Raw genomic sequence first — 288,358 nt, 5'->3', positions numbered from 1 at the left:
AACGGTCACCAAAAAAAGGGGGGGGTGTCACAGGGGAGCTGAATTATGTTCTTTTAGTGTTTAACACTTCTCGGAAGTATAAATGTTATTTAGGACTGGATGGGGCAGCATTTTTGCCCTGGGAACAACAGTAAAAGACTGATGCAGCAGCCTCATTGGATGAGATCTAATACCTTAGACCCTTTCTTTGCATTTTGGGGGCTTACAGTACGGCAGCATCATGTATCCATTTTCAGCCATATTTCTTGAAAAAGAATGTAAGGGAAAGAGAACAGCCAAAAATCATATTGCTAGTAATCAGCCATGGTACTCCTGAATTTCCAGTGTGTTAGTTAAAGGCTATGTAGATAGAGACAAGAAGCCACATCAGCTGTGGGCCAAGGATAATCCCACCCTAGAATAGCAGCAGTCTGACTTGCAGGTGTGTAGCCACCAAGCAAGAATATACTGTATGTCAGGAATTTTCCTTATTCACCAAATGAACACTTTGGCATTGTTGTTAAGAACCTATTTTTAATAAAAGTATATTATATTGCTAGAGAAAAAAAATCTGAAATTAGCCTAAGGCAGGGACTATATCAAGTCCACCCTATGGTGGAAAAACACCAACAGCCAGGGAGGATCCAAATGATAATTTTATTTTCCAAAGCTCTTGCACCCATAAGAACCATGAGCAAGAGCCAATAGGTTATACAGGTACACATAAAAGGTTGAAAAAGGACAGTTTGAACATGTGTATATGTGTATATACCCCAACTGAGAGCATTGCTTTAGAGTTAATAAGAGAAGATAACCACAAGGGAGACACAGATATTCTTTAAGATGTGAAAACATTTTAGTTACATTTCTTGAAAGACAACATGGTGACTTTTATATATGGGTGATATCAGTGTTTCTCAACTTTGGGAACTTTAAGATGTGTGGACTTCAACTCCTAGAATTCTCCAGCCAGCATACTGGCTGGGGAATTCTGGGAGTTGAAGTCCACACATCTTAAAGTTCCCAAGGTTGAGAATCACTGGGTTATACCAAGGCTTTTGTTATTTTAACAAGCTGTTTCTATACTTTACTGTGGAATGAGCGAGATAAGAAGGAACAGCAGTATACATTCTTGAATCTTCTGTTTTCTTTCAAGACATGATTTCTGTAACCACTTAGTCACCGCCAGGCATAAGTTGGCACAGTAATATTACATTTACACATGATTACTTAATTGATTCAATCTGAGTTTTTATTCTAAGTCTCCAAAGTCTTTTAAAATATGAGCTGTCTCCATGAGGAACAGAACAGGTTGCTTTTTCTTGCATGCTAATCATGTAATACGAAACCCCAATTTATTTTCTCTCATTTGCAGATAGCTAATGAGACTAGACAAATAGATAAACTTTCACATTACTCTACTGAACACTTAGCATCCTTAAGAAAATTTTGACTATTTCAACAGAATCAATATTGTGCTTGTCCTTGTAAACCACTATTTGGTTTTTTTAACTGAGAAAAACACTGTGGTAACTCAGAAATGGATTTGAACATGGATTGATTTGTACTTTTTTTCTATCCCTTTCTCAAAATTCATTCCTTCTCCTTTTTCCTCTTGACTCCTCTAATTCTGTAACTCTAAAATTTGGAGATTTTGAGTCTGACTCAAAACCTTTTTGGTATTATGTAAAATGAAGAGTTTCAGGAAGTGTGGCAACCTGCTGATTACTGAATTGTTGACCTCATTTTCTTGGCTTGGACAATATTTTGAGTCATAAACTGGGGAGGCAATATGATGTAGTGATTAAGGTGTTGACTAGGAGACTCAGGTTCAAATCTGTCCTCAGCCATGGAAGCTTATTTGGTGACTTTTGACTAGTCAATCTGGTGCGGAAGAATTGAAGGAGGCATTCTATGTGTTCCATACAGATGGCATTCCATTCACTGGTTCCATGTAGATGATAAACAACATATGGGATGTTGATCTGGAGTAGAATTAAACTATCTCCCATTTTAACTATTCTCCTTCAAAAGTAAGTGGACTGAAGGACTTCTATGTGTAACAGGCCAGGACTGAAGGTTGTTGAAAACTAATATTTCCAATGAAGATGTATCAGAAATGGTTCCTTACTCTTTTGGGCGAGGCCCTCTTGCTAAGATCTTCCATCTCTTCCACTAATCCCTAAGTTGTGTTGCTGCTGCTTTTAGGTTCAAAGGGGTGGACCTAGGCTTTCTATGGGAGAAGGGAGACCATGAGGATCATTTTCCAACCTCATTCCTCAACTCTCACCCTAATCCAAGAGAAGCCAACTTTCTGAATCTGTGGATAAGGTCCTACCACTCTGTCCAGGTTGGTGGTGGAGTAACACATCTTCATCCTGGGAGCAAGTTTTTTCTCCATAGTCCATGATTCTCAATCTATTTTGTCATGGCTGGGCTTTAATTTATGCCTCTTGCTGTGTGTATATCATCACCTGGATGGAATTACTAATACGGCCAAACATTGAAGTGAAAGTCTTTTATTAATTAAACTTAATTTCACTAGAAGCAATTTCCGCTCAGCAGGCTGTGATGCTTGAGCAGAAGGTTGAATTGTATTTTTACATTGATATGTCCAGCTAGTGAGGATTATTAAAATTGGAGTCCATGGAAGTTAATTGTAAATTGTTACTGAGCTGCAAGATTCTTTGTTTTTCCTCTTCCCAAAAAGTATGCCTGCTCCTCTTTAGAGACGTATGCATTATTCTTCAATCATTCCTAGGGCCCTTTTGTTTTTCTACTGTTATTAGTGTAATTTTCAAAATGCAGTTTGCAGAGACACCGTCCCAACTATGAATGGCAGGAGAGCAGCTCCTGAAAGAGTTCAGCATGCTGTCTGAACTGATGATAGAATTTAGACATAAGATCTGTATTTTCTGCACCAATAATGGTTTCTTATTTTACCTGAATGTAAACTGTTAAACACAAGGGAAGACTAAGGTTACAGAGTTCACTGGAAACAAAGAATTAATTCGTATAGTCTTAGTTTCGTAGGCCACTGTGTCTGACTTTCTGCTCACTGCAGGAATCTAAAGAAGTGTTTCTCAACCTTAAGATAGGTGGACTCCAACTCCCAGCATTCCCCAGCCAGCATGGGAATTCTGGGAGTTGGTCCACACATCTTAGAGGTGCTAGGGTTGAGAAACTCTGATCAGAAGCATCCCAGAATAAAGCAAAGCAGAGAGATGATGGAACAGTCTCCACTTGAAGATCTCCAGTGAAGAGATGCCCACCACCTCTTGGGAACAGTTTCCATTTCCAACTGCCCTTTGTTTTTTCCATTTATTTTGAACTAGGGATGTACAAAATCCACTGATACAGGAATGGAATGTTCCCCATAACTTTGCAACATTTTTCTTCTCTCTGCATCAGGCCAGATCTCCTTCTGGATCATGCTGTTCTAGGGCAGCCCAGCATTTTCCAAAAGTAAATCCTCCAAACCAGAAGCATTTGGAGAAATATTCTGGTGTGGTCTGACCTTGAAACTGTTCCATTTTGTTTGGAACACCTTGAACTGTCCCAGGATTTATTTGTGGAAACTGTTCAACTGCCCCAAGAAGAGATTTGATGTGGTCTAGAGCAGTAAGAAAGTGTGGTGCCCAGAACTGGACCCAGTGGAGGCTGATCAAAGCAGAACAGAGTAGAAGATTGCATCCCCTGATTTGGAAAATATACTTCTGCTGATATAACCTAAAATTGCATTTACTGTACCTTCTTTGCAGCCACATCATACTGCTGGCCCATAATCAGTTTGCAAAAAAACTACCTTTCCCAGATGTCTTTTCCACAAGTATTATTACTAAGAATAATGGATTTAAACAACAGGCAAGCAGATTCCTACTGAATATGAGAAAATACTTCCTAACTCTAAGAAGTGAAATAAATGATTGAAAGAGCTGATGAGCTCTTTTTTTACTGGATGTTTTTAAGCAGGACAGAGGCTAGTAACTTCTGTCTGGTATCTGGAGGTTGAGTCATGGCAGCTGGATTTCTTTTCTTTTGGTTTGATAAGTTTTGCTGCTTCTTCAGTCTTGGACAAGCAGCGAAATGTATCAAACCAAAAGAGAAGAAGTCCAGTTGCCATGACTCAAACCTCCAGATAATTCCACCAGGGTGACTGAGAATCTTCATCAACATTCTGTCTGGTATGGTTTAATATGTATTTTGAACTGAGCAGGGGTTCCAACTCTGATTCTATATTCAGAGTGCGCTTCTCTTATGCTATTTGGCACATTTAAATAATGCTTGGCAAAATACATGAGAATGCACCTGTTTTTTTTCCCCCCGTTCTGAGAATGTTGGCCATTTGAATAGATTCATCATCCACAATCATTCTGTAGGTTATATACCCAGGCTTGTGTACTCTAAGACCAATACAAACAAAGAAATAAATAATGCTGCAAACATAATAGAAACCTATAAAAGTAGAAATGTGCCTTGTACTTCATTCTAATGAGTTTGGCCTGTTTTAAAGAACTGTTTTAGCTTTCAAGTTGTATTTGTAATTATGTTTTAAGTGTACTATTTTTATTTTCTTGTTGTGTATTTCTTCCTTTTTTATGGTGTTGTTAGCCACTTTGATTGCCCAGTCTGGATGGAAAGACGGGCAATAAATTACACAAATAAGAATAAATAATACATCCTTCTTCCAAAACTCTGATTTGTTGACATTAAAGCCCCTCAGATGCATGCTTCTTGAGAATTAAAGGAGTAAATAAGTCCAACCGCATTCAGTGTGATTTGACTCTGAATAAACATGCATAAATTTACAGACTCAATTATGCACAGGTAATGAAGTGAGTTTTTCCCCCCATGGCAAGAATCTCTGTTGCATCACTTAATTTCAGGGGGCAATTCCTAGTGGTGTCCTCCTGCTCAAGGAAGTCTCCATGTTGCATTAGAGCAATGTTTCTCAACCTTGGCAACCTGAAGATGTGTGGACCAACTCCCAGAATTCCCCAGTCAGCTATGGCTGGCTGGGGAATTCTGGGAGCTGAAGTTCACACATCTTCAGGTTGCCAAGGTTGAGAAACACTGCATTGGAGGTTTCTATAAATAAATGTTGGGACATATTTATTTTACTATTGTCACTTTTTCTCTGGATTGAAGTAGTATTGCAGGTAGTGCAAGGGCCTGTAGGGAAAAAAAAACATGAGAGGAGAAACTTGTGAAACTATGATCATGACTACAATGAGCTATCTTGGAGTACAAGCTTGAACCTTCTCTTCCTTCATGATTTCAGCCAAGATCACTAGTTCCCTCTTCCTTCTGTAAGAAATTGTTAACAAATTTCTGTAAGAAATTGTTAACAAATAAGGTTTGTTAACCTTTCTTGCAGAACAGTGTTTATTTGTTAGTATTATATTTTCTTGATTGATTGATTGATTAAATTTATGTGCCACCCATCTCCCCCAAAGGGTAACTCTGTGTGGCTCACAATTAAAATCCAGATGTTAAAAACAGTAAAATTATAAATATCTGTATTAAATTAGCGAAAAAAATACTATATAAAAAGACTATATACAATTCAAGATGACGGGGGGGGGGCGGGGAGGCAGAATTGATTATCCCAGCAGCCAATCCCAACAATGCAAGTCTCCATCAGTCCCCCAGGCCATCTTGTGTAGCCAAGATTTCACACTCTTCTGGAAGGCCATGAGAGTGGGGGTGGACCATACCCCAGGTGGTAAGTTGTTCTACAGGGCAGGGGCCATGGCAGAAAAGGCCCTCTTCCTAGGCCCTGCCAGCCAAAATTCCTTAACAGGTGGGGTCTACAACATGCCCCTTCTGCCAGACTGAGTGGGGCAGGCTGATATAACAGGGGTGAGACAGCTCCTCAGATAACCTGGTCCTGTGCCATGAAGGGCATTAAAGGTGATAACCAACACCTTGAATTGGACCTGGAAGCAAGCCAGCAGCCAGTGCAGCTCATGTAACAGAGGTGCCATATGTCCCCCCCCCCCCGGGGGCATTCAAAACTGCGCCACTGCATTTTGTGCCAGCTGTAGTTTCTGGATACTCTTCAAGGGTAGCCCCATGTAGATTTATATCCTACTTTTCCTTCAGGAGCTGAAGATGGTATACATACTTCTCCTACTTTTCCCCACAACAACTATCCTGAGAGGTAATTTGGGCTGAGAGAGAGTGATTGGCCCAAGGTCACCCAGGAGCTTCTGTGACTGAGACTATGTGGATGTGTGTAATGGGAAGTAGGAATAACCTTGAGGAACAGGAACTTGAACAAAGATAAATGAAGCAGATTTATAACTTTAACGTAAAGAGAGGTGTCTTTAAGGAATATACAATATGAGTAGGCAGAGCCTAGCCCTGAGCTAGTTACATCTGACCAGGGTGGGGGTCGGGAGTCAGAGAGCTCCATGTGTGCATGCCTAGGACCAAAGGCAGAAGAAAGACCTTGAGGTTAGCCATCTCATCGATAAAGGCAAGATACTCACTTCCACTGCCTTTTGTGGTCAGCAGATTGTTGCCACACTTGCAACAATAATCACCCTACCCACCATCCCTTAACTGAGACTGCTGTTCCCCCTTTGCAGTAGGAAAATCGGGATCTGTTCCTCACTGCTCAGCTGATGATTGAATGTCTTGGCATCAGGAACAGGGAGGACAGTTCCCCAAGCCATTCAGTCCCCCCACACAATGCTGTCTCATGGGTCCACGGGCTGCTGCTGGCCTACACTCATTGTGTCTTAAATACTGCTCGGGTGGATAACAGTTACCTCAAAAATCTCACAAATGCAAGGCTATGTATATCTAAATCACTTTAGTTAAAATCTATTTCTCTCTGTGTTAAGCATTCTATCAGATAATCATGTCTATTAGCAAGGCCTGCTGTTTACTTTTTGGCATGAAATTTGGCTGGTGTAAAGCTGAGATAGCATTTGGCAGGGATGAAAAGCCTGAAATTGACTTCCAGTGTAGATGTGTAAAATGTAGGTCTTTTACTTTTCAGATGATAGGTCAGTTGCTAATGTGATTCTGTAGGTAAGATTTTCAGGAGCACTGAAATTGCTTAGGTTAAGCATTTCATGTACTGTAGGTATTACTAATAAGGAAATTTGTTCAATGTTCACTGGAATGATTAAGCACTGCCAATCATGACTGAGGTTTTTATTTAAACTTCTGCCACAAGTTGTTGATGTGGGAAAAGTGAGTAGCCACAATCATTTCACCTTAAACCATTTCTTTTTATTTTTAAATATGGTAAACTGTTTTTAGAATGGGGTGCTTTCCAGCACTGACATTTCTATGCAAATTCCTTGTAAAATCAGTTCTTGATTAGGTACAATACCCAACCAAGCTGCTGCTTGCTTCCTCTTTCCTAAAAGGCAGCTGGTGCATTTCTTCCAACAACGAGATCTGATGTGGTGGACCATCTTTTCTTTAGCACTATGCAATGGAATGTTCAGATACGGTTTAATTCTGGTCACTGCCAATTGGTGTGGATGGCTTGGAAGGAATACGTACCCACAAAAGGTACAGCTGCAGGAGTTCTGTGTCGAGACAGGACCAAGGCCATATTTGATACTCCTTCCCTATTTCATTATAGACATAAAAGCAAGAGATTGAAAGGATGGACATGTAAATGGACATGTGCCACATGTCAACAATTTATAAAATAGTTGCCCATTTACTGGAAGTAAAAATAATAAAGAGATGGCCTAGCATTCACTTGATAGAATGAACTTGATCTACTGCGCAAGTTGCCAAGCCGAAACAAGATGGAATAAATTCCAAAACAATCTAATTCTATTTTAGCCACATTTATTTCAGAAGATGTAGTTAAGTGATCATACTGGGGCTGGGGAAATCCAGGTTCAACTCTTTGCTCAACCACAGAACTCACTGGGTTAGTTTGAGCCACTTACTGATTGAGGGAATATATAGCAAAAATCATAGTTTGGAGTTGGCTAGATTAATACAACACACCAAACTATAAACCATAGTTTACAAACTACAGTGCCTGAGTTCAAGCAGCATAGTAACAAACTATACTGTTTATTATATTATTATATTTGTACCTTTGAGTCAGTGTTGACTCCTGGTGACTGTCTGGACAAGTCCCTGCAGTTGACAAGATTTAGGAAGTGGTTTGCCCTTGCCTCCTTCTTAGGGCTGAGAGGAAGTGACTGGCCCAAGGTCACCCAACTGGCTTTGTGTTAAGGCAGAACTAGAACTCCCAGTCTCCCAGTTTCTAGTCTGGTGCCTTAACCACTACACCAGACTGGCTCTATACTATTTATTTTTTGGTACATACAAACCCAGCCCTTTGAGTTAGGCCAAGTCAAGAAACAGACACAGCAGGGACCCCAGGACTGCTACTGTATTGTTGTAGGCTACATTAACAGAATTTTGAAAGCCTTCCAAAACCTTCACTGCCCCTTTTTATGGACAACAAGGTTAAGGCTAGGCTGTTCTGAGTCTCTTTCTCCCACTTTGTACCTTCCCATTGCCCTTCTCCCATTTCCTTCTGAAGGCCAGAGCTAAATTCCTCTATATCCTCATGCAGTCCATCTTGAACTCCTAAAGGAAAAACTAGACATGACCATAATGATGTAAATTTAATTAATAGATTAATTGAATTAAGTTAATAGAAGAGGCTTGCTTGGTGGGTATGAATCTGTTTAAATATTATATTTAATATAGAAATCTGTCTACCGGGGTTATGTGCTTCATTGCCATTCAGGTGTTTTGGATGTGCTAATGGTAAGGCATTGTAGGAATGTCTGTCAAAAAGAAATGGAAAACCCTGGGAGTTTTGCCCCTGCCTTGCTCGGCTAGGAAATAGGACCATGATTACCCTCATTTTCTGCTACATAGTAATCCTCGCTAAATGCAATGTGATGTCAAAGTAAATACACATACAACTTGTTTGAAAGGAAACTGAGTACAGGATGCACATTAATTTTTCTGTAGTATTCAGAAACACTGCTGGGCTTAATCATTAATTTTTGATCATTTTTATTTACTTTATGAAACTTCAAAAACATTTCAGTTAACTTTTCTTTAAAAATTAATTGTGATCTTGTATCCAAATTAAATAGCAATTTAACTATATAATATATTACTATTATATAAAATAACTATATTGGCTAGAAAAGCAACCTAACCATATGCCCTTGAATGAGTCTTAAATCTATCTATCTATTATCTATCTATTATCTATCTATCTATCTATCTATCTATCTATCTATCTATCTATCTATCTATCTATCTATCTGGTGAAGAGAAAAAAACAAATAACCCAAAATCCAGTGGCCTATTACAACAAAACTCTGTATGATAAATAATGATTTATAAATCACATTATACTGCAGTGCAATCAGTGAATCTAGGCTATAGTCATGCACATGGTGTATTTTAGACACAATAAAGCAGGGGTCTCCTCAGGGTTTGGTAAAAAAAGTCAAGGCCACAACAGTGTGATCAAAGTTCCACCTATTTTTTTTTTGTGAGGTGCACATAAAAACCTTTGATCACCCTGACATGGCCGCCATCGAGTTTTTTTACCCTATCCTGTGGACACTTCTGATAGAGAGGGTTTTAAAATGTACCATTTTAAAGAAAGAAAATATCTGTGGAGGAAGAGGGAAGAATGCATAAAATCAGGGGAGGCATAAGAAAGAAATAATGATAGAAAAGGCAGTATGATATACTGTTCTGCCTAATTTGCATCTTAAAATGTAAGTACTAGTACCATTTCCGGTACTATCGGGGTGACTTTATTATAAATGTTACCTATTCTACCTATTCCATAATAGCTCTAGAATTGAAAATAATGGGTTGTATAGATATGATGACCCATCATATATTCTAAGCCCTGGTACAAAGGGCCCCAAACTCTTTCTTCTACGGACAGGACAGCTCAAGCTAGATGGTTAGGTGTCACAAACATTTGCCAAATATATAGGATACATTCTGAAGCTTTTCTCAGAACACAAAGAATTAAAATGTTTTTAAAAGTCTTGCAAGATTCCAAATGCTATATGGTGTGTGTAGAGGGCAGAGTAGCATCAGATGAGTCATCAGGGCCAGGGCAAAATTAAATTTGATTTATTCCATTTCCATTGAATTAAAATTAAATATTGTTAATTTAATTATTCTCCAGACACGTATTCAGTGCTATTTCCCCTTCTGTCACATTAAAAATTACAACATGCTGGCAACTTCTGGAGGTCTCTGGGGTCCAAGGCTTTCAAGCATCTCTGTGGTCTCAGGTTTGGTACCTCTGAACAATGAACATAACCCCCTCCTGTACAGAAGAACAACCTGCTAGGGATTTTTCCTTCCACCCTTGCTCTAAATGATAAAGTAAAAAGAGATTGTTTTCTAGCACAAGTCTCTGGGCAGTGTCTTGATTGTTCCAACTCTAAAGGCTGTTAACTTTGATTCCAGAGGTCATTGTTTTCATCCCTGGTGGAGAACATAATGCTTTTAGAAGGCACTGGCCAGAATGTGATGCCTTATGCCTGCTTGCTACAGAAAAGATCCCATCAAAATGTCTCCTGGGGAATGGGATATGTGGGCTATTCCAAGCCACTTAATGAAATTTGCCCATTTTGCATAGCTTTTAATTGACCTGAAGCTGTCAGTTCACATATCCTTGGAAAACTGTCTGGACAAACATGTTAATTAGATCTAAAATGGTTGTTTCTGAGTTGCTCCTCGCTTGCAATCAACTGAAAGCCAGTCTGATTTTACAACATCATTTTAAATTTCCCTGCCTTGTCATATCACCCCAACCAAAGGCAGGAAGGGGAGATTTGCAATCCAATAAGCCTTTGCATAACTTCTCCATATTGGTGACAGATCATTGAGCTGTTCTAATTTATTCTAGCCAGCTAACTTTATGGCAAATTTTATATTTAAATTAAATCTTTCATACAGAAAGCTATATTTTACCTGTTCGGTTGACATACAAACAGAGCCCTTCATCATTTTATGGACTCCTGAGTAATGGGTTGATGAAAATAAAAAATGAGCAAGCTTGTCATACCATCAGCGCATTGCTTTTTAAAAAATAAATAAATAAAATGCATCTGATTTGAAAATAAATTACTTGCCTTCCATCGTGAGTGGTTCTGACATGTATACCAACAAGTTACCAGTTACATAGTCATAGTGTAGGATAAAGGAAAATGATGGGTGGAATTTCAGCCACATATTGGACCTGTGCAGTTAGAACTAAGTTAACTATGGAGCTGAAGGATGGAGCTGGATAAAACCTCAGTTTTATTCTACTTCCTGATGGCTAGATAAAACCTGTTATAAGCAATACCTCTCTAATAGCAGGGCAGAATGTTAGTTGTATAATTAGAACACCAAATCAAAAGTGTCTCAGAAAAGTGACCACTTTATCCTAAATTGGTTAAATTAGTCTTTTACCTTGTACTGCAAGGATATCAGGAAGGGGGATTCTGTAGAGATCTCTTCCTTCTTTCACACAGACTCATTTACTTTATTCATTCATTTGTTAAATCACTATGTGTCAGCCCTTAGAGCAGACTAAGTTGAGAAATAGACACTGCAGGGATTCCAGAAATGTTACATTATGGGGTATATTAACAGAATCTTGAAAGCCTGTCCAAAATCTTCACAGCCCCCTTTTAAGGACAACAAGGTCAAGGTGGGGCTGTTCTGAGTTTTGTTCTCCTGCTTTCTATTTTCCCAGGGCTGAGTAATTGTTTCCTCTTCCCCACCTCCTTCTGAAGGCCAGAGCTAAATTCTTCTGTTATCATGTCACTTTTCATCTAGGACTCAGTGTTCCTCAATGGCTGGCTGGGGAATTCTGGGAGTTGAAATCCACCCATCTTAAAGTTGCTGAGGCTGAGGAACACTGCTCTAAGTGACCCACAAGGAGATTGCTGTTCCTTTTATTCAAATCACCACCACCACCACCCTCTTTCAGGTAAACCTGGCTGACAGAGAAAAAGACTGGTCCAAGCTGAGCTTCCATGGGGGACCTGAATCTCAGTCTCCCCATCTTAACCACTATGCAGCATTGGAACATGGAGGAAAAGAAGAGGTATTTCATCTTGTCCTTGTTCCATTCTTATCTGGATAAGAGTTCCTGACATTTTCATGCCCCTCTTCCCTTAAATTCATATGTTCCTTGCTTACGGCCTGGAGAGCCGTGTCTCAGTGCACAAGGCCTCTGCCAATGTTATGGTGACTCTGCTTGACAAGGAAGAAAGCAGTTCTTCAAAAAAGAAGTCCAACTGTAGACCAGTTCTTAGGTTGTTTATAATAGATCATAGGCAAATATAATAGCTGTGTTGCTCAAAGGAGGCAGAATAGTTCCCATCTTTTGCTTTTTCTCCATTAACAAACAGTACACCTGCATTTCCCTAGTCATTGTTACAAAGTCAATAAAGGCTTAAATCCCACCTGGGACTGTCACATTGAACTTCTGTTCAGGCTTGCACTGTAAAGGAATCTGATAGGCTTTTATGTATATGCAGGTGCACACAGATATATATTTTACTTTTTTAAAAAATTCTTTTTGGGCTTGGATGCTCACAATGAGTGGTTTTCTTTTGATCCTGTATTATGAAATATCATCCTGTATTTTCACTCTGCAGTATAAAATTAGGTCTGGCACCCTATGATCATTTTTGATAGGTTTTCCATCTTTTGCACGCACACACACTCCACTTTAATGACTGCTCTAGGCCAAAGGCTGAGAATTCTTGTACTGTTCTTTGGTTTTCAGGGATTTTGCACTGAAAAGCCAGCTTGAACAGTGTTGGGTTAAAGGTAGCAGTACTAGCAAATTAAACTTTAAATAATACATGTTAGAATGTCAGATATTATGTTAAGCAGTCTGCCCTGGTTTCACTTAATAGCATTCAAATAATGGTTCATGGATATTAAATTTATAGCAGAGGAATTCTCTTACAGTGAAGTATTAATTTAAACCACCTTCCTATGTTGAAGAGACATTCTTGGCTGGCTTCTCTACCATTTATTCCAGTGAATTGTTTGAGTTGCTCTAGAGGAATTGTTTCACTATTTCTGACATTATGGAATCTCCTTCAAGGCCATGGAATAAGGAAGGAAAATATTCTCAACATAGGTAGAAGAAAAGGTGTTTTCTCTTTTGTATTTTGGCTATTTCCAACCACTATCAGTTCTGGCAAGTTTAGGACAGGTTCCAGAAAGCCTGTATTTCAAGGCCATCAATTGGTGGGCCTTCAAATACAGCCCCTTTGCATAAACAGTCTATCTCCATGAAACACAGAGGAACTTGAGTGGGGTTAACAGATTTGGGCTGCAAAAGTGCACATGGATCACTAGATGGCAGCTAGAATAGAGAAAATGCTGGCTCTTTGCTTTATCTAGTGGCCATCTGGAGTTTTGCAGTCCTGACCTGGTAGCCCTAAATCCAAACTCCTGCAAGAATTCTGAAAGGTTTCTTGGATGCTATGGAGGAGCGCTCAAGAGACCCTGCCACTTCATTGTTAGCAACTGGATGATGCTGTCAGGAAAAATGATCTTGAATAAGCCAGCAAGGGAAATAAGACTATATTCTGTAACATAGGGTTTGTCAACCTACAACTACTCATCTACTCTTACGGTATAGAGTGCCAAAGCACTGGAAATAATGTCAGTAATCCTTCTTTATTTAAATACATGGATGATGTGTTGCAGGTCTTGGAGGAGGAAGTGTGATAATCCTCGTTCTGCTAGATATCTCAGCAGTCTTCATTAGTGTCAACCATGGTATCCTTTTGGGCCTCCTGGGAAGGTTGGAGTGAGAGACACCATATTAAAAGAGCTCTGCTCTTTCCTGAGTGGGTCAACCCATTCACCCTGGGTGAATGAGGGATGCTGCAGGAGTCCTGACCCCAGTGTCTGGAGATTATCAGGGTGTGGATGGGGAGGAACAGGTTCGAACTCAATGCAATCCAGATGGTGTCCCCTGTGGATAGTAGGCTTGCACTCTGGGGCTTCTCTAGGACCCACAGCTCCTTCCAGAAGAGTAGGTAGAGGCCTATTCTACCTGGATAGTAGCAGACTGATAGTACAGCCTTTGCTTAGCTTCAGCTGGTAGGCCAGCTGCAGCCTTGCATATCATATCCCAGTTGGATTACTGTAATTCGCTTTACATGGGGCTGCCCTTGAAGACTACCCAGAAACTGCATCTGGTGCCAACTGCAGTGACTGGTGGTCCACTTACCAGGCAATCTCACTACTGCCACGAGGCACCTCTGCTGCAGAAGCTGCACTGGCCACCAGGTGTAATTCAAGCTACTATTACCTGTAAAGTCCTATAGGGTTTGGAGCCTGAGAATCCACAAGACCACTTATCCCAACAGATTCTGTCTGCCAAGTCTGAATGAACAAGGAATACCTGTTCAAGCCTCCCATCTACTGAGAGATAAGATGCAAGAGGGACAAAAAATGGGCGTTCTGTATGAGGGCTCTCTTCCTCTGGAACAGCTCGCCCTGAAGCAAGGATGGCCTCCACTGTCATGGCCTTATATCTAAGTGCAGCACAAAACTTTTTTTCCACCACCAACAGAACAACCCTGTGAGGTAGGCTGAGATGAGAGACAGTGACTAGCCTGAAGTCATCCAGTGAACTTTGTTGTCTGAGGATGTATTAGAACCTAAAACTCCCTGCTCCTAGTCCAATATCTTAACCGCTACACCCCACTGGCTCTCTTCTTTGTATGTACTGAATTGTGTGGCACTGGCTAGGTTGTTGTTGCTCTTATATACTGCTGAGGTTGAAGTAGTTTATACATTTTATAAATAAGTAACTATTTAAATGGGTCCTACAATGTAGAGTTCTTGTAATATATTTTCTATATACTGAAAAAGAATAATGTATATGTGAAGAAATCTTACATGTGGCACTGTTATTGTGTCTTGAATATAATCATGTATCTTTTGCTTGAAAACATCCACTTTTAGACCTTGGGCCCAAATGCCCTTTTAGCACAGTCTCTAGTACTGTACAGTGTTTCTCAACCTTGGTACCTTTAGGATGCATGGACTTCAACTCCCACAATTCCCCAGTCAGCATGTTGGCTGGGGAATTGTGGGAGTTGAAGTCCACACAGCTTAAAGTTGACAAGGTTGAGAAATATTGCTGTAGTAGATTGAAGAGGAAGTCAGTTTCAGCTAAACTAAAATTAAAGAAAAGATTACTTATCCTTGCTACCTTGCTACAGTGAGACACTGCTACAATTCCCTTAGTCTGTTCAGCTTTCAGCTTTTTGTTCTTTCATGACAGCATTTTCAATTCAGCTTTAATCTAGTATTTGTAATAACTAGATATGAATAAATGAAAAGGTATTCAGGTTTTACAGATACATTGTCTCCCTCAAACTTTGAGGAAAAGGTGGGGTGAAGATTGGACATGGATGTCCATAAAAGGGAAGGGAAGTGAGGTCATGTATGTAATTGCATAATTCATCGTTGCACCTTGTAATGGATACCTATGAGGATGGGATGTTTTTAATGCAAAGACATAATCATACTGTAGGTGGGAGTAGGGTGGGATGTCTTCTCAAGAAATGAATAAAAATTGGAAAGAGAAGGTGATATGGGTTAATCCCACAAATGAGATATCATAACTTCTAAGTAGACTTCCATAGAGAGCCAGTGTAGTGTAGTGGTTAAAGCATCAGGCTAGAAACTGGGAGACCATGAGTTCTAGTGCTACCTTAGGCACAAAACCAGCTGGGTGACTTTGGGCCAGTCACACCCTCTCAGCCCTAGGAAGGATGCAATGGAAAAGCACTTCCAAAGAACCTTGCCAAGAAAACTGCAGGGACTAATCCAGGCAGTCGCTAGGAGTCAACAATGACTCAAAGGCATGAAAGAAAGAAAGAAAGAAAGAAAGAAAGAAAGAAAGAAAGAAAGAAAGAAAGAAAGAAAGAAAGAAAGAAAGAAAGAAAGAAAGAGACTTCTAATACAATCGCCCTCCTGCATGCATGTCTGCAAACTTGAACACTGGAAAAGAACAAGAGAAAAAAGAGACACCTTCAAATAATGGATTTGGAGACAGAGTACCACAGACTTCAAGAAGAACTAAATAATCAGCCCTCAACCAAATCAAAGCTGGCTGTTCCCTTGAGGTTCTCACCAATATGCAAAAACTCACATACTGTACTTCAGGCATGTGATGTCCACAGATACTGGACTAGAAAAAATGTTTGTATTTGACAAACCTTAGGGAAGGAGAAGGAGAAGGAGAAGGAGACAGTGGATAAGATGGATGGAAAGGACTGAAGAAGTTAGTGGAACCCTTTTAGAAGAGATGTGAGTTATTGGTACCGACAAGTTAGGGTGGCAAGCGTTTATCCATACCGCCACCAAAAGTTGAACTTGAGTCAATGGCATCTGATTTCTTAATGAAAGCTGCCCTGTGGCCTGGGAGTCTGAGGTTACATCTAATTTCATGTAAAAGGGAGCTGATTCTTATTAAATACACTGTTATTTACTTCTGAATAAAATATTCACAGGATTGCACTGTAAGAGCTTTAATGAATTAATTTTCCCTGTCTCGCTTTTCAGCAATTATAAGCTTCAACAGCTGACTTATTAAATAATTCAATTTAACATTCAGTACATCTTTCAGTAAAAAACCTGGTGAATAATGTTGAAGTCTTACAAGGTTTTCCACAAGAATGCCAAAACCTCGCAAGATTTCAAGCAAGGAAGTGTGAGATCCCCAAATGTCATGATCATGTAAAATTTCATGTGATTTTTTAAATGGATCCCTAAGATCGCTGGGGTGGACATCCCATTACTTCTATATGCTGATGATGCAGCTATCCTTTAAGCAACACTTGCAAGATTTAGGCAAATACTCACATTTTTCACCTATTTGTGCCAAGAGCAATTACTGGTAATTAATTTCCAGAAAACTAAAGTGGTATTTTTTTTGCCAAGAAACCCAGAAGATTTAAATGGGCCATTGAAGGGAAAGAAAGTGAGCCAGTGAAAAGTTTAAAGTATTTCAGGGTAAGACTCTAGTCTACAGGTGCCTGGAAGATCATGCTTCCATGCTGGGTAGGGAATGCATACAAGCAACCCTGAACTTTTCACAACAAAACCTTTGACCCAAATACTGTATGGTTGAAACCATTCCCTCACTATAAATCACTTGAGGCCATACAAACAAAGGTTTTGCAAACCCTTTTCAAGTGCTTAGATGTGTATCTAACATGATGCTCAGAAGGGAAGCAGGGCAACAAAAAACGAAGGTGTCACCACTGCTGTCAATTTTCACCTATTGGCTCAAATGCCACTTTTTCTCATCAGGACTGATTCCATTAGTTCAATTTCAATCTTCATGGCAACAAGCAATTCTGGGGAAACTGGCACACTAGGACGTGTCCCTTGAAGAACTGCTAAACTCAGGCTAAAAGAAGCATCACAGAAAGGTTCTAGATATAGAATTCCAGAATGAGGTCACTCATTCTCCAGCTCAGATTAGAGCTCATATAACTTATTCCAGATGGAACTGGGTAGATACTTAACTACTTTAGTCTCTCCTGCCCAACAAAGAGCCTTCCACAGAGCCAGGGTTGATGTTTTACCCCCCTCAGTTCTTAATAGGAGTTTTAATAGAGTCCCCATGTGGTGAGAACTTGTCTATGCAGCACACATGCTATTGAGACCATCACACATGTGATTTTACACTGCCCCTATTACCAGTGTAGAAGAATGAGAAACTTTCATTCTTCCTTTATTGTCATGTTTTATAGACCATAATGAAAGCTTTCTTCTTGAATTTTTCCTCCCAGATAAAGAACCATTCATTACATATAATGTTGCTGGATTCTGCCTGGCAGCAATTAATATCTGTAGACAGATAATGATGGGTGCTGGGCGTGAGTAAACTGAGAGTCCCTCTTTTTTAATTAATTTTTTTTTATTTTATCTATCCTATCCTTTTTTTAAGAAAAGAACTTTATTAAATTTCAGTAAAGAATAAAATGTAGAAAAATCAAGGGGAAAAAAAGAAGATAGCACAAGAAAGAAAATACAGAAGAGAAAAAGTAACTTCTGACTAGATATAAAATACATTCACCTCTTACTCTAATATTTAAAAAGCTACAAAATAAATCTATATCAGCAAAAAATATAAACCAGATTAATACAGAGTATTTCTATGGTTGTATATCCTTATATCCTTTTTGTAGCCCATAGAGCCGCCCACCTTTTAGTTAATATTCTTAGCACTGTATTGTTTATAGAGATATTTTAGTGTTTTAATACACTAAAATATTGTGTCAGCATTCCTGATTTTTAGTTATTTTTTTACGTCTCATCAGCTTAGTGTTGTTGTTGGAATCACCGTAATTCTTCTTGATTGTATCTTATGCTGTTCTATGACCAAAGTAAGGATTTGAATTGCCTTTTTTCATGGAGGGGTGAAAGTACCTGTTCCACTATCCCTGATTATACAATTGGACCTGATAACTGAAAAAAAAAATCCTCATCCTAGATGAAAACAGATTGAAAATAAACTTTGAAATGGACTGTAAGTAAATGTTCACTGATACTACCATATATTTAAGAAATCCACAGCAAGTGCTGAGGTCTAAAAATTGATTAATTGCTTTCTGAGTTCAATTAGTTGACCCTTTCTATGGGAAAAAAGCTTTATTAGACAGTATTAATATGTCACATTCCTTGCTGTTCTGGACAGCATACACTATCATGAGTATTCTCTAGCCATCTAGAGTGTTAGAGTCATTAAAATGCAATCCAACAGAGCATATCCAATAAAAGAGTATCTCTAATATATAAAATAAGTTTTATAATGATTTCTACTTCAGCAACATGGGTAGCTATAAAACTGCATTGCTCGTGTAAGTCAGAACAGGTTAAACTTTAGATAATGACTGTGATATCTTATAAAGTAGATTCTGGATCATGAAAACTTACTTCAGTCTTTGGCCAGCCTGAAGAAGTAATGTGTCCTGAGAGAAAAATAACCCAGACTAAGAAATGTGTGATGGTATAAATCAGCATTTCCCAAGCTTGCACCCTCCAGATGTGATGGATTATAACTCTAAAAATTTCAAACCATCCGCCTGGAATGCTGGGAGGAGACCAGATGCACTTGATTGCATCAAGAAGAATGCCTGGGGCTGGAATACAGAATAGAGGGTTGAGGAAAGGGACTGGGTAGGAAGGGCAACTTCTCAAGTGAGAGGCAGGGAGTGGAAAAATAATGTTTCCTTGGATTGAGAATAAGGGGGATTCCCTCCATTAGTTAAGTCCTTGGTGGGAGTGTGTTCCTAGATCTATGTGAAGGACTGTTCTTGGTTTGGTTAGACTGGGATTGTAGGAACAATTGTGTTTGGAAATCGTGTTGGCATGTGTTAGGGTTAGGTGGGATATTACCTAAACATGGGAGGAAGAAGTCAATAAAGTGGGTGAGAGGGTATCTGTGAGTGGTGGAGTGGCTTTTGCTAGATTACTGGATTGCTAGGGTTTACCTGGGTAGGAGTTGGGGGAATTGGTGGGTTCTTACAGAAGGGTGACTGGTAGGTACAGAACTTGACAATTTTGTTGGGGGTACAGTTGGTGGCCTCATGGGGGAAGTGGAATGAGCAGATCCTGGTGATGATAGGTCAAAGAAAGTATGGCAGGAAGCATTGGGCAAGCCATTACAGGGGAAGGAGGATCAACCATCCGATCCTGGTTCTCTGTTCTGATGTGAATGCTTCATTCCTGGTCAAGGAGACTGGAGTGCTGGTGACCTCAAACTGCTGATGGTAAATGTCAAGCCCATTTGTATTAAGACCATGTTCATCTATAACTTGGCAGTGGATAGGCAAGGGGGATTACTGAAATCTGGCTGGGGAAAGTGGTGATGTCACCTTCTCAGAGACATGCCTACCTAGGTTTCAGGCTGTTTGGCAGCCTCAACTCCAAGGTTGGGGAATGGGGTGGCAATGATCTTCAGAGACAGCTTTGGACCAGGAGTCTCATTCCTGGGATGTTGAGATGTAAATGCTTGTGTGTTAATTTGGGCTGTCCAAAAGTTGTGGTCCTACCTGGAGCAGAAGGTCCTTGTCCTTATCATCATGACCTAGAATACTGCAATGCATATTACCAGTGGGAGTCTACTTATGGGCTGCTATTGGTGCAAAATGTAGTAGCCTACTTCTTGGTAAGTAAGAGCTGCTGTAGCAACCTAGTCCATATGCTGAGTCCCCAGCACTGATTTCTAGTATGTCTCTGAATGCCAATTTTAACCAATATAGCTTGATTCCAAGTACCTTTAGGACCACTTCTTCCAAGTGGAATTCATCTATCAATTACGTTATTAGTAGTTTTGGGGGGAGTGAAGGAGGCAAAAACAATGTTTTCAGTGATTACTACTGCCTCTCCCTGGAGGCCATGTTGGCACTGACTCTAGTAATATTCTGGAACTTGGTGAAGATGGAATTGTTCCATAGAGTTTTCAGGTAGTTGGCCCCCTGACTTGGTTAATTAGGCTGTTACTGCTTTTATCAGTTTTTTCTTTTTTAAAAGAATTGTTTTATTATGTTTTAAGTATGTTGTTAACTTTTGGAAGTTGTGAGATGACAGTAATAGACAAAAGTGATACATTAGATTAGATCAGATCAGATCAGATCAGATCAGATCAGATCAATGGAATAGTGCAGAGCTAGGTAAACTGGAATTTGAGAGCATGTTATGGGTTCTCTCAATGTCTGCCATAATAGGACTTTCCAATTTACCACATGATTGATATGATGAGTATGACCTGTTACAAAGAACTAATTCATCAGCAGCCAAACTGTCCGCCATCCCTTTGCTTTCCAGTGTGAGGGCTGGAGCTGGCAAGACTGGGAACAGTGCCCCTGGGACTGGACATGACTGCTTTGTAAACAAAGGCCAAGTATAACCAAGCCCAATTGTGCAAAATAGATTGCAAACAGTCCATTACAAGAGGGTGGCAGTTTTTCCTCTTCCAGCTTTGGGAGGAGAAACAAATAGAAACTCCAGGGAGAAATGAAATCTCAGTGATTTCAGACAAGAAGAGATGGACTTTCTTTTCCACTCTGATATTCTTGAGCAAGAAGCAGAGGAGTGGATGGGAAGGCTAATGAAGGGGGCACATGGTTGACCCCAGCCAATAAAGAGATGCAGATGGAGATGGCCAAAAACAAAAGAGGCCCAAGGGAAGAAGGAAGAGGAAGAAGAGATAGCAAGGTGGTAGGAAAGCTAGAGCTAGCAAGGTGGGAAACAAGGAGTTTGGGTCTAGGTACAACCATTTTGCAACCAGTTCAAATGCAAAGTGTAGGAGAAAGAAGCTGAAGATTTAAACTTTGGGGCATAGTTTAAAGCCAGATTCTTTGCTTTGTAAAAGGTGTTCCTCATCCTAACAAAGATTGCTTGTGTCTCCAGTAGAGTAACTTATCTTCTCATACTGAATTCTTGTAAAAAAAAAAAAAAAAGAATGATTGCAGAGGCCTGGCGGCAACCTCACACATACAAAAACTGCATGGACATCCTTTGAAAGCAAGCATTACGCTGTAGTTAGCTATCCCTTTTTATTTTTTAATAATACTTTCAGAGTCTATAGAAAGTCTAAAGGCAAAGTTGGAAATAAAGATGGTGCTAAATGCTGGTGTTTTACTTATTACTATGTCAGTCTCCAAATATGCTACCTATAAATTAGCAAACAAATAAAAAAAGTAGTATGGCAGGAAATCTGGCAGACATCAAGGGAGATGTCCATGATTATTTGGGGTATCTTGTTGCAAGGGGGTACTAGGATAAATTCATAATAGAATCATAAGATTGTGAAGTTAGAAGGGACCACAGGGATCAGCTAGTTTAATCCTTGATGTGTGGGAAAACCAATTAAACCATCCTCAAGAGGTAGCAGTCCAGCCTCTTCTTTAAAAACCTCCAGAGGTAGAGAATCCACATTATATTAAATATATAGCTCTGTGCTGGACAAAGTTTAAAGGTATTGTAATACCAAAGAATCCCTAACTCCAGTACTCTTTACTCACTTTCTTACCTGTGCTCTTCTTCATGGACACCAACTCCCAGCAAGACTTTAGTTCCTCCCATGCCTCTAAGGGAGCAATTAGGGGGGGTTGGATGAAACTGTAATGGTATATAGGAAAGACCTTGGGAGACGGCAGAAAGAGATGCTGCCCAGGGAGTGGTCAGATAAGAGACAGCATAACCCACAGCTGCAAAATGGGCAGGGCAAGAGGCTCAGAAGGGACCCTCCCTAGTTTCTCACGCTGTAAAGGAGACAGCAAGAGAATCATACTTTCAGACTTGCAAGATTGATCAGCCTTCCCAGGTAGACCAGACAGGAAACACGACCAAATAAGCTAATTCTACTTTATTGTAAAGCTACATTAACAGAATCTTGCAAGTCTGAAAGTATGATTCTCCTGCCGTCTCCTTTATAGCATCCTTAGGCAGCATCTCTTCCCCCCATCTCCCAAGGTCTTTCCCACATACCGTTACAGAAATGTAGTACTGCAAGCCTGCAACAAGCAGTTAATCATATGCTTAAACCCACACAATGCAGCCGTTCTCTTAACTGCAATAATTCATGAACTTTAAGGTGCCACAAGTGTTTTTGTAAGAATATAGATTTATATCTTTAAGCAGGGCTGTCATAAATTCTATTTTTCATCCTTTGAGAAGATGCATATTTCAAAGACATACTGTAATACCCTTAAACACTATCCATTTGTAATCCTGTAGAGAACAGAGTCCTCTATACTTTGCTCTATAGCAGTGTTTCTCAACCTTGGCAACTTTAAGATACATAGACCTCAACTTTCAGAATTCCCCAGCCAGCATGCTTTAGTTCTGGGAGCTGAAGTCCATGCATCTTAAAGTTGCCAAGGTTGAGAAACACTGCTGTATAGAGTCCAACAACTCAGGCTATTTCCTTCTGCTATTGTCAGGCCTAGCCCAAGGAACTCCAAGAGACCATGGAAATTCAGTCCAGCAATGTTTATTAGCTGCAACCTCTAGCAAGAATCTTCCCAGACTGAAACCCCAGCTCCCAAGTAATGCCAGCCACAACATTGTGAATTCCTCAGGGAGGTGCCAGTCTCATCCTCTTATCTCTCTCTCATACCTCAGGAGATGAAAGGAAACGTTTTTCTCCCTGAGTCTGGCCTTCATAATTCCATTCCATCACATCTATCCTGCCCTCTTCTTAGCTAGTACACCTGAGCTTGGTTTTTATTCTGCCACAAATTCTTCTTTGTGTATCTACCACAGAGTCCAAGAAGAAGACCACCGGGCTGAAAATGTATGCCTAAAAATATCATTGTGCAAAGTAGTGCAATTGAGGTAAAACTAAGGCTTGGATTTGAAAATTTTATTGCAGGAGGCTGGTTTAGATGGTGATAACCCAAATGTCATTTACTTGAAAATGTAGTAAGCAAGTCCTGGTCCACTGGTGCACCTGCCTAGGTACTCTGGCCTTCTGCCTGGATGGCATCGGTGTACTTGGGAATTAATTCTGCTGAATTTAGAGGGACTCTGAGTAGGCATTCATAGCAATACCCTGCCAGACCAAACCTCAGGGCTTCAGGACATGTTTTCAGTTATCAACCTGTTCCCCATGGCTTAAAATAGAGGTTATGCATCATTCATGTTTTTTGTTTTTCATAGGATTGGCATTATTTCTTAAATTTGTTTGAAAACTGATTAGCATAGGGAAAAAAAGTTGTAGAAATGTAGAAACACACACACAGACACACACAGACACACACTCAGACACACCTGCCTTCAGCATTTGTTAAAAGCATGTTGCCTGTGCTGGGAAGTCCAGTTGCAAAGGAATCATTTAGCTCTGACAGCATATACTTTATGCTGGAAAAGTGTTCTGGCATGCATCTTTATCTACCCAACTGGCCATTTTTAAAAATGTCTGGCTATGCTGGAATCTAATTTGGCAATGAAATAGCTTATTTCTGCAAGCTTTCCAAAAGTCTACAATAACAGAGAGTTTCAGTCGTGTTTTGAAAGAAGAGCGTCATAGACATTTTAATTGTGTATCCTGGCAAAAGTTCACACTTATTTCCTGATACGATCTCATAAACAGCTACTAAGCATGACCACCACCCACAAAACACAGACCAAATTAATTAAGGACATTCATTGCCCAGATCATCTCCTACAATGTGGCATTGGCTATATGGCGCTTATGGGCACTGATGTGCTCATAGCTACCTCTCTTGGCACCTGCCAGGCTTCCTAGCCCACCTAGACTTTTTTTAAAAATGTTTTAATTAAAAAGCAATAAATGAGAAGCTGGAATTCTGCAATTCAAAACATTTCTCTGTTGTATAATCTTTATATAGAAGAATGCTTCTGGGTCCGTAGACTCAATTTTAGTCAATACGTTGCTGCTTAGGAGATAGCAGCTGAGTGGTTTGTTCAAAAGTATGCCCATCTGCACCAAAAATGAAATAATAAAATAAAACAAAATGTAACATAGAGAGGCTGGCAGGAACCAGATTCATCAGTTGGTTTTTCTGGTGATAGGTACGTTGCGATTGGCTGCAGCCTTCCCCTTCAGTCATTTTGGGAATAGGTAAGCCATTCTCAAAGGCAACTGTTTTGTGAAACCATGCCAAGTACAGTCTCAAAAATTCAAATGTAGCCACAGGGCAAGTATGTTGCCTATCTTATCCTCAGGCACTGTGTTCATAGCAGAGACATAAAGAAGCAACACAGGGAAAGCTTGCACATTTTTACCTTGAATGAAATAAATTGCATCATATGAAATTATTCCTAAGAAGTGTGTTTAGCTTGTTGTTGTTCAGTCGTTAAGTCGTGTCCGACTCTTCGTGACCCCATGAACCATATTGCGCCAGGCCTTCCTGTCCTTCACTGCCTCCCTGAGTTTGCTCAGTTTCATGCTCATTGCTTCAGTGATGCTATCTAACCATCTCATCCTCTGCCGTCCTCTTCTCCTTTTGCCTTCCATCTTTCCCAGCATCAGGGTCTTTTCCAAAGACTCCTCTCTTCGCAGTGTGTTTAGCAGTGCAGCCCAAAATAGGGTCAGAATCCTGGGATATTGGACAAACCTCAACAAAGTCACTTACAAAACTTACATTATCCTTATGAAACATTTGTATCAGTGCCAGTTTCATGCCGTTACTTTTTAATATTCAGCCCATCAGACCTTGGGGCAATAGTTCTCTCTTGAGACTTACTCCAAGAATCCTCCTTCTAGGTTTATTAGGTTATTGCCATCATTGAGTGATTGATTAAGCATGCCTCTGATCTTGTATTGTTGTTCAATTACCTTGGGCTGCCTATATGTGTTGTAATTCTTGCAGATTCCCTGGAGTTAATTCTTTTGGAAAACGAGTAAAGCAAGCAGCATTAAAATTTTCTCCTGACTCTAGTGTCTTTATTTGATCAGGTTAGAGGAAAATTGCTCCACAGTTTCGAAACAAAGGGGACCACACCTTCATTTGAAATCAAATCTCACTTTATTGATTTCAGCAACGCTGGAGGCAAACAGCAACTCTGCCTACCTTGCAGAAGGTGAAACCTCCTTTATATGCATACAAAGTCAGGCTGTAAGCTAGTGCTAAAGAGTGGAAGTTTTACAAAGGCCTTTGTGTTCTACCAAGGCTAACCTACAGTAGCTCACCCTACGCCTGTATTGACTGTCCTTGCTTCTATTTATTTTACATCCCTGTTTTTTCTCCATCCCAGGATCTGCAGCTGGACCTGGAGATAGGAAGGGAAGTTGGGAGGGCAGTAGGGCTTTTCTCAAACTAACTACAGCCATCCCTTCTTCAATCAACAGAAAAGACCCAACAGGCAAAGTAATAATCCAATCACTTACTTCCCCAAGGTTGAAAGACTGAATTATTTCAACCATATGAGCCAAGTTATGGGTTCAGTTTAGTTCCACTGGAACTTTAGTACCGTTGAGATTTAGAGCTACTTTCAGTTGGGCTGTCTGCAGAAAGCCATTTGACAGAGTTTTCTCATCAATATGACAGCAGCTGCTCCAGAAAAGGCCAAGAGGTATCACCTTTTCTCACTGGTTCTCACATGCAATTTCATCTGGGCTCTTGGATGTGAACACAAATGGACTTTTAGATTGAGAGCATGGAGATTGTATGTGCAAATCACAGTCAACTGAGCACTGATTTCCTAGGTATAAAACAAGAATTTTAAAAAATGCATGGTCTACAAGTACTGTTAACATTTTAAACAATAGATTTATAGCAATATTGGTAAAAAGCATTTCATTTGGAATAACAGGCCCATACCAATAAATACAGTTCAAACACTTAAAAAGCCCTGAACCATGTCATGTATTGGGTTAATGTTATCATTAATAGATTAAGTATGCCTGTGGTCTTGTGTTGTTTCTCAGTTACATAAGGCTGCCTGTATATGTTGTAATTCTTGCAGATTTCACTGTAAATTCTTCTAGGAGTTTCGGTAAAGCCAGCAACAGAAAAATCTACTCCTGATTCTGGTGCCTTTTGACTGATCAGTAGAAAAGACACGACACCAGTCACAAAGCTTGATCCCAGTGTAAAGATTTCTGCCACAGAGATTAAGCATTTTCCCATCAGAGCTGAGATGAATTACAGGGAAAGTAGGAGAGACCCCGATACTGTGTCCAATCTATAAGGCAACCCAGAGTGACTGAAATATACAGCAACAGACTCAGCTTATGGATTTTATCAGAGCAGTGATGCTTATAATTGACAGATATTGTGTCATGTGGGAGCTGTGAGCACCATCCCTTCCAAGCTGAGAGCTCGAGGGTTAGAGGAACAAGTTGGATATCTTGACTAATAAAGATGAAGTCACTGGGTCATAGTTTTGTTTGGCAGCCAGGAGTAGATCAACAAATGGAACAGCTTGCAGTAAGTTGCTCAGATGTCAGGATGTTCAAAAGATGCCAAGAACAGCACCCCTTCACCCACGGGAAAGGCCGGTATTCTTATAGCAAAAAATTCATATCGACTTTGAAGGATCATTTATGTGTACAACCTTTTAAGTTGTGGTGGATGTATATTCAAAGCAGCCAGAGGCGTTATCTCAAGAATAGCCACAGATACCACTGACATATCAAGGGAATTCTTTGCAAAAGAAAAAAGGGAAAAAAAGTGTTCCAGGATATGAGTAACTGAATATAACTAAACAGTTTTAGACATTCCTGGGAAAGAATGGAATAAGACATATTAAAATCAACCCCATATCACCCAGCTACAAACATATTGGCTGAAAGGGTCAAGGGAGCTTTGCAAGGGACATCTGAATAAACTATCACACTGAATTAAAAGCTTGCCAATTTTCTATTTGCATAGTCCAGGCAATAGTAGCTATGAGTTTTTAGGTTGTAACTTTTGTTCAAGATTGAACCTTCTCACACCCTATTTGAAAAGATATATTTAGGACTAATGTTGAGTGACCTTCTTACATTGAAACATGACACAATGACCAGCTAAAAAAAACAGAGATACAGAAATAAGAAATTGATCTAACCTGACTGGAGACAACTGTAATTCTTGAGACACAACTAGTAGCACCTACCCCCAAAGTAGATACACAACATGTGGTAGCTCCACAATTGTACTATCAAATACATTGGGTGTTCTGGTTTGGGGTGACTGATATTACCCATTCATATACAGGTAGTCCTTGTTTAGTGACCACAATTGGGACCAGCAACTTGGTCATTAAGCGAAGTGGTTGCTAAGTGAAATTACGACTGTACTTATGATCTTACTTCAGCTTTCCTTTGCTTTACAGACCTGCAAAGGTCATAAATGTGAGGATTGGTCATAAAGTTACTTTTATATCACTGTCGTAACTGTGAGCAGTTGCTAAATGGGGCAGTCACTAAACAAGGACTACCTGTACAAAAGCCACAACAGCACCTAGGTTTATAAATATAATAGGGTCTATATCTTGGCAGGGAAGTATGTAGTGTATGGGGTTGTTATTGTTATTACTGACTAATTAAGCATACTTGTAGTGGTGTATTGCTATTTGACTACCTTGGGCTTCTGTATAAGTAATACTTTATAAGCCCCATTATATCCAACCAGTACCCCTATTTTGATGCCATATCTGGTTGTGGTGGGAACTGTGATCCAGCACAAAGGGAGAATATCGGCTTGGGGAGATAAAATACCACCTGAGCCATTTGCAACTAGTCATTCTCTTGGCTCCTGTATTCCTGGTTCAGGTATACAGTAGTTGAGCTCACTTTGAAGCTAGGTTGCTTTTTTAAAAAACATGCTGTGGCTTCCTCATTTAAAGACACTTTACTATATCCCTTCCTCCTGGCTCTTAAGCTGCAGATCCTGAAAGGGAAATGCCAGCTTAATGGCTTTGTAGCTTCATCTCAGCAGCCCAGATAAACTGAGCAGGCTTGAATTAAGAAGTATTTTTTAAGTTTTTTCTTCCTCTTCAGCACAGTAGGAGGGTGCAAAGTGCTATGCACCTGCTTTTTATCTTTCCCTTTCGTGTGGTGTGAGGGTGAGAGGATTTTCCTGTGACTGATGAAATTAAACATTAAGATCGGGCTTTGAAGGTCAAAATGTGACGCAGAGCATGAGTGGGTGCGCTGGTAGCACTTCTCTGGAACACCTTCATGCAGCATTGTCTTTTCCAAGGCTCGTGTGCCATCTCCTCTGAAACTAGCGTGCAATCCCAGGAACAGATGTGTCCGGAGACACTTTCTTTTCAACTGCAGCTACAGCATCTTGAAGTTAGATGTTGACAGTAAAGAGGAGAGGGGTCTTGTTTCCAAAATCTATTCCCAGTTTGCAAAAAGCTGGACTGATCAGAGTGCATTTAAGGCATGGAGCCGGTGAGTAGGGAGCAGAATGCCTCTGCTTGATTGACTGATGATTATCTGCCATCAAGTTTGTGTCAACTTGATGGTTTTCTCCATGATGATCTGTCCCTCACCTGGTCCTTCAAGTCTTCCAATGGTGTACCCATTGCCACTGTAACTGAGTCCATCCACCTTGCTGCTGGTCATCCTTTCTTTTCTTTCTTTCTTCCCACCTTTCCTGCATCATGCAAAACTATAAAATACTTACTTACTTACTTACTTGTTTATTTATATTTCAAATTTGGATACCACCCATCTCACAAAAAAGTGACTCTGGGCAGTTCACAATAAAACAATGATCCAAAATGATCCATGGCTGAAGCCTTGACTGCCCGGCTAGTGCATCAGCAGTATTTTTACTGGCTTGCTACTGTGGTCCGATGGTCATTTGAGGGATCTCCTGACCACAAAGCCCCAATTGTAGAAGTTACAGAGCCCTATGGCACTCATACTTCCTGTTAATCTTTAGACTCCTCGTATCATGTCCATTTTCTCTGTGCAGGAATTCCATACTATGATCTGTATTTTATACTCTAGCCCAGGGTTTCTCAGCCTTGGCAACTTGAAGATATGTGGACTTCAACTCCCAGAATTCCCCAGCCAGCATGGTTGGCTGGGGAATTCTGGAAATTGAAGTCCACACATCTTCAAGTCACCAAGGTTGAGAAACACTGCTCTAGACACTTTTACACTACTTTGGATTATTTTCTCAGTTTGACCCAACATCTGCCTATGAGACCACCTGCAATGTCTTCAAAGTGGACACCAAATATAAATTATGGAAGGGACATTTTTAGATCCAGTAAGTCCTGATCTTTGTCTTTCCCACTGCCATGTGAAATGTCACTACCTTAAAGAAACTACTATTCAGTTCTACTCATTGCAGGTAATAGTTCCAGCAGAGAGATTCAAGTTACTGGCTATGTTTGTACAATATGCTCATCCATAATTAATTGAACCACGTTCATTCAATTATCTATGTATTTGAGTTCATGCACCCTATGAAAGTACCGTATTTTTCCGACAATAAGACGGCCCCATGTACAAGACAACCCCCACTTTTCCAACCCAAAATTAAGAAATCAATATTTTAAAGATAGTGCAGAACACATTTTTATTTAGTAATTAGTTAACATTTACCTGATACACTCGGTGGGAGGAGGTCCAAACTGTCTCTCTGCAGCTCTATTTCCAGGCTCTTTTGCATAACTGATTACATTCAAGCACGAGTGAAACTGCCGATAGCTTGTCTCTGCAAACAGCCTTCCTCTAAGTGGTTTGTTCAGCATCAGCTGACGTCAGTTACATCAGGCTCGTGATTGGAGGAAGTCTGTTTGGGAGACAAGCTATTTCACTCGTGATTGGAGGCTAGCAATAGGAGGAAGCCTCTTTGCAGAAACAAAGTATGGGCAGTTTTGCAACCGCGCGGTTCTCTCCTCGGCTGACTTCCTTGAATAAGACGCCCTTCAATTTTTAGGGTAAGGATTTTAGAAAAAGTATCGTCTTATAGTTGGAAAAATACGGTAGATACTTAACTACACTGCTTGTTTTGCACGGCATACTTATTCATTGTTGATTCATTATCAGCACTTCATAGCTGCTTTCAAGTTCACTGAAAATCTGTGTGCCTTGTATTTAAAAGTAGGCCAGCAGTGTTGAGGAGTCAGAAAAGTCAAGATGGTGGTTACAGCAGTGTGACTGAAGCCCAGCATCTTTGTATGTGTATGTGAAGTTGACACATGCAGAAATGCTATTTTATGAATAAGGATGTTAAGGATGCTGCTAAACAGCCCCTTTTAGACATTTTTTAAAAAAGTTTCTTCCAGTACTAAGCAAAAAGGAGATGGAAAATATCATATCCTCTCTTAAAAATATCTCTTCTCCCCCTTTCATTTTGTAAACAACTGCCTTAAATAAGGCAGTTTTGAATAACTTGGAACTCATATTCTGCCTCCTAATATAGGTTTTATTTTAGTTACCCTGTGATTAATATTTTTTTTGATTGGTATTAAATACTAGCGTAACTTCTGAAAACAGCCTCTCAGACATTTCCATATATGGCTGTGTTATTATTTGCTACAAATGAATTTTGTGGAATATTCAATTAAGTTTCCAGGGGAAAACAAACAGCGTTTTATCTTTCAAGTTTTCTGGCCAAGTTTATCATTGGCAAAGATTTTTTGTCCTATAAAGGTATTCTTAAATATATTATTTCTCCCCAAACAATATCTCTGCTAAATTAAGCCATAGGTCAATTCTGTCTTGCCAGGTAACCTATATAAAAATGATACTTAAAGCCCAGCATCACTAGCAAAAGTTTATATAAATAAACTTTTACAACTGGTACTTTCCAAATACACAGGGCTCTGGTTCCCAACTAGCATGGCCTAATATAAATACTAAAAGTTCCCTATCTCAAAAAATAGCCCTAGATATATTTAATCCTTCCCTGCCTTCTGACTCCTCTACGCTAGCCTTTCCCATGTTCTAGCACCTTCTAGTCCCATCAGCTGCAATTTCACATGTGGGAAGAACCCAGAAGGCTGCCATGTTCCTTGAAACACAGGCACTCAGGCACTCCTACCCTGATTCAGTTTCCCACCATGTGATCTCATGCTGTTGTCTTTTAAAAGCTGGAGTAAAACTAGTGTCTCTTTTTCAAAATATAGCAAGTCCATTTCTCCATTTATGGGAACTCTTACTTGACCCCCTTCTTAACTTTTGGGCTTTGGCCTTCCTAAAACGGTCTTTCAAGGCAAAATCAGCAACTCCTACTTATAAGAAATGCTTGGATTTTTTGCAAACAGTTAAACAAACCAGGCACCACATGAAGAATGTGGACTGGGTGTGTGTGTGCGTGCCAACAATTTCTTTTCTTTCTTTTTTGCATGGAATGGAGGAATTTTGTTTCTCCAGGACCTGCAACAGTTTAAATGATTTTTTCCTCCTTCTCAAACTGTTCTCAAGGGACTGGAGGGTGGAAATAACGCCCTGTAGAAGGAATCTACTGCGAAAGATACCGAAGCAGAATTCTGCTGATCGCACACAGGAAGCCCAGAATGGATTAAAATAAGTAAATCGATGAAGTAATCAGGAAATATTTGAAATTCTTGTGGGTAATATCATTGCAGGGAGCCCTTACAAATGTATACTGTGAATATTGAATTGGGAAAGGGTTAATCGCATTTGACCCAATCAATGGATATATATTTGGGAACAAACGGTATCACTTCTCACCTTCCTCAGTAGAGGATATTGAAAGGGATTTTGCGAAAAGTTTGTGAGTATCTATGAGGCTCAGGTTATTTTACATGCCACTGTGCATTTGGGGGTAGGGGGTGGGAGGAAATCAGTTCTCTATAGCTGACACTGGCATGGGACATACGTGTGGACACTGTGCATCATGTGATTGGAAGAATTATTTGGCATTTTGCAATGCACTGAACACCTCGTGGATATTGTGCAGCCCTTGTGTAACATCTTTCTCCCTCAGCATTAGCAGTGTGACAATCTCTTACTCAGTGTAGGCAAAACTGGCTTAAATAAAATTGAATAAAGTGTACTGTAGGATGCCTCAGTGCAAATCGCATTACTGCCAACGATTGTTACGCTGTGTCTAAAAGTAATTAGGTACTTAATTTAATTACAATGGACAACATGAAGTGATTTTTCCCCAGCTTTCTCTCAGAGACGGGGCAAATTCTAGCCCTGCGCTGTCACCTGCTGGCAATAATGCCACATTGCATATTTTCTGTTTCCCCTTTGAAAATGTCAAACAACTGGCAGATTTTTCTCATGTTCCGCAAAATTCAGTGGTACAACTTTTTGAGCAACTTTTGGAAGACGCTTCCCACAGTACAGTAAAATGTACTTTTCCATACAGGGATGATTTATAATTTTAATTCTGAGGGAAGGCTGAAGTACATGCAGAAAAGGAATACTTGCCACTTATCTTTCAACATCTGGGCATTTTGCTTCTGATCATAGAGATTAAATTTGATCTACTACATCTGAGATAAATCTTGACTAAAACTGCCATAGTCTTTAACTTGTATTGCAATAGTGGTATTCACATCATAACTTGTGAATACCACTATTGCAATTTCTTTAATTTTTATTTTTATGTAATAGTTTTATAACTTTTATGTAATAACTATATATGTGTGTATGTATATGTATATGTCATAGTTATGCAATGAAGTACATTCTTTCTTCTTTTTGTGAATCTATTGCCAGTTAACTTAAGGCATCACTAGTTTTACTATGAAAAGGTGTAGGAATATCAAAACTCTCTTTGTCCTGATAATGTGTTTTCAGCCATCACATGCCATAAGTTTGCAGTCAGATTGTCTTTGTTATACCTGGGCCAAACAGGTTGGAAGTGTCTCACACTGCTACAAGTGCAGTAAGTGTTGTGTAAATGCCGCTGGTCAGAAAAACAATTCTTCCCAAGAATGTATGAATTTAAGTGGTTGAAAGAATGACACGCTGAGAGAGAGAAAGATAATCAATTTATACATTCCCAACATATGTTTTATACTTTATACATACAAGTTTACACATCTTGACTTTTTTGACTACAACTTACAGACTCCCCTGGACCTATTTGTCAGAAACTCCTACATATGGACTTCATTCCTAAGTAAAGTTGCTAGGGTTAACTAAAACACCATCCAATTTTAGGAGAAAAATGTATTTGTTAATTCATGGAAGATTCTGATTTCCTAATTGAGAGTTAGATTTAGGCTCCCAACTGAATGGGGAAGAGCTCCTAACAGGTCCAAGGAGAAGCTGAGTACATTCTGAATCACTAAATTGAGAGATCTTATAGTCTGCATACAGGTAGTCCTCACTTAACAATCATTTGAAGTTACAACAGTGCTGAACAAAGGGACTTACAACTGGTCCTCACACTTACAACTGTCGCAGCACCCCCACGGCCACATGATCATGATCCAGGTGCAGCTTGCACTTATGATGGTTGCAGCATCCTGAGGTCTGGTGATCGCCATTTGTGACGTTCCCAGCCAGCTTCTGGCAAGCAAAATCAATGGGGAACTGCATGATTCACTTAATGAGTGCTGGAGAAAAGGTCATAAAATTGGGCATGACTCACTTAAAAACCACCCTGCTTAACAATGAATGTTCAGGTCCTTATTATGTTTGTTAAGCGAGGACTACCTGTACAGTCCTAGGTGAAAAAAAGAAAAAAGACAAATTAGTTTTGAAGAATATATTTATATAGCACCAAGGAAAATTAGAAAAAGGACACAAATATTTGCTGTAATGAGAAACAACAAAAGCTTTTAATAAATGACATAATTTAAGTACAATAATTTGAAATGCTTGGGCGAACAAAAAAATTAAGCAGGAATGAGAACTAAATATTATCTCCTCTGGAAAATGTTAACACTTGAAATAATATCACAGAGCAGGCAAGCTTTCTTCTTATGTTCATAATATATTTACTTTATTGATGAGATGAGGAAGACCCTCCTCTGCAATCTGAGTGCATGATCAGTTCATGCAAAAGGTAAGATCTTTTCCATCATAGTGAGAAATGCTTTGCTAGCTAAATGTCATTCTACTTTGCAACACTGGGCCAGCGAAGTAACATCCTAGACCTCTCTTTTGGTTCAATATAGAGCACCCCTCGTATTTCCTACTAGAAGTTCCAAATTAAATAGCTGAATAAATGAGTGCAAGTAACATCAGAACGTTAGCATTCCTTGTGGGATTCTGATACGGTGGAAAATCTGGCAGTTCAGCTTAGAACAAACACACTCCCTTTGCTTTGCGTTGCTGTGCCCCGAGGATGTTTCCAAACAGCATGTGATCAGAACATACCACATGGTCTGTAATTCTTACATCTGATGTTGTGTTGTTTTTCCTCTATGAATCAGCAGTGTAGGGATATAGAGAAGTCCAAAGCCAGCAAAAAGGGAAGCTGGCATTTTGCTTATTTGCAGAGTGTATTATTTTTTTTTATGAGACATGCCTTACTCATGCCTTTCCTCTAGAGCCTGGTTTCAAAAATTGGCAAGTGAATGTCAAAACTAGGCGCATGTTAAAATGAAAAACACAATGCACTGGGAAGTTTATTTTAATTTTACGTTTGATATCTAGGATCTAGTGTACAGATTGTAGGTTGTTTTTAGAGCCAGTTAGAGTCACAAGTCTCAGTGTCATGAAGCCCCCTTTCATCAGCTTAGGCTGGTGTGCCAGCGATGACTCTGCGTGGATAGAAATAGTCTCACAACAGTAACCCGTCTTTATAATTTCCTGTCTAGATTACCGGATTGCATTATGCATGGAGCTGCCCTTGAAGATCATGCCAACGCTTCAGTTATGCTGCAGCAAAAGTCCTGACTGGAACTGAGCTATGTAGACACATCACACCAATTCTTCATGATCTTCACTAGTATCCAGTTCATATCTGGCCCCAATTCAAGGTGCTGGATTTAACCTAGGAAATCCTTTATGGCTTGGTACCACCGTAAATGAAGGCGCTCTTGCTTTGGATCCGCTCCATGAAGAGGTGAGGTACGTAGCCAACTGGGAGTGGGCCCTCTCTGTGATAGCCACCTAACTTTGCAAAGTCCTTCAAAGTAAGGTAGCATGACACCATCTTCATTATTTTTTTAGTGCCAGGAAAAGACATGGGTATTTCCCAGGCCTAACAACAACAACAACATTTTTTTTTACATTTTTAATTACAGCGTTTACCCTGTTACTGTTGTTTGATTGCTTGTTTTAAACTTTCTACAGTGTTGTAATGTACATGCATATTCATTGTTTTAATTCTTGATCTTTTTAATTGTAAAGAATGTCAAGATCTTAAACAGGAAGTGGTATGCAATATTTTATAAATAAATGAATGAATAATATTGCTAGACTCCCCATTCCCCAGATCTCCCAAAACATAATCTCCCACTCCCAAAACCTCAGTGCTCATGATGCTGATCTAAAAGGCCTTATTAAGTATATTTGTTTGAAAACTCTGAAGGAATGAAAACGTTGTGGGGCAAATACTGTTAAGATTCAAAAGAAACAATATACTCAGAATAATTTAATTCAGGGCAATGCCAATGAAGGTTGTCCTGGAAAATCTAGATTTTCCATGCAGATCATCAGGATATTCCAGAAAGCAATCTATTAAGAACTGGCTTTAAATTCTTGAAGCTAGATTGCCTCAGAAGGTGGTAAGTTCTCATTTTTTAAAAAACACAAGGAGCGGATGGCTCTTCTCCAGGAAGCTGATCTAATTTAAACACTGTCTCAGCAAGAGTTTAAATTAGAAGTCTTTTGATGTTCTTTCAAAGTTCTTCAATTCTAAACTCAGATCCCAGTGTGATATATTTGTCACAGAAGGTGAGGCTTCGTTATCTGGCTGCAGACATGTCACAATCTTGTGGTCTTTTGGCCCCTTAAAGACTAACAAATCTCTTATCTCCTAAACTTTCATAGATGACAATTTCAGTCTTTCAGATATAACCAGGGTCTCTTTTTTGTTGTTCTCCAGGACTATCAGTCCCCAACTTGACCTTTCAGGTCTTCCAATAGTGTACCCATCACTGCTTATCTCTTAAACTAGGGATAGAAAATTAGAGTAACAATAGTTATATTTAGCCAGGACTCTAGACTACACACACAAAGGTAGACTTCACTACAAGCAGGAAGCTTTACTTTGCTAGTAAAGAGAATAGGGAATGTGTTCTAAGTATCTTGGATGTTGATATCTCTACTGTGCAGAATTTCAGTATGCTCCTTTTGCCTTTGTCTGATCTTCTTTAAAACAGTTACTGTCTCTCCATTAGCACCCTTTAGCACACCAATGTGAGGTTGGAACCGTCTTCTGAGTTCAGAGATCTTTTGGAAATGTTGGGGGGAGGGAGGTTTACTGCAAAGAACAGACATACCCATCACTTTGAAAACACAAGAGCCCAATGCCCATGGAACTCAAGCAACACAGATGCAAACACTTATATAGTTGGTACCCACTGTCTGGTATCCTTTTTTTTCTCACTCTCCAATTTCCATGATATTAATCTACCACTGACTGATAACATTTAAAAGTTGTTATCACCACATTCACATTATTAGTTTTATTTTTTTCCCTTCTTGCATTTAAATTATTTTTTTTTTTTACAAAAACAGAAAGAAGAAAAGAAAGAAATAGGGAAAAAAACCCAAGACACAAAAAATACAATTTTACATTTAAAAATCAGCTGAATTCTTAAATAAATCATGACACTTTGATAGATCACTACACTACTTGGAAGAAAAAAGAGGATCCTTTGTGAAACTCCAGCAATAAATCTAATCACTCCTTTTCAGAAAAAGTCCTGGAGCTTTGCTCCCATCCAATTTATCATTGGACCAAAGCATCAGAGTAGAAAAACAAACAAGATACAGAAATATGTATTTGGATCTGTGATGCTATATGGTGCCACAAATATCCCAAGATACTGATTCCTGTTCTGTAAATGTTAGTTCTATTTAGCTGATTTCCAAATGAAATGTTGTTAATAATTTTGTAATAGGTAGTTCTTGCTCTTGCAGCATTCTTTTTGGACTAACCTAAATATATTTTCCTTCTTTACTGCATTGTTGAATATGTGCAAGAAATTATACTGTGTATAAATAGTTGAAACAGAATAAAATCCATTTACTTCACACCTAAACCAAATCAAGGGCACTTTTGGAAAGATTTCCACCTCACCTAAGAAATGGAATTTTCAAGTACAAATTTAGATACAAGTGTTGTTGATGTTAGAATGACAAAGGCTTTTAAATTTTTTAATGAAAGCTATGATTAGATTGTTTGAAAATGGAACTCTGCAGAGTGATCAGAATACATTTTATTTTAGTAGCTAATGTTGACGGTGCTATTTTGCATTGCAGAATACAGTCAGAACAGAAAAATGAATTAGCTCTGAATCTGAACTGATACCTTTATCAGGATAACTTGTGTTGTGAATTTTCTTGAGTGCACAGACAAAAGTCATTTTTTTAAGGAAAGAAAATTAGATTTCTTTTCAGAAACATAAATAATTTGAGAGAATGGAATCTGGCAAGGAAACATCTGATCGTGCAATTTGTTTATTTACTTTGCTAACCTTGATATCCAACCCAGCCCTTGAAATGTGGGTGTGCTAACTTCCAAATAAAACTCATTAAATGACAATCATAATGTAAATATCATAATAATATAAAAATAATGAAAAAGCAAATGTATATTGCAATTTGAGACAATCCATGTTATGAATCTTAATATCCAAATGCTCCCTTAAAGAGCCAGGCCTTTGTTGCTGCACAAAAATATAGACGCCATAGGAGGCAGCGTAATCTCCAGGGATGGGCCAAATGATTAATTTTTTGCCACCCCATACTGGTAGGTTTCCAGCATATTCTCTTGAAAAAAGGCTATTTATGGGTCCATTTCTCCTGATTTGTTGAGGCGGGAAATCAATTCATGGATTGCTCAAACAGGATGGATAGATTTCCTCTGGAGCAGAGTGTCCTTTAAGTACCTGAGTGTAAATCATGTAGGACTTTATAGCTGATGATCAGCATCAAAGTTTTTGAGTAGTTTTCAGTCAAACAGTCAAAGTTTTTGAGTAGTTTTCAAGAACAGCCCTAAGTACAGATGTTGTAGTTATCCCACTTAGAAGTAATAAAGGTATGAGTGTTTAGTGATCAAGGCTCCTACTCCAAGGAGGGGTACAGCTGGCATATCAGCTGCAGTTAGACAAAGACTTCCTTTGTTATGGCCTCCTCCTGCTCTTCTAGCAGGAGTTATGAGTCACCAATCTTCTCCTTCAGGACGAGTACAACCCCATTTAGAGGTAGCACAGAGGAACCAGAAAACCAGCTGGTGTCTGCACAAAACAAGAAACCTGGCTAGGTCTGGCTAGGTTGTAATTTAAGTCTGTTTTGTTCTTTCTAGGACGTGTTGTTGTACATAGAACATTATAGCCTCTAGATATTGAATTAGAATATCCACAGAATCCTACCCAGCCTAGGATGGAGCTTTATAACTAGATATAATCTGCGTATTGATCATGTCTCATGCCAAACCGATGGACGGCCTTTCCCAGCAGTTTAATTCTCTAACTCTCTCTCCCTCTCTCTGTCACACACACACACACACACACAAACACACACACATCCTCTCTCACCCCTATGGGTGGTATGTGTCTTCTTCAATCTCGGGTCCTCTTCCAGAGGCCTGGGAGTTTGAGGGTTTGTGCAGTATCTTAGCTGTTCCTAGCACTGCACTCTTCTGGACAGAGAGCTGGGACCACTTTGGCCTTTACTTTTCACATCCTCTCTAGTTCCTCCTTCAGGCCCTGGTATTCTCCAGCTTCTCATGCTCCTTTTTCCTGATGTTGCTGTCACTTGGCACTGCTACATCTATCACCACTGCTGCCTTCTGGTCCCTGTCTACTACCACAGTGTCGGGTTGATTGGCCAGTACCTTCCTGTCCGTTTGGATCTGGAAGTCCCACAGGATCTTAGCCCTTTTATTAAGATAGATAGATAGATAGATAGATAGATAGATAGATAGATAGATAGATAGATAGATAGATAGATAGATAGACAGACAGACAGACAGACAGACAGACAGACAGACATCTCAACAACATTTGGAGACAATGATTAATCTTTTGCCACCCCATACTGGTAGGTTTCCCACCCCAAACATACGTACAAGGGCTCAAATAGTTCTTCCCTCATTAACACTAAAGAGGAATCCTTATAAAATATATAAAGGCCCCAATTTCTGATCTTACAGGCAGTCTAGAAGAACACCATGGTCGATGGTATCAAACACCACTGAGATATCCAAAAGGACTAGGAAAGCCACACTCCTAGTCCAGGTCCCATCAGATGTCATTTACAAGAGTGGCCATCCTGATATGGCCTAATGGCTAATCAACAATAATAAACTAACCTACAAAAGTGGCCAATGACATTTCCATTCTGTAGCCAGGTCTGAACCCTGAGTGCAGCAGATCCAGCTTATCTATTTCCTTCAGAACTCTGCAGTTGTAGCCCATCCATCTTCTCTCAGAAGGGAAGGTTGGAGACTGGGTGGAAGTTACCTATTATATGGGGGAGTATTCCTGCCTTTTTCAAAAAACCAAATGCTACCTCTTTCAAAAAAGCGTTGATCACCATACAGCAACTCATCCCACTCTCTGGCTGCCTGGAGGAGCCATAGATCTGGGTTATAGATCTGGCCTGCAGGTGGCTGAGTTCATGCTACAGAGAACACAATCACTTCAACAGAGTTCATGAGTTCAGAGATATCCCAAATCACTTCACAAGGCAATGCCTCAGTTACTTCAGTTTGTTCTGCCAGTGCGGAGTCAAGGTCTGATTGAATACTAGCAATTTGTATTAGTAAAGTGTTAGCCAATCTGTCACAACAGTGTGAAGAAATATCTTCTTTTAATGAGTCAAATTGGGAAAAACAATATATTAAATTTAACTGTCATTTGTTCTAGCATGTTAGATGTAATCTGCAGATAAATGCAATGGAAACCCTGTGAGATAAGAAGTTATGTATATAACATCTATGCATTTGAACAGAAGTCATCCTGAAAGATTGTGTCTGTGATGGATGATGAATCTGTGACTGACAAGTAATCATGAATAGGACTGTGCATGGCAGGACTGACTCTTGCGACTGGCAGGAGTGACATTGTTTTATGTATGGCAGGATTATATATCTAGCCCCATTAATCTAATTACTATTTATATATGCTATAGAATTCCTAATCTCATAATGATCCAAAGGAATGGACAGATCGATTCACATCTGGATCATGACATTTTTCATGTACAAGTAGACCTCACTTAACAACTGCTCTGTTTAACAACCTTTTGAAGTTACTGAAAAAGTAACTTTATGACCAGTCCTTGCATTTATGACTGTCGCAGTATCCCCACAGTCACGTGATTGTCGTTTGGGTGCTTTGCAACTGGCTTCTGACAAGCAGAGTCAATGGAGAAGCTGGCAGTAAAATCGCAAGTCGTGGTTATGTGATGCCTTGCTTAACGACCCATGGTGACTCACTTAATGACTGAATGGGAAGTGACGTTGTAATTCTGCTGTGGTCACGTGATGTTTCACTTAGCAAGCACATCACTTGGCAATGGAGTTGCCAGTCCTAATTGCAGTCACTAAGTGAGGACTACCTGTATTCGTTCATAAATCTATTCCATCCCATTTCTGCATTAACGTTCTGCATTTCTGCATCCATCCCTTTTCTGCATTAACCAACAATGAAAGCCCACATACCATACAAAAACGTAACCTACGTTTAGTGTTTTTCTTCACAAAATACATAGTTAGATTACATTTTATCATAACATATGTATTTATGCAAAGCCACAGATATATTTCTAAGTCAAAAGCTATATTAAAAAATTCAGTGAAGCTTGAAAAATTACCAGATAACTGCAAGGTTTTGATCCAGGTAGTTAGGAACTGTAAATCATCTGAGCTCACTGATAAGAGTAAATTGAACAACCTCAAACATCACTACAAATGTGGTATTCAGGTAGAATGCAGATGAAAGGTGTGTTCCGGGTCAAAAACATAACCAAGAATGTTAAAATAAACAGAAAATTTTTTCTTGGCTTCAATCCAACAGTGTCTTTTTGGTACAATATGATACAGTTCCTAAACACAAGAGTAAAGAAATATACATGAAATTCCTTATAGTTTAATGCAAACATATACATTTAGCACTTATATCAAAGGAGCTATCTTATATTTGGTAAATTAAGGAACGTTATTCACGTTTTGAATACATTATCTAGGATCAATTTACCTGGAATTTCCTACCACTTTTCCTAATTGTGTTCATAGCTCTCTCTCTCAACAATGCAGTTTGCTTAATTTCATTCTTCCCATATATCCAAGGGAGCAATACATCCTATAGCTGATACATGGACGATTTGAACAACTGTTTAAATAAGAGATTTGCCAGAGAATTTCCAAATCTTCAAATAATCTAAAGGATTATTATAGTTCTTGCACTCAGATCCTGTACGGATATAGAGAGTAAGGAAGACGACCTTGACAGAGATAGGCCAGATCCATTATTAAAGCAACAAGAGGAAAAACATGGCTAGGTCCCTGAGGTCCCGGGGCCAGGGGGAGGGAAGTAAAGCAGAGTCAGCGGTGCAAGATTCTATTACCAAAGCCAGTATTAATAAAATAGTTTTAGCCTTCTGGTGAAGTGGATTTCTTAGTTTGATCTACATCAAACAGTTCCCCAGCAGCCAGCCATTCCCTCCCATCCCAGGACCTCTCTGAAGAATCACCTTCCAAAAATAATTAAGTAGAATTGTACCTATTTATGTTCCTGTGGGCTTCTTACAGTTTTCTACACCTATCAAACTCAGGAGGACAGTAAATTTAAGGAGCTAGCAAAGTCAACATTTTGCTATCTCAGTGACAAAGACTCTAGATCCCCTTATCCAATAACAGATGTTAAAGTGCGTTAGATTGAGTATGTATTATGCTATACTTTTTTGATCGCTCAATAGCACGGGCAGAGCGATTTTTACCTAATTAAAAATGTAAAAATACAGCATAATAGAATAAAATAGATGAAATAAGTAAACTTCACAAGGCTTTAAAATCATAGATTTTAAAGTAATTTTTATTTCCCATTATTAGTATATAAACATATCACTTTTAAAATGTTAACAGTGCTTGTAGATTGTGTACTTTATAATTCTTGTTCTCCAGCTAGGAACACTATGCTTGGTTGTCCTTGAAAAGTCCATTTTTCACATCCAGGAACCCAGATGAAATTGCATGGGAGAACTAATGGTGGTGCTTCTCAGCCTTTTCTTGGAGCAGTTGCTATCACACTGACAAGAAAGCTCTGTTAAATGGCTTATTGTGGACAGCCCAATTGAAAGTAGCTCTAAATCCGAATGGAACTAAAGTTCCAGTGGAATTAAACTAAACTTGTATCTTGGTTCATATGATTAAAATAATTCACTCTTTCAACTTGGGGGGAGTAAACGAGTGGATTATGCGTTGGTTGTGTTGTCCCTTTTCTATTGCTCAAAGCAAGACACTAGATTTATAGGTTTTTCCCACTGCTTACTTTACTGGTTATTTAGACCGGCTAACTCTAGTCAATTGGTTACAAGAAATGTAACATGTACAGGCGGCACAAGGTAATCAAGCAACAACACAAGATCACAGGCATGCTTAATCAACCAGTGTTAATAATAACGCAAAAAGACACCTGCTCTACGAAAGGAAAGATTTAAGGTGACTCGGCAACTTTTTTTTTTAAATAACCCTGATTATCCAGGTGTGTCTCTCCCAGGCAGGCAATGAAAAACTACAGCTAATTTGAAGGTGTGAGGTTGTGTGCTGAGAACAGAATTTAAGATATCAGGTTCCAGCTAAGGAGAACAAAAGAAAGAAGCATCATTTTGCTGCGTCACAACGCCATGCCTACCAATGGCATTGCACCCAATTTCCATTATGCAAAATTGAAAACTGTCCAGATTTTGTTTTTAATTGCTTTTCCTACTGTTTTTAGGAGGGCTTATGCTTTCATACAAAATACTCCTGGTGGCAAATTTGGTAGGGTTACCAGATCTCATTTGCAAAAATCCAGATGACAACTAGATGGCAGGAAAGAGAGTTTTCTATATCTCTTTGCTGTCTTCTAGTGCTTGCCTGGATGCTTGGAGTTGAGATCTGGTAGAGGTAAAACCTGGATTTCTTGAATATGATCTTCAAATTTCAGACCATTGTTCCATTTAATGCACTGCATTCTATTTCACTGATAAAAACTCACAAGATTGGTCAGGATTTCTTTTTTTTCAGTCCTAGTACATAAAAACTTTTTAGTTGGGGAAACTTAAGGTCAGTCCTACTTGAAAGAAGCAGCAGCCTTGAGGAATGGGCTGTTTCTGTGGTGTGACTCTGGGCAGCTCACAATGATTAAAACAACAACAGAAACAGTAAAAAATGAACACAACAGCATAAAACCATGATGAAAAACTCAATAAAAATATAATCACAGTCAGCTGGTGAATATAAATCATACATCCATTTAGTACGGCTATTGCCAAGGCTCACCACTCCTGCTGGACTACCAGCCATGATGGCACAGCCAAGTCTTGAGGTCCTTTCTAGAGGCTAGTAGGGGAGGTGCCAGTCTAAGTTCCGGGGGAATGATATTCCAAAGAACAGGTGCCATGGCAGAAAAGCTCTTTCCTGGCTCTGGTCAGATGATGTTCCTTAGTAGATAGGACCTATAACATGTCTCTCCTGCCAGATCTGATGGGATGGGTAGATGTAACTGGGGAGAGGCACTCCCTTAAATATATACGCAGGAAGCCACTATGGACTCTCCACAATTATGTCCTCTATGGGGCTATAGAGTGGCCAGCTGGGAAACACTATAAGTTGAATAGTGGTGCTCCTGCTCCAGAAAGGAGGTATGAGGGAAGCCAAAGAATGAGCAGGTCCTGAAGTGGCAGGTCTTCCTGTATCTTACGCATGGGACTTTTTTGAGCTGCTTCTGGGAATTCCATGGCAAAATATGGCCATGTTACCAAGTTATGGCTCCAGCCTAGTAGACTTATCAACTTTTTCATTTTAATTCCTTTGCAGTTCAGAAGGGATATCCTACACTTATGGATACAACTCATACATTATCTTTTCAGGATAAGGAACATTATACAGAGCACAGAAAAGGATAAGAAATAGTAGGCCAAAGAAATTAAAGGCATGAGAGAAGGAAAATAAAAAGTAATATATCTAAAGCTAGCTCATGCCAACTTCATTCACTACAACTTCCAATTCCTTTCTGTTCTTGTAAACCATCCTTTCCATATGCCACTTCATGCACCATCTTTTATTCTTTATACATTTTACCTCTCTCTTTTTGAGGATCACATCAACTCATCCAACCACATATTTCCCCTTCTTAGACAATTACACAGCATTATAAGTACACAGAGGACATGTATGTTCACATCCCCAACCAACCCCTCTAATGTCACCATAAACATTCCTTATACTTTTATCCAAAAATGCATTAAACAACCAAGGAACCATTATCATCTTTGTCTTCCTCTCTAATCAATGATGAACAATTTGCTAAGCATTCCATTTATCGCTACATTTGCTTTGCTTCCATCATATAACACTCTTTGCACATTCAGCAGCTAATTATCAACTCCATATTTGTGCAAAATTTTCCATAATTCAAACCTTTTCACTCTATCACATGCTTTCTGTAAGTCAACAAACATGCAGAATACATTGCTTAATGACCTGCTGGAGAGCAAAAATCTGATCTGCTTAATCTCTGCCAAGTGTAAAGCTAGAACGCACATTTTAAATTTTGCTCACTGTTACCTCTCATACTCTTCTGGCATAATTGCACCACTTTCCCAGGTACACTTACAAATTCTCTTATAATTTCTGCATTCACTCTTGCTATTTTATTCTTTGAATAATGGAACAATATCAGCATTCTTCCCATTATCCAGCATAGATTCAGTCTTCATATGAATGTTAAGTAAGTTGCACATCCCTTCCATAAGCAAATCACACCCATATTTTGTTATTTCTCCAATTATACTATCTACTGCTGCAACTTACCACTCTTCCAGGATTCTCACAGCTTTTATGAATTCCTTTTCATTGTTTTCTTTGCACACTACTATTATAGCATTTCTTTCAGTTCCACTCTTCAACATATTTCTATCATCCCAATACAAACCTCTAAAATACTCTTTCTAGCATTCCCTCACTTTTATTTCACCCAAATCATGCCATCACTTTTATCTTTAATTCCATTCACTTTGCTCAAGGCTCCTTGTTTAGCCCTTTTTGCCCACTACCAAAACAATATTTTATTTCTGTAAAGATGCCTACTCAGAAGATCAAAAATGGAAATAAAATCATCAAAACATCATACTCTACTTCAGCTATATGCAAAAGAAAAATAGGTTGCCCATCTGTTTATAAGTGCAGAAAGTTTTAAAGTTAACTCATTCTAAATGCAAGTGGTGCAATTGCCCATGGACTGCTTTCAACAAACAACAAATAAATGTTTCATTTATTTATTACCTTTGTATCCCACTTTTCTTTAGGAACATGGTTCTCCATCTACCATGTTAATTAAACTACTAAGTGCACTAAGAGAGAAGATATAACCACCCAATGAATTTCATGACTGAGATTTGACTATAAATGAAGACCTCCTCATTCTAATCCTACACACGAACAATTTTAACTCATAGACTCATTAATTATATTAGTGTTTCTTTAAGGAAGGGTCAATGTTTATTTTATGAGAAGGCTTCAGGTGGCAACTGCATTATCAAAAGATTTATTACACAAAGCAAATGTCTTTGCCTAAGCTAGCTGATCTGGGTCAGAATAGTCAATACTTCCTAGATAAGCTGAGGTCAGTTCTTGCATACATATATTGTGATCCTTTGGTACTCAGTGGATGACTCACAGGCTGTTGTGTAAACTATCTCTACAGAAAGTTTTTTCTATTTGTAGCAATATGTCATTTGTCATGGTGGTAGTTTGATCTGTGATAGCTCTTTTGTATAGGTGTATTGTGGGAATTCAAACAATTGTCCAGTGTACAGTCCCAGTGTATGATTGGCCATGTCCCAATATTGCATGCCCCAGAGTCTGCCTGAAAAATCAAGCTCCTTCTCGGCCTGACTGTGTAGAGTTCCTACCTCCTGTATTGATTTTATTTAAAACATTGTAATGCCATTTCTCACTAAGAAATACATTAATCTTTAAGCATTTTACACTTGAATATATATTTGGCACTATGGCTATAGATTTTGCTTCTGGAACTGAGGCAAGGGTTCCTAGCATTATCAATCAAAGGTCATTCTGCAGCTATGCCATCTTTTCCTCTTGAGTGGGTTTTCCCGAATTATGCAGGAAGAGGGGGGGAAAAGAGGGAAGGTATACATAGATGAAGACTGCAGCTAGACTTTTAGTAAAAGTCTTTGCCCAGGTCTTTGGAGAGGGTGATTAAAGGCTTCTTTAGGTTGTGTGGGTTTGTTTTTGTTCCTTTCTGATTTACCATCTTTTATTTTTTGTTCTTGTTTGTTATTACATTGTTTTATTCCTTTTAAAGTTGTTTACTTGTGAACTACTCAGAGTTGTTGGGAATCAAGAGGTATACATGTTTAATAAATAATAAAAATACTAATGCACCATCCTTGTTACTAAGGCAGAATAGAGCTCAGCCATTCTTGCAGCAAATTTTATGTGAACATACTTTTCTGCTAACTGAAGAACTGGAGGATAGCACATTAATGTGGGCAGGGAAGTGCTTTTATTGCCTCTTTATGATTTTCTTTGGAGCAATAACAAACAACTATTTTAACAGGTAGAGTAGCTAACTAACTATATCAGCAAGCTATACATACTTTTTCATTCATTCAAAGAGTGGAATTGAGAAGTGCTTATTGGGGCCATTATATGATTTGCGCATATATATATATATATATATATACATACGCAAATCATATACTGGCCCCAATAAGCACTTCTCAATTCCACTCTTTGAATGAATGAAAAAGTATGTATAGCTTGCTGATAGATAGATAGATAGATAGATAGATAGATAGATAGATAGATAGATAGATAGATGGATGGATGGATGGATGGATGGATGGATGGATGGATGGATAGAACAATATCTGCATCCTGTGGGGTACATAGACCAGAAGTAAAAAAACTGAAGACACAGGTCTATGTATGACTCTGAAAACTTTGTGTATGTATCCCAGAAATTCTCAAAAGGTGGCACTAGATTGTAGGGTCCCCCTTGTAAAATGGGAGAAATAATTAAATAATATAGTGATTAAAGTACTGGATGTAGACTGGGGTGAATCAGATTCTGATCCCCCTTTAGCAACAGAAGTTCAGTTGGTGACTTTTAGTTGGTCACTCTCTTTTAGCCCAACCTATCTTACAAGTTTGTTAATGTAGGGATAAATTTAGTGAAGACTGTCAGGTATGCTGCCTTGGGCTCTTAGAAAAATGGTGGGATGGAAATGCAATAACTAAACATTATTAATGGTATTTAATTTAATGTAATTTACATGTAAATTAAATTATATCAAATTTAGTTTTTGTCCTGGCACAGCCTCTTTATTTGTCCTGACTTGGCCTACTTCATCTCCTGACATGCTACTCAAAAGCCAGCAGTGGCCTTTGGTCTGAAAAAAATGTTGTGTACCCCTTTCAAAGATACATAACTGCTGGGCAATAGGAATATTAGATATTCACCTATCTAAATATGCAGTGGCCTATCTTGCAGAATATGAAGCTAGAGCTGTGTAGCTAATACGTAAATGTGTAAAGCTTATATTCTCACTCTTTAAATTACTTTTGCTCAAGTTCAGCTCAGTTGGGAGCCTGTATTTTGCCACTTTCCATAAGGAGGTATCTGTGCATGATCACCCATCACATCAGCAAAAATCAGTATGGGTCTAAGAATAGCACTGGATTGTTTATATTAAACCAGGAGAAGCACATGTGAGGCTACAAGTTTGGTTAAGAATGGAGATCCTGAATTCATTTTACAGACAACCTATGTGGGAGATAAATGGACCAAAAATATATGACTTACAAACTGATCCTTTACACTGAATACTAATGTGCACTGATTTCCATGATTTGAGGAAAGTATGGATGAATCACACATCACTGTAAGCCGTAGTGGGCTTAACCATGGTTAATGGAATGAACAATTGGCTAGATTCACTATAATATATGACACCATTAATTAACGTTACAAATCCCCAATTGCTATGTTGCCCAAAATATGCTAAGCCAGCAACAAATGAACTCCTTTATGGTTTAACGTGGTATATTAGTTCAGACTATGACAGCACTACTCTATCTATGAAAGCTTTCATTACAAGCTGGTCATTACAAGAAATTAAAGCATTGGCGGGATTTATATATTACATTATGTAAAATTTGTCTCAGCGTGGTTTGTTGAACAAGCCACAGTGTGAATATGTCACAGCAGCAAATTCACAGGTATGCTAAGCTGAAATAAATCAATTGCATTATAGTTGAAAGCAATGAGTAAAACTAGTATGCAGAAGTAGTGCATGAATTCGTTTCCTTTTCTCTGCCCACTTCTTTTCTTTTACTCTTTGGCCTTCTTTTGACTGTAAACCCTTTGTGTTTCAGAGTATCTTGGTTCCACTGATTGTGAACCACCTTTGTAATGGAAGAGTAGAATATAAATGCTTTAATGCTTTAATTGAATAAAAGATAATAAATAATCTTGCAGCCCAGTATCTCTCACTTTGTGACCATATAGTGAAGAAAGCAACATGCCATTGTTGGTGGATCCCTGACATGTATGTGACTAGGGCAATGTTTCTCAACCTTGGCAGCTTTAAGATGAGTGGACTTCAACTCCCAGAATTCCCCAGCCAGCAAGTTGAAGTCCACCCATCTTAAAGCTGCCAAGGTTGAGAAACTCTGGCCTAGGGGCTTCCAGTGAATTTGTTTTTCACTGGTCACTCTCCTGGGTTTTCCCATTGGTGCTTCCAGCAGTATCAGAATCTCTCTTTCATCCAGCAGTCCACCAGTGAGCAACATCTACTCTTTCGAAGTAGACTTCTTCCTTTTGGAGAATATTATATCATTTATCAAATTTTCAGAAAGTTTTTCTACTTCTTCCCATGTGACAAGTTCCTGGGGGAGGGGAGATTTCCCATGTTACACAGAAGAAGAAAACAAATGAATTATGACTGACTCGTGCTTCTTCCTTTCCCATCTCTATCACATGCTATCAGTTTGTCCACATTAAGAGAAAGCACGGCAGAGAAAGATGAACCGATGAGTCATTTGCCTTGGTGCTCTTTGTACTTATTGCTTCTGGCTTTCTTAACCTCTGAGGAAGTGGACAGAAAAAGGAGATTGATTGATTGATTGATTGATTGATTTCAATTCCTATAGCTGCCTATCTCAGACAAGTGACTCTGGGCGGTGAACAGTCATAAAAACAGTTAAAATCAATACAAGCATAATACAAATATATATTAGCAGCAGGATAGTGTAGTCATTAGACCCAACCTTTGATGCGGGAGCACCAACCTTTGATGCGGGAGACCAGGGTTTGAATCTTGGCTGGTACCTACCTCACCAATAGGGTCCTTGGGCAAAGACCCCCTAATGCTTTCCTTGCCTACCTCAGATATGAGAATGACATGAATCAAGAGTCATACCGGCTCAGATGTCACCCAGATTAACAAGGTCTGTGCCAGATGTTGAGGAACCAGGACAATCTGATGATAAGTGGGCTACTGGAACAAACCATACACGGATGAGACAAGAGAATCTGGAATTGAAGGAATGCTACTACAACAGTAGACCTAATGAGAGGGAATATATGAAACATGAGGGAAATATGGATGGAGAGAAGACCTACATCCACACTAACTGAGAAACAGCTAGTTATCCAATGCTTCAACATAGTGAAGATGAAGCTGCTCTCACAATTTGAGATAGACCAACTACACATTACATGCCAGACTCAAGAAGACCCAGAAGAACAACCGGATGTGCAGCAAACACCTGAAGCTGGAATGTCACTGCCATCCCCTCCATTACAGAGCACAGCAGCTGATATGAGGCTTAAGGTCATGGATAAACTAGCTACAGTCAACCCTTGAGACCGATTACCAAGGCTTGGTGGAGAAGTACCATCAGATAGTATGCTAGAATATTTATTTATTTACTTATTTATTTAATAGACTTGTCCTCGCCCATCTCCCCACAATATGCCAATAGAGCCCTCGCAACAATCCCCACTACCACCCTAACTCAAACCAACGAACTGGTATACGCTACAGCCACTGTAATACTTGAGATATTTGGCTACATGATCAAGAAGAACTACAGTATGTACCGTCCACCCCACCCCACCCCCGGAAAATGAGGTTGGAGGCTCAGATCAAGGCAACTTGGAGAGAAGTTAGTCACTGGTGGAACTACAGAAGGGTGTGGAGATTAAGGATAAGACTTGGCTACTGAAAACATACAAGGACCTGACTCCATCTGAAGCCCGAGAGACTGCTAACCAAAGGCTTACAGCACTGGCTGCCAGACTAAGGAGATACTAAGCATAGACCAAGAAGAAAAATGGCCTGTTCTCCAAAGAACCATCCAAGGTGTGCTCCCAACTGCAGTGCAACAACACAGAAACAGCAGAGCCACCAACAGCAGAAACTGAACAGTACTGGAAGAACATATGGAAGAAAGAGAAGACACATAACATTAGTGCAAAGTGGCTGCAGGACCTGAAAGCAGATCACAGCAATCTCCCAGAACAGGAATCAGTCACCATCACAGTAGCAGACATCCAACAGCAGGTCAAAAACATGAGCAGCTGGACAGCACCTGGCCCGGACATGATCCACACTTAACTGGCTAAAGAAACTAACAGCAGTGCATGAATGCCAAGCAGCACAGGTGAACCAGCTGCTAGCAGCAGGCTCCCACCCAGAGTGGCTAACACAAGGAAGGATAGTGCTGGTCATGAAAGACCCCCACAAGAGAACAGCACTTTCCAACTATCGGCCAATATCCTGCCTCCCCACAACATGGAAAGTCCTATCAGGTATCATAGCTGCCAAGCTATAGGACCATATGAGCCAGTACATGAGCATAGCTCTTAAGGGCATTGGGAATAACACCAGAGGCTCAGAACACCAGTTGCTCATAGATAGAGCAGTCACCTGAGACTCAAGGTCTAGACAGACCAATTTGAGCACAGCCTGGATTGACTACAGGAAAGCCTATGACTCAATGCTGCACACATGGATCTGTGAATGCTTGGCGCTATAGAGAGTCAACAGGACACTAAGGATTTTCCTCAAGAACTCAGTGGTACTGTGGAAGACTACACTGGAAGTCAACTCAAGACAGCTTGCACGAGTGGCCATGAAGTGCGGCATATACCAAGGTGATGCACTGTGCCTGCTGCTGTTCTGCATAGGCTTGAACCCCCTCAACCAGATAAGCACAAGGACTGGATATAGATACAAGTTGAAGAGTGGAATCACCATCAGCCACCTCCTCTACATGGATGACATCAAGCTGTGTGCTAAGATTGAACGAGACATCAACTTACTGATCCACCTGACACAGACCTACAATGAGGACATTGGGATGTCATTTGGACTGGAGAGATGTGGCCAGATGGTAGTAAAGAGAGGGAAGATAGTTAAGACTGATGGGATGGAATTACCAGTGGGCCACATAGCAGACATACAGAGCAGCTACAAGTACCTGGGTATCCCACAGTCACATGGGAACCATGATAAGGAGGCAAGGAAGACAGCAACATCCAAATATCACCAAAAGAAAAGACAGGTCCTGAAGGGCCAGCTCAATGGGAAGAACAGGATCCATGCCATCAACACTTACGCCCTGCCACTTATCAGATACCCTGCCAGTATAGTGAGCTGTCCAAAGGAGGACATAGAGGCTGCTGATGTGAAGACCCAGAAGCTCCTCATAATGTATGAAGGTTTCCACCCCATGTTCAACATCCAGAGACTATACACCAGCTGGAAAGAAGGTGGGCGGGGTCTGGTGAGTGTCAAAGCCACTGTCCTGGACAAAACCCAGAGCATCCAGGAGAACATCAGTAAGATGGCACCCAAAGATGAGCTGCTGAGAGAATGCCTGAGGCAGTAGCAGACATGGGAGGAAGTTCAAGCAGAGGAAGTGCCAAGCCCTTCCATGGAATGTACCATTGACAGATAGCTGAGGTGGCTGGAAAGGTGCTCAAAGACAGCACTGAGGCACTGATCATAGCAGCACAAGAACAGGCACTAAGCACCAGATTCATAGAAACAGGGATCTACCACACTAGACAGAATCCAAGGTGCAGACTATACAGAGAAGCCTCAGAAGATGTCCCATACATAGTGGCAGGGAAACCTGATAGCTCATGAACAGGCCGGGTAGAGGGTAGAGGCACCATTGAACAATTTGTGATCTTACAGCATCTAATCGAAAAATATTCGTCAAATAAAGTAACAGAACTGTATGCTGCCTTCATAGATTTGAAGGCAGCCTTTGACTCAATATCCAGAGATAGACTCTGGGAGAAGCTGGAAGCAACATCAATCAATTGCAGGTTTCTCCATATGATTCGTGCCCTATATACCAACACAACCCTCAGGATCAGATGCAATAGACAAGGGGCTCTCTCAAAGCCGATAAGAGTTCAAAAGGGGGTGAAACGGGTGTATTTTGGCTCCCCTACTCTTCAATTTCTATATCAATAATCTGGTGAACTATCTAGATAAGCCAGAATTTCATCCCCCCAAAGTAGGAGAACGTAGAATTGCTATGCTACTCTACACTGATGACGCAGTTGTTCTATCTAGAACCCCGATAGGACTTAAAAGAGCTTTGACATCCTTGGTTCGCTATTGTGATAGCAAAAAGCTCGAAATAAATTATCAGAAAACCAAGATAATGGTTTGCTCAAAAAGACCAAAAAGTATTCCGTGGAACATCCGGGAGCACAAAATAGAGCAAGTGGCTGTTTTAAGTACTTAGGCATAGTTGCTCATGCTACAGACTCGAGGACAACACACTGCAAATACGCTGCAGCCACCAGACAACAATCAGCTAACACCATTCTAAAATTCTCCAGATCTAAGGGAGGATCCTACGTCCCAGCAGCACTAAAATTATTCCGGGCCAAGTCATTAGCGCAACTCCTTTATGGGACCTTAGTGGGCCCCTCCTCTTCCTGTTTCATGCCACTGGAAAAAGTGCAAGCCAAATTTCTTAGAGCACTTCTTCAGATGCCTAGATGCATGTCAAATGCTCATCTTCGACTTGAAACTGGTATGATTAGGGTTGCAGCTAGAGTGTGCTTAGCATCTCTAACCCTTTGGTTAAAGTTTAAATTGCATCCCCAGGGTCTTATACCTTTTATCTTTCAAGATAACTTTCAGTTGTCATGGATTAAGGCCATTAACGCAAATCTACTAAAATTAGGATACTCTCCAGCTACTCTCCTGGAGATGGATCTTAATCGAGCAAAGCAAGAATTAAAACAAAGAATAAAGGACATTGAGAGACAAGAAGATATAGGAAAGACACCACTCTTCCTGTCCCCTGCATCCAAAAAATACACAGTTTTGGTCGCCAGCTATCTTGACCACCTTGAAATCACTTGCCATCAGAGAGCTTTCTCCTTAGAACGCTGCCATGCCCTCCCCTCTGCTGTCTTGGAGGGAAGGTATAAAAAAATTCCACTGGCTGCTAGATTATGTCCATGTGGCTCAAGGGAGGTTGAAACTATAGAACATGTCCTCCTGCACTGTGCCTTTTACGAAGACCCCCATGTCAAATTTATTACGCCATGGATCGTCAAACATCCCGGACGTACAGACCATGAGCACATGCAACTGTTGCTCATAGATGAATATCCTACAGTTACAGAGCAGGTAGCAAGATTCTGCGCAGCAGCAATGAAGATTCGCCTCACCAAGAAACCAAAAGCTGAGAAAGACTATCCTCTGTAATGGCTTGTATACTTAGAAAACTTTTTATAATTTTGCCTATACTTATTTTTACATATAGCATAGTCACAATGTAGACTTTTAAGTTTTATACTTTACAGTTAATATACTTTTAATCCATACATAGTTAGTACATAGTTAGTATACAGGTAATAAGTGTATTCTAATATATATGCCTCCCACTACAAGTTGTTAACATTCCAAGTTTGACTATGCTTGTTTTATAAACTTATGTTTTGTACTGATCTATGACTGTAATAAAGATTGATTGATTGATTGATTGATTGATTGTTTGATAGTGGCAGGGTATAAGATGCAGGCAGGAACAGCATACACTGAACGGCACAACCAAGTAGCTGACATTATGTACAGGAATATCTGCACAGTGTATGGGCTAGACTCTCGCAAGTCCAGATGGGAGATTCCACAGGTTGTGGAGATTAAATAGACTAAGACCCTGTGCGACTTCCAGATCCAAATGGACAGGCAGGTACTGGCCAATCAACCAGATATCGTGGTAGTAGACAAAGACCAGAAGACAGCAGTAGTGATAGATGTATCAGTGCCAAGTGACAGCAACATCGGGAAGAAGGAGCATGAGAAGCTCGAGAAGTACCAGGGCCTGAAGGAAGAACTAGAGAGGTTGTGGAAAGTAAAGGCCAAAGTGGTCCCAGTGGTGGTAGGAGCACTTGGGGCTATGACCCCTAAGCTGGGAGAGTGGCTCTAGGAACAACATCAGAGCTCTCTGTCCAGAAGAGGGCAGTGCCAGGGGCAGCTAAGGTACTGCGCAGAACCCTCAAACTCCCAGGCCTCTGGTAGAGAACCCAAGATTGAAGAAGACACATACCACTCATAGGGGTGAGAGGGGATCTTTTATATAGATATATACATACACACACACACACACACACACACACACACGACACACACATACATATAAATTAGCCAAGAAAATTATAATCTTAGGTATCAGTATAGGTAGGAAACAGGGCCCTTAACACACTTGGGGCCCCAGGCCCCAGCACATAAACAGATCTGCAAGGCCTGACGAAAGGCCAATAGGGTCAGGGACATACTAGTCTTTTGGGTGAGAATGTTCCAGAGGGCAGGAATGCTCCCCTTCTATTGGCTCTCTCTTGTAACAAAAAGTACCTGCATTCCATCAGAGTAAGTCTGACACATGTGGACAGTGTAAATATGAAATATTATTTTAAAATTTCTTTTAACAGATTAATTGGTGGAGGGGGTGTCTATTCATCCTGAATGTCTGTAAAATGGCAAATGGAATTTTATGCACCCAGAATACCATTTTGGATGTGCATAAAATGGTGTTATGCTGGCATAAAACGACAAACAGCTTTTCTCTATTGCATCTAAAATGTGCTAAATCAAGGTCTGATGAACAGAGAATTTATTGTACTTATAAGGATTAACTGTATTTTTTTAAGCTGGAACAAAGCCTTTAACTTTATTTGATTTCTATGTTTTCCTCCAGGAGCACAAGGACAATAACTGGCATCTCAGTTTATGTTATCCCCATAACAACCCTGTAAGTTCGATAGAGAGAGTGATTGTCCCAAAATAACACAATGAGTTTCCATGGTTGATGGTAGATTGGAATCTGAGTCACCTTGGCTTTAATCCATCTCTTTAACCACTACTTACATAGTATTTGCGTGACTGTCAGATTCATTTTATTTTATTTTATTTTATTTTATTTTATTTTATTTTATTTTATTTTATTTTATTTTATTTTATTTTATTTTATTGCCACAACCTGTTTCACGTTGTGGTGCTTCTTCCAGCTACTCATCTGTGGATTGTTTACAATTTCTCTGCCAAGCTAAGTAACTGTTTTCTTTGGAGAAGTCAGGATTTCATAATCAAGGGGTGGACACCCAGAGAAAAAACTTGGGAAATACCTCTGGTTAACAAAGTCATTGAAACACTGATTCCAGACTTACTCATAATAGCCTTTTGGACTGTCAGCTATTAATTATTACATTGTCATCTTCATTAGATTACCATGTCACAAAAGTGGGAGGCAGCTTGGTTACATCATTACGTTGTAATCCTGTAGCAGATGTCAATGTACCATTATAATATCTGGTGTAGGTATCTTTCTTTGATATGATTTATTGGATTCCTGAGGATGAATACAAATTTTATTTATTTATTTATTTATTTATTTATTTATTTATTTATCCAGTTATTTTCTCAATTTCTATGGCTGCCTATCTCAGACAAGTGACTCTGGGCAGCAAACAATCATATAGTCATTTATATATTATATATCCTTAACTTCCCACGTCATAAGACAGAGAGAAGAAATGTTTGGGGTATACTTACATACAGGAAGCCCAAATTTCTAGGAAAAGCTAAAACATGCAGTGTCTCCTCATGGCTGAGTTGAAGAGCTACCCCCCAATCCTTCAGTGAGCAGCAGATTATCCCATTATGAAATTTATTGTCCTATTGTCAATCGCTATCCGGCCTTTGTATCAAATCACAGAAACTACTTGACTTTCCTCCCAGACAATGGGTGAAAAAGCCTAACACATGTTCCATGCCTTGAGAAGGAGGGAATACAGTATTTTAACATAGGTACAGCTAAGGATGAACTTAATCCTGCCTTACATTGGGCTGGGGCTGAGATGAATGGCAGAGAAGGGCTTTTGCAAGACAATATGTGGGTTATGGTTAAGTACAAATGGGGAAAGGTGTTTGGAATGAGGTTAGCAAAGGATGCTAAGAACAAGAAAAATGACATTTTATTATGTTTGAAATAGAAAAGAAATAACATGCTCTATGGCAAAATTATAATGGATAACAAGAAAGAGAAGTACTAAACTCTTAATTTGCTCACTCTTTTCTGAGAAGAGGCTATAAAAGAGGTTGCCTTCTTGTTGCTGTTAAATTCCGAGGATAGCTTACAACCATCCCCTGGTAGTTTCACTCCAAGAATTAATGAGGTCCAGTCCTGCCTAGCTTCTTGAAATTAGCCCAAATCAGCCAGGTGCTCTAGAAGATAGAAGCAACATATTAAGTGGATATGATGGGTTGGAGAAGTGGGCAGAAAACGCAATTTTATAAAAACAAATGTTATGTTTTTCATTTAAGAAATAGAATTTAAATGCACAAGTATAAGATGCCAAAAACCTTGCCTAAGTGAAAAAGGATCTTGGAATTATAATTGTTTACAAGCTGAATATGAAACAGCAGTGTGATGTGATTGCTAAATTGGTAAATACAATTTTAGCGAATATCGACAGAGGTAGAGTCTTTAAACTACAGGATTGTTCCACTGTATTCTGCACCAATGAGTCCCCTTGAATACTGTGTCCAGTTCTGGAGAACATATTTTAAGGAAAATTCAGAAAAACTGAAACAGGGTGGAGAAAGGCACAGAATGTTGAGGAGACTAGAAATGATACACTGTCTTAAAAGGAGAGTCAGGGAACAGAAAAGGCAACTGAGAAGAGATACCATAAAATTTGCAAGGAAGAGTAGGGCTGTCACCCAAAAAGTCAGGACTTGTTCTCTGTTACCCCCAGATGGCACAAGAAGAAAAATGAGCATCAATTATAGGAAGGCAGATTGTGTGTGAGTGTTAGGAAACACCTCCTAAAAGTAAGAACAATTCAACAGTGGGACAAATTACTCAGAGAGGTGGTGGGCTTTCCTTCTTGAGTTGTACGCAAGCAAAGGGTGGACAGCCATCTGTCATGGAGCAGGTGGTTGGATGTGACAGTTCTATGCCTCCTTCCAGCTCTGTAATTCTATGAGGTAATGCTTCAAATGTGAGAGTTACTACGGATATAATATAATCAATATGCATGGCAGTTTCCAGAGCACCATAAACCAAAGAGACAAATCTTGCAGCCAGGAACTTCCAGTCAGCATTTTGACATCTATGCCATTTTCAAGACCTCAGCAGTCAAATGAGGAATTCTGTGTAAATCAAACATTTCCAGATGTCCTATTTGAAGAGTTGAAATGGCAGACATTCTATCACCTACTGTGCATTCAAAACATGATTAGTTGTTTTATAGAGATACTGGACTAATCACAAAGAAAAATATCCTTGACATAATCGTGGAGAGTTAAAAAGGGAGGAGTGGACAGTAAGCCTTCTCAAATTAAAGAGATCCTTCTCAAGTGAATCATTACCAGCCAGAGATGCTTAGCTCTCTGACACATAGCCCTCTAGAAGTCTATTTCATAAAAAAGGTGTCAAGCCTTAAGATTGCATGGAAGTCACTTCCTGTGATCTATCTGCCTTGTCCTCTAATTCCACATGTCTGTAAGATGAATATCAATATGTGAGGATACCCTTTGGTGAGTCTAAGCCCACAGTTAGACAAGATGGTATCCTCCAGATGATTTGAATTACAACTCCACAAACTCTCACCTATTCCTGTCTGCGCATCTGCTCTAACAGTTTTCCCTACTGCCTTCCATGATACTAATGATGGCTAATATCAAATTTCAGCAAGGTTTTGAGCTGTATTCCAATGATAAACAAGGTCAGAGACAGTGTATGAAAATTAAAGCTGGCATTGCTAATAGTATTTTTCTTTATTGGCTTCAAAATACTTGGTTCTGTTGATGACATTAATAGGTTAATGAGGGAAGCATTTTAAAATCTGCACTATGAAAGATTATTCAGAAGAATAGATGGTCAAGATGGCAATTCACTGGGCCTAACAAAAACTATTAGATCAGAGCAAATCACATTGTGACAGCTAAATTAGTAACACCATTTCCAATGAGAAAAAGAGAAGATGCTGATAGTGAAATTCTAGGACCAAAATATAACAGATGTTCTGTTGAGAGCAACATGCTTCCTGATTTACTTCTGGTATTTCCCATGCAGAGGCAGGAAGAGGTAACTGAACATGGCCTCCGATGTTAATAGGATGGGAAGGCAGACATCCTCATAATCGAATGTACCGGAATCCTAGGACCAGTGGAAACCAAGGTTGCTGATAAGTTTTACAGACCTCCAAACAGATGGGAATAAATATGTTAATTCAATTCCCAAGGCCACAGAAAAAAACTCCAAAAGGCAGTATCAAAATTTATCCCTGCTGGTATGTGTTGTGAATAGAGTATTAGACAAAACTGAGCGATGAAGATGGTGAGGGCCTTGGAGGTTAAATTCTATGAAGAATGGTTAAAGGAATTGGATATGTTTAGCCTAAGGAAGAGAAAGAGAGGGGACGCATGATAGCAGTCTTCCAAAACTTGAAGGGTTGTTATAGGAAAGAGGGTGTGGATTTATTCTCCATAGTGTGAAGACAGCCCAAGAACCAATGTTTTACAGAGAAAGATCCAGACTTGAAATAAGGAGGGATTTCAATGATCATGAGAGCTATAATGCAGTGGAACAGCCTGCCTCTTGGAGTTGTGGGGCCTCTGTCACTGTAGGTTTTCATGCAAAGGTTGGACAGCCATTTGTCAGAGATGGTAGAAGGAAATGTGCTGTGGTCAGGGGGTGAACTAGAAGAACTCCCAGTTCTCTTCCCACCCTATGATTTAAAAAAAACAAAACACCACTACAATCCACATAACGACAGTTAAAACACACTTTTGATGAGTTCTTTCTGAGACTAACTGACCTCAAAAATTTGTGAAGAAAGGAGGGCGCAGAAGAGAATTGTGTACCCTGTTCCTTGCTGGAAAGCTGGATATAGGAATAAATAAAATAAATCCGAATCAGGCAAGAAAGGTATGTTGCTAGAAATAATAATAATAATAATAATAATAATAATAATAATAATAATAATAATATCAGCCCTCCAATATTTCAAAATAGAAAAGGTCCTTTTATCCTGCATATGTGTGCATGTATTTGTGAAAGAATGCGAAAAAGAGAAAGCAGGAGAAGAATCTGTAATTCTTCTGCCCTTGGGCTGGATATTTTTATTTTTCATTGGATTTATATCTTTCTTTCGCATGAAATTGGGCACTGAAAATAGCTAAAGGCAAACATGGAAAATAAAATTATACTAATTGTAGTACAGTGATTTTTTTTTTTAAAGCACTAGTATTATTAAAAGAGTTACACTGAAGAGATGTGTCTTGGTATCTGTTTCCCAAAACAGACAGAAAAGCAATCAGAGGGAATTCTAGGTGTTCCACCCTTTGCAAGTCCCAGAGGAAAATGACAGGGCCTTTCATAAGTGGGGGCTTATGGAGACAGTATCCTTAATACCTGGAAAGGTTCTGAACAATTTTTAGGGCACTAAAGTTTAAAATGTACACCTTCACTGAATTAAATCTGAACATTTACAGTAAGAGTAAAAAGTAAGGGCAACCAGTACAGATCTTTTAATATGGGTGGCATGCAATCATGTGCCACCCTGTTTAGATGCCTTGTAAAAAAAAAAACCTGCAAAGAAGAAGCCCTAATTAGTGTGCATGAAGGAGTATTATCTGATCAGGTTTTGTAACGCGACTATGTTTGTGCGTGTGGTTTTCTCCTGCAAGATAACTTCAAATGTTTCAAAATACAACATGTGTGGTCACTTTACTTCACTACTACGCAAGTCCATACCCTGAAAGAATAGTCTCTGAGATCCTGGAGCATTCAGTATAAGAAAGCTGAGGGCGTTTTCCAAAGTAAATACCAGTACCTAAGACAGGACTTCAGGACAAAGGCGAGGGCACCCCTGCTCAGGTGCAGAGCGCAAGCACCCCAGGGAAAGATGCAAAGCCTGATTCCTTGGAAGGCTTGGGCTTCGGTGCTTTTCGTTCTAGGAAAGAAGCGCAGCCTCGCCCCCGAGATACCCTTGACCACCGCTTTTGCTGACATTGACAGGACGCCTGCCGGTGTCTCTCTCGGCTCCGCCCTCGACTTACGTCACGCCCTCTTGGCCTTCTGGGAGTTGTAGTGTACGTTCTGCGCGGAGATCCCGAGGTTGTGTCCCTCAAGGACTACAGTTCCCAGGCAGCACCGGGAGGAAGGTGTGTGCGAAGGGGCGGGGGCCGCGGAGTCGGTAGTGGGCAAAGCAGGCGAAGCGCAGCCGAGTCGGCAAATAAGGCGAGGCGAGGCTGGAGAAAGTGCGAGCGGACGGCGTTCCGGGACCGCCGGGCAGGCTGTGCTGGTGGGAGGACGGGGCGCTGCTTCCCCCCTCCCGGTGGGGGCGCGGGGCGAGGCAAGAGGTCATGCAGGCGGAATCGGGGATCGTGCCGGACTTCGAGGTCGGCGAGGAGTTCCACGAGGAGCCCAAGATCTACTATGAGCTGAAGAGTCAGCCCCTGAAGAACAGGTGCGCGCCCCCTTCCTGCCGCCCCCCCAAATCCACGTCTTCCTCTCTGCCCTTCCTTCCTCTCCTCCCAAGGCGCTTGCTTTACCGATCGCCCTGTCCGGCAGGCGGGACCGGGGCATCTATTGCACCCATAATAACGCCACCCAAGGTCACGCACACGCTGCTGCGGAGGGGCTGGAAATGCTGCTCTCCGAGCCCCTCCGAAGGGCAAAAGGCGGGTAAATCTGGGCGGGGGGATCTCCGTGGGCGCCGCTTCACCAGCTCTGCGCTTCCGCTCCCCGCGCGCTTTTTCCTCCTTTCCTCGCCCGTCCCGCTGCCCTTTCCCCCACCGAAGGCTGCTTCCCCGACGGGTCGCCTGCCCGCTCAGCACCTCCCGTCTCCTCTCGCCCTCTTTCACTTTTGCTCAGGAGTTCCTCCTCCCCTCCGCCCCAGCGCGCGCAGTCGTGGAGCTGTCATCTCTCGGGGGCTCGCGGCTCCCTTTTCTCTCCTATCCCCGTCGGAAAGGAAGGGGCAACTTGTCCGGGGTGGGTGTTGCGGGCGAGAAAAACGCAGGGCAGGTGGCTCGCCTTTGGCTCCTTTTGCTGACCGCCGCTGCTACTGTAGCAAAAGCCCCAACGCGAGTGCTGTTCGGTCATCCCTCAAGTTTACATAGACTTTCCCCCTTTGTTTCGCTTTGCAAGGTGCGCGCAAAGTGCGTGTGGGTTGGCATGCCGGGCAGAAGAGGCCCTGCCAGTTTGCTCTGGGGGTGAGAAGTGGGCACGGCAGAACCGAGGGCCCCCCTCAGCTCTTGAGCGGGCGCACGCTTTCCCGTTCCCCACCCCCAGCAATGTGGGCTTGTTCTGCTGCTCCTTCAAACCAAGTCTCCCTCTGACAGCCGGTGGGTGGGTGAGTGGAAAGGGGAGTAGGAGAGAAAACAGGGAGGGCTGCAGAAGAATCCTGGATGTGTCTGCTGGTGGCTTCAGGCTGTTTGGTTTTTTGTTTTTTTTTACAAACACAACTTTTTTAAAAAGACAAAAATAATACAAATATTGAAAGGAAACAGCCCCGGCTATAAAAGCAGCCATTTAGTGAGTGGTTCCTGTCATAATAGCAGTTTTGTTTAGTGTGTGTTTGGGCGAGGAAGGAGGGGCCAAGAGCTGTGGCTGGTATTATGTAAAGGGTATTGTTGGACCTCTCACCAGAGGCATTATCTGGCCTCCGCTGGGAGTTACAGATTTCCACTGATAGTTTCATGTGTACGAAGCAATGTAGAGCAATGTAGAGCAGAGAGAGAAGACTCTCATCTTCTTAGGTTTGTGACTGCCTTGGATGGGCTGGTCACGTTTTGAGTCACAAGGGTTTCTACACCATCGAATTGTCAGCCCTCTCCTCTATTCAGGAACATGATTGGCAGGGTACTGGGGACCCACTTGCCTTGCACTGGCACAGCGCTGTAGAGTTCACTGACAAAATAGTTTTCTTGACCCCATGTATACATTACACTAATCAGAAATATTCATAGGCAACACAAGGTTGACAATGCAAGGCACAGCAAAGGAGACCGAGGCCGGATTCACATATTATGCTAAGTCATGTTTTTCATTTATTATTTCAATTTTTATCTTGCCCTTCTACCCATAGGGCACTTGGGGTGGCTAATAATACAACATAAAATATAAACATTAACAATTTAAAATGGGTAAACATGGCTAAAGTTGTTTCTAATATAAATGAAAAGATCTGGCTGAAGCCACGTCTCTTTCTGCGTAAGCCACAATTGGCTGGGTTTGCACAGCACACTAGTTACTCAGTTTATAGCTTGCTTTTCTATTTAAGTGAATACTCAAGACTCTAAAAAGTTAAATGCATACATTAAAATTCATACTAAAATCAATTTACTACTCAAATCCTAGTGGAGGAAATGCATCTTTACAAATGCAGAAAGCGGGGGCCAAATATAATTCTTGAAGTATGTGCCATAGTTTGGAAGGAACTGAGTGAAAACCCTCTCCCATGTGCCAGATGTAGCAGACTTCTGACAGTGGCAGTGAGTAAATACAGATCCTCAAAAAGGCTTTTCTTGAAGGCCTTAATAGTTGGACAGGCTCACCATAATGAGATCATCCTTCCCTAAGCTATTTAGATCATTAAAGATTATTTAGTTAATTTCATAGTAACCTACCCATTGTATTTTGTACCAACTAAGACTTCCAAATCATTTTCAAAGGTAGCCTCATTTAGTTACAGTAACCCAGACACATGTCAATCAGCGCACAAATCATTGTTGGTAACATAATCTGGTCCAGATAAGGCTGCACCTGGTGTACCGCTCTCAGCTGGTCAAAGGCCCACCTGGCCAGGGTTTCTACTTACCATCCCTGTAGGAGTTGTGAGTCCAAGAGGCCCCCCAAGTTGTGGACCAGTTTCTTTATGAGAAGAACAAGACCTATAGAGCTAACACGGGAACCATCTTGGAGCCACCACGTTTCTAAATAAATAGTAACTCCATCTTGCTGAGATTAAGTCTGAACTTCCTTCTAGTCATCCATATCTTATAGTTTCTGGTTTCACAGCATCTCTGGTTTTGTAATGGTCTGTGGGAATGACCTTGAGAGACAGGAGGAAGAGCCACTGCTATGTTTCCATCCCATGCCCAGGACTGTCAAATACCGAACAGCAGCATATGACCAAGAAGCAAGATGCATACCGTCTCATTAACCAGACTGAATGCCAGGAAATCTGGAAACACTCCTCCTATATTAGTGATTGTATTAAGATGAGATCTCTATGAGTAGGTTGAGTTGCTTTTACCTAGCTTCCTTAACTGATGGGCTGAAGCCTTGCTTAAGAAATAAGGGTGATCTGCCCCTCATTTGGCATGTTTTGAACAACTTTTCTTTTCCATTTTTCAAGAATACCCTTACAGAAACCCTGCCCTAAAAAGGGTACAGATAATCTGCTTCATCTGAAGCTGAACCTTAATCCTAACACTTTGATTTGTGTCAGGGAACTTGTATAGGTTTTACAGTATAGTACAGGTAAATAATCTCTGCTCTTTGCACTGGTTAGTAGACTTCCTATGGCATGTTGCTTCCATCACAGCTTCTGAAAGCTTTTCAGGGATAGACCCCTGCTGAACAAGTGTAAGCCATCAAGGTGGAATGCGCAGAAGGTGTGGATACTTTTACTAACTCCAGTGGTTTCAGGAAGAGGTACTGTTACAGCACTAGGCGTGATTCTACACTAAGGCACTCCTTATCTCCAGAGGTTTATTAAGCTTTCTCCCTCATGGTTTTTAGGAGAAGTTTAAAGGATTTTATTTCCCTAGGCTTTTAACCCTGGCTAATTTTTATTGACCTCCATCTTGGGGGAAAGGTGATTTTTTTATTATTGATTTATTGTTATTGTTATTTTTATAATTTTGATGTATTTTATTCCTGCATTTTTAGTTTTAACTTGCTGCAATCTACCCAGAGTTTTTGAGTTCAACAGGCGATAAAGATGTTAAATGAAACATTTTATATAAAGGAAGCAAATATACTGCCTGCTGCCATTTCGGAGTCACTCTGTAGTGAGATGGGCAGTGACAAACTTGAAATATAAATAAATAAAAATAAACAAAGTTTGGAGACAGCTGAGGATCAAACAACACTTACAGACTGTAGACCTGATGTTTCAAGGGGAGGGCAGCCCCATCCAAAACAAGCTGAATCTCAGTCCCCGAGTCAAGTTTCCTATTTCTTATTTACAATAGGAAATTATCTTCTATGGATTCGATTTCAGCTCATCCAACACATTTTTTAAAAAAAAATTTGGACATGTTCTAACTCAAAGGAAGTGGAGTTATTCTACAGCTTCAGATGATCTCCCCCAGCAGTTTTATGTATGTGTTGAACAGCATGGGACCAAAACTACCGTAAAATAGTATGTCAGCGCCCAATCCTGCAGATGATCCAGAAAGATACCATGACTAAAGATACAGAAAACTCCACTGAGAGCTCTATGGAAATAATCAAATGTATCCAGAACTTTGAGCCTACCATCTTCTCACTTTTCCCAAAAATTGTATGTTTGAGACTATAATCGGCCATCAACTATGGTTTACAAATCACAGTGGCTAGGATCATGTTGCCCACTAGGCTAATAGCAACCAAAACATAACATGGCTCATTACATGAGTCAGGCATTATCTGGGTTTACACATCATGCTAAGCCATAATGTTGGCTTAGTCCAATGAGTGAGCCTAGATATTTTGTTTGCCTGCTGTCATTATATATATGAAAATCTACACTGTTGAGTCAGTTTGAGCAAGCACCTACTGAACATTATTTAAAGGTGAAGATTTTTTTCTCCAGAATAATCTCCAATTGCTATTTATATTAGAAGAACCTATGATGGGAACCACGGAGGGCAAATATGCCTGCTGAATTCGGTTACATACAGACTCTTTTGGAGTTATTGAACATGATACAGTGTGCAGAAAAGGAGGAAGACATAAGCCAAAGAAAGTAAAGGGATGAAATAAAAAAAGGAAAGTACCTCTCCGTAACCTTCTGTTCTTGCAAACCATCCTTTCTTTCGCCATATCCAGATGCCACTTCAGACATTGCTTTTTGTTCTTCATCTTCTCACCTCTCTGTTTCTGAGGATCTCATCAACTCCATCCACAACTTTCTCGATCTTCCTTTTCTTCTCCATACATTCACTCTTTGTATTTATTTTACAATTCACTCCTTATTAATTTTCTCCATATAACCAAACCAGTTCAGCATTCTTCTTTCATATTAGCCTTTCATTTTTGTATCTGACCCAAATTCCTTCAGCAGCACCACATTTATTTTTGGCCCTCTCCCTTCTTATTTTACCACACACTTGGTTCTTAGGTACCTCATTACCACTGCATTCAATTTACTTTTATGTTTCTCCTGAAATACCCACCTCTCACTTCCATATAGCACAAATGGGTATTTTATCTTCCTTCAATAAATAAATATTCATTCCTCGCAACAGGCCACATGCTACCACCAACTGCATATCTTAAATTTTCTCTATCCATTTCTCCGTCCTTAATAAACATTCTACCAAGATATACTAATTCACCTACTTACTTTAGTTTTTGTTTTCCATTTATGTATAACTTGCAATAGTTCAATCCTATTTCCCTGTCAGACACAATTACTTTGGTCTTTGATTCCATTATAAAGGCGTACAGTTACCAGCAGAGGAAGATCCACACCATTATCATTGCTTATAGATTGTATTGTTTTTATTGTTTTTATTATTATTATTATTATTATTATTATTATTATTTATTGTGCTTGACTTTGTGAACTGTCTAGAACTGCTGGAGTGAAGTGGTTTATAAGTCTTATATACAGTACACAATCCGTGTGGGTGTCGGTGTGCGTCTGTCTGTCTGTCTGTCTGTCTGTCTGTCTGTCTGTCTATCTATCTATCTATCTATCTATCTATCTATCTATCTATCTATCTATCTATCTATCTATCTCAATATACCATTATTCAGGTCTACGTGCCTTCATATAAATGCTATCTAAATCGATATATGTACTGTAACCTTTCTTTCTCACATTAATACATTTCTCAGTGTTATCTTGTGCACATCCTCTGCCTGACATAAGGCTGGACTGAACTTCCCAAATGTTGCTCACTATCATTTCTTGCACCCTTCCAATAAAAATTCTGTGAAAAACCTACTCAGGTATATTTAACAACCTAATCTTCCTGTAGTTTTTGCATTCCCTCTTCTATTTTTCCCTTTGTATAGGGGAATAATGATGTTAAACTAATCACAAAGCCCCTCTATAAGCATGAACGTGTATCTAGATTTAAACATTTTCCCAGTTGTATTAGCTACACCTGCACCCTTGACATTTTTCAACATTCTCACTATAGTATAGGTTTCCTTTTTATCATTTTTATCCCCATGGGCACTAACGTTACAAACACATCTCCTCCAACAGCCCATGTTCAGATAAGCAGGATCAGCAAGGACCAGACAAACAATCAGGCAGAAAACAATAGTCTAATCAAGAAACCAGCAAGGAGGAAACTACACCCCTACCAAAGCTGGCAGGGCAAGCTACTGTATATAAACAGGGAGAAAACCCCACACTCACTCACACTGATAATGTTATCTAGTTGGGTAATGAAATGTCTGCAACGAAACAACCAAGCTCAGAGGGCACCAAGGACTCCACAGTTCAATCCTGAGCTACAGATACTCTTTTCTGCTTGGACTAACAATTACAACATTTGTTTCAGTTCTATTCTTCTATATGCTATTGATATTCCATACAAATCTCTGAAATACTCCTTCCAGCATTCCCTCATTGCTATTTCATCCTAGATCATTTCATCACTTTTATTTTTAATTCCATTCACTCTCCTCTAGGCTCCTTTTTACCCCTCTTCACCCACTTCCAAAACAATGTTTTGTTTTAATCAAAATTGCTCTGCAGTTTCTATGCCTCATTTAATCTTTATCATTCCTTGCTTTGTTTAACTACAATCATGGCAACTGTCTTTTTTTCCTATATACCCATAGGATATATTTCTCTCATTCTCAGTTTTTGCAGTAATCATTCTGTTACATGATTTTTTTTCATCCACAGCTATTTACCTCATTATTCTACCAAGAGTCCTTTTTCATATTTCTTATTAGCATAAATCCATACACTTCTGCAGCACTGAAATTTAATTCTTTTCGTTCTGTTCCAAAGAGCCTCCACAACTCACTCAGTCACTCTTTCTTTCTTTTCTTTCTTTCTTATAATTTTTATTAAGAATTTTGATTATAATGGTAAAATCTAATATGAACTAAACTTAAAGAAAGAAAAGAAAATAGAGGAGTAAAAAGTGCAAGGAAAAAGAAAGAAAAGAAAAAAGAAAAAGAGAAGAAAGAAAAGTAAGAATATAATAAAGAAAAAGAAAAAATGTATAAAGTGACTTTTGACCTTCATCACAACAAGTATAAATAAATTTAATGACTCTTCACTCCCTTTAAGGTTACAAACATTTATTTCTTCATCCCATATCCCATCTCTTATCTATAAGCAAATCAATTAAAACATCATCTTTCTAGTCCTGGTGTCAGCAGAAAGTCTGTAAAGGGTTGCCAGAAGTAATAACATATCTTGTTTTAACCTTGATCAAATAAACTATCTTTATATTCCTTCCTTTTACTTCTAACAGTGTTAATCTTTAATTCATTCAAATATTGTTGTAGTATTTGATTTCTCTTCATTTCTTCTTTGTTGTATCACACAGAGTTTTTCAAAGCTTTAACAAGCCTCTTTTGTAAATCCAGTAGGAAAAAATTATCCAGGTCACTCTCTTGGTTTGTCATTTGTATTTCCTTTTTAAATTATAAAACTTCAGCCAATTTCTTTTGTAGATCCATTGAAACATCCTTTTCTAAATCATTCTCTTGTAAATCCTAAGGCCTGTCAGTTGTAAATCCACTTTTGATACCACCTCTGTCTTGTCAGATAAAATTTGTTCTACATCTGACATTTCTTCAATAACTTCTTTTGGACATAGTCTGTCCATAGAAGCAGACATTATTACTGATATTGTTGATATAATGGCTACTAGTTTCTGATTCATTCTTCAAAAGTCTCCTTCAATATTTTTATTGTTAGAACATTTTGCACCATCTTGCAGGCCTGCATATCTTTCCTCTACTTAAAATCTTTAGTCCCCTCTAGTGTCCAGTTTTTGAAATCATGAAATTCTTTATCTATGTTATGTCTTATAAAAACCAAAACAGGATCTATTTGCCATGAGAAGCTGTTTCTACTTTATAATTAATTCCAAAATCTTATTGTAACAGTTTTAGTATTCCAATTTTATCTGGACCCTTAGTCCATTTATAATTTCCTATGATCAAAATCTTACTTAGCTTTTTGCTGTTTATTTCAGATTCTTTAAATTCTTAAGCTTATGATTAAAATTTTGTTTCGTTCAGGATTAAAGGCAGACTCACCTGGCATTTTCAAACTTGTCATTCTGAAGGTCTCTAATTGCTTAGAAATAGTTAATGAGCAATTTCCAAAAGTGATTAGAAAATGAGGTTTACAAACTTAGTGTCCTTTAAAAGTCTCTGCTGTGGTTGCAAACAAGATGGCTAACCCCATTGTCTCCCAGCACACAAATCCCCAGAAAATTGCTGTCCTGTGGTCTCCTCATGATCATGTGGGGAATCTCCTGTCCTCTCCTTATCTGGAGTGGTTCCAAGGGACTGGTCTACTCATCGGTCCCTTGGTCTTCGCCATGGTTTTCAGCTCCACTTTCACAGAGCTGCCTTCAGTTTGCCATACCTCCCCTGGAAGCTCTTGTTCCATCCTCTTTCCATCCATTCTTTGGGAAGATTATTCTATTTTCTAATTCTTTTTCATACAGGACTCATACTTTCTCTTTCTGCAGTCATTCTACTTTCACCATTTTTCTTTTACTTCTTTCTTTTTCTTCCATTTTTTTTTGATGTTGCAAAAATGCATTCTTGACACTATCAAAAACAAATCTGTCCCACATTCACAACCTCTTTTCACCTTGTATTCTTCAGTAATTCTCTCAAAAGAGGATAATAAGCAATCTAATCATACTTTTAAGATTTATATACATTCCTTTGTCTCTCTCTCTCTCTCTCTCTCTCTCACACACACACACACACACACACACTCTGTCTGTCTGTCTGTCTGTCTGTCTATCTATGAATAGACATGCTTAAAATATTCAGATATGCAGCAAACAGTTATAATCTCATTCATACTTTGGGCTTTGAATGGATCAATCATATTTGTTCTACTTTCTCCTTTCATCTCCATCCATTCATGTTACCTGACCTAATGGTAAGAGTCAGTTTTGGCACATTTTGGCTATTATTATATGGTTGGTCGCAGAGTCAGCCAGATGTTTAGACCGGATTTCGGATTTTTGTCCACTTATTGAGTCCTTTCCAAGGACCTGGGTTAGGCAGATGTTGTGTTAAAGTTATCATCACAGGATGTAACCTGTTCCAAGTAAAGCTGCCTTTTGCAATTGATTGATAGTGATTTTGTCAGTACTGATGGTGTTCAGGTGGTGCTCCAGATATTTGGAATTGAACCCAAGGTGCCTATAACTATCTTTGCTTTCTTTTGCCACAATTGTTCTACTTCTATTTGCAGGTCTTTATATTTTGTGATTTTCTCCAGTTCTTTCTCTTCTATTCTGCTGTCTCCAGGTATTGCAATGTCCACTATCCAGACTTTTTTGTCTTTCTTATCGAAATTGTTAAGTCTGGGGTGTTGTGTGGTAGGTGCTTGTCTGTTTGAATGCTAAAGTCCCAGAGCACTTTAGCTTCTTCATTTTCTATTACTTTGTCTGTTTTGTGGTCCTACCAGTTCCTGCTTGCAGGCAAGTGATATTTCTTGCACATATTAAAATATCTTATCTGACCTAATAGTAAGAGTCAGTTTTGGCACATTTTGATGACAACGACCACTACTACTACTATTATTTCCTGCCTTTTAATATATAACTCAAGGAGGCAAACATACTTAATGTTTGCCTCCTTGAGTTATATATACTCTTGCCTCCTATTTTCCCTACAATAACTCTGTGAAGTGGGTTGGGCTGAGAGAGATATATGTTACAGTATGCTACAAGCACAACTGACATTTAAATTTGCCTCTTTATGCAGACTAGGATCTGTAATCTGGAGACCACCTTGCAAGACAATAGTGTTGCCTGCATCCCTCGAATCAGGAGGTATATGCAGTGTTCTGACCCAGGGTCAGGATGAATTCCCTCAGGAATGATTGGTTTGGTCCATGGCTTCAAAAGGCCTCCTTTGACAGATACATGAGTCAGAAGCAGAATTGGCAACTGGAGCCAGACTGGAGTTACCTCACATTAGTGTGAGGATGTTAGTTGATTGAGTTGCTCCATCTTATCCCCAAAGTTTAGATAGCGATATTTGAACACTTGTTCAAATAGGATTTTAATACTATTTGCTGAAGAACCTTGTGTAATCAATAAAAAGTAGCCCCTTTATGTTCCTGTATCTTCTTTCTTATCTGCTTTTTCCTTATCAGCATGCAGCTTGCTGTATTAGTTCTCAAATAGGTTCAAGTTTGAACTGAATGCAGTTTGGGAAGCTGATCAAATAAAGTACATTTTCCATCGTAGTCAAAAGGCACTAGTCTCAGCGGAGTCCCAGATCAACAATCTGATGCTCGGTTGAATGAGTTCACCAGCTGAATTGTCAGAAATTAGAGGGAAGAGGGCCGAATCTCTCTCTTTCCATAAATAAGGGGGTTCTTCAGTTTAGGAATGAAAACCAGATTGAGTGTCACTCTACTGTTTTTTTTCTTTACTCCGTGGTTTAAGTGGCAATCATAGCCTGACAAATTGGTTACTATGAAAACTACCTGAGACAGCTATTGCCTCTTTTTAAAAAAAATGTACAATGTTAGGGAAGTCCTCAAATGTGATAGCAATAATAATGGAAGAATAAACTCAAAGCAGAGATGTGTTCAGCATTTGTTTGATGCCACTGCATCCATTGGGAAGCTAAGCTAAGAAGCTTTTAATGTTGTTCTCATGTATTGTCAGGTTCTTCTTGCTATCTGCAAGGAAAGTCATCCTGGGTTTGGGCTAATGACAGTCCCCGGTGTTAGCCTGGCTGGCTGGGGCTGATGGGAACTGAAGTCTATACCACTGCTTTGCTTTTAGTTTTTATTTATTTATTTATTTATTTATTTATTTATTTAGATCATGGTCCTGTCTTTGCTATAGAAAAGCCTACTTTATATTGGTTGAGTTCATGGATTTGCAGAGCTGTAATGGGCTCCATTTAGTTTTGGGTTAGCCTATTATTGTATGTGAAGGCAGGTTTTGTAGTTTGTAAAGGAAAATGATAACTTAGAGTGGCTTATAAGTCCAACTTATTGTGGCTTATTCAAACAACCATGATTAAGTAAACAATGGCATAGTGTGACGAAGGAAGCAGATCACTGATCCCTGTAGCTTATTCTAGCATTTCAAATGGTTCCAGGGAAAAGGTCCTTGCCTGAAGACATCAAAAACTGACTCTGGGATCTTGGGCTGAATGGAAAGCTTGCACTTCAGCATTACTTCATTGATCTAAAAAAAAAAATTCTGTTTTTCTGCTCAAACGTTGCCCAAGCCGTCAAAAATGTGGCAATATTTCTTGTTATTAAGAGTGGTTGATTTGTTATATGTCAGACTTAGTTTATGAATTGGAATGCCTTTCCTCTAGAGATGCTGTGAAACATCTCTACACATTACTTGTTTGAAAAAAATCAGTTATTTACTATATATCTTGTAAGTATGCTCTCTCCACTTTAATTTTATTTTTATTTATTTTTTACTTATTATTGAATGTATACAATTTATAAAGTTTATTTATATAAAATTATTTATTATTTATTATATACATTTAATAATAAATACATAAAATAAATTTATAGCCTAAAACCTGTCAGACCCATACAGTACTATGCTATTTTTCCCTGCTTTTTTGTACTATTGTTGCTTATGTCCATGTACAGTATTGCTAATGGGCTGCTGAATCTTGAATTCTTCAGACTCAAGAGTTTCACCCACTGCAAAATTCACGAAAGGACCTACTGTGGATTTTTTTTTCATAATTTTCAAACATAGCAACCTGGCTCACAGCCCAGAATATATAGTCTACTAATTGCTTAATCATATTTTGAATAAGCTACATGGTCTCACAAGCACACTAAGTCAAAGATGGACAGCGTAGTGCCAGCATACTCCCGGACTCCTTCCTTATTAGCCGAACTAGGCAACCTGCCATCTGAATTTTAAAAAATATTTATTATTTTATTTCAGCAACAACAACAACAACAACAACAATAATACTGGCATGCCACAAAGCAGAGCATTAGGCTTTAATACCATGTTTATCTGCCATGTTTATCTACCATGTTTATCTGCCTTTGGGCCCACAAAAATCCTACTGGGAGGGTAGAGCACTTCTTAGAAGGCTAGTTCTCTTTCTGGTCAATGGGCATTTGCCATTGGGTGCATCCATCATGGTGGCTAGCACAGAATATCAGGCATACCCCTGGCTACCCCAAACAAGCCCCATGTTGGCATGTGGTGGTGTGTGAGCCCCATCAAAGTGAATTCAGTGATTCCTTATTATTTCTGCAATATACTTATTTTGAAGTGGAACAACTTTCACACTGGAATTTATGCTGCTGTATTGGTGAGATGGGGCAATGTGATGTAAGTACTGAGGAAAGTAGCTGTATATTGCCAAAGAACATTTGAACTGTAAGAGAGTTGCCAAAATTTCATGGAAATGTTGGGTTATTTAATATGTTTTGGTGGAATGATTTGATTGATGAATGTGGGGAGATCCGATTTCAAGTCTCATTTGGCTGTTAAAAGTCATTAGATAACTTTGGCCAGTTATGACCTCTCAATAAACTTGTTTCACAGACTTGCTGTAAAGATAAAATTGGAAGGTGTGTGTGTGTGTGTGTGTAGGGGCGGGGGGAATCATGTACATACTTACGAGAATATAATGTCTCAGGCATCTCCATATTTGGAATTATAAAGCATATTATTGGCACTCTCACAAAATGGCAGCTATGATAAGTGTATCCAAAGAGATACAAAGCATGGGTTGAAGTTTCGTATTTTCATTTTATTTTCTAAGGATATCTCTGGGGTCTGTATGAGACATAGAGATGCTGATGGAAACTCTGGTTAAACTTGAGGGTGGGGCTTTACTTTGAAGCACGATAGCTCCCCCCCCCTTTTTTTAATTAAAAGAACTTAAAAAATAAAACTAGGCAGGGCAAATAGTTTGGCTATGTTAAAAGTGGTGTAGATGGGCATACTGTATCTCCCAGTTACCCATGATATACAGTACATGAATAAACTTCCATTTCCTCAGTATTCACATCCTTAAGCTAAGTAGAGAGGTGCAATTTCTGTGCTACATAAGTCACAAATAAGATGGTAGTTAATTACTGTGTACATGAAAAAAAGTACAGTAGAACTCAATAATCATAATAATAAATGTGGAGTTTTGTTGACTGCTGAGTGTGAGCCAACTGAGTGTGAATGAAGCTATGGAATATTAGTTGGTCTTTTGATGTCTGCCATTCTAGAAATTAAATTCATAATTAGATATGGGGTATTTTTGAGGCAGGAACCTGAGAGTGCTTATTGCACTTGTATTGTCTGCAGAGTAACATTCACACTGCTGGTACTCTACAAATCATTTTAAAATTGCACATGTAAATCAGTACAAATGTTGAGTGACTTAATTTAATAGTTGTTAACAGGAGCTGGGTATGAAATGAGCAATTTCCCAGATTGGTATCTAAATTCAGCAAGCCAGTAATATCTATAAAAAGACTTATTTCATTTTCCTTTGATGAACTGGCCACCAGAGCGTTCCCATGAGATGAAGGGAAGTACTGTAGGAGGCTTCACTGATGAGAGTTTTCTCAGTTATAGTGGTCAGAATGTAGAACACCTTTTGTAAGGAGGGTTGTTTGGCACCCACATTCCTCTACAGATTCTTCAGTGTACAGTTCTAACAATTTAAGAAAGCATTATATTGATAGCAGTAGAAGGCATTATAAAATATTATTTCCCCCCCAGGAGGGTTTGGTAGGCACTGTGAAGAAGAGGATGATTGGCACTTGATTTGATCCATCATAGGTCTTTTATATTCTTTCAACTCCTATATAGTTCATAAAATCATAGGGTGGGAAAAGACCTGGGAGGTCTTCTAGTCCAACCCCCTACCCAGAACAGGAATTCTCACACTGTCCCAGACAAAATGGCTGTCCAACCTTTGCCAGAAAATCTCCAGTGATGGAACATTCATGACTCCAGGAGGCAAGCTTTTCCACTGCTTAATAGTTTGCATGGTCAGGAAATTCCTTCTTATTTCAAAGTTGTATCTCCCTCTATAAAGTTTCCATCTGTAAATCCTTGTCCTACCTTTAGGATCTATGGAAAATAAATCTACACACTCTTCCCTTCAAGTATTTGAAGACTGCTATCGTGTCTCCCCTGAGCTGTCTCTTCTTTAACTAAACATACCTGGTGCTTTTGACCGCTCTTTGTAAGATTTAGCCTCCAAGGCTTTCTCATCATTTTTATTACTCTTCTCTGTACTCTTTCCTGTATCTCAGCATCCTTCTTGTACTATGAAGGTGCATTAGACCAGTGCAGTATAGAGTAGAATTATCACTTTGTTATCTCAACAGTACCCTTATGTTCAATCCAAGATTACATTGGCTTTTCTGGCAGCTGCAGCACACTGCTGTTCATGCTTCATCTGTGGTTTACTAGATCACCCAGATCCTTCTCACAAGTACTACTGCCAAGCCCAGTTACTATGTATCCTCTACCTGTGCATCTGTTTCTTCCTACCTAAATGCAGAAACCTGCATTTTCACAATTAAATTGCATTTTGTTGTTGGATAGGGCCCAAAGTTCAAGTCTATCAAGGCCCATTTGAACCTTGACCTGTCTTCTGATGTTGCAGCAATCCTCAGCAGCTTTATTTTATCTGCAAATTTGATAGACAAATTTGATATGCAGCCCTTCTATCTCATTTATGAAAATACCCCCCCCCAAAAAAGGTCCAGGATATCTGGATCTCTCTCTCCATTTTGACACAGAAACATTAAGGAGCAGGCATTGCCTATGATTGTTCAATCACCTGCATATCCATCTGGTGGCGCAACCACCCATCCCACAGTGTTCCATCTTATCAAGAAGGAGGTTATGGTCAACTGTATCAAAACCTTACTGAAATCTAGGTATACTACATCGCTTTGTCTACTACTCCAGTCACTTTGTCCATTTTTTTTTAAACTTGTCCTGTTTGTTTCTCAGTTTATCAGACAACTCTTTAAGTGACCGTGCTAGTTTCATCGGGTGTCTCCCATTTTTATTCTCTCCCTTTGGTAGTCTGCCCCATGCCAGTTAGTGTATAATGCTTGGGAAAAAAAAAAGCGATATATACACCATATTCAGCAGCCCATTAATTGTTCTTCAGCATCCTTACTGACAAGCTTGAAGATATTCTTACAGAGTGAAATTCATAGCAGTTATTGAGATGACACTGGATCATTCTAAGGAAAAGAAAGGAACTTGGTTTTATCCATGGTCAGGCTAACAGAAGCAGAGGCTAATTGTTTCAGAGACGAAACAGCATAGCACTTCGTCAACTGAGATCAGGGCAATGATGCAGACTGGGTGGGGCCATGATTGTTGTCCTCCTATGCAAGGCAGAATACTTAGTTTATCTCCTGGGGTTGTGGAAAGAGAGGGTTGGGACAGACCTTTCCTTTCCAAACCGTTTAAGCCTATTTCAGAATGCTTTCATGTATTTCCTGTCCCTAAATGGCAGAAAACTGTGCTGCTGATTTTTAGTAAAGGTACAGTAATCACAGGAGGCTTATGAAGGCAATGTCAAATATCCTTGGTGGCCACATGCAGCCCTGTGGCTTCAATGCAAGACTTCAGAGCAGGACTAGTCTCAGCATTATGTACATGCAACAGCTAATGCAGCCTATTCTTTTCTTCAACCATCACATGTATCCATAATGAGCTCTAGAATGTAGTGCAAGAAGGAAGAGAAAAAATTAGGTCTGTCAGTGAATAGGGATCTGTGCACAGAATGACAACATTGGATTTGCTGTGGTATACTGTATATTGTCCTGTAATGATACTACTTAAAGATTGATCATTTTTATTCTCTTTAAATTTTATTGTTTATATGTTTCTTCAATCATTTGAAATGTATGCCTTGAAATAGATCACATTTACATTTCCCATTAGTATTTGTGGGAAACATTTCTCACTGATACATTCTTATATCAACAATATTGTCAGTAATTATTTATTTATCTATCATATGGCCAGGGTGTGTGTGTGTGTGTCTGTATAATTGTCTCAGTATTAATTTTCAAAATATTGTTTTCAGAAACATGTTTGTGTAAGAATCCAGCTCTTTCTTCCTGCAGTCAAACGTTCTTCATTTCTCCTACAATGTCTTTTCTTCGAAAGAGTCTGATATCCACTGAAGAGACGTGATTCAAATTTCTCTTGAAACAAACTAACCACAGTTCGGAAATTCAGTTCGAGCAGGAGGAAAAATCCCAGTTTTTTAGAACACAAATACTGTTTAAAATTGTTTCATTGTGCTAACAAGTCAGTCTAACTGGATGTCATAAAATTTGCTTAATTATGTTACTGTTCTCTATAGTATACGGGTACGTTGCTCAGATTTAAAATAACTTTTGGGACGGTATTCACTGAGTACTACATACTCTGCACTGCAGCTTGTTCTGGCTACTGTTTATATCTGTTCCAGTTGTGCAAGAAGTGGAAAATATTCTTTTTTTAGAACAGGTCACATGGACTTATATTGAGGAACAGGGCTTCAGGATAACAAAATGTGTCTTGTGAAGGAACAGAAGCAAAATTGTAGGGGGAAAAAATCATTAATAGAGCAACATTTACCTTTATTATAACAAAAGCTCAGTTGGTTCTATCCAACTGGTATCTAACTTGCCCGGAATCCTTTTTGATCCAATACTGGCTTTTGCTGGAAGAACAGAAATGATTTTCAATCTTTTCTCTCTCCCCCTTCAGCCCATAGTGCCATTTTTCACAGTTTGGAGGCGTTGCCTTACTGGGTTGCAGAGCAAGAGGTATGGAGAGTTGCCAAAAATCACTTCTCTTTGTGATGAGTTAACAGAAACCTCCCCTGAATCCAAGTGCATTCTGGCAATGGAGTGCATCAAATCAGTGTTAGGATTCAGTTCAATAGTTGGACAGAAATGTGGGTTAAAGAGAGACAGTATCCATTTGTCTTCAGTTAAGCTGGTTAGTGGACAGCAGGAAGCTACTCAGTTCCTATTTTGTCTTCAGAAGAGGGTAGTATAAATTCTCTCAGGCAAATGTTCCATGCTATCTTGCAACAGTCAGACCCCACTGCAAGTACTGTGTTGTGTTCTGGGTACCACACTTTAAAAGGATTCAGACAACTGGCACAGATTCAGAGAAGGGCAATGAGGATGATTCGGGGACTATAAACTATGTCCTACGAAACAAAGGAACTGGGAATGCTTAGCTTTGAGACTGAGATTGCAAATGAAAGCTCTCGTTAGATGCCTGAAAGGATGCATAGAGAAGAAGGCCATCGGTCTTCCCACCTGAGCCAATCTGTGTTCCTTAGTGTAGCTGACCTCAAAATGCTGAGAAGACAACGTAAGCTGATACAGCTCACTGAGAGGAAGTGCAGAAAGCCAACATCCAGCCTATCTTCTCGATCCATGCCAAAATGGTGACAATACATGCATGTCATTTGTCACTTTTTTAAAAGGCCAAGTGCTGTGAAAACCAGATGCCTAGGCCAGCCAAGTGCTCTTCTTTTGCTCAGTTTAGGGGCAAGAGTTGTGTTAATAGAACTGGAAAGCTACCAATCTGGAGATGGGGAAATCTCAGGAAATGGGTTGAAGCAAGAGTTCCAACAATGGGAAGACAGTTTCTTTCCTGCCCCCACCCCCCGGCTTCCCAGAGCCTGTGGCATTTCTACTTAAAAGCTGGCTTCAGAATGGTTCTTCTTGGGCTCCATGCACTCTGCCATTCAATGGAAAGTGTGGCATCACAGGAGCCAGGAGCTAATAAAAAAAGAACAACAAACAATCCCCTCTGTTGCTTGATTCCAAGGAGGTATCCAGTTTAATCTTTTCTCAAAAAGAAAAAAGGAACAGAAAGAAAAATCCACAATACCATAAAGATTAACATTAACTATGGCATAAATATTTGTGGACTACTTGTTAATTAGTGCAAAGGAAGAGTCCTAAAGAAAGTGGTATTTTTCTAATCACAGTATTAGATTCTTTCTGTCCTCCGAGAAAGAAACACAAATGCTTATGAATTTCAGTGTTCTAAAGTCACAGTGCTCTTATGAATAGATCATCATATAAGTAATTACAGGTAGTTCCTGTTTAGCTACTGCCTCATTTAGTGATTGTTTGCAGTTATGACGGTGATGAAAAATTAACTTTGTGACCAATCCTCGCACTTACAACCTTCAGATGCCTGTAAAGCAGAGGAAAGCTGAAGTAGGATCATAAGCACAGTTGTGGTTTCACTTAGTAACCATTTCGCTTAATGACCAAGTTGCCAGTCCCAATTGTGGTTGCTAAATGAGGACCACATGTAACTTCAGTACCAGTTTGGGACTACTTCTGTTTTTTTCCTATCACGTTCCCTTCCTTTTCCTCCTAGTAATGAGACTTTCCAGGGACAATGTTTGCTTGGGTTTGGTTTCTTTGGAAAAGGTGGTTATTATGACTTGTGATAGTCTGTAACATCTCATTCCATCACCTGCTACCTCTACATCAGATCTTCAGAGACAGCAATACCTGCACCTCAAGTTATTTCTGGTGTGTTTATTTCTGCTCTCTCCTACTACCTCTGCTAGACTTCCATGTGAACAGCTTTTGATAATATCTCCATCAGGGCTAGGACAACATGCTTGACATGTGTTTCTCTTTGAATGTAAGAGGATCATAGCTTTTGTGCACACTTGCATGCAAGAGAGCTGTGGATAATTTCAAGACAAACAGGGGCTTGATTCTTCAGGGTGAAAGGATAACACCATCGTACCTTCTAACAGTGTCTTTTGTATGTGAAATAGTTCCCCTTCTCAAAGTCAGTTTCAATTCTTGCTACATATTTTACCACAGTGGTTAAGTATGGATTGCCATAACAAAAAGATTTTTTTAAAATAAATTGATGCTGACTTCTGAAAGACACTCTTTTGGTTTATGGCAAAAAGAATCCATAGTTGATACTGTAGCTGGGTGTTTCTTAGGGCCAAACAAAAATGTAAAAAGATGTGTAAAGTTTGGAATTCTCTAAAACTGGATGATTACTTTTTTGGAGGGGGGTAGTATACTTTGTGGAACCATACAATGATGATGAGGATGTTGATGAGGATGCAGCTGATTTGCATACAAAAATATTTTGAAATTCAATCCTCAGCATCATCATGTAAAGGTGAAAAAAAATCTGAGGTCCCTCTGAATTTCTGCCAGGCAACAATGAAGTTCAGTGGATAATAATCACTAAGATGGACCAAAGGTCTGATTCAATAGAAAGCTGTTCCAGTGAACAGAAAGAGATACAGTGCATGTCTATAGTAAATTAGTTTGGTAGTTATGTCACTGAGCATGTGGAATGTTGCCCTGATTATTTTTGCCACAGTCTCAACATGCATTTTATTCCGGTGGTGTAATGAAAATTGCTAGCTATGTATGGCAAGACCCTTTAGAATAATACAAGATAAATATCTGAGCATCATTCCAGAGTGCTAATACAGTACAACTGTATAGTTTTCTTTAGACTAGATTGACAGCTCTTTTCAGCATACAGAATTATTGTTTGATTACACATCTGACATTTAATAAAAATGGTATTTTTTTCCCTTAAATGTTTTGTAGAACGTTTATACCCTCTATTAGTGCAACTACAGATTCCATTCATTCTACATAATATTTGTGATGCAGGAACAGAAAAGATTAATGAATTAAACATTGTTCTTCAATAACATGTATCTATATACCAACTATTGGTGAATATAACTTTATCTAAGAGGAGTTATTGGTTATGAATGATAAATAATTACTTGGGAAACAAAAGAAAACAATCCCACAGTTTATTTTTATCCAGCCTTGGGAATCAAAATAACAACCATGGCTTTACTGCTGTTTAATAGTTGAAATATCTATGAAAATCCATGATATTTTGTCCTCCCAATCATTACTTCAGTTGTCATTAAATATAATAAGAGTGTTTGCCTTGCTACCATTGAAATAAATCATATTGCAATGTGATGTTTCATTGGTTCCATTGTAAATATTCATTTATAGCACCAAATCTCTGTGGTGCTATAAAAATACTTCTCTTAGCACTTCTTAAATTTAATCTGTTTAGAAAATCAACTCCCCCTCCACTTCCTTCATTGAGATCCAAGGCCACTGACAACATAAAGAGAGAAGAGTATATACAATGAGGTAGCCAGAAACATTACAAAGAGAAAGAAAATAGTAATAATTAAAACTTAATTTAACAAGAATTGTTTTTCTAACGAGATGGGCAGTGACAAATTTGAGAAATAAATAAATAAAAATAAATAAACAATATCCTTTTAAAAAGTGTTCAGGAAGAACAATAACCTTTTCCATGAATTCATTTCTGTGCATCTTGACAATACCTGGATTATATTTAACAAAAACATGTAGCTTTTTTTTCCCTGTAAGTATTGGCCTAAAAGCTAAGGCCAGTAGCCCATTAGGAAAAAAGTGTTTGTGTCCATAGCAGTTTTTTTTTGAGCCAGCAAATGTTCCAGGAGCTCAGTCATCAGCCATCATTAAAATTTAATAACTCTTAATCAGTGTAATGGGTTCAAGTACACCTCATCCTGAGGGGTTCCTGTTTGTATTTCCTTTGATTTCTATTCACTCCTGTGATTTCTGTTCAGTTTTCAATTTTGAACCAGCCTCTTGGATCCAGGTTACTGTTTTTTTTTTCCCTTGTGGTCTTTTTCCATTGAAATCTGTCCTCATACAAGTCTCTAGTAACTCTTCTCTGTACTTGACAGATAGCTCGAAGGAAAGAACAGTATTGCTGCCACGTGTTAATTACCATTTCCGGCGTGACTCAACAAAAATGTTCGTTGCTGAGACTTCTTCACGTAATGCTCATAATGGAATTGGCCTCGTTGCACGTGCTGCCTTGAAGCGTATGCATGTGATGGCACATATGCGCAATATGTATACGCATAGAATAAAGAATAGAAATCAAGAGTTTTCTTATTTTAGCCTGCTCTTATAATGTTGAGGTTTTCGGTTCATTATGCTCTTAATACTTATATTTTAATTGTTTTATTCTTAAAAAGAGAAACCCTTGGGGATATATGACTGAGAAGCAGCATATAAATAAATGGATTCTTTTGAAAGCTTCTGTAATTCTCTGGAAAGCGATAATGGGGGGAAAAAACTCGATTAAGAGAGTGAATGTGGGAGAAGAGGTAAAGAAAATACAGCATATTCTAGAAATGGCATGCAAAATGAAGATGATCAGTATGTCAAAATTGCTGCAATATTGTTGACTAGTGTTATAAATTATACAGGTAAAGCATTATAAAGAGCTGTTTCTTTAATATTATGTGGAAGATTCACCGCTACTCTTTGTCACTTCAGTAAGGGAAACAGCTGTAAATCTGACCTTCTTAGGCTATTAAGCTGCGTTTATGGCCATACTCGATCATTGTAAGAGAAAAGTAGTCTCAGAGACTAAATATAGCTCTCCAGAAAGCATTTCTACAAAAGGTACGGAATAAGGACACCAGAGCGTGTGCCTTGTTCACGCACATAGACACACTTACTGATGGCGAGCTGGCTTCGAAGGAGACCCCTGAACAATGCTGGTCTGGTTTGTATAGCTTCACATCGGCACTGCTTGTAAGATATTGCAATGTTGATTATATTTACAAGAGCAGTTTTGGATCTGTGCAGTTCCTCCATATTTCTTGCCCTCCATTATTATTGCAAAGAAGAGTTTGGAAGATTTTCCTTCCTTCCGTTTGGAATATCGGCAGCTCAGCTTCTTTTGCTCAACTTTGGTAATCTGGGGTTGACCTTAACAATGATTTGAGACAAGCCCATTTTAAGTAAGAGTTTATGAAGGAGGTTGATTTTGACAAGCCACACTTCAGATTAATCAGTTTGGGCGTTGGGTGACATAGCTAATCCCTAACCTTACAGCTGTATTCAGGGGGAAAAAGTTGGGGAAACGAGTATCCTCGGGGTTAGGGTCAAAAAAGTCAAGATGGTGGCCACAACCATGTAGTCAAACTCCATTTTTCCCATGCATCATGACAAGCATAGAAAAGGGGAGGGAGACAATCACAGAGTTGTGATCACTTTTTTGACCTTTTTTAACCTCACATCTGTACACACCTCTATGGGGAAATGTATAAACCTTGGCTCATACCTTAGTTTCATAACTCTGAGCTATTGTTGGCATAGTTTGGCATAAGAGGGAGATTTAATATGCAAAACATGGTGTTTTATGATAAACTGGTTGCATATGCAACTCTGCATGAATTCTTCCCTTGGAGGTTTGGTGAATCTGGACTGATTCCAACATTTGACAGGCCCCTTCTGCATGTGGAGCAGAGACTACGCTTTTGCTAAAATGACTTCACATGTTATAATTAGGGCACAAGTGTCAAGCTGCTCTTTTGGTTTGTCACTAAGCCTTCCAAAGCTAATATTTGCTACCCGTCAGTTCTTACTAAGATTTAAAGACCTTTTCCTGTTTTTTCCCCCCCTGCAAGGAATTGCAATTCCTAACCTAGGAGAATAGTAAGATTCTCTTCAATCTGTGGCCATTTTGTTATCTAACTCCATTTTCTGTATAGGTGGCTCTGAGATCTAGACATCGGTGGTGGTTGTGGTGGTGATGGTGGTGGGGAGTTCTTCCTTCTGTCCATCATAGCATCAGCTCAAGAAACTGGAAGAATCTCAGGATAGAAGTTCCATTTAAACTCATGCAGAGCTTACTGTCCGATTAAGTCCAGACCTAGGAACTGCAGAACAATTTTCCCATGGTAAAAATAGACTAAGGATTGACTATTTATTTATTTATTTATTTATGCATGCTTATATTTATTTATTTAAACAATTTACAGTATATGGTTGCCTATCTTACAGTAGTGACTCTGAGCAGGGGTTACACTCCAGAGTAATTTCTGGTTCAGGCAAGTCATTTTCAGAGCTACAACAGCAATACGGTTTATTAGATGTACTGTAGGTGCAAGACAGTGTGTGCAACTAAATCATGTTTTTATGTCAATATCTAGCCTAATAACAGGTAGTACAACCAATAACAACCTTTCTGAGCCGGGGTTACTTTTAGAATTTGGACAGTGTGTTGTAGCTATGCTTCCAAAATGGCTGGCATGGCATGTGGTGGATGTGGTGGTGGGAGATTGGCTATTTACAGAATAATTTCCAAAGTGATCCTGGGTAGTCATAAACTGTTGTTTCTGAGAAAACAAAGTGGTGTGGCTAAAATAAAAGCAACTGCCTTAGAACTTAAGGACAAGGCAGGAAATGGAATCAGTCTTAAATGTAAATTATATATTTGTACAAAGTACAACAGGCCAACTATTTTTTAGAAATCAAAATACATATCCCTGACACAAAATCTCTCTCTCACACGCATACTCCATATACGCCATACAAATAGGTAAACATATGTGCTCACATATACAGAGGCACACGCATCTGCCCCTGGTAAAATTACTATGGAGATTACTGGTCTTTCTATTTGACACTTTTTCATTAGTTTGTTACTGTGGGGAGACGTCTCTGAATGGACTCATTGAGATATACATAGGTATTCGGAATATAAATCAATGCTTTTATTGTGTTGCTGTCTTTCACAAGTGGTAATTATTATGATCCTATTTGGAAGTTGTTACACCTGTGTGGCAAGGTGGATGGACTCAGTTACAGCAGTGATGGAAGACCTGAAGGACCAAGTTGGGGGCTGATCCTCCTGGAGACAATCTATGTGTTTGCCAAGAGTCAACACTGACTTGACCGCACATAACCATCACCATGCCTGTGTACAGTCTCAGTAGGCTGAAATCGCAAGATCAGATTTCTCTAGCTTGCTTGTTATGAATAAAAACTGACTTGGGATTCTGCTGCATTCAGAGGCAGAGGTGATCAACTAGTCTATTTTACATCAGCATGGTGTTGCAAACAGACATGATAAAATCAAATTTAGAAAGATGATTACATAGCTAGAGCCATAAGAGTTGCGTAGTTCATCAGTGACATGGTCATTCCTTGATTTGGTCTTGTATCCACAAATATTACTTCCTTTTAATCTTAAACCCTAGCCAGAAGAAGTTAATGTACGTTACATGTCCATTCATCTCTGAATTGGCTTAGGTAAAAAAGGATTATGTTAATTTGTCAGTTATCTAAATATCTACAGTGGCTGCTTTAGTTTGCTGACTCAAAGAAAACCAAATATACTGTGATCTTGTGGAGCAATATGTTTAATATGAAGCTGAGTTCTTATAGGCAACAGGTTATATTAGGCAAGTGAGATTGACTCTGATTCTTACATGTGCGAAAGTGGGAAAATGACAAAGCTTTGTACAATTGTCCAAGACCATTTTTCACACTACACATATACTTACCTGTCCCTATACATTCACACGCATACACATTACACATGGATGTATACATACATATGGTAGGTGCGGTAGAAAGAGTAAAAGGGTCTGATTTTATATTGATTTATATTTATATTTCCTTGGAGAGCCATCAGAAAAGCTAATTGGAGAGCAACATGCTTTATTATGTCAAATCTGATATTGAAAGTAAATAAGTAGATGAAACATGGACATGATTTCCTGGAGTAATATGTTGGGGTTCTTCATACAGATGGCATCTTGCACAAATGATAGAAGGGGATGTGGGTGGTAGGGAAGGTGTTGCGAGCCCACATATTTTTGAGGATAAAAATAGCTGCATAATTGATGTGTGAAACTTTGGAGCATGTGGCTGTAAAGAGCATTAGTCATCTTGCAGAACTGCTTTGTAATTCAATAATGATTTCCCTCCTTGGCTTATTCACTGTTGTGGAATTTATGATAACGATTGTATTTTAATTTCATTCTGCTGCTCAAATTGAACAATTGAGCTATTACTATTAGAATGGAATTAATGCTGTGTTCCAAGGGCCAACCATTACTTCATGAGCTAAAGCAAAACTTCTGGATCAGAGTTATACACACGAGATAGCATCAAAGACTTCACTAACCTGTTCATACATTTTAAACAGAGTGTTTTTCCCTTTCCCCAAACGCTTCTTCCTATAAGGAGCTGGCTATTTACTGATAATGCAGGGGCTCTAATTTTTCTTTTCCAGAGTTGATGCTTACTAATGTTTATTTATTAATTTATTTAGTACGTCCCACTATTTATAACTCCACCAAGAAGATCAGGGTGGTGGAAACACTTTGTCATCCGTGCCCCACCGAATTTATCCTTGTGATAGCCCATTTTGGTATGTTTGAATTGAATTATCACGTTAGTACCAAACTGAGAATTGTCATATATAAATCCTGCTTCTGAGTCCATAGGCCTGAGGGAAATCTTTTAAATACTACTGAATGCATGTCTTGTCCTCTTAAAAAGAAGAGAAACATAATTCTACAGCATTATTGCTTTAGTAAACCAGGATGTATTATTTGTTTCAGGATAAAATATATACCTAATTTAATATTTAATAGCCCTTTGTATAGTATTTCCTGACATTAATTTTAAGGAAACAAGTTACACTGTATAAGCATTGGTGGAATATTTTTCATTAATGCGAGAATATAGGAAATACTCTTTTTTAGCACTGTCTTATCTGCCATAATATATAAAAGTTTGTATGTTATTTAGATATATCATACAGCTAGCCAGAATGGTGTAGTGCTTAAGGTATTGGACAAGAGCTGGATAGACCCCGGGTTCAAGTCCCTCCTCAGTCAGGATATTGCTGGGTGGGTTTGAGCCAGTCATTTTTTCTCAGCCCAATCTATTTCACAGATTTGTTGTTCTGAGGGAGAACCTAGTATAAGTCCTACCACTATTGTATACAAATAGGAATATATGATGGAGCCTTTAAATCATATAATATAGTTGTTGAAGAGGGTGGAGATTAGGCCTTAGGCCTCTCTCGGATCCATCAGCTGACATCCAGTGTAGTACAACTAATCACCATTCTGTCCATTCACAAATCAAGAAGTGGTTTCCCATGTCTTGTGAGAGTAGAATATTGCTTTCCAGCAGGATCCTTCTTTTGATGGAGGTTTGTAAAACTTATTCCTGAGCTTGTAGTCAGCTGCAGGCAAAGTGATACAAAGTCTGTAGTATCTAAGGTGAGAATAAGAATTGGGATTAGCAATTGCTAAGTACACCTTTAATTCTTCTATGCTTTGAACTGGTTGTTCAGCACTCACTGTGGCAGCCTCCAGGTTATTACTGAATGGTCAGATTGTCTTGATTGCTCTGCTGTTCTTCTGAGAACAAAAATAAAGCAGACTCAGTGCTGGCACTTTGATTTTGCATTTTTAGGACGTTCTATGCCTTACAAGTTGCTTGCTTGGCATTTTCATGGAATGAGAAGAACCACCTGGATATTTAATTGAGGGGCCTCTTGTTTTGTTTCATTTTCTCTAATAGGCTGACATTGGAGAAACTGAAAATTAAAGAGATTTAATAGATCAGCCTGGTGCATGAAGGTGAGGAGATGTTATGAACAGAGCTCTACTTCTCCAACATGGAGTGGTTATCTCCACCCATCCCTGTTATCCTCTTAGCACTGTTAGATTTGTACTTAAAAAAAACAAACCCAACAACCTTCCATCTGTAAGGTTTGCCCCGTTCGACAGAGAAACTCCCGTGACACGTGTGGTTCACAAAAGAGGTTTACTCATGCGTAACGTAGCAGTCACAAGCAAAGCCAGGACTGGCTTGGCACATTTACATTGCTCCTTTATAGTTGTCTCAATCCCCCCGCGGGCCCCGTTGCTAGGTTACATATTACAAATTAGATTGCAGATTGCCCCCTGTAATCCCCCGCTTCTACTGGAATGGCAGGTTCAGCCCAGTTCTCTCGTTTCTTTGATTGTTGTTGCCTGTGGCGTGGTCGTTGCCTTCCTTGGGGCTTCTGTTGCGCGCACAGCCGGGGCATCCCCTCGCGCGCTGATCTCTTCCTCAATTCCGCTCTCTCCTTCGTCTATAGCGCCCGCGGCCCTCCGGCGTTAACACAAGCATCCGCTCCAGATTAGTGAAGTGGCGCCAGGTGGCCCATTCATTAGCTTGCGGTTTCGCATTTCCTCTTTCTGCGCTGGCGCTCGAGCGGTGAAATTGACTAAAGCGCGGCTGGGCAAGTTCCTAGGCGTGCAGTGCCGGCTGAACCTGACACCATCCCAGTGTGAAAAATGAAGAAAGCTACCTTCTACAGTCAGACTGTTGGACTATTAACCAGTATTGTTTCATCTGACAGATGGATGTAGAGCTAATCACAGGAAGAACTGAACATTGGCTAATGGAAGATACAGTGGGGCTTAAAAGTTTGTGAACCCTTTTGAATTTTCAATATTTTTGCTTAAGTATGACCTAAAACATTATCTGTTCTCCACACAAATCCTAAAACTAGATAAAGATAACCCAGTTAAACAAATGAGTCAAAAACATTATACTTGTTCAGTGATTTATTAAGGATAATGATCCAAAGCTACATACATCTACAGGATGATAATCAGGTGTCAGTGTGGTAGGTCCTGCCTTATTTAAAAAACAGAATTCTGGGTATTCACTATTAAAGTCTGATCTTCACAACAGAGGTATCTTTGGAAGTGTGTCATGGCTTGAACAAAGGAGATTTCTGAGGACCTCTGAAAAACAGTTGTTGATGCTCACCAGTCTGGAAAAGGTTACAAAACTCTTTCCAAAAAGTTTGGACTCCACCAGCCCACTGTTAGGCAGATCATGTACAAATGGAGGCAATTCAACACCATTGTTACCCTCCCAGGATTGGTCAACTAACCAAGATCACACAAAGAGCAAGGCGTATAATAGTAGAACCCCAGAGTAATGTCTAAAGAACTGAAGGTCTTTCTTGCATTGGCAAATGTCAGTGTTCATGAGACCACCATCAGAAGAACACTGAACAACAGGAGAAAGCTACTGCTTTCCAAAAAGGAAATTGCCGCCCATCTACAGATTGCAAAAGACCACATGGATAAGCCAGAAGGCTACTGGAAGAATGGATGGATGAGACCAAAATAAAACTTTTGGCTTGAATGAAAAGTGTTATGATTGATGTAAGGCAAACACTGTATTCCAGCATAAGAAGCTTATCCCATCTGTGAAACATGGTGGTGGCATTATCATAGTTTGGGCCTGCTTTGCTGCCTCTGGACTAGGACAGCTTGCCATAATTGATGGAACTATGAATTCTGAATTGTACCAGCAAATTCTACAGGAAAATGTCAGGACATCGGTCCATGAACTGAAGCTCAAGAGAACATGGGTCATACAGCAAGACAGCTACCTAAAATGCACAAGTCATGGCCCAAATAATGGTTAACCCAGAAGAAAGTTAATGTTTTGGAATGGCCAAGTCAAAATGCTGACTTGAATCCTATAGAAATGTTGTGGAAGGGCACAATTCATGTGAGGAAGCCCACCAACATCCCTGAGTTGAAGCTGATCTGTAAGGAGGAATGGGCTAAAATTCCTCTAAGACAATGTGCAGGACTGAGCAACAGTTATCAGAAACATTTAGTTGCAGTTATTGCTGCCCAAGGAGAGCACATCATTTACTGAAAGCAAAGGTTCACATACGTTTGCAACTCACGAATATGTAGCTCTGGATCATTTTTACTCAATAAATCAATGAACAGTTATTGAATTAATGTGAGACAAGTTGTGGTTATGAGTGTTTGTACTCTCCCCAAGATACCTCTGCTGAATAGAGAAGACCCAGCTTTGGAGACCTTTTTTGAGACCCAGATCCCCCCTTGAGATCCTACTTTATTTATATGTCTGATGCTTGCAGCTGTAATATAGAGTAGAGGCTCCTGCAGGCTGTTAATGGCTGAAACCCAAAGGCCTGCTAGTTGTAAGCGCTAAAAGAAACTGCTATTTGTGCAAATGCTTCCTTTGACCAGGTTCCTTTGTGGTGTTACACTAGTAATATTACATCAGCATAAAACTACAGTGCAAGTACAACCCATTCATCTAGTGCACTGAAATTTTAGTAACGATCCTAGCCCCCACTCACCAGTTGCAACCTGATGGTAGATTCTCATAATTAGACCTCCAGGGTATATTTAGAAGAACAAATGTGTGCTTCTAGAATACTGTTCTGATGCTTTTAAAATTAATCTTTTAAAAACATTGACTTACTGGCTTAGGTGAGAATAATAATGCAGAAGTGTTAATGAAAATACTTGAGTTCTTTAGTGAGCTAACATTAACTTGTTTGTGCTAATATATTTCTAAATTAAGTACACGCCTTTATTTGCCTGTAAGTCATAATAGCATTTTTATAGTGTTGCCAAATTTACTTGAAAGTAATTTAATTGTAATCTTTGGCTGTTGGCAATTTGTATACGACATTTTAAGTCTCTCTTTGTAGGCATTTTAGTAGACAATCATCACATAGTTGTTTCATAGGGCTTTTCATTAATCATGATTTTTAAGAATGGAATATGTCACTTAATACGGATGCTAGGTTAGGGAAGAATGATGTTTCACTTGTTTCATTGTTTTAAGGATTTTATGTTTTTTGTAAATCACCAGTAGTCCTTGGGGAGTTGGCAGAATTGAAGTAATGCAATGAACAAATAAAAATAAGAGGTACATTGACTGCTTCTTTGTAAACGGGAGGTCCATTTTCATAAATATTGTTTCAATGCCTTTGTTTTGCTGGCTACCAAATTAAGGAGTGAAGACAGAAGCTTGAAAGGTGTAAAGAGCTTTTGTGCTGTAGCTTCCTAGTATAAGAAGCCTGATGGTTTGCTTTAATCAACATCACCATCTTGGATGATTGGTACAGGTAGTCCTAGGCTTACATCCATTCGTTCAGTGACCATTCAAAGTTATGGCAGTGCTGGAAAAAATGTACTTACAACTGGTTCTCAAAGTCCTGGCTATTGCAGCATCCCTGTGGTCAAGTGATCATGGTCCAGGTGCTCGGGTGCCTGGCTCATGTTTATGACATTGCAGGAAGCCGCATCACATGATCACTATTTGTGACCTTCCCTGCCTGCTTCCCACAAGCAAAGTCAATGGGGAAGCCGGCAGGGAAAGTCCCTAGTTGCCCCAGTTAAGTCACTCCCACTGCTTTTTCTCCCAAGGGGCCCACTCTTGTACTCTGTAGCATCCCCCACCTGCACTCCTAGCATGCGCCTGCCTGGAGCACCCATCTGAGCTCCCTAACACCTGGTACCTCCTCCCCCCGCAGCACCCCCCCCCATCTTCCCCATGCTCCTTACCTGGAACTCCTGCCTCTTCCCACTTAACCCATGCATCCTGAGGTTATGATGGCAACCAGGACTGCTGGGATTGCTACACTAAGTGGTGCGGTCATGTGACATCACACTTTACAATCGCATTGGTTAGCGACGGCAATACTGGTCCCAATTGCTGTTGTAACCTGGAGACTATCTGTATATGAACAAGAGCTCATGTTGGAGCCATGCCTAAGTTTTCAGAGCTTTTCCTACCCAGTCCTAATAGATAAAGCCCAAAAACAGAGGATAGCCTTTAAAAATGCTTTAAAATTAATCATCATCATCATCATGTATGGTTTTTTGGCTTTTTTTGGTGATATAGCTTTCTTAATAGCAGTGAAACATTTAGTAAACTCCATTCCATGTTAAATCTTCCCAATGTACAATCCTTTAAACAGACTGCAAAGACTTATTTCTTCAACACTATATTTGCATAAGTTTTGCCCAGCTTTTTTGCTTGATGCTGTTATTTGATTTGGTTCTAATTATGTGCTTAACATTTTAATATTTTATTGTTAGTGATTCTTTGCTGGGATTATTGTGTATTATTCATTAATATGATGATTTTTCTGTTGGTTAGTAATTTGGAGAAGCTTTGACCCATAAAGATGACCCATAAATATTTTAGATTCATGCTTCAGTAATTAATATTTTGTCTAGGTCTGTCATAGTCTTTTTCCATCAGAGCAAAGATCTTTTTGTTTTATGGCTACAGCCACCATCCCTGTTTATTTCAGAGCTCATAAAAGTGTATTTACACTTTAGCTTCTTATGTGCCTTTTTGCATTGGGTTGGCATTGCTTGTTATAATAGTCTTATTTTTTAGACCACTTTTGGACTCTCTTCTTTCACCTTCAACAAGAAATTCCTTAAATAAAACTTGCTTCCAGCCATCAAAGTGCTATCATCAGCATATCTAAGATGGTTGATGTTTCATCCAAAAATGACTATTTCAGTTTCTTATATTCCAATACTTCTCTTGATACATTCTGGATTTACGTTAAATCCTTTCCTGTTAGATGTTCCATATCCTATTCTAAATGTTGCTTCCTTCATACCGATTCTTAAACAGTCAGATGAGATGGTCCAGGTCACCCACATTTTAAAGAGATCAATAAGTTGTTGTGGTCTGCATGGTAAAAAAACCCTGTATAATCCATAAAGTCCCTTTTTGGAACTCATTTGCCTTTCCCATTATCCACTAGTTGTTAGCAACTTCATCTTGGGTGCCTCTGCTGAATCCAGCTTGTACTTCTGGCAGGTCTTCTTCCATGTACTTTGGAAGTCCGAATTGTAAAAACGTTATGAGTGTTATGTTATTAGTGTGTGAGATAAGAGCAATTTTTTGGTAGTTGCTTGATTCTGGAGTATAAATGGATCTTTTCCAGTACTTTGGCCCCTGCTATGTGTTCTCTACCTGCTGACAGATTACAAGTAGCGCTTTAACTGCCTCATCTAGTATTTCAGTTATTCCTGCAGCTTTATTGTTAGCAATATTTCCTACAGCCCATTTCATTTTCTTGATACCTTGGTCTGATTCACGTCTCAAACTTTTACACACAATTTTGTTTTGGGCTATTCTTTGTATAGTTCTTATGCATATTCACACCATCTCTTCTTTATTATCTTCTTTAACCAGATCTTTGCTTATTTCATCGTGTCCACTTTACGTAAAAAGGTTCTCTTGATTTCTCTATTTTTTTTTTAAATAAATCTTTTGTCTTTCCTTATTTATTTATTTCATTTAGATACTGTCTGGCTGCACCTGAGTCGGGGCGGCTCGCAACAATAAATAACATTAAAAAAAAGCAGAACTCATAGAAGTAAATCAAAAGAAGTACAAAAATAGCTACAAAATAATCACAAGATGGCAAGCCAACAACAGAGCAACCATAAAACATCACAAACAGAGGAGTCCCATTCACCCTACCCCAAGTCCTAGGTATATAGCCAGGTCTTTAAAGCTTTTTGGAACATCATCAGGGTGGGAGCTGCATGGAACTTGGAGAGGACCTCATTCCAGAGGGCAGGTGCTGCTACAGATTGTCATTTTTAGTTTCTTTGCATTTCATCAGAAGTTCTTTCTTTTCTTCCACTTCTCTGGAATTCAGCACTTAGTTGGGCAAATTTTCCTTATTTTGGGTTGTGCCTTTCTTCACAAATTTTCAACATATCCACAGACAGCCATTATACCTTTTTTTTACTTTTTGTATTTTGAGATATTTGCTTCATTTTAAATGATGTCACAATTTTCAGTCCAGAGTTCTTCAGGCCTTCTATTGATCAAATCTAATTAATTAAATCTATTCTTTCCCTTACCCCAGAATTATACGGGCTATTGCTGAGATTATATCATGCTGACCTGATGATTTTATTATTATTTTTTAGTTCAAGTTGTAATTTGAGTCATAGTCAACACTAGGTTTTGTTTTTGCTGACTGAACATCTCCATCATTGTTTGTAGAGTATATAGTCAATTTAATTTTACTGTAGTACCTCTGGTAATGTCCATATCAGAGTTGTCCTTTAAGCTTTGGAAAAAGGTAATTGCCATAAAGTTTGATATTTTTTTGACAGAAATCTACAAGGGGGCAGTTGTAGGCAGTTACAGACAAATTACTTGCTTGCCAGCAATGTTCAAGCTGCTAACTGGTATATTAGCAATTGGGATTTCAAGTTAAATATTAAAAAAATGCTTTGTATCCAACTGAACAAAAAGGTAGGTACTAACATTCAGAAGGAACAAAAGAACAACAATATTGCTGATTGATAACTTGATACTAAAAAACTCCAAGTGAAGAAAAGGCAAGTTACAAATGGCTTGGATTTATTATAAAAGGCATTCAATTCTCTTCAATAAAGTTGGATACAGAAATGTTTGAAAATATTTGGCATTAGGGCAAACATCCAGAATTTTGTAAAAGAAGCTATGAAAAAAGGCAAAACAACTTTGATGGTAAAAGGTGAAGGATTTGGAAATGTAAACATCAGGAAAGTAATTTTTCAACAGTATTTAAGGTCTTCATTGCTTTTTACCATCTCAGTGATATTGCTCACTCATATACTGAATAAAAGAAAACTTGGACATCAACTGTCAGAAGACAAGAGAAAAATACCTTATCTGTAATACATGGATGAGTAAAACTATATGGAAATAAAAAACTGAAATTGAATCCTTACTTGACACAGTAAGCATATGTAGTGATAATATGAAAATGGAATATGCGTTTGACAAATCTGCAGATTACAATATTTGAAACAAGCACAAAAAGTTCTAAATTCTAAGTTAAATAGTGGAGATACAATCAAAGCCAAAAACACATGGGTTATTCCAATAATCAGATATACTGCTGGTATAATAAACTGGACACAGCTTGAGTTGGATAATTTAGAAAAGAAAATCTAAAAACTGATGATAGTGGATCATGCATTGCATCCATGAAGTGATACTGATCACTGTATATGATACAATTGTGGTTTACTACAGGTAAAACAGATGGTTGAAGAAGAAAAATGTAGAGAGTAAAGAGGGTGACCTTGACACAGAGAAGGAAGAGACATTATCAAGGCAATGAGCAAATAAACATTGAGGAGCCCAGATGAGGGGGGAGGGGTACGAAAATGTCTCAGACACCCCTGAATTCACATGAAGATAAAAAAGAGAGGAGGAGAAGCACACTCAGACTTGAAGATTCTGATATTCTCACCAATCTTAATAAAAGGAGTTTTAGGTGCACACGGCATCTGTTTCTTGGTTTGCTTTGTAGGGCTGACAAAAAACATGGATTAAATGATTACATCAAGGCAAGGAGAGAGAAAATGCTCATCGTGGTTTTCAAAGAAAACATCCTGGAAGTAGCAGAAGCAAGAGATTACTATAAAAGTGAATTGTTGGAAAAGTTTTGAAAATTGACGAAGTAAACCGTTTCATCACCGATATGTAAAAGAAACTGAAAATAGAGTGGACAAGATTAGGAACTGATGTTAGCCTAGCAAGATAGTCCAGATAGGAAGCACAACCAGATGGACTAATTCTACTTTATTGTAAGGTTACATTAACAGAATCTTGCAAGTCTGAAAGTACATTTCTTCCCTGTCACTTCTACAGTCCAAGAAACTAGGGAGGGTCCCTTCTGAGACATTTGCTGTGCCCACATGCCTGCTGCCTCTTATCCGACCACTGCCCTGGCTGGGGCTCTTCCCCCTGTCTCCCAAGGTCATTCCCACATACCATTACATTTGGCAATGGTTACAAAATGGCACCATCAAAAAAGAAGCAGAAGGATTAAGTCTTGCAGTTCAGGAACAAGCATTAGAAACAAATGTGATGAAATCAAGGATTCAAACAGTAACAAATGCAGATCGTGTAAAGAAAAATATATAACCTGGATCATGTAATTAGTGGATGCAACAAAATTGCTCAGATTGATTGTAAAGAATGTAATGACAGAGTAGCCACTATGATCCATTGGCATATGTTCAAAAGTTGTAATTTTCAAGTTTTTGTGGCATAATCATAAAATTGAAAAAGTTGTTACTGATGTTAAAATTGTATGGGATTTTTGCAAACAAATGTTATTGGCACGTTATATGGAATAACAAACAAATTAAGCAAAAGAAAAACAAGTTTTTACAAGGACTAAATGTTTCACCTATCTTGACTGTGGATTTACCAAAAAAAAAAAAAAAAAAGCAAGCACCTTACTGGGTACATGTCATATCTTAAGAAGTTTCTTGGATAATTCCTAGTTTCCTGGCTGGAACTCAAATTTTCAAAGAACACCAGTCAAAGGTGTGATTCTTTTGTTTCTTATTTATATTGTGTTATTCCTTAATTAATAAAACCATCATAATAATAATTCCAGTCCATTTCAGTTTCCTGATTCCCAGAATGTCATTGTTGAGTCTTGATTTTTCTGCTCTGATAGTATTAAACTTGCCTTGCTTCGTGGTTCAGATATTCCACATACCAATGGTGTGTGTGTGTGTGTGTGTGTGAATCAGAATCACTATCAACCTTTCCTTTTGTTAAGATATCTCCTCCATTTAGAATATTTGAAAAGCATCATGATGGCATTCTTCTGTCTTCCCACTCAAGGGACAGATTAGTCTAGTCTGCTTCTTCATATTCCTCAAGGGGGTGCCAAAATATTTGGTATGCTATGTCACTGTCCGCAATTCCCTCCAGTTCAGTTAATGTAAAAACTATTTCAAGGCAGTGGGGCAGAGGTGTTGCATGCGACAGAATTGCATTGGTTGAAGATTGTATATGGCTGATGAGTTGCTTATCATGTTTTCATGCAGAAGACAAGTTCCTCTGAACTGTCTTGTATTAGTACGTATGATATTATACATCTTGTAGAATATATGAGAAAAGTAGTTCCTTTCATTGGTTTAATTTCAGGTGAGAACACCAAACTTTAGTGAGATGTTTGCATTGTTATGCCATGGTTTTGAGAGTGTGATCACTGCAAGGCATGGCACTCTCACGAGACTTCAGCTATTTGAATTTTCCTTTTTCCTTTTCTGTTCGGCATCTGCAGTGTTACACGGTGGCGCTCACTAATTTGGAAAGATTGCCAACCCTTGATTTAACACCAATATTATCAGTTGCTTTTACTGTCTAGTATGCGGTACTAAACTTTTTTTTTTAATGGATATTTACAAGAGTAAATTTTTATGTTTATTAGCTATTGCATATTATACATCTCTTTGGTTATATTTTAAAATTCTATCATAGCAGTCCTGGCTTTCTAGCAAACTCATTTAGATTGTATGTATACTTATCCAGGATAGAATTTGGCTACTTTCATATATGGTGTGAATATTTCATGTTACTTGTATTTAGTATAGATTTGATACACTTCAGCAGTTGAAGGGTTAGTAATTCAAGTTTTCTCCCATGATCAATTTACTGAACAATTTTTGAATACAAAGCAAAATAGAACTGCAGAATTAAGGCAAGGGTTAAAATATATGTAGAATGCATATATTTTACCCTAACAAAGCAACTGCCGAAGGAGAAGACACAATGATTTGCAGATTCGTCAATTGGATACAAATGTAATGTACACATGTGTTTGGACACCAGTTCTCTGTTATTCTTTCTCTTGAAATTGGCTGTTTAGTTTTTTATTTAGATCTTGAACTGGGAACGCCTCAAAGCTGAACTAATGAATCACAGAAAATAACTTTAATGTGTTGGCAGGCCTTTGCCAACCTGCTTCACATTCTGTTCTCTGCTATAAATTAAAGAAATGATAGAAACAGCACTTGCAGTAGTCTTCCCAAAGGATTGAAAACTGATATATAGCCTTCCTGCAATCTTATCTCAGTAAGTTGTGCCATTGGGAGGCCTCTGAGTGGTTGTTCCGAGTGCAAAGTGGGTCATCCCAATGGGATTTAAGGCTTGACGAATTCACAAACAAAACCAGTTTGTGCATGCTGTTCACTCTAGGAATAGTATTAATCATGACATTTACAATTATTACAACTATTTGTTTTCGTTTGGCATGGGTCTAGTGTCTTCTGCCAACATTGCCACTTCATATCGACTTTTACATGCAGGGTGAGAATTACTACTGCTTGTCAAAGTCTTGAATTGCTGATATATTTAGCCACTACCCATAATGCTACCTTATATTTTCCTTGGCTTAAGAAAACACTTTCACTGAAAAAAGAGGTGTTAATGGCCTGATTTAGACAGAACCTCTGGGCATAGTAGTTCATTAAGCTGTGCTCAGTGTTCACTTTCGTTCTTGTGCTCTTTTGACACACTGGTTTATTTTTTTACTTGTGACAAGGAACTGTGGTTAAAGTAAGTCAGACTGAAATACCCAAGCCAATACACTGAAGGAGAAAGTGCAATAAGGATCTATGAAGGTCCCATGTCTCTTTGTTTATAAGTCTACAGTTTTGACTCAGAAATACTACATTCAGAAAAGTCCCAGTTTCCTGCATGTTAGGTCTGGCAAATTGTTGTATCCTTCTGCCATTTGAATAGATATTTTTATTAAGCCTTATAGTACTGACATTTTTGCAAAGTGAAAATAAGGGTATCATTTTTTGTTTGATTTTTTAAAAATAATCTGTTTGATTTTTCTTTGAATACATATTTAATACCATGGAAAACCAACAGAATACGGCATTCCAAACCTGTTCGGATTATTCATTCTTGCTTATTTTTAATATTGAAGATCTGCTTTTGGGCTATTTCATAGTTAATATTACGTAGTCCTCCTGTATAGCCAGGATCAGTCTCATACATCCATTTTATCATCCAGGGACCCAAACATTGTCTTATTTTGAAGACATTATCTTATTCTATGCTTTGTGGTAATTTGCTTATATTGTGCATTTAATTTTTTTAAAAAAATAAACTTGGACTATGAGCTTTTGAGTTCATCGTACAGTAATCTTTAGTTAACAACATTAATTTAATAGTTGAAATAATTAGAGTTACTTTGAAAATTCAAGAGATATCAACAGGGGTAATCAATCAATAACTTTTGGAATTTATTTATTTCATTAAATTTCTTATAGCCACTCACTCAGCGGCTGTAATATAACTATAATTAGCTTATGGTAGAATTTACATATTTATTGATTTGTGAGTTTATAAAGTCAAGGCTATTCTAAAAAGGGTGCAAAAGCAACAGCTACAGCTAATGCAATAACGACAGTAACTTTCAGTAATACTAATAACAGAAATGCAATATAAAATTACGCTAACAATTATAATTAATATAATATTCCTGGCTCTGGGGGCTGAGCAGAACTCAAATCCCAGAGGTCTTCTGGAACAACCAAATTCTTCCATGCTTCCAGAAGGCCATGACAGTGGCAGTAGCCCTTTGCCGGGGGGACAGAGTGTCAAAATAATTATGCCCCACTCAGGTAAGCTTTCTTAAATAATGTAAACAAATACGTAGGATAGTAAAGTAAGACATTATTTCCAAGGTAATTTCTCTTTTTTATCCCTTTAGAAAAGAACCCTCTAGATAATGGGGTTGAAAACAGGGAGAGACATATGGACCCAGAACGATGGTTTCCTGCTATGTGAACAGATTGCAACAAAATCAATCAAAATATATTCTTTTATCGCCTCAGTTTTTACATGTTTGCCCCTGGTTTAAAGCTAATTGCAACTCTCTAGCTTCTTTCAATGATCAGAAGAAATTGCCCCCTCCCTTGCCTGCCCCTCCAATGTTCTGTGACACCCCAGCTTGCCGTTATGTTTTCTGGGTGGCCACCCTCCAGTTATATTTTTTATGAGGTCCAGAGGCAGTCTTGGAAATAAAGATGGTGCTATGGACAAGTTCTTTACTTTGCAGCAACCAAGTTTTCAATTCAGTAGGACTGGTCATTGGGATAATCTGCCTATAATGTGCTTCCCCAATGAGATATGGCCCCTTCTATTACAATGGAGTAAGTTAAATACCGAATGGCTGGCTTCACATATTGCACACTGTTTTAGTTTACTTACTCTTTGCTTATTGGATAAAATATTACTCATTGGTTCACATGTTGAGCTATAAACCAGAGGCAAACATGTGAACATGTCTTACATGTAAACGTGGTTTGCAAAAGAGAATGGCTGGATTCTGTCATCCCACTAAGCCAAAATAAAATAAATCATATCATCGCTTGGCTTACTCCATGAATATAGTCACTGATTTGCTTAATATAATTCTGTTCTCTTCATGGCTAAATGGAGATTGGAACCTCGTTCTCTGCGATGCAAATTCAGCCTTCCCTCCTCCACAGAGCTTGAGCCATCCCTGCCCAAAAGAATAACAGCCATTTGAGAAGGGATGAACTTTGTGACCTCACTGAGCAGTGCCGGCCGGCTTCATTCATGGAGTTGTCTGCATGCCTGGGGTAGTCTTCCAGGACTTGCTTTCACCTCCACCTTAGGTCACTATGTGGATTGTGTTTGCTAACTGTCGCTGCTTTTCCCCGCTCCATTTACCTAGATCAGTCTGAGGATCTTTCCTTTTGCTTAAAACAGGTTGAGGAGGGAACCTCAGTTTATAACAAGAATACTTTAGCTTCGATGAGTTTGACGTATGATGTTGAATCTGAGCTGCACAGACCTGGATTTTAAACATGTTTCCACTATGAATCCTTTTTTAGACCTTGAGCCACTGGGGATCCACTTACCCAGCACATTCCTTTCCTCTATTCCATTTTATGTTTTGGGCACAGTGCTCTGTGACCAGTCAAAACGGCCTTCTTGGATTCAGCCACGCTGTCATTTTCTCTGTCTGATGGAACCCTTCTTATGCCCAAAAGCAGCCCTTCCCGGTCCATTTTGTTTAATAAATCACAACTAGGCCTAACAAAAAAAAAACCTTTAAAAAGCCTGTAAAAGTCAGCTACCTCTTATAACTGAATTAAAAGGGAGATGATTTTTTTAATGCTGCCACACTGCATGTTGGATTATTCTGATTGTGAAGGAAATAGAAGCACCAGAGTTCGCTGTTTTTTGTTCACTTGGACCCTCTTTATATATCAGTAGGAGCCACATTCAGCTGTGATATCATTCAGTGGCAAAGTTTAGGCAAACATTAGAAAAGGGGAAAATACTTTTTCACAACAGTAACCATTCGGCAAAGACCATTAATACTGTATCTCACTTTGGACCTCTGCAAATTCTGACCCAGCCAAACATGGGATTTTCTGATGTTCCAGAGGGTAGGAGTAGAATGCATGGGTAGGAATTATAAGGTGGGAAATTTTAGCTAAACAGTAGGAGGACTTTCCTCATGGTGAGAACAGTTCAGTAACAAAACAGAAGTTTTGAGGGCTACAGTGGGCAAAACAATTATGCAAAATAAGCAGTATAATGCCTGTGGCATGCACAATGGGGTCAGGAGTTCTGGTCTTCTCTACTTGGAGCAGGGACTTTATTTTTAAAAATGTAATGTCTATTTTAGGAGAGAAAATTATCACTGATTTTCAGCAGTTGGGCTGTTGATGTTCAAGGTGTTGTAGGGGCTATGAAAAAGCAGTTTGTGGCATACCTTTGCGGTAGTGGTATCCTGTTGCAGCTCTGTCCTGGACAGTAAATATGTCTAGATTGCCTTTCACAACTACGTCTCTAGTGTAGCTCGGTTCACTAGATGCAGTGATATGCCACAGCATATCAGAAAGACTGCTCCTTATAATATAAACTCCTGACAAATGTTGATGTCAATTGGTTGAGTTGCATTTCTGATTGCTGCAATGGATGGATTAAAATCAAAGGAGAAAAAAATCTAAACTCTATGGACTTCAGTAAGCTTTTGAGGGTGAATGCAGTTTGTACTGAGGGAGATAACACCGTTGTAGTTTATGTCCATTCAACTTTGCATCAGACCTCTCAAATGAAACACGTCTTCACAACTTATGAAAAAAAAGGAAGGTATATTGTGGTATATAGATAATGCCACCAAAGGCCTCAAAAACAAGTTGTTCAGCCTCAGTTTGGACAGCACCCAACCCTTTCTACTTTGGATTATTTCAGGCATTTGCCAATAGACGCCTAAAAGGTGTGTCAAACCTTAGTATCTGGAAGAACCGAGGATTGGGGAAAAAAAGATATCACTCTAAAATAGGCAATAGAAAAGATGCTAGATCTCGAATAACACTAAGGATAATAGCCTTTCCCAGTGTTCTGTTTTTGACTGGCTGCTTACTAGCTCTTCAAATGTATTCGTTCTCAAGTGGATAGTGTCAGGAACGGAGAAAATCAATATGTGATCCAAGGCTCACTCTAAATACAGACATGTTTTAGGAGGGGGGAAAATCTATTGGGGCTCCACAGTTGGTTTTGAAATCGAGGGAAATGCTGCCAGATTTCACAGTCATTCTGTAGGCTTATGAAACTGTTATTTCATTCCTTGTATGCAACAAAGTTTGTTGATATGTACATAGGTTATTGGAGTGTATTTTCTGATAGTTGTCATGAGAACTGATACAGCAGGGAAGAAAATATTATCTTTTTCCAAAAATGATTTTGTTCTGAGACCATTTTGATTAAACTCTGGACTGCAGTCGGAGTTGTGGTTAAAACTGCTACCACAATGTGGTCTGGATATAGAAAAAAAGAAAGAAAGAAAGAAAGAAAGAAAGAAAGAAAGAAAGAAAGAAAGAAAGAAAGAAAGAAAGAAAGAAAGAAAGAAAGAAAGAAAGAAAAAGGATGATATGAATCTCTTCAGTTGCAGATGATAAAAAACAAATAACAGCTTGACTCTTCTTCAAGTGTGCAGCCACAACTTTATACAAATTGCAGCTATGACATCTGCATAAAGCTAAGGACTATGCTTTTGGGGACTGGAATATTTTGTTTTGCTTTTCCAATGGCTAATAAAACTAACGAGCCCTGAAGAAAAGTAAAATACAACTATCAAGAATCCTGTGAAGGCACTATCCTTCAGCAAAGGACATATTTTATGGCCTTCTGTTCAACATGGATAAGAAGATCCATGAACCTGAATAGTGAACCAGGTCTAAAGCCTGTAGTCCAGGAAATTCACAAACAAGACATGAGTATCCTTGCTTATCTTCTTAGCCAACAAGGAAAAGTATACTGCTTCTGATCCTGAGTGTAATTTTCAGCTGTGATGATTGTTATCACTGTGGATTTGTCTAATCCTCTTTAAAGCCTTGTTGTCACTACATCGTGTAATAGCAGATTCCCTGATCTGCATGGTATGAATACGTATTTTCTTTCATCTGTCCTGAATCTCCTACCACTCAGCTTAATTTGGATGACCCTGGGATCACAGTGTCTTTAAATCAGGAAAGTTAGTTGTGGAGATGATGTAAAGAATACAATATCTTACTGTGCAAGGCAAAGTTTAAATCACATTCTTTCCCACCTTCTATGTAGTTGATTTAACACATGTTTGCCATTATTACCTGTAAATTATTTTGGTATTATTTTTCAGTGAAAAAGTGGCTAAAATTATAAGTCAGTGTCTACGGTTGCCATTTTTCAAGCACTTAAACTCAGGACCTGCTGTCAAATCGATGCCTTATTTGGTATAGGTTGAATAATTTTTGGAAACTGATATAAGGTGTTTTTGTCCTGTCCTTTATATGTGTGTCACTATCCACGCTCATTGAATGCATGCTGTATAGGAACATGCTTTACATTTTCAGTATAATTTTACACTGAATTCCTTAGTAAGGAATCTATAATAATGACAAAACTGCTGGCAATATCTGTCAGTTCTAAAAATTGTTCAGCAGTCTCTCTTCCTGTTCTACTTTTTCCTATTATTTTTCATTTTTGCTTTTGCACTTATAGAACTAAGGATAGTTTTTGCAGTGTTTAACTGTTTGTTAAAGATGGGTGAATTAGTCCATTCTGGAAATCTAATACTCCTATTGTTCCAGCACTGCCTGTTGTTTTAGGATTAGTACCTTAGATTTGCTGTTGACTCGTGGGCAAGCCTAAAAGAGTGTGGTATTTCCCGCTGGAGACTCCTGTGAAAGTTCCAGTCCTGAGACAGGCAGCCCTTAAATGAAATGGAAAGCTGTTGAGATGGACATGTTTTAACAAAACAGCGACGACATTTATATACCATGGTTGTAGAGGACTACAGCCAAGGGGAACTGATTTTCCGTTCTTATTCTGTAACCTGTAAGTTTGGGTGGAGTCTGAAAGGAAGGGTATTACTGACTTTTCCAGAAATCCAAGTTCATTGTAGTTTTACTTTTCAGACTGTCAAAATCTCATTTTGATAAATAGTGGAAAGTCACACAGCTTTTTCTACTGCTCCCCAAAAAGTTGTTTTTAAACTTCCAAGGAATTATGTACAATCCTGAGCAATTCCATAAGACTCGCTTTAGAGATAAAGAGCAGTTCAGTCAATGATTTTCTCTGATCAAGACAGGGATGCTCTGCACCGTAACTGAACTGAAGTTGAAGCATAGCACATGCTAGAAACTTCTCTTTATTTGTCACTCAAAACAGCCTGTCCACAGTCCTGTCCACAGTTCCATGAAGTAACTTAGGAATGAAATTTGTGGTATGTTGCTCATTTCTGTTAAATATACGTTTGGCCTTATCAATACACATTTTTACAAGGAATGTGAAACTATGCTTCATGTGCTAGAATGAAGACGGATCTTTGTGATCAAAAACAGAGATGCAGTTAGGTTCAAAGTATAGAGTCATGTGGCCAACTTAGGCCCAAATAGCCACCAGAGAGTAGCAGGTAATTGGTACAATCCAAAACTAACTTAGCAATATACATTTCACCTTCCAAAAACATACACACAAACACACAGGTACAATGTTGGAAACAGAAGCTTCTGGATGGGGGCTGTCTAGAATTATATTTTCAGTAACTACCATTTGTATGAATGTGTTTATTTCTTGCACTGAATACAATAAATTTGCCTAATGCAATTTATTTGAGGAATTTCTGATAGTTTTATTCTGCCTGTTTTATTTGTTGATTCAATTTTCTTTGCTTTTATTCCAGTGAAATGGTTGGCGTTAGGCAAATAAAACTCTCTCTCTGTGCATGGTGGCTGGTACAACAGAGGCCTTAAAAATATGAACTAACATATTAATGCATTTAAAATGAACCTTTTAATTCTTCTTTGTTAAACAGCTACACTTACTGGCAAGATTAGGAACAACAGTTTTTTTTTCCTGTTCACTGCCTTATTTGTTGCAGCAAAACCAGCAGAGTTTCATAGTTCTTTAAACATTAATCAGTTTGTTATACCATAAGCCTTCATGAGCTAAAATCATCTTGCATCTAATGAAGTTAATGATAGTATAAATAAATAGAAAATTTTATAATAATAAAAATAATAAAGTTATGCTGATCTTTACATGCCATAATATTTCTGGTTTTGCTGCAGAAAACAAAAATGTCTCACCCTTTGAAAGTAAACGTTTATATTCCAAGGAAGGACTAATTTATTACTGTTTTCAGCTGGACTCCCTTTGTTCTTCTCCTCTATGCTACTATGTAGAGAACCTGTGGCTCTCCAGGCATGGCCAATAGTGAGGGATGCTGGGAACTGTAGTTTAGCAAGTGATCCGGAAGATGACGTGTTCCCCCATCTTATGAGAACTTTATGCTAGAGCAGTGTTGTCCAAACTTGGCCAGTTTAAGATGAGTGGACTTCAACTCCCAGAATTCCCCAGCCATGCTGGCTGGGGAATTCTGGGAGTTGAAGTCCACTCATCTTAAACTGGCCAAGTTTGGACAACACTGTGCTAGAGGCTGTGTTTGCTTTGATTTCTGGTGGTTTGAATCAGACAGGAAAACTAATGTAATTTCACTGGTTTGGGCTTGATTTTTAAATCTAACACGAAAATGAAGCAAGTATAATCAGCACACATTAGTAGGAATAGCTATTATTACTATTTTGGGGGAGCATAAATCCATTATTTAATGATCTAGCCAGAATGAGAATCTATTTAAAAATCTCATCTTTTGAGTGGAAGACACTAACTGACAGCAGTTCATATAACAATCTATTGTTAATGGTCTAATTATTAAGGTTATGGTTTTTTATTGGTATATTTATTTAATAGATTTGTGTACTCCTTCTCATTATTACAAATCTCAAAGCCATATTTATTAGCCAAAGAGAGTATATGATGATGATTACTCACCACCCCAGTTTTTTTCTTTGTCTTTACTGTTCTTTTCAGCCCCTCATGCATGGAGATATACATCTTGTAAGATGATGACTCATAATAAGCTCCTGGTACTGCTTGTAACTAGAGAGTGTGCTGTAGCTGCTTCTAGGTCAGTGTCCATTACTACTGTGGGCTCTACTTTATATGTCAACTTAATTTGAGGTTGGATGCAGTTAACAGACTGTTGGAACAGGTAAGGCCTACTATATGACTAGGAAAAGTTAATGAAGACAGTGCAGCCTGAGCCAGCAATATACAAGCACCCTAAGACAGGTCTCCAGTTGAGGAAGACTTTCTGTCCCTTTGCTGTAGCTAAAAAATGTAATGTAAACAGCAAATCTGGCAATCATTTTAGTCATTACTCCAAATTCCTATTAAAAAGCACCAGCCCCTAGTAGATCTTTGTGGGAATCCAAAACTGTGAATGCCATATGATCTATCTTTTGCTTTTTGTTTTTGACCACTTACCAGATAATAATAGGATTCAGCATTTATATCACAACGGCGAAGTTTGCTCTGGACCTGGGGGTGGGGTGGACTTTGTCAAGACCTTTTGAAAATGAATGCAAATATTATTTACTTTTATCCAGATAGTTAAGGTAAATCTTGACTCATTAATCTTATATAGTTCCTTCAGAGTGTTGACAAGATTAATGAGCAAAGATTTAGCTTGTTGAAACAATTTGTATATCCATCGATTGACTCATTTGCTGCTTCAAGTACTGGAATAGCTCTAGGTAGTGTACAGGTTAGGACTGAAAAACAGCAAAATAAAAATAAATAAATAAATAAAACAGTACAGGTAGTCCTCGCTTAACAACTGCCCTGTTTAGCACCTGTACAAAATTATGATGGCGCTGAAAAAGTAACTTCACTTTTTCACATTTCTGACCATCTTAGCATCCCCACAGTTACATGGTCAAGATTTAGGTGCTTCACAACTAGCAGGCATTTATGACCATCGCAGTGTCCTGCAGTCACATGATCACCATTTGTTTACTTCATAGCCAGCTTCCAACAAGCAGAGTCAATGGAGAAGCCAGCAGTAAAATCGCAAGCTGTAGTCATGTGAAGTTTTGCTTAACAACCATGGGTGATTCACTTAACTACTGCAGCGGAAATGAGGTTGTAATGTAATGACCTGTTGCGGTCATGTGAAGTCTTGCTGAATGACTGTGTCACTTAGTGACAGAGTTGCCAGTCCCAATTGTGGTTGTTAAGTGAGGACTACCTGTAATACATAACAGCACATTAGGGAAAGGATAAATCAAATTCAGTCACACCATAAAACCAAAATATACAATCAGGAATCACCTCATCTTACCTCAGGGGACTGGAAAGTCAAGTTTTTTTTTACAGCTTTACAAAAGTACAGCAACGTTAGAGCCATACACGCTTCAGGGTGAAAGCTCTTCCACAGGGCAAGTGAGGCTCCAGAGAAGATGCTTCTCTAGGTCCATAAGATGACAATTCTTTAAGCTGGGACCTGGAGCATGACAACTGATCTATTAGATCTTACTGGTTGTGCAGAAATGACAGGAAAAAGGCTATTGTGTAGATAACCAGGTCCCAGGCCTTTATAGGTGACAGCCAACATCTTGAATTGCACTCAGAAGCTCACTGGGTAGCCAATGCATTTCACAAAACAGAAATGTTACATAGGCAAAACGTAACAACCCATAACAACTCATGCTACTGCATTCTGGACCAGTTGTAGCTTCTGAATGTTCTTCAAGGGTAGCCCCACATAGAATGTGTTGCAGTAATGCAAGCAGGAGGGAACTAAAGATGAGTAACTGTGAGCAGAGTTTCCCAGGAAGGTTGTAATTGGCACACAAGATAGTTTTGTGCAAAGATTCTCCAGATAACAGCTGCCATTTCCTTATTGAATAGGAACCAAGAGTTCCAGGAGGACCACAAATTATGTACTATTTCCACCTAGGGAAGTGCAAAACCATATTGAGCAGTTTTTCCAAGTGCTGAAGTGTTGCGTTTTCTCAAAGCAGCAGTACATCCATTGAAAGAGCCTCTTTATTCACTTGAACACTTGTGTAGTTGCAAAGACAACATTACTGGGATTACTATGAAAGAAATGGCTGATTGGTTTCCCATAGCCTTATATTTGAGAATATTGTCTTCAGCAACATTTCCTGCAATTTATACAGATGCTGGTCAGAATCCCTCCTTAATCCCACTTAAAATAGTCTAGATTAGCCTTTTTCTAGTCCTGCGGTCTTTGGTAAAGCTTGCTGGAAGATGTAGCAAGCCCAAGTTACATTTTTCAGTTGGCATTATCCATGTGTTCTCTGCTGTCATGATGCAAGATAGTACTGCTCCTGTTGCATTCTGTCTTATCTCTGTGGCAGGAAACAGATAATACGTGGAGCTGCAGGAGAACATTGGTGAATGTTGAAGGCTAAAGATGGTGGGTGCAGGTTTGCCTTGAAATTCCTGTTGCTTTGAGGTGTGGTGGACCACACTGTCCCGTTGTTTATATAATCATTCTAGTTGGCTTTGTTTTTGTGTATATCGGTTGGCATTTTGTGTATTTCATCTGTAGAAGATCTAGATCAGCCAAGAACTTGGCAAATTGTATTCAGATTCTACCCTAAACTGTGGTTGCTTTAGCAGTAGTTTTATGAATAAGCTAACTTGGCTGGATTCACATGTCATCATTGGCTTTTCACTATATATTAAGGCAGAACTAACCTAATTAGGCCTTAGTACATTGTGTGAATCCAGCCTTTCTATGCTTTGGTTTCCAAGTGAAAAATGCAAACTTGGGTTGCCTCATCGAATTTCTATATGTACAGTGAGATAAGTAGTAAAATAGGTAATCAGTCCAATTTTTTCAATAATTAATATTTAATTATTGCATTTTATTACTTAATATAATTTCAAGAATTATGTGTGCAATAGCTATGGTATGGAATTAAGTTGATTTTACTAGGACATTTAGTCTTATTTTTTACATTAAAAATGTTCTGTGGGGAACATACAATTTTATTTAGCAAAGGCTTCTGTTAATAAGTACTCTGAATGAGGGGTTTTCAAATTTTGCAATACCACAAACCTCTAAAATGATAAAGGAATTTGTGCACCCCCACTTTATGAATTTTATTCATCAATGAAATCAGTTAATAAATTTATTACTAACTTCCCTGGGGTAAAGGTTGTATAAGAAATTAGCATGTCATTTACTAAAAGAGATGTAGTATTCATCATATATTCTTGAGTTAGGCTTATTTCAACAGACTACCAGTGGCCTGGCCATTTTCAGTTTTTCACTTAGCATCCAGTAAAAACATTTCTATTTTAAAAGGCTAGGCATTTAAAATAATAGATATGGGAATTTACTGAAATAAATATACCTATAGACACCCCAAAGACAACAATTATACTGCACACCATCCCAGAAGTTACCAGCTTGTGGGAAGCCAATTTTGGCAGATGGTTTGACTGATGGATCTAGCAATCTCTCAAAATTCACTTTGGCCTTGTTCCCTGCATTGTCTGGGAAGCCACCTGTGGGCAAAGGAGGTTGAATTTTGATACCATAATGGGATCAAATTACACTTGCATAAATGTCATCAGTTTTAAAAAATGTTTGTAGCATCCCACCTACCCCCCCCCATTACTCGTGCTCAAGGGTTGCAATCACAGTTTAAGAACCCCTGTACCATTGAACTGTGTTTCCTTTGAGAACTGGAAGTTAATTCTGTTTCTCAATCAAGGGGGTGGGCTTTTTTGCTTTGTTTTGGGAAGTTCCTTTCTTAGAAACTTTGTATCATCAAGGGCATTCTATACTATTACTCAATAGTATTCAGTTTGTATCCGGACTATTGAGATAAATATAGTGTGCATTCTCACTGTGGAAATGTGTCATTCTTGCAGACAGATTTTTTAAAAAGAAAATTTGTAATGAATATCCTGTCTAATAAAGCTCATGTATGGAAAAAATAAAGCAAAGTTTTATTGTTGAATAATACAGGTAGTACAGGTTTGCAAATTAATTTCTAAATTGCATAGAATCAAGCCAACTTCTGGATTACCCAAAGTGTGAGAATTTTGAAGGAATGGAATTTTGCTTCCCACTTCCAGAGAGAAATATTGGTTTGACTTTGTTGAAAATAAAACAACATACTATATTGATATTTTCCTTAGGCTCTTCTGGTATTGGGAAGCAATATCAGGTTACACCACCCCACCTCACAACTGGATTCAGAAAAGAATCATTAAATCCCAATTAAAAAAAATAAATCTGGATTGATTTGACAATCTTATTTAGGGTCATGATATTTGAGTTACAAATTCCCAAGGATCACTAGATCGTAGCAAAGAGATATAACTGCGGTAGCCCTATTGTATGTCTACATGTCCCTCTAGCTTTAACGCTATATTATTCTGCTGAGTCACTTCCTGATAGCTATTCCCCCCCCCCCCTCCAATATATATCACTGAGCTGTCTTTCTTATCTGCTATCCCAAGTCCTCCACATTGTTTCACAAAGATTGCTATACGTGGTACTGCTTGATGACTGGAATGTGTCTCAAATGAGGGAAAAAGAAAAGGCAAACTTCTCCCCTTCTTTCCCCCCTCTTTTATCTTCCTGTGTCCTTAATACTTTCATCTCAAGTGGCACTCCGTAGTTACAGTCAGCATCACGGTCAACACCTCCATAGCTAAGTCAGCATCACAGTCTGGCTCATATTACCTTTATCTTTTGTTTTGTAGAATCCACCAATTTGTCTGAACTCTTTAAAGGTAAACAAAAAACATTCCCATGAAGGTCCAGTTCATTTGTCCATGTTAATTCCAGTTTGTTCAAAAACACTTTCACCAAAAATAATCTTTCAGAATAACTATCCCCTTTATCTATTTTATACTTTCTTACATCGACTCCTTGTTAAGCTTTTTGCCAAAAGTTTTTAAGTCTTTAAAACCTTTTTTTTTTAATTGCTTTGTAATCCAGAAAAAAAATAATAACTCACCAAGTGGAATTTTTATCTTGCTGCTCAGAAAAATATCTCTTTAGCTATAAATTAATTACATCTGAAAGTGGTTAAGAAATGAGGCTCTTGCAAACCTTATGTCCATATAGGTTGCATTGTGGCTGTGAGCTTGATTGAAATCCCTCGACTCCCCAGGAGCCAACTGCAAAAACCTCAGTTCCTGCAGTCTACTCATGTCAGGATCTACGCAAGCAACTATCAAAGGGCTATTAGAAAGTTATTAGAAAATTTATAATGTTAACATGCATGTGCTAATTAGCTAGTAAGTAGAAATGTTAGTTTAGGAAGGAATCATAACTTGTGTAGATGCTTGCTTGTTCCTGCCATAAAAGGGAAGATGGGAAATGGAGAATAAACAACAAAGGCCAGGTGTGGAGTTATCTAGCCTTGAGGCGCTGCCAATGTGGAATAACCGTGAGACCAAAGAAGAGGCGCGAAGGAATCAAGCGGGAAAATAGAGTAGAGGGGGGTTAAAAGGAGACCCCTGGCTGGGAAGGGTTAGTCTCAGCAATCTATGGAATGCTGTATGCTGCTTCTCAATAAAGAAGTCTTTACTGGAAACAAACTGGCTCCGGAAGATTTACTGGAATTGGGAACTGAGTGTGCAGACTCTGACAACTCATGAGGAGCAGCTTGCCAGAGTGCAAGTGGGTGATCTCATGATCTGTCCTTTTTCAGGAGAGACTTTGCCATCTGGCCACCGATCTTTGCCACAGTGCCTTTCTGGCTCCATCTAGTTCACCATGAATCCTCAACAGAAGCTGAATGAACTTATGATTTATGGTTTTGATGATTAGACAGAATAGATCATAGAAAGAAGAAAGTTATGTTATAACCATAGAGTAAGAGTTAAATTTATAATTGTATTTATAACTGCTGTAGAGAAGATCGGAAGCTACTTCTTTTTATCTTTTTTCTTTCTTTCCTATTTTTCTTCTACTTTTTTTCCCTTTCTTGCACTTTTAGTTTCCTTCCTTCCTTCCTTCCTTCCTTCCTTCCTTCCTTCCTTCCTTCCTTCCTTCCTTCCTTCCTCTCCCTCCCTCTCTCTTTCTCTTTCTCTTTCTCTTTCTTTATATTAGTTTGTATTAGTTTTTATCTTCCTTTTAAAAAATCATTAATAAAAATTATAAAAATATTTTTTAATAATAAAAAAGAAACTTTTATTTTCTTGTTAAACTTCAATTTTTTTCTTCCAAGGGAGTGAGACTAATTTTGGAAGACAGTTTCCTAAACCATTTGCCAGGCTTGTTTTCATAATTTTTTGAAATGTCACTTAAAATTTGATTATTTACACTTCAAAATACAGTGGTGCCTTTTTATAATGCTTCTTCTTAACGGAACAGGGCATGAACCAAACAAGGAGGGACTTAGAAACTGGTGTGAATTGCTTTTGTGTATTAGATTTGTCATGAAAGTTTTTACAAATTAGAGATTTTTCTGGAACTCTCCTTGCCTTTTTAGAAATGATTTGTTACATTCAGATCAATGTGCATAATATTCCTGACCCATTTACAACATGACTGTAGACTGCTTGCAAGTAGAGAATTAAAATTCATTATATGATCCACTATATAGGTGTATGGTTTGGTCTGGCCTCCTAAATTTATAAGATGCGTCATGAGAGGCTTAAAGGAGACATCAGTCTAGAAACAAGAGAAGACACTGTTATTGTGTCTCTCGTGTAAAAAAGAGAAGCAATCAGAAACTCCTGACTCCACCAAGACATAACTAAGCCCAATGCTATCTAATGAGTAAACCATGTAGGATGCTATATCTATCCAGCATGTATTACCAAGACCTCAGTGAGCACAGAGGGGATGTTCCCATTTTAGAAATGTGCCCACATGTGTTTTGGATGTGGCATCAGGTGAGAGCCCAGGACAAGGGTAAGGAGGGTGGCTATGGTCATCCTGGATACTCTGGTGACTCAGAGGTGCTGCCCCGCAGATATCTAGATGCAAAACCCTCTTTGTTAAGTTGGGCTCTAGGGATCAGTTGGAATTGTTGCTCCTTTTGGTCCAACCTCCCTTCTGTGTTACCATCTCCCTGCCTCAGTAACTGGACTCCGTGACTAGGTTGGTGGTGGAGTTCCCCAGGCTCATGATCCTGGAGGACTTTAACTTGGCTTCTTTGGGTGTAGAGACTGAGGTAGCACAGCCACTATGATAGCCAGGGACCTGACCTAGGTCATTGAGGGACCAACACACAATGGGGAGGGGGTCACTTCCCAGATCTGGTTTTTGTGTCAGGGCAGTGGTGACATGATCTGGATTTTGAGGACTTTGTCGTTGTTGCCCCATCATGGTTGAATCAATTTCTGATTGCCCTGGGGTGACCTGATTGCCCCCCCCACCACCACAGGGAGGCTGGACCTATTTTATTGATCTGCCCCCAGAGACTAATGGACGCCACTGGGTTTCAAAGGGAGTCTACGGCTGTTCCTGAAGGTCTGGAGCACAATGTGACTGAAGTCATTATTGCATCAACAGGGTGATAAATAAGCGGCTCTGGGGCTGCTTTTTACCTTTTTTTTTTTCGCAGCACGAAGCCCAATCCCAGCCTGGCCCAGCAGCTGGGGTGAAGATCAGCTGGGGTGGCAGAGCACAGGGCGGCAGGGGTCTCGGAGTGCAGGTTGGTGAGGGCAACTGTGGCTGGGACTGGGCTGGGGCAGCTGCGGCTTCCCGGGGTATGGCAAGCAGCTCCAGAGCCGTGCGTTTCTGGGGCTCCTTGCTGCCCTGCAAGGCAGGGTGCAGGGCGGCCAAAAGGACAAAGATGAAGGGGGAGATAGGAGGGTGGGAGGAGTTGGAGGCAATCTCTTACCTTACTGAGACTCGGGATGGGAGGGACCAAACCCAGAATGGCTTGGATTGGGGTGGGTACTTACTTAACAACCCTCAATTCTCAGTTAATGACAGCACCTGGGGCTGCTGGGATTGCTGTCGCTAACAGGTGCCATCACGTGACATCTCACTTTATGACCGTATAGCTTAGCAACAGAAATTCCGGTCCCAATTGTGGTCGTAAGTTGAAGACTATCTGTAGTCCAGTCTTCTCAACATGGCACTCAGCTGCAGCAGCCTTCTCTAAACTGGTATTCTCCCATTTGAGAATCCCAGCCAGAATGACTTTTGACATCAGATAGGAGACCAAACTTCATTTAATCTAAACTCCTATGCACTGCAGAATGCAGGTGCAGTCTTCTTGACATAGGGCCATGCAACTTCTGTTTAAATATCTCTAACAAAGCAGAGCCAAACACATCTGGAGAGAATCTGTTTCCAAGATGAACACAGGTCTCTTGCAATTTCCACTTATTATTTCTAGTCCAGCCATATGACACAACAGAGTGAAAGTATTGCTTACCTACTTATACTTGAACTGATTTACAACTGATTTACAACATACTTATACTTGAACTTCATGACCATTTTACTCACCCACATTGCACATCTTCCTGTAGTTTTATTCTCCCTTCAGTCCTCTGCTTTGCGTGGGTTGCTCCGTCTTTTGTGCTTTTCTCTCCGTAGTTGCTACGGACTCATCCTCACGTCCTTTTAATCCTGGCACAAACACACCCCGAATTCATAGCTAAGACAGCTTGTGGTTATATTTAGCTGTTGCAGTTTTAAAGGAGTGTTTTCTCTCTCTGCGTTGGGAACACCAGTTTTTGCCAGGGATATACCCTAGCCTGCTTCGCTGACAATGTGGTTGATGTCATGGTCAGGGATTATATTTGCCAAGCTCTTACTGGCCATTTTAAGCTAATGAGGGCTTGCCCCTTCCATGGTCACTTATACCTGGGCTGCAAGAGAGACTGGACATCTGGCTCCCACAGAGACATCTGGCTGCCTGGTGCTTTCCAAATTGCTTGTCAGATCTTATGTGGCCTCCTTATGTACATGGGTTTATCGCTTTTTGAAAGAGAGTGAGACCTGTTTTATAAAACTGGACTAGCTCTCTTTTGGGAGAGCCCTAGTTCTGTCCCATAGAGGATGTTGGTTGAAACTAAGAAAGAGAACCGGGTTCTGCCAGCTGTGTGTTGCTGATGCTGTTTCTACAAGTTTTCTGCTGCTTCTGCCAGCAAGGGTTTAATGCCCAGACTCGCTACATTTAATAAATTATGACTAGTATTATTATAATGTGGCCTTATTTAAAATGTTATTAGCCTGGAGGGGGGGCCGAAACATAATTTTCTTACTCCATAGGTTATTTCCAAGTTGCTCTTTGTGATCATTCACTGTCATCACTGCCATTCTGTTGAAGGCAGAGTGTGCTTGTTATCAATCTCTGCCTCCTGCTTTACCCTAGAATACCACATCCCCTAGGAACCCAATTGGAAACAATTTATAATGCATTTATAAAATATAATAAAATGCATATAAATTAAATTAATAAATTAAAGCAATAGAAAAATATGTTCGTTAAACAGGTGGTGGGAGAGAGACGACAGGAATAAAAGCCATTTATGCAGCAATGATATTGCATAACAATGCCCCTACCTTGTTTAAAGTTTTGGAAGCTTTTAAAGATGGAATTGTTTCAAAGAGCCTTCCCCTAATTTTTTTTTTCATGCCAACTTTACTTTCTATTTTTATTGTTCATAATGTCATGTTTGGGTGGTCTTGTTGTACTGTTTTTGTGGATGTTGCACTGTGGATATTTTACCTGGCTTTTATAGTCAGTGTAAGCCACTGAGACTGTGGCAGGGTAGAAATGTGAAGAATGAAATAAATGAAATAAATATAAGGAGAATCTGAGTAAAGAGATACATGTTTAACAGCTGCCTAAAAGGTCTAAGTGTGGGCACCAGAAATTTAAGCATGATTGCAGGCCAGAATACAGGCACCTTCACCCAGAAGGGCTGCCTGCAAGAAATGTTTGTTGGTTTCCCTGCAGTTGATTGACACACTTATGTCTCTGGAACTGAGAACTTTCAACTAAAAGCTTTGAGGAGGGTGTTGCAGAAAGGGAGATATAAAAGAGGAACTAATTTCAGGACTGGGAACCATGACCTGAGCAAAAGTCAGTTTGCTGAGGACAAGTAATGGTGATTGCTTCTTCCCTTCTCTGGTACTGCTCCTCTTGGTTGCAGAGTCAGTTTTCCTGGCATTCCTCTCTTCCCCCTTGGAAGCTTCTAGAAAGTATAACATTGTGCTGTTCTGGAGGGAAAAATGGCCAACCCCAACAATTACCCTACAGAACCATTTTCAAGAGCAATTAACTCTAGTAGCTTTGAGTGGGGACAGGTGGCTGTCAAGATTATCCAAGCGTTCAAGCAAATCACTTTGTTAAGTGCTGCCATCTCATTGTCTTTTATTCAGAGTCTTTTAGTTTATTGTTACCCATCCTTCAGCTTTAATAGCTTTTCTTAAACCTCTTCCCTATGCCACCCCTCTATTACTCTGTTGTTTGGTTCTAAAAATTGTGTGCATAAATTAGGCAATCACCCTAAAGTTACAGAATGAAGAGTCACAGCTGAATTAAGGGATGATAAAGTTACCTCTTAAACTTGCCTGCTTATAAAACTGGAATTGAATATACAAGGGGTGCATTTACAACAGCCTAAACCATTTTGTAGCTAAACTTAGCATAACATTTTGAACTAGACAATGGCTCACACATCTGGAAAGGGACCTTAAGCAGGCTCTTCCTGGATGATTATACAGGACAGGCAGGATTATTTTGAGTAAGGCAGTAATTTGGTCCAATGCTTCATAGATTAAAAACAGCACTTTGAACTGGGACTGGAAGCCTACTGGTTCCAGCAAAGTGAATGCAAAATGTTATACTATAATACCGCACTTCACTTGCCAGGAATCTGGTTGCTGCATTCAGAACCAGTTGTGGCTTCCGCATTGTCTCAAAGGCAGTCTATGCAGAACATTTTGAAAAGTTCAAGGCTCATGATAATAAAAGTACCATTGGCTGAAAGGCTTTGCCCCTGTGATTCTGGAAAGGTGGAACCTACCGAACATGTTCTTCTTTGTTGCTCCTTTTATGGAGACATTCGAACCAGATTCATCCTACCCCTGATTAGTAGATATCCTGGTTACTCAGAGCCAGCCAATGCCCAGATGCTGCTCGTGTTACAGTGCATGTGGATAGGTTTTGTGCAGCAGCACGGAAGATCTGCTGGACCTAATGGGCCAATTTTCTGCTAGCCAAATGCATTCTATATAACTGTAATTTATTTAAATTTTAGATATTATCACTTGCTTGCAATTTTAGATGTTATTATACTTTATATAATTTTAGTGTCTACTTTATAATTTAAGTGGAGACTGCATCCTGAACCTCACTCATACCAATTAGGTTGTTTTATAAATGTATTTTAACTTTGTCTTAAATTTTATTTCGTTTATTATCTATTAAGATAGATTTATATATATTCACAGAGCACTCTGCTTGTACTGATCTATGACTGTATTGAATGAATTGAATGAATTGAATTGAATTGAAAGGCTCATGATAGTAAGGGCATGATTCACCGAGGCTTTCTGATATTGGACAGAAATGATTTGACCACAGCAGATTGTAATATCCTCCATATTCAGAACCCATCTCATCTGCTCCAAAGTAAAAACTAGTGCCAGTATGCGCCTATCTACATAAGTCTGGGCTGAGATTACCTGGTTCAAGCCCATGATCATCACAGAGGCCATGAAATTCTAAGACAACCTTGACCTCACCTTAAAGGCATGGAGATTGAAGTCCCTAGCACTCAAAAGCTTGGGGGGGGGGCTCCCAACACCAGCCTGGCAATGGGGTGTATAAACTCCAGAAAGGCTGGTGCTGGGACAGCAGGTTGGATGCTACACCACCAGCAACCCTAACTTTTCCCTACAGCCCAACTGTACAGGCACTTAGATTATCTCCACAGCAGTGCTACTGGTCATTACTAAGATCACATGAATGATTACAACACCCCTTCCTTCCTAAGATGGCTGCTGCAGGCCTTTGGGCTAGAAGCTAGGACCTGCATCAATGTGTGGATCACTCTTGTAATGGTCTATCCAGCAGTACTGTCCTGCCACACCTTCCTCAGTCAATCCCTGTCTCAAGTGTAGTCCCTGATCTTTATGCTACTACTGATTCCCCCCCCCCCTAAGAAGATATCCATATCTGAAGAAAAATGGATAGAGTAGATCAGCCTAACTTGTGACTCATTAGATGAAACAGTCTACCACTCATGTATAGCCATTCATCAGTTGCTTGATAAAGATCTATTTTCTAATGTCTGCCTGGAATTCCAAAAATGGAAGAGTTGACAAGTATGTAGAAGATCAGAATACATAGCTGATGAATCGCATTAGGGCTGCAGCACTGTATATCAAGTATGTCCTCCCATTGTAAATATGTTGCTGTATTTTAAAAAAAAAATAGCAACCATAATTAAAATGCAAGTTAGTAAATAGCGGTCCTACAATAAGCGATAGGTTTGCAGGAGGCCATGAGCGGAGCAATTTTTGCCTTCTCTTTATTTTGAGATACATTTAAACTGGCTGCATTCTGCTGTCAACTGATCTGTTTTTAGAAACAAGCCATTTCCACAGTTATCCTATACAGATAGTATGAGTAAGAAACTGAGTAGATAATGAATCAGTTCCAGATATCCAATAGTTTGCACTTAGCTTTGATCTCTCTCTCTCTCTCTTTTTTAGAAAAGAGAAATGGCACAATGTTCAGCAAATGCTTTTGATTTCTCTTTATTAAAGCACACATTCCCCCCCCCCCAATATTTATATATGTATCCCTGCTCTTGCCACAGTAGGCATCAGCACATTGCCCATCATGGTGGATCTTAAAAAAGCTAAGCAGGATTAATACCAGGTTAGTGCTTGGATGAGAGACCTTGAGAAAATCCTAAGAGTGTAGACTAGAATAAGAAGCTTCATCCTGCAAAAAAAAAAAAAAAAAAAACCAAGAAGATGGCAATGGCCATTTCAATAAAAACTGAGAAGCTCAAAAGCGTTTTTATTGTAATCTTTCATCTATTTTATACATTCCTAGCTGGCTTCTAGTTCCTCTGGGTATGATCCACAGCTTATCCATTTCATATTCTGTTTTGAAGAGGTATACCTTTTCCCCCAAAAAGCCATACTTTGCTATTGTGATTCAAAAATGCAAGACACAGTAATGATGTTCAGAATACTTTATGTACTTTTGCCGATATGGCACAAAATGTTTGGTTTTGCTTTATTATAAGCGTGGGCCAATTTCAGGGTTGCTGGATTTTATTTTATTTTATTTATTCATTATGTTTACCTTGTGGTTCTGCTTACATATGCATTAAAGACATTTTACATCAATAAAACAAACAAACAAACTGTAAACTAGGATAGTAAAATCTATACTATTAAAATTGTATCATATATAGCAACATCAGTGGACTCATTTCACAGTTAAAAAGTTGGTGAAAGGGATATGTTCTTGCCATTTTCCTAAATCCTGGGAGCGTGGGAGCCAACCGTAACTCCCTGGGGAACACTACACAGGGTGATTTTGGGTTTACTGCTAGTGCCTGAAGCCTAATTATGGTCAGATAGGACAAGACAGAGACTAATGTATGGACCCTCTGCAATCAACTTGGATGACCTTTATTTGAGATTCTGCAAATTAAGGATGTTAACTAAGTCTGGTGAATAATGAAATAATAATGTGTTAAATATTATAGTTATGCATAATTATATTATAAATATAATTTACAGGAGGGGCGGGGATACAGCAGGCAGTAAATTGGTGTCTAATAGCCTGCTATGGCCCTTGTAACAGCTATATTGTAAACTGAGAGGGCCCTTCAGCAGATATTTTGTAAGAGCACCAGAACATGCTTTCAGAATGCAAAAATGTGCCTGCACTCTCCCTGGACTTAGCTGTAATCTGTTATGTTTGGTTTTGGCTTGGTAAGTTGTGTGAATACAGCTGTTGTGGTCTGTAAGCCATGATTTATAGCTTCATACGTATTGTAAGCCCAGCCAGTTATGGATTATTCAGTAAACCATGGCTAAGAAAACTCTTGTGTAGCAGGGTATGTGACCCAGCCTAAGCCTTTAACATTTTTTAAGTCCCAGAGCAATCTTGGCAACTTTAAGATGTGTGGGCTTCAACTCCCAGAATCCCCCAAGTTTGAAAGATGCCAAGATTGAAAAACAATATCCTAGAGAACATGGGAGTTGTGTAGAAGAAAATCATGCCTGGGGGGTCATGAAAGTGAAAATTATTGGAATGAATAGTAAGATCTTTTTAGACATGGAATCCCTATATTGTTCTGTTTATTTAAGTGTCTATGCAGCAATCTTGGTTTTGACATTCCCCATATAAAATAGGAAAGGGAGAATGGAACATGAGTTAGGGTGCCTGAACTCGTTCCTGGGCTGAGATGGTACCCCTGTCTTTTAAGTAAGCAGCAGTTTTAGTGAGCGTGCATACTTTTAAACTGAGATTCCTGCAATCAGTCATGTTTGAGAGAACAAAGTGATTTTTTGAAGGTCTGAAATCTCTGCAGTTTGGAAGCACCCAAGTTGCTTAAAAATGGTGACAACATGCTCTCCTCAACAGATATGACCTTCCCCTCATCAGATATGACCTTCTCAAAGGCTTCTCAAGGCAGCTGCATTGGGACAGCAGCCTCCACTTGTGTCTGCACTTTGCTTCCCTGGTCATCCCAACAGAAATGCTAAGAGCACATGCATCCTTTGGAAGCAGCCATAGGAGCCTTGCAAAAAACATGGCTGTTTTAACAATTTCAAGAGAAGTGCTTCATTTTCACTAATGCTTGTTGTGAAGTAACTTTCTTAAAGCCTTTGCCAGCCATTCAAAATAAACATATTTAGTTATTTCTCCCTACCCCTACTTCATATTTTTTTTCCTAACACTATTTGATACTTCCCTTTCTTTGGCTTCTTCATTTAGTATGCATGTTTAATGGTCCTCTTTTCTGTCTGTCTACTCCTACAGCACACTGGCTGTTATAAGGTTACATAGGAACTGTTGATCCCAGTTGAGCAAGGTCAACATTTTAAGATATTCTTCCATTCTTTTTTTCTTTTGGCTCAGATTTTCCCATTTGGTTTTCTCTGTGGCTCCTTCCCCCACCATAAAAAAAGAGATGTGCTTAGAATTGGATTTTCAAAATGTGCGTTGTGTCTTTATTGATTTTAAGAATTGTGTCCTTCCTTCCTTCCTTCCTTCCTTCCTTCCTTCCTTCCTTCCTTCCTTCCTTCCTTCCTTCCTTCCTTCTTTCCATCCATCCATCCATCCATCCATCCATCCATCCATCCATCCATCCATCCATATAACACATCATTTTAATAACATTTGAGCAGGAGTGGAATTTAAGTGTTTGAATTTAATTGCTAAAATATTTCACAAAGCCCAATAGTGTTGAAGAAACTCAAACTTGAATTGTTACGTCCTTGATAATAATAACAGTCATAATCTATTTCTAAGGAAACAAAATTCATCCAACCACATATTTTCAGAACTTTATTCATTTGCCTCATATTAAATTCACAGACCTTGGCTTTCTGACAAATAGAGTTTTAGACAATACAGAGTATTGTTTTTGTTCATTATTAACTAAAAACAGGGTTAGTCTGTAAATTCTTCCTATGTGGCCTGAGTACAAACTCAGTTTTGTGTTCATGGATAGTTCTGTGTAAATCTGATTCAGTATAAGAACACAACTACATTACAGAACTCATTGGGTTTAATGATCATTCCCTGTCCTCTCAATTCTCAGAGTGAGGACTAAAGACCACAGATAGGAGTACCAAACTATCTTCCATTTTAAAGTCCTTCAGAGATGTTTATTTGATCTAGTAAAAGAATACTCTAAATGCAATATTATAACCATTTGCTTTTGGACCAATTCTAGGTTTCTTACTGGAAAGATCATCTCTATGGGATAGTATTGCAACCACACTAGCTAGCACTCTTGGGAAGCATGTATATTATAGGCTCATGGTTTTTTTAACCCTTTACAGATAATTACCATAAATGGATAATCAGAGTGCATTTATAAAAGATCTGTTACAAGTGGATGAATCTCTTTTAGGTTTTGGGAATAAAAAGCTTCAGTTGCGTTTCCCCAGTGTCTTTTATTCTTGTATTCTCATTTCATTAGGAGATCCAGATCAAGAGTTACCAGATCTGGTCTGCAAAAATCCAGACAACTAATAAATGGCAGCAGAGAAATATTTTTACTATAGACTAGTGGTCCTCCTGATGTTGGCAAACCAGATCTAATAGCCCTATATTTCAACCATCACTTTTCTCACACACAGTGACATAAGTTGTAGGGAGCTCTCCCAAGTAGCACATCTTTTTCCTTCATTTAGGTTGTGATTAAAAGCTTGAACAGTCTTGTGACCAAAAATAAATTTCTCTGAGCCATTATATGCAAATAGAATGTTTTGTCTCCTTCATTGCAATACAGGCACTGAGATGATTTTGTGATTTCACAGTGCCCAGTTGAAACAGTTAACTGAGGGGGATTGTATAGATACATTTATGTCTTATGGCTTTGTGTTTTATGTTAGAATGTGATTTTTAAAGGATTAATTTTTATTGAATTAATTTGGGCCCTTTTTTTTTTTTTTTGAGGACCCTTAGAGTCTTTTGTGTCACCATTACCCAGGAACAAATGGTCTTTGCAAGCTTTTCAGTATGAAAGGAAGGAAGGAAGGAAAGAAGGAAAGAAAAAGAAAGGGAAGGAGGGAGGGAATCTAACTGAATCAAAATAATTAGATAGGCATATAGTTAATGCTGGGCTTAAGGTTGCTTTTTTTTTTCTTTTTTCTTTTTAAGTATAGCAGCCTGCATTAGTCATCTGCTTTAATTTTGCAGAAGTTCTCCAGTGTAGTAGCAGAGATTAGGAGGTGGATAGCAGAAATAAGAGCAGACAGTTTCTGGAGGCTGGTACTTAGCAGGAACTTTCTGTGCAGTGCATTGGGCTATCATATACATAGAACAACAGGATCAGACTGAATGGTGGCTTAGTGGATTCAAAGCTAAAGAATGGATTCTCTGGGTAAGTTAGTTAGATATTTAGTTTGAAATTACAGGTGCTTCTTGCAATTCCTACATGTTCTATTTTTTGTGGTGTCTTCTTTTTTCTGTGGATAGGAGGAAATGTTTCAAGAATGGCAGTTGGTTGAGGCCATTGTAATAAAGAGCCGCCTAGTTAAGTAGTAAAATTGGTGAACTGTGGTTACAGCCCCATTTGCTTTCAGTTATTTCATTGCAGTTCTAAGTGTCCTTTTTCTTCTTCTGGCAAGATTATAAATGCTTTGTTTTTTGGATAACAAAACAATATATGTGGTGTTCCAGTGTCTAGGTTAAAATGGAATTAATTCCAATCTTACCATGATGGATTAACATGGCTACTTCCAATATCTTGTGAGTGAATGTCCAGTGGGACCTCTTCCTTTTCACTTCTCATGCCCTATCCAAATCTGCTCCAGAAGTTTCCATCACATTTGCAGTGATCTTTTCGTTGATGGTGCATATTAGGGATGGTTATGCATGGAGGTGGAAGAACCCATTCTTCCAACAGTGACCATTCTGCTGATGAATGCATTCAATTGAATAAAAGCCATTGGCATTTTTCCTAGCAGGATAACTCAAAGGCAGCTTTTCTTTCTGAAAAAGCTTTTATATAGAAAAACAGAGCTATTATTAGGACATTCATACTTGGGTAATGTGGATTGGTGTCTCTGTTCTATTATTATTTAAGCAATAATTCTTAAGTCCACTATTACCCATCAAGTATGCAATACTGTTACTGAGTAATCTCTCCCCTCCCATTAGTTGCAATATATAGGAATATTTGTGGTGCTTTTTTTCAACACACAATGCATATGCAATTACACCTTGATCGCTATCATTCTATTTCTTAAAGTTAGATTTACGTATTTGAAAGCGAATGAACATTTTGAAACCCCTCTTTCCTTAGATTTCTTGGCTTGTATTCTTTTTTCCCTGGAAGTTCATTCCATAAGTTTAGTCGGAATGGAAATGAATAGAGGATTTCCTTTCTGGTTTTTTTTACTCAGTTGGGAAACGGGCATTCAGATTGATTCTTTTTTGCTATATACTACTTCTTCAAAACTCTGGAGGTCTTATCCTCAGGCTTAGTATACAGCTGTCTTCCACTGTTGAAAAATAGGAGAAGTTGTTACTCCCAGAAAGGTTTAAATGTTCCATTTTGTAGCAGCCATATAGCTCTGACTCAGAATTTCTGAACTTGAGGTAAATCTTATTGTTTCTTTTTTTAAAATATTTTTTTTAGTTTATTTTTATAAAAACCAGTACAAAGCTAAAAAACCTACAGACAAAAAGGAAGGAAGGAAGGAAGGAAGGAAGGAAGGAAGGAAGGAAGGAAGGAAGGAAGGAAGGAAGGAAGGAAGGAAGGAAGGAAGGAAGGAAGGAATATAAAAGATGAGTTCCCCCTCCCTCCTAACGAATATATGTATTAGCAGTAATTTAACATCTGTAATATTACTTTAAAAAGCCCTCTTCATCCCCTTTCTCATCCCTAGTAAATCTTATTGTTTCTTGAAGGCATCAGTAGAATTCACATTAAAATGAAACTGTGAAATATGTTGTTTAGAAAAAGAAAGTTGGTTTTTATGTGTGCACACATAAAAAAGGGCCCTAAAGATTGTAGAAGAATTTGGGAGTTATTCACAGTGATAGGGGCAATGGTGTGTTATGAGTTGCTGAACTAAAATAAAACAGTACCTAAAATTAAAGTCCTTGAGACAAGGCCACATTGAGCCATACATGATGGCTTCACTAATCCCAGTGGATGGGTTTACACATCATGTTAAGCCACAGCTAAGCAAACAGTAATATGACTTAGCTAATTCTTCCTGCAGTTTAGAATGAAGAACAGGTCTTTACCTTTTTCTGCATGACATTCTTTCAAGTACTGAAGAGTGCTATACATATTCCTATTAAATCTTCTGTTCTCTAGATTAACCATGCTCCACCGGCATGTGCCTTCCTGTTAATTTCTAGGATGATAGAAAAGAGGTCTTGACCTTGTTCTCTATGAAGTGTTCAAGTTCTTGGAAAGCGGTATCATATGCCTTCTGTTCTCAAAGCTAAACATTCCCAGTTTCTTCAGTCTCTCTTCATGGCACAGTTTCTAATCCCCTTATTTTCTTGTTGCCTTTTCTGACCTCTTTTCAGTTTGTCTAAATCCTTCTTAAAATATGGTGCCCCAAACATGACACAATAGTTAGGGTGAGATTTGACTAATATATAATTATGGAAGTATTACTTCCATAATTTGGAAATGTTACTTCCTTTGAGTCAGTTTAAATTGTAATTGTCTTTTTTTTTTTTTTGCAGCCACATCTCATCATTGACTCCTAGTGAGTTTGCAGTCAATTATCGTTCCAATATCTTTTTCACGAGTACTCTTATTAAGCCAGGTATATCCCCACCCTATACTTGTTAATTAGAATTCTATTTCCTAAGTGAAGAACTTTGCACTTGTCTCTGATAAATTCATTCTGTTATTTACAACTCATTGCTCTATCTAAATTGTTTTGAATGTTATGAGAATATTGGGATCAAGAACTGAAATATGTGGTATCTCACTCAGTACCTAACTCCAGCTTGATGAAAAACTGGATATGAGCACTTCAGTTTTCAGATCACCTAGTAACATGCCATCAAATCCATATCTAACTAGTCTGCTTAATCAGAATGCCATGAAATACTTTGTATAATTTTTGCTGAAATCAAGATATATTGCGTGTACAGCATTTCTGTCATCTATTAATGAAGCAATCAAGCCAGATCAATCTTTTTATGACTTTCACCAGAATCTTACCATGTATGGATGTCAGATTGGTCTGCAATTCCACGGATCTTGCAGATACCTTGACCTCCATTCCCCACTAGCTTCCCCCGCCCTTTAATTGCACTTAGCATTGCTCTGAATTTACAGAAAATCTACTTTTTTGAAGTCCAAGACACATGTTTACTAAAATCAAAAAGGCCCATTTTACATAATCTCCAATTATACTCCTCCTTACTTCCATTTCCTTAACAAAGTTTTCCCTGTTGGTTAGTATCAGCTTCAGGATTGCTACATCTCTTTACCTTCCTTTCCCTCTCAGAAGAAGTTGCCCGTAAAAAAAGTTTGGAGTTTCTTAGAAGGGTCATGCTAGCCAAGCGACTGATGACAGTGTAATTGAAATTCCCTACAATTTCTACGTTATGCTTTTTTAAAAACATTTTTCAGAGAGCATCATACACCTTTGTAGAGATGGGTGGTGGTAGATATCGGCGACAGTATTGTTTTTATTTATTCTTCCACCTATTTTTACCTATTTGCTGTCTATAGCATCACCAGGTTTATTCACTTGGAGTTCTGAACAGGGGTGGATATAATGCAGCTCATCCTCTCTCCTTATTGCTTCTTTTCTTTTGAACAATTGCATCCTTCAGTTGTAGTATCCAGTCATAGGCTAATTGCACCAGATCTCTGTTATGCCTATTAAATTATATTTGCCTTCCTATACTAGATATTCAAGAATAGTTCCCATATACTTGAACATTAGTGTACAGAGAACAAAGGCCAGGAACTTATGAGGCAATGTTCTTTCTGATTCTTCACTGAGTGATTTAAAGGTCCCAGTATATCAACACTCCCATATATTTTTATACCACTCAAAGCTTTATTTGAGGTCTTTACTTTTTATTTCCTCCCCCACAGGATTCAGTTTAAAGTTCCCCAGAGGAAGGTTGCAGTGCTTAGGCCAGTCATATTTTCCATATATCATACCATATATCCATATATATTCCATATATCCCATATATCAACCATATATCAACTGGTTGCAGTTGATTAGGCCAGTCATATTTTTAATAGTCCTCGTGGGGTATAACGGAAGACCATCATCCAGATATTGACACTATATGTGTAGTGAGTCATTAATTAGCAATATTTTTTTTCTTGAGACTCTGGGTTGAGTTTCTTCTTAGATGCTGAAAGCCCATAGTGATATAGATTAAAGTATTCTTTGTAATGCCACCTTAGACGGTACTATCTAGCTGACCTTGGTTGATCCTGAAAAAGCTAAGCATTGTCAGACCTGGTTAATACTTGAATGGGGGCTACCAAGGAGTCCCAACCCTGTATGCAAGACTGAGAAATTAAGGAACATCCAAGAAGACAGCAAAAACAAATCTCTTCTGTACCCACATATTTATCAGGAACAGGAGAACTCTTCTAGCAGGAATATATTATTGTCAGTGGACTTTATAAACTACTTTATAAACTAATGGGCCCATTTGACCCACATTTGTTCAGTTCCTTGTAGTAGTGAGTCATAAAGTATCCCAAAACTGTTCTTTGTTCTTGCAAGGCATAGCTGCTGCCCTCCAGGGATCCATTTTCTTTTCTTCTGATCTGCAGTGGCTCATTTTCTTCCCCTGAAGGCTCAGAGCATGTTTCCTCTGCAAGGGCCTGGAAGCTGTTTCTGAGTTTCTGTAATGCAAAATATATTCTATATTTATTGCTAGTGGTTATCACTCTTGCCACTGGGTTGTATCTTTTGTTTGAATCTCTTCCTTATGGAGAGTTGCTTCCTCTGTTAGCTCATCTCATCAGCTGAAGAGTGGCCACTTGCTATTCCAACCTTCTGATTTTTTTCTTTTAACCAGCATTAAAACAGTTGTTTCAGTTATATGCCAGGTTGTTCTCAAGCAGGAATGCCAGCATGTCATATGTACTGAAAGTTACTAATACAAAGTTCTGCCATTCATCTTCAGTTATATGTCTTGTGAGACCACTAGTAGAAGACTTTTTGTCTTGTTTCTTTTTCAGATTATCCAAGTGCACACTGTTCTTCCTGTTTGTTTTCCTTATTCACTCATTCACTGAGCTTGTTCCTTGGAACCTGACTGCCTTATTTCCTCCTGCAGTCTCTGCTTACTCAGCACGAAACAGTCACTTAAATCACCCACACAGGGCAATAAGCTGCTCTTAGAACACTCTCTGCAGTCAGCAGGAAATGATCTTTTCACCCCTCACAGTCTAGCACAGAATTCCTCAGAACACATTTCTTCTGTGGTCACATTCCTTCCTTTCTTGTATCTTCCTTTATTTGAACTCTATTGATAAATTTCACACTTCACTCATTCACAACATGTGTATTTTAATTCTACTGGTGTGGACTGATTTCAAACTTTTCATACTTTCCATGAGGAAAAAAAAAATCCATGACTAGATGACCAAACCTTATGAAACACATATATAAACAATGACAAGATGAATCTTTGGATCTATTTCTTGATGTCATCTGACTGATGCTCTCATTTGCTAAAAACAAGGATTTTTGTATTTTCTGTATCTGTTGAAGGCAAAGATTTTAGGAACACAACCAAAGAGCCCTGTGCAGATTAGAGAACAGGACTCATCCTCCTTTGATTGTATTAGCTTAAGCAATTGGATACAAAGGACATAATTCCATAATAGAGTCTAATAATTTGTCACAAAAATAAAATTAGGATTGTTATGTTATGCTGTCATATTAACATCCTGTGATATCTGCAGATGTTAGCACTAAAGTATTTTAATGTAAAGTATTTTAATATTTTAAAGTTGCCATATGACAATGGCAAGTCACTGTTATCATGGCATCAGCAAGTGGCCTTTTCAAATTGCTTTCACTTAATCTGATAGTACTAATTTAACACTTACCCCTTTTCAGTTTTCTGAATCTTCTGTTAACATGAGCTGCTCTCCTATGCAGACTTAGATAATAAGTTATGTTTCCAAACATTACTGCTCTGCTATAAGCTAAAGTAGAATTACCACTGCCTGTTTACACTTATCCTCCAGTCATAGTATTGCCAAGTCCTGCTTTTCATGATCACTAAACCTATAAGTATGTTTCATCTGTACTTTCCATGAACTGAATGAAGCTTTATTAAGAGTTGTTGTACTTGACAGAAAGTAGAATTTCAGAGTAGAGCTCTCAGTGAAGAGTGGGGTGGTCAACATGAATAAGATATATGGATATTTGGTATCCTGCTAAATGGGCACTGCATTTCTGACTAGGTCTTCTTGGCTTATGGAAGGGATCCAGGTGGCCTGGAGCAAGGAAATGGATCAGCAATATTATCTCTTAGCACTTCCAGTGTTGTGAACTCTTTGAATGGATCGTCCAGTTGCCTGGCTGTCTCAGGAGGATGACCAGCATCCTCTGATATCCCTTGGTCCCTTCTGCACAGACACACATTGATGTATCAGGTTTTCCTTCTTTGAGGTCTTATCCAAGAGTGAAGTGATGGTATAAAAGTGGAGGGCATGATAAACAATTACATAAAGAAAGCCTTGTCTAGAAGCTTGCTTTAATGTGTGAATTCTTGTGAATCCTATTCAGATGTATAGGACTTTGCAATTTACTTTGTCCAGCAGGCATAGAGAATCTTTGTTTCCATCAAATATTTTGTGTAAACTGCCACATTCCTTTGCTCTGGGTACTGTTTAGGAAAAGTTGATGGACGTTGAAGACCAAAACATTTGGAGAGGTTGCCAATATCTGGACTAGTTTGACAATTTCAGTTTAAAGGAAAAATACCATTCAATCCTTATCACAACTAGTTTGTAGAAATAGCAGAAATTGTGGAAGAAGGCTAACCAAGCAGGTAGAGTGCATTTTCTCATTTTCCCACTTATCCTAGGAGAGCAACTGGTATAAAGTAATGAATAAAAGAAACAGCTGGAAAGTAACTTAGAATTCCAGGAGATCATTAGATTACATTGTCAGCAATACAAGAAATTTGTAATCGATATCTTCTAAGAAAATCTTAGATTTCAGTAAACATGGTTTAAATGGAAATTAATATCTTTTTCTTCCAGTGATATAGCATCCAAATGATTCCAGCTGTTTGAGCTGTGGTTAGTAGTTGCTCAACCATAACACCTTAAAGGTAAACAGAACGACCCAAATGCTAATTAAATATTGAATTAAGATATTAGGTTATATTTTTTAAAATATATATAGTTCAGTTGATAAATGCAGGTGTCCATGCATCCTTTCCCAGAAATGTTGGAACTGACCATTCTGTAGAAATTATTCTGTACTGGACTTCCGGGGGAGAGATGGCAAACTGAAGACAGCTCTGTGACAGCGGAGCTGTCAACTGCAGCAAAGACCAAGAAACCAGTGAGTAGACCAATACATGTGTTCCGGATGGCTGCCCCTTGCAAGGAGACCACAGGACAGCAGTTTTCTGTGGATTTGAGTGCCGGGAGATGACAGGATCAACCATCTTGCTCGCAACCATGATGGAGCCTTTTAAAGGACATTAAGTTCACAAACCTCATTTTCTAATGACTTTCAGAAATTGCCTATTAACCATCTTAAAGCTATTAGAGACCTTCGGAATGACAAGTTTGAAAAGTGTTCATTGGGTGAGTTTATCTTCAACTCTGAACAAAAGAAAAATAATGACAAGCTTAAGAACTTAGAGAATTTGAAATAAACAGAAAAAAGCTAAATAAGATTTTGATCTAAGAAAGTTATAAATGGATTAAGGGTCCAGATAAATTTGGAATACTGACTTTTACTATAAAATTTTGGAATTAATTACAACTTTTCATTGGAAACAGACTTATTTTGGCAATTCTAGCTATTGTAAGTCATAACCAAAGATAAGTGATGATTTTAGAAACTGGACATTAGAGGGAACTAAAGATTTTAAGCAGAAGAAAAAATAAACACAAGCCTGATGTCAGTTAATACTGGGACTTACAAAATGACACAAAATGTTATAACATCGGAAGTATTAAAGAAGATATTTGAAGAATGCAGCCAGAGGTTAGTAACTATAATATCAACACTGTCAATAATGATGTCTGCTTCTAGGAATAGGTTATGTCTAAAAGATGTTAAGGAAGGAATGACAGATGTGGAATAAATTTTATCTGGCAAGACAGAAAAAGTATAGAATGTGGAACTACAAATGACAGGCCAAGAAAATGAGTTGGAAAAGAATACTTTACTGGATATACAAAAGAAACTGGCTGAAGATTTAAAAATTAAAAGGGAAATACAAATGATAAACCAAGAGAATGATCTGGAAAATGTTTTCTTATTGGATATACAAAACAGGCTTGTTAAAGCCCTGCAGAAACCTATGCAATGGGATGAAGAATTGAAGAAAAATCAAATCCTATGACAATATTTGATTGAATTAAAGATTAAGACTGTTAGAAGTAAAAGGAAGGAATATAAAGTTGGTTTATTTGATCAGGATTAAAATAAGACATTTTTTGCAATGTTCTGGTGAACCTTTATGGACTTTTTGCTGACACCAGGATTGAAAAGTTGATGTTTTATGGATTTGCTTATAGATAAGGGATGGGATATGGGATAAAGAGATATCTGTTTAACCTTATAAGGGGTGAAGAATTATTAAATTCAACCCAGAACTTAAAATTATCATCCAGAGATAAGATGTTATAAAAGCTCAAAATTTTCCTTTGCACTTTTTGAGAATTGCTGTATTTGGGCTACTTTGGGCTTTTGAAAAAAATCAGTATAATCTATAGTCCTGCCTAATGGCAGTCAGGCAATATATAAATTGTAAAAATAAGGAGCAAGGAAGTTGTGTTTGTCCTAATAAGGTGCTTTGTGCCCTGGAGGAAACATGATTCTCCTTCTCATCCAAGGGAAGCAAGGTGGTTCTTCACATTGAATATTCTGCATATTTTATCTCCACTATGGGGACTCTCCGTGCAGAAGTGGGTCTAAAGCAAGTAATAATGTGAATTAGCCTTCGTATGCTTCTTGGCTTTGAATTTACTTTCTATGCCCAGATGTTTCTTTATGGTTGTATGAATATGACATATCTTTAATTTGTCTTCATTTAATGGTTCTTTCAAGCTACTCTTACTAACTAAAAATATTTTAGCTGTTAAATTTCATTGCTCTTGCATATTTTAGTTATATAATTATGAGAAAAGGCCCGCTACCAAGATGCAGGGATGCTTTCATTTTATCCTTCTTGCCAAAAAATCAGGTATGCATGTTGACGTTTGCGTAGATTGGCAGATTTGCGTAGTAACTAACGCAAAATTGCCATGACTTTGGCAAAGCTATAGGAGCAATCTTTATGTAAGAGGGAACAATTTCTCCAGTGTTCGCTACAAAAAGGCTTTTCATCATTGTCATATGTAAATTGTTCCAACCAGGCTCTCATTTAGCAGAAAGAGAGAGATAAAAAGATCAAACAGTCTATGTAGACTATTACACTCTGTTCCATTGGCAAGACAAGCAATAGGGTACGGTTTGTTGAAATCCACAATTTTATGTTTCAAATATTTTTAGAACCGAAATGATCAAAATATTTCACAATGATAAATAATTTAGCTGAAGCAACTTTTTGCAATTCAGTAAACCACACGTCAATATGGTTGCCCTTCCATTGTGAATCAGACTGACTGAATGATTGCCATTTCTGTGACCCTGTGGGGAGGTGGAGATGGTAGGAAGCTGTGGTTTAGTCTAGAACAGTGCTTCCCAACCTTGGCAAACTTTAAGATGTGTGGACTTCCACTCCCAGAATACTGGGGAATTCTGGGAGTTGAAGTCCCCACATCTTAAAGTTGTCAAGGTTGAGAAATACTAGCCTAGACAACATGATTGGGATGCTGCTGTGAGGACTCCACACAATGTAGGATAGCCACGCACCCTACATTATAGAGTTTACTTTTCTGTTGGAAGACATCCTTTCAAGTCATGCCCAAGTCAAAAGCAAAGAATTGTAACAAAATAGAGCCCATCAGTTTTACATGCCGAGATGCACTGAATACTATTTAATGTATAGTAAATTAGCAGGGGCAGCTCCCATCAGACATTGATTGATTGTTCAGGAGAATTGGGTCTGGTTGGCACTTAAGTTGGAGATCACCAGAAATCTCAGGGAAGACTGGGAAGTTAAAGACAAAAACAAAAAACCCAAATCACCATCGCCACCCTGACAGAAGACAATGACTAACCACTTCTGTATTGTTACCAAGAAAGCTATGTTCATGTGCCCTCTCTCATTACCGTTTGCCCAATCATTCCCAATGATCAAGATAGCATGACTTGAAATAGCACAATTCCGTTCCTGGGATAGCAGTGGAACAAATAGTAGATTTTGTCAAAACTATTTCTGCTATTTGCTAGGCATTTCTCATTTCACATGAACCTGAAGTAGTTAACTTTCACCTTAGAATTGTTGGAGCATACAGTATAGTAGTCTCTTAGCAGCCTAGTACTATTTTTCTCATGGTTCTTGCCCACTTGTCACTGACAACCCCAAAAAGTAGTCTGAAGAAAATTCTTACATATTTCATTCATGTAATTCTGACATTCTGACATTTCTTACATTCTGTCATTCATGAAAGAAAAGAACTCCTAATTATGAAATTACATTTTCTTGTTCCTCAAATTGTAACATGGCCAATGTTGGGTTTTCCACACTACTTTCCAGGGTCCTTTTTGCTCCTTTGGTTAAGTATGATGTCCAGCCTAACGATGTGTCCTACCTAGCTTGCTGTCCAGGCCTACCAATGTTTTGCTTTAAAAATATGTTCTGATGGACCAATATGGTTGCAAAGACCAACTCAGATGACAGATTTATTGTCTATACATTTTTTATTGTGAAGTCATGCTTCTTACATAAGGAAACTCACACTTAGTTCCTCAAGCTGTAAGACACATTTTAATTTTCTGGGCCAGCAGCAACTTTCTAACAAAACTGCTTCTGGAAATCTCATAGGCTCTGAAGAATAGGAGACATGTCATCTGGTACAATATACAGTTTAGCCTCAGTGCTTTTCCTGTTCCTGTGTTCAGCTCACAACATCCAGATCTCTGTGTACTACGAGGGTACTCTTCCTTTCCTCCATGCTTATGTCCTGCTCCCCCAGTTATGGCTGTCCATATGCGGGATGGCTGGAAGAAAGGCAGGAAATGAGATGTAATGGCATCATTGTACAAATATGCCACAATGTATACACAAGTAATGACAGTTTGCTGTGGATGCCAGTGGATTCAGTTGCTGTTTGCTCTGGGGTGGAAGTGTCTTGTAGGTGCCCTGGTGCTTGGCAATTTACATTGTTAGGAGGGAGAGAAGTTGAACACTTTCTTCCCCATTTTCATCTTCATGACTGAATCTGCTCCCCTCGTGCTGCACAGGCAATTTCTTTTTAAAAATAACACAGAGATCTGATCACAGATTTCCATCAACACAGCAACTTGCACTTTATGACTGAATCTTTGAATCTTTCATTCAGATTTGCCTCATCCTGTTCTTGTGAATAAGATAAGGATGTTGCAGTTTAAGAATGTCACTGGCATTAAGAGTTCCCTTGTATTCACAATCAAGGCCAATTGTTATTTCAGTTTATCAAGGTATTAATGTTCGCTGAACTGGAGAAAAAGTTTTGTACTGATCAACTGCAGACTAGTTAAAGCCCCCATGTAGACATTCCCATTATTTTACTATGCCATATATTTGATTGTGTTGTTTGGGTTGGTATTTTTCACCTCTAAAAAAGCCATTTTGTGAAATGCTTTGGGAAAGATAACTTGAGGTTGTGATGTACAAACTCCTAAAAGGAAAGGAACATTTGAAATACATATAAAGAAAAGCGTCATGCAGGCAGGTATGCAAAGAAACATATAAACTGCTGGTGTTATTTTTGGTTTAAGGCTAGCTGGAAAATCTGCCTAACATGGATTCGACTCTTTTAACACCCCTGTTCTCACAGCCCAAGGAAGAAGGCTGTAGTTCCACTTATAGCTGTCATTGGTCCCAGCCAAGAACTTTTGAAGAGTACACCTATGAACTTTGTGACAATGTTGTTTTATTTATTTTTTTCACTTTGTGACACATTCCCCCTCCTCTTTGTTTTTCTTCTTTTAAAATAATGACTAGGATCTAAGTTTAAGCATTCTTTTAGACAGATACTCTCTAAGCAGCCTCTTCTGCAGTTGGATTCCTCCTGCCACCCCCATTTATTTATTTATTTATTTATTAAATTTGATTTAAATCAATTTATATAGCCACCCATCTCACCACAGGCGATTCTGGACAGTGTACAACAAAGCTAAAAATATTAAAAATATATAAAACAAAATAAAATAGAGAATAAAAGGAAGTTAAAAATAAGGGAGCCACCTCACTAATTCCCCTGTCCCCTGGCATAACCAAGTCTTAAGGGACCTCTGGAAGCTCAACAATGATGAGGCCAGTCTCACCTCTGTGGGGAGAAGATTCCACAGCGCAGGCGCCACAGCAGAAAAGGCCTGCCGCCTGGGGCCTGCCAATGTACCTCCCTAGGTAATGGAACCTGTAACATGCCCTCTCTGCTGGATCTTGTAGGATGGGCAGATGAAATCGGGACGAGGGGGTCCCTCAGATAGCCTGGCTCCATGCCATGAAGGGCTTTAAAGGTCAACACTAGCACCTTAAATTGGACCCAGAAACAAACTGGTAACCAAATGCAGCTCATGAAGCAGAGGCGTAATGTGTGTTCTACTAGAAACTCACATAACTGCTCATGCCGCTGCATTTTGCACCAGATGAAGTTTCCGGATATTCTTCAAGGGCAGCCCCATGTAGAGCACATTACAGTAATCCAACTGGGAGGTGACCAGGGCATGAGTGACTGTGAGTAGGTCCCTCTGATCTAGGAATGGGTGCAACTGGCGTACAATCCAAAGTTGCGCAAAGACCCTCCTAGCCACAACTGCCACCTGCTCTTTGAGTAGGAGTCATGAGTCCAGGAGGACCCCCAGATTGTGTACAGGGTCTTTTTGGGGCTGTGTGACCCCATCCAGTACCAAAGATGGCAAAATCCTAGAACCAGAGGGGCTCAAAACCCAAAGCCGCTCAGTCTTGCCAGGGTTTAGTTGAAGCCTGTTGTTCCCCATCCAGATCCTCACAGCCTCCAGACACCAAGATACGATGCCCACAGCATTGCTTAAGTCACCAGGGGCAGAGATGTACAATTGAGTATCATCAGCATACTGATGATACCTCACCCCATGGTGATGGATGAGCTCACCCAGTGGTCTCATGTAGATGTTAAATAGGAGAGGTGACAGCACTGACCCCTGTGGACCCCACATAGCAGGGGGTGGGGGCAGGGGCAGGGGTGGGATCTCTCCTCCCCAGTCACCACTGACTGGAACCGACCCTGGAGAAAGGAGGCGAACCAGCACAATACTGTGCCACCCACCCCCAATTCTCTGAGTTGGTTCAGAAGGATACCATGGTTGATGGTATCAAAAGCCACCGAGAGGTCAAGTAAGGCAAGGATGGATGCACAACCACCATCCCGCCCACACCAGAGATCATCCAAAAGCATGACCAATGCTGTTCAATGCTCATTCATTCATTCATTCATTCATTCATTCATTCATTCATTCATGTTATTTGTTTATTCATTCAGGCTGGCTAAACAACTATTAAAACCAATGCCAGCTAATGATATTGAAAAAAAATGAAAATAAAAAATGTTACATAGTAAAGGCAAGGACATACACTAGCAAAAACATAATACGAGGTCAACGTTAAATTATTTGTGGATCAGATAAGAAAACATTAGTAAAGTTTTGCCAATCCAGCCTTTCGAGGCAGGGAGTTCTACAAATTAGAAAGGTTTTTTCTCTCATTCCCTTGAACTGCCCCTCCACCACATTTAGGATATAGAAAAGGGCCTTTCCATCAGATCTTAAGGAGCAAATAAGACTGGTAGGAGAAGAGGCAGTCCCAGGACTGATTGACTGATATTTATTTGTTAGATTTCCATGGCCTCCTGTCTTGTAAAAGTGACTCTGAGCAGCTAGCAAAATTAAAATGTCAATATAATAGCAAATAGCAGAAATAATACAAGCCCTGTTATTCCCTGTTTGTCTGGGTGCATGTGGTTTCTTTGTAGATTTCTGTTTAACACAGTATTATTATTATTATTATTATTATTATTATTATTATTATTATTATTATTATTATTTAGTTTTTTAATATTATCAGTTAATAATATTCCTGATAACAGTTCAATCCTTTGAAATCCCATTTGGAAAAAAGGCTGCTGCGCCTAGTGAAATAGATTGGCTAGGTCTCCTTCTCAATTATGCTTTTTCCATTCTATCTGTGACCCTCTGAAGTGCTGATTAGTGATTCAAATCAATGTTGTTAATGATTGCAAGAATAACCTAGATTCATTAATCTACAATATCAAGTACAAATCAATATAGCATTAGGGGAACTCCCATAAAACACAGTGAGATCCATGGAATGGTGATTAAAGCAAGTTTAATGCTTAACTGAGCCGTATGGCAGTGTTGGATTACCATAAATTAAACTGGAGACTTAAAGCATGATTTGTAAGAACAAAACCTGTCTTTAATAAGAATCAAGAAATTATGGCCATTATCTGTTTCATTCACATACACATTCAGTGTGTACATATACATTCAATTCATGGGATATGAATGGAAACACATGGGATTCAGCTGTTCACATCAGATGGTTTCTCCTGTGTCCATTGGAAAAATATGTGAAGAAAATGAGGCTAAAGGGGTCAGTAGTCAGTGGTGTATAAATAATAGATGCTTAAACCTATTATATGCTGGTCAAGTTGTTTTCTTCCCCTCTTCCCCATACTTAAAATTGCTCTAATTTTATGTTCTCTGCCAGTGCTGCTAGAGATATGTATGTATAGGATCTGTACATGTATAGGAATGTGCGTGTGCAGTAGCTGGAGAGCAAAACAGACTGTTGGATTTGTGTTTTGCCTACAGGTTCAGGAAATGGTTAATGTCTCATCAGCTCCACTATTTCTTCCTCTTTTCCATGTCTGGTTTCAATGAAATATTTTCTGTCTCCTATTCAGGTAGGTGCTGGATTAAACAGGTCTGCTAATGCAGAGACACTCAGGAACCCTTGGAGCCCTGAGCTCTGTTGGGATTGGAGTTGCCAAGGCCTTTATCAAGGGCCACCCCTAGTGACACATCCAGTGCCAGGACTTGGTTTGACTTTGACTCTTCTGCAAGGGCTTTGCGGAACACCGAAAGCAGGAAGGGGGCAAAGATGGAAGCTCTTAGAATTCCAGTGCTCACGCCTTGCTCCTTTGGAAGCCACTGCCTGTAAGTGACCCTTCCGAAGGGGAGGGAGGGTGGAGGACAAGAACCCCCTTCTCGAAAGATGCTTTCCTGAAAAATGAACAGCAGACTGGGCTGCTTTAGCCTCTTGCTATCGGAAAAGGTGCAGCAGCTGCTGGGTCTGCCCGGATAAGATAAAGATAGTAATGGAAATGTGAAAAAACAGATAAGTGGCATATCTATGTGGTGGTGACTTTTTCATTGTTGTTGTTACAGGCCCTAGAATTTACAGCTGAGGTGAAACTCAGCGTCTGGATTTAAACTCCTGGTTAATTTATAAATGCTGTAGCCCTTTTCTCAAGGCACAGCTTTTCGCTGTATGTGTGTGATTTGCATTCCTGTGGAAAGAAAGAGATTCCTTTTCTGTTGGAAGGAGTGGGCCACAGAAGCTAGGTCTGTTCTTCATCTGAGCCATCTGTTACTCCATTTGAGGGGTTGTTACACTTCTGCAGTCCTTGTGGTCTCCCTGCAGTTAGCCTGACTGCTATCATAAAAATTAACAGGAAAAAAAAATGGTTTACAGAGTGGAGAAAAAAAGTCAAGAGTCCAGAAGCGGTTTTTCCAGCAAACAAACTTTATGAAAAATGTTAATAATTTAAAATAATGAATGTTAATAAAATGCATTAATCCAAAAAACTTTTTTGCCACCCCGTTCTCTTCCTACAATATCTACAGGGTGAAGGAATCTGAAACGCTTAGGGCCTGTCGCTAATTTTGCACCCAGGACTACCCTCCTGAGCTGTTCTTTTGTACATAGAAAAAAAGCAATGATAGAGGGGTTTCTACATAGCAACTCTTAAAAGGATACAGTAGAGGTTGCAGCCTGGTGACTATGAACTTGATTTTCCTCTAGGCCTTTGCAGGGCAGTACTAACCATACACAGCCTTCTGCAGGGTGTTGTTGTTGTTTTTTAATTGGCTGGGCTGTTGCATCTCTACTTCATTGCCTGGTAAAAGATTTCTAACCAGTCCAAAAGCTCTGTGTCCCTGTAAGGGAATTAGGCATTCAAGCCAATCAACTTAAAGCATTTTATTGAACTGCAACTCCTGCAAAAAGGGAGGGGAAAAAAAAAAACCCTCTACCTCCAGAGCTTAATAATTATTTAGTGAATGTTCTTGGGCCATGAGAGAGCCTCTCATTAGATTAACAAAAGGATTGTTGCTGAGTAGCTTGAGAAAGTATAGGGACAGAATGGAAAAATACTACATGGGGTACACAGTTGTTTAATTTTCATCTGTGACGGATCTTTTGTGTGGCATTTTATGAATCTGAATCCGTAACAGCATGTGAATATGGGTACATGGGCACATACATGTGAATTCTGTAGCAAAAATTGTTTAGAGCATCCTGGGGCAAGCTTCTGAAATCCAGTCATCTTCAGATAACATTGGAAAATATCTACCATCATTTCAGCAGCATAACCAGACGGACTTGGCCATGCTGGTTAGGTGAGGGTGTGAATGGTCCAACATATTTAGAATATAGTGAGGTTTTTTAATAATTATTTTATTATATCCTGCCTTTTTCAAAGAGCAAAGATGGTTTTCTTGTGGGCAGGGAGCTCACCCAATTTTGATCTGTAAAACAGCAGCCTTGAAGTAAATTGGGCTGGGAGGGAATTACTGGAGTGAGCTCCATCGTTCAGGTCCAGATGGGGTGGGCTTGAAGCTGTATCTTCCAAGGTGAATTCAGATCCATTGCCTTATGGAAGGCTGTGCAGAGGAAAGGACAACAGAATCTAGAGATTCTTACATTCACAAGATGTATTTCGTGAAAAGAGCTCTTGTGTACAACCTTTTCCTATCCTGGGCACCATGATGTGATTTTGCACAGTGTGTACAAACAGTATCCTATATATGTGTGTGTACAAAGAACATCCTATACACACCCACCCCCCCACACACACCCACACACACACAACGCTCAAACAATTTTGCATTTTTAAAATTTTATTTTCTTGTGATGGGACAACCTGGGGCACAGTGAGAACTGCATTTCTAACCATTTTTGTAAGTGTAATCTTTGCTTATGCTAGGCAAAATATCTCAGGCCTGAGTTTAGATACTTTTAAGAATGATGTCCAGAAAAAAATGATTAAAATAGTTAGCAATAACAATAACTTAGGGGAGAATATCACATTTGGCTATTAATGCCTTTAGTTCTAATGTTAGAAACTCAGACTAATGATGTGCTTTCTGCCAATCACCAAAACATGCAAAACGGATTAGCAGCCAAGTCCTGTCACAAGATATGCAAGGATTGGGGTTCAGTGGGTGCTGTGTCAGGCGATAAGTGAAGGATTCTCAAGATCCTTAGGAGGATCACTTCTAGTAAGAGGACAATTTGGTAAGTAAAGAGAAAAATGAGGGTTCTGGCCTTAATAACGGAGTTTAGCACTAAGACAAATTACTCCTAAATCAGCCTCTAGTTAAATCAGAGATTAGTCAAGCCAACAAATAGGAAACAAGGAAAGCTAGCACAAAGACTAGGCATGAAAAAATGGCTAACAATTTGTATTTGAAGTCAAGGACAGTTATATATTTTGGAAAAAATCAAAAATCTGTCTGGAAACCCCTTATAGACATTTTGCGTGAAACACAAAAAACAATGAACTTATGATTTATGGTTTTGTTGATTAGACAGAATAGATTATAGAAAGAAGGGTTATGTTGCAACCATAGAGTAAGAGGTAAATTTATACAGGTAATCCTCGCTTAACAACCACAATTGGGACTGGAATCTTGAATGTTGAGTGAAGTGATCATTAAGCAAGACACCCATGTGACTGCTTCGCTCAACGACCACAATCCGGGCATTCCTGTTTGCGGTCATTAAGCAATCTCCCGGGTTGTTAAGTGGACAGAGTGAAAGAGCTGCCTGGTGAAGAATTTCAGCTCTGCGCGGAGTTGAAATCCTCCTGGCAGGCAGCTCTTTGAGAGTAAAAGGGCTGCCTTCTGGATGGTTTCAGAAGACAGAGCTGAAATCCTCCTGGCAGGCAGCCCTTTCAATCTCAAATGTTCCTGCAGCCCACTGAAGGGTTTCCCTTCCTCTCTGTGCATGGAGGGGAAAATCCTTCGGTGGGCTGCAGGAATAGAGCTCAAATCCTGAAGATTTCAGCTCCATTCCTGAAGCCCACAGAAGGATTTCAGCTTCCTCCATCCCCTCTGCTTGCAACTTTCCCCGCTGGCTTCCTCATTGACTTTCCGGGGAAGCCAGCAGAGAAGATTGCAAATGGCGATCACACAGTTGCAAGGTGCTTGGCAACCAGTTGTAACTATGAGCTGGTTGCCAAGTGCCCAAAATGCGGTCATGTGATGCTGGGGGGGGTGGCATGATGTTTTATGATGGCCAGAAGTGCTTTACGGGCTGTAAAGCTGTCAGGCTCAGGCTAAGAACAATGATGAAACTGTCCAGTCGAGTACAGTTCCTTTATTTGCCTTATAGACAGAATCTTGCCAAACTAAATCTATACTACAGCAACTAGTGGATATACCCTGGGAGATTCTTTTTTTTTTTTTTAATCATTCATTCAGTCATTACTGACTCTGCAGTGACTGCTTGGACGAGTCCTTGCAATTTTCAAGGCAAGTGTTTCGGAAGTGGTTTGCCAGAGCCTCCTTCCTAGAGCAGAGCCCAGCTGGCAAGCGCAGGAGGCGGGGTTTCCGTTGCTTCGCGCCCTTTTCGGGCGAGCGCGGTTTCGCGTTTTACCAGCAACTGCTCCCGACTCCTTTCCCAGGTGCTGCCAGCATTTTTCCTCCCACCGGAGTGAGAGTACCCATTTATCTACTCATGTGAGTTTTCGACCTGTTGGGTTGACAGGAACTGGGGAGGAAACAGGAGCTCACCCTGTTTAACGCGAAGGCTGGACTCGAACCACTGAAGCGTCAGCCATTTCTCTTGCAGGCTGAATTGTCTTTTGTCTCCTTTCCCCTGCTGAAATACACCCCATCCCTCCTGATAGCCTTGATCTCCCACATCACTCTCCTCTTCATAGATACATTCCATCACAAAAGCACCCTTTCTGAGGCTGTTATAACTTCGAACAGTTGTTAAACAACCGTTCATAAGTCAAGGACTACCTGTAATTGTACCAGTTTACTCCATAACTGCTGTAAAGATCAGAAGCTACTTATTTGTGGTTTTTTTCTTTTCTATTTTTCTTTTACTTTTTTTCCCTTTCTTGCACTTGTAGCTTTCTCTTTGATTTCTTTCTTCTTCTTTTCCTTTTCTCATTTTATATTAGCTTGTATTAGTTTTTATCTTTCTTTTTTTAAAAAAATCTTTAATAAATTATACCAAAAAAAAGAGGAAAAAATCCAAAATCTGTGTGCAAGATGGATTAGGACAATGACAATAGTAGAGACATCCTGATCACCAAAAATAAGCTAGTAGATCCTTGACTGTTCACCTGAATAATGAAAGCCACCTACCATAGACAAAAAGGATCCTTGTGACTTTGATACAAGGATTGGTAAGTGTTATTCTCTAGAGCTCAACCCAAAGAGGTTGCTTATAAGTGAGGCAATGGCTTGCAAAGCAAAATTTTACAAAATCCACATCAGTGGGATTTAAGTAGTGGAAGAAAGCATGTGTTTCTCCTTAATTCACTTCTCAACTAGATCATCCAGCTACAATGTAGTTAATTTATTTCACCACTTAACATTTCAGAACACAAGAATTAGGGAGTAGTGAAGGAAACTAATCCTACAATCTACAAGGAATTTATTTCCCATATTTGGTGTTAATTAAGATAATTTAAAAATATATGAATACTGTGTTTATGTTATAGCACTATACATTGTATTCAGATGTAAATAAATTTAATAAACTTTAACTTGATGATCTTATATGGTCTTAAGGGAATAATTTGCTTTAAGCCCCATTGCCCAGATTTTCAGTTTGGCAGCTATTTAAAAATTATTAGTGCAAATAAGTGTCTTGCTAACACACTTTGGAGCATTAATATAGCAAAACAAACGTTTTCAAATTTTTCTGTTTTGCATGCGTTGAAAAAAGTTACACTGAAGAAATTCGGTGTAAAGAAGGGTATTAGGGAAATTTGTATAGCGTGTTTGGGAAATTTATGTTGAAAATTATGCTTCCTAGATTTTATGATAAATAGATAAAATGCAGTTGCATGTAAAAACTTTACATATTAGGAAATTGTGAATGGCAAAACAGATCTTCTAAAAAATCAATGTAAACCTCATTAGATCAGAATACACCATACCAGTGTAGATAGTAAATCAATTGTTTTTATTTTTAATTTAGTTTTTGAAAAATACTTAGTTAAGCAATAAACAAAAAGTGTAAAAGTTATTTTATATACTTACAAATAAGTTGGTAAACAACCATTTTCTAGTTTGTGCAGTTGATGGGCACTGATGAGCACTGATGATGTTACCTAATTGGGTAATGAAACGTCTGCAAGCAACCAACCAACCAAACTCAGAGAGAACCAAGGACTCCACAGTTGAACCCTGAGCTACATATATTCTCTTCTATTGTTTTCTAGTTTCTTTACTATAGTTTTTATACTCAAGAGGTTTTTTCATTGTGAACCAAACTTTCCAAAATAAAACCTATTGAATTAGAATAGACCACGATTTTCACATCTCTGTTTGTAACAGTGTAGTTGTCCATGATATTCAATCAGTATATAAAAGCAATACAGCAGATTTATTGTTATGTCCTTGGCAGAACAAAGTAAATTGATTGCCAGGTTTCTTAATGCAACTGTAAAACTTGCCACTCAGTGGGATGGCTTAATCCAATATCAGTTGATATATTCCCAATAAAAGTGTGAAGTATTAGAAGAAGAAAAAAATACAGTTTGATATGTTGTGATATGCAGGATCATTTATTAAATTCAGTCACTGTGCATTTTGAATCGGCAATTACAATTATTTTCCATATTACATTTTATAGGTTATTTAATGTTTTGTCCAACAGCACATACTAGTGTTGACACAAGATAAATTCCCATGTAGGTTCCAGGTGTTTAAATTAGGGTTGGCTACTCATGTGAGCAAGTTTAATACAGATTATGGTTCTGAAATATTTCCTTAACTATGGAAAGACACAGTTATCAAAATAATTGTTCATTTCTGCCACCTCAAATAATGCATGAATGTCTTACCTGGTAAAAGACTCTATCCTTTCATTTCAAAGACAAATTAACAAACAGCAATCTGAGAGATATTTTGAAAAAGCTGCCTGCAATTTGCCATTCATATTTATGCAACAGGAATATTGAAAAATAAGACTTGAACTGCAATCTATGGACTCATTGGAGGATTTGTATTTTATGAATAAATTCTGAGAAAACAGTTTCTATTCCTGAGACCTACGCAGAAAGATATAAATATGTAGCAAGATCCATGAGGAATTGTCAAGAATATTCTGTAAGTAGGTGTGATTCTTAAAAAATCCAAATTTGTTAGGATAAAATATGTATGGAATGTGATGAATAAAATATAGCTTGGGAAGAGCTATGTTGAATAAAAAAAAATTAAGGAAGAGGATTTTACTGCTTGAACTTCTTCTGCTCAGCTTTTTAAAAAAATGGACAAAAAAAGTGGTAGAACACCATTTAATGAGTTTCTCAGTTATTATGTCATCCACCACAGGGATTTTTAGGGGAATGGACTCAAATTCCATTTTAGTTGGTAGAACTGAAATGCTTCTTTCCAAACAGAGTGGGTTGAACTGCATATATATTGGATATCAGAGTACCCAGTTCAGTTCAGGAACTTGCTGTAGGGCGTGAGAACCTTTAATTCCTCTCCTTTTCTGCAGCTGAAGTCAAGATCACTTCCCACTTTCAATATGTGTGTGTGTGTGTGTGTATACACCCACACACTCCCACACCCCCCCACACCAGTTTGGTGTAGTGGTTAAGGCATCTACATACACACACACACACAGAGCAGCACTTAGGTTTTTCCTACGCAAATTGCAGGTGTAGGAAACCTGATTTCCACTAAAACTCAAGGAGTGCAAATGTTTAAAGGCCCCTATCATTCCTGTTAATTCCAAACTCCAATTAAAATTCCCTGCCTTCCTTTTCATGCTACTGATAAAGGTAGTGCTCAACTTGATTGTAAGAATGTTTTGCATGAAAAACAGCATTTAGTAAAAACTCTTTTTATATCCCTCTGGATTGCATCTATTTAAAGTACATGTGATTTGATTAACAGTTTTTCAGAAAAAAATCATTTTATGCCTTGGCTTCATAGGCAGCTTTCTTTTGTCAAAATATTAGCATTTCCTAGCAAATGTCTCTATAGTGTAACTAAAGATTTGTTAGTTTTGGTGACAGATGCACATTTTCATATTTGTCTCAATTATAAGTACAGGTAGTCCTCAGTTTACAATTGCCCTGCTTAGCGACCGTTCAGATTTGTAATGGTGCTGAAAAGGTAGGTTTACAACTGTTCCTCAAACTTACGACTTTTGCAGCTTCCCTGCAGTCGCATGATTGGCATTCAGATGTTTTGCAACCAGAGTGCATTTACAATGGTCTCAGCATCCTGTGGTCACGTGATTACCATTTGCAAGCTTCATAGCCGGCTTCTGACAAGCAAAGTCAATGGAGAAGCTGGCAGTAAGTTGCAGGTTGCAGTCATGTGATGTTGCACTTAACGACATAACAATTGGTTTAATAACCACAGTGGAACTGACATAAGTCAGGCATGGTCACATGATGCTTCACTTAAGGATTGCATTGCTTAGCGACAGAGTTGCTGGTCCCAACTGTGGTCTTTAAGTGAGGACTACCTGTATGTGTATTTCCCCATTCTTTCAAAACATGGAGATATTTGATAAGTGTTAAAATTTCCTTTTTTCCCTCTCCCATCTTCACTAACATTTGATTGTTCTCCCAGGCCTTGAGGTAGGGTATATAAGACCCCGTCCAGAGTCACTTTTTGTGAGATGGGTGGCTATGCAAATATGATGAATAAATAAATAAAAAATAAAATCCCCTTGTTAGATGTGTTTCAGATATAATGGATTGTCTGGACAAATGTTGACTTTCAATATATATTTTATTTTGAATATTCTATTTTATTTTGTATACTGTATTTTGTATATTTGTGTTTGCTTTAAATTGGGAACTGCCCAGAGATGCCTTGGAGTTGGGCAGAGCCTAATCCTGAGGCAAATAAATACAAATGCACATTGTATGTTAACTGAAGTTGGACAGATTGTTTACATTGAAAAACAATCCCCTTTTTTGAGAGATCAAGCAGGTAGTTATGAGAGCTATTTTCAATATGTTTTTCCAAATTTCAACAGCAGGAGAGCCTTCGCTATTTTGACTCAGTCAGAGCATATTCCTTGTTATTTTCAGACACAGAGGAGTAATATTTTCATCATGGATCTCTGCTGATGCTTTTTCAGGACTTGGATAATGTGTGTCTTGTTTAGTTTTGATCCACTGCTTATTTTTCTGTACTTGCTTGAAGAAATAGGAGCAGTTATTTTGGAAACTCGAGCAGTAGCCTGAAGATTAGCGTTAGATTGGCTGCATATTTTTTAAAAATATTACAACAACAGAAAGGCACATTGCAGACTAATCTTTTCATCCTTTCACATTCCAAGCCCCTGTAACATTTGGTCAGTGGAAATGACTACAGTAAGCATTTCTGTACTGCATTGAGTTTGACATATTAAAAACAATATAGGATTAACTCTTTCTTAACTAATTTTTAGTATTAGCATCTGAGAGAGGAACATATTTTAGGCTTGCATTGATTGAAAATTAAAACATAGAGCTAGTATAAAAGCTACTTCTTGTACTGACTGAATGCCTACACAGATCTGTTCAGAACGATGACACTAATTTTATTTACATTCAACCCAAGTGTTAAAGTTTGAAGTATTTCCAGAAGTTGAGATACCTGTTTCATCATTCAGTTTAGCTGTTGGTGACAGAAGTTATTGATTTATTTTTTAGTCTTTCTGAAAAGTTTTAGAAAGGGTAGAATACAGGACCAATATTGATGTAAAAATAGGTTGAACGTGTAACTCATACTTCTCCAACCAGTGCCCTATAGATGGCATGGTAAAGACTGTTGAGTGTCTCTGGTGATTTAGTGGACACATCCATGTAGTTTTCTTGCCAAGAATATAGAAGTGTTTTGCATTGCCTTCATCCCACTTTTTCCCCCTGTGTATCTTATAGCCCTGGGACTTTCCGGTGATCTTCTACCCAAGCACTGACCAGATCCAATCATGCTTAGCTTTTTAAGATCAGTCGAGCTCAGCTAGCTGCAATTATAACCACAAACATTTTACCCATGGCTAGGAGAGTACCAGTAAAGAAATTGTACAAACTTGAGAACAAAAATTAGCATTAAATCATTGTTAAATTTTGGGTGTCCACTAATGAATCACTAATGTTGAACAAATACCAAAATAATCATACCAAAATAAAGCTATATAACTTTTATACTTGCATAGATGTACATTTGGGAATAATTACTGTTATTTAAACAGAAATGCAATCAGTGAAGACTCGTAACCTGATTTACTGGGTGAATGTATAGTATTTTGTCAGTATTGTCATGGCAAATTTGGTCAAAGCCTGCAGCTTAACACTGAGGCACAGTGTAAAAAGAAGTATTGTCTAGTGCAGTGTTTTTCAACCTTGGCAACTTTAAGATGTGTGGACTTCAACTCCCAGAATTCTCCAGTCAGCATGAAGTCCACACATCTTAAAGTTGCAAAGGTTGAGAAACACTGGTCTAGTGCACTGGAAGCATTTCTGTATAGGAAAATGTTGAACGGTGTCTTGTTTTGAGTAAATGTGTTCCCTACAAATTGATAGGTTTGCCTGGAGCCAGTTTTGCTTGTGGAAAATCTGATTAACGAGCTGAGAAATTAGCAACAACACTGTATGTATGTAATTGTGGCAGGGTAACTATATCATCAATTACATTATTGGACTATGGAATGCCTAAATTAAAACAAATGAAGAGGAAAAGTCAGTCTAAGCCCTTTTAAAAGTATATGTTTTGGGAAAAAAGATTATAATCCTTTAAAGTAATTTAATAGTTTGTTCATTAATGTAATGCAATAAATCCTTAGATTCCTATGTGATTTTTCAAAAATCCCCAGTTTAGCAAGCAACAGGTGTTCTTGATCAAAAGTGTCACTACAGTAAAAGTTTTTATGGCTGGTACCAGAGACTTTGGTTGACAGAAAAGCTCTAACCCTTCTTCTCACTCCCTTATAAGCCTGTATTTTTATCAACATTTCAGTCTGATGCCCAGTGAAGTTGGCATTCATTTAATTGATGTATTTGAATTCAAGGGAAGATATGATAGAGGGAATGTTGGTAGCTGCTGGAAAATGGAACAGGAACACAGTATCTTCCACTTCGGTATGGACACTTAATGAACACACTATGCACAGTAACAGAAGCTTTGCATTGTGTGCATAAATATAAGCAACTTTATTCTGATTTCAAATTATCTATCTCTACATCTTACTGTTCCCATGCAGTAAAGATTCCCAGAATGTGTTATAATAAATTTGGATGCTCAACTAATGCCCTTTTCAGATCTATGATTTATGAGCATGAATATCTCTTTGTAACATACCCATGCAAGTTTGTGTATTAAATAAGTGGATAGTGCAAGATATCCTTTACATGCTTGTATGATCTTGAAATAATAAAAAAAGTGATTTAAAGCTTACACATCTTTGTTCTATAACCTGATGCACAGGTCTCAGAACTCTCAGAAGCATTTCAAAGGCAATGGCTGATTGTCTTCACTTGAGAACAAGGAAATAAAATCATTGCTGTGATCTGAGCTACTACTGGTCCTGCAGCAACAAAAATTCCTTCTCCTCCACTCAGCACAAAAGAGAATTAAAAAAAAAAGTGGGGGGGAGCCACCTTCTGTTTTGCTTGAGTCAGTTCTGGGGGCTTCATCCCTGAGGGAAGGGATGAAGGAAGAGTTCTGCAGTGGCTATTAACTCATTAATATTATTGTTTTAATTTAAGCATATAGTGATCAAGAAAACAAGATTTAAGGAATAAAATGAATGAATGAATAAATAAGCCACATAACGGAAGCCACACAAGAACAAAATAAAATCTCATTTGTGATTATATATAAATACATTTGTAACTTAAGGAAAGATACAGTCACTTTAAACATCCATATCTGATACTTCTGTTCAAGAACACATTTGCATAGATCAAGTAATCTCTTAGGAATTAGCATGTTTGTTTAACTAAAAATTGACTCAATTTCAATTAGGCCATCTTAATTAAAAGATTCTTCTGCTGCTGTGTGATTTCCCATACTTTTAAATTATATTGCTCCAGAAAAGTAGTTCTGTTTTCCAATGCTTTTCTGTAATAAATCTTGTGGCTAAGAATAAAAATAGAATTAATTTATTGCGTGGTACCTTTCAAGGGAAAAGTACAGGCAACTTTTTTATCCTTTAATAATCTTTAATTGATTTTGAAAGACTTATGTAATTTTTCTGGGTTTCTCCAACCTTCCCACCAAAATAAGTAAATAAATAGCATTGCCAGGTGCATGACAGTATAGATTTCATTATAATCCCTCCAACTTATTCTAGAAAGACTTTGATTAACTTCATGCAGTTGTAAGGAACTTAGTGTTGTCTATGAATTTTTTTCATAATCAATTCTTAACAACTCACCAATTTTATACAATATTATATTATACTTTTATAAAATAAAGTGCTCGGTATATTTGTGTGTGTTTAATGCAGGTGCTAATTGTCAGTACTATGTAGAGAGTTTGTGGCAATCTAACATTTGGTGATAAAATTCAGGAATAGTGGCAAGATCATTCTGATGATCCTTGTCCCTACTTCGTTCCTTTACTGTTGATTTGGCTTCCATAAGGGTTAATTGCCCTATATATTCAGGAGAAAGGCTGAGATCTCCATACAAATTTGATACTAATGCTGCATTAAGTCACTGGGTGAGGTGGTTTTTCAGCATGGGTGAGGTATTATCAGTACCCTGCAGATACTCAGCTGTATATCTGGATCACTGTCTAACCAAATTATTCTATCAAGGTCTTATCCAAGTGCCTGAAAGCAGAGGGTCCTAGATGAGGAAGCCTGACCCTGGCAAGACTGGAGTAGCTGTGGATGCAAGAGCTCTCTGGATCCAGGGACTTTCCATCTCTTGTTTCATCTCTTGTGAATGGGATTGTACTTCTGCAGACAAAACTGGTTCACAATGTGGGAGTGTTCCTGGACTCACAGCTTCCTGCTAGAAGAGCAGGTGGCAGCTGTGGCCAGGAAGGATTCTGCACAGATTCATCATGTGTGCCAACTTTACCTGTTGCTGAATGGGGAGGTCCTTCTCATGGTCACTCACACCTTGGTTACTTCAGATTGTGGACTACTGCAATGTGCTTTATATGGGAAAGCTGTTGTGGACTACTTGGACATTTCAGCTGGTCCAGAATGCAACAGTGGAAGCAGTTGTAGGCATGCTACAATATTACCATGTAATATGTCTGTTTCACAAACTGCACTGCTTACCAGTAGGCTTGTGTAAGCTGTACTGGTTACCAGAGTGCAATTAAAGGTGCTGGTTATCACCTACAAAGCCTTACATAGCATGGGCCTAGTTATTTGATAGACTTTGTCTCTCCTCTTGTTTCTGCTCATCCCGTAAGATCAGACAGAAAGGTCCCATCCATTAAATGGTATCATCTGATGAGACCCAGGAAGTATATCTGAAGATGATATACTTCCTGATATATCATATTGAATATATTATTCCTGCCCTCTGGAATAACCTATTCAAACAGCCCCAGTCCTTCTGTCCTTTAAATAAGCTTTGAAGACCTGGCTCTTTCCCCAGGCTTTGGGCTAGGGTAGGAAGTGGGCTTCTTTGTAAGTGGGGTTTATACTTGTTCCATCAGGATGACCATCTCCTTTTTCTTTTGTCTGATGTTGTTCTGCATCTTGGTTTTAATTTTGTACACCAGTCAGAATCGTCAAGTTGTTGGGCAGCTTTAGAAATGTGAAAAATGAAGAAATACATTCTGAAACCTATTATTAAATCTAGACCATACAGAAATATATTGTTTCATCTTCTCACTTTTAGAATGTAAATACATTTCCAAAATTGATAAAGAACACATATCTAGGATCCATTCTTTAATATCAGGAGTGTAAATTTCTTTCCTTGTACATAAAATAATTCTTTTTGCCATACTCCAGGTTGGATAGAGCCATGTTCTTTATACAATGTCAAATCCCATATTTTGGGAATAGAATTAAGCATTATATTTACATCTTTGACCATTATAATTTTCCCAAGGCTATAATTAAGTTGAAAAGGAGCCATTGCTTGACATCACCAGATGAGTCAGGGAGCCCTTAAATTTCTTCCAACGCTAACATAAGAAATCAGATAGCCAACCTGCTTACAACATTCTTGTGGATTCCAATAAACATGAAACAAATTTTTCTTCTTTTTCTGTCTTAAGTTATAAGAAATATATTTTCTATTTCTTAAAACTTGGATGCACTGATTTTCCAAAATTGGATATTCTAATTCTTTATTCCACATATCATGAATGTTACCAATGTTGAACCTTCGTCCTATTTTTTTAGTTTAATATAAAACAGAATTGTTGGTTTCACTTCATAAATAAAGCATCTCTTAAAGGTTCTGGAATTCCAGGTACCTTTGACACTGGATATTGTTTTGTCGGGCCATGTTTTAATTATATATACGGCCAATAAAAGCATTCAAGTAATACGTTTTCAGAAGCCCGCTTCATAAAAGTGACATTTGTATTATGTGATAGTTAAGTACAGCTCCACAACATATGTTTAGCTTGATACCATGCTGGCTGAGTTATTTCTCTGGCCCAGTCTCTTGGCCTAGACAAAGAGGACAGTGTTTCTTGCAGGATTTTATAACTCATGTTATTCAATAGCTGTTTTACAAGAAGACAAACATTCCCATCTAAAATGTTAGGTTGACCCTGTGATACTTTGTAGGGTGTGAGAATTGTTCACTATTAATTGAAAATTCTCCTATTTCTCCCTGAGCATCGCAGTCGGTGACTTCTCTTGAACAGCTAATTAGTCCGATTATTCCACAGATGCATAGGTTTACCACAAAGGTTTTTTCTTGTAGTTTATCAAACGGATCACTCTCCTTGGGAATGTTGCAACCTGACAGGCCTGGAATAGTAACACAGTCATCCTTCTCCATCCCATCTCACCTCTGTTGGAAGGGGAGGGGGGATGCAGGGGAAGAAATTGTCAGTGGTCTGAAAAATCTGTATTTGATCCATTTGGAGTTGGGGGTTGGGAGGTATCCAAAAATGCTCACCTTTCAAAGTCTGGATTATTGAAATGCCAAATGAACCACTGGATTCAGGTAATATGACATTCTGGAGAAGATTAGAACAGAAAAGCTTCCTCCGCCTCTCATTTGCTTTCAGTCAGATATTTTGTTTGCATTTTGTGAGGTTTATAAAACTGATACAATTTTTGCTTCCTTGAATTGCTTAGTGTTTGAAATGTATGTTCATCTCAAGAAAGTCTTATATAGGTATAAGATTTATTTGGACACTGATCCCTGTTTAGATCTCTGTCACAACAGTGCTGTTTGCTTGCATTATTATTTCAGTGGAATTTCTGGAAGAAAGAACAATAAACATTAATAAAATAATTCCCATTTCTAATTCCCATAATGCTCTTAAAGTAACTAGATAGCTATGCTGTCCTATGGTATCCTATGCTGACCTGTCCTACCTTATCCTACCCTACCCTACCCTACCCTACCCTACCCTACCCTACCCTACCCTACCCTATCCTATCCTGGCTTGTCCTGTCCTGTCCTATGTGTGTCTTTAGCCTAATCTACACCTTTGAAAACTCTCTTATTTAAAATTTCTCTCTTAAGCACTAATACATCTAATAAATTATTTTCAGATACTACATAGAAGAGTCACCTTCACTGATTACATTTTTTTTCAATATTAAATTGTTTCCATTTTACATATTTTGATACAGTTCGCACTGTCACCCAGCAGCACCTGACGTGCCCATTTCACAAAGGACTTTTAGATGCTTGAGAATAAAATGCTTCTTGTTTGCCTCGACAAAACTTTGGCCCTATTGTTGTAATGCATGCAGGGTCTAGAACAAAATGCTGCAGGAGATTGTCCAGACAAAGCTGCACTACCTAGACATTCACCAGTTTTCTCACAATGTTGTCAGACAGTAATTCCCCTGAATATAACATTCCTGTCTTGCTATAGCAGTTCTTTACCTGAGCTGCTGGGTGACAGCCCCATTGAGCTGGAGTAGAAAATTCCCATAGAGCTGGACTAGGAAGTTCCCATTGAACTGGATTAGAAAGTTCCCACTGAGCTCTACTAGAAAGTTCCCATTGAGTTGGACTAGAAGTTCCCACTGAGCTGGACTAGACTGCTGAGTTCAGGTCCTCCCTTAGGCATGAAAGCCGCCTGGGTGACTTTGAGCCAGCTACTGTCTCTCAGCACTACTTTATAGGGTTGTTGCTGGGAAAAAAGTAGGCAGGAGCATTATGTACACTGCCTTGAGTTGCAAAAATAAAGACAGGATATCAGTCTAATAATCAATAAATCTATAGGGACCTCTTATTGAGAGGGCATATATTTGATTCCATTTTCAGTATGATAACTGGGCCCCTATTGGTTCCAAAATCAGGCCTTACCAAAAAAAGAAAAGAAAAAGGGAATAAAGGAATCCTGACTGAAAGAGTAGGGAAATCAAAGACAACTTCTGTCTCCTTTTGAATTAGTATCGTATAATCACTGGGGTGCTGATCATTAGAAAGACTAGAACATAGCTAACTTCTTGTGTTAAACAGAGATCAAGCCCAGAAATCCATATACATCCACACCCCTGCCAGGCATTTTTCTACACTTGCAAAGGTTTTTGCCCACTTCCTAGCACATGCAATGGCCCCCTCCCAAAGCCTGACTCTTTAAACTCCAGCTAATATTTACTGAGCAGTGATGAGTGTTCTCTGGTGTTTCCCTCAGCAGTTCGGAGCACCCTGGAGCTTCCAAGCCTCCGCTAAGCTCCTCCAATATGACATCACGGATTTTGCTACGACAGCAGCTCATGCGTGAGCAAATGCAGGAGCAAGAGCGCCGAGAGCAGCGACAGAAGCAGCAGGCGGCTCAGTTCATGCAGCAGAGAGGGGCTGTGAGTCAGACACCTGCCATCAACGTCAGCCTCCCCACCAGCCTTCCTCCCGCGACTCAGGTGCCAATGGAAGTCCTGAAGGTAGGCAACACTTCCAACTGCCGGGCCCGAATTCGAGGAGGGAGATGTTGTTTCAGTTAGTACAAAGCTTTCTAAAATTGTTTCATGCGGTGATGACTGAGTTAAAAAGTCTTCTCATCACTTTTGCTCTCCCTGCGCATCTACGTGGTAGCTTTTCCAGGAAAAGTTTGTCTGACTAGGCAAGGAATGAAGCTGTGTGTTTTTCTTTTTTTAAGTGTGTTTTTCGAAAGTATCCTTTTTTCCCCTTCTCCCAATGGATGTGAAACACGCTCACCATCTTGAAAACTGCTCTCTTACTGCAGGCACTTAAAAAACATCATCAAAAGAACCATGTTTTCAAATTCTTTAACTTTTGTGGAATCATTTTTTTTTTTTGGTTAATGTATATGTAGAGGTGCATCTATGTATATACATACATAGACATACAAATATGTGTATGTGTGCACGCGTGCGCGTATACCCACCAAAAGCTTTGTTCACAAACTGATACAGACCCCGCACAAAGGATTGTTTGAGAAAGGTTTAATCTGGAATACAGTCCTTTGCTGTTAGCCATTTGTAATCCTGTTTTGCTCAAATGACTTCATTTCTTTTTGTGGCCATTGTGCTCCTTTCTTGCCCATCTTCCTAATTACTAGGAAAGCTGTATCTACAATAGACAGAAAGTCAGACTTCTTCTCTTTACAGAAGTGGAATTAAACCAGTATCATTTCTTAAGCAACACTCAGCATTTGACACTAAAAGAGGCAACCCCAAAGTTCAAGGGGAAACTGCCATTTTCAATCTCTGTACCGTTTTAGCTGCAACATATACAAATGATGTTGCTTTTCTTTTTGTTCTGGAGGTTAATGTAACTGTAAACTCAATTGTGTTCCTGAATTTTGAAATGCAATGGCATGGTCAGTGGTAGTCAAACAGTATGGTAAAATGGAGTTCTTAAAATGAAATCTGAATTCTCAAATTCAACTCTCAAGTTTAGCCAAACTTTCTTCAGTCTGGTGCACTTCAGCCTTATAGAGGTGCAGTTCTCAGAATTCCCAGCTAGAGATCTTGTGGGTGCCAGAAAACTGAGTAGGTTTCTTGTCTTTTATACTGTGACATGAGTATTTTAGGATTTGCTTCAGTTGTCATATGTTTCCCATACCAAAATGGCAAGAAACTGTGCTGTCAGTTTTCAACAGTCATAGTCAGATCTCTGAGAGCTGCAGAAAATGGGCTTGGGCTGTATGTGGCCTGGGGCCGCAGATTTTCCACCTCTTTTCTCCCTGATGGGGTTTGTAAAATTTAAGAGAAACTACCAATGGTTGTTGTGATGGTGTTGGGCAAGAATGGTCAAAAGTGAACTTTCAGGCTCTGGGTTGGGTCTTAGAAAGTGACTAGCATATTAGGTCCAAATGGAATGTAGGGTACAATCAAGGAGGCCCCAGAACTCATAGAGCAAAGCGAGGGAAATTGAAAAGTTAGGGAACAGGGATAATATGAGGCTGTCTTGTCTAAGTTTGGATGCAGTAGTTGAGGCAGAGTTAGGTAGTCCTGGCAGAGCTTTATGTAATAAAGTGGTCTGGCTCTAAACTGAAACTTTAGAGTTTAAACTTTAAAATGAAGCATGGGACTTCATTTTAAAACAGGGAGTTCTGAGGAAAAGTCCTGATTCCTAAATCTGAGAACTTAACTCTTTTATAAAGACTGGGAAGTACTGAACATTAAGGTGTATTCACCAGCATAGCCCTCCTGTCCAGTCATAGGTTTGGCCTAGCTGATATTTCTTCTTGATCAAAGGATCTATCTATATACCTTTGGCATATATACACCAAAGGTCATTGCCACAGAACTCCTGCGATCTTCTCTCTTTGTATGGTAGGTTTGATCAAGCAAGTGTGCTTGGTTGTAGTATCAATATCAGATTGATTTTGCCTTTTTCCGACTATTTTGCCCATAACTTTAGAGCTAAAAATGGGAAAAATGCAACCCATATTGCTAAATTTGACTTAAATATTTATCATTTACTAGTCAGCTTTTTCTCAAAGTGCAGGTCTGACAGCTAGAGAATAGTCTGATATTCTATTTTATCACTTGACCTTTGCTTTCATAGTATTTGTTGTGTGTGCACTTAGATTTATGAGCATCTTTCCTGCTTCTTGTAACAAAAGGCATCATTCAGAGGAATAGTAAGTATTAAAAACAAATACAAAATGTAATAATTTTCCAAAGCATTAGAAGCTTCAGAATCATCTCATTAACATTATATAACTGATAAACCAAAAGCCTGGCTAAACAAAGTTGCTTTAAAATTTTTGCTATGCAGCAAAAGACCATAAGCAAGAAAGCTGAGTCTCGTGGGGGAAAGAATTTCACACTTTTGCTATGATTCCTAAGTTATCTTCTGTTGGCTGCATCCAGCTATATCTGCTGTAGTACCCAAGCCATTTAACTTTTATAAAGTAACTGTCAACAGTTAGAATGGATGAACCTCTCCTCCAGTAAACTAATGGCCATCAACAGCTTCTCTGGTACAGGATGAAAAGGAGAAGGATCTGCCTCTCATTAGAGAAGGGTAGCTCTTGGAAGAAAGGCAGGTTGTGATAAATGAATCAATCCCAGATTTTGTGGCAATGTCTCCCAGGTCAATGCCTCATGTCAGTGCCTCATTTCAGTGAAAATTTCAATTAGTACAAGATATGGAAGATAGAATGCTAAATGTAACTGGCCATTATGATTATGTTACACAAGTTTTATGTAACCTTCCCTTTCCCCCCATTTGCTTTTGGCCCCAATTCAGGATGCTGATGTATGTACCTCAGCAGTAGCCTGGGCAATGCCTCTTCAGGGGTGGTGTTGGCTGGAAAACCGGTGTCAGGTAGGCACAAGGATCCGGCGTGAGGGTCTCCAAATAACATGCAGGATGAGAGAAATCCAACCCAACTCGTTTATTGCTGCAGCAATAAAGGAGGATGCATCCAAGTGTCACTCACAGGGACCGCACTCTGTGCTTGTCACATTAGGTCTTTTATACAATATTCAAACAGGGAGGAAGAATATGATTGGTCAGAATTTGATACAAATCACACATGCGTATAACACCTTGCCTATCCCATAATATACACGTGGGGGTGCAATTATGATATAATTATAACACAGGAGGTATGGTTTTAGGGTCCATTTGTCATAAGGTCACAATAGTTCACCAGTCTAACCGCAGAACCGGTCTTATCTGGTTCTAGCCGTTACTTGTCCTTCGGTTTCATAACCCCCTTTATCTGCCCAGTAGGAGCCAGTATAGGCCATCAGTAGCCCTGTAGCTCTTTCCTGAGGATCATGCCTGCTGCCTATTTTATTATCCCAGCAGACCCAGACAGGCCTATTCTCACAGACCTTTAAATATTTTTAATGTATTATTATGTTAATTTCTTAAAGTCTGGGCTGCAATGGAACATCTTAATCTGCCTCTGCTGTCTGTGCTTTTATCCTTTTTATATGATGTACTTGTAATTGCTATCGCAATCGTAGATTGGCCAAAGATCTGCTTTGGTATAAAACAGCTTACTGGATGTACATTACTTACTGCTTCTGTAGAGCAAATTCTTTCATTTCAGTTCACAAAAGCAAATAACAACCTGCCATTTCAAAGTCTGATTGTGTCAAACCCTGGTTGATCTTTGAAGAGAGAAATAATGTGGACAGGAGACATAATTTCTTATAATCATCCGTTTCCTACTGAATGACCCAAGTAGGCTTCTTGGTTTTTTAGGAACCAGGTCAATGAAATAGTAGAAATGACAACATGCACTATAGTGAAGGAAAATACAAACACAGGACAGAGCCCTTAGGCAAGAAATAGGTTTTTTTCCTGCGATCATTGCATCCAAGTTTATAAAAAGTTTCTTATAATAAGAACTGTAGCTCACGGTGGTATTTTTGCTGGACATGTTGCAGATAAAATCTTTCTCAGTTTGGCTCCTTTGATCACAGCAGATTCTAATGCTGTAATTTTGTTTCTTACTGGTCTGTGCATTGGAAGGTTTGTTGACAACAAGGTTCTGCTTCTTATTTGGGTGGAGGTGCTGCAGTGTTTAAAGTGTTGGACTGGGAGTGGGTGACCCAGATATGAATCCACTCTCATTCATGGAAGCTTACTGGGTGCCTTTGGGTCAATCATTCTCTCTCAGCCCAATCTATCTCATAGGTTGGTTGTTGTGGGAGGAAATCGAAGGAATGAGTGCAAGATATAACACCATGAGAAAGGTGGGACATAAATCTAATAAAGAAATAGTTTCACTTTATAATGATTACAATATTTGTTTTTGAAATTGAATTCTGAAAGACCTTCATCATGCAGGTTGAAAGATTTGAAGGCCTCGGTTTTGCATTCTCCTTTTGCCTTGCATACATCATCATTTCATATATTCCCACATTTTGCCTGTAATAACCTATGACCTGGATTATCTAGATTAATCTGTGGAAAGGGAAAAACTGTTGAATGAAATAACATGCTTTTGGCAAATGTTAGAGTTAGCAGAATCTAGTTCTGTGATGCTCTGCTGTATAGTTGCCCAGTTATCTGGGAATGGTTTGAACCTGTTGGACGAGAGGAAGTGGACAGGGTCCTTAGGACTGTGAGCTCAACCACCTGCCCCTTGGATCCATGCCCCTCCTGGCTTGTGAAAGCAGCCCATGGGGGTGTCATATGAGTGGGTTCTAGTGGTGGTGAATTCTTCTTTGAGTGAGAGGGTTGTTCCTTTACCTCTTAAGGAGGCCTTGGTTCTCCCCCTCCTCAAGAAGCCATCGCTAGACCCCGCGATACTGGACAATTTTCATCCAGTATCCAACCTCCCCTTTTTCAGGAAGGTGATTGAGATGGTGGTTGTGCAACAGCTTCAGAGGACCTTGGATGAAGCAGGTTATCTGGATCCTTCTCAGTCAGGATTCAGACCTGGATATGGAACAGAAACAGCATTGGTTGCACTTTTGGATGACCCTGGTGTGAGCAGGATGTTTGTTGTGCATCCATCCTTGCCTTACTGGACCTCTCAGTGGCTTTCAATACCATCAGCCATGGTATCTTCTGGATCGACTCAGAGGATTGGGGGTGGGCAGCACAGTGTTGTGCTGGTTCACCTCCTTTCTCCAGGGTGGATTCCAGTTGGTTGTGATTGGGGAGAAGAGTTCCTGCCCCCGGCCCCTAAGTGTGGGGTGCTCAGGAGTTGGCACTCTCACCCCTCCTATTTAACATCTACATGAGACCACTGGGCGAGCTCATCTTTTGCCAGTATGCTGATGTACCCAATTGTACAACTCTGCCCCTGGCAAATTAAGCGATACTATGGTTGTCTTATCCCAGTGTCTGGAAGCTGTAAGAGTCTGGATGTAACAACAGGCTTCAACTAAACCTGGCAAGACTGAGTGGCTATGGGTTTTGGAGCCTTTCAGTTCTAAGACTATACCATCTTTGGTACTGGTTGGGGTTGCACTGCCCCAAACAGACCCTGTGCACAATCTGGGGATCCTTCTGGACTCACGACTCCTGCTCGATGAGCAGGTGGCAGTCGTAGCTAGGAAGGCCCTTGCACAACTTCATATTGTGTGCCAGTTGCGTCCATTCCTAGAGCGAGGGCCCCTACTTACGGTCACTCATGCCCTGATCACCTCCCAGTTGGATTGCTGCAATGCACTCTACATAGAGTTCCTCTTGAAGAGTATCTGGAAACTTCAGCTGGTTCAAAATGCAGCAGCACGAGCAGTTATATATGTTTCTCGTAGAACACATGTTACACTTCTGTTTCACGAGCTGCACTGGTTACAAGTTTGTTTCCAGGTCCAATTCAAGGTGCTGGTGTTGACCTTTGTAGCCCTTCATGGCAGGTTGGGTTACTTGAGGGACAGCCTCTCCCCAATTTCATCTGCCTGTCCCACCAGATCCAGCAGAGAGGGCATGTTACAGGTTCCGCTGTCTAGGGAGCTACATTTAGTGGGACCTAGGTGGCAGGCCTTTTATGTGGTGGTGCCCGATTGTGGAATCTTCTTGTCCCTGTGATGAGGTTGCCCTCATTGCTTCTGAGCTACCAAAGGTCCCTCAAGACTTGGTTATGTCAGCAGCTTGGGGACCCCAGGGACGGGTGAGCTAGTGAGGTGGCTCTGTTATTTTTAAGATCCCTTCGTCTACTTTTGTTTTAGCTCGGTTTTTATAGTTTTCTGATGTTTTAGTTGTTAATAATTAGAGTGTTTTAGGTATTTATTGCTGTTTTAACTTTGTTGTAAGCTGCCCAGAGTCACTTGTAAAAGTGAGATGGGCGACTATATAAATTGGATAAATAAATAAATATTCAATACTTTAGCACATACCTCTGGGTACCTAAACCGTTGAAAATCTTTTTATGTGTATTTTTAAAAAGAAAATAATTTTGATGATGTGCATTTTCCTTGTGACTTTGTATGAAAAATAGGATAAAAATTCTTAAACAGTCATTGGGTTCGGAGAGTTTTGGAGAAAATGCAATGTAGGGGCTGGATGAATTGATGTGTGAAAAATCCTCAAAAATGGGATCATAGCCTTAAAGCCAAAGAATTGAGATTAGTGACCCATACATACATAGGAATGTTCTTGCCTTGTTTCTCCTTTGGCCCCTTAAGTATACCTGGAAGCTGTTCCTAAAATTCAAAGTATTCTCTAGATAGCAGTGAAAGCAGTTGGGAAAATGGCAATCAGAGAGCAAGAACAAAGCCATATGATTTTTTCAAATCATTAAGTTATATTGGTCTATATGTTGTAGATCGATGACATACAGAAGAAACCATGTTACAACCCCAAGGAAAGATGAGTTAGAAAATATTTTGATTTAGACTGGGCAAGTTACAGTGAAAAGGTATTTCATACAAACACTTTCCCCAATTATCTGCTACATCTTTGTTATTATATTTGATGACCTGATTGACAGCTAAATATTCATTGTCATGTTTGTATCATATTACCATGCTTTTGTAGAGCAGAATGGGCATAATATGGATTATTCAGTCTTTTTATCTTTAGTGAGATGTGTGAGATATACGTGGTCTCATCTAGCAGAACTATTGACTACTAAGAGATATAACTTTCCACATAAGAGATTCATAGATTCACTTTGAAACATAACTCAGCAATTACCTGATCAATGTGCAAGTTCTTGCTTTGTAATTGTCTCAGTTAGAGAGGATGTAGTTAAAATAATAAAATAAATGCGCCTTGGGACCTTGAAACTTAGCAGAAATATAAAATCATACTTTCTATGAAGTAGCATTTTGTGAAAAGGGGAAAAGGGCCCCAGTTCTGAATCTTATGCCAGAATATCCCTGGTCATTATCTCTGGATTTTTTAAAATCACTGTTCTGTTTTGAAAGGCAGAAGATTAGTAAAAGGATTTGTGAGTTCCCTTAACTCACATCAGGAAGCAAATTAATTTCTCTATCAGCCTTATGAGTGTTCAGAAGTAGAACCTGACTTGATCCCAGTTAGAGAGGTAATAATATCATGCCAAGAATGTAAGCCAGTAAAATGTAGATTCCTCACCATCGTCTTAAAAAAAGAGATGCAAGGATTATGAAAAGGTATGTTAATGAGGCTGTGCTATACCAGCTAGCGAATTTATAGAAAGTGGTATTCTGCAACTAGTAAAGCAGTGGAAAGGAAGCATTCATTTATTCTGCATCTCTTTTTCCTCTCCAGTTTGAAACCCTGGTTTTCAAATAGATTTCACTAGTGTTTAAAAAGATTTATAGATATACTCTGTTTAATAGTAGGTGCATTGATAACCCAACAAATAGACACATGCTCACCCAAATACATAATCAAGGATGCAGTTCTATGCATAGCTACCAAGGGTAGGATTGTATTGCAAGTAGAGATACGCATTTGGTGTCAGTGAAAAAAAAAATGAATGAAAATGTTAACACACATTAACAATTCCTACTTTGTTAATTCCACCACCACTGCCACCATTGCCATAAAAGGTGAAAATGCGGGATAAAAATTTTATCAATAAAAAAAATAAAATCAATTTTCTATTGCTATACATTTTTGTATATTTTTTCTTGCATGCTTCACTAATTAAGGTGGCTAATAATAAATTGATTGCATGGCATTTTACTCCAAAGCAATGTACTTTTGTGGGTAGCACATACATTTTCATGTGCATTTTTTCATAGGGAGGAAGAGAGAGGGAGACTTTTAAAGCTACGAACTGCAAATAATGTGCAGATTTTGGCATGCAAGGTTTATCTGTAGGTTCAGGTGGTATGAGCTGATTCAACCTGGGTAAAAATTGGGAAGCAATTAATTATTTTCTTTTCAACCAGAGATGCAAGGAAGAATTTACTCACATAAGTTTCTCTGTGCATAATTTTTTACTTCCGTAGTTAAAGAATAAAATATAGAAAGGTTAAATTAATTCTTAAGAATTTCCCCCTTCACTCCCCTGACACACTGAATAGGGGACGGAAGGGAAGAATTTGATTGGAGTGAATGGCCTTATCTGAATCTGAGACTAGTATCTTCTGGTGAAAAGTCTTGCTTGATCTCAGTGGTGTCCATGGGGAGGCAGAAAGACGAAAGCTGGGTTGTGGGATCGCAGTGTAAGCCCCGATCTCTTTTGTATATGCATTGTGATGTCACAACCAAAGGAGTAGGACTTAAGAGCACAACATTATAACACTGCTTTTGTCATTCTGGCAAAAGCAGCACGCTCCTGTGGACTCCCATTCTTACGCTGCTTTTTTGTCTTCTTAACTTCTCTATCTCACTACTGTGCATCTTTAATTTTAGGTGTCTGCAAAAGCTTTAGGGAACAAATCTGTTTCTTTTCTGAGCAGCCTTGTTTTCTCTTTTGCTGATTCTGATCTATTGTATGACAGAGGAAAATTCTTGTCAGGTATGAAAATAAGATCCATGAGTGTCTCACAATGGCACGTTAGCACCTGATATTTCTGCAGTGGTATGTTGAAGGATTATTGCATGGCATGTATTGTTCCGCCAGTTCATACATAGTTGGTCATCAGAAGTATTCAGGGACAGAGATATAAGACATACTATTGTCACAGTCATTAGTAGCTTAAGCTGAGAGACTTTAGGGCTTGCCAAGGTCACTGCATTTGCAACACAGCTAACTCTTTTACAGCCATTTTGGTACTCAGGGGCTCTTCAGGATACACGGGCCAGGCATCACTGTGAAGGAGGCCTACAGATAGAAGGATGAACCTGTGTGGGGGTGACTCTACAGCTGCAGGAGACAATGCTCTGACTACAGAAGAAATTCTGATGAAGTGTTAGGAGCATTGCTGTTGAAGTGGCTGCCATGATTTAAGGAGCAAAAACAGTCAAGGCCACAAAATAGCACAAATATAGAAAACTTTACTTTTCTTCTTAAAAATAACTGAATTTACATCCACTTGCCCTGTAAAATAAATGAATTTGCCTCCCTTAGAATGTGTTAATGTCTCCCTTAAAACCAATTGGATTCACATAGCCCTTCCTGTAAAATAGATCAATTTGTTTCCCTGAAAATGCCTACTTCCCCATTAAAAATAATTAGATATGCATAGATGCACAGAGTTATAAAATAAATTATTTTGCCTCCCTTAAAATACTTTGTTTCCCCCATTAAAAACAAACAGATTCATAGAAAAAGAGGGATGGGGGTATGTTTGAATAAACATCCTACAGAAAATAAAGCAGTCCAGTCCTGTATAGAAATAGCAATAGCACGGGGAAATTCATAGTTATCAGCCAGAAATTGCATACAAATAGGTAAGCATGAAATAACTAGCCAAAAGCAAGGGATTAGAATAAAATCTTTATTCAGCAGAGACAAGAAAAAGTAGGACATTGTCTGTGGACTACCTTGTTCACATAGTGCTAACATGAAATGATTGTAGCCATCTTCATTAGTCCTTGAGTAGAAGGGTGCTAAGGTGTGTGTGTGTGTATGTGTCTGTGTGTGTGTGTGTGTGGAGCTGGAAATACTGCTGCCATGTCACATCTTCCTTCTCCTTTTTCACTGCCATCACTGGAGTCACCACCAATACAGCCATGTCCTCTTCTGCTTCTTCTCCATTGCTTTGCCTGCATTCAAGGATCATAGGTAGAAGAGTCTTTGAACTTACCTTCTAGATCTTAAAAATCCATAGTGACACTTTGATATAGTTGTAACTGTTCTTGGCACTAGCATTTATCCCTGATTAACAGTAAACAATAATTGTCAGTGGTCTTGATAAGACTTAGAAGATTTGTGCTTCCGGCATACATTTGTTTCAATTCTTTGTAATATTAAGTCACCAATATCATGGTTCCTTGTGTTCTTATAGGAACACTGTTTGCATTATGGGGATACCACTTCCATTATATACCTTTTTTTCATGAAAATTTTACAAAGTTTTAAAATAATATTTTTATTAGAAGTGTTAAGTCTGGGGACAAAGTATGAATACAAGAAGAGGAAATTTCAGTTTTGAATATACACATCCCTGTCAAAACCATTTGGCATGATGTTTAAATAATTTTATTAAAAATGCGTGTTCATAATTGTAAAAATTGCAAATTGGATTGTTCACATTTGAAAGTTGGATAGTATCACACTTTTTTAGTATGAATCATTATATGAATTTGGTTGAATTGATTTCATAATTAAGTTGTGATTTAAAATTTAGAGTTTGGTTGTAGAATATTGACCCATAGGAACAAACTCTATGAACTCAGTGTCACTCGATAAGATCAGTTACTGGTTCACAGTTCATGTACTTAGCAACCATGCTGTGCTCACTTAATTAAAAAATATTGCATGGGAAAAACTTATTGTTTCAGAACTCTTGCTTATCATTCTCTTTAGTAATAGAAGTTGGAAACAGATAGTACAAACTTGGCTTGATCAAGATTCTTAAACTGGGTTTTAGAAGCTACTGTGTCCATGAGAGTACTAACAAATAGGACTGGACAGAAATCCAGAGTCAAAAGGGAAAAGTTGATTTGGAGTATGGTGCGCTGCTTACACTCACTACATTTGTCAGCAACTTCTTAAAGAAGGCTGGTGTGGGTCTTCCGGGCTGTGTGGCCGTGTTTTGGACGTTTTGTTTCCTAACGTTTCGCCAGCACCTGTGACCAGCATCTTCAGAGTGCAGGAGCACAGACAGGAGCAGTTCTCTCTGTTAGGACACAACGTTAGGAAACAAAACTTCCAGAACACGGCCACACAGCCCGGAAGACCCACACCAGCCATCGTATGCCGGCCGTGAAAGCCTTCGACGATACATTCTTAAAGAAGCTACATTTTTTCTTGGGTTTACCTGGCAGACAGATTTAATTGAAGGAGGTGCTGACAAGTGTGAGATGTACACTCGAAATCACCTTTTCCCCTTTGAATCTGGATCACTGGACAGCCGTACTATCAACTTTTCTTCATCTAGGCTGGTAAATATGTAGCTGGCTTGAAATATCACAGAGTATTTCTATGATTTCTATTCAGTTTGCATTATACTTCAAGAGTCTTAAAATATTTGTTACAACATTTAATACATCTTGTCTCCAAAGAGTTCAGATTAATGTATATGGTTTCTTTCTCCCTCTCCTGTAATATTTCTTTAGTCCTATGAAACAGATTTAATAGAGAGTGAATGTCCAGGATCACCTATTGAGCTTTAGAGATAATTTAACCCTGAGTCTTCCTCAATCCTTTTGAGGAACCACTCTGACAAGTATCTCTCAATACCAAAATTACATGCTAACCTCTATCTTCACTATCTTCTTTAAATTCTTTTCTAATCAGATAGCTGGTTTCAGGAGAATATTTTGTCAGAAGCTTCATCTGTAGAAAGACTGAAATGAACATGGGAAGGTAGAGACATCCCTGCCATTCAGGAAAAGCCTAAAGAATTTCTTATTAGCTCAGTTACAGATATGTAGCATTTTGCCCAACATAGTACTGCCATTTCAATCTGCTGAAGTGTGATGAGATTAATCTCTCACTCCTTTACTTTTTCTCTGTCTCATTCTCTTTTTTCTCATCATTCCTTCGTGATGATCATGTGCATTTTAACATAGTAAAAAGTCTATAAATCCCCAGGTCTTCACTTTGGATAACTCTCTCTTTTATTGAGAGAGTGCCTTGATGCCATCATCATTTAACCCTAAAACATAAATAGAGGGGATTTAGTTTTGGATGGAGCATCAACACAATACACACAAATTTAATATATTGTAATAGATTATTCATAAATAACCTGATATCAGTAGAATGTTAATTAGCAATACTTATTTCACTTCAGCTTTATTTTTAACACACACCTAACTTTTTTAAAAGTTAAAAATAGAAGAAACTCTTTTAGACATCATATGCATTAAGAGGAGCCCTCTCTTAGGTAGCTGGTTCAACTCCCAAATTGCCCACAATTCTTCCTAATATTTAGTCTGAATCTGCCTCCTTATAATATAAGATTCATCATTGCATAACAAAGAACTGGAATTATAAACTGGTCATTGGAACAATCTGACAACTTTGCTTTGAGAAGCATTCTAAATATTACTCTTGATTGAAGTTAGAACTTTGATTCTAGATTCTAGAGATGGGAGAACTTTGTCCGTCTAGATATTACTGAATTTCAGCTCCCTGCATTCCTTACAATTTGAAGATTCATGTGTTTGCTACCAGTATGTAAAGAATGCAATATTTTCTGCAAAGGACACATTCTATTTGGAACTGAAGTCTTCCTGAAATACCAATTAATAGCATTTCTTCAATCAGGCAGCAGATGGTGCTAGAGCGTCCAAGTTATTCAAGAATGTTTGTGTTATAGTTCAGATTTGACTAACAGAGGCTTAAAGTCTCAAATCTTACACTACCCTTTGTTCTATGTTCACTTTTTATAGGAAACCTCTTGAATTATTTACCTAATGAGTTTTCCTGTATTCATCGATACTGAGTAAAGCAGAACAATAATTTTCTGCTTAAATCGAGGAACGTGGCATTTTGATATACAGAATCATATAGGAAATAGAGAGATGTCATAGATTGGATTAATACTGCTGCCAGTTAATGTTATACACTAGCTATAAACCTATTTAAGAGGTAAATCTACATTCCAATACCAAAAACAGGAGACATAACAATGTGCAAACTATTGTACAATATCCTTAATTTCATATGCTAGCAAAATAATGCTTAGGATCATCCAACACAGATTAGAGCTCTAAAGCCATCTAGAGATGCCAGATGTTCAAGCTGGCTTTAGAAAAGGCCAAGGAACACGAGACATTATTGCTGATGCATGCTGGATAATTGAGAAAGCCAAAGAATACCCAAAAGAAGTCAGTATGTGCTTCATTGATGATAGAAAGGCCTTTGATTGTGTTGATCAAATCAAGCTGTAGAAAGTGTGCAAAAAAATGGGAATCCCAGAACATCTCATTGTCCTCATGAGAAACGTATTCACAGGTTAGGAAGCCACAGTACAGACAGAACATGGTGAAACAGACTGGCTCCAGGCTGGCAAAGGAGTGCAACAAAGTTGCATACTCTCCCCTTATTTATTCAACCTATATGCTGAATATATATTAAGGGAAGCTGGATTGGAAGAAGATGATGTGGTTTTAAAATTGGAGGAAGAAACAATAATGTGCACTATGCTGATGACACTACCCTGATAGCTGAAAATGCAAAGGATCTGCAAACCCTAGTACTAAAAGTCAAAGAGGACAGTGAAAAAATGGGACTAAAGTTAAATATAAAGAAGACCAAACTAATGACAACAGGTAGGACAACCAGTCTTAGATATCAAAGTGGTGGATAGCTTCTGCCTTTTAGGATCAACCATCAACAGTAAAGGAACAAGCAGTCAAGATATATGCCATAGACTAGCACTTGGTAGAGCAGTCATGAATCCTTGGAAAAGATATTCAAATGCTGTGATGTGTCTATACCTACAAAGAACAGAATCGTGCAAGCCATGGTATTCCTTCTGATACTCTATGGAAGTGAAAGTTGGATTTTAAAGAAGCAGGATAGGAAGAATATTGACACCTTTGAACTTTGGTGCTGGAGAAGACTCCTGAGAATACCATAGACAGCCAAGAAAACAAATCGATGGATCATCGAACAAATCAACCAGAATTCTCAGTCAAGGCAAATGACCAGGCTGAAATTATCCTACTTTGGACACATTATACAAAGACCTAGCTCTCTGGAAATGGCTCTAATGCTGGGAAAGGTGTAAAGAAAGAGAAGAGGAGGATATTCACAGCAAGGTGGATGGACAGTTACAGTGGTGATGAGTACACCATGGAGAGACTTGAAAGAACAGGTTAGGGATGGAGAAAATCTATCCATGTGGTTGCTAAGAGTCGAAAATGACTTGATGGCAGATAATCAATCAAAATAAACCTATTTCATTCACTAGGTACTTTTTATGACTAGGTTGGAAGTGTAGAGAATTGCTCCTGATAAATCATCATCATCGCCATCTAACTCTCACCTGGTTCTTCTGCGGTGTCTTTGACAACGTGGAGGAGCTATATTTCAGGCCTAAAAGAGGAAAACTGATGGCTTAGTTATAGTATGATAAGCTAGGACCTTGTGATAAGGGTGGCCTCTTGTAGAGGATTCTGTTTGCTTTCCAGATGATTTGACAGCCCTTAAGATGGTCCCTTGGAGAACATGTAAGAGGTACTGGGATTGCAATACACCCCCAGAAATTAAGCAATTCCATGTGGCCAGGATTCCTGATAGTTTCAATGCTAGGCTTGTTGACTGATCATGTTCCCAGTAGATTGAGGCTTTGCTGGGTTTTTTTAAGCAAAACATGCAACCGGTGAGATATGGCCTCTGAACAAATTTGGCATTTGCGAGATGAGAGACATAATCAACATATGTGAAGAACATGATCAGAATCAAAACCGCCAAAGGTGTAAAGGGCTTGAGCAAGCCAATGCAGACTCACCCTGTGGCTGCCTTCCATGCTCTGTGGCCATCATAGGAGTTCAGTCTGTATTCCGATGCTCTGTTCTTGAGCAGAGAAAGAATCTTATTTTAAAATATAAGAACAGGTGGAATTGAGTATCATATATTTATTTTTAATTTTTGTTATATACAGAAAAGAGAGGAATGAAATGCATGAAGTGTATATCTAAAGCAAAACTAGTTCTACCTATATAATTTATCATATGCCATATTATATGATTTATTTTTATTATTATTATTATTATTATTATTATTATTATTATTATTATTCATATTGACTTACACCATAATACCACTATTACAAACCCAGAAGTGAAGAATATAAGCTTGTATATCCAGTCCAAATTTCTAAGCAGAAATTCAGGAGTGTCCTTCCAGACTTGTAGTGCCTTGTTGTTTAACTCTAAAAGGATACAATGTTTCAGCTCCAAACTGATTAGATCCAGTGCACCCATAGCATCAAGAAAAAAAAAAGGGGGGGTGGAAGCTGAATTCAGCTCTGATGAATGTGGGCAATGGGTTGGGTTTTTTAAAGATGGAGGAAATAGGACCCATTTTTCTGTACACATCTGAGGCTTTCAGTTGCATTCAGCCCCAAATTATGGAGCCATGTATAAAGCTGTATGTTGATGGGGAATTTTGGAAAAGAATAAAATAAAAATGGCTACTTTTCGCTCTTTTCAATTTATTCTTGCATAGTGCAGAGAGAAGCTTTAGACATCAAAATGCAGAATTATTCCATATCTTCATCCTCTCATTAGTCTCCCTGAAAGTAATGGAGAGATGCACTAACAGGGGCTCAAGCAAGATTTTTGTCTCTTCTCCTTCCCTAACCCCAAAATCTCTGTTTCCTCCCTAGGATGAACTGATAGCTCCAGATTTTACATATCTTTGAGAAGAAATCCTTTTAGGCCACTTGACTGTATAATGTGAACCTGTGCTCCAAAGACTCTGTTCCTTAATTCTGACTGGAACTACTGTTACACAGTTCTATCAGACTTGAAGGTTCTAATAAAAGATAAAGCAGAACCAACAAACCTGAAGCCAGTCCGTTGTTAATCTGTTTTGAAGTTGTGCAGATCATAGATTTGAAATTTGGTGAACAAAAAGTGAAAGTTAAGATTCCTCCAATTTGAACTCAACTCCTGTTGACATTCATGGACATGTCCTTGTAGCTTTCTTGGCAACAGTATGGAAATGGTTGGTATTTATCATCATCCAGGATATTTCTTTGATTTCCCAATCTAGCCTACAGCCCTTGTATTCCTCATTCCCCAGCCTAATATTAACTGGCCTGGCTCTGCTTAGCTTTTTTCAGAATCAGCCAGGATTGACTAGGTGCTGCTATGTATTTTGGCTATTGATCAGAACCCAAGATGAAAAGGTCAAAATCTTCGTATCTTACTTTTCTGATCCACACTTTTGTATAGCTTTTAAAAATTGTGTTGCTACTGTTTTGTATAAAACACCTGAATGCCAGTAAAACAAATCAAGATATAAAAATAAATGAAGCAAACTAATAAACGAAAAAGATAAACCAAATACAGCAAAAATTCAACAGTAACCACATCCGTTTAAAAAACGTGAATTTTGATCACATATGGTCATATTACCCAACTGTTCCTTTACCTCAATTCACATCCAATTCAAAGGCTGAGAGCTGACGTACTTCATCAAGCCTCTCGAATCTGGTACATAAGTGTTTTTTCTAGAAACACATGATGATCATTTTGGCAACAGTCCAAGCACAATAAACCCAGAATTCCTCATAAACCAATTCCAAATTTTTGTAATATAATGCATTTTGTAATGCAACATGTTGACTTCTTTAAATCTTAACTTACTTGCTTCTCTCCATGATAAGAATATTCAGTCAATAAAAAGCTACTAAGAGACATGACCAAAGCAATGTACCTTCAGATCGATTGCATTTCCAAGGAGGGAGGCAAACCATTTTTTAAAAAAAGTTGGAGGAGCCCAGTAATTCCTTTTTGACAAATTAACCTGATTTGAGGATTAAAAAAAAACAAAACAGATTTAACATTTTAAAAACCTGAGATAATTGATTTTGTAGCATAGGAAACTCTCATTCTTTCCTCCATATTTCTTGTATGTTGTCCATATTTATATTGTGTAATGTATGATGCCTTTGCATCTGTGTTGACTCCTGGTGACTGCCTGGACAAGTCCTTGCAGTTTTCTTGGCAAGATTTCAGAAGTGGTTCGCCCTTGCCACCTTCCTAGGGCTGAGACAGAGCGACTGGCCCAAGGTCACGCAGCTGGCTTTGTGCCAAAGTCAGGACTAGAACTTATAGTCTCCAGGTTTCTATCCTGGTGCCTTAACCACTACACCAAACTGGCTGTCTCCTCCCCTGCTCCTCCCAGTTTTACCTGATGTTTTAAAATAAAGATTATTCCAAATGACCAGTTTCTCGTGAGAACAAGAATAACATTTTAATTGTTACCCACTAAACTTTATTGAATAATGTCTAAAAAAGTGGTGTGCACCTCAAGGTTACAGGCAGAAGCATTTATGAAATAGAAGTGGAATTATAATAGTAAATGTAAGTTATTTTTTTAAAAAAAAATTTATTTATTCAATTTGTATCGTCGCCTATCTCATCTAAGTGACTCTGGATGGCTCACAATAATTAAACAACAACTAAATAGAACAGGTTAAAACCAAATATAGAAATATAGAAAAACAATCAATAAAACCACATTAGAACAAAAGTTATCCATAATCAGTGGCAAAATCCATCACTAGGTCACATTCAACACAACCATTGTAGCAGGTCTCTACTACTATCAGACCCCCAGGAACTATGGCAAAGCCATATCATAGAATCATAGAATCAGAGGGTTTGAAGGGAGCTTGGAGGTCTTCTAGTCCAGCCCCCTGCCCAAGGCAGGAGTCCTCGTACCATCTTGGACAAATGGTTGTCCAATCTTTTCTTGAAAACCTCCAGCAATGGAGCACCTACAATTCCACCATATGATCAGGGCCTTCCTGAAGGCTAAGAGGGTTGGGGGCAATCGAAGATCTGGGGGGATGATGTTCCAAAGGGCAGGTGCCATGGCAGAAAAGGCTGTGCTGGGTCCTGCCAGATGATACTCTTTTGTAGATGGGACCAGTAATATGCTCCTTCTGCCAGACCTAATGGGACAGGTAGATGTCACCAGGAAGATGTCAAATTTTGTTCCTCCTTAGTTTTTGGGTTAATCCTAGAATGCCATTAGCAGGCCAAGTATAGCTCTCAGGTAGAGAAATGTTGTATATCCATGATTTTGGACTCAGCTTTGCTGGTCAGATGGTTTATGATCTAAATAAGCAACTTGAGGTTAATGTTTCCCTCATACCAGGTTTGAAATGATATTTGGAGAGCAAAAATGATTGGCTCTAGCTGTGGTTTGCTTTAACAAGGAAGGGAGTGAAAGAATTAGAGCACATAAGGAACAGAAAAAATAGGAAATACGTGAGCCCAAAATTTGGAACTAACTGCCAAAATATAGACTGGAAATTTATAATTATAAATTCTAATATACTGCTTTCTTATCAAATTGTTGAATTTTTTTTTTTTTTTTTTTTGCTTCTTCACATTGGGGAAGGTGGGGGTAGGAAACATGCAAGTCCTCTGTTGATGTAAATTGCAGATTGATCCTTTGTGTTTGGCCGGAAAACCCTGTAAGACCCTAAAGCTGTAATTAGCTTTCTTTGGAGCCCAAAGTAGAAAGCTTTAGCTTTTGAACAGTAGTCCTTCTGTTACCAATTTCTGTGCCATGGTTTGCCAAGGAATACATTGACATCAGCAAGGACAGGGTTTATTGGTGTTATACAATCTAAAATACGAAAGAGAAGAAGGGTTGGCTTCCTACTGCCTTGGAGCAAGCTACTTGATGTTTGCCATCCTTCTTCATTCTTTGAATTCTCAAGCCTAAAGGCCAATAGTTTCAACCAAAGGTCTCTTTGCTACACTCAAAAAACCTTCCAAACAAAGAGACAGAGTAGAATGTTGAGAAAGAGATGCTTGTGTCTAAACATGGATGAGTTTCAGAGGGATAACCATGCAGAGAAAACAACAGTATTAGTATTACCGTTGTTATAGTATTATAACAACAGAATTTATAACCTGTGCAGAATTAAAATATTTAAAAGAATAGTTAAAAAAAAAAATCAGACTGTGCCGTTCAGACACAAATGGAAACTGTCATGTATAAATAGGTCCACAAATGAGTGACATGAGGACATTCCCACATAGGAGCTCTGCAAAGTGAACAAGTTACAAGGAGAAGGCAACTCAAGCAAAATAAAATATGGCATTATTTAAATATTTATTCAATGCTGTCTTGAATCCAGCATGTTTTGTTGGTTCAGTAAATGTTCCAGAAGGGTATTTCCAATCATGTGTACCTCAAAAAAGTTGGTTCTGTTATTACTGAGATGACTGCCAAAAGCAGTAGAAGCAGGAGCACAGAGAACAACCACTCGGTGTTGGAAGCCTTCATGATGTCCCTCAGACTGCCTTTGGATTTCCTGAAAGTCTCCATCGCATCAGCAGCACTGAAGAAAGAGAGAAAGCAGTCCTCTCAGCTTCTAATAGTGAAATGCAGAGTGGCACATTGTCATTCAGTGTCATAGGCAGAAAAATATCTCGCAAAAAGGCTGCTTTTTATTTCATAAGGAAGTCAACTAGAGGATTTTTTACCATCTTGAACAAAGCCAATTCATCAGATTTCCCCCCTCTAATAGAACTGTACATGGGTGCAACTAAGTACAGTTCTCTCTACCCCTCTCTTTTGGCTCCACACTTTAATAGTTCCTGCAGTTCCATTTTCTTCTGTTGCGCTAGCTTCAGTTTGAATGAATTAATCCTATTTGAAGCTAACACTATTTTTAATGAGAGAGTGTCCATTCATGCATGCAGTAATAATTCCCCAAATTAGATATTCTGGTATGTTAGTATTAAATTCCTGACTTAAAATTAAACAATGGAAATATTTTGGATTGCATTTAAAGTGATTCATAACTAAGAAGGCATCTAACATGCTTTATATTCAGGAAGAGCACAAGAAGATAAGTGATGAGGATTTCCTTCTGCGTAGGAGGTTCTTTCAAGTTAACTCCACTGAATGCCATTTTCTTGTACTAAAGAGTCACACTAAGGAGTAAAAAATCTGTTTATTAATTAGACTTTCATCTAGTCTTTTCAAGGGTTCACACTCCCAAGCTAATTTGCAAGGGAACATTATATTAAGATTGCAAGGCATTAAAGCAATAAAATAGCATATAATATTAAGCAACATTAAAATTATAGTTTCATATATATACACTGTGTCATAAAATGACTAGGACTTTTTTAAAAAGAAAAATCGGGAGCCTTCTAAAAGACAAGATGGGTCTATGTGCTATTCTGTTCTATTTCTGTAATCAAGGCCTTTTATGTGACCTTAAGATTCAAGTAGGTATATGTGCCTTTCTCAGTCTAGTGTCCTTCAGGTATATGAGACTAATATGCATAATTCCTACACAACAAAGCCAGTGCTGACAATGAATTATGGGAGCTAAAGTCCAAAACATCTGGGGGGACCTGCTTGCACAGGGCTAGTATAAGAAGTATATAAACCTGTCCTTCCACACACACACCACACCCACACTATCTTTCAACTTCACCTATCAGCAGTACCCAGCATGGGAAGGAATTGTGGGAGTTCTCCAAAAGGCCGGAAGGTACCAGTTGCCTTCCTCCTCCCAGTTTAAGCAGCCTATTTCTTAGCTGAAACTGATTAAAAATGAAGCATAGCTTTCTTCGTATTGGATTAATACAATCTTCTCCCTTAAAACATTTCCTCAGTCTTCCTTGAGTAGTACATCAATTTAGAAACAGATGATTATGCTATAACTTTTCTAGTAGAGAAGACTTGGAAGATAGTCACTGAATATATATTTTGTTTAAAATCTTGATTTGTGGAATTGACTGTCTGGGTCTGCATAGAAATCATTCTAAGGCCCATGAAAATTGCCCTACTTATTTCAATAACTTGTCATTTACAGGGTACGAAAATATGTTTATTTCATTTCTTTGTGTGCAAGAGGTCATCATTTAGGATAAGAGCTCTTTCAACCTCATGTGAGATACTGAGGAAACAGTAATGGAAGAATAACAATATAGGCCAATTATTTATCCATTTCATTAAACTTTATATAATGCTGACTATTGAGGTCTGAATAGACTTGAATGAGTTTTCAGGTAGGACTGAACTGAACAGGAGGAAATGTTATTTCACCCCACAATTTGGTCACCATGACTGCTACCATTTCAATTTGGACAAAAGTTTTGCTTACCCCATACTTGGATAATCAGAATGAGTGTAAGAAGGTTTTTTCTCAATATGATTGGCTTCACGATGCTATCATATAACCAGAAATGACTGTACATTGTTGTAATATTTGAAGATTCTTGTTTTTGCTTTGATTCTATTGTATCTTTATTAAAATGTACTGTTGTTTTCAGTTGTATATGGCTTTGAGGTCTTGGTGGTTAGCTGAGAGATATTACAAATATTTTATTAGGTATTGGTATTGTTTGATCCCTGATTAGGTGAATTTAACTGAGGTAGAAGACCAGAGATCAGATTGTACCATCATTGTAGCCCTTTCCAAGATATCAATATGTTCCCTATATTCCATGAGAAGGATTAGTAGCAACACATTCATTAAAATTAATGTGGTATCTTCTATGACCAAAGGAACACTTTAAAAAAATTAAAGAAAGCAGAAGTCCTTTCCTGAACTTCATTAGTTCATGGGATTTTTGTTGAATAAGAGAACCCTGCATAACACTGACATTTTAAAAGAATGTTTGGAGTTCTTCTGTCCTGTTTTTCTAAAAAATACCAAGTTTCAAAAGCAGTAAAACACTAGCTACATTGTAAAACATTAAAAAAAACGATGTGCATGTAAAATAACACGAGTAGGAACTTACAGCATTTTTTAAAAGCTAAATTAAACTTGGATCAGGATGTGCCTTCTAAAAGCAGAAAGAGGGAATCCTTCTTTTCAGTCAGTTGGCTTGCTGGAATTGTGGTCAGCCTTAGTACTGTGTATCATCTGTGAGGTACTTTGCACTATGGAACAATTTGAAGCTAACAGAAAATAGAGTGAGTACTTTTTAAATGCTTTTAATGGCTCCCTGATCGTGCTTCACAAAGAGCATACCTAGAATGTAACAAATAAGACCAGGCTAAAGAAAGGAGTATTCTGGCACCCTAAAAATGGGATGGGGGGAAATTATCACATAAGCTTTCATAGATCACTGTCTACTACTTCATCAGATGCAAGGCCAACGAAACCTCTTGCTGCATAAATGCATAAATAATTTCAGCCAGATTTGTTTGCTCTTTGTTCCTATTAGGTTTGTGCGTGTGCGTACGCCTTCAAGTCAATGTTGACTCTTGGCAACTGCTTGGACAAAACCCTTGGCAGCATTTTTGAAAGTAATTTGCCCTTGCCTCCTCCTTCCTAGGTCACTAGACAAGACTAGAACTCATCCAGATTTCTAGCCTGATGCCTTAACCACTACACCAAGCTGGCTTTCTTGTTCCTCTTAGTGAAGTGAACAAAATGCTGCCTTTCAGTGAAAAGGCACTTTGTCACCTGTAGTTGTAAGCTCTAAGTGTGCATGACCCAAGGACAAAATTATAGAGTGTACATTTGAAGTTTATGTCATAGGAATCTGTAGCATATCTGTCTCTATCTCCATCTCCATCTTTATCATCTCTCTATCTCAGTAGCCTACCTGTGGCCAAGTACAAAATGATCCTGAATCAGATGTTGGATTATAGTGCAATGGGAAGAAGTGAATATGGTAACTTCCCATTGACCTCAATGGGGATGATTTTACTTACGTCACCAATTCTGGCATCTGGGTTGTCCAGTAGTGTTGTACTAGCAGTGAAGAATCCCTTTAGTGATTTTCTACTATAATTTTCATCAAGTCACGGCAGTGCAGGGAATTTTGATAAAGTCCTAAAGCACTCTGGGCAGTGGGCTATGCTATTAGCATTCAAGTATAATTTATCCCCATTTGTGTATTATATGCCCGTGCTACCATGTCTTCTGAAACAATTGTATAATGTAGCAAATAAGGTAGATGAGAAGGATTTCCATGAAGGTGACTGGGATAATCCTATATTTAGTGCTTGATCATCTTGTTCAGTGATGTATCAAAAGCTATTTTATTATAATTTGGTGAGTCCAATATGCACATAAATAACAGCACAGATCATTTAAGCAGAGAAATAAAACCAAGCTATTCAGCAGAATATCAACTTACATTACCATATGATTCTTGAAGTGATTTTTTTTTGAGAAAGGTAATGTCCAATAAAATGTCAATAAAATGATAAAACAAAGTTTTTAAATTATTTTTGATGATAACATAAAAAGCTGTTACATGCTGTAGACAATGAACGATTGACTTTGGCTTGTTTTATTTTTACCATTAACTGTGACGCCTAATGCATCTTAAAGGCATTTAAGTGGCACAAAATACTTTTGAATTAACACAATCTCTCATTCTTTGCCAAATTATCCCTGTGGCAACTGAACATTACTGCAAAAGCATGTAGCATGAAAAAATGGTCATACTTTTAAAGCAAGTAAAACAAGTGCTCTCTTGTCTTGTGGCCAGAGCTGGCGAGAAAAAGAAATCTGTTTTAAAAATATAATAGCATCTTGTAATATTTAAATGTGCTACAACAGTTTTGACTTTGGAGAACTGACTGTTCTAAGTCAGTATCTCAAGGTAGCATTTGTTATTATGTGATGCTGCAAAATGTATAACAATAAAATTGTTACTGTCAATTGATTTCGTATGGCCAAATCTTATCACACATTTAGTAGAGAAGCTCCAAGATAGCTCAGCTTTATCTGAGCAACTAATTACAACATTATTTACAGGAGTCAAATAATCTGAATTCTTTTCACAACTGTTTTAAGAGGTTTGGGTAACCTGCTGTTGAACGATTGGGTGTCCTCAAGTGGACCAAAAGTTTAAACCAGGGAAACACAAAAGCTTAAGAGAAAACATGGCTGATTTTAATTGAAATATTTATAGTGAGCCCAAATTATGATCCTAATACTGTATATTTTTTTTTAAAAAAAATTTCTAATTCACATTTTTAAACAAATATACCCTGCAGGAAAGATAGACAAATATCCTTATCCTTATAAATATATCTTAGTATCAAAGAAGTTATCTATTAAAAAAGACAAGACTCTCACCCTCCCACCTCCCCAATTATTATAAAAACTAGCAGTTTAACTGATATATTTAGTGGCAATAGCTGGTATAATAAGGAACTAAATTTGTTTCTTTGCTTCTCCAGCTAACATGTAGCTAGTCCATAAGGCTGGTTCCCCCAAAAGTTGCCAGGTGCATCATTGTGCCTGTAGATATCTCTTAGTTGCCAGTCTCCCTGGTCCACCTTATTTTTTTCAAAAAAGGTATAATTGTTTGAAAAATGGGAAGTTGGCATGCTGCAAAACAAATTATTGCCTTATCTAGCAGCAGCATCTTTGTTTTCAGGAATGCTTCTCAGACTCCATGAGCCTTTTCTACTTTCTGAGGAAATAAAAATGATGGGTAGTTTTAGCTCTAGTGCTTTGCTTAGGATTGTACCCAATTGCCCAGAAAGAGGACAAAGGTAAATGGGTGGTTCGGAGAATCCTGTGGGAGATGGTTGGAATCAATGGCAATTAACATGCTAGTAAATTGCTGCTTTGTAACTTCTTGTCTCCCATGGCAGCCATTTTGTAAATGGACAAGCTTCCCTGGTAGCCATTTTGTGAAAGCACACACAACAACATTCCAACTATATCTACCAGCACAGATGAAAAGTTTCCCCGGACCCTTAAAAATACAACGCACAAAAATGTGGGAGAAAAGACTCTAGAATAGAAGTGTAGGGGGAGAACGTACTAATTTTTTTCCCACTCTGATTGCTCGCTCCCAAATGTTTTGCTTTCCAGACACATCTTTCAAGAATAAACATGCGTAGTAATAATAATTGTTTCTAAGAATTGGTTAATATGAGGCAAAACCTAAAAGATTTTCAGCTAGAATGATCCTAAAACTTTATGATATACAGATACACTTAATCGTTATACTGGGATTGTCCAATCCTGTTGTTTTGCCAAAGAGCGTTCAAGTTGCAGGATTATGTCAGTGATCCATATTTTTCTTTTCTTTTTTCCCCAGTAGTAAGCACATTAAAAGAATCTTGGCGGATCTGCTAGAACATGAAAGGAAATAGCATTGGGAGCTTTCCTAGAAAATAAGCCTCTAATGATATCTTTATGATATACACTATTCACATACAAATTGCCCTCCTCAAACCTCATCCCATACTGGGCAAAGGGATGGGGGGAAAAAGTGACTTAATTTCTCCTTTATTGTCTCTTCTTGTGAGTCTTGAATTGGTTGTTGCTCACTTGTGCAGTCACTGCTGATTTTTTGTGACCCAATGGTCATCAGTTTGTTGGGATTGTCTCTCAGTAACTGCTTCTTTGACATCTTGTAAGAGTATGCTTTTCTGTCATCAGTGATTGTATCTGGCCACTTTGTGTTCTGCTGGCATCTTTTTTAATAGTCTTACATTTTTTCCAAGCATCGGGAAAAACTGCTGTCTATAACTCTTCCTCACAGTCCCTCAAATAGATATCTTCAGCTGTCTCTATATGAATGATATAGGATCACACAGAATGAAGGGCAATTTTTCAGGTATTTGGGAGACTACAAGCCATGGATTGTCCTGTTAACTTAGGGATGCCTCTAATTGTTGCTGTAGGTCTCGATGCCTTAGCTAGTGATGCCAGTGGTGAGGGAAACAGGATTTAACTACTATATTCACCCAAAAGGAAAATAATTCTGAACAAAAGGCAAAAGGAAAACTAAATTTGGAGGTGGGGGAAATGAACACAGGCAAAATATGTCCAATTTACTCATAGTATAACCAGCAGCTGAAACTTATAGTCATCACTAGCTGAAACCGGTCCTAAACATTCCCCATCATACACATGTGGCAGTCTTGTATATGTAGATGTGCATGTATAGCTACCAGAAGCCATGGTGCAAAACAAATGCACAGTGCCAGGACAACACAATGAATTATATTAATTAAATTCATAACTACAAATTACTAGTAGTTATGTAGTCCAATATTTTAGCCCAAAAAACCAATATGTCTTTGTCCATACAAGCACACACACCTCCAAACAGTTATTTTTGTTCTTCTAGCAGAAGTAGAAGAAGAGCGAGGAAAAAGTAGATTCTGCAAAGGAAAGACAAAAGAAGGAACAAAACTAGACAGTGGGGAGGTAAAGGAAAAAGATAACAGACTAGGAAGAAAAGAAAAGAAAAGAAAAGAAAAGAAAAGAAAAGAAAAGAAAAGAAAAGAAAAGAAAAGAAAAGAAAAGAAAAGAAAAGAAAAAAGAGAGGAGCCCTGTTCAAACATAACACAAAGGCTTAAGTTCACCAGGCAGGCCGCTCTTCCCAGGCAGCAGCTATTCTTAAAAGGCACCCAAGCTTTATGACGGTGAGGTCTGCCAATTCTTTTGTTTTTGACTGCTTATTATATTCTTATCAATGAATATAAGATCACCTCTTTCCATATTGATAGATAATTATTTAGGAAAAAATCTTCTTCCTGTCAGGTATGTACTTGCTATCACAGATGCTTCAGCAATTGCTCACCTTGATATAGGGCTTTGAAGTTCAAGATAACCCTGAACTACTTTGGAAGCGGATGGAATTCCACAAATTAAGTGAATTTTGTAAAATAATGTGAATTTCTGTAGATTTGCAAGTACCAGTCTTTAATGTGGTTATAATCTGCTTCTAAAATCATGTTCCAGATGGATTTGCCTTCCAATGATTAAACTGGCTTTTTTTTTCCCTCCAGTGAAACAACCCTAACCTTAAAAGCCCCAGTAGCCCACGGAACACTTTTCAGTTGACGTGGGTTGGTACAATTTGTATTCTGGCATCACAGGTTGTCAAAATCATCTTTTAAAAAACTTTTAATTTTTCATCCCATGACATTTTAAAACAAAAGTTTCATTGAAATGAGAGTAAAGGCCAAAAAAGTATTTGATTTTCATGATTATAAACCTCGGTCCCTAAGGCAACATTATAGGAACAAAAGTTCATTTTTATAAACTTCCTCCCCTTTGAACAATAACTGTCTTACTTGAAGTCTGGTATGTTTTTTTGCCTGCTGCTGCTAGCTGAATAACATATGAAGAGACTTGGCTGGGATTTAAAAGTGACATTTTTCTTTACAGGGTTTTCTTAGCTTAATGTATTTAAAGTTTGTGTTCATTTTTCTCAATGGGATCATTTATGATTTTATACTGAGTAAAAGCAGAGTGTCACATGCTAATTGAAAGTTACAGGGTTATTTTTAAATAGGGTTGGGTTTCTATTACCAGAAAACAATTTAGAATTATTTATATATGTAGTAAATTAATTTGCTCTGAATAAAATACAGATATCCTTTCTGAACTTGGGAACAATATAAATGGGCTTTTTCTAGTACATTGCATTTCTTACTAATACTGAAATATTTTTCAAAGATGGGCAATATGAATGTAAACAGGTGAATTCAGATGCTCGTATCAAAGCAAATGGTGCATCCCAATGTTATAAACAGACCATCATTCGAAATTTGGGGGGATTTGTGCCTATAATTTTGGAAAGGAAATGGAGCCAGCAAAGTATATGATGTGTATTTCTTCATCAGGAGTCTACTCGGGCATGCAAAATATATATTTGTTTGTAATTTTAAAAGAAAATGAAATAACTGTATTAAAAATAAAAACAAAAAAAGTTAGGTTTTTATCTCTTATTTAGGCGCAGAGAAGATCCTCTGTGGTGAGAGGCATGAAACTTCAGTTGATAAAGTTCTGACTGGTTAAAACTGACTCATATTGAGAAGAGTATTATGTTTTGGATGAGAATGAGCTTAATTTAGAAAGTAGAGAAACTTTCCTAAGTCCTTATGGGATTGCTCCATAGGCATTGCATTTGTGGCTAATATATTTCCATTTGCTGGAAGTTATGATGCCTATATAGAAATGTATGACTGCTGCTGCTGCTGCTACAACTACTAGTAGTAAATTGTAATAGAACCTGTCATAGTAGGGGAATATTTTTATTAGTGTCAACCAAAAACATGCAAAAGAGTCTCTCTCAGATTTAATGCAACATTTGATATTTTCATTAAAAAGGATGCTCTACTTGTTTTGATTACAAATTATTAAAATAAGACCAAAAATATAGAATTAATTGGTTGTATTAAAAAGCTTCAGTCAATTAACTCTATATTAAAAAGGATATTCAGACACATCATGCAAACACTTAGCTTCCTGGAGAAGCTGTAATGCTGGGAAAGGAAGAAAAGAAGAGGATGACCTACAGCAAGGTAGATGGACCCAGTTACAGTGGCAATGGGTGCACTGTTCGAAGACCTGAAGGACCAGGTGATGGGCAGAACATCTTCTGTCGGCTTCCCCCAACTTGACATCCTTTAGACATATTGAACCTCAGTTTCTGTACCCCATAGCAAGCACAGTCAAATTTGCAGTCAGTGTATACTGACTGATGTGGTATGATTGCATTTGATTTATGACCTTCTAGTTAACAAGTTCCCAATCCTACTGTGAGACTATAGCAGTTATCTTGGGGCTAGAAATTTCTAGGCTTTGGTGTAAATTAAAATTGGGTTGGATGTATCTAAAGAATCCTTGAGCATTTGTTTCAAAGAATGTAGGCAAGGCAGAAGATATATGATGGGCATGGGACAGTATGATGGAAGCCAGAGGGCAAGCCGTTCCAAGGGAAGACACCCCTGATGTGTTATACCGGTGGTGTGTTCCGGCCCTCTGGGCTCAAGCCCAGACCCTGGTCATCAGACCTACAGAGGCCCGGGCTTTTGGCTGCTGCTGATGAATGCCAGGTCAGTCAATAATAAACTCCCCCTTATTCATGACCTTATTTGGGAGGAGCAAGCTGACCTGGCATGCATTACCGAGACCTGACTGACACCCGAAGGGGGTGTTGCCCTTTTGGAATTATGTCCAGCCCGGTTTAGGGTTTGGCACCAACCGAGACCCCAAGGTAGGGGAGGGGGTGTGGCAGTGGTCATTCGGGAATCTCTGCTGGCCTTCAGGGGCTCTGCTCCACAAGTTGCTGGATGTGAGACCCCGTTCCTGAGGTTGGGCACATGGGATCAGTTGGGAGTTTTGCTTCTGTACCAGCCTCCCTGCTGTGTAGCAACTTCCCTGCCTCAATCTAAACTCCCCAAGCCAGCAAGCAAACACTGCGAATTCCTTATGGTGGTGCCAGTCTCATCCTCTTCACCTTCCTAAGCTCTTTCTGGGAGCTAAGGAAATCCTTGTCTCCCCGAGCGCGGCCTTCACCAAACCATTCCATCACAATTTTAGATCCCTGTCCCTCCTGGTTGGTTAAAGCTGCCAAGGAGGTGACTTTAGGGTGGGTACTGGCAGTGGTCAATTCATCCTTGCAGGAGGGGGTATTCCTGAAGCCTTTTAAAGAGGATTTGGTCCACCCCCTCCTCAAGAAACCATTGCTAGATCTCACCCTTCTGGACAATTTTCATCCAGTTTCCCACCTTTTAGGAAAGGTGGTGGAAAAGCTAGTCGTACAGCAACTTCAGAGGATCCTGGAGGAAATGGATTATCTGGATCCCTATCAGACAGGTTTCAGGCCCGGTTATGGGACAGAAACAGCATTGGTCACACTTTTAGATGATCTCTGGCGAGAGCGGGATGGGAGTAGTGCATCCATCCTTGCTCTTCTTGACCTCTCGATGGCTTTTGATACCATCGACCATGGTATCCTTTTGGGTCGGCTGCAGGAGCTGGGGCTGGGTGGCACAGTTCTACGCTGGTTCAGCTCCTTTCTCCAAGGCTGAGCCCAATCAGTGTTGATAGGGAGCAAGAGGTCCAACCCACGGCCCCTACTTTGTGGGTTATCTCAGGGTTCGATGCTCTTGCCGCTCCTGTTTAACATCTACATGAAACCGTTGGATGAGATCATCCGGCACCATGGGATGAGGTATCATCAGTATGCTGATGATACTCAACTATATATCTCCATCCCTAGTGACCTAAGCGATGCTGTGGCTACCCTTTCACGGTGCCTGGATGGGGGCCAACAGGCTTCAACTGAACCCTGGTAAGACGGAGTGGCTGTGGGTACAGGGGGCCTCAAGATCTAAGAGTTTATCATCTTTGGTTCTGGACGGGGTTGCACTACCCTAGACAGACCCGGTATGTAATCTGGGGGTCCTCCTAGACTCAAGACTCCTGTTCGAAGAGCAGGTAGCAGTTGTGGCTAGGAGGGCCTTTGGGCAACTTCGTATTTTGCATCAGCTACGCCCCTTCCTGGATCAGGAGGCTCTCCGCACCGTCACTCATGCTCTGGTCACCTCCCAGTTGGATTACTGCAATGCGCTCTACATGGGCTACCCTTGAAGAGTATCCGGAAGCTACAGCTAGCTCAGAATGCAGCGGCGTGGACAGTTCTGAATGCCCGCAATGGGGCCCATATAACATCTCTGTTATGCGAGCTGCATTGGTTGCCAGTTTGCTTCCAGGTACAATTCAAGGTGCTGGCTACTACCTTTAAAGCCCTTCATGGCACAGGACCAGGTTATCTGAGGAGCCGTCTCGCCCCCATTATATCAGCCCGCCCCACTCAGTCTGGCACAAGGGGCATGTTGCAGACCCCACCAGTCAAGGAATTTTGACTGGTGGGGTCTAGGAAGAGGGCCTTTTCTGCGGTGGCCCCCGCTATGTGGAACAACTTACCACCCGAGGTGTGGTGTGCCTCCACTCTCATGGCCTTCAGGAACAGCATGAAATCTTGGCTATGCCAGATGGGCTGGGGGCCGAATGGGGGCTCGCACCAGTAGAAGTGGCTTGTGGGGTAATTGATTCTAACACCCCCCCCCCGTCATCTTGAATGTTTTTTAATGTTTTTAGTCTTTTTATGTATTGGATTTTTTTTATACAGTCTGATTGCGTAACTAATTAATGTGGGTATTTATTTTTTTAATTGTTTTCAGATTTTACTGTGAGCTGCCCAGAGTCACCCTCTGTAGGAGATGGTCGGCATACAAATTTAATAAATAAAAAAATAAAATAAAATAAAATAAAATAAAATAAAATAAAATAAAATAAAATAAAATAAAATATATACACTATGTTGGGCATAAGAGCTGGGTTCACAGAATTCACTAGACTGTGCTAACATAGAATTAAGTAGTCAGTGGTTCCATGTACTTCAGGAACCCAGTCAGTGGCTCAGAGTACCAGAATGTCACATTAAGCTGTAATATGATTCATGTGTTAGGTTACATCTTATATAATTCAGGTTTATTAACTCAAACAGAGATTTTAGTGTGTTGTGTGAAACAGCCCTTCGACTGTGCAGAACACACATGAAGCCAATCGTGTCCTACAATTATGATGCCAGTCTTGATTTTAAGATAGAGTAGTGCATGGCAAGATGCATAGCACAGCCATGTTTTGAACACAGTAAGTCATTGTGAGAACATGGAGGCGCAGAGACTGCCAGCACCCTCTCATGAGGAGATTGCAATATTCCCCTAACAGTAGGGAGCAAGGCAAACAAATTGGCCTGATGGTTTTTCTGCAGTGTCATCTTAACTGTGGACCTAAAACAAGTAATCACACTGCTAAAGAAAAATGCCATTGTTTGCTAGTATGACTGGAACGAAAGCTGAATAGTGATTTGGCCTGAAGCAAACAATCAATCTGACTTTGATAACCCATCACTTTAAAAGGCCCTTTTTTGTTTCTGAAAAAAAGTGTGACGTCAAAACTGTGGGGAAAAAAACCCTCAAAATTTCCAGGCTAAACATACATAGCTTCTCAAACACACAAACACATGTGCAGATAAATACAAAAAGGTGCCCTGTGCAAACAGATTTTTTTTTTACATGCATAACAAATTAGTTTATGGTTATTAGAAGCCTGAGATGTAATGTCCAAGTTACTTGTGCCATTTTTGGGGAGAAGTTGTTTATGATTCGTCTGTCTGAGCCTTTAAACTGGTAGAGCAGAAAATAAAATGAAAATTGTCTGACTAGTTGCCAGACATTCCTAGCAATATATAAATGACGTGCTGGAAATGCTTGAGTATAATCATTATCAGGTGAGTTTATCTCCCTCCCTCCCTTCCTTCCTTCCTTCCTTCCTTCCTTCCTTCCTTCCTTCCTTCCTTCCTTCCTTCCTTCCTTCCTTCCTTCCTTCCTTCCTTCCTTCCTTCCTTCCTTCCTTCCTCCCCCCCCCCATGTTTGAATCAGTTTCCCACTTACAGATAACTAAATCCTTTTATTTCAGTGGGATTAAGGTATATGCTTGCATGTATTTTTGCATATGTATAATACAATGGAATTTAGAGAAGATTACAAGGTGGTTTTTTTTCTTAATAAATATGATAAATCTGGTTACCGAATGAATAACTATTTGTATAGAAATAGAAAACACAATGTTTAACATAGTACCATGTTTTCTTGATAACACAGTTGAATGCCAACAAAAGCAATTGAATAAAATAAAACCTATTTCAAAGTGATGAAATATGTAAAGTAAATGTTTAAGTATTGCATCTATAATGGTATATATTTTCAGGTTTTTGAGATTGCTTTTTCTTTTTTTATAACAATAGCAAAGACATTTAAGGGAGAAGAATTCTTCAATATCATTCTCTATTTCTGTCTTCATTCATTCATTCATTCATTCATTCAAATTTGTTATAGCTGTCCAACTCCAATGGACTCAAAACAGACTCAAAATGTATCAATAATTTGCGCATGTTTTGTTAAGTGTATGTAATATCAACAGATTTAATTAAGAAAATGAACATTGTATACTTTGTTTCTGTTATTTGGTCATTATTTAAGTTTTATAAGTTACTGATATTTTGAAAGTACTGATCTGCAGGGTTCTGTCTGTTACATACTATATAATAATCATGATAATAAATGCTCTCTCTCTCTCTTGTAAATAATACATTTACAGTATATTAATATTCATGTGTTCCTAGTGAATTTTACTTCTACATGTAGCTTTATGTTTCTTATGAAAAGTAATCAGTATTCGATACTGACGGGAAAATCTCTATATTCTCTCTATATAAAATCTCTCAATATTCACAGCAGTTCTGATTCCCAAACACTGATGAGAGGCTGCACCTTTCCCCTCTGTGTCCTCAGGTGCAGACTCACCTGGAGAACCCCACCAAGTACCACATCCAACAAGCCCAACGGCAACAGGTCAAACAATACCTCTCCACTACATTGGCAAACAAGCATAACAACCAGGCGCTCAGCTTACCCTGTCCAAACCAGCCCAGCGACCACGTTATGCCACCCGGCACTGGAAGCAGCGCACCCAACAGCCCAATGGCCATGCTGACACTGAACTCCAACTGTGAAAAAGAGGTGAGACCAAATCTTGCCTTTGGCCTTTGGTACTTCAAAAAAACATGTTTCTTATGCTGTCTGTTTTCCCTCAGGTTATGAAAATACTTCATTGGTATCCCAGTCCCCTATGTTTACTCAGGAGCAGATCTTCGGGCTGCTCATCCAACCTCCCTAAAAAGAAAAAACAGAAACTATAAATATTAATATGTCTGAAATGAAAAGCGTGCACTACTTCATAAAATAGAGCCATCTTTCTTTTAGTCCAGCTATTTGAATTGCATTGGGGTAGCAAGTGATATGATAATACAGAACTATTTTTATTTCTTTCCAAAATTTGCTGGGATAGTATTTCCCACCACATAGCAATTACAGAGATAATTGCTGACCCAGGGCATTTACATGGGACGTAATCAAGACCTGTTGTCACATTGATCGATACGGTTCAGGACCCTATTCCCAGCAGTAGCCAATCTGATCTTTTGGGGAAACTAGAAGTGAACAGCTTTCATGTAAGATTCTCCCAGGAACTAGCCGTAAGGGTTGCACTTCTTCAGAATACAAAATCTCAGTAAAGTTTTGCAACTACTGGCCACCTATAGATGCACTGAATTTATCTAACTTCATTATGAGCAATGGTACATATCGTATCTCCATGGTACAAAGTATTTGTATTCATTTTAAAAATCTAGTCTTCATGCATTTTAAAAGCTTCAACTCTGCAAGATGGTATGTAAATATGATTAAAATAATACCTAATACGATTAAAACTACTGGAATAGTTACTGTTCTTATTTTTACAAATTGCCATAGAATCTGTTCCAATGAAGGACAACATGCAACGATTTAAATTATAAAATCTATTAAGTACATTCTTCTTTGTCTCATGCATCTACTGGGTATTAATATTATGAGAGTTATTATTTATTTTTCTTTACACCATGTCTCTCTTTCTTCAAATAGGACTTAAATGCTTTTAGCCTTTTTCCTAAGAAATATGCTACAAAATGTATGATTGTGTTATTTTTTTTAGCACTCTGATTCTTTTTGACAATGGATGATCTGAACTCACTCTGTATTTGAAATATATAGACTTAGATTGTACATATATGCATGCAAATGAAGCATTATGCTATTGGCTGCTTTTGCAGGTTTCCACACAAATCCTTTCATGGAATTTAGCTTTTCAGAACTGTTGCACACTAGGTTGATCTTAGTTGAGGTATCAGTGTGAATCTCTCATTCCTAGCTGACCGCTACCAATTAACTGTCAAGCAGATTTTTATCCATCCTCATGATCCATGCTCTCTGGGGCTCCCAAAAATTCCTATTTAACTACATGCAAAGGGCCACAGGTGATTCCAATCTACATCTTTTATGCATAATTGCAATATTATAGAGTGCAGTTGAACACACAAACTGCTTGAAAAATAGAAAACATGAAATCCAATAGTATTAAGAATGCACAATTGTAGCTTTTATTAATAAAATGAAATGAAAGTATTTTTCCATCTATTTGGTATACGTCAGTGGCGAAAGAAAAAAATCAAATCAATAGGGGAAATGAGAAAGGAGGGAAAATAAAATAACTAGCATTAAAGTTTCTTTTGATATAAATATTGCTGATGACTGCATTTGGTAAACTGTGTGCAATCTCATAATTCCATCTCAATAAATGTATTGTAGAATCAGAAGGCGTACAAAAAAGAGAAGTTTCTTACTGATGACTTTCTGAAAATTAATGAGAGCTTCCCTTTGAGTAAGGTGTTTGGTACGTGTGTATATAAAATATATAGACATACCACTGTTGTTACTGTCAGTCCAAATCAGTCTACTGTGGGATGAAAGCCTCTTTATTGAAGGTTATGAACTATAGCCTGGTCCAGTGCGGTTTGGTAGGTAGATGTTTTTTGACTTCTCAGTCTAGGGCTACAGAAAATGACTGGCCCAGTGTCACTCAACCACTTTCTGTGCTTAGTATTTTCAAATAGTTGGTAGGGCAGGGATCAAGGGAGATGTCTGGAGGAACGTTGGTGCCCATAGACATCATATTGTCACAAGTTGTTGTTGTTTAGTCGTTAAGTCATGTCCGACTCTTTGTGACCCCATGAACCATATTGCGCAAGGCCTTCCTGTCCTTCACTGCCTCCCTGAGTTTGCTCAGTTTCATGCTCATTGCTTCAGTGATGCTATCTAACCATCTCATCCTCTGCCGTCCTCTTCTCCTTTTGCCTTCAATCTTTCCCAGCATCAGGGTCTTCTCCAAAGAGATCTCTCTTCGCATTAGGTGACCAAAGTATCTGAGCTTGAGCTTCATTATCGATCCTTCCAATGAGCAATCAGGGTTGATTTCCTTTAAGATTGACTGGTTTGACCTCCTAGCAGTCCAGGGGACTCTCAAGAGTCTTCTCCAGCACCATAGTTCAAAGGCATCAATTCTTCGGCGCTCAGCCTTCTTTATGGTCCAGCTCTCACAGCCATACATTACTACTGGAAAAACCATAGCTTTGACTGTGCGGATCTTTGTCGGCAAGGTGACGTCTCTGCTTTTTAATATGCTATCTAGGCTTGCCATAGCTTTCCTCCCAAGGAGCAAGCGTCTTTTAATTTCATGGCTGCAGTCTCCGTCTGCGGTGATCTTGGAGCCCAAATAAATGAAGTCTGTTACTGCTTCCATTTCTACCCCTTCTATTTGCCAGGACATATTGTCACAAAGATATCACTAAAGTAGGGGGAGGACTTATAGATTTATAAAAATGAGGATTTGAACTTTCTTAATGGTAGGTTCAAGACAGAGCAAAAAAATAGAGTACTACATAAGATTCTATACAGTGAAACAGTGCAACACTAATGGAAAGACTACAGTCCAAGGTAATGTTCTGTTACCTTACATCTAGCAGTACAATTGATGTACTGTAAGTAGTACTAATGTGTTATGAAAACACTTGCACAACAGCTTGCATAAGGAGAATTGAAACACTTGTTTGGGTTAAAAATGAAAAAAGACTATTGTTAGCTGCAGGAAACTCTGCTATAGGAATGAGTACACATGATGTGACCTTTGAAGTGTAATAAATGTGCATAATTCTCCACCACAGGATGTGGTTAGTGTAGTTGGCTTTAACAGGGATTAAACTATGAATGAACAACTGGTCTGTCAGGGTATGGAACTCCATGCCACTGAAAACTATTGGCAGACAAGTTGTGAGGACTACCTGGTTTCACAGCCTAACAAATGACCTTCTGGTTGACTGCTGAGGGACCAAGAAGGCTAGATTGCATGGATTTTTACAGGATTTTTAAAATATTAATTTGTGGAATCAAATGGTTTTTTAAATTGTACCATTATGGGTACAGCAGGTAATTCTGCCATAAATGCTTAATTAGCTATTTATTTAATTCAACAACTACCACTACAGTACCTACACATCTGTTAGTTTTCATTATTTAAAACTTATTCTATTACTACTGGGCTGACTTACTGTTCTAATGGCCTCTTGGTTATTTAAATATTGTCTCCTGGTGTTGCACTATATCCCATGCTGACTTTTTCTTCTTATATTTCTTCTCTTTTTTCATGGTCACAGGGCTTTTATAAATTTGAAGAGCAAAGCAACAGGGCCGAAAATGAATGCCGGACTCTGAATACACATTCTCGAGTGTCATGTATGCAGGTATGAAAAAGGCTGCAAGTCTGACTTTCCCACTGAGCTTTGCTTATCAACTAATAGAGTCTTTATGTGATTATTAAGACCTCCAAGTCCATTCCAGGCATTCATTTTGCTAGTGTACCTAAAATGTAGTTGGAAAGCAATATAGCAGTTACACATTTGGAAATACATATATCATACAGATATATTCATTGTGAAACTGGCAGTGGATCAACTAAGAATTTCAACTGGCATATTTTGTTATGCTTTTATCCAATTAATAAGTATTGTGCATAGCGGATGAAGTAGTGAGAAAACTCAGAACAGTTGCATACTATAGATGGCATCGTCTACTAACAGAATTCCACATTTGTGGTACAGCAGTAACATAAGAAACATACATGGAATTTGTATCTGATTTGGTCATCTATTCATACTTTAAACATGGAAGGTTCCTCTCTGAGTTAAGTATTTTAGGGATACATTTTTCAGGAACTGCATTGTAACATCTTTCCTATTGTGAAAATTGTGCTTGTAAGCAACTGAGCTTTTTTTTTTTTTTAAAAAAAAAGATGGGTGGATAGGGAGGGAGGGAGCCAGGACTGGTGTGTGCTTGAGAATTCAAAGCTATGCTATTCTGGATGCTAGAAATTAAAATACATAGACTTCAGTAAATAATTCCTTGCAGTGAACTCCAGCTGAAGTCAGTATATGTGCATACGTATATTGCAAATGGAAAAGCCACTGATCTTATGGAAAGCTATAACATGTAGAGCTTTGTGGAAGATCAGTACTGACATTGCAGATATGTGCAAATGAAGCCTGCAGTTTGGAGTGGTAGAATTCTGACTGTGGTTCCAGTTCTGAGGTCTTTCACTAGGAAGTAAACCCATTATTAACTCAATGGTCTTTGATCTTATCTGAATACACATGTATAAAGCTCTATTCCAATTGTTAAATAAGCTTGTGTTCCGTCAATAAAACATGTAAGTACATTTTTTTAAATAGTCAACAAATTGTTTGCTTTATAGGAATGCCAGATTCTTCAAATCACTAATATAATTCCTTTCGAGCAGTAACATTTTCCAGATGACTCCATCAGAAACCAAAAGTTTCTGTTCATACTACAATCTGGCTGTTATAGCTTCACAGTTAGGGTACTCTGAGATTGGTATTTCTGGGAAAAGTATTCTGTATATAACTCTATTAATGTCAGCATCTGAAAATGTGCCTGTAGTTATTTAAGACATTTTGTACAACAATTATATACAGTCACATAGCATTTAAACTAGTTCCCTGTTTATAAGCTTTCAAGATGTGAGCAAATGCCCACACCAAGGGTAGAAAGCATCTGTATACCTTTCAGGCTGTCCCATACTCTATTGCATTACTTTTGGAGATTTCGCCTTATGATTCTGGTTTCATCCTCACTTCTTTTTTCTTAAAGTTTGCAAAATGAATTTTGCTTCCTTACTTCCTCAACTGTATGGCTGACTTGAGCATGTGTAGTTTGTTAACCCAAGTAGAAGATAGCAGATATATTTTTGAAGCTGAACCTGAGTTTGGAACCATTCTTTTCTCATTGCTCTTCCCTTAACATGATATAATGCACAATAGATCTATAACCAATCTTAAAATTTAGGGTGGGTCCAGATAGTCCTGAAGTAGGAGATAGCATTTTTAAGACAAAAAAATTGGGGGTGGTCAAAGAAGATTTAGAGGCATAGGTCCCCCGGCTCCTAAATAAATAAATAAATTGGAATATTTATTTATTTATTGAATTTATATGGCTGCCCATCTCAAATACATGTCTCTGGGTGGCTAACAATATTTTAAAACCAGAATAAAAACAATATAACAAAATTATAAATATGAACAACAGCTAGAAATAGAGACCTACCTCATATGTCCAGGTGGTCTTCCCTTTCTGAGTATTCGATGTGTTTTAATGTATTTTGTCCTAATCCACATTTCCTGATATTCCTTACCTTTTGTTGCAGATGGACGATGTAATTGATGACATAATCAGTTTGGAATCAAGTTATAATGAAGAAATCTTTGGTTTAATGGATCCTGCTCTACAAATTGCAAATACGGTATTTTGTTTTCAGTTGTCTCTTAGTTTTTGCTCTTGTATGACTTAGTACCTCTTTTTCACAAGGCCATTTGGTTTTGGTTTTTTTTTTTTGCCTTCATTATATTCTAGAATATATATAGAAATCACCTTCATTAGTAATGTTATTATCCTTTCATCAATAATTTGAAAAAGGAGATAAACATTTATGGGAACATAACTTGTTTTTTAGGGGTATAGAAAACAGCCAAGATCCACTGTGAGAGTTGAAAATCCACTGTGATTCGATTCAAATTGGAAATTTGAGATTCAAAGTCAACATGATTTGTTTTGGGAAAAAAATGACTGTAAGATGTAATGGGGAAGCATCTAAATTCCTGTAGCTTCATATTTTGACAAGATGGGATGAAAATACCCTAATCCTGCTGAATGTCAGCAGGATAGCTTCAGAGGTCTCTCTATTATATTACTTTGCATTCACCTTTTAAAGGCAATGGTGAAAATTTAGACCAGTCTCTATGGTCTAGGACTGTGAAATTGTGCTGAATCAATACAGAAAGAATCTGACTCCAACTTTCAAAAATCTTTTAAAAAGAAATCTGTTACTTATAATCAAAGAGTCAACTTTCATCTGGCACTGGCTTTTTGAGTTGAGAGACTTTATGACAAAGCTCATTGGCAACATTAGCCTTTTTGGAGAAGTGACAGAGTTCATAGTGTTTGTACACCAATTTTTTAAAAACTCAAAAATCATATACTGTGACTATAATACACCATGATAACAATAATTTGCATGATAGCATTAGTCTGACAGCAAGCATATTATCTCAGAATTACTAATGCACTGAAGAAGACTCACTCAATACCAAGTAAGACAACAAGAAAAAAAAAAAGGCTACTACAATAAATCTGAGGTTTTTTTCTCTCTACAAACAGTCTTTCCTCCTAAGACCAAAACAATAGAGCACAGCCCTCCTCCACATGGTCTGAAAGGCAAGTTTTGCAGGAGTCATAAAATTCACTAGTTGGTTATTCATATCAATATCAGAAAGCTGATCATGCTATTTTGTCTATATTTGGAAGGAAAGATTTCAAGCAGTGCTTGAGTCTCTGCAAAGCCATTTTATCTCCAAGTCCTTTTGAATCTCTCAGGATTTGAAAGAAACTGATCCAACTTGATATCTCAGTTTACTTGAAGATTCAACTCCAAAGTGTCAATTCAGTTTCCTTCCAATCAAATCATCAAGTTGAATCATTGCTCAGTCTTACTGTATGAATGTGTGTGTGTCTGTGCATACACGTGTGTGTACCAGTTTATCTTTGCTAAGAGAGTAAGTTTCTGTCTGCATCAAGAACCTCTGATTAAAATCTATGATTTACCTTATCTGCTATTCAAAGTCCAGATCAGGTTTGTTACAATCGCTCCAGAATTCAGAAGAGCAGAGCACAGAAAGTGTGCTTGGATATTTCCCAAATCAAGGGGCATTTCCCAAAAATGTATCATGAGTTTTTGAGGACAGCATCTTCTTAGACAACTACAGTATAGTTCCTTGGTATTTCTTGAAGTTTCTTACTTGGGACTATGCCAGAACAGTTAACCCTACAAGTTGTCTGTTAATTAGAAGATTGCCCTACGTATAAAAATAAGTGAGACACAATTCCACTACATTTATCCACTTGAAATCCATAGCCAAAATCCATGTAAGAATAATGTTGGCAGATATCATATTGAAACACATTAACCTTGCTTTGGTAATATTAGTGCCTATCCTCAGAATTCTTTGCTCTAGTCAGATGTGAGGCCCCCTAAAGCAGAAGATAAGCAAAATCCCAATAAAAGAAGATGTCTCCTTGCAGCCCATGAATAGTTCTACAGAGGTAATAAGGATGCTATTGTTCAATAGCAAAGAGAAGACTCAGTCTGTAACAGTGATAGCTGTCTCACTTGCTATTGAGATATTCACAGAAAATCTCATTTTCATGAGATGCAATAAATTAGATGCTATAAATTATTGCAATGGACCTTTATATAAGGGTCACAAGTGATATGTGTTTTATCTGCTTTGACTTGGTAAGAGTACACATATCTTCAAAACTGGTTTATTCATTCTTCCTGTTTATTTTTTAAGTAGAGCGTTCAGATTTTCAAGCAAACTATATGTTATATTAAGAACCAGTTATTGTACTTTTTCCCAAGTGTTCTTAGCTATATTTACCAAAGATTAAACTCCACTGATTTCTTTTAGACTTGCAAGTAACCATAGAGAAGTTGTTTAAATTTTTTATTTGTTTAATACTCTTATATTTAGCCATTTGATCTATAATGTGGATATACAAAGCCACCCAGAACTTTAAAATTAATTAGGTCTGAAAATTTTCTAAAAATCATCTGGTTTCATTTTGTGTCTAAAGCTAAATACTATTTTTAAAAAGTGATCATTCCTGCGAACAGAATTCCATAGTTTTAGTGCCTCTAGGGAAATTGTGTCTTATGTACCATACTAAGGAGAAAGAGAGAATACAAACTAAGGTCTTCAGAAATCATGTTAATACCCATTTCTACAGTAAATATTCCTGTAGAATAAAATAGGCTTTAGGATCCTTTTGGCCTGAGGCTGTTGAGAGTTTTAAACATCTAAACTTGCACTTTGAAATGGACCCTCTGTTGGAAAATTGAATTTATTAGAGAACTGTAGGATTAAACTCTGACCAACTCAAACCCTATAATAGTCTGTTAGCTACATTCTCTGAAGCACACTTCAGACATCGGCAACCAGATGTAACCTTCACTTCTAGTGGAGCTATATTAATAGGCAAGTAATGGTACACAAATGTCAGTGGCTCTTTACTCTGAACTTCAACTTCAAAACTATCAAGGGTTTTTGCAGGGAACACTCAGAATAACATTTCATCTCTTGTCCTTTGCAGTTACCTGTCTCTGGCAATCTAGTGGACCTGTATGGGAACCAAGGCTTGCCCCCTCCAGGACTTAATATCAGCAATTCCTGTCCTGCTAACCTTCCTAATATAAAAAGGGAACTCACAGGTAAACAAGAACAGTATTTTTAAAAATATAATAAATATACTACATAAGGAATTTATGCAATTTAATACTAGAAATATAGAACTCCTGCTGGATTATACCCCAAAACTATCTACCATATTTATTGAAAGGAAGATGACTGGGGGAGGGAGATAAACACAGACAAAAATTCTGTGCAAAGACCAGCTTCCCCACATTCAATTTAAAATTGCCAATTTCAGCTGAAAGTAATATAGCCCCCCTCCCCAATAAATTGTCACACTTGTTTGGGCATATATGAATGTGTGTTGATATATCTGCCAGGAGTCACAATATAGGGCCAGAATTCTAAAAAAAAATCCCCATTGAATTAATAACTATTGATTAAAATTAATTGCCTATAAAGTTTTCCATTTATAAAATTAATTGACTTTCCCATATGCACACAAACAGAGATTTCCCTCCCTCCTTCCAGCAGAAGCTCAAAGAAGTAAGAAAAAGGAAGACTGGGGAAAGGGAAGGGGCATCTGCCCTGGGAAGTAAAGGAAAAAGAAAAGGGAGAAATGAGGAGAAGGAAAGAACAAACTGGACAAGGAAGGAAATTTAAAAAACAGAGAAGGGTTAAAATTCATCAGGTGAGCACCCTTTCTCAAACAAGGGCTAATGTTCAGTCTTTAAATAGGCACTTTTCAGCTCCCCAAATGAGTCTCCTGGGTTTCTCTTGTTTTCAGCAGCTGTTTCTGTTCTTATTTAAGATAAAATTTCCTGAGTCCACAAATAATTCACAACAATTTTTCTCAAGAACATTCGATTGAGAATGATTCTTTAGCTTTCATGCCTGTAAAGGAGCTATTCTTCATTCATTGAAAGTTCCCTTATACTAAACCAGATGATAGGTCCAGTTAATCTTGGGATCTCCACTCTGACCAACAATATCCTTTGAGACTCTCCATAGAATATACTCCCTGCCCTCCCCCCCACCAATCAAGATTAAAGCTGGGATCTTTCCCAGGCTTCAAAAACCATGGTTCTTGCAGTGTTCTTGTGCTTCCAAAACGAGGCCAGCAAAGTCTCTGCCCTCTCAGAAGAGCAAGGGCAGTGGTTTCTACTGGTGCTGTCAGGGAAAGGTGAAGACTTCTTCACATGGACATTGAGGGAGAGGAGCTGTCTTTCCTCCTCTCTAGCAAGTCTCCATAGTTATTCTGCACTTGGCAGGGAAAGCAGGCCAGCTGGGAGGGAAGGCAAGGGAGATCAGGAAGAGCCAAGGTTACCGGTGAGAACTGCCGTCTTGTGGAACACCCTCCACACGATTGCTATTCCCACATAAGCCTAAAAAAGAAAAGAAGTAAAACTTTGGTGGCCAGGAAGGTTTGTTTCTCTGTGGTAAATGAAGCACAAATGTTATTCAGTGTAGGCAGAAGTGAGCTCGGTGGACCAACAGCCCAATTCTGGGTAAAGCAGCTTCATATAGAGCAGAACAAGTAATTGGTAAAATAGAAAGTGTATAATAACAAAGAGGAAAATGAAGCTTTGCTTGATGACCAAGCCCCTTTTTGGCTACTCTTTTACTTAAAGCTCAGTTGTCACATATACACTATGGTTCAAATAGCGTAGCCTGAAAATAAATGATGCTGTGTTCAAACGTGAAATGTCAAGTTCTCTGAGAAAGTTCCTTGTACCAGTCACATTGTATGGACCCACAACAGCATCCTTGAATTGATGGCCAAGTCATGAGTGCAGAGAAGATTTTCATTAATGTATAGTATTTGCCTTTCATTTTTAAGGAAGGGACAGGGGAAAAAAAAAAACAAAGCCAGCAAGGATAAGGCATCGTTGTGTCTGATGCAGCTTCATTGAGGAAGATGCTGCATTTGTTCATTATTTTGCCTTTATAATAAAGAGGCCTTTATTACCCATACTTGTAATATAATTAGGAATGGCCAGTATAGAAGTTTTACTGCATGGTTGACCTTCAAACAATGGTAAACAAACCATATGGGTAGCATTTTTTAATTTAATGTTAGTAGTTAGAGAAAAAAAGGTGTTAGCTTTGTTCCAGAATGTCACTTCAGAAAGCAATGCCTTCCTTGGAGAAAACCTAATATTTTAATGGAAAAAATCCAATGTTGCACAAAATGACTTTTATACTTGTGCAACAGGACTTGGCCGTCTCGCTTCCCAACCTTCTGGAGAAGATTTTGAGGGTGCAGGGTACACAGGGGTACACGAAAAAGGAGGAATCTCTTCCTTTCCTGTTCTACTGATGGAAAATATTCTGACAGATGGAGGCTTAACTGAATGCAGCCCATTATCCTCAGGTTAGCTGCTGCCTCGACTGAAAATGTTACTTTAATATGTTACTGCATGAAGGATATATTAATTATTTCTAACCTTTAAGGTGGCAGCATTACAGCTATACTAGGTTCCAGTGATTAGCACACTTCAGCATGCCAGACCCACATAAGACAAAGACCCCAATCAGTTTACAAGCTGTTTCTTGCTACTACTTCTTGCTAAAGATACTAGCAATAGCAGCTCTGAATTTCTGTAATAAATAGATATCCATCTAAAAAGTTCCACCTCTGTATTTATCTCTGGGCCTGTGGCTTCCATTAATGGTAAATATAACATTTGGAATCATCGTAACATTTATGAAAAAGGAGATTTCACAAATCACATTTCTTGGTGAAATTCATTTACCAACAGCATTATGCTAGTGTAAAAGACCAGTGAATCTCCTGAGTTGCTGCTGAGCCAGTATATCATTGGACAGAAAAGCAGTCTAGAATGCTATTTCTCATATGCTAGTTTTAAGCTGTGGTTTGTTTAGTTTGTTTTTCACCTGATGGACCGAGTCTTTGAATCCCACCTTTGCATTCAGAAATTCTGTTTTCTCGCTAAGGATATCCCTGAATGTTAAAATTGGTCCTTTAATGACAGCTAGCCATACTGTAAAGAAATGACAAGGGCAGTGCTCCTGCCGCACATTCGTTACCTTTAGCTCCAGGCCTTGATGGTTCTGGATCTCTTAACTTGCACCTATATCTCCAATAGGTCAGATTGAACATCCATGATGTTAGACCATGGAAATATACAGGAAGGCTTTGCTGTGATGCAGTGTTGGTGGTATATAGGCATGTCAGTCAGTATATATATATATATATATATATATGAAGTAGAATGTAGCAGAGAAATAGCAAAGTTTACTTTGCAAATGTTGCCTTGTAATATTTTCCTAATTCTAACTACTTCATTAACATGCATAGCATGTGTATTTCCCACAGAATCAGAGGCAAGAGCTTTGGCCAAAGAGAGACAAAAGAAAGACAATCACAATTTAAGTAAGTTCCTTGTTTCATTTTTTTAAATGATCAATTAACAATAGACAATAACCAGTAGACAGCGTTCTTTGTGATTTTAAGAACTTACTTAATCCATTTTCATAATAATGAAGGGAAATAATAATTATTTAAATATTTCTAAATACCGAATTGATCTTTCTCTTCAGGAAATTATCTCTTTGCTATTTTGTTACCTGATTGTTTAAAACATTAATTTTATACCCTGAGACTGAGCAGATTTTATAAGGAATTTTATAATTCTCCTCAGTGTTTGTTTTAGCTTCTCCATTATAAAAATACTATATTCATATAAAGTTATTGTATATTTGATTCCTTTAAATTTTAATGCAAATAATTTTTAGCTGAATCAAAAAAACAAAGTGACTCTCACCCATATGGGTGGTATGTGTCTTCCTCAATCTCAGGTCCTCTGACAGAGGCCTGGTTCTGCACAGTATCTTACCTGATCCTAGCACTGTGCTCTGCTGGACAGAGAGCTCTAATGTTGTTCCTGGGATCTGTTGGAGCCACTCCCCCACCTTAGGAGTCACAACCCTGAGTGCTTCTACCATCTATGGGACCACTTTGGCCTTTACTTTTCATATCCTCTCTAGTTCCTCCTTCAGGCCCTGGTACTTCTCCAGCTTCTCATACTCCTTCCTGATGTTGCTGTCACTTGGCATTGCTACATCTATCACCACTGCTGCCTTCTGGTCCTTGTTGATTGGCCAGTACCTGCCTGTCCATCTGGACCTGGAAGTCCCACAGGATCTTAGCCCTGTTATTCTCCACCACCTTCTGTGGAATCTTCCATCTGAACTTGGGAGCTCTAGCCTATACACTGTGCAGATGTTCCTGTACACAATGCCAGCTTGTTATGCCATTCAGTGTATGCTGTTCCGGTCTGCATCTTACACCCTACCACTAAGTGTTAGATTGTCTCTGAGGCCTCTCTGCACTGTCTGCACCTTGGATCCTGTCTAGTGTGGTAGACCCCTGCTTCAATGGATCTGGTGCTTAGTGACTGTTCTTATGCTGTTATGATCAGTGCCTCAGTGCTGTCTTTTAGTCCAGCCCTTTCCAGCCATTGGTAGGATTAACCAATGTCAGTGACCTCAGCTATCTGTCAATGGTACATTCCATGCCATGGCACCTCCTCTGCTTGAACTTCCTCCCATGTCTGCTGCTGCCTCAGGCATTTTCTCAGCAGCTCATCTTTGGGTGCCATCTTACTGATGTACTCCTGAATGCTCTGGGTTTCAGGACAGCAGCTTTGACACTCACCAGACCCCACCTTCCCTCTTTCCAGCTGGTGTACAGTCTCTGGGTGTTGGACTTCCTCCGTACATTATGAGGAGCTTCCAGGCAACCTCTGTGTCCTCCTTTGGCCAGCTCACTATATTGGCAGGGTATCTGATGATTGGCAGGGCATATGTGTTGATGTGTTGATCTTGTTCTTTCCATTGAGCTAGCTCTTCAGGACCTGTCTTATCCTTTGGTGGTACTGGGATGTTGCTGTCTTTCTTGCCTCCTCATTGTGGTTCCCATGTGTCTGTGGGATCCCAAGGTACTTGTAGCTGGTCTGTATGTCTGCTGTGTGGTTTGCTGGTAGTTCCACCCCATCAGTCTTAACTAATTTCCCTCTCTTTACTACCATCCAGCCACACTTCTCCATTCCGAATGACATCCCAATGTCCTTACTGTAGATCCGTGTCAGGTGGATCAGCAAGTTATTGTCTTGTTCACTCCTAGCATACAGCTTGATATTATCCATGTAGAGGAGGTGGCTGATGGTAGTTCCACTCTTGAACTTGTATCTGTATCCAGTCTTTGTGATTATCTGTCTGAGGGGGTCCAAGTCTAGGCAGAACAGCAGCGGGAACAATGCATCACCTTGATATATGCCACACTTGATGGCCACTTGTGCAAGCTGTCTTGAAATGACTTCCAGTGTTGTCTTCCACAGTCCCACTGAGTTCTTGAGGAAGGTCCTTAGTGTCCTGTTGACTTTGTATAGTGCCAGGCATTCACAGATCCATGTGTGCAGCATTGAGTCATAGGCTTTCCTGTAGTCAATCCAGGCTGTGCTCAGATTGGTCTGCCTAGACCTTGAGTCTCGGGCGACTGCTCTATCTATGAGCAACTGATGTTTTGAGCCTCTTGTGTTGTTCCCAGTGCCCTTCTGAGCTGTGCTCATGTACTGGCTCATATGGTCATGTAGCTTGGTGGCTATGATGCCTGATAGGACTCTCCATGTTACGGGGAGGCAGGTTATTGGCTGGTAGCTGGACGGTGCTGTTCCCTTGTAGGAGTCTTTCATGATCAACTCTGTCCTTCCTTGTGTTAGCTAGTCTGGGTGGAAGCCTGCTGCTAGCAGCTGGTTCACCTGTGCTGCTTGGCATTCATGCACTGCTGTTAGTTTCTTTAGCCAGTAGTTGTGGATCATGTCCAGGCCAGGCGCTGTCCAGCTCTTCATGTTCTTGACCTGCTATTGGATATCTTCTACTGTGATGGTAACTGTTTCCTCTTCTGGGAGATTGCTGTGGTCTGCTTTCAGGTCCTGCAGGCACTTTGCACTGGTGTTATATGTCTTCTTGTTCTCTCATATGTTCTGTTCAGTTTCTGCTGTTGGTGGCTCTGCTGTTTCTGTGTTGTTGCACCGCAGCTGGGAGCACACCTTGAATGGTTCTTTGGAGAACAGGGCATTTTTCTTCTTGGCTTATGCTTAGTATCTCCTTAGTCTGGCAGCCAGTGCTGTAAGCCTTTGGTTAGCAGTCTCTAGGGCTTCAGATGGAGTCAGACCCTTGTATTTTTTCAGTAGCCAAGTCTTATCCTTAATTGCCACACCCTTCTGCAGTTCCACCAGCTGACTAACCTCTGAGTTGCCTTGATCTTAGCCCCCAACCTCATTTTCCAGAGGGAGGGGGTACGTACTGTTCTTCTTCATCATGTAACCAAACATCTCCAGTATTACAGTGACTGTAGCATATACCAGTTTGTTGGTTTGAGTTATGGTGGTAGTGAGATTGTCGTGAGGGCTGTATTGGCATCTTCTAGCATACTATCTGATGGTACCTCTCCACTGAGCCTTGCTAATTGGTCTCAAGGGTTGACTGTAGTAGTTGGACTATGATCTTATGCTCATATCAGCTGCTGTGCTCTGTAGTGGAGAGGGTGGCAATGATGTTCCAGCTTCAGGTGGTGGCTGCACATCCAGTTGTTCTTCTGGGTGTTCTTGAGTCTGGGACATAATGTGTAGTTGGTCTATCTCAAGTTGTGAAAGCAGCTTCCTCTCCACTTTATTGAAGCAGTGGATAACTCGCTGTTTCTCAGTTAGTGTGGACGTAGGTCTTCTGTCCATCCATAGTTCCCTCATACATTTCATATGTCCTGTCTCATTAGGTCTATTGCTGTAGTAGCATTCCATCAATTCCAGTAGCCCACTTATTGTCAGATTGTCCTGGTTCCCCAACTTCTGCTGTGGACCTTGTTAATCTGGGCAATGTCTGACCCGGCATGACTCTCTTAGTTCATGGCACTCTCATATCCAAAGTAGGCAGGTGAAGTATTACGGGGTCTTTGCCAAGGACCCCTACTGGTAAGGTAGGTACCAGCTGGGATTCAAACCCCAGTGTCCCGCATCAAAGGGCAGCACTCTAACCGCTACGCTATCCAGCCAATATATAAAATCTTATCATTCCCCTTTAACACAAATAGTAAAGACCAGTAGGAAACCATTTTAATCTGGCATGGTTAACCCAATCATATCTCTACTGTTCCATTGTACCAAAGGCTTTCCCTGCTCCCAAAATTAAGAACTGATTATGAATTATATAAATTTAAATATTTTGTGTGTTAGTTGATACCCTTATTTGTGCTTTTTAATTTTCAATTATCTCATTAAATGTAACTAAAAAGGGTTGATCTAAAAAAGTATAATATGGCTCCCTCCCTGATGATGTTCCAGAAGGTACTGAAAATTGGTTGTTCTCCCAGACCTTAGGGTAGGATGGTGGTGAGCGCCCGTAAGATTTGGTTTTGTTTGGTATGGTTTCTTTTCTGGATGCACATCTTTTTGTTCTCTTATTTTATTGTTCTGGCTTTTAATGCTATAATGTGCCCAGAGTCGCTGGGAGTAGGGCATTTTTTAAGTCTGTGTAAATAAATGTAAATAATAAAATATATTCATTGTAAAACCATCTAGATACGATACTTAATCTGAATTTCTAAGCAAAATTCTTTAATATTATTGGCTTCTCCAGATCTTTAATGTAACAAAAATCTAGCTATATAGATTTAAATGATTTTAAAAGGCCATAGATTTTTTTTTATTATTATTATTATTATTATTATTATTATTATTATTATTATTATTATTATTATTATTATTTCAGGAGCTTTCAATTTATTTATTCTCTAAAGGCATTTGCTATATGTTTTGGCTGAAATCTTTTGTGATGAGACAATTTTTAAATAAAAATAATAATTTCAAACAAAATTAAAATGGTTCTAATTTAATTTTAGGAGTCTGTGGATGTGGCTTAAAGGTTTTATTATGCCCAGTTGGTGCCATGTTGATAAGTCTATTGTAGAGTATTTTTCTTTACCTGAATTAAAGAAAGTACAGTGTTGTCTTTTTTTTTCCTTTAAGGGAGCAGTTAATGGGTGGTTTGTTACCTTTTCCAAATGTTCACTTCCGTTACTGATTACTAATTTTATACTGGTTTCTTAAAAGTTGAAAGAAGACGACGATTCAATATTAATGATCGCATAAAAGAACTTGGTACTTTGATACCCAAGTCAAATGACCCGTAAGTATATAGTAAATTATTATAAGAAGGTACATTGCTTTTAAGAAATGAGTGGACATTTCCCCTATTTAGTAGAAAAGCCTCTTAATTTCCATGAATGCTTTTGACCCTCAAATATATTGCCTAGAGTTTCTCAGAAAATAAAAATGAAGAATTGCTATAGCCAATGCTGTTTACAAAGGTGCCCATCTGCCCCTAAAAATGGAGAAATAAGCTGAAGTGGTAGAGGGCTTTCTAGTAAATCAGTGCTCTGTGACTGGCTGTCCCCATGGTAGACATTTTCTAAGAGCACTTATGACGTACTTTCAAAATGTGCCCAGAAGCTTGAAAGATCAGGTATTGTTGACTTACCCTGTGTGCTAACCACATTCCCATTTCTCTGCACCTTCTCTTCCCCCTTAGGGTTAGGGAGGAGATGGAGTATGTACAGTAGCAAATGATTCTATGCATTATGGAGTGGGTTGGGAAGAACCAAACACATTCTCAAAGACTTTATTCATGTAACAGTGCCTGCCCTTTGGGATGAAGTTCCTCCCGATATTCAAATAGCTTGCACCCTACTGGTTTTGGAAGGGCCCTGGCTTTTCACCTGGCTTTTCACCCAGGCCTTCAGCAAGGGTGATTGAAGCCCCCCCCCTTTTTTTTAACTTTGTTCACATCCAGTGTTGTCCTTTCTGCCATCTTTCTTTCTTTTCCCCCTTGTTTTTAAATGTTTTTAACAATTTGGAACCCCCCTAGAATTAGCATATTATGGTTGGTCGCACAGTCAGCCAGATGTTTAGACTGGATTTGGCATTTTTATCCACCTGTTGAGTCCTTCCCTAGGATGATGGTGGTGGTGGTGATGATGATGAAGTAGTTATTAGGACTGTGCAATTCTTTGGAGGCGTGCTTCACTTCCAGGAAAAGTGAAGTACTCGTTGGACCCTCTTTGTAGTTGGCAAAGCAGCTGCAGCATTTCCCTTAGCCAAAGTGGCTTCTGCACCATGAGTACATCTCTGCATCAAGGCAGAGTGATGCATTCTGTGTGTAACCACAACCGTATTCTACCAGCTACTGAAGGAACCAGCCACTTCCCTCCTGTGCTAAATTTAATATTTATTTTTGTTGTAACTATTGTTGTTTTCTGGCTTATTCAATCGTATGTTTGGAGAATGTGGTTTTTGCATGGCAATTTTATGGGTTGTGCACTTCCTCATCACCATGGTCCTTCCTTAAAGTAAAGAGCCCTCAAGTCATATTCAACTTTTGGCAGCCATGTGGTTTTCTTGGCCACAATATGGGAATGGCTTGCCATTGCCCTCTTCCGGGATTTTTTCGTGAGAAATGGTTCTCAGAGGGTTAAGAGGTCAGCCATCACCAAAACAATCAACAGGTGCAGCCTCCTCCTCTTTACATAGAAAGAGTGCAATAAAAAGAGTAAGAGGCATCCTGCCCTAATTCACCTATATATAGGTTCCTCCTTTGAAAGTAGGTACTTGCTGGAATTATTGTGTTCTTCCTTGAACCTCTTGCTTAATAAATCTAACTGAACTCAGTGAGATTTGTTTGGAGTATGAATCCCTTCTAGTTGATGCTGCTACCAGGAGCCTGATAGCTTTCTGACTTCCCACCCTAGCTGACCTGGCTCAGCTTCTGAGCCAGCCAGGTGCCTCTACCTGCTGAGAGCAGCGTTTCTTTATAGACATAATGATCTGGATTATTCTTACAGAGACATGCGTTGGAACAAGGGAACTATTTTAAAAGCCTCTGTGGACTACATTCGCAAATTGCAAAGAGAACAGCAACGTACGAAAGAGCTAGAGAACAGACAAAAGAAACTGGAACATGCTAACAGACACCTTTTGCTCAGAATACAGGTTTGCTAATTAATATATAAAGGCAGCAAGCTGTGTGGTTATTTATTAATTTGATTTATATCACCCTTTTCTATCCAAGGTAACTAATACCTCTTTTGAAGCAAGGACAGAACATAAAAATCCTAAATGAAAAGTAATACTATAATTGCTACTATATAATGTAATCATGGTTTGTTTCCGGAATGGCTCTAGAATATTAATCAGTCTGGAAGCAATGACCATAAGCACATAAAAGCTTTTTTGGGGTAATTCTATCTATTCATAACTGTGCAAAAGTTCATAAGTCAGATTATAAACTTTTGTGAACACAAACATACATAGAGCTGAACATTCTGACCTCCCTTTTGTGTGACTATAAATGAAACATGAGAGTTTTCATTTTATCGCAGATTCCAATTTCATCTGACCCATAGAACTATAGTTATCAGGTACCTCTGTGCCTAAGCACATAAAATTACTCTGGCATGCTCTTCATCTTGCAACGATTCAAGGTGCATAATTGATACTTGGCCATGCACATGACAGCAGGGTCAGGCCAAGAGCAAGACCCTATTTCCTCATGGCTACAGATATGTTCTTCATGTTCTAGACTGCCTATTAGTCATACTTGTGGCAACAGTCACTTTAAATGTTACTTAGGAAACTTGAGACAAAATCCTAGTAGGCTTGGTTGTTTTAGTGGCACTTTGCCTAAAGGTTAGATAACATGTTGATGTTCAGTGCCCTAAAAGGAATAGAATTCCTACCCACCTTCCCCCTCAATCAAATTCTAAGGCTTGCGTCTGATGTAAAACGCTAGATTTCTTTAAGAAGGTTGTTGGAAAATTTAGCAGCCAAATATTTTGTCTCAAAGTTGCAATATGGATGTAATGTATTTATTAGGGAAAAGAAATAAAATCTTTTATGATAAAAGGAGGTTACTTTGTTAACTATAATAACTGGGAAGTAATTTGATTATCAAAAACGTTTTTCTCTACCACAAGGGGGCAAATATATCTTGCTATTAGCACTTTAGTTATTCCAGTTTGAGTGTTCCCCTTTCTCTTTTCTATCCATTCTTAGAAAATCTGAATAAGCACTATTTAAAAAAAAAAAAAAAAGCCCTGATCATGAAAAAAAGTCTTCACAGAGTGGTTTCATGTATATAGTGCTAACAATAAGGTATCTTTACTACTGGGCCTTCCCTTCCAGGCCACTGAAAATGTACATCAGGCATTTTCCCTCAAGATAAATGATGGCTTTAGGACATCTTTCCTTTTCCCCACTTGCTAGGGGCAGTGATAAGAGCAATTTTTAACCACCCAGGAAGCAGGCTTATACAGTAGAGAGCATAATGAACATGCTGGCCCACTTCAAGACCAAGTGAAGAGGGGAAACTGCATGGAAAGCTTACCAACCTTCTGCTTATTCTGAAACAGATACCCAAAGCTGCTTCCCTTTTGGAGTATATAGCAATTTCTTGATGTTGGCATTATGGTGGAGAGGAAATAATTATCTTCTTTTCCCTGTGTGCTGTCCTGTAGTTTCCATTTTGGCTACTGCCCTTTCTTCATAGCTCGTGTCTAGAAACAAACATATATTGGATGAACAATTTAATTAGTTGTGAGAGGGTTTGGAATAGAGGGCTTGCCTGCTTTTAAGAAAAATGTTCATTTCTAAAGTTGCCATTCTTTTAAAAGCATTTCTTGTTTTTCATGGATCTTCATAACAGGAGCTCGAGATGCAGGCCCGAGCACATGGGCTTTCCATCATCCCATCTACTGGCCTTTGCTCTCCAGAAATGGTAAACCGGCTTATCAAACAAGAGCCCATCCTTGACAACTGCAGCCAGGAAATCTTGCAGCAACATCACCCTGAGCTTTCTTCCACAACCACTCTTGACCTTACTGATGGCACCATCACTTTCAATGGCAGCCTGGCAAATGTGACAGAATCGGCTCCAAGCACTTATGCTGTCCCTACCAAAATGGGATCTAAACTGGAAGATATGTTGATGGATGATACTCTGTCTCCTGCTGGAGTTACTGATCCACTCCTATCATCAGTATCTCCTGGGGCTTCAAAAACAAGCAGCCGACGGAGCAGCGTGAGCATGGAGGATACTGACCATGCTTGTTAGTGGATATCATTAGACAGGCCTCTCACAAACTTCTTCATTTCTTGATCAGTAGATTAAAGTAATTTGTTCTCTTTTTCCTAATATTTTAATATAAGTCTACAGATAGCTTGGTGTATGTGACTTTTTTAATGTTTGAAGAGACTTGTATATTGTTTTATAACTACCAGTGCTTCCAAAGTATAGTACTGTATCTGTGAACTAGATTCATCAAGGAACTCCAAATGATTTCATCTCTTCTCAAAAGCAATAGAAATCTACAGATCAGCAAGTCCATGATCCACTAAAGATGAAACTTCAGTATAACTATAAGTAAAGTGACCTGGAAGTGAAATGAAGAAGAATGTATAGAAACCAAAAAGAAAATTAGCTTTGTAAAAACTATTTTTCTGTTGACTTAATAGTGCCTCCTTTTAAAAATATACAGTATCTATTAATTCATATAATCTTTCCCATGGTGATAGATAAAATATGTGTATCAACAGGTTACCTGTACAGAAACTGATTTTAAATACAGTTCAAGCTAGATTTAATGGAAAGGAGAGACCTCTAAAAATTCAATGACATTTAAGTTTGTATTATTATAAGTATTATACATTGAGTGAGCATTCTTCAAAACTATGTCTCACCTTTTCAAAAAAAATTACTTGTAATAATGGCAAGGAATTTATGTTTTAAAAATACAAGACTTAAGACTTCAGATTCATAATACAAACTTAGTATTTTTCTGACAATGGGGCATAAAAACTTTATTTCCCCTTTTTAAAAAAATGCATGGTACAAATAGTTGATTTAGATTAATTTTTCAATTATTTGATTTAACTTTTCATTCAGAATAATTAAAAAAAATATATTTATAAGAAAATGCCTCTAGTTAAGCTATCAAGTTTTTGACAGCTTAAACCCCATTGAAAGAGAGCCAGTTTGATGTAGTGGTTAAGGCACCAGACTAGAAACTGAGAGACCGGGAGTTCTACTCCCGCCTTAGGCACAAAGCCAGATGGGTGACCTTGGGCCAGTCACTTCCGTTCAGCCCTAGGAAGAAGGCAAGGGCAAACCACTTCCGAAATCTTGCCAAGAAAACTGCAGGGACTTATCCAGAAGGTCTCCAGGAATGAAAAACTGACTGGAAGGCACATACGCAAACCCCACTGAATGGATTGTTTTACATTTTTTGTGCAAACTTCAGTATAAGCTTTGGTGCAGGTACCTGTCTTTTCATGAGTGGTTCTGTGACTATTTTGTATATTACAGTCTTGTTTGAAAGGAATGTTTTGACACAGACAGATGTTTAAATAGTAATGCAGATTTAATCTAGTTAACAAAACAAAGCTCAATATAAAACAAAAAATCCGGGCATGGAGGAAATCCCAACATGCTCTTTTTATAGTGATAGTAATATTGTTGAAAATATGGTTGCTATATTCTTTCATACCCTGTTACATTTTTCAGCAACCGTGTTGGAAAACATTACTATATCTTCAGGTGACTATGTCTTGAGCCCAACAATGTTAGATTTAACCATGCAACAGTGTTGTTGTAAGAGCATGTTCTGTGCATTATCTACTCTGGCATAGGCCTATGCAATCACAGTAGTGGCACCTGTATTATTATCTTGCCTAAATATTTTATACAGAGGTTGTATAATCTAACCAGTTGAGCAAGCAATAAGCCTACACCATAGCATGGAATCATATCTCCTTGAGAATGAAGTGCCTTAAATTTAGCTGTAGTCTTTATGAATTAGCACTGACTGAAGTGTGATATAAGAGAAGTTGAGAGGAGAAGGGAGGGAGTCACACTGGGGTAGTTGTTGGGCTTATGTCATGAGATAAGAACTTCTAATACTCCCACAGTCCTTGTTTTTCCTGAAGTGTTTGACTCCCTTGTCTGGGTCAGCTTTGCTTATATATTCAGGAACTCTGGGCTACCCACAGCAGATAAGCCTTCAGGATGCTAGTGGGAAAGGGTGATCAAGTCATGGTAAAATAAGGCTCAGAAGCCACAAGCTGCCATCCATTTTTCCTTTACGAAACCTCCTTGAAACCACTAAAGCCAACTGTGCTGCTCTAAATGAAGCCGCACAGTGGGAGTGGGGCCTGGACCTGTTCTCAGCTTTGCCAATCTCTTAGAGGCAGAGAAGATGACTTGAAGTAATGGAAAGATCTTTTCTTTTAACCTCAAAATATTTTTCAGCTCAACAGTGACTCAGTTTTTTCCAAACTGACTACCTGAATGCTGATAATACTTAAGAATGTTTGTATCCACATGGTAGGACTAGAAATTTGAATGCTTTTATTGCTAAGAAACCTTAATCAGCTTGGTATTTTTTGCAAGTTAAGAAGATTGCAAAACAATATAATCTGGAAATGAGTATTCAGCCCATCCACAGCAGATACTGCAAGTTCAGTAGCCAACGAACATTCTGTTGTTGCCATATATCTACTTTCTCCAACCTGATGCCCACCATAGATGTTCCCAGACAGTATTTGGAGGCACCAGGTTGGATGAAACTGCCATATACTATCTAACTGTAGTTAGTGTTTTATTGTGGACCGGATTCTTGATATTTTTCTTTTTTATAACTATTTTTTTAAATATATCTGACTTTGGGAGAGAACACTGTTCAAAGCCTAACCAAGCAGGCCATATCCATCTCTACTGATAGCTTGATCCTAAGCAATGGCTTGTATTATAAGTTTTTTTTTTCTTTTTTAAGTGAATAAAGAGCTGGATCTGGGCATGCTTTGCAGGAGTCAGCTTTCTTGATACAACATTTTCTCTCCTTTTAACATCAATGCAAACAGTGTAGTTTATGCATATTAAACAAACTTACATATTTGCTTCTTTTTGCACAACCCATTTCATTTCATTTCATATAATTGTTGGTATGTCCATTATGCAGATACAATGAAGTTCTAAGCTATTCTCAATGCACATAAGGGTGGGGGGTGGGGGGGAAGGGGGCGGGGAGGAGAGAGAGGGAGTTTTTAATCTACTCTAATTTCTGTGGTTTTTATCTGGCATTACTTACAAGGACTTTTAAATCTGCCTTTGCACACTAAGGACTAGAAATGTCCTTATTTCTTCTGGGGGGAGAAAACAAAACCTAAGATTTTTAATACAGAAATTCTGCTCCAGTTTCAAGTTCTGTGATTGCAGCATAACATGTACATAGGTTTCATGGTGAAACGAGGCTGCTGTTTTTAAGAAAAGCCATTCTGCTGGATTCTGTTTTGTAGTGTTTTGAATTAAGAAAAAGACATGCCACTTAGACCTAAATAAAATGTAACCATGCCCTGTCACTGAATTCAGAGCATCTCATAGCTTAGTGGAAATACAATCTACCGTCTTAGATGAAATTTTTGCATTCCACAATTCCTGTTGTACATTGTTTAGAATACAGAGCATTTTCTGATTTCACAGTCTGCACCACTATGTATTTAGCTTTTTCTCACTAGCTATTCACTATTTTTCTTTGGATTTTCCCCTACATATGTTTACATCGGATTTTTCATATTGTCCATTTGTAGTTCATGGAAATCTGTTCTAGGAGATTGGTGCCAAACTTCACAAGTGAAACATATGGCCCCAGAGAATTTTTTTTTTTGCCCATCATCATCAACTAGAACCCAAGGCCCACAAACTGAATAGGCTTTAAGTGTGCTGCATGTACAAGACAGAGATGCCAGGACATCAGGTATGTGGTAAGTATAAAACTCTACTGAATCTCAAACTACAAGGATCCCGTGAGCCCAGATGTCAAGAATAGAAGAGAGTCTTGAGCTGGCTGTTCAGTACATGGAGTTCAATTTCATTTTTGCCAAAATCACACAGGCCTTGTTAGTGCCACGAGCAGCTTCCTTACTATTTTTAAACAGTTACAAAAAGCAATACTAACCCTTTTGCCTATAAAGCCGTTAGGAGAAAAAAAACAACAAAGCACAAAATAATGCACTTACCACATTGTTGGACACAAAATGCACTGATGAAAAAGGAAATTGATGGTATAAAAGGCCTCTGTATCTTGAAAAAGTGATATGAATTACTGCCTCTAGTTCTGGATGTTTAGTACTATGCTGTTAATCTTTTCACCTGCTGTTGGCCACAGCAATACGTTGTGTATGATCCATCGCACTGTAAATTATGGATCAAGTTAATGTAAGCCAATTAAATAATTTGAACTGTTCCTAATAGGTGAATTAAAGTGTTTTTTCATGTAACGGTTTCATAATTCATGTAGAGTGCAATTGAATGCTGTGTTTTGAACCAAAGAATGACTTCCAGTGTTAACTTGTGAATATGAATAACAAATAATGCCTTAGACTGCACAAATTTGCTTCAAATGATCCTTCCTTCCTTCCTTCCTTTATGCCATCTGGTGGGCTTGGTGTGACATAACAGATGCATTGATTTTGCATATTTTTCAGATAGCAAGAATATCATTTTTCATTTTTTCAGCAGCACAGGTAAATATGGCTACCTAATAAACTCTTTAAAAATAAACATTAATGTTAAAAATAGCAGCATGCATAAATGGTGGCAAACTAAAGAAAGCAGGAATGATATCAATCTCTTTCCTCAAAGATTAATATTTTTAAAAATGACAACAGTGTATTATATCTTCTTCCTGGGTATAGCCACATTCACAATGAAACATTTTTTTTGCTTTGCATAACTCTTAGCCTTCAAAAAGATTCATTGTTTTAACAGGAACAGCTAGATAACTGGCAGAGCTGGTATAAATCTTAAAATTTAGTTAGCACTGAAACAGACAGAAACCCAAAGTGATTAATATCTCAAACTGCCTGATAATAAGCTTTACTAGAATCTTAGTTGCTTCACTGGTCATTGGAAGTAAATGTTCTTGGAGTAAGAATTATTCCTACTTGTGGAGATGTTGTATTTCTTTTCACATAAGGTCCAAGATCTGCCCTATAAAGTATTATAATCTGCTTTAAAAGTTTTCTTAAAAAGTGTTACCTTTTTGACATGGCACCCAACTGAGACTAATCCTATTTCAGAATGACAAACTAAGCTTTCCTAAAAATGGAGTTTGGAACTGGAGTTCTTGCTATCATCTGGATAGAACATGTCCTATTGTATAGTGAACCAACTTCTGTTTGATAGTCTTTCAATTCCAGATCCATAAGAAGGGATTTCAAAGTTGCCCATCAACTTTTAGCATTTAGGTTCAGCAGACACTGAAGTTGCCTAGACTTTGCCTTCTTCCTTACTAAGAGATACATGATATTTCTGTTTCAGTTACAGTCATTATGTCTGCATTTGCATTTATGCATTGAAATAACATATGGAAATTCTATCCCCTTTAGTCCACTCTCCATGATCCATTTCTCTTGCCAAGGTATAACTGACTATATGGATAAATAACAGAATAAGAATGATAAAAATGAAAGAAAAGGAAATAGCTGCAGAAACATCCACGGGTAGGTAATTTTTTAGACGCACTGTTCAGTATCATTCTGCAGCCTAATGCCTTCCAGATGTTTGGACTTCAACTCTACAAATTTTTTAGCCAGTAGGGAATAATCCATGGTTTCTTGAACTTCATGCAACTTGCTTCATTTCAGACTCCGAGTAAGCTCATTATGTTATTTCACGCATTATGAAAATAATAAAGCACAACAGGGCTGTAGGTTGACATTATAAACAAGTTCAACCCAAATCAACAAATAGTGACAATTTAAATGTTGGTGTAATTTAGTTTTTCCATATCCTGGTAAAATATTTCCTCTGCCATGGTGTCTCTTGCCAGGAAATTGTGAAGCCATGTGGTACAGCTGTAGCTGCCTGAGATCAAAATGAAGTAGAAGTTAGCTTCATACCTACAGTATCTTCAGCTCCCATTCTCACCTTAAAAGGAGGAGGAGGAGGAGGAGGAGGAGGAGGAGGAGGAGGAGGAGGAAAGCCAAATATTCCAGCTCCATCCTTACCAGGTGGATGGAGTACTGGTCTTGGTCTCCAAAAGATGTTTTGGATTGTGCAGAAGCATGAATGCAGTATGTTTCTCTAACACCCTAAAGTAGTTGTGTCTTTCGTGGGATCACCCAACAGCTACATAATCCTAAAGCTTTCTGGTGATATCATCTATGGCCATTCATAAAGTCAGGAGACTGAATTGTGGCTTCTAATCCCCCTGTGGGTGTCACTGGTGCTTTAAGACAATTCTCAGAGTGATACATCTATGCAGGCATATGCCCGGTATTAAGAGCTCCCATTTCCTAAGGAGATTCTGTTTGTATGTGTGTCTGATTTTACAAGGTTTATGAGCTGTTCCAGTCAAAGCTGACTCTGAGCATCTTACAATTCCCATCATCATAAATTCAGATTAAAAACAATTAATGTAGTGATATAAAAGAATAGCAAGCCACAAATACATAGGAAAAAAGAAGAAAAAGTAACCGAAAGCCCATCTTAACCAACTTATCAAATCAAACCAAACAAGAATACTACAATCAGTGACCCCCAAATGAAAAATTCCATTCCTCGAGCCCTTGTGGCCTGATTGAACAGCCATGTTTTAATAGACTTTCTAAAGGCCAGGAGGAAGGGGGTCATTCTACTATCCTGGGGCAACCTGTTCCTAAAAAAGGGGCACACATGGAAAGGCACACGGGTATATAGATGACAGTCCCTGAGAGAAAAGTCAGAGTGCAAGCCCTGATCTTATTAGGGGGGCAGATGTTACTGGAAGAGGTGATTCTGAGGATAGCCAGGGCTTGAACCACGAAGGGCTTTAAAGATGACAACCAGCACCTCAAATTGCATATGGAAGTCAACTGGTAACTAGTGTAGTTCTCAAGGTAGGGATGATACATCAGTGTACCAAGGCACACTCATAACTACCCTAGCAAGTGCATTCTAGGACAGTTGTGGCTTCTAAGTGCTCTTCAAAGTCAGCCCCATGTTGACTGTATTTCAATAATCAATTGAGAAATGACTAAGACATGAGTGACTGTGAGTAAAGCCTCCTGTTCCAGAAGAGCTCATAACTGGGATACAACATGGAACTGTCAGTCTTGTGAGGTAGACCAGACAGGAAACATGGCAAGATGAGCTAATTCTACTTTATTGTAAAGTTACATTAACAGAATCTTGCAAGTCTAAAAGGACATTTCTCCCCCATCCCCTTTACAGCCCATAAAACTAAGGAGGGTCCCTTCCGAGCTGCTTGCCCCACCCACATTCCTGCTGCAGACTAAGCTGCTTTTTATCTGACTGTTCCCTCAGCTGCGTCTCATTGCCCTGTCTCCTAAGGTCGTTTCCAAATACCATTACAGGAGCTGTGCAAAGGCCCTCTTGGCCATAGCTGCCACCTGTTCATTGAGAAGGACTGCCGAGTTACAAACCAATTCAGGGGAGTGCCCGCCTGTCCAGAACTAAAGGTGATATCTCACTAGAGTTAGATGGTTAGCCTCAATTTTTTCCTTCCCATCCAGGCACTAAAAGTTTCCAGGAACCTGGATCCAGATGTAAAGCTAAGTACCATCATTGTATCGATAATACCCTGATCGAGTGTCAATGGTTGGCCTCATCTATTAATGGCCTCATCTGTTGGCCTCATCTGTTAATGCTGAATTGGAGTGGGGAGAAAGTTGAGCCCTGTGGCACCCCATAGCTGAAGAGTCAAGAGTCTAATCTCTCACAACAACTGGAACCTCCCATTTAGGAAAGAGGAAAAACGCTGCAGAACAGTGCTTCCCAATTACCCTTTGAAGGATACCATGATTGAGGGTATTTAAGACTGTTGAGAGATCAAGCAATACCAAGAGGTTGCACTTCCCTTCTCTTTCCCCCCCAAAAGGAAGTTGGAGTCTGGTTGAGAATTGTCCAGAATATCTGGGCCAAGCTATGACTTTTTGAAGATGGGGGTGCACTCCTGCCTCATTCTTGGGGGATGGTAATACCCCACACACATTCAAGGATGAATTTACCACTACCTCCTTCTACCCCTGGAGAATTTTACCAGGTAGGAAGGGCAGGGTTCTGGACTACTAATGCCAGAACCAATGCTGTAGAGAACACAGTCCACTGCCTCAGGACTCAGAAGATCAATTCATTCCAGGTAACTTTGCAAGATGAATAAGTTATTCCTCAGGATTTGATCAGCTTGTGTCCAGTTCTGAGGAGATCAAACTGATTTAGCTCTCCAAATACCTAGAAAATTCTTTACAAATGATCTTTCCCATGTAGGGGCAGGGGTCAGCAGAAAGAACTCAGAGAAACCACAGTTCAAAGTTGGGAATTTTTTTCTGCTGAGGGCAGGACCATAATCCTTAAGAGGAAATATTTTGTGAGAGGAGACCAAACACTAGAAATAAATAAGTGTTGGGTGGGTTTTCTTTCTTTCTTTCTTTCTTTCTTTCTTTCTTTCTTTCTTTCTTTCTTTCTTTCTTTCTTTCTTTCTTTCTTCTCATCAGCAGGCTGAGGAGAAAAGATGTGTATCTCTTGCTGGAATCGTGAAATGATCTCTGAAGAGAGCTTTCAGCATTAGACTGATGGTCATGCCAAAATAGCCCTAGGTCTGAATGTTTCCAATTGCTAGCAATGAAATATTTCTTGTGAGAGTGTTGGTGAAGGTCTATCACAATGTCAGAGCGAGCCTAAGATGAGGGAAGGTTATAAGTATAAAGGATGTAGTGACTTACTGCTGAGGAAAGAAGACACCTCAAAAGAATTAGGACTGGGTCATTCAGGGAAGGAGATGACCTATTAGCAGACAAAACTGGAAAGACAGGGATATGGGAGGGTTGCAGATACTGAGTCTGACTTCTGGGCAGGGCTGCACTTGGGATGCACAGAATATCATTTCTGCCTTTTACTGCCACCTTAGAATCCCTTAGCAAGCAAAATCATCTTAGAAGACGAGAGAGAACAACTGGAGGAAATGAATGGATTTCACTATTGAACAATCTAGCAACTTTTATGTTTACTTTTGGCTGCTCATTTCTAGTTATCTTATGTCGATCATAAGATCTCTGAACAGTTTATGGCTTTTTACATAAATGATGTGTTAACTTAAAGAAGGCACATGCACTTTCTGACCATTCCAAGCCCATGGTACAGACAGGATTTTATAAAAGGGCAGGTAAGTTTGGAACTGGAAGAAGGCAATGATGAGAATGCTGGAAAATTGATCTGGGGGAGCTTGTAAGAAAGGTAGATCTGTGTTTATAGCTTAAACCTGCATTCTAGTTTTGTTATTTCTATTGCAGCTTTACATAATTTCTCTGACAAATGCAGAACTAATGTGACATCCACATTAGATTAGTTCCATATGATCAAGCCTAATTCAACATGGACCAAGGAAATTCATGTTGCTCTAATGCGAATAGTGATTTAACACTCCAATTTGTAAGTTCTTTTGTCTGAAAGTAGCATGTAATTTGCATCACCGGCAGTCTCAGCTGAAGAGAGACAACAGTTGAACCATTTCATATTGAACTGCCTAATCTATTTTATGAAATTAATGGTGATATTATTTATGGTTTTAAATATTCTTTGCTTTTAAATTTTAATAAGAATTATAGGAAAAGGGTTTAGCCCAGAGATATGCTTATCCCAAAGGGCAACTACACAATCACATCTGCATCAATAAACCCACCTGGGAGTAAGAGTTAATGATAATATTGACAAATAAGTGTCTATGTAATTCTACCATAGCATAATATTGCTTAAAATATATTTCTATTTTTTTATTCTTAAAAAATTTAAAATTTCAGCAGAAAATCCTCCAAAGAATAAAAGGCTAACCAAACAATATGTAAAGTGCTTTATTTTGAGCCTGATCTAGCCATAGACCATCATACCATCACACCTTGAAGCAATAAAAGAAAAATCAGCCTTTTCCATCTCTGGATGGGTCCATTCATTTCTTAAAATTAAAAACACCCAAGAAGTATGCCTGGATGACTTCTGGAGGAAGAAATGGCAGACTGAAGACTGCTCCATGAAAAGTGCAGAGCTGACAACTGTGGTGAAGAACAAAGTGCCAGTGAGGAGAGGATGAGAGATCTCTAACATGCACTCCAAACAGTTATTCCTCATGAGGAGACTGCAAGATACTGGTCCCCAGTGGGTTTTGAGCACTGGGAGACGACAGGAATAGCCATCTTGCTTGGAACCATGGTTGGCGCCTTTTAATGGACACTAAGTTCACAAACTCCTTTTTCTAATTTGGAAATTTCTGGTTAACTACTTTTAAGCTATTAGAGATCTTCAGATTGACAAGTCTGAAAACACCGGGTAAGTTTTCCTTCAATCTTTAATGAAAAAAAAAAATAATTATAAGTTTAAGAATTTTAAAAAATTGAAATAAGCAGCAAAAAGCTAAATAAGATTTTGATCCTAGGAAGTTATAAATGGATTAAGGGTCCAGATAAATTTGGAATATGATTTTGGAATTAATTATAAAGAATCCTTCCCTTGGAAAATAGATTTGTTTGGACTTTTATAAGACAAAATAAAGATAAGTAATTTTAAAAATTGGACACTAGAGGGAACTAAAGACTTTAGTTAAAGGAGAAAAATACAGAAGCCTGATCAACAGCTAATTAACTGGGATTTATAAAATGATGCAAAACATTATAACACTGAAAATACCGAAGGACACTTTTAAAAAATGGAATCAGAAATTAGTATCAACAGTGTCAATAGCAATGTTTGCGTCTATGAATAGTGTGTGTCCATAAGATGTTATGAAAGAAATGGCAGATGAAGAACAAGTTTTATTTGACAAGACAGAGATGGCATTGAAAGTGGATCTACAAATGACAGGGTATGAGAATGACATGGAAAAGGACATACCAAAAAAAAAAAAAAGTTGATGTTTTAAAAATCAAAAGGAAATACAAATAATAAACCAAGTGAGTGACCTGGATATTTTTTTTTTATATATATTGGATTTATAAGAGAAGCTTGTTAAACCTTTGAAGAATCTTGTGAGAAGGGACAAAGAAAAAATGAAAAGAAATCAAATTCTACATCATTTGAATGGACTAAAGGGTAAGATGTTAGAAGTAGAAGGAAGGAATAGAAAGTTGGTTTATTTGATCAAGGCTAAAATAAGATGTGTTGTTACATCTGGTAACACTTAATGGACTTTTTGCTGACACTAGGACTGAAAAGATGATGCTTTATGGATTTGTCTATAGATAAGAGATAGGATATAGGATGAACAGATCACTGGTTGTAAACTAAGAGGGGTGAAGAGTTACAAAAATTGTTTATATTTGTTGTGATGAAGATTGGAAGTCACTTCTTTATATATTTCTTTTTTCTTTTGTTACTATATTCCTATTTTTCCTTTCTTTTTTTTTCTATTTTCTATGTATTTTTCTTCTTTGCACACTTCATTCTTTCTTTCTATTCTTTTTTACTTTGTATTAGATTTTACTATTGCAATTAAAATCCTTAATAAAAATTATATATGTGTGTGTAGTGTCCTTGAAGTGGCTTTCATCTACTTTCTAAAATATAGATACAAGTGACTCCATACAGCTTTTTTGTAATTTAATTTGGTTATTGAATAGCACCTATGTCTTTATTCAGTGAATGCAACATTTCATTATGATCAGCAATTTGTTCTAGCAGCCTGATCCCCCCATTCACTCTTAATCCTTGATTCAGTCAAGGCCTAATGTTGATCAAATCAGAATCTGCTAGTAGATTACTGGCAAAAGTAGCAGGGAAACTTCTCAAAGGCTCCTGGGTGAGCAAACACTTGAGAACTTGTACAGAGTTAATCTAAGAGTGACAACCAGGAAGCTCATAAAATCAGTCAAAATATGATGCATGGAAGAATGTTTGTAGGTGTGTAGATGGGTGTACGAGGGCATGTGTGCATATATCCAATGAGAAATTGTTTCCTAGAAGTTTAAATGACTATATTATACTTAGCAAGACTTTTCTATTCCTTAAGTGCACAGTTCTATATGTATCTTCTGTCTATGAAATTGCTGATTATTCTTAGGACAAGTCTTCACCTCAGTATTGTGTATTCTTCTACAATGTCTGGTAAATGTTTAAAAATGCACTATAGACATGTGTTTGTAATTGTGCATCTCTCTCTATCTGCATGTGTGTGAACTGGATGTGATTCTAGGTGTACTTTGCTGCTGAATCTTAAGATCTGTCCTGAATACATTTTTAACTTTTGCTTTGCATTTGTGCCTCAGTTGTGCATAACTGAACTATATTGTCATATGCAGCTTCTACTGGTTTGTGGCAGGTGATTTGATGGCACATCCAGTGTGTGCACATCTTCAATAAACCAAATACTCTTTGGTAGAATTATTAAATCTGGACTGCAAATGATATCATGGACCACATGATATCAAGTGATTGTCCACATCTAATAGTTCTCTTCTTTGAGCTCTGCTCCTAACCATTGCCCAGGTATCACAATTCCATCTTTCCAAAGTTGGCAGTCTTACCCCCAAGAAAATATGATAAGAGTAGCAGCCAAAATCTGATATGGTAATGGTAATTATACATGCTGCTTAAATGGTTTTGATACCCACCAAACTTTGCAAAAAGAAATTAGCCAGCTTGAATGCAATTATTTGAAGTTGCTTGGTTAATTACATCTTAGTGGTTGCATAATAGCTTTGATGATAATATAATATCAGAGAAATGTTTTGTCAGACTCTATTAAAAGGCTATAATTAAAATCAAATGTTGAAATTATAAGCATGGTAGTGTAAATAATGGGGTACATGTATGTATTTCCTTCTGCCCCTTTCATGTGTCTGCTATGGTCAAGCTTTTAAATCCTGCCTTTTCTCATTTTCCCTCCTTTCCTCCTGCCCCCCTCCACAGAATCAACATGGCCAGAACTGCTATAGAACCAAATGTTTGTTGGCATATAATCAAGAAAGGTTATTTTTTTAGATCTTTCCTAGGGTATCTGAGTGGTAGTTGCACCTTGGCTCTAGAGCATGTGCAGATGAAAAGCTAATTACAAGCTTCTGATGCTCAGAAGACAGTGTTTTTCCAGATGCAGTGGACTGCAGCCTTCCATCACCTCATAGCAGATGTTCCTTGTGAGTTCCTTGATTTTCCAGGGTATGTCACAATTGGGGTCATTTCAAGAGAGAAAATAAGTGGAATATGACAGTATAATTTACAATTAGGACTGAGCAGAAATTGTCCTCCATGCAATTTTCATCCATTCATTGGTAATTGATAGACTTTGAGAAGCCTGGAAATAATACATTTTTAAAGATACAGTGCTTCCATCAATGAGTCTTCATTCATTACATTAATGGCAGTTGGCAAAGGGTTGTACAAGGAAGGAGTTCCCTAAATCATCTTGAATGCCAAAATGGACCAAGAGTTTTTTCCTAAACAAAAATAAGAAACAAAAGATGTTCACATTTTGCAGCAGCTGTAACTTTAAGACTAGACAGAAAGGTTGGCAATGATTCTGTAGCTGGATATTTGGATGTGACTATATGCTCAGTTCTGCAGATGGTTGGATATGAATGCCTCTATTTGAAGTTGCTGGAGCTGGCTGGGAGGCGGGGAGTGGACTTGTCTGGCTGGTGTTGGACTTCAGTCTTCATTCCTTGAAGGTGGGGTCTGAAAATCTGTTTGTGATCGCCTTATCCAGTTAAGGGCTTGTTTCAATTAATAATTGGCCTGAATCATGCGGGTGGTGATTCCTTGCTTCTAGTTTTCCCATTAGAACCATTGGTGTGTGATCTGAAGATGGGGATCATTTCAACCTGTCATGGCCAGACCACTGAGATCTGATCATTATCTAGCTCACTAACACTCTCAACTTCCTTGGGGTCATGGGGAGGACTGATCAGGATTATCTGTCTTGGATATTTTATGGATCCAGTGGGTTTACAGCAGAAGCTTGGGGAGGTTTCTGGTGATCTGCCTGATTTACAGTCTCTCTAGAATTTGGAGGTAGCTAGGGCACTAGATGTGATGGCCCACAGGTGGCTTGCCTCTCCCAGTCTGCCAATGCCAACATCTTTGGTTTACCAAGGAGCCCTGGGAGATGAAATGGCAGAAAATTGAGAATGAATACCATCAAGCACTGGTATTTGTTTAGGTTCCAGCCTATACTGTGGCAGTAAATGTGGTCATCAGGAATTTTTTGGCTCACAATATAATCCTAAGGATGTTTGTGCTAAATCAAAAGAACAGACAAGCATAGAGGAACTGATCATCATCTCAATCAGTCAGTTTTTATTTGATCTAGGACTGACTGATTGATTCTTCTTGCAGTCCATAGTAACGATCTCCAGATTCATAACTAAAAGGCATCTATCTTCTTCCTCTCACTGTTTCTCATGTTCATTTTTCACAGCCACATATAACCACTGGGAGTGGGGGGGACATTGCTTTTACTCTTCTGATCCTAAGTGCCAGATAAATATCCTTATCCTTCATGAACTTGTCCAGGTTTGTCATTGCCTTTCTCACTAGGCTTAATTTTCATTTTACTTTCCAGCTTGTTTATCTATTTTGAACGCAAGAAAACTAAATTGTCTATCACCATCAACTTCTTCACATCAACTGCAAGTTCATTAACCACAAAGCTGACATTGCCAGGATTTTTCACTTTACATTTTTACTTTCATAATGAGCTCTTTTCACTCTCCTAAGTCTTGTTTGCTTTCAGCTGATGAAATAACATTATCTGCATATCTCAGATTGTTAGCATGTAACTTCCATGTTGATTCTATCCATCATCTCTTCCAATTCTATCCATCATCTCTTCCAATCCTATCATTGTTATAACTGTCCAAATGTATAAGAAAAACAGGAATCTCTGATCCACTCTGTTTTGATAAGTCAGTTTTTACAATGCTTTCTTGTTCATTGTAAAGTTACTTTAAGACTTATCAGGTCTTCTGGCATTCCCATTAGCTTCAGTATACTCTACATTCTAGCATGATCTGTAATCAATAATGCAAAGGTAAGCCTCCTTCTTATATTCTCTTGTTCTCTACATTATCCATCTTGCAATATATTGACTAAACTCATGTTCTCTGTCATTTGTTAAACCTGTTTGTTCATTTGGCATTTCTCCATGCATGGTCCTATTCCTCTGTGTAAAACCTTAAGCAAACTGTTGTTGCTCTAAAGAATTAGTGCAATGGTTCAATAATTTGCATTGTCTTTTGTATCTCCCTTCACTATAGGTACATACAATGAACTTTTCTAGTGTCTAGGCCAAATGGTCTTTATATTTGTTCACACAAAACCATTAGCACTTTAATTGCTTCTCTTGCAGGTTTAAACAGTTTAGTAAGTATTTCATCTGTGCCTGGTGCTTTCCTATTTGACTGTCTATTGCCTCGTGAAGTCTGTTCTTTCTCTGCAAATATTTCTGTCATGCTATGCTCCTACTTATAAAACATCCATTATAATCTTTCTATTTTCCCACTCTTATATTAGCTTACATTTTTCTGTGATTTCTCTGACTTCAAAAAGATCTTTCTTTTCTAGTTATCTATTTTTTGATATCTTTGATTGTGATACTTTTCTTTGTCTTTGTGCTTAAGACCTATCAAACACAACAATTCTTACTTCTCAATAAAAGGAGAGAAATAATGTACTGGTATTCAAAGCCATCCTCACAAAGAAAACTGGAAAGAAATGGTTAAAAGGTTTGCTCTTGAGAACATTTGTACATAATTATAATCTCCCCAATTTTATCAATATGCTGCTGTCTCAAAGATTTCTTGAGAGACCTTCAAAATGTTGTACTATATATTTTTATACTTGCATTTTCATAACATTTAGCTGTCATTAGGTGGAGAAATTTATGACAATGATCAATAACCTTAAAGAACAGACAAATCTGACACGTTTAATTTGTTCATTTCTAAGTTTTCTAACCTTCCTTCCATTTCATTTCCCTATTAGCTTTTAGAAAGTCCACATGAGAATTCTCCTAATGTTTTTTATGCATTTTAGAAAACATACACATTTGTACAAGCAGTTTTACTAACACAATGCAATTTTTTTTTTCCTGCAATCTTCTCCAATATTTTGATGCTTTGGGGTGTGTATATTTATCTGAAAAAGTGCATCATGAAATTCAGAATTATAAGAAAACTGCAGTTTTATTTGTATGTCTGTCACATACCCAGGTCATCATGTTCTGTTATATATAACTGTTTTAACTGTATATTTGGATTTTGTAAACTGCCCAGGGTCAAATGGAGTGAGCAGCCATAATACATTTAATGAAATAAATAAAATAAATAAATGTCACTTGGGAAGTGCAAATGTGATAGGTTTGCATTAAAATGTATGTAACATGAAATATATAACCAGTAAACAAATAAGTGATAGATTTTCCTATTGTGAAAAGTACTTCCTTTCCCCACAACACTGAATTTTTAATTTTTCCTATCACAGTTCAGCCCAACATGACTGTAAATCCAGGCTCTCTAGACTGAAGTTGCCTTACTTGGTAGTAGATTTTTGGACACAACTTGGTTAGTGTAGAACATTGTTTCTCAACCCTGGAGACTTGAAGATGTGTGGACTTCAACTCCCAGAATTCCCCAGACAGCATGACGGCTGAGGAATCCTGGTAGTTGAAGTCCACACATCTTCAAGCTGCCAAGGTTGAGAAACACTGGCGTAGAGATTATTGCAGATGCAAATGAAGCCATGTATGACAGAAGATCTGCCTACTGCAATATACAGCAGTCAAACTATCTGTATGTCAGGGCTCAGATTTGAAATTCTGGCTTTTTCTTCCTATCTTTCTGATTTAACAGGTATTAACTTGTTCATCATCTTAGAAGCCAGCCAGAATACTTCTCACTAATCTAGAAAATGTTGGCCCCTGTTACATCAGTTTTATTCTTTATCCATTCCTTCATTCCTTCATTCAGAATAAACTTTCAGGTTAAACATTTGGGAGTGCAATAACATTCACCATGCAACATATGAGAGAAATCTATTCAGATCATTCACTGAGCTTTGGTCCTCTACATACCAGAGGAGAATGTCTGCCCAGGACATTTGGATATCTACGCACAGAAGTTTCCAATCCTAGCTAAATGCTTTTACCAAATAATCTTTTTTCTCCAATTTTTTATACCATTCCACACCACAGATGTTTTGGTTGAGGTGGGACAGCTTCATGGCTCCCTTTAAATGGCCTCATTATACATTCTGTGTGTCTGCTGGCTCTCCCTGCCTTCAATTTCAGACATGCAGCTCCTCTCATGTTACGCCTGTCTGTTACCTTCAAAGCAGCCATTGGAATACATAAATCAAATGCACCCTGGTGCTGCAGCTGTCTCAGGTTCTCAGAAGTCCTTATTCTCCTTATCTGGAATGCAACCTTTGGGAGAACCCAGGGTACCAGAAATCCCTGCTGTAGCTGCCCAGCTAGCTTTACAATCCAGCCAAGTTATTCCATAAAAGGGCCCTTGGGCTCCACTTGATATCGATGTGCTGGCAAAATGGGACCTGTCCTTCATGTGCCCAAAGGTCATGTTCTTCCTTTCTCTGAAAATCTACTTTGTTGAGAAGAGGCAGCAACTCAGAAACTTTGGTGAGTCATCTCTTCCAGAAAGCTCCTTCTCTTAGTTGAAGAGATACCATTAAGATACCAAAGTAGCCTAGCTGCTACTTTCATTTGTATGGCTCCTGTATTCAGTATTTGTTTCTTAACCTCAAAGTCAAGGCTGCTTCCAATTATTGTATATATAAAAACCTTACCTATATGTACATAGGTCCTTTTTTTTTTTTATAAAGGACTGTCCTTTATTTCAGAAAGCTGTTCTTTATTAAACTATGCATTGTTGTAAAGTTTTTCTTGGTTTTGCTCTTGAATTTTCCTTTGTAAAGCAAAGTTATAAACATAAACCAATTTTTTTTTATCCTTATGAACCTCTTCCAGATTTTCCCCTTTCTCAGGATTGTCCTTTATTTTTTTCCCCAAGAAAATATGATCACTGTACCTATATGTACTTTCCTTGTAATAATTAACTGGATACCCATATTTAAATAGTCATATGTGTTGAAAATATTTGCAGATGAGTTTAGTTTCTTGCTCACAAATAAACATAAGCTGAACATATTCAAGATTTCTATGGCATGTATGGCTAGACCATTGTTTCTCAACCTTGGCAAGTTTAAGATGGGTGGACTTCAACTCTCAGAATTCCCCAGCCAACCATGCTGGCTGGGGAATTCTGGAAGCTGAGGTCCACCCATCTTAAACTCAGCAAGGTTGAGAAATACTGGCCTAGACCAAAAAAAAAAAAGGGTGTGTCATTGAATGTGCCTATCTGCATGTTGGGTCAAAATGTTTTTGACAAGGGTTCTTAAAGAGGTCTTGCAGGTCATCTAGTCTCATCAAACTTGATGCAGAAAATCCTGAGCTAGACCATCCACAAGAGAAGGTTGTCCACATCTTGCCTGAAGACTTGCCATGAGTAGTGGCCATTTCTATAATGCGTGAGTAGGAGCTTCATCTAACTCAACCCTATTTACCTTTAGGGAAATGCCTCATTGTTTATTTTATTTATTATTATTTTAGGACATTTGCCACACATTGTATTGGGATTTTGCAACATATTTTTGGGGAACATTTGTCTTTTCATCTGCCAGAAGAAAAGCAGATGGACAAAAAAGAAATAGACGAGAGAAAAAATATCCCAAATGGGTTTAAAATTCTGTTTTTTTTTTTCAGAGAAAGAATGATGGAATTGTATATAATGTTTTGTTTCAGGTGCTAATGTATAAAATGTTTTATCTGTGTTCCCTTTCTTCCTTTCAAAGGTTTATATGACAGCCAAATAACCATATACACAGCATTCCTCTATTTCTAAATTATTGTTTGAAATTATGCAAAAGGTAATGCTGCTTATGTTTTTTTCAAAAACTCTTTTGATACTTGAAAATATTCTTTGGAGAGAAAGATTATTGATTGGACACAGCTGCCTAAAGATCTGCGGCAAAGCATTATTTTCTGCTAGAATGTCCTCTGGTCTCCATTGCTCTGGGGTATGAATATTATACTCTATATTCAGGGTTTTATGGTAAAGGTACTGTCAGAAATCTGAATGGCTAACATTTATTGCATGATTGTTTCTTTCTTTTTTGAATAATAGTTTCCTACTTCCAAGAGTCTGAATGTTTCTAGTCACCGCAAAATACTGCCTTCTGAAACCATTGAGATGGATATTACACCTCAGGGTAGGCACATTTGGACTCTTCAGAGCATGTCATAAGTGGCCTCACAAAATGGCTGCCATGGGAAGGCTTGCTGACTCCTAAGATGGTTGTCCTGGTGGATGTGGAAGTCATAAAATACACATTTACTGGAAGAGACAGCGTTGAGATTATTTTCTGATATCCCCATTAATAGCCCCCACTCTCGCGGCCATTTACTTTTGTATTTTTTTCAGGGCACTGGGTTGCATTCAGCAAACATTTTTATTTTGTAATATCTATATAGGTCAGGTGGGGCCCTAAGGCATTTTTATAAAATGTATGGAATGAATAAAGATGATACTGGAGGCTGGTGCGTTGCTTTGCCAGATGTTTGTTTTCCATCATTTACAACTAATAATTAATTAAAATAGCAATTATTGTTATTATTTAATAATAAAATATTTAATTGATATAATAAATGAAGTTCAGTTGAGAACCTGAGCATCAAAGAAGGCATCCGTTTAACTTCCTTGTATGACTTCTATCAAAAGAACAGAATCCTGTTTTGCTTCTTGTTTGTGTCTTCTGTTGCCTGACTGAAATCCTACCAGAAAAAGGATAAGCCTGCTCTTAGAACCTTAATTACCTTTCTCATATATTTAAAGATCATCTGATATTGAGTTCCTATTTACTAAATGCTAAATGCACATTTGGTGTCCTTTTTTCCCCTATACTACAAAATATTTAGAATTCAGGTAATGGACTTTTTTTCCCCTTTCTCATTAGAAGGTACTTTAGCTAATAACAGAGAGAAGATTTTGCAGAGTTCTTGGCACAGACTCAGAAGTTTTAGAGTTTCCACTGCCCAGGATAAGACAACAAACGGTAGAACAAATAAATCCTTTTTGTATGATCCTTTGGATTTTCTAGTCCCAGCATTCCCTAATACAGTGTTCTTCAGCACCTTTGGACTGCAACTCCTAGGAACTTTCCTTGGAACTTTGGAAAGCTGCAATCCCAATATATTTGGAAGATACCACACTGGTGAAGTCTGGGCTACAGACTCATTCTGCATGAACTGACTTGAAATAGTATTATCATAACTATAAGAGTGGAGCAATCAGACTAAAACATCTTAAGGAGAACAGTGTGTGTATGTGTGTTTATGTATGAAATAATTTTGCAAGGGCTATAAACAAACAAGCAAACTGCCAAAACTGAAGCCCAGGATTTGACAGAGTACATTGTGGTGACTCCTTTTTTAAGAGACTAATATGAAGAAATGTGTATGTGTTGCCTAATGTAAGAAAGCATTGTGTTCATCTCCTTTATTGACTGCATGTTATATTTATGCCTGCACTTGTCTGATACAACTGATGTTGATAAACTTGATGCATGCCATTGTTGTTGTTGTTGATATTCCCACATAATTTCAGAGTCTTCAATTGCGTGTTTTAATCTGACATGCTGTTTTGTGCATCCTGCTTTCAGAGGGCAAATGAACAATTTCATTGTCCTGCCCACACTTGGCCCCCTTTCTCTCTCTCTAGAAATCAAAATTTCAATGCCAGTGCAAGACTCTTGGAGGTCAGTACAAACCTCTTGGAGGTTCGCTGGGATCAACCATCTAGAGTGGGATCTTCCCCTTCAACGAGAGACTTCTCTTTCCCCCTCAGAAGGGATCAGATCTAACCAGGGTACACTGGAAATCCCTCAGGCCCACAGGACTACAGCCTAAATTAGGACAGCTTCTGGGTGACGAATGGCATGCTGAGACATCTCTAAATCAGCAGAGATTATGATTGTGACTAAGACCAAAGGATCAGTGAGTAGACTGGTCCCATGGAACCTCTCTGGATAAAGAGAAGATAGCCCACTTGTGCTCCAGATGGCTACTCCTTATGAGGAGACCATAGGACAGCAGTTTCCCATGGGTTTGAGCACTCAGAGATGAAGGGAACCACCATGCTCTCAACCGTGGCAGAGTCTTTTAAAGGACACTGGGATCACTAACTCACTTTCTAATCACTTTCAGAAATTACCTATTCAACTACCTCAAGAATATTAGTTCTTCAAAAGAGTTTACCTTTGTTCTTGAATAAAAGAAAAATTAACTAAGCTTAAGAACTTAAAGTATTAGAAATAAATGGCAAAAAAAAAAGAGAATTAGAAATAAATGGCAAAAAGCTAAATAAGAATAGGATTTAAGAGAGTTATAAATGAATTAAGAGACCAGACAAACTTTGAATATTGGAACATAAGGACTTTTGCTATAAGATTTTGGAAACAATTATATGAATGACCAACTCATTCATGGGAATCAATTTGTTTAGTTTATCTTAAAGTCAAAACAGCAACTTGAGAATTTATGATTTCAGAAATTGAATACTATAGGAGATTAAAGATTCCGGGCAGAAAGGGAAAAGGAAAAAAAAACCCTGTCTCTAGTTTTTGGTCAGCACTGGAATTTGCAAAACTATAGAAAACACTTTGACATTTGAAATACTTCAGGAGATTTTTGAAGAATGGTGTCAAAAACTAGATGCTTCAATCTCAACAGTGGTGCATGCCTGTATGAATAGATTTTGTCCTAAAGATATTAAAGAAGAAATTACTGACATAAAAGAGAACATCATGGAACATTTACAAGATAAAGAGATGAAACAAATTTTGCCTGATGCAGAAATATCAGAACAAAGAATTTGCAGAAGTCCAGGAAATAAGAGAAAACAACTAAAGTGGAAATACAAATGACAAGCAAAGAAATTTACCTTGATAAGGACATTTTACTGGACCTACAAAAGAAGTTGGTTAAAGTCTTCAAGAAATCTTTGAGGTGGGAAAAAGAAAAATGCAAGAAAGATCAAATCCTATGACAACATCTGAATGAACTAAAGATTAAGAACGTTAGAAGCAAAAGGAAAGAGTACAAAGTTGGTTTGTTTGATCAAGGTTAAAATAAGATATGTTTATATAAATCTGGGATCCTTTTGTGGACTTTCTGCTGACACTAGGACTGAAATGTTAATGATTTACAGATTTGCATCTGGGTTATGGGAAGAAGAAATACTTGCATGTAATGTTATAGGGGGTGATGAATTATTAAGTTTGTACTTGTGATGAAGATTGGAAGTTACTTCTTTGTATTTCTTTTTTCTTTTTCTTTTCTTTCTTTTCTCTTTTTTTCTGTACAGCTTTTATTCACTTTTTTCTTTCCTTTCTTTCTGAGTTTAGTTTGTATTTTCTTTTACTACTGTTATTAAAACTTTCAATAACAATTATTTTTAAAATAGGACTGCAGCCTAAATGAGACACTGGAAACACATGAGGGACACAGTATGTGGATTTTCTTCATTCCGTTATCAATGGGACAAATATAAAGCTTTCATTAAGTGGCACCTTGCAAGCTTCACAAATTGCACCAAAGCAAAGAAAATACCAATAACTCCTAAAGTTTTATAAATTTTTTATAACATTGGAGCTAATAACCCTAGATTCTGAAGTTCTGAAACAAATTTTTCTGCTTTTACTAAGTTTTTCATTATACAGCATCATCTTTAAGGATCAATCTGTATATATGTCTTTAATCTGCAAAGCAGATATTCCAAGAATTTAATTCAACATTTATTGGGTTTGTCTCAGCGTTTAAATTTAGAGATGAATGCCATAGAATGCTGCTTTATTTATTACAGTAATCTGAAATGGAGCTCTCACTGCAGCTGAGTTTAGTGCCATGAAAGGCCGGACATTATTTATTATCAATATATCTTTATTCCCTTTGAAAAGCATATGCCAGCTATGCAGCTTGGACTGTGTGTTTGTATGGGATCTTTTCTTGTGCTTCAGACAGGTAAATTCTTAACCTAATGTGTTCTCATTGTGACATTAAAAAATTACTTGCATGTCAAGTGAAAGCAGCTAAGAATGCTTCTTTGTCATGCTACACATTGTCAGTGTCATAACTGAAAATAACAATCTGGCTTGATATCAATCAAGCCAGAAACTATCAACCTATATATTTTATTCATGGTGCTGTTTACATTCAAGTTCATAGAATCATAGAATCATAGGGTTGGAAGGAACTTTGGAGGTCTTCTATTCCAACCCCCTGCCCAAGGCAGGAGTCCTCATAACATCTTGGATAAATGGTTGTCCAATCTTTACTTGAAAATCTCCAGTGATGGAGCACTCACAACTCAGGGAGGCAAGCTGTTCCACTGCTTAATAATTCTCACTGTCAGGAAATTCCTCCTTATTTCCAGGTTGGATAACCCTCTGACGAGCTTCCACCCATTGCTTCTAGTCCTACCCTCAGGTGCTATGGAGAATAAATCAACACCCTCTTCCCTGTGGCAGCCCTTCAAGTATTGGAAGACTGCTATCATGTATCCCCTCAGTCTTCTCTTCGTCAAGCTAAACATACCTAGTTCCTTTAGCTGTTCTTCATAGATTTTAGCCTCCAGACCCCTTATCATCTTTTTTGTTCTTCTCTATACCCTTTCTAGGGCCTCAGCATCTTTTTGTGTGTCTGTGTGTGGAGTGACCAGAACTGGATACAGTATTCCAAATGTGGTCTCACCAGTGCTGTGTAGAGCATTATTCCATTACATCTTCTTCTTGTGTGTGGAATATAAGCTCCCGAGCAACTTCTCTTGTTCCTCTTTCTCATCTCCACCTGAGCTCAATGTCCCAAGCAATGGAGATATACCATATATAGAAAGGCAGGGTGGCTTTGTGGTTAAAGTCTTGGATTGAGACCAAAGAAACCCAGGTTCAAATCCACCCCCAGCACTGGAAGTTCACTGAGTGACTGAGCTAGTCATTCTTTCTCTCAGACTAACCTTTCTCACAATGTTTTTATTGTGAGGAAACATTGGAGAAGGGAATGCAATTTTTTTTATTTATTTTTATTTTATTTTATTTTATTATTAAATTTGTATGCCGCCCATCTCCCCCCAGTGGGTGACTCTGGGCCGCTCACAGTTAGAATCAAAAAAACCCATCAACAATTAAAAATACCCCATAAATAATTAAAATAAATTAATCCATTAAAAATCAAGTATAAAAAACAAACCCTGTACATAAATACTAAAAACATTCAAGATGATGAGGGGGGAGCAAGGTCAATCATCCCACAAGCCACCTCAACTGGTGCGAGCTCCCATCTGGCCCAACCAGGATTTGACCCCTTTCCTGAAGGCCATGGAAGTGGGGGCACACTGGACCTTGGGAGGCAGATTTTCCCATAGGGTGGGGGCCACAGCGGAAAAGGCCCTCTGCCTGGACCAGTCAAAATTCCTTGACTGGTGGGGTCTGCAACATGCCCCTTCTGCTGGACTGAGTGGGGTGGGCTGAAGTAACCGGGTGAGACGGGTCCTCAGATAACCTGGCCCTGTGCCATGAAGGGCTTTAAAGGTGATGACCAACACCTTGAATTGGACCTGGAAACGAACTGGCAACCAATGCAGCTCACGTAACAGCAGTGTTATATGTGCCCTCCTAGGGGCATTCACAACTGTCTGTGCTGCTGCATTCTGCACCAGCTGTAGCTTCCGGATACTCTTCAAGGGTAGCCCCACGTAGAGCGCATTACAGTAATCCAACCCGGAGGTGACCAGGCATGAGGGCCTCCTGATAGAGGAAGGGGTGTAACTGCCACACGACATGAAGTTGTGCAAAGGCCCTCCTAGCCACGACTGCCACCTGCTCTTCGAACAGGAGTCGTGAGTCCAGGAGGACCCCCAGATTATGCACCGGGTCTGTCTGGGGTAGTGCAACCCCATCAAGAACCAAAGATGATAAACTCCTAGATCTTGAGGCTCCCCGTACCCATAGCCACTCCGACTTACCAGGGTTCAGTTGAAGCCTGTTGTCCCCCATCCAGGCCCCTACAGCCTCCAGGCACTGCGAGAGTAGTCACAGCATCACTTAGGACACCTGGGATGGAGATGCATAATTGGGTATCATCAGCATACTGATGATACCTCATCCCATGGTGCCGGATGATCTCACCCAATGGTTTCATGTAGATGTTAAATAGGAGCGGCGAAAGCACCGAACCCTGAGGCATCCCACAGAGTAGGGGCTGTGGGTTGGACCTCTTGCTCCCTATCAACACTGATTGGGTTCGGACTTGGAGAAAGAAGCTGAACCAGCACAACACTGTGCCACCGAGCCCCAACTCCTGCAGCCGACCCAATTTAGTTCTACTTTCAGCTCCTAAAGGAAAAACTGATACAAATCTAATAAATGAATTTCCATTTTAAATTCTCTTGCTCTGAATTTTTTTGGTTTTTTTTTTTTAGAAATATCCCTTGAGACTAGAGTTGAATTCCTTAAACCAGATACATAACACAGAACGATCCTAGCATCTCTGATGAGTGCCCTAGCATCCTTGCATTGTTTGCAGAAAGCTTTAGATACAACAGGGGGACTGGACTTTTATTGGCAAGTTCTTACAGGAACACAGCTTATTACTTAACTAATGTAAAATGTAATTCTAATTTATGGCTGACTAAAAGGGGAAATTATCACTCTGAATGTATCAACACAGATGGTGTCAACCCATCTCTTTTTGTGTGAAATGGCAAAATTGAGAAATCATGCAAAATTTCAGAAGATGCTTCATGCAAAAACAGAGCCAAATGTTCAAAAGTAATCTCATTTCAGCCATTCCAGAGAGGTCTCTGTATCAAGAAAGCAACTTCAGGCCTATTGATCCTATAAAGGTACACAGTGAGAGTGAACATACCCTCAGACAGATGACTTGAACACAAAATCAGACACATGACTTGTTCTATGGTGATTTACAGTCTTAATGTAAAACATTTAAAAAGACATAATATCAAAAACTGAAGCTTTTGATAATAAATATGTGTGAATTCATATTCTTTAGGGAGGCTCAAGATGACAAACTTTAAAAAAGTTATTCCATAATGATGAAAATAAACACGTAAGTAAAATGTCAACAAAGTACAGTAATTGAGATAAAGAAATAAATTATCAGAACACTGTATGGATAAAAACATTAGTCTTCATTCCTTGAACCCAGAGTTCACAAAACAGACAAAACATATAGCTGAGGACTTGATGCAGTAATTCAGATCTTTTAGGCACCCCCAGAGCTTTTGTCTTCAAATAACTTTCTTTATGAACATTAATTAATCTGCTAACTAAATTAGTTTCAGTAACTAAACTAATTAATTAAGCTAATTTTAGGTATCATTAATTCAGCAGTCAGACTGGTACTCTCATTATTCCTTTCTCAGCTATAGCAGCAAAACTGAGCTTGCTAAATAGTCCCCATTTATCAACATATGTTCTGCTATGTGGGGGGAAATGAAAAGTTGATTCTTTTCTTAGGAATTAACAATGTGTAAACGGTTCCAGCCGGTGGGTTATGGGAAAAACTGAGTGTTAGTTTTGTTGCTGAAATAATAGCTGGGAGTTGCTTGACTTCCACGAGCTGGGTGATAATAGCTATACATTATCTGATCAAAGCTCTTAAGACACCAGTGAGGGGCACTAAGAGGTTAGCCTAAATGTCCTCCTTTTCCAATCTTGGAGTAGCTGAGCGCATCTGTTATGGAATATGAATTCCTTCTGATATCCCAGAAGACTATGCAGCGAACAGAGCAGAAAGAAATTATGTGTATTTCAAATATGAGCTCTCAGGTATGCATTCACAAATGTTTGGGGGTTCTAGTTTGTTCAGTTGGGGGAGATTGTTTCCAGGGAGAAGGAATATTTGGCTCTTTAAATTATTGCCTCTGGCATTGCGCTGAAAAACCAACTGTACTGATAGAGATTAATTATCCGCCACTTTAAATGATGGCAAAAATGTGCGTGTAAACAACCAGCATGTTCCTCATTAAAACTTACCCCTTTTCCAACAGCTTGCTTCCAAAAATGCTTAATGCTTTTGCCATAATGCTGCCCATGACTGTAACCAGCTTGTTAACCTTATCCCATGATACACACAAGGACAGGAATTCAGGTTGCATTTAGGCACCAAGGGATTTGTGTTCCTGCACTCGATTTAACTGTGATTTAACTTCCAGAATCTTTTCTCAGTCCTTTTGAGAGTTTTTCAGGCTGAAGAAAGAGGTTTTTAAGTATTCTTGCAATTAAGTGAGAGGAACTTTTCAAGGCATGCCTAGGTCAAATAAAGATGCATGAATATAGCCAAACTACATGATATGTTGAAGATACAACAACAGTGGTATCTTTTTTCCTCATTCTAAAATAAGCATGTGGGACCAGAACCACTAATGTACAAGTAGGAGTATTTGGTGCCCCATAATCAGGACAAAGATTAACCCTCCTTGAGCCCACAATTTGTGTTGCCAAAAAAGGATAAATTTGTTTCCATTAATCAGTTTTAGTAAGGTGGGGTGCGAGCATGATCTAGATTAGAGAGGCTAAAGGATTAAACGTTTGTCTATCCTGATCTGGATAAGGTCTATTACATATTTTATATCTTTGAGTATGGGCAAAATTGACCATTACTGTCCTTATTGCAGGCAAGGAATGCTGAATAGTGTACACCTTTTGTCTTATTAAAAAGCAATATATGAAGCCTTGGTCTATTAAAGCCATGATGAAAAGAGAGGTCAATATTTTAAGCCCATCTGATGAAGACTATGGCATATGGAAAATTGAGACTTGCCATGTAAGAGGAACAAATGGTAAAGAGTATAATTAATACATTAAATAAAGGAAAGGAAAGGAAAGGAAAGGAAAGGAAAGGAAAGGAAAGGAAAGGAAAGGAAAGGAAAGGAAAGGAAAGGAAAGGAAAGGAAAGGAAAGGAAAGGAAAGGAAAGGAAAGGAAAGGAAAGGAAAGGAAAGGAAATATATTGTGAGTCTGTAAATCTAAGAGAAAGGGGGTCTGAATGATGTTGCTCTGATTTTGTGGAATGGAGTTGATGAATCATGGACATGAAGATGTTGGCTTAATTTCCAGTGACATATCTAAGAGGTATGCTTAAAACTATGAATTGGTGTCTTTGGAGCCCTGTGGAACAGTTTGTCTCCTGAAATTCAGATGGACCCAGCCCTATTAGCCTTTTGCAAAGGTCTTAAGACTGGGTTGTTTCCTTGATGGGCATTAGACTAGAGCTTTAAGGAAACATGGTAGAATATTGGCTAGCATCTTTGGCTGACAATTTGTTCTGCTGTTCGTATATCTATATCTATGCTAATGGTAGTTTTGATTTTGTATTCCACTCAGAGTCGCTGTGAATTGGGCAATTGTACAAGTTGAAGAAATAAATAAATAAATCTAGATTGTGTTGTGTGTGTCTGAAAGCAAAATGTCATAGGTTAGTAATAGTTGCACGTTATGTCCCAGTGAATAGTGATAATGGTAGAACCAAATATGAGTTTTGAGAAACAATGTGAAATAGTCTGAATGAATGCAATCCAGGTAGAAAATGTTTCTGTAAAATGACATGGATGGATGGGTGGAAATGAGATGAGAGAGTACAGAATAAGTGATTGGGCAATTTTAAGATGCAAGAATAAATACAATGTTGACTGTTTGGTGAGTAGCTGCTTAGAAAAAGGTCTGTTTATTTTGAAGGTGTGGTTTAAGCATAAGTCTATTCTTGTCCACATATGGGAAATTATGTAAGCCGCCTAGACTCTACCTAATCAGGCAGTCAGATAATTTCATAAATAAATAAAAATGGGAAAGGAATGAATACAAATATAAAATCATGACTGATTTGATTATTCATGATGCAAGGCTGAGAATTAGTGAAACACGGGTGATGAAAAGATATGAATGTGGGACAGTCCATTATTTGATAGTGTCATGAATGGATCTTGTGAAAAAATGGAGATGTAAGAAAAGGAAATATCGGAAAGAAGCTAGAGTGAAACTAGAGAAACTGCAGGAAGAGAAAATAAAAACTTGTGTGGAAAAAAAAAATACCAGAAGATAAATTGATCTCCCAACAGAATTAATGGAAAGTAGACAAAACAAAACAGTATATGGAAGCTGCATGAAACAGTGAAAGCAATTATATGTCAGAGTGCCATAAAAATGAATAACCAGTACAAATTATCTGGAGGTGGTTTGGTCATATAGACAGAAGGAATGGATATCAGATTGCAAAACGAATCCATGAAGGAAGAGTGAATGGGTGGAGAAGGGGAAGATTGATCATGTTGATAAGATAAAGATAAACTTGGATAAAGTTGATAAGATCCTCAAAAAGAGAGAGTCAAGAACTTTAAAGAAAAGGTAATATATAAAGCAGCACACAGACATGATGACTTCAAGAATGGTTGACAAGGACATAAATATATGGAGAGGTATAGCAAGTAATGTTAGTGTAAATTAGATAGACATATTTTCTTTCTCTCATCTAATGCCTTTAATTTCATTGGCCAACTATTTCTTACTGCCTTTCTGGGTTCTTCTTACCCCAGAAGGAAGTATTGTGATTGTATGTATGATATACATATGTCTGAATGTGTTTAGATCTTTGAAAGGAAGAAAAAAGAGATGTAGCTGTTAGTTACAGTAACATTTAGACTTGGTTTGAACATTAAGTTAAGCCTTTATAAGATTCCTTGGGTTTGGGTTTCCTGTGTTGTATATGCAATCATAGTAATTTGTAGGCCACAATTTATGGCTTAATATAATGTGTGAACTCAAACAACCGTGGCCTACCCAACAAAATAAACCAAACACACTAGGAGATGTGGACATGTCATTGAATCTAAATTTTGTTTTTCAAACAGAATGTAGAAGTCCACTGTATGATATATGGCAGTGTTTCTCAACCTTGGCAACTTTAAGATGAGTGGACTTCAACTCCCAGAATTCCCCAGCCAGCAACTTTAAGTCCACATGTCTTAAACTTGCCAAGGTTGAGATACACTGATATAAGGTTTTTCAAAGGCTGCTTCTTTCTTTTTTCACATTAGGGCAGTGCACTCTCTCTCTTTCTCTCTCTCTCTCTCTTTCATAAAAATAGTTTTTTTAAAAAAGTGATTGTAGAACTATTTTTTTGTTTCTGCAAGATCTGTGTTTAGGAGATCTTGTCCAGAGGGGAATGGTTGTTTGGAATGACTTCTGGCCCATTTCAGATTATTTCAGGTCTCACTGCCTTTGTCTTTCTGAAAAGTTATGGTATTCAATCACCAGGCACATGTATCCCAGGTGTTGCTGTCCTTTCAGTAGGACTTCATTGAAATAAAATGCTCTGGAAATGTATAGCAGGAGTACATTGTTCAAAGGGCAGCAGTGAGATGATAAATTTCTTAAATGATGTTGCTTTCTAGGAATAATGACTTTAAGTGCAAATAAGGGTAATCTCATGATTCTCATATACCTCCTTGCCCCAAACCTGTCCCAGGAACAGAGATGTGAATCATCATAAAGTCTTTTTTCCTACAAGGGCTGAACAAATATTCAGCTGTTCAGGCACTGTTTTTTAAAAATACAGAAATACGATAGGTAACCATGATTTTAAAAGATTTGCAATGCTAAATATCTCTATCTGTATCTATCTATCTAAGGAATGTGGCAGTTCTGGGACTACGTCACCCCAAGATGTAGTCCCAGATCCCTGGGACTCTGCAAATTAAAGAAGAAGGATAGTTATTTTAAAAAAATAAATGCAAAATCTCATGAGATTCCAAATGGGAACGCCAACAGTTTCAAGCCAAAATTCTGGGTTTGGCAGGCTTGCAAGATCTGAATATAACCTCTGTTCTATGGGCCAGTTGCAGACTGGAGGGTTTCCACATCCATCTTGTGAATCCCCTTCCTTCCCCTGGAAGGCCAGTTCCTTCCATTCTCTTGCTGGGGAGCATCTTAAGGCAGCATTTCTGTTGCAGTTTCCTTGGTTCTTCTCCTTACCCTTGTTATGTAGTACACCAAGTACAGTTTTCGATGAATGATAGCTTGCTGAAACTCCCTTCAGCTTCTGCCACAGTCACTGATAGTATGCAAAAATTCTACGTACTGCAAATGGTAGCAATTGTATTGTTTGTAAAGGCTGGAGTCCTATCATCTTTAAGGAGGCATCCTGGAAACTGAGGTTTCCTAACATCAGAATCTCCAATGCATGGAAGAGAAAAAATAATATGGTGGGGATTGACTGGAGGCATGCCAGATTGTGGATCTACTGAGTTTAAATCTCTTCCAACTCTTCTTCATGCTTGCCAGTAGAAGGAATATGGCAAAAGAAATCAAACATAGTACCAATAGTAACAGGCGCAATCCCAAAACATCTGGAGCACCACTTGAACACCGTCAGCATTGACATAATCACCATCAATCAATTGCAAAAGGCAGTTTTACTTGGAACAGCTTACATCCTGCAGCGATACCTTTAACACCTCCAAACAACAACATCTGCCTATCCCAGGTCCTTGGGAAGGACTTGATGGTGGATAAAAATGCCAAATCTAATCTAAACATCTGGCTGACTGTGTGACCAACAATAATAATATCCATCTTCAGGAAAGTTAGAATAGCTTATCCCAAAAGACAGATTAAAACCCTATTATTCTGGAGAAAACATGTCACATAGGGTAGGGTAAGTGTTTCTGTCCTTTAAATTTACTAAAGTCCAAGTTTAACTAAAGAAGGGCTTAAACCAGCAGCTCACTGTTTGGAAGGTTCTGCTGTAATACATTTTCTGGTTGATTCCCACATATAGTAATGCATGCTATCGATAGTAGATTAATAGACAAGATAAATAAAAGCTAACATCATCTAGCATCACTTTATTTAACCTCAATGATAATTGGATCAACTATCAGCCAAATTTGTTAGCACGTATGACATTAAGTCACATATCTGATTGCAACAGCACCTCCCCATAGTCTTTGCATCAGTGTAGTGTAGCTATCTTCATGAATCAGAACAGGTTAGAGGATGTTGCTCTGCCTATAAAACAGCTGAAAGTTATCAAGTTGGGATGGTGGTCTAGTGAAAAGAATTACATAATTAAAGAGAATAATGAATCCCAGGAAGGCAAATTCTACTCCTGTTGCTGATATACAATATGCATGTTGAATTCTGGCTTCCTAAATATATAAGTAAATATAAAATCCCCACTTATCAACCAATTATTTTGGGTTTTACCAATGCTACTTGTGAATGTCTGATCATACAGCATGCAAAGATGTATTTGCTCTCCTTTTTCCTTACTTCTTAGGGTAACTTCACAGGAAGTTGTTGTGTTTGAATAGAGACAAAAGGATCTTTATGATAGACATGCTCCAAGTTCCTTTCATTGTGACTGTGGCTAATGTAGTTCCCAAATGAAAGTAAAGGAATATGTGCCATCTCATTCAGCTCTGTTGGGGGATCCAGACTGTAAACATTTGATTTCTCATCTCACGGCAAGAAAATAAGGGTAAAGGAACTGCTTTTTAAAAAAAAATGCCTCAAGACATAGATAAATGAGGATATTATACCTGTGAACTGGAAATCTGACTTAGACAGAAGACTCTCCTAGGAAGATTCTGTGGAAGATGGACACACAGTAACAAAAGTACCTATGCCCTTTTTTCTGGTCATGCTTTTTAAGGGCCCTGCCCTGCAGGAAACAGACCCAGTCCTTTAAAAGTGGACTCAGCTGCTTCAAAAGTATTTGTCACTGACAGCATTGATAGCAAAACAGGAAGTATGGTAGGCTCATTGGTGCAAACAGCACTGGGAAATTGGGGTGGTTGTGGTGGTACAGAGGGAGCAACCATGCAGTAGTGATAGTGATGGAGTGAATAGAGCAAATGGTGGCAGCAGCAGGTCCAGGCTGGATAGTTGCCAGGCAAGGGTAGAGTTGAAGAACATCTGAGATGTCAGCTGAGCCCTGTTGAGCTGAACATTGAAGGAAGTATGCATATTAGGGGGTCAGTAGAGGAATACAAACTGACTTTCTTGTCATGGAATGATCATTTCCTACTGCACTAAGTGGTCAGGGGAATTCCTCCAGAGCTGCCCAAAAAGCAAGCTGAATCCAGAAAGTTTTCTACTTGTTCTCAGGGCCCAGGAGCTTGAATGGAGCCTTAGCCTTTCAGCTGATATTCTACCTATAACATTTGGTTGACCACAGCAATCAGCTGACCAGTTCCCAAATGACTCCTAGCCCAGGGATTACCCTCATAGTTCACTCTAATGTTCAGATAGCTGCAAAGGATGAAACAGGGGCCACAGAGACTTGAACTTTGCAGGTGTTTCCCTTCCCCTTCTGCCAACCAAGAACACATTGTGGTGCTTTGTTAAGAATATTATAGGTTATCATGGGGACAAAGAAGGTTTCCTTCTGTCTTCTTTTGTACAGACATGGTGAAGAATGGAGTCTTGGGTTCTGCACAGTCTAATAAATTCAGACTGATATCTTCAGTAAAGCCATATGTTCAGTGCTGTGAAGAATTTGGCAACTTTATTGTTAACACTGGTAAGATTATAGCTACTTTCCTTAGCTGTGGTTACAGATTTGTCCTTGGAGGACTTCAGAACTGTGCCTCCTCTAGGTTATTTCAGGCAAGTCTTATTAGCTGAACTGGAACAATTCCTGGGGCATTTCAAGTTGACCATTTGTGGGTTACAGCTTTGTCAGGTAGTGTGTCATTCTCAAAACTCCAGTGGAGGACAGTATCCAAGACTCAAGAATTGGGTATCATCTTATACCAGTCTCTTCCTGTGTCATCTCAGGTAAGTGCTGTGATCCAGAGCTGTTCTATCATCTGAGAAACTCCATGTGGTGGGCCCTATTTTTCCTTAGTCTTTCCCAACTTCACTATGGCCTGACATGCTTTGGCCATCTCAAAGGCGGACTACTGTAATTGGTTTATGCAGTATTTCTCTTGAAACAAATCCTGTAACCTAAGGAAGTACAAAATGGGACACTTGGTCCAAGGAATTTCAAAACTCTGTTCCATCACTCCCATGCTTCAGGAACTTTGTTAGCTGCCTGTGACCTCAAGAAAATGCTTCAGAGTTTTGCTGATTGCCTTATACTCATCTCCTTCCCAGTGCAGTTTGGTCACAAGAGGGAGGTACTCTGGTTATTCACACCATTGACTAGAATGTACAGGAATGTGGGCTTTCTCTGTGGCTGGCTCAGGCTATGGAATTATGTTGAGAATATAATTGGTCATGCTAAATATCTTTGTAATACTTTTTTATTTAGAGAGGTCTTCACTGTATACATAGTCTCATTATTGTGCTTAGTTATTTTATTACTTAAATTGTGATGCACCTAAGTACATACAGTATGTGACTGCCATATAAGTATCTAAATAAATAAAGATAGGAAGGTATCATGTTACTATCTGTTGAAGATTTGCAGCCAATCATTTCATAACTTTCCAGTTATCTATCCTCCCTATTAAATCCGGGTACAAACAGAGCTTATCAGGGCATATCAGATCACTGTACATGCGATCTTCATATTTAACAACTCATCTGACAGCCACAAGTGAGCAAGAATTCCATATAAGCAAGCACATTAACAGGCTGGTAGAGGATGGGCAAACAATTTAATTCCTCTTCTTTCAGCCTACTTGATCCCCAAGCTAAATACAGAGAAATAGTAGCATGATCTACAATGGAGTTAGCTTCAGCGGTAATAGGGTGCAACCTTGGACAGATGGTGCCCCACACACCTGCACAACAGGCCCTATAGCATGCCTTGCTGCCCTCCATCTCCAATTTAAAGTGCAATGAGCTGGTGGAGGGGACAGAGACTGAGCGTCAGGATGATTGGTACAAGTTTTATTTTTTCCTCAGTAGCCTAACATGACAGAAGTCAGAATTTCCAGTTTGGGAGCTGGAACCCTCTCTCAACCCTAGGAAGAAAGCAATGGCAACCCACTTCTAAAAAGGTTGCCAGGAAAACTGCGTGTTGACAGGAGTCAAGAGTGACTAGAAGGCAAGGACACACAAAGAAAGGAAGGAAGGAAAAGAGATTGTGTTGCTGTGTGCAATGCTGTTTTAATATTTTTGATAGAAGCATCAGATCCTGGGGAAACCTCTGTATCACCACCATTCTCTTCTTGTTTTACCACATATACTCCTTAAGTACCACCTTCCCACTGCATTCAACTTGCTTTAGGTTAGCCATTTTAGCTGCCAGCCATCACCTTCATTTGCATGGTTTTACTTCCCACAGTCCTCCTATGTGTTTTTAAAAGTTCCCCCTTTGCCACTCCAATTCTGTATATCCTCCATATCCATATTTCCATATCCTTATCCTATGAGAATCATTCCTACGAGAATCAAATTTAACACCTACTTCTCATCAGCAAAGTAAATACAAACTGTTTTAATTTTGTTTGTTTGGATGTCTGAATAGGTAGGTTAAAAGCCATGAAGAAGCTATGCTGAAAGTAGACTCATCACAACAGCCTTCAATACATAAATTTTTCAATCTATTCTCTCATTGCATCACACAATTTATCCAACATTCACTGCAAATCATTCAAGCTTTCAACTTTCACTGCATTGTCTGCCTACAAGCCTTCACATTCATGGCTCCAATTAACACCCCTCTAAGATTGCTACCAGCATTCATTATACATTTATCCATACATACATTATACAACCATCACATATCCTCATTTTACTCCCTACTTAATGATGAACCATTCACTAAGTATTCTATTTATTTCCACACTTGCTTTACTTCCATCATATACCGCTCTTATCACATTCAGCAATTTTATATTCATTTAAAACACTCCATAACTCAAAGGTTTACACTTTTCCTCAATCAACAGATGTATATCTTTTTTGTCATTTTCATACATTTCTTAATGACCTGCTGAAGTGCAAAAATCTGGTCTGCAAGCCTTCTTTCCAGCATAAAGACCCACTGTATGTGTCCAATTTTGTTCACTATCGTCAAAGTACTTTTGATCAGAATGCTGCTGAATGCCATGAATATGATAGGAAGTAAATATCTATTTCTCAGTATAGTGATCTTTTTTTCAAATACACTGAGAGAGAGAAAGAAAAAGGATGTTGCAGATCACCTGCAATGTGCAAGGCTTAAATTCTTTGTGCTCCCTGCAGAGAGTGTGAAATTAATTGAATTGCTGTTGCTCTCTAGTGCTCATTCGGTGTAACTGACTGTGAATAAAAATAACCAGAGGCAAGCAGAATACATGTGGTGTGAAGATTAAAGGAGGGAGTGGGATAGAAGCAACAAAGACGTGACAATGGAGTCTTTAAAGGAGAAAGTGCCACTGACTTTGTTTTACCGCACGCTCTCTGCCACATTGCAAAGGACTAAATAATCCCAAATTTCAAAAAGACCCCAGAGGAAGCACTTTTTCAGAAGTGCTTGGGATCTCAAAGGGATGTTAAGTTGGGAAGAGCTAAACCTACTGTTTGTAGGTGAGATGTACAGCTGCTTCCCACTCAGCTGCTGAAATCCAAGATGAGGATCAGAAATTCACATACAGAGAGAAGGACATTCAGAGGCAAATTAATTCTGCTGATCACTTATGGACTGTTTTCTGGTCCTAATTTTCTCCTCAAAACTATAGGAAGCCATTAAGAATAGGTCAGGATTCAGACAGCCTCTGCTGAAATGTTTAAAAGAACACTATCTTCAGTGATGTGGTGTCTGAGATAAGGAACTGCTAATTATTTAATGCAATGACTGGTTCACACATTACACAACCCCAACCTTTGCTTACAGGATAAAGCATAAATGGCTGAGTTCACATAGCACATTAAAAAATATACCATGATTTACAAGCCAAAGTGGCTGGGTTCTCATACATCACATGAAGCCAGATTTAAAAAATAAAAACACTACGCAATGATGTCTTAGGGCTGTATTTAAACTTCATTTTTCATCTTTAATTCTGATTTGGCAATAGAATACTTACAGGACTGCCTTCTCAGACCATTTTTGGCCTGGCTGACTCTAATATCTTGGGAGAACCTGATAGTGACTTCCCACATTTTTGAGATGGGGCTGTGGAAGCTTGTGGATGTACCTTCTCTGTGGTGTGCCTATACTTTGGAATAGCCTCCCGCAAGAATATTCAGTCTGCTCCCTCTTTATTTGCTTTCTATAAGTTGCTAAATTTGAGTTATTTTGGAAAGCCTTGGAAGGATATGATGGTGCCGTCCAACTGAATAATGGCATGATATTGTTTAATTGTTTTACTTTTTTTGACATGGAGATTGTATTGTATTTTTATTGATGTATGTAAATGATCAAGGGTCTCTTTTGATTGCAGCAAATACAAACTCGGTAAGCAAACAAACAAATCATTTCTTGTCTAGATAGGAAAGCCAATTTAGAATGGTAGTTAAAGGCACCAGGCTAGAAATCAGGAGAGCAGTTCTAGTCCTGCCTTAGCCACAAAGCCAGCTGGGTGACCTTGGGCCAGTCACTCTCTCTTAACCTTAGGAAGGAGGCAATGGCAAATCACTTCTGAAAATATTGCCAAAAAAACTGCAGGGACTAGTCCAGGCAGTCACCAGGAATTAAGATTGACCCAAACCCAAACCTCCAATCCCTTCCCCTGCAAGTTTAGAAATATATGATGTCCAAGTTGGAGAATAAATGGCATGTTGAAATAAATAAGTCTTCTCCAGCTTGGTTGACCCCCAGTTGTCTTTGGATTGCTACTCCCAGAATTCCCACCACCATGAACAGAGTATATTTGGAGATCCAAGGTGGAGGTAATCAAAACAGAGAAATGAAGTTACTTTAAAAAAGAGTCAGCATTAGAACAAAACCCAGGCAGCAAGTTACCCCTACTGTTTGGTGCTTATTAAACATGCAATGTATTTTTAAACCATGAATTTACAATATGCACCTCGTATTGCATCCCAAGATGCTTAGAATGCCCTTAGTTGTCCCTGGATAGAAAGGCTCTGACCTTAGAATTAAAATCAAAGGGGATTGATTTCTGGCATGTGGATATTTTAAGCTTTTCATTGGCTCCAATGGAAGATTTTTTCAAGCCAAATTTACCACAATCCTATTAGGAAGGTTCAGAGGAAGTGAAAAGAGGCTGGTATAGCCTGTGCCAAAACCACAAAAGGATACAGCAACCCACAAGTTGCAACCAGTGCCATGGCAGAGGTTTTAGGTACACAAAAGAAGGACTTAGCAGATAGTGGTACCCACAAGCTGGATTTGGATGAAGTCTCAATTCCCTTCCAGATTTTGCTCAGAACAGCTGCCAATTAACCAGTAATAGCCTTCTCCACTCTCTACAGGCATTATCTTCTTGCTAATCTGCTGGATTGGGGCAGAATCTAGGGATCACTCCCTGCTTAATTCTCTCTGTTGTATAAGGTGCTCAGTCCATATAACATCAGCTGCTGTCATGGAACATGCTTCATTTTTCCCTGGGTCTAAAATTCTGCATCTATCCCCAGGAGAAAATTGGCTTGTAATGGAAATGCTACAAGAATAAGTAGATGAAAAAGCTTCGAGATGACCGTGGACTGCCGTACTGGATTGCATGCGCAATACAGCAGCATCTCCTTGGCTAATTTTATTGGAGAACCCATCCAGGCCCATTATTTTGTCAAGGTTTTAGATCCACCAGTTGGAAAGCTTTACCAAGATTGTACAGGGGAACAATGATGACTCTACTGCCAGGAGATTCTGTTAATTGTGGCCTGCCACAGCTGCATGTCAGAAACTTTGCTCCTTTTCCCATCCCCTGCTCTCATTGCTTCAGCAGCCTAGGTGAAAAGGTTGAAGCACGGATCTTATTTCCCCTGTTTTGCTGCTTGTGAAGTCTGCCAACAGAATCCACCTTGACAAAGTCAAGGACTCCCCGATTAATGTTGAACTGAGTGAATAAATTATGCATGAAATTGTGTCGGAGTCTCTTGTGTGCCGAATTGCTCCTTTTGATATGAAAGGTTAATTCAGAAAGGAGTCCAAAAGAGCTGGAAATTGTGGGGATAAGTGGATAGTATTCACTGTTGTGAGCTGTTATTACTAGAAATTGCATTCCCTCTCTAGCTTCCCCCGAGATTTAGCTTTGCCAGTGAATACAAACAGGACTCAGTAGAACAGCATCCAGGAACAACCAGAATGGATGTTAACATCCAGTTCAAAAAAGAAAATTCTCATGGTGTTTTTAAAAGGGATGCATAGCTTACCCTTGTATATCACACCCCTGACAGAAGAGTGCACCCTCACTGAGGCAAGGAACAAGCTATATGGATGTTAACAGGTCAAAAGCATGCCTTTTCCTAGATGCTATTATCTGTCCAGTGCATTTAAATGCATTTCAGGGTCAGTCTGAACACTGAGAGGCTCCTGAAGCCCTTTTCTTTCAGCTGCCTTTACAGTCTGCCTTACATTGGAACACAATCTGTTTTTCCTTCCCCTAGAGAGTGTTTGCCATGTTGGTTAATAGGGTAGGACAAAGGCCACCATTATACTGGGGCCATGAAGCCTAGGAGAGCTGATTCAGGGCACGTTGATCCATGAATGGTGGGCTCTCAAGATGCCTTCAGTCCTGGTCAGGACTATTTAGAAGTTACTTCCCTTAGTAGCAGTCATACTGATTTGAAGTAAGTCAGGCCTGAAGATGGGCCCTTTTCTAATGTGGCTCTGATTTTGAAATGCTATGCTTACACCAGGTGTCTTGCACCAGTACAGGACCCGACACATGCTATGGTTTCAGCTGCTTGCAGTATCTAATGTGTTGGAACACCTATTTGGAACATGAATTGCATTTGATTTAAGGTCAAATTTGTGAGTTGCTGTGATTATTTACATACACACACACACTTGCTGTGCAAAGGCAGTGCAACTGTGAAATTAAATAATAAACACATTGAATTGCTCACCATTTCCCTGCATCAAGTTGCACATTCAATATGGTTGAAATACTTATCTCATTTATATGATTAAGGGACTATACAGATTTGTACCCTCCAAGCGAGTGCTTTGCAAATATAGTGGATTGATATTCACTGCCGAATGGTTAACCCATTCAAAAGGCAAAAACCAACCGTATCTGAATGTGACGCTAAAGAGATGAAATTACAGACCTGGATTGACTATATATTGGCCAGTTATAAATCTGTGAAATTTTACAAGGTGAAAATAAGGGAGGTAAGAACTCTAGTTCAAATGGTTTCCATGACTTTCATTCATGGCATAGGGAGAGTCTAATGCTAGCAAGAGCTCTTAATCAACCATAAAATCAATATAATTTAATTTAATTGAAATTTACATTACATTTATGGGGTCTTAATTAAAATTTAATTTACATTACCTTTATTGAATCTTCATCCTGGGCCTGCCCACTTTTTGGCATGTGCCTGAAATGCCACTTTAAATCCTAATACAACCCTCAGTAAAAGTTGTTTATCCTTGTCCTAGAAGAAACAAAATATTCTCCATGAAGCCGTGTGGAAGATCTCCTGGTTGGTAGCACATTTAAGGCTTCAAATTATGTCCTCCTGCAGTCACTGGCAGGGTTGATACACTGGGCTAAACTATGGTTTATTTAACCAAGACTTGATGAATAAAACAGTTGGCTGAATTCACACCACATGCAAAGCTCTATAGCAGTATTTTTCAAACTTGGCAACTTTAAGATGTGTGGACTTCAGTAAACAGAATTCCTCCACCAGCATCTTCTAGGAAATCATGCTTACATAACCCTGTTCTTTACCCAGTTTACATGAACCTCACCTAAAAAGCCTTAAAACTCTTTCCTTTCTCTTTGGGATTCTGAAGTGTGGTTTCCAGTGCAAAAGATGACGTGCCATCTGGAGAGTTTGAATTGTGGCCCAGCTGCTATGGTTTACAGTTCACCAGGCACTGAATAGAATAACATGCTACCAATTTAAAGGTTTCAAATGAAAGCATTTTTTCAAACGACATGAGAAAGTATTTACAATTAAGGAAGCAGATCTGTACTTCCTGGCAGGGCTATGAAGCATGATGGGATGATGTACAAGCATTCCCTTCCTGACTAAGAGGGAAGGGTCTTGGCGGATGATCTGTAAGTTAACCATCAAGCTATGTAAAAGTCTCTATTATTGTTCTTCCTGAATGATGAAGCCTGAGAAGAGGGAACTCTAGTGGAGGGGGCAAATATGCAAAATATTAAAACCCAGATCTGGTTCCATATTGTGCTTCCTGAAGTAGATCAGGACATGGTGGTCTCCATAACCCTAGTCATCCAGGCCTCCCCCACCAAACCTGCTGCCTTGAGGTATATTAATCACCCTTGTTTTTCTGCTTTTATCCCTTCATTTTCACCATACATACTATGCCAGCTCAGGAGGTAATAAGGTATATTCATTGTTTTTGTATTCTACTCTATATAATTTATAGTTATATTCTATAGGCAAACTTAAATATATATATAAGGCTGGAGGAAGAAGAAAGAAGTGCTGCTCTCAGGTCTGGTTGCAATGATCTAAACAAGTTCTTATGTGGGTCTTTCCCTCCTACCACCACCATCACCAATACCACCACCAGCACCAGGGGTAGCATAGTTCGTCACATGGGCATGAGAAGGAGATTACATTGCAGCTGCTCTATTGAATGAAGATTGAGCATCTCTGGCTCCCACCTCATGTTTAAACAGTTACCCCACTGCAGCACTCTATGACAGTGGTCTGACACATTAATATCCCCCCCTTTGGGGGGGGGGGACTGACTTTAGTTTATGGGGAAAAGCTGTCAAAAGAAAGATCAAGTTCAAAAAGGGCCAGATCCACCTAGCCAGGAGGTACAGGACAAAAAAGAAAGAAAGAAAGAAAGAAAGAAAGAAAGAAAGAAAGAAAGAAAGAAAGAAAGAAAGAAAGAAAGAAAGAAAAAGCCAAAGTTACTCCTCACCCCCCATCCCTACAGGAGATCAGGTGAGTTGCAGGTTAGAATGCTGCTACCTGCTCTGTTCTCAAGTCTCCCTCCCGCTGTGGGGTCCAGAATGGACTTATTATTAAGAGTTGACAAAGAATTCCAGAAGCCGTGCACTGCACACTTTTCTTGACTTATATTTAAAGTTCCATGACGGGTGCTGTTCAGAGTTGGAACCAAATGATTCACACACTGGGAAACCTGAATCAGAGTACAAGAACTAGGGCATTAAACCTTTAAGAGTTGCATGTTGTTGAGTATCTTGTTAGATACTTGCAGTATTTTGTTTGAATCATTTATTAAGTTTTTGTAAATGAAAAGTAATTATGGAAACGTCCATGCATGAAAAATAATGTCCACCTGGAGGCACTATGTATACAAGGTGAAAAGCTTCATCAAGTACAAAGTCTTAAAAACACACAAGGTGGAAACTCAACTTTCTGTGTTATGCTCAAACTGACTTTTCTTCTGCCTTTTTTGCAGTAGTGAAAGGAGTAGGAAAAGAAAACATGATTGAAGGCTACACCAGAATTGCATACTCACCTATATCTGGATAGCAAGTTGGGTCTAAGGAATCCAGATGGCCTTTGGCCATGCACTGGATGTAGTAGTCCCATGGATCAGTTCCACCAACCATATCATATGCAGTGAACCTCCAAGGTATAGAGAAAAAAAATATTTTACCATGTGAGAGATAAAATGTTTTAGAAACTACTTATTCAGGAGCGATACACAGCAAAACAATCTCATCCCCCACTTTACATTATGATGCCCTCTGTGTGTAAAATTCCACTAATCCAGACATTACAGTATTTCTCCATTTATTTATTTATTTAACAAATTCATATAGTTGCCCATCTACTATTTTTTGGAAGGCAACCAAAAAATAAAACAAAATATACAAACCAATTGAAGGAACCAAACTTTTCACCAATATCTCCTCTCACTCTGCACCCCAGCAACCTCCCCACATTGTTAAAGGACTCCATTAACATCCCAGCCAGAGTGCCTAAGGGAAAAGCCAGGTCTTCAAGGCCATCTGGAAGGCCAACAGGACCAAAGACATCCAATTTTGGGGGGCGGGGTGGAGGCTATTCCATAAGGCAGGCACCAGATCAGAGAAGGCATGCTTCCTAGGACCCATGAGGTGACACTCCTTCACCGAGGCAACCTGGAGTCTGCTCACTCTGCAGGATCAAGTGGGGTGGGCAGAAATCAGCAGGGAGAGGCAACAAGGCCCTTCACTTGTAAACTGGCTGTATGACAATGATGTGCTCTGCATATAAATATTCAACCAAACTCAACCCCACAGCATCATAGATTTGGAAGGGGCCATTTAGGCCACTGAGTGCACCCCCTACTCAGTGTAGGAATCTTTATAAAGCAACTGTGACAGATGACTGTCTAGCCTTTGCTTGAATTCATCCACTGTGGGGAATCTACTACTCTTCTGAATAATTGGTTTCACTGTCAAACTACTCTTACTATTAGAGGTTTTGTCTCGCTTTCAATCAGAATCTGTCTTCCTGTAACTTATATCCATTATTATGTGTCTAGCACTCTGGGATGATAGACAACAGGTCTGGGATGATAGACAACAGGTTTTTCTATGTAACATCTTTTCAAGTATTTGAATGATGCTTTCATATCATCTTCTCTCAAGTCTAAGGATACCCAATTCCTTCAATAGCTTTAGTTTCTAATCCCCTGATGATCCTTATTACCCATCCCTGAACCTGTTCCAGTTTCTCTGAATAGTTCTTAAAGTATGGAGTCCAGAATAAGACACAGTACCTGAGGGGAGCAGAGGTATGACCTTTGTCCTCTACCTCCTCCAGGCTGAGTAGAAGGACCAGTAGGAACAAAGTCTGCACTTTCCAGAGGATTACACTGAACTATAGTGGATAAACTTCTCCATAACCATTATTTGATTATAGGCTTAACATTTACTAAAGGGAGGAGGAGGAGGAAGAGGAGGAAGAGGAGGAGGACGAGGAGGAGGAGGCCTTCCCTTCTGGAATTCTGGGATGAGTTCCCCTCTTTGATTGATCTTGTCTACCTCCCACAGTTCCATATGGGACTAGGAAAGTCCCCTACCTGAAATCCACAAAGTTGCTACCTGTCAATCTAATTAGTGCTGAATTGGATGGCCCAATGATCTGACTCAGTGTAAGGCAGTTTCTATCTATGGTATGTGTCCCTATGTGAAAAAGGCAGGAGGTTGACTTCTATGTAATGCAAACAGAATTACCTAAGGGTAATTGGCTTTTCTTTGTATAAATCAGAGATGCACAAAAATTTGGGGGTCAGGAGGCCCACACTCTACTGCACATTTCTGGGCAGTGACAGCAGTTGACAGTCCCAGTGATATCCTCCAAGCAGGTAAGAGCAGGAGTTTTCATTTGGGGGCTTCTGAAGATTTTGTTTCTCTACTCTAGGTGTATTAAACCTATCCAACAGATTCCATTCAACTTGATTCAATTTGATTTGATTTGGCAGTCATACCACATAAATGTAGATCAATTGTTCCAGGTCAGATTAGAGACAAGTTTTAAGTGGCATATTTGGTGCTCTGGTTTGGGCACTGTGCTGTTCAACATATTTATTGATTACTTGGATGAGAAAATATGATTATCCAAGTTGTGGATAACACAAATACATGGGTATAGCAAACCCATATAGGACAGTATCAAGATTCTTGACAACCTGGAACAACAGGCAGAAACCAACAAAATGAATTTCAACAGGAAAATGCAAAATCCTTCATATGAATATATGACGTGAGAGCTCATTTTATGCAGCCGTACATCAAAAAGTATCTGGGTATCTTAGTAGATCACAAGCTGAACATGAACCAACAGTGTGATGCAGTTCCAAAAAAAGCAAATAGAGCCCTAAACTGCATCAACATAAGTATACTGTCAAGATCAGAAGAAGTAATAGTTCATCTCTATTCTGCATTGGTTGGATCACACCTAGAATATTGTATCCCCTACTGGGCCCCGTGTTTTAGGAAGGACATTCATAAAACGGAGTGCGTCCAGAGGAGAGCAGCCAAGATTATAAGGGGCCTGGAAGGAGAAAACCTATGACAAATGTTTGGAGGCACTGGGTGTATTTACTCTGAAGGAGGGAAGACAGTGGGGATAGTTGTTTTCAAGTATCTGATGAGCTGTCACACAGCAGACAGACAGACACACAAAACACAGAAAAATCTAACCGTTAAGAGCTGGTCAGCAATGGAACAAACTATTCTGGGCATGGGATAAACTTTCTTGCACTGGAAAAGTTTAAACATCTTGGAGACGCTGCTGTAGTTGATACTGTCACTGAGCAGGGTGTTGGATTAGAACATGTCCAAGCTCACTGCCAACTCTTACATTCTATAACTTCTTACTTTTTTAAAAAAAAGGTAACTGCAGCTCTGGTATTCGATAATTTGGTGTACTATTTAAATTTTGGCGGTAGAGGGGGTCCCTGGGTTAAGAACGCCTGGGTTACAGACAACCCACAGAGAACAGAGCCTATTATAGCAAAATCTGAGTTAAATACACAAAGGTTTGAGTTAATTACACAATACTACTTATGCAGTATTATACAATAATACTGTTCCGGCTTACATACAAATTTGACTATAAATGCAACCATAAGAAGACAGATGAACTGGCCAGTCAGGACAGGACATGTGATTCCCTGAAGCAATTACATCTCGCATCTCAGCAAGCAGCTTCCTCTCTCGCTTTCTTGCACTCTCTCCAAAGGTGGCATCAAGAATAGGGTTTATCAAGTAACTACACTCTACCTGAGCTGGCAGTATAGATTGGGCTTTGTGGGTCACAAGTTATTTGCCTGGTGGCAAGCAGGGGTGAGCAGTTTTTAGGCATAATTTGTTTTTCAGTAGAACTCCAAAGTTCATCAAATATAGCCAAAAACAAAACATTGGCTCAAGAGGACAAAGAACTGCTGAAAGAAGTCTTAGTACCAACATTGGAATTTGCAGGCAAATATCACATCAGATCTACTGCTATTTTTCCCCAGCTTTGTTGATTTAGGAGGAAGTAGTGCCTTCACTTTAGATGAGATGGTTTGGTTACTGCAGCTTACAGATGCAAGTGATCTCTCTCTCTCTCTCTCTCTCTCTCTCTCTCTCTCTCTCTCTCTCTCATTCCCTCTCCCTCTCCCTCTCCCTCTCCCTCTCCCTCTCCCTCTCCCTCTCCCTCTCTTTACTAGGAGCTGTTAGTAGGGCTTTGCCAAGCTTTGATTTGGGGATTTGATTCAAAGCCAATTCATTCAGCTCTCCAAACCAAATCAACTTTCAGAGTTGAATTTCAAAGTCTGAGTACTATCAATTCAAATAGTTTCAAAATGATTCAACAATTCAGAGAAGCCTCTGAACAGAGCTTGTGCAAAAGCCCTATTTTCTGAATTGATTTGGAAAATGGAATTGAATTTGCTCAATATTTCTAATGGAGCTGAATAGTCAGGTTGCAATTGATCCATACATCCCAATTATTTACTATTTTAACTTCTTAGGATTTATTCTGGAAAATGCTTCAGGAGTTCCTGTTTACAACACCAACACAAAGAGCAAAGATGAAATGATTGTATGATTTGCTGACCAGTAGCTTCAGAGATGGTCCACACAACAGTACTGGATCAAGGCAATTCTTCTGAAGATACTATATCAACTTCCTGTTGGTAAACAAGGACTAACACAACTGAGCCCATATGCTGTTGCCTAGCAGACATGATTCAGCCAGGAAAGCAAATTACCCTATATAGAATTCTTCACTGGGGTACTTGAAGGAAAAATAACATACAATGAGGCATGACTGACGGGAACAGAGGAGAGCAATCTTTTGTTAACAGGTTCTATATAATACACATCAATCAGCCAGCAAAAGAAGGTGTTCCATACAATAAATCATGTGTCGGCGGTGGCATTTAAGACTTTCCTAACAAAGTCGAGCCAAACAGAAAGTGCACTCTCTTTCATATTTATGCTCCCAAAGAGCACATCCTCAACTCAGTAGCAGCAACACATTAGGGACAGCTCTGATCAAATGTTATCCAATGCCCAGTGCTTTGGGTATTAATTGCTATAAGATTTGCACACATGGGACCCAGGCTGAGATGGTTGCCAGGATTAAGTTTGGTACCACAAAAGGACATCCATGGGCTGTATCTCTGTCAACTGTCTCAAGCTTCTGATATCAAGGGAGTCCTTTACTCAGGTTTTGAAATTTGATCAGTTTGCTGCTTTTTTCCTAGTCAATACTGCCATCATAAAGCTTCCTAAATAATAACTGCAAAGTAAATTATTCAACAAACAATTCAGAATAAGCATTTAAAAATGGAAACTTGAGGTGGAAATAGACTGTTTGCAAAATTCCACTTCCTTTGCGACTAAAATCATAGCTTTTGACAGGGAGGTACCCTAGCAATGTCCAAGTTTAAGTACCAGCACTTCCATTTAGAAAGATCTTAGTGACAAGGACAAAGAAAATACTTGAGAGTCTGGAAAGTGAAACAGAGCAGATACTTTGCAAATGAAAATGGAGTCATTTTCATACCTGGATCTCCTCCAATATATTACAGTTTCCTTTTTTTTTTTTTTTTTTTACTGGCCAGATGTCTACACATGTAATGGCTTTGCCCATCAAAGATCAGGATAGGCAACTTCAGTTATTGTAGGTGTGGGGTTTTTGAGTTCCAATATATATCAGTGGTACTTGCTTGAGAAAAGAGAGGGTATTTCTAAGATTTAAAAGTTTAGGACTCCAATTCAGTTTCTAAAACTGGAAGCAAATATAAGATGTGAACAACAGTCTGCCATCTTCACGTGAACATAGAACCAGCAAACTGAGCATTCATGTAGAATCCCAGATGCCATAAACTTTGCTTTTGACCCAACTACAGTTTCATTTTCTGACTTGGAGTCATTTTCATACCTGGATCTCCTCCAATATATTACATTTTAAGGCTGAAAGGGTAAGAGAGCAGAAAGCCAAATAATACATAAACAGAAGTTATTATCTGAGCAGAACTGTGGCCATTTGCAGCCATTAGACAGTAGATGGCAGAATGTACAAAGACTTCTACCAAAGTTGGCATCTGAGAAGAGATCAGTGGCATGTATATACTTCTGAAATGATAAATCTTTAAAAAAGTGTTTTGCTTCTTTGGCAATTATGCATTTGCTGATGATTAGCATTATCCTATAGACTGTAAGAAGGCACAGTAAGTAAAAAGGTTAACAAAACAAAAATAAATTATTTTCTGCCTGATTTCATTTTTTCTTTCAGGAATATCATCAGATCTAAGAAAAACTGATCACCAAAAGATGTTAAAGTGGGCACAGCTGACTTTACATGTTAGAAGGCAGGCTTTAATATATAGTAAATTCCCTGTGTGAAGCCCCTTTGCTGGAAGAGTGGGACAAAATGTTTAATGTATGGATTTATCAGACTTGTTTCTTGTTTACTGGATCCTGCAATATTTTATCTAAGTGCAATATTTTATTTAACTATTGGGGATAGTTTGTAAGACCTAGAAATAACAATGATAAACAATTACCAGTTTATCATTTTGTATAGCATCCAAAGTCTCTTGAGCATTTGGAAAAGGTTCTTCAAACTCTCAGTATTTGGTTTGTGGTCTCTAGGTAGATCTGAATGCTAGAATGAAATGAAAGATGTTCTATTCCTATGGCTTGCTGGGGTACTACAGCTCAGTTGACAGATTTGAGTCCATGGATAGTTAATTTTAGTTTTGCAATGAACTGCTATGAGAGTTTGGTTTTTCCTGGAATTCTTTCCTAAGTCTACATGGATTGAGGAATTCATAGGACTCTCCAGAGGATACTCTGGAGATGAGATGAATGGGGCACAAAATTTATGGAAAAATAAAGGGAGATGATTTTTTATATCTGGGAGCTGTATTAAGAGTACACTTATTCTTAATACTTATAATACTCATGCAACTTGGTATTAATCCATGTGCTCATCTGGCTTTTCACATCTTTGCATAGTTTATTGGAATAAACCCTCCACTTTTAAACGTTTCTAATTCTTTTTCATCCCCAAGCATTAATTTCATAGGTAATGGCCAGCCAATGTAGCCATCAGCATCTTAATTTTTGCCATATATGGATAACTAGACTATTTTGTGTGCTGGCTATAAATTTGTAATGAAGAAGATGTCCTAGTGAGCTCTAAACAAGCTTTTCTTGATTTTTGACCTGGACAATTTTTGAAACTAAATGAGTTTCTAAAATCAGTTTGCTGCTCTACATGGGAAGGTCTAGGTGAACTGATGTGTTTTAAGTCCTCCTCTAAATTGTAATAAGAACGTGACCTGCTAAATGCCCGCAGCAGTTTGTTCCAAAATATAGGCCCTGGGATGAAAACCCAGAACTGTTGATTAAGCGTAAAAAGAGTCAAACACTCAGCCAGAGGCAAAAGCCATCCATGGTGCATAAACCCTTTCTTTAAAACTCAGTTGTATGGCAATTGGATCTGTGTTGTGTCTATCTGGAAAGCTACTGTCTGGACTAAGAAAAGGCTGTGAGATTCTGTATTTTTTTGCTGCCATTAAGTGGTCATCCAAAATTTTAGACCTTAGATCTGGTAGTCCCAGCCAACTTTCATCCCTAAGGGAGGATTAGAACTCACAGTCTCTCTGTTTCTAATCCAGCACCTTAACCACTAGATCAAACTGGTGATGGGTGGCTTAGTGACAGGCATGAATTCCACCCTGCTACAGTGTTGAATGTTGCATAATAGAAAGTAAAATTTAGAGTCAGCCGTTGGAGAGCTGGTGTGTTGTAGGGAATAGAACTATGTGGCCCAAGAACTGCGTTGCCCCACCAGCATCCTCTTGGGCCCCTACACAGGCAACCAGTACAAACTCTGAGGAGAAAAAATCACAATTTGCTCCACAAATGCCTCACAATCCGCAGCTCTTCAAACCTGCTTCCTGAACCTGGATACAAGTATATAAGACATGACCTATGTTTATCATCTTGCTTCTCCCTGGGGATGTCTTGGCCTTCAGTGTGAGAAAAAGCTGAAAATTAGGCCTTTGTATTTTGTATTTGTATTTTGAGGAGCCTAGTGTTGAAGGGGCAAGATGGGAAACTTATCTCTGCTAGTCTTTTAAGTTAAGCTTTAAATTAAGTTTTAAATGTTAAAAAACAAAAACTGCTGGATGGGGAATTTTGGGAGTTGAAGCCCAGACTTCTTAAAGTTGCTAAGGTTGAGAAATGCTGCCCTATGGTTTTTGATTTTTTGTGAAATGGAGTTGGTCTTCTGGTTGGCTATATTCTTTTTTGATATATGTTGTTTCCTTTAAATTATAAGCCATCCAGAGTCTTTGAGGACTTGGGTAGCCTTGAGATTTAATTCAAACAAACAAACAAACAAATAAATATCTCCCATTAAAACTCATGAAAGCCTCTCCTAAGACAGGATCTTAACCTGCCTCAACATGTTTTGTCATCTAAAGCCTGGTGTGGGCCTGAGGTTGATTGAAATGGTGCCATTTGGGATTAGAACCAGTGCCAGCTCCACTAGCTAGACCAGATCAGGAAATCAATTCCACAGGAAGGCTAAAGCTACTTGTATTATGATTGTCTATAATAACAGAATCTTGCAAGTCTGTCTGTGCTGAACCTTCTCTCCTTCTATACTCCAGTGAATCAGGGGGGCATCTTCATGAGCCCCTTCCAAATATTATCTCATTGCTCTAGACTTTAGACATGTTTTGGCCCTTTTTGTCTAGATAATGGTTCCTGCATGTTTCCTTCAAGGTCATCTTCCTTACCCTATAACCAGGTAGTGAATTTTCTTCCAGTCTGAATTCCAGCCATGGGCAGACTGGAAGACACAAAGTGGGCAGGTTTGAAACTAGGACCTGGTTTGCCTGTGGTCTTCGGGCTACAGTAAGATCAGAGATGTCTTGGTTCAAATTACACCCAGCCAGGATGAGCTCTTGGCCAAATAGCATCTCTTGAACTCACCTACTTTGCAATAGGACTTTGAGGATAAAAAGGTTAGAGAAACCCAGATAGCAGCTTAAGCTCTTTAGAGGAAGGGCAAGATAAACATCTAATATATGCAAATAAAATAAAATGACTGGTAACTGTGCACTATTTTTTCCTGTGCTCTCTGCATTTCCCCCATTCATTTTCAATCCACGACAAACAAAATCTGGCCACTATTTTTAGAATGGGACTACTTGAATTTAAATCCCAAATTTGACCATTTGGAAATGCACTAAACTAGGGCTGTGGAAATTTTCCTGCTTTAACCATTTTCTCTCCATATCAAGTTTTTATATCAAGCACTTTAAAGAGGGGGAAAATTAGTTAGCACATAAACTCTTCTGAAAAGTGAGGACTAATTTATTATCATGTCATTATTAGCAGAATCACAAAAGGGGTCACTGGTCTCTCCTTTAATTTCTATCACAGGCTGCAGGCCGCATTATGCTGAATCAAGGATATGGGAAGATAATTAACACAGCATCTATGGCAAGTTTAATAGGTGAGTGATGAGAGCTTACAGTTGTGCTTCAGAATCCATATTTTAATTACTACTGATGCTATTTGAATCAATTAAGCCAGGATTGCACAGAAGTAAATCACTGACATTTTGTATTAAGAAAAAATGTACTACAAAAATTTTATTGATATCATTTTTCAACATTTATCTGTCCTCTCAATTTTAGAGCACCTATTACTCTTGATAGAAGAGGTGGGGTTAAAGCTTCTTGAGTCTGACACATTTTATTATGTAAGAAAGGTACTGGAAAGGTTCATCTTCCACAGTTAGAAAGAAAGGAACATGAGTTCTTTCACTACAGATGATGTAGTATAATGCTTAGGCTGTTGGACTAAAGTACTGGAGACTCAGATTCATGCCCACATACAGCCACTAAATTCGGGGTGATCTTTGTTTCTTAGCCAGCCTGAAGAGGAAAGGCAAAATATGAATCTATGAATATGTCAAAACAGCATATTTATGGGAGAATCCAAAGGATTTACTTGCTCTATCTGGGAATGACTCCAACTCACAACTTTGGCATCGGTCAGTGAATATTTCTGCCTCATAACTTACTCAGGGACTAATAGATACCATAGATCTGTAACTGATCAGGATTTTCCCAGCCTGGCACTTCTGGCTGGTCTAGAAAAACTACTGGAAAGTAGGGCCATACAGAAGGTCCTGGAATGATCCTTGCAGTAAATGCCCCTCTGGAAATCTCAGGGCCTCAGTACCAAGTTTCACTTGATTTGAGTGCCATTTCTGGAAGTTACATATGCGTGCACATGTGCAAGCATCAGTTCCACCAATGCAAAGCTCCTGTGGAAGCAGTTTCCTCCTTCAGTCAAGACTCCTACTCTCCTGCTATACATGTTTTATAGTCATGCTCAGGATTCATCCCTGCCTTGCTTATTCGGAGCTGGTTTGGCTCCAGCCTGTGGTACTTGTTTGTTATTGGCAATGACCTTTCAGAAGCCAACCTAGGGCCAATGCCTGCCTCCATGTGGCTTGCATGCCAGCTGGGCTGTCTTGCTTTTGCTCTAATATCAATTGTTCTATTTAATGCTCTTGCCAACAGGTGCCTCCACTGGCGCTGTTGTATCAGCAGCAGCATCAAAGAGCCAATAAACGATTGCAACATATGGAATGAAATCCCAACTGCTGAGCTAATCTGGAAGGCAGTTACATGCTGGTGAACTGAGGCCCATGTAACAAAAATTGATCAATTACACAAATTAAGCAGAGCCCTTTAGGAATTTGTTTTATTGGTCTGGACATCTGTTGCAGGATTGTCCAAATCCAAAAATCAAATGGTGCCTGTGAGCTGCCAAGTTAGGCCAAAAAAAAAAAGAAAAAGAAAAATCCAGTAGCTATAAAAGTACAACTCAAAAGCTTGATATTAATATCATGTCCATCTGCTGAATACACATAAATATACAGTCTTTTTATTTTCCTTGGGAATAACATTTATTTTTACTGTGCCCAGTTTGACATTCTGTGACATTGTGTTCCGTTTATTACTTAGTAACTTTCACTGCTTCTTCAGGGGGAAAAAACATTTTTGTTGCTGTTAATTTTTTTTTTTTTTAGTACTTTTACCCACTTATGATGATCACACCAGAGAAACTGTTCTTGCTCAAGTGTAAGGAATTTTTACATACCAATGATTCATTAAAAAAAACCCATTTGGTTAAGAAAAGAATGTGTACTGTAGGTGTAGACATAAATATAAAAGGCTGTATCCTGTATTGCTTTTGTTAACTATAATTCATGGTCAAACAATGATATTTCTAACACCTATCAGAACACATTATGGAAATTGCAGCAAGCATGGGGTTGTACTTTAGTAAGTAATGTCAGTGTGGATATTGTGTACAAATTCCATTTGAATGAATGAATGAATGAATGAATGAATGAATGAATGAATGAATGAAATGAGAAATGCCTGATGAATAGCTCTTTATTGACTGATTATATGCCATCAAGTCATTTTCAACTCTTAGTGACCACATAGATAACTTTCTCCATGACAATCTATCCCTAACCTGTTCTTTCAAGTCTCCCAAGGGTGCACTCATTGCCACTGTAAGTCCATCCACCTTGCTACTGGTTATCCTCTTCATCTCTTTCCTTCTACCTTTCCCAGCATTTGAGCCTTTTCCAGAGAGCTGGGTTGTCACGTAAAGTAAGATAATTTGAGCCTGATCATTTGTGCCTCAAATGAGAACTCTGCATTGATTTGTTTGATGATCCATCCATTTGTTTTCTTGGCTGTCCATGGTATTCTCAGGAATCTTCTCCAACACCAAACTTCAAAAGCATCAATATTCTTCCTACGTTGCTTCTTTATACTGGTCTATAATTTGTTGATATTGGGAACATATGCAACAAAAATGCAATTGGACACATTGGTGGCAACATTAAGAATGGTTGGATTGGCAAACATAGGAGAGCACTATGTTCAGTGAAAAGAAATGGTGTGGATACTGCTAGATACCTTAGATCATGGGCTTAATGGTTTTATGGGGAGCCTCTTTAGGAAGTACTGATTTTAGCCAGTAATGCTTAGGAATAAGCCCCATGTTGTTTCTGAGAAGAAGAATAGGTGTTTAAAGTAAAAGTAATAAAATGAGTATCTAAAACTAAACATAGTTCACCAGATGCCCGTCCTTTAAAAAGAAAGAAGGAAATAGAGAAGTTGTAATGGAAATATATCAGCCCTGATTTGCCGCATTGTGGCCATGGCCACCCTGAGAGGATGCTTATCTCTGCCCCAGTTACCTGCTATTTTCTAGGCAACTCTTTTCAGCTTCTCTTGACTTTGTATCCTAGGCTTCTGCTGAGTAGTTCAATAAGCATGTAGCCCTTTTTCCCCTCTATCCATACTGTAATTTTATTCAGTTTTGCACCTAGATGTTAAGAAGGCAGTGATGACTAGGAATACTTTTACCCAGCTTAGGCTCCCATGTCAGCTGCACTTATTCCTGAGGTGAATGGCAATAGTCATTCCTGGCTCAGTCAGGCTAAATTATTTTTAAAGACCCACATGGTTTGGTGTGGACTGTCTAAAGGCAGTCCCTGAAGCAGTTTCACTCCGCCCTAAGTTCTAGCGGAGAACACCTTTGATGTGTCTTGTCTATGACAGCAGCATGTTTTGTATGTATTGGAGAGAGGGCCTTTGTGTTCTTATGGAACATCTTGCTCCATGAGATTGGGTCTGTCCTCTCTCTTTCTGCCTTCTACTGGCTAGTGAAGATCTCTCTGTTCCAGCCGCACTTTGTCTTGACATGTAGATAATATTGAGTGGTACTTGGGCATCAAAAAGAGATCATAATGTTTTTCTAATGAACCCTCTGATGCTGAGTTCCAGCCTCTTTGCCTGACAATGTTATGGGAACCCAAGCATATTTACTGCCTCCCTTGGTCAATGTAAATTTTCTATTTCTTTGAGACTAGATGTAAGCCTTGCAAGGTAGTCCAGACAAGAAGCATACCCACACCCAGGAGTATTAGCTCCATCTTTATTGTAAGGTTACATTTACATAATCTTGCAAGTCTGAAAGTACCCTCTTGTCCCTCATTTTACTCTCCCCAAAAGTAGGGAGGGTCCCTTCTGAGATGCTTTCACCACCCATTGTCCTTCAGACTGAAATTTTGTTTATCAGACCGTTGTCTAGGCTGCGGCTCTTCCTCATGTCTCCCAAGGTCATTCCCACATACCATTACACCAGATGACTTCCCTTGTCAACCACATAGGATTGATAATTAGTCTAATGATTGAGGGACCTCTAAAATAAGTAGCCTTCCTCACTTCTGATTCAGAACAGCCCAGGACAACTACACTAATTTTGTAGCATACTTGAGAGATAGTTTCAGGGATCTTGTCAAGCCAGAGACAATTGTGAAATCTGTGGCCTACAACATAATGTTCAGGGCAAGACAACACAATTAAAGTTTCAACTAGTAGCTCAGTATGTAGGCTGCAATGACAGAAGTTTAACTGATCATTTCAAAGAGGAATATACTGTTTCAGATGAAATACAGAATAAACCATTTATCAAGGCACCCTTTTGTTTTGGATGCCTTCGAGTCAGCCTTGACTCTGGTGACTGCGTCAACCAGTCCCTGCAGTTTTCTTGGCAAGATTTCAGAAGTGGTTTGCCATTGCCTCCTTCCTAGGGCTGAGAGAGAGGGACTGGCCCAAGATCACCCAGCTGGCTTTGTGTCTAAGGCACTAGAACTCATAGTCTCCTGGTTTCTAGCCTGGTGCCTTAACCACTACACCAAACTGGCTCTCTACCCTAGAGAGTATGACAGCATGAATACAGTCATCTTGGGAATCAGCAGAAGACTTGAGGAACTATGGAAAAGTACAAGTGGGAAGGGAAGATGCTACTGTTCTCTCTAGTCTCCCCCTCCCCCTGTACATATGAAACAGCAAATGTTGAAAACATGCAATTGGCAATTAGCAGAACTCCAATATCATCCTAAGAAAAGTTGTGCTGATACACATAAAGCCCATCTTTATATTATGGAGAAATTGGCCACTTCATATATGAATGCCCTATTAAGGGGTCCCCCTTTCCAAAAGCTTAACAAAATGTTGTACTTATGGGAAAGAGGGGAAATTTGTGAGTGGATGCCCTAAATGCCACAGATCTGGTTTATCAGGAAAAGCGGTCCATCTCTTAAAGGCTTAGAGGCTGGGTCAACCTGAAATTAAGTGAAGCCCAGACATGCAGAACTGTGCCTCATCACATAGGCATTCCTCTTACTCTACAGACCTGGGTTTGGCTCTGAAATCTAACTGTAGGCGTTTGTGGATTCTGGTACCACTGGCAAATTCTTTCCACTGTATGCAAGTATGGTCTGTCTGCTTCATCTGACCAGGTTAGGGTTGATGGCCTGCTGTTATGTTCAGAAATCATAGAACCTTTACAAATGACCTCCCATTACATTTTCCAACAGTCTGGGAATTGACTGACTACAGGCTCACAATCCACATCTTCAATGGGTCAGGTGATATCACCTTTAGTTTTCCAGATATAAGACATGTAGCCTGCAGGGCCTCAGACCTCACCATTCCCCACTCAGCAAGTATGCTTGGTAAGTTGCCTGCCAAATATGCTGACTATGTGAATGTATTTGGAAAAGGGAGAACACTGTCCTTGCCCCCACCCCCTTCTGTGATTGCCTTATTCCTGGAAAACATGTCTACGTAATGTCTGAGATACTTTATGAATGAGAACTTGCAGAAATTTTTTATTTCTCCTCTTTCTCCTCCTCCAGTTGTTGACCTACCTTTTTTAAGAAGTAATCCATGGTTACCAGCTCCTGAACCCTGAAAACATTAGGGATTATTACCTTCTTCCCCTCATTTTGAAAAGGTTACAGAAGGCCAACATTTTTACTAAATTGGGCCTCAGAGGGCCTTTGATTCTTGTTATGGAAAAGTTTGACTATATGATATGCAATACAGGTTGGGTAAGAACTCATCAATTTTCAACAGATTTGTGAAACATATTTTTATTACTTTTGGATACATTTTATTCTATATCTAGAGGGTTTTATGTGAAGGAATGTAGACCTAGCCTTGGGAATAGTGAAGGAATGAGCAAACTGTTAAGGGGGACTTGCAGAAAAGATTACTTGAGAAAGAACAAAGCATGAGAAATATATTCAAAATAACCCTGCCTTGATACGGTGTGCTGTAAGAGAAAAACTCTGACAAGCTTTCAAGATTCTATTATTATACCCTTCAACAATAAAGATAGAGTTCTAGTAGTCCTGGCCTAATTTGAAGAGCTAACAAAGAGGGAGGAAGACACTTCTATTAATGACAGAGATTGATCCACCTAAAGATGAGAAGGGGAGTTCTGGAATGAGGGGAATCCCAAACAAAGCAGTAGAAGACATGGAAATACTCTACCTCTTGCTGCCTTTGGTCAGGAGGAGGAAAGGTAGGAGAGGCCCGAAAGGGAAGTGATCTCACTAGCTACAGCCCAAAAACAAATGGAAAGGGAAGGAGGGCACAATGCCCTCCAGCCATCCACAACAAGGAGGAGGAGGAGGAGCACCATAGAACATCAGACTTGGGGGGAAGGTAGGAGAAGGTAGAAAAGGAGATGGAGTAAGACCTGAAACTGGTGAAGTTGGAACTGGCAATTTTCAAGGCAGAGAGATCCATTATATAATCTCAGCCTGCCAAGGCCTCCAAGGAAACTGCCAAATATCCATTAAGTCAAGAGGAAAATGCCAAGAGTTTAAACCTTCGAGCATAGATATATAAAGACTCTGAATTTTTTGCTCTGCAACAGGCAATCAGCTGTTTTAATTAAGATTCATTCTTATCAGCCGTAGAGATTCTACTGTAGCCCAGTCATATCTGAGAATCTTCTGCCAAGTCAGTCCAAGTTCTGAATCAAAGAAAGGGAAGGAGTCTTATCCAACCTCCTACTCAGTACAGGATCCATACAGCATCCCTGACATATGATAATTCAGCCTCAGTTTGCAGAGCTCTAACAAAAGAGAACTCACCCCATTACATAGCCATTCAATGACTGTTGACTGTTCAAATGACTGACATCTTCTTTGTAGTTTTAACCTATTGATTCTGGCCCTGCCCTGTAGGGCAAGAGAATAGGTTCATGCCCTCTGAAGAGACCACCCTTCAGACATTTGAAGACGGCTATCATATCTCCTTTCAGTTATCTTTTCTGTAGGCTATATCCAGATACTTTAACCGTTCCTCACAGTGCTTGGTCTCCAGACTTTCCACCACCTTGGTATTGCTTTTCTTAAGTTGGTCTTACAGTCTTATTTGAACTGCGTTGCCTAGAAAAGGACACAATACCCTAAATGGGATCTGACTAGTGCAGAGCAGAGTAGTACAATTATGTCTTGTGATCTGGACTCTATGCTTCCATTAATGCACCCCTTTTTAGCAGCTGCATAATTGCTGCTGGTATGTATGTATGTATGTATGACACCTACCTGAAATACATTACTCTGGGCAGCTAACAAAAACAGAAGAACAGCATCTTCCAATCAATACAACCAAGAAATGGGCTCACCCATACTATCAGGGCCTCAGGCTCGATGGCAAAACCAGGTCTGTAAGGCCTTGCAAAAGGCCAGCAGGTCAGGGTGAGTGTGATCTCTGGGGGCGATGATGTTCCAAAGGGCAGGCACCATGACAGAAAAGGCTCTCTTCCTGGGTCCTGCCAGGTAGAACTCTCTCACAGACAAGACCTGGAGCATGCCTCTCCTGCTGGATCTAACAAGTAGGAACCACTGGAGAGGGACAGTCCTGTAAGTAACTTGGTCCTAAGCCAGGAAGAGCTTTAAATGTAACTGCCAGCACCTTGAATTGTACCTGGAAGCACACCAGTAGCAAATGCAGCTTGATGGACAGAGGTGTTGCACGTGCTGAAAGATCAGAATTCATAACTGCCTGTACTGCTGCATTTTGCACCAGCTGAAGCTTCTGAACACTCTTCAAGGGCAGCCCCATAGAGAGTATGTTGCAGTAATCCAATCTGGAGGTGACTAAGGCATGAGTGATTGTATGCAGGGCCTCCCGGCCCAGGAATGGGTACAACTGGAGCATAACACAAAGCTGTACAAAGGCCCTCCTGGCCATGGCTGCCACCTGCTCTTCAAGCAGGAGCCATGAGTCCAGGTGGATCCCTCAATCTGTGTATAGGAAGTGCAATCCCATCCAGAACAAGAGATGGAAAGTCTTAAAACCCAAAGCCACTCAGTCTTATTAGGGTTGAGCTGAAGCCTGTTGTTTCCTGTCCAGACCCCCACAGCTTTAATGGACAAGTTAACCAGATCCCTTTTACAAGAACCCTTTCCTGCCAAGCCAGGACTCACCATCCCATAGTTGTACCTTATATTTTTCCAGTGCAGAATTTTAAATCTTTCTCTGTTAGAACAATTGCTATTCACTTCAGCTTACTGCTCAAGCCTGTGTACATCTTCTTGAATCTTTGTTCTTTCATCTAAAGTATTAGCTACTCCTCCCAGTTATGTATTATATGCAGATTTTATAAGTGTCCCATCATTTACCTCATTCAAGTAATCAGTAAAAAGGTTGAACAGCAGAGGGCCTAGTATAGAGCTGAGTGGCATTCCACTTTATACTTCCCTCCAACCTGAAGAGGCGTCATGAATGAATGAACTAACAGTGGTATCTTCAAGCCTGTATTTTACCAACAGATGCAGGAAAATATCATGAGGCGCTCTATCAAAGACCTTGCAGAGGTCCAGTACAGTACACTATGACTACAGCATACCCCAGATCTACTAAGTGAGTAATTCTATCAAAATAGGAGAAAATGTTGCTGTGGCATGGCTTGCTTACAACAAACCCATGCTGACTTCTGTTAATTGTAGCATGTCTAGTCAAGTGTTCAGAAACATGCTGCTTGATAGTCTGTTCATAGGCTTGCCCAATATAGAAATCAGACTGAGAGGTCTGTACTTTCCTGGGTCTTCCTTCTTCTTTTTAAGATAGAGATGACAATTTGGAGCAAGTTCAGAAGTGGGCTACCAAGGTGGTGTAGATCTGGAGATCCAGCCCTATAAGAATAGTCAAGTGACCTGATTAAGTGATTAAATGTCTGCAGAGCTGCGATTTACTACTGAGTTTTTGTGTGAAAACTAACACAAGCTAGTACTCAGTCCACAGACATTAGAAATTGGATTTTCCAACAACTATATTTTATGCGTGAAACCTGTTCCATTATTTGGGTCATTTTATTATATTAACAATCTGGTTAAGGTTGTTATGAGTCAAAACATTTTACAGGCAATATTTGTAGAAGCATATTTGACAATATGCCTGGGAATATAAAATTGCCTTGGACCAAATCAGACCACTGATACATCTAGAAAAGTGCTATCTTGCCCCAGCAGGTATAAGCCTATCTCAGATGCTGTTGATCTCTTGGTTTCAGATCTACTTTTCCTAGAGCATTAGGACTTTACAAATTCTTCTCTGCTTTTGAGTTTACCAGTCATCTAGCACACCATTTTTTCTAATCACCTCCACCTACTTTAGCAAAAAAACCCACCTTTGTGGAGTCCTTGGGGTTCTCTGAGCTTGATTGCTTCCTTGCAGACATTTCATTACCCATCTAGGTAACATCTTCAGTGTTAGAAAAGAGTGAGGTTTGCTCATTTCTAGCACTGAAGATGTAACCTAAATGGGTAACAAAATGTCTGCAAGAAAACAACCAAGTGCAGAGAACCCCAAGGACTCCACAGTTCAACCTTGAGCTACATATATTATGCTCTATTGAAAAAACTCCTTTCTTGGTCTTTAGGAAACCCTTGAAAGTGTTGTAATTTCTGCTTTAATAAACACTGCTGCTTAATATTCCCAATCAATAATAGTACCCAACACTGTCTGTTCTGATTACAGTGGCTTTCCATGGTCTCTCCTATAAATTGCTACATGCACCTTTTATGTGGAGATGCTAAAGGCTCTTCTACTCAACAAGCAGGTGTTCCAAATAACTGAAATATAGTTATCTATATCTTCTCAATCTAGAACCTCTCTACTAGAGCTTCAGACTTTGAAACAAGCTCAACCTCTTGGTAACTGGCTAGAATTTTATTTTATAAGGTTTCTTTTCTGTTGTCTATTTAAGTGCTGTAAAGCTTTAAATTTCTTAGCTTTTTCTAAAGAAAGAGGAGGCTAATGATTAGCTAATAACACATAGTTTATTTTGTTTCATCTTGTATATAATAGCAAAGGGTCTCAGCAGTTTAGAAGTTCTTTCTCAAAAGTTTAAAAATCACTGCAGTAAGCTTGCCTGGGGTAGAGAACAAGGTCTAAGTTGAGGAAATAAAGGAGTTTTTGGTTTTCTGGAAACAAATTGAATTCTCATCTGGGGAAGTTGCAGGAGCATTTCAATCCTCTAAGCAAGTATGCAGCAATTCATCATACGCAGGCATATTTGGAAAGTTTAGCAGGTGCTACTTTTTGGAAGGTGATGAGGTTAACTACCAAAGTTGAATGTAACTTGGATCTTCTGTAGAGTAATTAATCAAGAAATTAGATTCCTTTCCTCTTCTTCAGCCCACATGGAGTGCTAGATGTGGGTACGCCAGAAAAAACAACAGCATAGGAAGAAAAGCATTTCTAATGACATTTAATTGAATAAATACGTTGGATCCTTTTTTTTAAAATAAAGCAAGGAGATTTTAAACACTCCATATTACAAATTGGGTTTTATTATGCAACAGAAAAGAGGAGGGAATGTAGTGAGGTGTGAGAATAATCTTGAGGAACAAGAGGAAGAGTCACAGGATCAGATAAATCTGAGTCCAAAGCAGGAATGGAATTTGAGTGTCTCAGACTTAACCCTCCCTAGTTCTTTTTAGGACAAAAGCAGGGAGGGAGGAGGCACATTCAGAGTTGCAAGATTGTTACTGTAACCCTGTAATAAAAGTAGTTTTAGTATTCATGACTTTGGTGTTCAAGTCTGGTCTACCTCGAAGGGCTGACAGGGAATGGCTAGTTGATGACTATGACTATTTGTCCATATAAAGTGATCTGATATTGTGGTACAACTGTCTGAATTTCCTAAAGCATGGAATACACACAAATACACAGTGTGTATGCTTTTATATGATATATATAAACAAATACATAACATATAGAAGGATAAATTGTGTTCATCTGGTTGAATTCATATGATTATGTGATAGGATTGTGCCCAATCAAATGAAAAACACTGACCTACAGAGACAAATCAGTGTTGAACTTTTCATTATAAAATATCCTAGTATTTTTTCAATATTTTAAAAATCTTTGTTTCAGTGATGTAATTACCTGTATTCAAAGCATTTAAAAGAGTTTTAAACAGAAGAAAAATATTAGAGCTGTGCAAAGCTTCAAAGTGCTTTTGTTTTTGCTTCAGTGACTTTCCTAAGCCCCCTCCCAACTTTTAGTAAATGGAAGACTCTCATCAAACTATTGGAAGTAGTAGAAGAATGAATGGATATTAGGGCTACCACCTGGGTTGGAGAAAGTCAAGTGACCACTAGAAGGCTGCAAAGAGATGCCATATCCTATGTTTAACTGTCCCCACCATCATTTTACTCTTTCAGCAATAGCCAGGTTGGCAGCCCCTTTAAAACATACCTAATATTCACCTTCTGGCTATTTATTGTTTGGTTAAACAGAGGGCTTAAGCCTTAATTCCATCTGTCTGCTCTATGCAGAGATTCCTCTGCAGGAGATAGGAAGTCTCAGGACCACATGCTGAGCCTGAAAGCTTTGGATATGGCTGCCTGAAATCTCAACAACTTGATCTTAAACTGTAATTGACAAAGGAATGGAGGGAAATGTTCTTAAATATGTGCCTGAAGAGGAATCCTGTTAGGCATTTTTAATTAATTTAAATATAAATGAAGTCAATTTTATTTTTATTCTGTGAAAGATGGATCTCAGCACATCAATTAAAGATTAAATGCAGCCACAATGCAGGAATAACTTGTATATTTCCAGTCTAAAATATTTACCTGTTAGCAAAAATCAAGTATCAAGTAGGACTGCTTGTGATATTGGCCACCACTGAATTCATACTCCCCTCTTTGATTTTTTCTAAAATCATAGCTCATTTTTTCCCCATCCCAAACTTCCAAAAGCAAAGATGCAGAAGAGATTGGCTTTGGAGGGGGTGGGAGGGGACATAAGATCACTAACAGCTGCATTTATTCTTGAACTCACAGAAATGGATTTTTTGGTAGAATATAACACCTTTACATGTAAATGTCTTAGGCTGCAATCTGTTATATTTCTGCCTGGCAGTAAGTCTTATGGAATTCAAAGTGATTGTGTTTGAATTGACAAGCATACAATTACACTGTTAAACACTTAGGTTAGATACTTAGGGCTTTGTTTGCAATTGTTTTGGTCTCAGTTTTCAATTCATTCATCCATCCAGAAATCAGTGTAATATCGTATTATACACAGACAGGTAAGAATGTGTATGTTTAGTAGAGAGGCAATTGTGTTTAGTATTTCTCCATTAGTATGTGCTAAATAGTTACCTGCATTTACTCCCCTCTCCTAGTTCCCCACTAACAGAAGCAATTACCTTGCAGTGCATTGAAAACCAGGTCGTAAATCTAATTCAGACACCAGAGAGTTCAGACATTTACCGAGTGAGAATAAATTGCATTTCTCCATAAATAAAGTACAGTTTGAATGTATGGAAAAATAAACTGGCAAAAATTAAAGTAATACCCACAGATTAACAGTTCTATTTCACAATATATTCTTGACTAGCCATCTGTGTGTACCTTCATTTTTGGGGAAAAAAAAATTGAGATCAGGATAGCACAAGTATGAGAGCCAGATTGGTGTAGTGGTTACGGCACCAGGCTAGAAAGCGGGAGATGGTGATTTCTAGCACCACCTGAGGCACAAAGCCAGCTGCGTGACCTTGGGCCAGTCACACTCTCAGCCCTAGGGAGGAGGCAACTGCAGACCATTTCTGAAAAATCTTGCCAAGAAAAGGTCACCAGGAGTCAGCGCTGACTTGAAGGCCCCAAAACAAATAGCACAAGTATAATCCTTTATCACAAAGGCAGCTTGATTGCTGCAGATTCTTTGGAATTTTTGAAAAGATTCTACCATTTAATAACATGCTTTCCAGGTACACGAAGGGTAGTTCTTAGCTTTGTTTTCCAGATATAATCTTTCTTTATCACTGCCCATGTAACCAGAAATAGGGCTGCAAAAAGATACAGAAAACTCTTTGCTGTCATCTTGTGGTGGAGTTTTTGTAGACTAGGTTTTGTACTCGGTGTTGCATGTGCAAGGAGGTGGGGCTTCAATGGCACGATCATGGCCACCAACTTGACTTTTTTGACTCCTCCCCCATGGACTCTGCTGCTTGTAACCCTGCCCCATAAAGTGTAAGGCACATTGGGACTGAAAGCATGCCATTTTCTTTAAACTGAAGCTTATACTTGGATATGTAATGTGAATAGTGGGTCTGCTACAATCTACCTTTCAACCTGCTGCATTTCATGTGTGCTTGTCTATAATTCTGATATTTCTCAGCTGGAAAAGACACCATATTGGTAAGAATTGTTATAGAGGCATAGATCAAGGAAGGCAAGAGAACAAACCAAACAGCAGGATCATAGTGACAAACCTTGTTTCACTGTGAAAAGATGCCTCCTTATTTTCCTTCCTTCCCTGAAGGAATCAATAACCAGCTTGGGCAAAGTCGGTCTGGAAGGTTGTCAGCTCAGAACTGCAATACAAAAAAATAATCACCAGCAGCCTTTTTTAAAAAAAGTTTTATATTTATTTATATTATTAATATATTAGGCTATTTTTCCACCCAAAAAGGTAGCCGTGTGGCAAAATTGTTAGTGCCTCTTTTAAAGGAGGCACGTTTGCCCAAAGAAGATGGTGGTGAGAGGTAACTAATATATTGGTCAGCTCCATTACCTATTTGTCAACCAGTCTCTCAGTTTTCTTTTTTTGAGTAAGATTTTGGAATAGGTGGTGTGAATTTCCAAAGTTTTCTTGGAGGACAATGATAATTGGAAACCTGTTTTGGGGGGGGGGGATCATTTTGGTTTTCTTGATGGTTTACCTTGGCTGGGATCTGGATCTCTTGATTATGTTGGATCCTTCCACAGGCTTTAATATTTTCCATACTATACTTTCTAGGACCAATTTGAGATGATCATGCTTACCTTTAAAGTTTTAACAGCTTGAAGCTGCAACTTTTACAAGATCCTGTCCAGCTTGCTTATGTGAGTTTTTGTTGTATTTATAATGTATTTTATAATTTTATAATGTATTTATAATGTTGATCACTGGTGAATATGTGAGATGTTCTTTAGATAATAGTACTTCAACCATGGAACTTCTCCAGAGAAGCTAGATTCTTTGTTTTTCAGATGGCTGTTGATAACAACTTGGTTATTAACAAGTTGGTTCCACCAGATATTTAATTATTAATGCCTTAAAAAAAAAGATGGTTATATTATATTATACATCATAACAATATAAACTTATGACGCCCTGGTTAAACAGTCAGAATGTTTGTAGAGATGAATACAAATCAAACTTAGTGCTGTTTATTGTGGGGTTTTGCTTGTGTTCAATTTTTTGTAGCAATATATTTTATTATTTTTCTTTTATTCATCATTTTCATTTTCTCAAGCACTCCCTGAGAAGAGGACCCATCCAAAATACATATTAATTAAAACTTTTCAAAGTGTTTTATAAGCCATAACACCATGAAATAAATATAAGCAATATAAACAAAATAACTCAAATAATGTAAGCAGTAGCCAAGTACCCTTCAAGTGCATGATTCAACAGCAAGCTAAGCAAACAAAATATTAATCAAGATCACTGTCATGTCATGGCTGCATTTGATAGATTCCTTTATATCCAGGAGGGGCTAATCAAGGGATTTCTTTAGACTCTTGAAGGTATGTATTGTAATTAAAGATTATTGTGCTTACACTGAGTTTTCTGCATCTTATGATGTTAGGTGTCCATTTTTTTACCCGATAACAAGCCTGTTGTATTTACTAACTATTTTATCTTCACAAACTAGCAATTTTGACAACAACTTTGGTGCAAGTTTCACAGCTTTGCATTATCTAAATGAAGATTAGCCTAGAGTCCAGTGTCCTTATCTGTTCTTTTTAGTGGAACGAAATGTACGGTTTTGGCAAGAATCAGACAGACTCTAATTCCACAAGGATATGTTTTCCCTGAACTATATTTCTACAAGATAATCCACAAGTGTTGCTATGCAAGTGCCTGAGGCTTCATGTTGTAATATAGAATTGCTGAATTTATTTCAGTCTAAAAGTATTAACTGCCATTTGTGTATTTACACTAAGTTTCCAGATATACATCATACAATTTGGTCTCAAGGTACACACTACAGTAGTACAGTATTGAAACAATAATATTAATTAATGGATGAGTTCTACAGCATTGTGTACTGTCACATTAGGACTTTCGGAACTGAAATAACTGGGTTTCCAGAAAAGTTGGTTAGTGTTGGAGTGAATCCAAAAGGAGATGGACTTAATTAAAGAACAGATAATCAGACAGATAATCTGGATCTGAGAATGAAAAGATCTATGTTCATCCATGCCTTTACGGAAGTAATGAAACAGGTACTGAGAGCAGTTCAGTTGATGACTGAAGCTAACCACTGAATTGCATTCCAGGACCATAGCCGTTCTGTCTTAACTCTTAGTAGTTCTTTGCAGTACCACCTGGAACAAAGTTCTCTGAGAACCGTCATTCATGCCTTTCTCTTTTCTTGGTTAGATTCCTGTAATTTGTCCTACATAGGGCTGCCCTTGAAGACCAACCAGAAGCTTTAGCTAGTCCAGAATTGGGCAGCCATGAAACTGAAACATTAAACCATTGTTACAGGGGTTGCACTAATGTATTTGGTTATTGGTATGTTCTGAGTGCAATTCAAGGTGCTAGCTGTTTCCATAAAATCCTGTATGGCTCAGGATTCAGCTATCTAAGAGACTGCCTTCTCAGCTAGTTTCTGCCCACATAACCTGGTCAGCCAGGGAGTGCCCACTGAGGGTCCCTATCTACCAGGAGGTTTGGTGGCAGGGGTCTGGCAGCAGGAATTCGCAGTTGGAGCTGCACTCTTATGGACAGCCTCCCCACTGAGGCAAGGATGAGCCCTAGTGTTATAGCCTTCTGTGAGCTGGTAAAAAGCTGGGTCTTTTGGAGAGCTTTTGGGATTAGATGTATAGCCAACAGTGCCTAAATCAGTCAATGTAGTAATGTAATGTGTAATGTATGATTATTTATTACTGTGATTTTTGTCTGTTTAGCTCTTCTATCTTTTTAATATCTTTTAGCTGCCTAAAGTTCCTCTGGATTTAGGAAGGGGATGAATTGCATAAATCACATACAGACATATTCTGCAAGCAAAACAAATTCTGTCCACTTCCAAGCAATTAGTGATGGAACACCTCTGAGTTCTATTACCTGTGGTATCTTCTTCCCATTAATTGATTTTCCCATAGAAAGATGGATGTGGAAGTCAGATATAAGTTTATACACCGTAAACCCCAGATCTTGTGCTAATACAGAAGATCTGACTGGCACTGATTGAAAATCGTTGGGTTACAAATAACCTAGACCAGCATATGTGGATAGATAAATATCCCAAAACTGATCTCCAGCCTAGAAGCTGCAAGAGATCTAAAGTGCTAAAGATCTCTTTTTTTTTTTTAGTTTATAGATAGAATTGGCATAAATGTATACCAATGGGTAGAACTTCACACCACTCATCACTTGAAGGCAACCCAATTAACCAACATTATCTCCATTAAGCAACAGCAGTTGCTCTTGAGTATCTTTGGGCTTTTATCTAGTTTCTTGGGAGATATGCCAATTAAGTGGATTTTACTGATTAAACACTTCTTGGGTAAATTAAGTCAAATTAATATCTCATCTGAAAGGAATCAGCTTATACACAGATGGAATCTACACCCCCACACACACACCTTTGGAAGATGAACACGGATAACTAGAGTTGGAGTAGCTGATGAGTGGTACCCTTAGAAACAATATGCACACTGGCACAAAGTAGAGTTTGTTTTATGTCTACTGAGTTTTAAATCTGCCAGAAGCAAAATGTCAGATCTGTATCTGAAGTTAAGGAATCTCCAATATAATAAAACATTGTCATGCAACAGTGTTGCATTCCAGATGAGACAGGAATTTAATGCATTGGTGGTTGTCACTGTTCAGAATGGTTAAGAACCAATTCAGATTTGCCTAAAAGTGTTTTTTCATTTCCAGAATTAAATTTCCCATTTTGGCACTGAGGCTGTCCTAAACCATTTTCAGTATTGGGAGTGGCCTAATATCTATAGACATATGTGCTCACAGCTGAATACTTCTCACCATTATTTCCTTCTTTAAAAGATTTGTTGTCTTCATAATAGAAGACAGTTTTTAAAATATATTAAAGGCATACTTCTCTAATGTGTGCCTGCTCGAATTAATTTCAGAAATACCTGTTTTCTTCTGAATTGCCCGAGTCTTTCTGAAGCTGGAGTGATGTGCTTCATAGATTCATAGGGTTGTTTCCTCAGGAATTTGAAGGAGACTGTTTCTGCAGGCCCTCTTGCTGAAATCAGATTGGTTGTGCTTGAACTCAACCAAAACTGGGCAGAAACTGGGTTTGCACAATATTCTTAACCAGATCAATTGAAGATTTAGCAACTGCATTTGCACTGTGGGCAAAGCTTGGTTAGTTTTAACCTTAGTTAGTTTTGTGTATTTAGAATGTAGTCCTACCTTAGGCATGAAAGCCAGTGCCCCTCTCTCAGCCCAACCCACCTCTCAGAGTTGTTGTTGTGGGGAAAATAGGAGGAGGAAGGAGTATTATGTATGTTTGCCGCCTTGAGTTAGTTATAAAAATAAAAAAGGCGGGTAAAAAAAAATCTAAAAAAAAATGGACATACAGCCCATTGGGTGAGTTTGTGATTCAATATATTGTGCACACCCAGAACATGGATCAGTTCCATAAACAAGCTAAACACCTTGTGCAAACCCAACTAAACTCCCCTTCTTTTTCTAACATTTATTGGAGAGCTGATGAATGTTATAAGGGCCTTAGCAGAGAAACTCTTTATAATCGTAATAAGTTGTGGGAAAGGGAGGTAACTTTGCTTTCTCCCCCAGACCCTCTCCCAGACCCTCACTTAGATCAGTGTTTCTCAACCTGCCGCAGCTTGAAGATGTGTGAACTTCACCTCCCAGAATTCCCCAGCCAGCATAGGACAGGTTGAGAAATACTGACTGAGATGATTATTCAGGCAGTTTGCCAGAAAAGGCTGTGGCACCCTCCCAGTTTACACACATTCCAAGGGACAAAAATTGTCCAAGAAACACTGCAAATAAATCTGTTCATTTAAATGACATTTCAATGGATAAAAAAGTAAAAAGCAAAATTGTCTTCCTTCTGTCTATTTATTTTGGCCTACTCCCAACACTTCTGGGAGACAACAGGTTAGCCAAAGCTGATCTACCTGCTGAACTTTTACACACGTGGTTATAGAATATATCTTAGGAAGAAAAAAAAACTTTATATGGTTTAAAGTATTATGAAAGTCAGAAAATTTATCTGATATAAAACAACAAAAGCTGGTTTTAGGGAAATAAAATCCTATCACAAAAAGAGTCAATTATTTCCAAGAGTTCCTAATAAGATCAATATTAAATTCACAGGAAATATGTGAAAACCTGGCCAGTACAGGTAGTCCTCGCTTAACAACTGCCCTGTTTAGCAACTGTTTGAAGTTACAATAGCACTGAAAAAGCAACTTTATGACCAGTCCTCACACTTACAACTGTTGCAGCTTCCCTGCAGTCATGTGATCGAGATTCGGGTGCTTTGCAACTGGCGGGTGTTTATGGCCATTGCAGCATCCTTTGGTCATATGATTGAGATTTGGGCGTTTCACAGCCGGCTTCTGACAAGCAGAGTCAATGGAGAAGCCGGCTGTAAAATCGCAAGTCACAGTCACGTGATGCCTTGCTCAACTACTGTATCACTTACTGTGCAGTTGCCGGTCCCAATTGTACTCAATAAGCGAGGACGACCTGTATTCAAGAACTGTCTATTACAGCAAAGGTAGAATAAGTGTAGGAGCTATCTTTAAGCTCTTGCACCTATATTTGTACAGCAACTAGCACTCTGGAAAATATTTCATACTCCTTCTGTGCATGTCAGGGAGAGGGAATTGAAGGAAAAATAAAAATGGAGGTTAAAAAAAAACAAAGTGAAGCTGCTGACTTAATTTTTGCAAAAGCCAGTTGATTTGTTTTTCCAGCAAACACGCACTTGAGTCAAGGGACTGAAGAGACTGGGGAGGGAAGGGCTTGGGGAAAATAATATTGTGATTATAATATTACTTAGGAATGTTGGATAGTGCCAGAGGTCAATCAAATTGCCCTTGTGTGGTATTATTTATGAGTAGCTATGCTGTTTATTGTCAGTTTCAGTCTAGAAAAAAGGGGGGCTGCAATTTAAAGAGTGACCTGGTTAGCGATTTTAAAGAAAAAAAATGTAAATAGAGAGGAGGGCAAAATCTGACTCATATCCATTAAACAACATCAAACAGACTTCCTTCTAAAACAAAAAAAAAAGAGGGTGGGTTGACATCCCACAATTCAGTATGTTTCTAAAACCTATTTCTTTGGAAGTACAAATTGGGATGAGGGTGAAATTTGAGAGCAAAATGACATTTTGAGACTTTGTTCATTTCATATTTATCACTAGCTTGTTTGCTAATTTTAATTTGCAAGAGGCAATTCTTCCAGCTAACTGGGTGCCTCAATGGGCCACTGATTTCTTTGAAGTGACAGTCTGTAAATATGCATAAAAAAGAGATGCAATTAGCGTGTGTGTGGTTCAGTGCGGCCTGATTTCATTGGCAAGTTTACCCACAGTGTTGATAAGCTACATTATCTAGAAATTGGCCGCTGAAAAACAGCACCTCTGATTGCCAGCAAAGGTTCCAGATAACAGGGTGCTGAAGAGAAATATAATTGAGGTTGAATATGTTAACCAAGGTGTCACATGCTCCTTAGAAGCGCTAATTTATCAGCATGTTGGAATTTTTATTAACATTTGGAATGCATTTCTACCACACTAATGAAGTGGAATTGGCAGTGCAGGTTTTAGTTATTGTTGTTTCTGAGGAGTTAAATGTAATTTCTCGTTAGGCACAGTTATGTAAATATATTTATACAGGGTCTGGGGGAGAGGGAAATTACAACATTTCTCCAAATACAAATATTGTTTGGTATATGTTGTTAAGGAAGAGGCTGACAAATGGGTTATTGTTAAAGCCAAGCCACCCAACCTCTGTTTGTGGATTCAGAGGTTCCCATTCTCAACAAAGCTTTCCTGATGGATATTCGGTCTTCTTTCTGGAAAATATCTAAACTGGAAGACATTGGGAGTCATCCTAATGAGAGGTTCTTTACTGTAATGTCACAGTTCATATGATTGTTCATTTTAGATTCAGTAAACAAAAATCTGAGGTCCTGAGTTTTAGAAATACAAGCACGTGAAACTCTGTTCAGCTCTGTGCAAGCTCGCCATAGACTCTCTTGAGCTGCATAAACTAACAGCCAGAATAATTGGCATGTCCATTTCAAAAACATCTATTTGTAGGGAACTGGTGGCAAGTCACTTTCAATTTAGATGACATGACTGTTTTTGAAGGAACTATTTCAATTGGGGCATTATGCTAACTAAGGGGCCACTAATAGGAAAATAAATGAAAGCTACAAGGGTTTGTAAGAATATGTGAAAAACTGCATTAGAAGACATTCAAGGAAAATTGTGTCTGAAATTTCTGAGGAAGGGAAGAAATGCAAAAAGCGAATCATCCTCCACATCCTCTGGTCATTTTTCTTCCAAAAGAGAGAAGGAAGCTTGCTTCTGAATCGGAATGGCGTCTTACAACTGAAAGGGGAGGAGGAGGAGGAAGAGAAGAGAAGAGAAGAGAGAAGACATAGCAAACTGTTTAGTGTAAAGGGGGCTGTGGAGATGCTTTTTCTCCATTTGGAAAAGGTGAAACTGCTTGTGCAGCTGCCCAAGTCACATGCCACGGTTTACCTGGCATCTGGGGCTGCAAATTAAGACTGGCTATCGTTTAGTTACTGAAGGAGGGCAAAAAAGAATGGAGTGTTTAGCCAAAGAGACCATGATCCCAGCCACACACTATGCAACCTCCCAGGGTTCAGTCTCAAAGCTGAAATTGCTAGTGCAATTTGTCATAAATGTGTGGGTGTGTTTGCATAGGTGTGCGTATGTATATATTTATTTATTGATATGCCACATTTATATAAGCCGCCCATCTCACACAAAGCAACTCTGGGTATAGACCCACCGACCCCCCCCCCCCCCACTTTTACATTCCTTTTTTAAAAACCCGGTCATAGTTCTTGTCTTACAAAACCCACCAAGGACTGCTCCCCCTCAATACAGGCCAAAATGGTAGGATCCAGAGCAGTTCTGCACAGAGCCTTTCAGTTCAGGGAAATAAATGGATTGTGGATGGCTGCTGAATGGAACTTATTTTGCTTTGGAAGAAAAGTGTGATCTTATTTTCTGAACAATTTCATGTTAGTCCCTTTATTACATTATTGTTTAATCAAGAAAAGGTGTTGGTCATTCTACTATGGCTGTAACGTGAAATGAGAAAGTAATGCAAGGTCTCCTAGCAGGATAAATAGATAGGGGACTGACAGTCAAAGTTTTAATTCTTCTGCATTACAAGTGTTCCCCTCCCTCTCATCTCTATCTGTAACAGTCAGATTATTTCAGCAACTGCATTCTGCATTACAAAATGAAAATAACAATATTCAAATCAAATTTGTTACTTGCACTAGTTCATAGCAGGCAAGCATTATTTTGCCTTATGCACATTGCTACATTTTCTGTTGCCCCATAATGTGAAGTTTGAAAGAGCAAGAAATGTGGGCTATATTCGGTTCACCCAGAATTTTTTAGCAACCCACTTGATTTGCAATAAGGGAAAGGTATTTCAACCTATTTCTTATTCACGCTTCTTTCGTACATGTTGCCTCATAAGACCATTCTTTTCAGTTCTGGATTATCTGCAGTTTTAAACAGAATTGGCATATACTGCAAAACCTGGTGGATAATTAATTTCTCATTTGCATGGAAACAGCAATGATCAGATATGATGGCCGTTGGTCATCTCTCAAAATGATGGAAACTATCCATCATTACATTGTCCCTGGACTTAATACCTGGATGCAAACCTACACAAAAGTGAAGTACTTAAACCCTCCACAAATTTTGGATGGGGGAGGGTACAGATAAGGATTACTCTTATGCCTCAACCTAATTTTTCATGGCCTTTGCAGATTTCTCCTGCCCTTCCCTAATGTCTTCATCCTTCCAAGCATTACATTTCTCAGGAGTCAACAAGTCTTACTAAATTTTGAACCAGTTTGGTCTAGTGATGAAGGCTCCAGGCTAGAAAGCAGGAGACTGGGAGTTCTAGTCCCGCCTCAGGCATGAAAGCCAGCTGGGTGACTTTGGGCCAGTCCCTCTCTCTCAGCCCAACCCACCTCACAGGGTTGTTGTTGTGGGGAACATAGGAGGAGGAAGGAGTATTAGGTATGTTCACCACCTTGAGTTATTTATAAAAATTATAAAGGTGCAAAAAAAAAAAAAAGCTAATCTAAAGTGCTTAATACTTAAACATTTTTCCCGGTTGTCAGAAACCTGTTTTCTAAGAATCCTATGCTCTTTTATCATACTGTGTCATACTTTGGAAAAAAGTTGCTTTGATTTTCATTTCAGAGCCAGCTGCTTATTCTAGGCTTAATGCATAAACAGGAGTTCTTCAGACTAAATATAGAGGGATTTGCACCCTGTAGCTTGTTTGAGCCCCTACTGGAGAAAAATAACAAACTTCAAATAATTGGAAACATCATTCTTTCATTTGTAACTGGTAAGTGAAAGCCTTGTTTTCCTACTTAGAACTAGTGGAAAGACCATGGAGTAATCAGACTTGAGGACTCATGTTTGCACATTAATGATTCTTGCAGTTTAAAACTGGAAACATCTGGTGCAAATGCATGAAATGATTCACACTGTTGCCATAAAACTACACTATACTGTAATCCTCCTGTGTAAATCATGATGGTTCTCATTTTCAGTTCTCTTTCTTCATTTAATATTGGTTGAGTTCACTTGTTGCAACATATTAACCATTCTTTAGTTTGAAATACCAATCTTTGGATTAACTGTTAGTATTATGAATAGGCCAACTGGAATATAATATAATGAATTTTTGTGAATTCATTAGGACTGGACACATTGGAGTTGCCAGTGGATATTAAGACCCAAAATAGCAGAACTGAAACAATCTCATTTGATTTTTAAAGGTCCAGGAAAATAATTAAAAATGAGATTTGTTTAGTAGTGAAAAGACCTAAAATGGGGGCCAGGCAGATAATTTCCAAGGGAGAGTATTGAGTAACTTAGGTGCCATAAGCTGAAAGCTTTGACACTATTACCATGCCTCTTACTTCAGATTGCAGAAGCAGTTGACTAAGACTCTTAAGAACAATCTGATCTACTTTGATCTATATATTGGAAAGCTGTATCCAAACACTTGGGTTTGGAAGAAGTTCAATATATCAGCTTCAAACGTCATGTCAGACAACCCTAATACTTCTACCTATTTGATTCTCACGTTTTTCTTTCCTTCTTGATTTCTCATCCCTACTCTTCAGTTTCCCAACTTGGCTTCTTGTCCAGACTATTTGTACTTTCCAGCCTTGCTTTTTAAAATCCATTTTCTGCGCTGCCTTACCAGCGTCAACAGCGGTAGCCAGAAGTCTTTCCATCCTGCTTTGATAGATGGGCAGCCAAATCAATCTGCAATATGGGAAACAGGAAGAATGGAAAATAGGAGACCAATTGCAAGAAACAGATGTTGGTGAAGTTTCCAACTCACATTATATTGAATGGATATAAGAAACTAAATAAATAAATGGCTAGGTCAGCACTCCTACAAATCTGTTAGGTACTTAAGCAGTTATCAAAAGGCCTTTTCAGTGCAAAATCAAATATTTAGTGTGTATTTACAGCAATCATATTTGTGGTGCAAAAAGCACATGTTAACAGAGAAAGAAACTCTAGAATTAATTAATGCCATTTTGGCCCTTTAGAAAATTCCAAAATTCAGAGTTAAGGCAATATGCTTACTGGGGTCAAGCCATCTGCTCCAAAATGATGAACAAGCTTTCCAGTTCCTTAGAACTATGTTAGATTGATTATTAAGAATGGGAATATTGCTTACTGCATGTGCTAACAAAAGAAGATGAATATGACTTCGTGCTAGAATCAAATTGAAAACCCGAATGCATGCATTAAGCTAAAAAACTAGATGGTATTCCAAACATTACCTCTAGGGGGAAATCTCAACCTATCTTTACATTTACATCAACTCACTCTCCTGTTTTATCTTTTCAACTTTTTAAATATTACATCTAAGTTTGTACTTTTGATATTTCTAATTTTTAGCATTTATGTAGAATACCACATAATTGCAGAAAAGATAATAGTCACATACCCTAGGGTCTAGTGTACACTTATGTTAAAAGTACAGCTTTTATTGGCAACTAAAGTAATAACCTTTCCCTGTCAAATTGCTTTAAATTAAACTTAAAAAAAAATACTGGCTGATACCCACATTTAGTAATTGTCAAACATTAGCATAACATCAAATCCTAATGCTGCCTAAATTTTAGGCTTAAAAATAATTATTTACTTAGGTAAATTCTGCATTATATCAGATTTAAGGGGGAGGGAAGAAAAAAAGTAGATTTATTGCATGTGTAAAAAGCCTATTCTGTAAACTTGACAGGAATATGGGATTTGAACTTATGCCTGCCTTAGCGAGGGAAAAAGGGAGATATTTGCTTTATACCCATATGATCCATCAATCAATGGCCACATTTAAAAACGAGTGTCAACCTGGTGCTTAGATGGCATTCACTATCCTAGACATTATTTGGTGACTTAAGACTCCTGTCCCTTGTGCTAATCATCATGGCAACCTACTTTTCAACAATATTCAACATATGGAGATCTGGCAAGGATTATTCATTTACGGGTATTCAAATCTGCAGGAATTGGCTAAACCAACATTAAATACAGCTGATTTGTATTTTTGTATTTTAGCTATCCCCATATACATAAAATGTAGGAAAGAGAGGAAATTTTCTAAGAAGACAGCACACAAAAGAAACTGTAAGTTAATCCTGGGCACCCAAGGGAAAATATAACCTAGTTCCATTCACGACCCACCCAGATGGTGACGGTGATGATCATGGGGAAAACTGGGAGTTGTGATTCCAACAAATGGATGGCTGTGTTAGGCTAAATGGTCCCTTTTATACATTGTGAATCATAACTGAGCAGTAGCAATGTTTTAAATAGGCATTTTCTAAAAGTAAATATGGAGGCAGTGGTAGGTAGCAGCAAGGGGGCAGAAAATGAAATTATCCCTAGTAGATAGAGTATATGCTTCTAACAACTTGATATAATATTCCATGTGCACAAGATGTGAAAATCTAATTGTTGGGATTTAGGAACTTCGTATGAATGTGGTGTTTGGGCTCACGTCTTTCCAGTATAGCTACACTGAGTGGCGGACATGTTGTCACATTCTTGTATCCAAAAAACTATTCTGTATTTCAAAAGTTTCTTGCCCATTGTCTGCAAAATATTTTCTGAGCAGTTCAAATTGATCCTTCATAACCACTCATATTATTCAGGCTACTTGTAGTAATATAGTTTTAACAAGCTTCATTAATTCTGCAAAGGAAAGAAAGTTTGCTTGACAGACTCTTAACAGTTTCTAGAAGAGCTATTAAATTTGTGAACCTGTAATTTTCTTACACTTAAAAAAAAATCCCAGTTGGGTTCTCCTCCCTCTCCCAATGGGCTGTTTTAACTTTGAGGAACTGGAGATGTATAAAGGGTGTCACAAATTACATATTAATGTGGAAGTGACACTATTTGCTTAGGACTCTTCTGAATGATTAAGGTCTTAATTGCACTTCCAATTAAAACAATTCATTGTAACGGGACTGAAATGTACATTTTAGGTTGCTTCTTAAAAGCCATCTTCATATATTCCAGAATCTCTGTTTCCTTCAGTCTGAGCAGGTAGAAGCCCTGCTCTGTGTTATACGTGTCACATGCATGACACTTGTAAAAAAGGAGGGGGGGCTTTCATTGTATGGCTGTGGCCCTAATCTTGAGCTTTTTCACACCACTGCCTCCAAGTAAGAAATTTAATGGATATCGTATGGCAATTAAATCCCAGTTCAAAGGCTAACAGCTAATGTTGCAAGAGAGGATCATCAAAGGATCCTTTTGCATTTTGACTATGCCATTTTCACACCCAGTGTAAATTGACTTTTTACTTGATAGTCCTCTTGCCCACTGATTTTTGCAGAGTTGTCCTGAGGAAGATGGATTTATTTTCATGCCAGGTGAAAGCTTTCCATTTTTGAGGGGTTTAATTATTTACTCTGTGCCTAACTACATGTTACATTAAATAATACATAGCGCACAGCTTTAAAACAACAACAACAACAAAGAACACAAATGTCACTCTTCCACTGCCTCGATGAACATTCTGCTACTCCCATAAATCGTTAGACTTGCAGGGGGTGGGCAAGTGTCTAAAGCTGCTTTTATTAAGCATTGTTGCTGTGTATGATCATGGCCAAGGAGGAAAGTCCTCTGTCTAAGCCCAGTTCTCTCCACGAAGACTGCCACACACTCTGGATGTTCAAAACAAAACATGCAGTTGTTGATTTATTTAAAGTATTTTTATACTGCATCTCACTGCAGCAAATCCTCACATAGCCAATAAATCAGAACAAAAAGTATCCATTGAAAAACAAAAATGGGAAGGGGCTGTAGAAGAACCACTTTAAAGATGCCTACAGTATATCAGCCTGCATCCCATGGAGGGGTTGGCCTTTTCCAAGTGGCAACCTACAAGCCACAATACCAAGAGAAGGACCTACAGAGAACATGGGGTATCTGGGAGACTGACAGAATTGGAGATATTTTAAAGTATTGCACTGTACGTGTTAATTTAATGTACAGTTAGTCCTCACTGTGGTGAAAACTCTCTGTTATAAGAGGAGGAGGAGGAGGAGGATTTGTTGTCAGAATTGTGGATCAGTTGAAAGAGTTCACAAGGGCACACGTCCAACTCAGGTGAAGGCAGTTAGGTACAGTCTCTTCCCATTAGCTATAAAAAAGTTGGGATAAAATTAGACTCCATTGATTTAAATGGAGCAGGCAGGTATTAGAAGAGCTATTGGTCAAACATCCCTTCGGGAGGAATAACTCAATTTAAGAAACGGTATTTAATATTTATTGCCTGAAGCCTGAACAGGGCTTCAGATGCGAGTCTCATTTCAGTGAGTACTTCAAAGTCCGTTTCTCGATCTGCTTTTGGACGTTTCAGTATGTGCACATTAGATAAGCTTTTTGAAAGTTCGGCACAATTTTCAAATCTGTGACAAACTTTGCTGTAGAAATGCCTAGAAGACACTCCTCCCTCTTACTTAAGTAGCGAATTACTTGAAGAAAAGGCACATTTTTGGTCACTAATTGGTGCCGTGACTTTTTTTTACCTAGACATTAATACTGTGGAGCTAT

General features: G+C 38.7%; 1 protein-coding gene across 7 annotated transcripts; it reads left to right on the top strand.

Annotated features, from left to right (window-relative positions):
* Positions 1-61,510: 61,510 nt before the first annotated feature.
* Positions 61,511-212,455, top strand: MITF (melanocyte inducing transcription factor). 7 transcript variants are annotated; one of them, XM_088134350.1, is made up of 11 exons: positions 61,511-61,788; positions 154,895-155,138; positions 188,432-188,659; positions 192,226-192,312; positions 194,289-194,384; positions 197,291-197,408; positions 199,544-199,702; positions 200,651-200,725; positions 205,461-205,536; positions 207,248-207,395; positions 209,107-212,455. In XM_088134350.1, exons 1-11 carry the CDS (start codon positions 61,685-61,687, stop codon positions 209,512-209,514), a joined length of 1,743 nt encoding a protein of 580 aa, XP_087990476.1. In that variant the 5' UTR covers positions 61,511-61,684; the 3' UTR covers positions 209,515-212,455. The 7 variants fall into 7 exon arrangements, with proteins under 7 accessions (XP_087990476.1, XP_087990477.1, XP_087990475.1 ...); XM_088134351.1 differs by having other exon boundaries at positions 154,892-155,138; positions 200,669-200,725; XM_088134349.1 differs by having other exon boundaries at positions 154,892-155,138.
* Positions 212,456-288,358: the final 75,903 nt, after the last annotated feature.

This window comes from Python bivittatus, unplaced genomic scaffold, assembly GCF_059951505.1.
Source record: "Python bivittatus isolate LINGU-HERP-01145 unplaced genomic scaffold, Pbiv_v1 ctg000080_np1212, whole genome shotgun sequence".
NCBI classification, from domain to species: Eukaryota; Metazoa; Chordata; class Lepidosauria; order Squamata; family Pythonidae; genus Python; species Python bivittatus.
The sequence above is the reverse complement of the archived record's forward strand: the minus strand, read 5'-3'. Positions and strand labels throughout refer to the sequence as shown.

Excerpts from the sequence above, each read along its gene's own strand:
- MITF (XM_088134349.1), top strand. The coding sequence starts at position 61,685 with ATGCAGGCGGAATCGGGGATCGTGCCGGACTTCGAGGTCGGCGAGGAG. Across the intron at positions 192,313-194,288 it reads CTCGAGTGTCATGTATGCAG|ATGGACGATGTAATTGATGA; the intron begins GTATGAAAAAGG and ends CTTTTGTTGCAG. Across the intron at positions 194,385-197,290 it reads CTCTACAAATTGCAAATACG|TTACCTGTCTCTGGCAATCT; the intron begins GTATTTTGTTTT and ends TGTCCTTTGCAG.